Source organism: Bos mutus, chromosome 5 (genome assembly GCF_027580195.1).
Source record: "Bos mutus isolate GX-2022 chromosome 5, NWIPB_WYAK_1.1, whole genome shotgun sequence".
In the NCBI taxonomy this organism is placed as follows: domain Eukaryota; kingdom Metazoa; phylum Chordata; class Mammalia; order Artiodactyla; family Bovidae; genus Bos; species Bos mutus.
The window spans coordinates 111,755,655-112,026,721 of NC_091621.1; the positions used below are offsets into that span (position 1 = coordinate 111,755,655).

At 50.5% G+C, this 271,067-nt stretch overlaps 6 protein-coding genes, 2 long non-coding RNA genes and 1 pseudogene across 21 annotated transcripts in view; 5 read left to right on the top strand and 4 right to left on the bottom strand.

Annotated features, from left to right (window-relative positions):
• CACNA1C (calcium voltage-gated channel subunit alpha1 C) overlaps nucleotides 1–13,616 on the bottom strand; it is a 391,750-nt gene extending 378,134 nt beyond the window's left edge. For 7 of the 13 annotated variants that reach the window (XM_070371674.1, XM_070371676.1, XM_070371672.1 and 4 more), the window contains exon 1: nucleotides 12,729–13,615. In XM_070371674.1, the coding sequence (XP_070227775.1) occupies nucleotides 12,729–12,777 (49 nt within the window). In that variant the 5' untranslated portion in view covers nucleotides 12,778–13,615. Of the gene's footprint in view, nucleotides 1–12,728 lie in introns of all 13 variants that reach the window. The other 6 variants (XM_070371678.1, XM_070371673.1, XM_070371675.1 and 3 more) reach the window with 2 other exon arrangements.
• On the top strand, nucleotides 11,086–30,006 carry LOC138987991 (uncharacterized). 2 transcript variants are annotated; one of them, XR_011464342.1, is made up of 9 exons: nucleotides 11,086–11,707; nucleotides 19,821–20,010; nucleotides 21,435–21,520; nucleotides 21,819–21,901; nucleotides 22,798–22,902; nucleotides 23,182–23,317; nucleotides 24,118–24,190; nucleotides 29,413–29,569; nucleotides 29,828–30,006. It is a non-coding gene; the product is annotated as an uncharacterized lncRNA (long non-coding RNA). The 2 variants fall into 2 exon arrangements; XR_011464341.1 differs by having other exon boundaries at nucleotides 29,413–30,006.
• A 27,782-nt stretch (nucleotides 30,007–57,788) lies between these two features.
• Nucleotides 57,789–100,228, top strand: DCP1B (decapping mRNA 1B). The gene is made up of 9 exons (XM_070371679.1): nucleotides 57,789–57,969; nucleotides 61,918–61,958; nucleotides 63,920–64,047; nucleotides 84,361–84,427; nucleotides 86,616–86,751; nucleotides 93,177–93,305; nucleotides 94,841–95,611; nucleotides 97,417–97,665; nucleotides 100,016–100,228. The coding sequence occupies exons 1-9, from the start codon at nucleotides 57,826–57,828 to the stop codon at nucleotides 100,094–100,096; spliced, it is 1,746 nt and encodes a 581-aa protein (XP_070227780.1). The 5' UTR covers nucleotides 57,789–57,825; the 3' UTR covers nucleotides 100,097–100,228.
• A 17,255-nt stretch (nucleotides 100,229–117,483) lies between these two features.
• On the top strand, nucleotides 117,484–183,916 carry CACNA2D4 (calcium voltage-gated channel auxiliary subunit alpha2delta 4). Its single transcript, XM_005895198.2, has 39 exons — nucleotides 117,484–117,533; nucleotides 117,884–117,994; nucleotides 119,713–119,794; nucleotides 121,072–121,188; nucleotides 122,794–122,853; nucleotides 123,572–123,734; nucleotides 123,921–124,052; nucleotides 127,628–127,688; nucleotides 128,298–128,448; nucleotides 129,227–129,301; nucleotides 129,565–129,654; nucleotides 129,731–129,844; nucleotides 130,194–130,272; nucleotides 131,820–131,968; nucleotides 132,980–133,042; nucleotides 133,799–133,879; nucleotides 134,332–134,406; nucleotides 135,030–135,116; nucleotides 135,637–135,708; nucleotides 140,933–140,994; nucleotides 142,071–142,138; nucleotides 142,573–142,618; nucleotides 142,703–142,800; nucleotides 144,150–144,243; nucleotides 149,439–149,534; nucleotides 150,493–150,620; nucleotides 153,745–153,825; nucleotides 175,699–175,760; nucleotides 177,367–177,411; nucleotides 177,598–177,660; nucleotides 178,528–178,598; nucleotides 178,938–179,013; nucleotides 179,400–179,452; nucleotides 179,725–179,780; nucleotides 180,176–180,196; nucleotides 180,988–181,105; nucleotides 182,430–182,542; nucleotides 183,128–183,210; nucleotides 183,812–183,916. Exons 1-39 carry the CDS (start codon nucleotides 117,484–117,486, stop codon nucleotides 183,914–183,916), a joined length of 3,351 nt encoding a protein of 1,116 aa, XP_005895260.2.
• Nucleotides 157,126–175,082, bottom strand: LRTM2 (leucine rich repeats and transmembrane domains 2). The gene is made up of 10 exons (XM_070371851.1): nucleotides 174,931–175,082; nucleotides 173,061–173,181; nucleotides 170,286–170,471; nucleotides 168,314–168,478; nucleotides 166,525–166,616; nucleotides 165,164–165,246; nucleotides 164,671–164,726; nucleotides 162,289–162,376; nucleotides 161,291–161,881; nucleotides 157,126–158,791 (listed from the first exon to the last, which is right to left on the bottom strand). Exons 1-10 carry the CDS (start codon nucleotides 175,080–175,082, stop codon nucleotides 158,337–158,339), a joined length of 1,989 nt encoding a protein of 662 aa, XP_070227952.1. The 3' UTR covers nucleotides 157,126–158,336.
• Nucleotides 183,917–188,316: 4,400 nt separating the features above from the next.
• On the bottom strand, nucleotides 188,317–231,950 carry ADIPOR2 (adiponectin receptor 2). Its single transcript, XM_070371680.1, has 8 exons — nucleotides 231,792–231,950; nucleotides 209,590–209,846; nucleotides 203,164–203,283; nucleotides 195,786–195,957; nucleotides 193,838–194,024; nucleotides 193,476–193,663; nucleotides 191,862–192,055; nucleotides 188,317–190,845 (listed from the first exon to the last, which is right to left on the bottom strand). The coding sequence occupies exons 2-8, from the start codon at nucleotides 209,758–209,760 to the stop codon at nucleotides 190,717–190,719; spliced, it is 1,161 nt and encodes a 386-aa protein (XP_070227781.1). The 5' UTR covers nucleotides 209,761–209,846; nucleotides 231,792–231,950; the 3' UTR covers nucleotides 188,317–190,716.
• LOC138987992 (uncharacterized) lies at nucleotides 212,169–217,517 on the top strand. The gene is made up of 3 exons (XR_011464343.1): nucleotides 212,169–212,991; nucleotides 213,515–213,654; nucleotides 217,382–217,517. It is a non-coding gene; the product is annotated as an uncharacterized lncRNA (long non-coding RNA).
• On the top strand, nucleotides 226,860–231,968 carry LOC102276744 (protein SDA1 homolog; annotated as a pseudogene).
• Nucleotides 231,969–262,608: 30,640 nt separating this feature from the next.
• The window catches only part of WNT5B (Wnt family member 5B), a 15,148-nt gene continuing 6,689 nt past the window's right edge, over nucleotides 262,609–271,067 (bottom strand). The window contains exons 3-4 of the mRNA XM_070371681.1: nucleotides 270,278–270,570; nucleotides 262,609–265,849 (exon numbers count right to left, since the gene is read on the bottom strand). Coding sequence (XP_070227782.1) covers nucleotides 265,391–265,849; nucleotides 270,278–270,570 — 752 coding nt within the window. The 3' untranslated portion in view covers nucleotides 262,609–265,390. The remainder of the gene's footprint in view (nucleotides 265,850–270,277; nucleotides 270,571–271,067) is intronic.

The following is a 271,067-nucleotide window of genomic DNA, read 5'->3' on the forward strand; positions in this document are numbered from 1 at the left end:
AAAAGACGCTTGCTCCTTGGAAAAAAACTTATGACCAACCTAGACAGCATATTAAAAAGTAGAGACATTACCTTGCCAACAAAGGTCCATCTAGTCAAAGCTATGATTTTTCCAGTAGTCGTGTATGGATGTGAGAGTTGGACTATAAAGAAAGCTGAGCGCCAACGAATTGATGCTTTTGAACTATGGTGTTGGAGAAGACTCTTGAGAGTCCCTTGGACTGCAAGGAGATCCAACCAGTCCATCCTAAAGGAAATCAGTAATGATGTTCATTGGAAGGACTGATGCTGAAGCTGAAACTCCAATACTTTGGCCACCTGATGTGAAGAACTGACTTATTTGAAAAGACCTGATGCTGGGAAGATTGAGGGCAGGAGGAGAAGGGGACGACAGAGGATGAGATGGTTGGATGGCATCATCAACTCAATGGACATTAGTTTGAGTAAACTCCGGGAGTTTGTGATGGACAGGAAGGCCTGGCGTGCTGCGGTTCATGGGGTTGCAAAGAGTCAGACACGACTGAGCAACTGAACAACCACCTAGATAGCTATTCCCAGGTAGACAGCCCCACCCACCCATATAGCCCCACCCAACTAGATAGCCCCGCCCACTGGATAAAGGACTTCCTTGCCCTCCAACCTTTGCTGAGAAAACCCCTTCTTCCCTCTCCCACCTGGACTTGGCAGCAGCCTCAGAACTGTCCCTCCACCTGTGCTCTTAGGCCCCACTTCACGCTCTACCATGCTGCCTAACTAGGCTCCTGGAAGAGCAGCTCTGGTCACCCCTCGCCCTCGCTCACACTCCAGAGTGTCTTGGGCAGCCTCAGGAATGGGAGGCAGACTCCAGCCCAAGGCGACGGCTCTCCACGTGTGCCAGCCTTCCCTCCACTTCTTCCCGGACATGGCTGTGCTCTAAGCAAACTCAGCTCCCACTCCTCTATAAAATCCAGTGCCTGAGCCTGTCAATACTGCTCTTCCTGCTGGGACCCACCCCACGTCTGTCCGCCCTTCAAGGTCCAGCCCCGTCATCTATGCTTTCCCTATTTACTCCATTTGACCGTACATCTCCTTCTTTAAGCCTCTGAGCCCTTCATCTTCATCTCCTTGGAGCACCAGGCACACACTGCCCATCGTGGGTGTCTGCATCTTCCCTCCCACTGGACTACACCCCGACCCCCCCCCAGAGGAAGGGACAACTGAGGGGCCATAACCAGACGTCACAGGAGCAGACCGCCTTACAGACAGCAGGTGCCCAACAACACGGTGAGAATGACCGACCACCCCAATTCCGGGAGAGGAAAAGCAACTTTTAGGATTGTTTTCACCAAAACTGGCATGAGATTCTCCATTTTCAGGGCATTTCACAGTCAATTTATCCTGAGAAAAGGCTCCTCATCGCCTGGTCTTTCAGACAGCCAGGCACAGGTCAAAATTTTTGCCTTTTAAATAATTGAAACACAGAGCCACAGGATCTTATCCGCTGCAGACCAAATATGACATCTGAGTCACTATAATCCCCTCGGATGTGCAGCTCAGATCCCCAGGAGGTCTTTGGAAGCCAGACACAGTGACAGAGGCTCTGACCTTGGAGAAACGCTGTGCAACCTTTCAGCTCTGGATAGCGGCCGAGACATACCTGTGCACAGGACCAGAAGGGGATGCTAAGGCAGAGCCCACAAGACGGGGATTTACTAAGAGTCGGATTAAAGTAAGTGTATCAGTCTGCCAAAGGTCTGACCTGCATTCTGACTTAGCATGCTCAACTCTGCTAATCTGAGAAAGAGCGCACACACTTAATGCCCCACCTGAACCTGCCAATCGGAGAGCTGGGCGTGCGGCTGGGTGGGTGTGGGGCTGGAGGTCAGCCTGCGTCAGGACAAGGAGCCCTGATGGGTGGTCAATATGGTCAAGCTACAGGAGGAGCTGAGACCAAGAGTCGGCAAGCTGCTGTAGCACAGAAAGCTGTCTGACTCTAACATATGAGCCCACAAAGGTGAAGATAAGATAAAGTCTACCATCTGATTTTCTCTCTCTCTCAAAAAAACAAAACAAAACAAAACTGATTCTTTTTTTCCTTCCTTAATAAGTCAAGTTGTTCAGATTTTCTAAGCCCAGGTTTCCTTATCTGAAAAAATAGAAATCATAAAACTTGTCCCATTACTTCAAAAAAAATTTTTGAAGGATAGTTGACAGTAGACATGAGCAAGATTGAAAAGGTATTCTAGAGCAATCAAAAAGCAAAGTGATGTTATTACTTTTAGGCAAAACAATTATGGGAAAAAATAGCCATCCCAAGAATGAAAGGGCTTCCTGAGTCAGTAACTGGCCGCTGGTCTCCACACGGGGCCACCATGTCTCACTGTCTCCTCCCCTCCTCCCTCTGTTCCTGGCTCTTTCCCCTGAGTGCTCCTTTTTCCGAGTGTCTTTCCCTCCCTCGCCTTGACTGCAGTTGTGCGAGGTGCAGGCAAGAGCCCCAGGCACAGCAGCACCCCCAGGCTGGAGACAGAGGCCCCTCACCAGGCAGCACCTAGCCATACAGCCCCTCCACTGGCGCAAACGTGGGGCCACAGAGCAGGACTCAGCCTAGCCACACAAGACCCATCCTCTCCCAGGATCCTCACGGTTCCCAGAGTGGATGCTCCTGGACTATAGACAGGTAGACGGGGACATACAAACTAAAGAGCTGTGTCTTGCCCAACACCCGCTTCCTGCCATTCCAAAGCCCTGCTGGCAGGAAGGGGAGGGCTGAGCTGAGTCTGGAGACCTTCTTTGTTTTTTGGAAGGGAAACAGCATCAGTCACTTCTCATTGCTGGATTGTTAAACACCTAGTTAAAGTAAAATTTCTGATACAGGCCCAGGGAGCCTCAGGAACACACTAACCCTCATGACTGCCACAGTGGAATTCCCTGATACAATATCCTTGTCTACATAGGATTCTGATGTGGTGGAGCCACATGAGGAAACGGGCTCTTCTAACAAAAAAGCCATAATTCAGACCCAGAAATTCCATCCCAACGTCTGTACCCTAAAGAACTGAAAGCAAGAACTCAGATACTTGTACACTGATATTCACGGCAGCATTATTCACTGTAGCCTAAAGGCAGAAACAGCTCACATGTCCATCAGTTGACAGATGGATAAGCAGAATGTGGCTGGTTCATACAGTGGAATATTATTCAGCCACAAAAAGGAATGAAGTTCTGACACCCGTCATACAACATGGATGAGCCTTGGAAACGTCACATAAAATAAGCCAGACACAAACAGAAAAATATAGTGGGATTCTACATAAATGAAATACCTAGAATAGAAAAATTCACAGACAAACAGACTAGATGCTACCAGAGGCTGGGAGAGGGAGGAATCGGGAGTTGTTACTTAGAGCGTGTAGAGTTTCTGTTCGGAGTGAGGAAAGAGTTTTGGCAATAGTCTGGTGATGGCTGTGCAACGCTGTGAATAAAATTCACGCCACTGAACTGTATACTAAGATTGGTTAAAATGAAAAACTTTGTTATATAAATTTTATAATAAAACATTTTTAAAGGTCATAATTCACATCTTCAGCTATCAGTGGATGTGCCTTACAGACTTAGCTTTTCTGAGTTAAAAGAAATAAATCTTAAAATCACTTTTTGTGTAACTGAAAGAAAGTGCTCAATCTCACCTCCAAGTGACACCCAAGTCCCCAACTGACCTCCTGTGCTTCCTTTTAACAGCATCATTTATCAGATGGGTCATTTATCAGGTGGGTCGTCACAACCGACCTAGATCTGAATTCAGGGGATGTGCCACCGGCAGTGAGATGGCACAGGTGAGCCCCAGTGACTGGATTAACATCACAGTCAATGATGCTTGAGAATCCACAGTCACACGGAGATGCATGGGACAGAAGCAGGGATGGGGAGTGACTATCAGTGGGTGCAGGGTCTGTCTCTGGGCTGATGAAAATGTGCAGCCTTTGGTAATGATGATTGCACAACCCTGTAAAAATACTATAAATCACCAAACTGTACATTTTAAATGTATATGAAATGTATCTTTTATGGTAAGTGACATATCTCCACCAAGATGTTCTTTAAAAATAAAGATAACACATGCAGTCTGGGAGCTCAGCCTGCAAGGATGGGCCCCAAACTCATCAGACCCGGGTTGGAGAACAGAGGGCCTGTTTCCAGGGGAGGATTACTGGGGAGACGTTCCAAGAAGGCGGGGAAGCAAGGCCCTGCCACGAAGCGGTCATCTCAAAGCCAAAGCTGGACAGATGGAGTCCCCACTGGGATCTGAGGACCAAGCAGGGTCCAGGCAGGAAGCTCGGGAACAAATGCACAGCTCAGAGAGGGGACGGTGATCGGAGGCGTGTGGAGTGACCACAGGGCAGCACAAGCACTCAGATGTCTGTCCACCGCCATGACCGGCAGAAGACGCAGCTTCCACAGTGCACATCCAAGCCATGTGACACGAGGCTGGTCAAGGTCGTCTCTCCTCGGCCCCAGGTGGAGAGAGGAGAGAGACAGCACGTGCTTGGGAAGTCCAAGAGACCTGAACTTAATTCCTGGCTCCCACAGCATCAGGATGACCTTGACCCCGTTATCAAGACCACTGGTTCTGAGTTCCCTCATGCGAGAAATGTCATTAACGCCCTCCCATGGATGCACGGGGCTTCCCAGGTGGCGCTAGTGGTAAAGAACCCACCTGCCAATGCAGGAGATGCAGGAGACTCAGGTTTGTTCCCTGAGTCAGGAAGATCCCCTGAAGGAGGGCATGGCAACCCACTCCACACCTAGGATGGACATAGGACATAACGGTAGGAAGAGAGTACAAAGCGCACTGCTCCTGCCCCGTCTACAAACACAGAACAATGGATGCCACAACATATTATTTTAAAAATAAAAATGTAGACATTGATGCCCCAGAGATCACAGGCCCAGAGGCTGGGAGGCAGGTGGCGAGAGGTGCAAGGCGCAAAGTTACATGCACGTTTCCCAGCACACATTTTGACGATGAGATTATTTTTGCTTTGGGAAACTAAAGGCTAGTCTGTCACTTCCCATGTAAAATTAAAGCCCTTTCCTATTTGATGAGTGTCTTAAGATGCCGCATGGAATTGCTCCCTCCCCTTACCTACAAACCGCCAGCACATTTGCTATATGTTTTTTTAAAATCAGCTTATTTTCCAAAGCCAAGGTTGACATTTGAAGCAAAGTTTATTTGCCAGGCAGCCTGTCCTCTGGGGCTAAGGAGTGGTTGTTTAGTTTTGGGGAGTTCACGTGGACAGCGAGGACAGGTTGATCGCCCAACCTCCTGCTCTCAAGGTCTGGACCAGCAGAGGACTTCTGCTGGTTCAGGAGGCAGAACTTCGGCCTCAGGCCACACATGGGGACCATGTGCCATGGACGTGAGGAAGCCCGGCCTCCCTGGGTCCTGACCCTCCAGCTGGTCCCACGGTCCTGAGAGCCCACAGGCTCAGGGTGGTTGCCAAGAAAACCAGAAGACCAAGCCTCCCGTGATGATCTTCCCCTTCTCCTTTGATATTCAGTGTCAGCCAGGCCACCTCAGATTCTATTTCTCTTTGTTTCACGCTTCCATCCTTGAAGTTTTGAATAATGTCAGCCACCCAACACCACCTCCAACGCTGCTTGAATGCTACGAAAGTTTCATGGCCCTGCTTCCTCACATGCCAGTGTCCTGTGATTTGCTAAAGCCAGCTGCCACCGCACAGCGATGTACACCCAGCCTCCCATTTGGAGCCTCACGGCTGCCCTGCAAAGCCGACTGGCTAAGGATTACTGTCTCCATCCCACAGATGAAAAATGGGGACCTGATTCTTTCAAACGTCTCAGAGAAAGACATCAAGTCAAAAAAATGTGACCCAAGTCATTCTTCTAGGTGTAGGGTTATTTATTTTTCTTTCTTTCTTTCTCTTCTTTACTTTTGCTAACTAACATCTTTGAAAGGTTTTAGCCCAACATGGATTATTTTGGAAGGAGAAAAGTATATAAATGACTGAACATGACACAATGGCTACAAAGTAAATAGAGCTTAATTGAGTAATCAAATCAACATTTCTCAACATTTCTGCCCACAGGCAATACGGAGAAGAACATTCATTTACTGTCTGAGTTTTGGCTTGCTTCTCTAAAGGACAGGAGACAAGATTATTTTATTTTCTTTTCAGCTAGGTTCCAGCAGGCAGCACCATGAGTAGATGAGTGTATTAAAAGAAAGCCCTGTTGGCAAATGGGCAGCTTGAATATTTCATGAAATGATGGCAACACGGTGTTCTGAAATGGTGGCTTCCTCCCGGGACCTCAGAGGCCACACCTCTGAGGGTGAGCAGGGCTCAGGCCTGGTCCTAAAAGCTGAAGACCAGCTCAGCGTCCATGGCCTTCCAGTCTCTGGGTGCATCAGGTCAGACACCAAAGGCTCAGAGATTCTGGGGATCGTGGAGGCAGGCCCCAGTGACCCCCTCCCCATAGACCTCTCCTTCTTTAAATGTCTCCTGGGAAGAGGAGGGGTCCTGGGGGTCTAGCCCTGACAAGGGAGCAGGGGGGCCTTTGTTCCCCCAGCTCAGTAGACTCGAGGGCATCCTGGCCTCTGACAGCTGCAGCCTGACCGCCCGTGCTTTCTACCTGTTCTACCTGTGGCTCACCTGCATGGCCACCCTGCCCTTGGTTTCTACACACAGCAAAGCTGGCCGGTCCATGAACAACTGCCAACCCCTTGCCAAGGGAGCCTGGCAACGCAGGCTTGTCGCTCCCTCAGGAGAGCCCTGACTGGGGCAGAAAGGCAGGGAGCAAACAAAAAGGCTTGGACATGTCTCCGAGATTCACAAAACAGTGATCTGAGTTTTGTAGGAGTTTCTTGTGGACACGCACAAACTTTTACTCTGTCGTCTAAGAAATGTTTAAACCTTTCCAATGAAAGATAACCCTGAGTCTGTTTCTAAATCTACTATCTCAGAAAAGACTTTAGCCAGAACAAAAGCAGGGTCAGGAGAGGGATGCAGCAGGGCAAGAAGTTTATTAGGCAAAGTCTAACCAGAAACCCTGGCGATGCTCTTAGAGCATCAGTGTGCACCGAGTAGGTCCAGAGACAGCAGAAGGATGGAGAATGGAGGTGGGTTCCAGGCCCGACTCTCCTGAGTGACCCTGCAGGGGCCTGTTTGCTCATCTGGGAACGGCGTTGGTTCCTACAGTTTCTCTTGCCCGTAAAATCTTCTGATCCTGGAAAGTAAATTCCCGAAGAGACATGCATTTATTCTAGGTCTGCTTGACAACCCTTCAGAGAACACGAGTGTGGAACGGCCCCCTCCCTCTCCCTACACACTCACACACGCAACCGGAGGACAACCGGGAAGCAGCCCTGTAATGAAGAGCTGTCTGGGGTCTGGGGACGGGACTGTGGGGTTTCGGTTCCGACTAGTTAGGCCTCCTCTCCCTCACCTCCATTCAGAGCCAGGTCCCCGGGGGCTCTGGGGAGGTGAGGGCCTGTTTTCAACCTCTGTCTCCTGAGCTGCAGGCCCAAACCGCCCCACTCTGTCCTGTAAATCCCCACCTAGGTGAATTCAGTCCCACATGTAGCAGCTGTGCGCCCCACATGCTCCCAGACACCCCTGCGAGCTGGGCCTCCTCCTGCAGCCCCTGAGGCCCAAGTCCCCTCCCAGCTCTGCTCTCCAGGGCTCCCACCCCTTCTCACCCGGCAAAGAGGTGGCAAGGCCCCAGGGGCCCCAAGTCAAGGCCTGGCCTCAAGCAAGGGGTACCCATCTGGGACCTGGGCCCCACAACACAGGAGTCCTGCCAGCCCCAGCCCTGCTCCTCCCCCTGTGAATTCCAGGGAGTCCCTGCACCCGACTTGGAAACAGCGCTGAAGGCCCTCCATTTCCCCAGAGGGATCCTGTCACATCTACTTGTTTCGTACAGTATATAACCTTGAGGTTCATCGAAACAGGTGTTTACTAAATTATTTTAATAATGACAGTCGTGGCTGGGAGTGTTGCTTCATTATCAGAACGCTTAGCACTTATGTCACTAAATATTTAGCACCTGATATTTTGCAAAACAATTCCCCATGCCATTTAAAACATTTTTTTCCAATCAGTCTTCTGCTCTCATCCTCAGAGCCCACGATAGACTTAGGCAACCGTGAGGACAGAACCTAGAAACAGACTCAATCAGGGCGATTATCTTGCTAATTAGTCTTGTTGTTAGGTCTCCAGGTGTTTCCCAAACAATCCATCTGATTCCTTATTTTTTTTAAGATTTTTTTTAAGTTTATTTTTTGGGGGGATGTGCACCATTCTTAAAGTCTCTAGAGAATCTGTTACAATATTGCTTCTGTTTTTTGTTTTGGATTTTTGGCCCCCAGGCATGTAGGTCCTCAGCTTCCTGACCAGGGATTGAACCCGCACCCCCCCCTGCACTGGAAGGCCACGTCTTAACCACAGGACTGCCCGGAAAGTCCCCTAACCAGCAGCCTTCAGTCCACACTGGAAAATAAAATTGTCTCCCGATTTCGAACGCAGAGCACAGACTCCAGAGTCCCCGTGAGGAGCTGTCAGCTGACAGGTCACCACCGAGTGACCTCCGACGCCAGCCGAAGGGTCTTGGGCCAGGAGGGGCGGGTGCTCCAGCCCCTCACTCTCACTGTCAGGTTGGCGCCCGGGGCTCTTGGACCCTGGGAACTTGCCTATTCATCCTCCCAGGGTCAAGGCTATGCTAGGAGGTGGAGCAAAGAAAGGGATGGGAATGAGAACACGGTGAGGGGGAGGGGAGGGGGCAGGGACCCAGTGCTGAGAAGCAGAACAGACCTCAGCCACTTCCTACCCGAGGTCTCAGGAGCTCTGCTGCCATTCCCAGCAGGACACCAGCCAGACTCTGTGGAGTGTATACCCACTTGTTTCTGTGTTTTTCCCCTAATAAATCTAGGGGAATGTCTTCTTGCCTTTGAGCAACCCCATAGGCCAGCCCCTCCCAACCCCACACTCCAGCAGGGCCTCAGGCCGGCCTGGGACCCACCAGCCCCTCGGGTCACCAAGGCCTGGTGAGATTAATCTGGGGAGGAAACATGTACAGGGAGGATGTTAATACAGGGCCATGACAGGTTCAGCCTAGCGGATGCTGCCTGTGCTAGAGGTCATTGCAGGGCTGGGGCAGGAGGGACGATGGGGTGGGAGAAATCCAAAGTGGGTTCAGTACCGGAGAGGGAAGGGGGTTGGTGAGGGCGCATCACGTGTACAGCGTGGCACCCCAGTCTTCCGGGCCTCTGCCCTGGGGCAGGTACGCCTACGAGGCACAGCAGCCAGGTTGCCCTCACCTGTGCCCCCCACCACAGGTGCCCCTCCTGACGCCCAGACCCTGGAGCGCCACCTCCTGGAAGAGGCAGGAAGCACAGCCCCTCTGGTCTGGGGGCTGCTTTCATCCCCCCAGGGTCAAGGCTGTACTAGGAGGTGGGGGACACAAAGATCAGCACGCCCTCAGACCCTGACCCGGGATGCTCCTGGGTCTCCTTCTGCATCCGGCTTACACCCAGAAGAACCCACCTCAGGCAGTTCTAAGTCACAGAGAAAACTGAAGAAAGAGTCCCAAGTCATCTCCAAGACTCATGGGCCAATGGCTCACCATCTCCTGTACCTGTAGCATCAACCTGTAGAGGACCGTTCGCCCAACGTGAGGCACAGGTGTGCAACGGTACGGGGACTACATCACCAGTCTTCCTGTCTGCCATGTACCAGGTCCCCAGAGGGCATTAGGCTCTTGTGTAATCTATTTAAAATAGCTCTTCTTTATTCAGTGTGTGTGTGTGTGTGTGTGTGTGCATGCGCGCACATTTAAATACTGTTAGCATGTGCTCCGTGGAAATAATGAATAATTGATTCTTGTAACAGATTCGATTGTCTAGTATTCTGATACACTGGAAAGTGTCTGAGTGGTACTAGGGACAGTATTTGGAAATTTAAAAGCCCTTTTCTCCGGGTTCCTCCACACAGAACCTGAGAAAGAGAAGCTAATGTCACCCCTTCTTCAACCTGCACAAGCTGGGGTGCAGGTAACAATGCCCTCCAACCCCTGACCGTGATTACTATCACTTTATTACGATGAGGACTGTCCTGCCGCATCGGTAAGTCCCACTTTGAAAAGAAAAGCACGGTGTGTCTTCCACTCCCAGAACACGCCTCCCCCTCTGCCTCGTCTCCAGCAGATAAGGGACATTCTGATGTTTTATTTGTTAAATGGTTGACTATTAAGAAACTCATTTGCTAGCTGGAGCCTGCAATGGAAAATCAGCCTAGAAAAGTGGGAGGCTGGCGAGCGACCAGAGCAGATGGGAGATGGAGGTGAGGGGAGGCCCACGAGCCCCTTCCAGTCTGGACGTGGAGTCGGGGGCCAGCCCTCGGGGTACCTGCGGGCTGTTCGAACGTGCTGACCCCCTTCTCCACACCCTGACCGCCCCCCCACCACATACACAGCACTGCAAACCAGGGCGAAAGGGCCCATGCACTAAACGATGGGAAGAGGAGGGTGTAACCCCCAGCCCTGGCAACTTCTCCGGCCCTCCACTCTGGCTGTCACCACCCACCCGACGTCATCATCTGCTCCTCCGGCCTCTCAGGTCCTGAAACCCTGACCCCGGGCATGTTCCATTGCTCCGTTATTTCTGAAGCCACAGCCAGTCCCTCCTGGCAGACGCTCCTGCTCCTCCAGGTCTGCCCCTCCTCCTCACCTCCTGCCCCAGGAAGACCCCGGCAATGCCAAGGATGGGGTGGGTGGGAGGGAGAAGACAGCAGGAAGACGGGGGTCCTGGTGCTCTCACACCTGAGAACCACGTCCAGGAAAGGAGGCAAAACTGCTCCGAGAATTATATAATCACTGCGGCTTCAAGGGAGAGGACTGGGATCCAGGTTGCCATAGCGTTTGTGGCGTGTGGCTGGGAAGGCAGCGCGCCCGGCCACGCGCCCTGCTGCCCGCCCCTCCATCTTCCTCGCAGACCTCACAGGGCCTCGGCTCCTACTTTGAATGTCTGCTCCCCGCAGACGGGAGGGGAGGAGGCGCTGGGGGATGGGGGGGGGGAGCAAAAGGAAGAAGAAAAAGGGCCAAAAAGGATTTGTCCTGCACAGAAAGGGGGCCCTAGGAACTGCTGAGGATTATCGCCACGTGAATAACAATCATGACTACAGGTCACTGCCATTGTGGGTGACAGCCAGGACGTGGCCACTGGGCGCTCCGCTTCAAGGCTGCCTGGACTGAGCCGGGAGCCCCGAGGGCAGAAACCTACCCACCTCCGCTCTTCACAGACATCATCCTTTCTTTTGTGTCGCTCCCGCCTCCCTCTGAATCCGTCCAGGACTCCATCAGGAGGGGCACAGCGGAACAGGTGAGGGGTGGGACAGGGGACAGGGCTGCCCTCCTGACCGGAAAGCCATGGCTCACCCTAGAACCCATGGCCCTTGACACAATCGTTTCCACCAAAAGAGGCCACAGTCTCCCCACGGCCACCCAAGCTGGAGATCAGTTTCAGGTTGGACTGAGCCCAGGGAAGCTGCCCGGCAGCCTCTGGCTCCAAAAGGGTAGGGACTCTGCCAGCTAAGAGTGAGGCTGGGGGCCAAAGGAGGGAGGAGGCTGGAAAGGAGAGACACGGAGACAAAAACCACCAGGCTGTCCTCACAGGAGCACCTGATGTGCCCAGGAAGTAGCAGGACCAACAGCGACAGGTACTGAGAAGGAAGAGGTTGGAAGGAAGCATGTAAATAGGGAGGCTTGGGAAACTGGGAGAGGCGAGGCAGAGCCTGCACCCAGAGGCAGAGGAAGCCACAGGGGAGGCCCAGCCGAAGCTGGAGGCGGCCACACTCCAGCAAGACCGGCCCTCTCCGCTCCATCTTGACCTTAATTGCTGAGCAGTGCCAAAAAATAATAACTTGTTAATATGGGCGGGGGGGGGGGTGAGGGAGAAAGTTTCCAGGAAGCGGGGAGTTGCCTGAAAGCCTTCCCCCCTTCGCAGGGGGAGCGGCTGACACTTGATGCCAAGGATGGAGACGCTGGAAAACACTGGGCGACAGTGTACAGCCGCGTGAGCTCGGCACACCCTTTATTATTGCCTTAAAACATGAGAAAGCAGGGCCCACACACCGCCCGATTTCTAACCCCCGCTGACATCCTCAGGTGCTAGCCCGCATGTGGGTGCGAGTAAGAACACACGGGGCGTGGGCGCGCGGGGTCAGTGGCTGCAGAGAGGTGGGAGGGTGTAGGTGAGCCGAGAAGAGGGATACAGGGAGAGGGAAAGAGGGGGAGAAGGAAAGGGAGAGGCGCCGAGACTCACAGCCGTCTCTCGGCCCCCACCCGCCCCCTGGAGCGCGCTGCCCTGGCCGGGGCGCGGGGCCCGGGCGCCGGGCAGCGGGCGGGGGCGCCGGCCGGCCTGGTGCGGGGCGCGCGCGCGCGCTCCCAGCCGCGCCCGGGCGAGGCGAGGACCCCGGCCCGCTGGGCTGGGGCGTCGCCGGCCGGGCAGTCGGGCTCCCTGGGCGAGCGCGAGACAGCGAGGCCGGAGCAGACACTTGGGAACTTTTCCCCTCGCCCGGAATTTCTCCGGACGCGCGGCTCGGGGGGCCCGCGGGCGCCGGCGGGGGAGGGGCAGGGATTTTCCGCTTGGTTCGGCCCGGGTCCCGCGGGCCCCCGGCCGCTCCGGGAGAAGGACGCGCGGGCGAGGCCGGCGGGCGCGGCGGCGGGGTCCAGCCTTACCTTGGTGGTTCTCCTCCGGAATGTACATCCTCGTGTTTTCATTGACCATGGACCAAGAATCGTGTGAGCAGGAGAAGAAGCCACGAAGAGGAGGAAATGTCAAACACCCCCGAGCGGGTCTACCCTGATCCCTGCTCCCGGCCGGCGGTTCTCGTGCAGAATCGAGGAAGCCGTGGGTCTGCAGCAGCTCTTCTTTACCTCTGACGATTACCTGATCCCCATCATTGCATCAAACACCAGAAACCGTTCCTTTCCACTCCTGCCTCCTTCAGCGGGGCTGTAACGCATCCTCAGCACATCCGGGCCCCTTTCAAGAATTCAGCGCCGCACCTCTGGCGGCCACAGCATTTGAGAAAATAAATCGGGAGGCAGAGCGAGAGGAGGCGGAAGGGGAGAGGGGTGCGCGGACCCCAGAGCAGGGGGAGGGCCCGCCGGCCGCCGGCCCGAACCGTCTCCGCCCGCTCTCGGCGCGTCTTCCCCGGCCCGGCTCAGCTTTCTCTGCCCGAAGGTCCGGCGAGTCCCGAGGGCGAGGAGGCAGGAAGGCGCCGCCGCTCCGGGCCGCGCCGCGCGCCGCTCTGGCAGGAGCTGTTTCTGCAGAGGCGGCGAGAGGGAGCCGCGGGCAGGAGCGCGGAGCGCGGCGCTCACCCCGCGGCCCGCCGCCCCGCCCGCCCGCCCGGCGCGCCCCAGGCGGACGCGCTGAACGCTTCCAGATGTGGCGGCGGCGCGCGGGGCCGGGCGCACGGCGCGGGGCGCACGGCGCGGGGCGCGCGGAGCCGACTCGAGCCCGGCTAGAGCCCCAGCTCGCCCGATCGCCCGCGCCTCGGCCCACATGCCGTCCAGACACACCCCTCGCGCCCCGCCCCAGCCCCCACGTCCTGCGCGGGCGCCAAGGCGGCGAGGCCTCGGGCGCGCAATTCTAGGAGGGGCTGCCATCAGCCCACCTAGAGTCTCGGCGGGTCAGGCCACTGAGCAAGAGGAGCCGCGATGCCAAGGCTCTGTTTGATCGATTAGGACCAGGGTGGTTGCACGAGTGGCGTGGAGAGGCGAGGATGGGGAGAGACAGGGCAGGGAGAGAGGGCCCGAGGGGCGGAGCCTCCTGGCCAGGCAGCGGTGCCCAGATGTCTGAGCAGATTAATAGGCCGGGGTTTCTTAATTCCTCCGAGGCACCGGAGCACGTGTGCTACTCGAGATCCTTACCTTCTTCTCTTAATTATTTCTGCCACTCCGGCGGGAATCCACGGAGCGCTTTCCTTCCGGAGCGGCGGACCTTTCTCCCCGTCCTCAGGCAGCCACGGAAGGTCCATGGCACCCCCTGCAGGCCCGGGCTCCTGACAGTGGGCTGCCTGGGCCCTGGCAGGGGCGCCTACAGCTCCCACTTGGGAAAACGCCCAGCTTCCTACTCTCAGACCCTCACTCCCCAGCCGCCCTTCTCCCCGCGGGGGGAGCCCATACATCTCCCGTGTCCGTGGTCTGACAAGATTTGTGTGTCCAGCCCAGACCCGTCTTACTGAATACAAGGCTACACGGCCAACTCAGTCTCCGCTCGGGCATCTCAAAACCCAACAGATCCAATGTGGAATTCCTTGTTTTTTCTGTGCAAAACCTGCTCCTCAACAGGCTCCCCGTCTCTCAGTTGATGGGCCCAAAGATCTGGAGTGGTTCTTGATTGCTTTCTCTCATCCGGCCCTTCGGGAAATCCCAAAGACTCTTGAATGTGACCACTTCTCAGTGTCCCCGCAGCAACCCCAGCCTGAGCTCCTGCAGAGGGTCTGTCCCCCTTCGAAGCCCTCCTCTCCTTGGGTATCTTCTCAAAACAGCACCTAAAGGGTCCCGTGTCAGCACCTCTCTGTGCAACCACACCTACCTCTACCCCCGCCCCTGCCCCCGAGCAGGGGCTCCCTGTTCACTTAGTAAAAGCCAGGCCCTCAGGGCAGCCTCTAGGGACCCGCGGCCGGTGAGTCCAGGCGCCCTCACTGCCTCTTTGGCGTCCCTGTTCCAGCCTCACCCCCTCCGCTCTGCGCCCCCAGGCTCTGCAGGACACCCCTCCTTCTCCTTCTCACTCACACACCCCCGGAGCCCTTTGCTCTAGCTGCCTGCCCTGCTTGCAACCCCCGCGTCAGCTATCTACCTGATGAACCCCCTCATCTTCTTCAAGACTTTGCTCAAATCGCACTTTCTCAGTGAGGTTCATCCTGACCACCCCACTTAGTAGAGCGGATCCGCGGATGGATCTATATGGTTCATCGAGTCCGCGCCTGTGGAGCTGCGAATACGGAACGCCAAAATGCAATCGCAGATACCTGGAACAGCCAAACACCTTTTTGTAAAAGGAGCTTGAGAACCCACGTATTTCAGCATACACAGAGGTCCTGGAGTCAATCTCCCACTGCACCTAGCAGCCCCTCCAGAGCCCTCAATCTCCCCTTCCTCCACTTTTAATTTTTTTCTTTAAACCATGTGTAACATACCATATAGTCTACTTATTCATTTATTGCATGGTTTATTGACTGTTTCCCCCACTAAAATTAAATCCCGTGAGGGCAGGCAACTCTGTGCTCTTTGCATGTCAGTTTATCTCAAGTGTACAGAACGATGTCTGGCAGAGGGTAGTTAACTTAATAAAAGTGTGGAAAGAGTCCCTAAGAGGCCACCACAGTATTCATCCAAATGCCTTTGCAGGCACCCGGATTCGTGTCTGAATCCTCACCAGTTCAGCCCCATTCCTTGGGCCACGGGTCTGGGCCCCAGCTTACAATGCCAAGGCCCCTGTGAGAGGTATTAAGCTCTATCCATCTTCTTCATTCTACTGTGAACAGTGGTCTAGATTTGGTTGGTTAGGAGAGAAATCTGGCAACTTTACCATTCTGGCGTGTTCACACTCAGTTTTTAAGCTAAGAGAGAAAAATCAGAAACGACACAAATCTGAAGATCCCTTCCATTTAGCTTTAGAGTGCACCACCAGAGGCTGTGCTTCAGAAGCCCATGCACCTGTTTATTTGTTTGAACTAATACTAAAATTGTTTTGCACCCCTCTACACATTGCAGTACAGACATAATGACAACATCGGACAGTGCTTAGTGGGCTGGGCTGTGACAAGTGTTCCATCACGTTATTTCCTTTCATCCTCAGTGCAAGGATAACGCTGATGCTACTGTTGTGAGTGCCATCCCCATTTTACAGATATGGAAACTGAGGCTTAGCAACTGTGTGTCCAGAGTCATCCAGTTGGTAAACTGTGGAGCCTGGACTTAGCCCAGGAGGATCTGACTCCAAACACATGGTGATACCGTGATTCTACGCTCAAAAGGGATGCCCAAGGGTGACCTTGGGCGGGACAGGGCTCGGGGCAGTCTAAAGTGACAGTAAAATGATTGCTTAAAATGATTAAAAGACACTTGCTTCTTGGGAGAAAAGCTATGACAAACCTAGACAGCTTATTAAAAAGCAGAGACATTACTTTGCCTACAAAGGTCCATATAGTCAAAGGTATGGTTTTTCCAGTAGTCATGTATGGATATGAGAGTTGGACCATAAGAAAGGCTGAGCACAAAGAAGAATTGATGCTTTCAAACTGTGGCACTGGAGAAGACTCTTGAGCATCTCTTGAACAGCAAGGAGATCAAACCAGTCAATCCTAAAGGAAATCAACCCTGATATTCATTGGAAGGACTGATTCTGAAGCTGAAGCTCCAATACTTTGGCCACCTGATGCGAAGAGCTGACTCATTAGAAAAGGCCCTGATGCTGGGAAAAATAGAAGGCAAGAGGAGAAGCAGGTGACAGAGGATGAGATGGTTGGATGGCATCATCAACACAGTGGGCATGAGTTTGAGCAAACTTGGGGAGATAGTGAAGGACTGGGAAGCCTGGCATGCTGCAGTTCATGGGGTGGCAAAGAGTCAGATACTACTGAGTGACTAAACAACAACACAGTAGCTAGAAGATGAGAATTAAAGATGAAAACCTATCTTTGGGTTTCAGAATAAATGATAACCCACTCACTCTGTGAACTCTTTTTTTTAATTTGTTTATTATTTATTTTTATTTATCTTCATTGTTGCCTGTGGGGTCACAAAGAATCAGACATGACGTAGCGACTGAGCAACCACAACAAAATGATTGCAAAAATGCCTTAGGGGGTTCACAGGGAGCTGGGTAACTGAGAGCTGGTGCCCCGTGTCAGGGGCACTGGCAGGATTTACAGCCAGGCTTTTCTCCAGGTAGGCGCCATGTAAATCTAGCAAGTAAATATTACCTTCATGCCTCTCCAGTTTCGTTTTTCACTTCTCTTTTCAGCTGTGAAACATGTTCTTTGCCTTCCAGAAAAAGGTACTTTCTAAATATTTGGTCTTGCAACGAGCACCCATATCTCAGCTTCTCACTTTGGAACACAGCCCTGGGTGCTCCCTTTCCAGGGAACAGATTCTCAATGTGACAAACAGAAGCCATCCTGAATTCCTACTGGGGTTTGGGAGGTGGTGGGAGCCGAGGAGGGATCTTTCTGTCTTTCGTGACCTGACTGTACTCTCTGGTGAGGCTCTTGCCTCTGCTCTCCTGGGTGGGTGCTACAGACAAGCACTCTTCTGGTGTGGTGTATGGTGTAGCATCTGGATGCGAAGGTGCCTTTTCTCCAGCCCTCTTCCCACTACATCTTAAATGTCTTCAGAAAGAGAACTGTGTTCATTTTTCTTTGTGTGAGTCTAATGCTTGGTGTACAGGGACACTCACTGTATGTTGAGTGCATGATTCATTCTGGAAAAGATTCCTTAAAGTGATCACAAAATTTTTTTTGGAAGCAATTAAGAGTGCACTGAATTTGTTAATTACAATACATTTGTAAGAGTGAAAAACTTGAAAACAATCTAAATACCCAGCGTAAAAGGTTGGTTAGATGAAAATAGTAAGAGATTATTGTAGCAGCCACTATTGAAAACAGTACACTGTGCGCTCAGTCACGTCCAACTCTTTGTGATCCTGTGGACTGTAGCCCACCAGGCTCCTCTGTCCATGGGATTTTCCAGGCAAGAATACTGGAGTGGGTTGCCATTTCCTACTCCAGGGGATCTTCCCAACCTAGGGATCAAACCTGCATCTCTTGCATCTCCTGCATTGGCAGGCAGATTCTTTACCACTGTGCCACCTGGGAAGCCTGGAAAACAGTATGGAGGTTCCCAAAACACTAAAAATAGAGTTACCATATGATCCAGCAGTCCAACTCCTGGGCATGTATCCAGAAAGGATGAAAACCCTAATTCAAATGGTACATGCACCCCAGTGTTCAAAGCAGCACTGTTTGTAATAGCCAAGACATGGAAGAAAACTAAACGTCCACCAACAGCATGGATAAGGAAGATGTGGTGTATTTATGTACTTTACACAATGGAATATTACTTGCCCGTAAAAAAGAATGAGATAAAGGCATTTGCAGTGATGTGGATGGACCTAGAAACTGTCCTACTTAGTGAAGTAAGTCAGACAGAGAAGGAGAAATACCATATAATAGCACTTACATGTGGAAGCTTAAAAAGGGTACAAATGAACTTATTTACAAAACAGAAATAGAGTCACAGCCTGAGAGAACAAACTTATGGTTACCAGGGGCAAGGAGGGAAGAGAGAAATTGGGAGGTTGAGACAGACACATATACACTATCATATACAAAACAGGTAACTAATAAGGACCTACTGCATAGCACAGGTAGCTATAGGCAATATCCTGTCATAAACCATAAATGGAAAAGAATAGGAAAAAGAATAGATACATACATATATATGTATATAATGAAATCACTTTCTGTACCCCTGAAACTAACACAGTATTGTGAATTAACTATAGTTCAAGTTTTTTAAACAAGATTTTTAGTCATTTGCTCCTCAGAACAATCCTATGAGGGGAGCACCATTACTCCTGTTTTACAGACTACTGTGGAGAAGGAAACGGCAACCCACTCCAGTGTTCTTGCCTGGAGAATCCCAGGGATGGCAGAGCCTGGTGGGCTGCCGTCTATGGGGTCGCGCAGAGTCGGACATGCCTGACGCGACTTAGCAGCGGCGGCAGCAGTGGATATGGAGAGCTGGCTGTGCTGTGTTATATGAGGGTCACTTCACAACTGATGAATGCTGGAAAACCTGTGATTTGAACCCAGCCGTCTGTCCTCAGAGTCTCTGCTGTCACCTGCCTCGTGGATAAACCAGGGAGCACCCATACAGAGATGTGAACCACAACAAGGAATTATACTAGCGACATGGACAAAGACTATTTACACTATAAGAAAACAGCCTATGAAATTTTATGTGTGTTATGATTCCAGTTTTCTTGTAAAGGCAAGTATGCATTTGAACTAGGAAAAAGGCTGAAAAGTGTTCATCCTGAAATGTTGACAGTAACTTTCTTTGGGAGGTGGGATGACTGGTATGTTTCTCTTCTCTTTTCTTCCTGTCTGGCCCACAGCTTCGGAAGCCAGACCACTGGGCAGAACCACAGCCCCACTAGCCCCCTGCAGCCAGGAACACCTCTGAGGAGTCAGCCTGGACTAACCCTCCCCTCAAAGCCCCATGGGTCCCTTCCCGTCATCTCCCTCTGTCCACCCTGACCACCTCTCAGCACTAAATGCTGCCGCCACCTCCTGCAAAAATAACCTGTCCAGCATCTTTGCCCAAACGCTCACCCTCCAAGGCGATGACTTACAGTGTCAGGCATTCTGTGCAGAGAGAGGCCAGGAGCTCCAGGTAACAGTTACCTTCTGGGAATATGTTTCAGTCTTTAATTTCCAACCCACAGCATTGTCTGTGTGTAAGTATTTAGAGGGGTGGGCATTTCAGACCAGGCAAAGGTGATAGGCAAATAATATGGTCCTCCTTCCTTGTGCCCTCTAAACCTCTTCACCTCCATGAAGGACTACATAGGACCATGTAGGGCCATTCTTCCTCAGAGGCTAGACTGGAACCTGATTTTATAGCCATGTTGTCTGTACACATTGCATTGAATGAAAATGCTCCTGGCAACTCAGCCCCATCTCAGCCCTAAGGGGAGGCCAGAGTGTTTGGAGGTCAAGGGACTCAGCCCTCATTCACAGCATCCTCACATCACAGGGAGAACAACAGGGAGGACAGGCCTACCCTTGTGATCTCCAGCGACTCAACCCCAAGACAGAAAGCGGCAGGTTGGTGGCCGGCCTGCCCCTGGGACTGACCCTCCACATCTGGGTCTCATTCTGCATCAGCAGGACACCAGTCCAGGCCAAGGCACACAGCCAGCTGGGACTCTGCCTTGAAAAACCAGGTAATGGGGCCCCATGGCCTACAGCTTTTTGCAAAGAGAAGCTAATGCAAGAAAGCAGATTAAGGTTTGAAATTATTTTCTTAGCTTCTCATCAAGGCCCCCAGGGAAGTCAGTTTCCTGTCGGTGACCTGCTGACTCCAGAAGAAACCCCACAGACCCCTTCACCCCCAGCTGCCCACTTCTGAGGGGCTTAAAGGCCACCATGGACACAGGTTCCCACACGTGTTAGTGTCTCGTGTCGCACTAAGTCACTTCAGTCGTGTCTGACTCTTTTCAACCCCATGGACTGTAGCCCACCAGGCTCCTCTGTCCATGGGATTCTCCAGGCAATAATACTGGAGAGGGTTGCCATTTCCTTCTCCAGGGAATCTTCCAGACCAGAGATTGAACCTGCATTTCTAAAGTCTCCTGTGTTGGCAGCCGGGTACTTTACCACTAGTACCACCTGGGAAGTTAGTGTCTTAAGGCTGCCAAAAACTGACAGCTTGCTGGGTGGTTTAAGATGACAGACATGTTTCTGTCTTTCAGTTTTGGAGGCTAAAAGTCTCAAATCCGGCAGGGTCACGAATATGAAAACAGGCCACACAGATAGGAATCTCTCCAAATATTTACATCCTCAGGAAGGAAACCCAAATGCCCTCAGACTGATCCCACTAGATACTAGATCTGGCTTAGTCACTGTCTCTGGGAAGCTGTGGGAAGGTGATTCTCCAAGCCGAGGGGGCGGAGGCGTTATAACTGATCCCCACCACTCTCACAGAAGTTCAGTGCCCCATCACACACCTGAGGCAGGCAGAGCTGAGTCCGGGGCACAGAAGGGATGCCTCCTGGGAGGCAAGCATCATTAACTTACCAAATCACTTCCATTCAACAGCCGGGTGGAGCTGGTGCAACCAAGAACCCGGCGGCTTTCACTCACGGCAGGGCACTCCCAACCATCTCCTCACATGACCCTGTAGAATCAGCGCTACCCTAGGGAGGTCTTGGGTCACCATCATCCTTGACGACCAAAGGCATTCCTTCACAGTTTACCAGTTTTGCCATATTGCCATATTTCATACCAGATTAACATTTTCTGCCCCTCTCATGTTCAGTCCTGTTTCTATAGTCATTGTTTGCATTGAATAGAACTTCATTATTTCATTATTAATCACCAAACCTTGGTGATCAATTTTTTCCCAAATTGACTAATGCTGCTTATCAAGTGACACCTATATAAACTTTTACTGCAGTTTAGTCCCAAAGATACTCTGTTTTCCTCCACTCTGACCACATGGAAACATTCATTTCTCTCCTGTATCTGGACACACTATTCAGCTGGTTCTGACCAAAAGTACCTGAGTAGAGGGATGTGTCCCTTGCAGGCTGAGATCATGAGAAGCCTGTGGTAATGCCCCTTTGTTCTCTTCTGCCCTGAAATCCAGATGGACTTGCTGCGAGATAAAGAAGAAAGCACTGGCTGTGAAGGAGAGCCTTGGCACTGACCCCATCTGGACATGTAGCACGAGAGGCAAGTAAGCTTTTATTATATGAATCCCCCCAAATCTGGAAGTCTCTGCTGATGCGTACCATTGCCTGTCCTGACTAGCAGACTGACAGAAGTCAACAACTCTGTGTGTGACCTACGGGTGATCAGAAATGTGCCAAGTTCCAATCAGTTGAATCGGTTTCCATTCCAATCATCATAAAAATTAGTCAATGGTTCTAATTCATAAGAGGGAAGGTTGTAACCATAATGACTTTGTGATGGGGGAATATTGAGAGCATCTATAATTTATGTAGCATATCACTGTTTTTATTTGTTTCAGATATATCAATGACAGTATCCATTTTGACTGATTTTACAGACAAAACACCTCCAAACGCATTTTCTTCTTTAAGCCTGCTGAAGGTACAGGTGTATTTATGCCTATATTTATATTGACAAACTGATGAAAACTATTCTTATGTGGGTGAATCAGTACACACTGACACTTCCCCAAGTGGGCTCCAAGTGTTTGCAGTGGTTTATGGCATCTTCAAATGTGTTTGAGGAACCCACATGGTATCTGGATGGGTCTTAATGGAATCAGTTTCCAGACCCTCAGATTTCCTATGTGCTCAACCTTAACACTGGACAAAGGACAACCTGGGGCAGAGGTTGTCCTTTCTTTTCTGACCCTTCTCAGCCATCCCTTCCCCCACTACAGAGGAGAGACACACTTGTCACCCCGCTGACCCCCTCCATCCTTCCAGGTCCATCTGCCTGTGATGTGACTCCCTCCAGGCACCAAAGACAGAGACATTTGAAACACTCATGTCTATCTAGAAAGGCTCCTTTAATCAGGCCCCACACCCCACTAGTCACCCAACTCTTTAAGAGATACATTTCTGATACTATTTAAATTGTATGTTGATAGCTACTTTTAAAGCTCATCATATAATTATGTTGTTTTACTCAATTTTTGTTGTTGTTTAGTCACTAAGTCACATCCGACTCTGTGACCCCATGGACTATATAGCCTACCAGGCTCCTCTGTCCACGGGGATTCTCCAGGCAAGAATACTGGAGTGAGTTGCCGTTTCCTCCTGCAGAGGATCTTCCCAACTCAGAGACTGAACCTGTGTTTCCTGCATTGGCAGGCAGATTCTTACCACTTGAGCCACTAGGGAAGCCCTTGCTCAATTGTACACTAATAATATTTGCAGTGAGAGTTCAACCTGGAAGAAATCTGTGGCACTGAGCCTTATAGTCACAGGAATGTTATTTTAATTTAAATATAATTTATATATCTCTTTTTCTGGCAGGGTAGTATGATCAATGAAAGACTTTCAAGCACAAAATTATCTTGCATCAGGGTGAAGCTTTACGGAAGAAGTGGAATGGAACTATGTTTCCAAGGAGAAAAAGAAGTGATGTGAAATCTTTGTTTTCTTTCTTTTTTTAAAAAAAAAAAAGAGCTTTTATATATTTCTGAATGGATAATAGAAGGTTTCAAATAGCTCGGTGTTTATATTCCGCTGGAAACTTTTTAAAGAATGATGCAACAATTTTATTTTACTTTTAACTGTCAAGAGTTACAAAGCACTAGAAATTGCATCATTTACAACCATTTAAACTTATCATGAAAATATGGGGATGTCAACTTGAAATGTATGATGAGACACATAATTTTTCAAAACTCTTTTCAGAGGCTATGCGAGCAAAATGGTGTGGAGACTCTGGAATTGGCACAGTTCGAGGTCCAGGGAGGCCCGAGCTGGCCTGGCCTCTGAGGCTGTATTTATACGGAATGACAGTGGGCTTCTGGCAGCAAGCATGTGCCAGGTAAGTATACGTGTGGGCAACATGTAAAAAGCCCTGGTTCCCCTTCTCATTCTACCTTCCACTCCCAACATGATCTTGAAGGACCTACTTCTCTTCCTGAAGTTTTTATGCTGAGCTTCTTGGAGAAAAGAAAGCAGTGTCACGTGGTCACAATATCCCAGAAACTATAGTGGCTCTAGTGGTAGAGAGCCCGCCTGCCAGTATAGGAGACATAACAGATTCAGATTCGATCCCTGGGTGGGGAAGATCCCCTGGAGGAGGTCATGGCAACCCACTCCAGTATTCTTGCCTGGAGAATCCCATGGACAGAGGAGCCCAGCAGGTTAACATAGACAAGGTTGCAAAGGGTTAGACATGACGGAAGTGACTTAGCACACATTCATGTGGCCCTGGGGGCTTCCCACGTGGCTCAGTGGTAAAGAACCTGCCTGCCAATGCTGGAGACGCCAGTTTGATCCCTGGGTTGGGAAGATCCCCTGGAGAAGGAAATGGAAACCCACTCCAGTATTCTTGCCTGGGAAATCCTATGGACAGAGGAGCCTGGAGGGCTACAGTCCATAGGGTGGCAAAGAGTCAGACACAACTTAGCGACTGAACAACAATTACCTGGCCCTGAAAATACTCCTGAGGGATCTTTCTGACCTCTGATTATTTGTACTTCACTCCAAGACAGAATCGTCCCATTTGTCAGTGTGGTTTCCATTGGGAAAGTTAAACAGAACAGACTCTGGGACTTCACTGCCTGTATTTGCTCTTTCAATGATTGGAGATTAAATTTTCTCCTTCTCTCCATTCTGCAGTCCAGCTGGGCCTCATGGGGGGAACCTGAACCTGTCACGTTCTCGGTCACCGTCTTGGAGCCATGATGGTCAGGTATGGGAATGAACTCTGGGTTCAAAGCCTGCATCTGCTCATGCCCAGCTGTGCGACTTTGGCCAGGTCTGTCCTGGCCTTTGACTATCAGCCATGGTGTCAGTCTCAGACACCAACTGACGAACTCCCCAGGAGAGGGGTCTGAGCATAAGGGAAGCATCGTTAGTATGGAAATGTGACATGAGGGACTTCCCTGCGGGGTCCAGTGGCTGAGACTCTGTGCTCCCAATGCAGGGGGCCCAGGTTCAATCCCTGTTTGGGGAACTGGATCCCACCGGCCACAACTACCACCCAGGACAGCCAAATAAATAAATATTTTTTAAAAAGAAAAGAAAATGTGCAGAGAATAGACATATAGACACAGCAGGGTATCTACTACTGGGAAGGTGGGATTTTACATCATCTGTGACCCTCTGTAGCAGCAGTACCCATGCTTGGCCCAACCTAAACATCATCAACCACAATTCCAGCCCTCTTCTTTTTGTCTTATTTCCCACTTCGGAAAAACAGAATGGTTGGCCTCCATCTTCTGCATAAGAGCCTATTATCTGTTTGAAGCAATTCTTCAGAAAGTCGAGAGCACTCAGAGTCTCCACATCACCCAGCCCACACCAGACCTTGAGAACCATCCCTGCAATAAAATTTCAGTAATTTTATCTAAGTAACCATTTTCTGCTGGAAAATTTCCCATGAAACCCTGAAAGCAAATCCCAGAGGGGTAGGAGTTGGATTAGCTAAATTGTTTGCTGTCAAGTCTATGCATTTAGCGAAGGTCTTGGTGAGATGGATTGTTCGGCAAACTCCCTTTCCAGGGATTCATCACCGTCACTCCCATTTGGTGAGTGCGAGGCTAAAGCATTCCCATCGTACGTTGTCAATAAATGCCCACATTATGAATGATTTAAAAAAAAAAAACAGTTTTATGGTCCAGCCTTCTCACGGCTAAGGTCCTGGGTGAGCCTCCACTAGGCTGGGCAGCTGCTTTGGGGGAGCAAAATGTTGAATGAAGAGGGGACGACTTGAAAGAAAAATCTAGTGCTGTTGTACTTTCAACAAAGTGGCCAAGCAGACAGATGGGTCTCTGCCTTCCTCTAGCTCTTTGCATAAACCCTATCCCGCAAGACGCATCTCTCAATACACACCGGAATTCATGGCCCACAAGATGTCTCGTGGGATGCAAGGCCAGTAATCCCCTGGCCCAGCACAGGAATGCTCCCTGCTACCCATGGGGCCCTGTGGTCCAAAATGACCCCTCATCTCTCCTTCCTCCTGGTTTCCAACCTCCACGTGTGGCCCCTCTCTGGTATCCTTGGGCTCCTGTTAGTCTCAAAGCCACCTGCTCAGCTGGGTGAGGCCCCCACTCTGTCCCCCATAGAGCTTTATGGTCCTCTGTCTTGAAGCACCAGTTATACTACTTATTTTAAAAATATTTTTATTTGTTTATTTATTTGTGCCACGTCTTAGCTGTGGCATGTGGATCTAGTTCCCTGACCAGGAATCGAACCTGGTTCCCCTGATTGGAAACATAGCCACTGGACCACCAGGGAAGTCCTTATACCGCTTAGTACTGTTTGTTTATTGGTCATTTCTTTACCTCCCATCTCTTCGAGTGGACTTTGAGCATCTCAGGGGTGAGAACCATATTCTACTTGCCTTGAAATTTCCTGTTCCTAGAATAGTGTGTGTGTGAGTGTGTTAGTCACTCAGTTGTGTCTAACTCTTTGCCACCCCCTGGACTGTAGCCCACCAGACGCTTCTGTCCACAGAATTCTCTAGGCAAGAACACTGGAGTGGGTTGCCATGCCCTCCTCCAGGAAATCTTCCCAACACAGGGATCAAACTAGTGTCTCTTATGTCTCCTGCATTGGCAGGGGCATCTTTACCACTGGTGCCACCTGGGAAGCCCTATTTAGGGGCTACTTAACTTAAAAGACCCTCTTTGGGGGCTGCGTCTCTTTGTGAAAGGTTTGCCTCTTATTTTTCTAGTAAGAGGCCCACGTTATGTGTGAGGGACTAATTCTGGCCCACAGACCATCCCGCACAGTGTCTGCCTTTTGCAATTTCCTATCTACACACACTGTGTTTCTTTACATAAGATGTGTAATCCTTGCCTTTGCCCATGTCCCGTCTGTAATACCTGGATTTATCTGTTTGCCCTCCCTAGCATCTGTCTCTTACAAGCTCTAGTTGACAAAATTCACATTTAGGGATTTTGTCTCCGAAAACACCTGGGCCTGGGACAGTCAGGAACTGGACCTCTGGGAAGTGACTTGAATAGCAAGAAAAAGGAGACACTCCACGCAGGCCAGATCTGACCCTATGATGAGGGGAAGGAAAAGGATGGTTGAAGACCTATGAGTATTCCTTACAAGTCAAACACTAGCCCCCCACCCAAACACAGGTCCAGCTATCTCCTACAATAGTTCTGGTATCACATCTCAACAATTCTCCTTTTTTATGTGCTTGGCTTATCACAAACCCTCCAAAATCCACGGCTTATTTTTAAATCTGAACTCTGTGTCTTAAGTGGCTGAGAATTCCAAAATAACACAGATAAGAAAAAAGTGTCTGTGATGCAGAGCTGAGAACCGGGTGTCTGCGAGCAATGTTGAAGACTTCGGGGTCTGAGGAGTGTCAGGGGTCACCCTTCCGGGAGGGGCCAGCCTGCCATGGTGTAAGATTAAAAGTCTGCCCACAGAGTGTGCGATGAGTATATAAGGAAGCCAGCCTGTCCCCCAGACACCCAGGGCCCCACCTGTTGACCCAGGGACTCAGTCTCTAGGAGCAGAGACATAATCCTTAGGTAAGGCCGTGATTCAAGCGTCCTGTTTCTCAGCAGCGTATCCTTGCAAGAAAGAACTCTTCCAGCTTCGAGGTCACTAATACATTAAAGGGGATGCTCTGCTCAGGTCTCTCTTCTCCTGCAAGGAAGTGGGACCCCATCAGGGAGGAGTGCTCTGCCCTTTCTCTCCCCTCTGGGGGGTCCTGAAGCCATTTCTGGTGCACCAACAACTATTTTGTTGTTTTCCTTTGTTTTGTTTTGCTTTTTAGGGCAATTTTAGTTCAGTCACTCAGTCATGTCTGACTCTTTGTGACCCCATGGACTGCAGCACGCCAGGCTTCCTTGTCTATCACCAACTCCCGGAGCTTGCTCAAACCATCTCCATCGAGTCAGTGATGCCATCTAACCATCTCATCCTCTGTTGTCCCCTTTTCCTCCTGCCTACAATCTTTCCCAGCATCAGGGTCTTTTCCAGTGAGTCGGCTCTTCGAATCAGGTGACCAAAGTATTGGAGCTTCAGCATCAGTTCTTCCAATGAATATTCAGGACTGATTTCCTTTAGGATTGACTGGTTGGATCTCCTTGCAGTCCAAGGGACTCTCAAGAGTCTTCTTCAACACCACATTTCAAAAGCATCAATTCTTTGGTGCTCAGATTTCTTTATAGTTCAACTCTCACATCCTACGTGACTACTGGAAAAATCACAGCTTTGACTAGATGGAATTTTGTTGGCAAAGTAATGTCTCTGCTTTTTAATATGCTGTCTAGGTTGGTCATAACTTTTCTTCCAAGGAGCAAGAATCTTTTAATTTCATGGCTGCAGTCACCTCTGCAGTGATTTTGGAACCCCCAAAAATAAAGTCTGTCACTGTTTCCATTGTTTCCCCATCTATTTGCCATGAAGTGATGGGACCAGATGCCATGATCTTCGTTTTCTGAATGTTGAGCTTTAAGCCAACTTTTTCACTCTCCTCTTTCACTTTCTTCAAGAGGCTCTTTAGTTCCTCTTCACTTTCTGCCATAAGGGTGGTGTCATCTGCATATCTGAGGTTATTGATATTTCTCCCAGCAATCTTGATTCCAGCTTGTGCTTCTTTCAGCCCAGCGTTTCTCATGATGGACTCTGCATATAAGTTAAATAAGCAGGGTGACAATATACAGCCTTGACGTACTCCTTTCCTGATTTGGAACCAGTCTGTTGTTCCATGTCCAGTTCTAACTGTTGCTTCTTGACCTACATACAGATTTCTCAGGAGGCAGGTCAGGTGGTCTGGTATTCCCATCTCTTTAAGAATTTTCCACAGTTTGTTGTGATCCATACAGATAAAGGCTTTGGCATAGTCAATAAAGCCGAAGTAGATGCTTTTCTGAAACTCTCTCACTTTTTCAATGCTCCAACTGATGTTGGCAATTTGATCTCTGTTTCCTCTGCCTTTTCTAAAACCAGCTTGAACATCTGGAAGTTCATAGTTTACGTACTGTTGAAGCCTGGCTCGGAGAATTTTGAGCATTACTTTACTAGTGAGTGAGATGAGTGCAATTGTGTGGTAGTTTGACTGTTCTTCGGCATTCCCTTTCTTTGGGATTGGAATGAAAAGTGACCTTTTCCAGTCCTGTGGCCACTGATGAGTTTTCCAAATTTGCTGGCATACTGAGTGCAGCACTTTCACAGCATCATCTTTTAGGATTTGAAATAGCTCAACTGAAATTCCATTATCTCCACTAGCTTTGTTCATAGTGATGCCTCCTAAGGCCCACTCGACTTTGCATTCCAGGATGTCTGGCTCTAAGTGAGTGATCACGCCATCATGATTATCTGGGTCATGAAGATCTTTTTTGTACAGTTCTTCTGTGTATTCTTGCCACCTCTTCTTAATATCTTCTGCTTCTGTTAGGTCCCTACCATTTCTGTCCTTTATCGAGCCCATCTTTGCATGAAATGTTTCCTTGGTACCTCTAATTTTTCTTGAAGAGATCTCTGGTCTTTCCCATTCTATGGTTTTCCTCTATTTCTTTGCATTGATCACTGAGGAAGCCTTTCTTATCTCTCCTTGCTATGCTTTGGAACTCTGCATTCAAATGGGTATATCTTTCCTTTTCTTCTTTCCCTTTAGCATCTCTTTTTTTTTCTCAGCTGTTTGTAAGACCTCCTCAGACAGCCATTTTGCCCTTTTGCATTTTTTTTCTTGCATTTCATTTCTTGATCACCGCCCCCTGTGCAATGTCATGAACCTCCATCCATAGTTCTTCAGGCACTCTGTCTATCAGATCTAATCCCTTCAATCTATTTGTCACTTCCACTGTATAATCCTAAGGGATTTGATTTAGGTCATACCTGAATGGTCTAGTGGTTTTCTCTACTTTCTTCAATGTAAGTCTGAATCTGGCAATGAGGAATATTACCCAGCCATTAAAAAGAATGAACTAATGTCATTTGCAGCAACACGGACGGACCTAGAGAGTGGTATACCGAGAGAAGCAATATCACGTGACATCCTTTACGTGTGGAATCTAAGAAGAAATGATACAAATGAACTTACAAAACAGAAACAGATTCACAGACTTCAAGAATGAGCTTATGGTTGCCAGCGGGAAGGGTAAGGGGAAGGGATAGTAGGGAGTGTGGGATGGACATGTACGCACTGCTATATTTAAGATGGATCACCAACAAGGACCTACTGTACCACACAGGGGACTTCACTTAGTGCCCTTTGGTAGCCCACATGGGCGCGGAGTTTGGGGGGGAATCAGTCCATGTATATGATGCCTGAGTTCCTTTGCTGTTCACCTGAAACTATCACAGTATATTAATCAGCTATTGTTATTTATTCATTAAATCATGTCTGACTCTTTAGACATCCCAGGGACCGTAGCCCACCAGGCTCCTCTGTCCAAGGGATTTTCCAGGCAAAATACTAGAATGGATTGCCAATTCCTTCTCCAGGGAATGGTCTCAACCCAGGGATCGAACTCACATCTCCTGCGTTACTGGCATTACATCCTGCATTACAGAATTTTTAACATTGAGCCACCAGGGAAGCCCTAATCAGCTATACAAAATAATACAAAATAAAATCACAATACAAAATAAAAAGGTTTAAAAAAAAAAAAGAATAAGCTGGGTCTGAAGTGACTTAGCAGCAGCAGCAGCATACACTCTAACTCCCAGCTAACTAGGGCGTCATCATTCAAGAATGGCTGTGGGCAGACGGGAAGTCCAGGGTCATGTTGGATGATCCAAGTACCACACTCACATGTGCAGAAGATTAACATTCCTTGCATGCCTGCCCAACAAGGAATTCTTTATTTCCATCTCCTTTAGGGGCTTGCGGAGGTAGAGCATCCCAGTGAAGGGCAGGTTAATCTGTCCCAGGACGCGATCCAGGTGAGGCGGATGCTGGCGAGCGTGGCTGGGGAAACCCCGCCTGGCCTCCGGGGAGCCACGCTGCCAACTGCCTCCACAGTGAGGTGCCAAAGGCCGGCCTGGAGCTGGCTCCTGGGGACACACATACCAAAGGCAGCAGACGAGGATGAGTTTTAAAAACTGGGGAATAAGTGCACTTTGTCTTCAGTATCATCTTGCTTCTTCTGTGGAGACTTTGTCTCTGGTCCTGGAAAATGTCCCTCAGCAGGTCCCCAAGTCTTCACCCCACCCTGCTGTCTGCAGAGCGAGGGACCACTGTGGCCCTTCTCGGGTCACTACTGACTTCTGTGAAAACGCCTCCCTGGGGCACTGGCCGTAAAGGTATCGAAGGGTGGGGAGCCCCCCACAAGGACCCTCCTCCGGGGGTCACCTTCTCAGCTGTCAGGAGCTGGAGGCTGAGGCAGCACCCACAGAATGGACCGTCCCTTCTCTGTGTGACTCTGAAAGGTCCAGCTCTGAGGGATTGAGGCTGCCTGGCCCTTCCTCCTCCCCAGGGTCCCACTCGTTATCACAAGGAAAGATACTGTTATCATGTTATCCCTCGTTATCATGAGAGAAAGATGGCTTTCCAGACTGGGTCTCTGCGGCATCACTTCAAATTCCAGCTCCAAGCTCACCATGAGACAAAGCATGATTATTTCCATGGGATACTGAATGGCCGGGACTCCTAGGCAGCACTTTTAATGTGAGTAGTCACAGCTCTTAGAGGTGGAGGAGTCCTTGGGAATCACCCCCAGTCAACCCCCACATTTACTAATAAAGGAAATAAACCTCAGAGAAGAAGAGTGTTCAGATAGAGCAGGTGATTCCCAAGGCAGCAAGATTAAGAATAGAACTTCCCTTCCCCAGAAGCAGGGGACCGACAGCATCTGCCCTCAGGAACAAGACAAGTCACCACAAAAGGGTTTTAGATGTGGTGTCAAGGAGACCTCGATGGTAATAAAGATTATTAAATACTAGAACAGACAGCCACGGGGATTGTGAAATCATCCTCCCTGGAAATCTTTTAAAATAGGACAGTTAACCATCTGTCTGAGATGGTTTAAGTACAGCCCTGCCTTGGAGGTAAGAACATGGTGGATGACCCCCCCCATCACATTTGGGGTTCTGTGATCACACCTGGATGTAGGTGCACCCTGTGGACCCAGGGGGGTCTGGGCTGCCCCCCAGGATTTGGATGCTGGAGCTGCCCAGAAGGTGGGAGGGGCAGTGCACTCTGTGGATGAGCAGGGATGGGGGCTGCTCGGAGGAGGCTTTGTGGGGGCTTCTGGGGAAGAAGCGGCTGCAAGAACCAGAGACATCTATATCCCAGGACTCCTCCCCAGCCTCCAGCCCCTTCTAATGCCCACCCCCCAGCCACTCCCTGCCATGCAAGTCCAGTGGTCTGCAGCCCAAGCCAGTGGAGCCAAGGGACCCCAAGAAGCACACAAGGAATGCAGCAGCCCTGCTTTGTTCCCAAGAGACAAAGCATAAAACGCCAGGGATGAAAGAACAGTCTCCCTATTTCTTTTTAAATATCCAGTATGGTTCTGGACTTGTGAGAATTCTGGGGGGAATGGCTCCTGTTCAGGACTCCAGTGGGGAATTCTGGAGCAGCAGGAGCCTCCTGGCCAAAGTGAGACCAGCCCTGCTGGGCACTCAGTCCTTCTGTGCCACTGGGGGGGCTGGCACCTGAGCTGCACAATGGGGCTATGGAGCCTTGGGTCCAAGCACCCAGGGCTCCCCCATGGGCTGTCTCTTTTACCCTTTCTCCTCACCAGTTCCTGAGTATCCCCTTTTCTGAGAAGCTAGGCTGGGCATCTCCTAGCACCCTGTACCTCCCTAATTACTCCTACAAGTGGAATTAAAACTACAGGTTCCCACATCTCTGGCCCTGCTGGTCTACAGACTCCTTGAGAACAGGAGCTGTGTCCCCCAGCACTGCCTCTCCAGGGCCTGGCACATAGCAGGCACTCAGAAAAATCCTCGTTTAATAAGTGAATGGATGGAAGGATGAAGGGATGGATAGATGAATGAAGGGATGGTGAAGGGGTGGATGGATAGATGGAGGGAGGGATGGATAGATGGATGGATGGATGAAGGGATGGATGGATGAGTGGGTAGATGAAGGGAAGGATGGATGGGTGGGTGGATGGATGAAGGGATGGATGGATGGGTGGATGGATGAAGGGATGGATGGATGGAGGGATGGCTAGAGAGATGGATAAAGGATTGAAGGGGTGGATGGATGAAGGGATGGGTGGATGGATGGAAAACCATGAGGTCTAACACACTGGAGGACACCATTTACCCTTGAATGTTTCTAAAGTGACCAGATACTAGCCCCATGAGTTCTTTGACTTTCTTCCTGAACTCATGTGCCAAAGTTACTTTGGGAAGAGCAATAAAACAGGAAGCTTCATTAGGGTCATCTGGTGGCTCCTTCCTATGACAGTAAACAGCCCCACCCACCACACCCTCACCCTTAGCCCACAGCCTCTGCCAGAGACCTCAGATTGTAGGACATTCAGGTCCTGCTGGGTCATTCCTTCCATCTCTGGACAGCTCTGGCCAGGAGCAAGTTCCCCATTAGGCTGAATTCAGTCTCTCCCTGTACTGTCTTCCCTGTGGTTCTAACTCAGCTCCCAGCTTCACATGGACACCATGCACCCACTTCCACACTCCAGGGAGACCCAGGAGATGGCACGTGGCCTTTGGACAAGAAGAACTTGGAGATGAGGCTCCCTTTGCCGCTTGCCAAGTGAAATCTTGGGTGAGTCCAGGCCTCTCCAGGCCTTGGGCTTGTTGTCCTGTATAACGGGAGTTATGACACCCATGCCCCATAGGGCTGTTGTGAGGGCTACAACGAATCCAATGAACGAGTAAAGTTGCTCAGTCGTATCCAACTCTTTGTGAGTCCATGGACTGTAGCCTACCAGGGTCTTCCATCCATGGAATTGTCCAGGCAAAAGCACTGGAGTGGGTTTCCATTTCCTTCTCCAGGGGATCTTTCTGACCCAGGGATCAAACCCAGGTCTCCCGCATTGCAGGCAGACGCTTTACCGTCTGAGCCACCAGGGAAGCCCAATTATTACAATGAATCAGTACATTCCAAATGTCAAAGACATTTAGATGCTAGTACTACTATTAAATAAATGTTCTAATGGAGATACTAAAGATATATTACATAACATATTGAAATTCGTCCTCTCTCTCCATGAATCTTCTCTTCTCCAGGCCAAAACATGAGTGACTGTCGCCTCCTCCGGCACACTGGTCTGTTTCTCTATCAGTGGTCCTCGTTAAAGGACTGCGCTGTCCGCCGAGCCGGTGGGACTAGCTCAGAGCAGCCGTTCCCACTCCGTTTTGGATGCTGCTTCTGTTAATGGAGCCTACGGTACCCTTAGCCTCGTTGGCAGGTTCATCTGTTGTGGTTTCTGTCCCTCTCGTCTCCATAATGAGACGGTTGCTCGAGATTTGACCCTGGGGGTGATTCGGTGAGAGGAGCTGGGATCTTGTTTTTTTTTCATGCATTTTAGTGTGAGATTGCTGGGGAATCTTTGCCCTTGGGATTACAGTAGGAGTCATGTTCAAGGCCCTGAAGATCAGGTCCCCAACCCCACAAGGGCAGTGTCAGGCCCCAGGGGACTTTTGGCCTGGAAGAATGGGGGCGATGCCGATTTTCCGGGAAAGAAGGTCGAGTTAAACTCTTGTGTTTCAACAGTGTGAAAGCAGCCTGGGGCAGGGATAAAAGGGAGTTCGGGATGGATATACACACTGCTATATGTATAACGGATAAACGAGGACCCGCTGTACAACACAGGGACCTCTACTCAATACTCTGTAATGACCTCATGGGAACAGAATCTAATAAAGAGTGGATATAAGCGTATCTGTAACTGATTCACTTTGCTGTATAGCAGAAACTAACACAACATTGTAAACCGACCATACTCCAATGAGAAAATTAATCTAAAAATATAACTAAATAAAAGCACCTGGGTGTGGAGGGGAAAGGGGACCTGTGTTCTGGGTTCTTGAGCCCCGTGCACCACCCAGGGTAGGTCTGCAGCGGGGCCACTGGGAGTGGGCATCACACAGCAGGTGCTGAGGTGCCAGGAGGAGGGGCAGCTGGACATAGCGATGGGCCCACATGTGGGGAGCGTCTGCCCACACCTTCCCCAGACTCCCTGTGCTCTCAGGAGCCAGGAGCCCACACACACATACCCCTCCAGGACAGCAGGACCCCAGGGATGCTTCAGCTGTGTCTATGAGAGCATTTCCCTACAGCCCACCCAACCTCAGTTTAAAAACCTTCAGATCAGACTGGCCAACCCTCAGTTTTTCACAAAGCAGGCTGCCCAGGAGCCAGCACCGTGGGGGCGTTTCTGGAGGGGGAAGATTCTCTCTCTCTCTCCTGATTTGTGTTATTATTTCCAGCACCAGGGCTTCAGCAATCGTGAAGTCAGAACCTAGTTCTATAAATACTTCTGACTTGAAAAGCCACGTTCCCTTTCTCTACTTCAGAATCTGAGCCTGAGATGGCAGCACCTCCCTCACGTCCCACCCGCCGTCCAGAGGACGAGCAAGGTCGCTAATAAACACCACCGAACCGCATCTCCTTTCACGCGTCGTGCATGAAAACATCACAGCCCCTTGAACAGCAGACAAGTGTAAGGGCTGGCCTGATGAGCAACTGAACGCCCGCAAACCCCGCAGCCCTGAAACGTGGCGTCTCCAGCAGCTTTCCTCTGAAACATCGACTGTCCTGACTTTACTCCAGCTGAAGTGAAGGCGCACTTGGAAGGTCTAGTTAGTAAAGGAAGGGAAACCCAGAGGCTAACTCCATCCTTTAAAAAAAATCCTTTCAAGAGCAACAGAGCCTCGGGGACTCCCCTGGTGGTCCAGTAGTGAAGATTTCGCCTTCCAATGCAGGGGGCGTGAGTTTGATTCCTGGTTGGAGAGCTAAGATCTCACACATCTTGCAGCCAGAAAGCAAAACTTAAAACAGAAGCAATGTTATAACAAATTCAATAAAGACTTTAAAAAAATCCATATTTAAAAAAAAATCTTAAAAAACAACAACAAAAAGAGCAACAGAACCTCTTCTCAGCATGTGCACTGGCCTTCCAGGTGGAGGAGGAGAGGTATTGGCAGGCGTTAGCAGGTACACCCAGAGAAGGCAAAGGCACCCCACTCCAGTACTCTTGTCTGGAAAATCCCATGGATGGAGGAGCCTGGTAGGCTGCAGTCCATGGGGTTGCTAACAGTCAGACACAACTGAGCTACTTCACATTCACTTTTCACTTTCGTGCATTGGAGAAGGAAATGGCAACCCACTCCAGTGTTCTTGCCTGGAGAATCCCAGGGACGGGGGAGCCTGGTGGGCTGCTGTCTATGGGGTCGCACAGAGTCGGACACGACTGAAGTGACTTAGCAGCAGCAGGTATACCAGAATGAAGCAGTATTCTTGCTAGGAACTGTCGGTGACTCTGAGGCCAACAGAAGTCACAATGATACAACCACTCAGACAAAACCTAACCCTGGGAAAGACTTCCAGCAGAAATGGGCAGGGGGTGGGACCACAGGAAGGTCCATGCTGTGCCCAGGCACGCTCTCCATCTCTGGGGCCCAGTCTCCAGTGGGGAGTGCCCCCCCGACTCACATTCACGTCAGCCTGCACACTCTTTGTCACATGGAAGGGTTCAGGTAGCAGCGTAGGGCCACCCTCTTCCTACCCTCAACAAACACACACACACAAGCGCACACACACAGAAGGAGCAATGGCTGTCTCAGGATGGAGAAAGAACAGACAAACTTAAGGGTGACAGGCTCATAGTCAGACTGATGGCAGGCCGTTGCCCTTGACCCCACCTCTGTCGTTCTGAGGCGATGCTCTCAGAGCATCTGGGGAAGGGCCGACCGGGACCAGAAAGCTCTTCATGGAAACAGAAATAAAGGCCTCACGGAAACCCCTTTGCTCTTCTTGGGCTCTGAAGACATTCCCCGCAACATGAGAGCTGGTGCCCCGCACAGATGGAATCAGCCTCCACCTCTCCCGAAGCCTGTGTGACCGGGAAAGGTGAGAGGTCAGCGGGCACTTTGATGGAGAAACAGATGCTAAGACAGAAGAGAAACCAGTTAAATTTATTCCAGCAAAAAGGTTGCATGAGAACAAATCACTGTATTATAGGTAACAAGCCTCAGCCAACCCTTTGTGGGCAGTGCCTAACTTTACATCTTTCCCAAAGTAACTCAAGGATGAAGAAATGGGCGCTGGGAGGGGAAGCATCCTTTGGCCAGTCGGGGTCTCTCCACCCCTGTGCTGACTCACGTACAGAGATGGATCTGCACCTGTGACCCCAGCCAGGAAAGGGAGGCAGGCCCAGGTCTGCCCAGGCTGGTCCATTGCAGGTAAGTTTCAGCAGGGTGATCCCTACCGGGGCTGTCACTGGGGGAGCTTGAACACACACCTAGGTCCCAACCCAGAGGTGCTGACCCAGTCAACCAGGAACACAGCCTGGCTTTGGGATTTTGAGTCATACCTTCTTGGGCTTCCCTGGTGGCTCAGATGGTAAAAAATCCGCCTGCAACACAGGAGACCCAGGTTTGATCCCTGGGTCAGGAAGATCCCCTGAAGAAGGGAATGGCAACCCACTCCAGTATTCTTGCTTGGAGAATTCCATGATAGAGGAGGCTGGCGGGCTACAGTCCATAGAGTTGCAAAGAGTCAGACACAACTGAGCAACTAACACGTTCGCCTTTCACTTTGCTGCAGAGCAAGGGGAAATGGGAGAGAAGAGAACCAAGCATTCTGACTTTTAAACTTCATTTCCAGAGAAAATAAGCATGGAAATGAAAGTGGAACTTTCTTTAGGCCCTGGCACAGGGCCAGAAAGGGGGGATGAGACAGGTGGAAAACTCACACCTGGTCCGCAGGTAGCAGCCCAAACCCACCTGGATGGCAGGGGAGCAGGATAGGCCTTTGAGTTCCCTGTGCTAAGACCACAGTGATGAGAAAGGAGACAGGCTGGACCCCTAGGAGAGTGAGGGTGTCTGACCCTTTGGATCGTCCAGTTTTCAGGATGAGGAGAGGGTCTGCCTGGTAAGGAGGGCCAAGGTCACCACAGGCAGGTGAGCAGCAGACTCCATATGCCTGTGTGACCACAGAACGACATTAGGTGATCTCTGAAGGTTCTCTGCAGATGGTGACTACAGCCATGAAATTAAAAGACGCTTGCTCCTTGGAAGAAAAGCTATGACCAACCTGCTGCTGCTAAGTTGCTTTAGTCATGTCCAACTCTGTGTGACCCCATAGACCGCAGCCCACCAGGCTCCCCCGTCCCTGGGATTCTCCAGGCAAGAACACTGGAGTGGGTTGCCATTTCCTTCTCCAATGCATGAAAGTGAAAAGTGAAAGTGAAGTCACTCAGTTGTGTCCGATTCTTAGCGACCCCATGGACTGCAGCCCACCAGGCTCCTCCATCCATGGGATTTTCCAGGCAAGAGTACTGGAGTGGGTTGCCGTTGCCTTCTCCGATGACCAACCTAGACAGCATATTAAAAAGCAGAGACATTACTTTGCCAACAAAGGTCTGTCTAGTCAAGGCTATGGTTTTTCCAGTAGTCACGTATGGATGTGAGAGTTGGACTATAAAGAAAGCTGAGCACAGAAGAATTGATGCTTTTGAACTGTGGTGTTGGAGGAGACTCTTGAGTCCCTTGGACTGCAAGGAGATCCAACCAGTCCATCCTAAAGGAAATTAGTCCCGAATATTCATTGAAAGGACTGATGCTGAAGCTGAAACTCCAACACTTTAGCCACCTGATGTGAAGAACTGACTCACTTGAAAAGACCCTGATGCTGGGAAAGATTGAAGGCAGGAGGAGAAGGGGACAACAGAGGATGAGATGGTTGGAGGGTATCACCAACTCAATGGACACGAGTTTGAATAAACTCCAGGAGTTGCCAATGGACAGGGAGGCCTGGTGTGCTGCAGTCCATGGGGTCGCAAAGTGTCAGACACGACTGAGCAACTGAACTGAACTGAACTGAAGGTTCTCCATCCTCCATCAGGGCTGAGATGCAGCTGTGGGGACCTGGCTGGCCTTCCAGCCTCTGACACCCACCTGCAGGGCCTTGCCTGACACAGGCAAGGAGAGGCAGAAGAGCTGAGCCTGGAGCTTGCCTCTGCCCTGGGACCTAGCATCACCGGCAGGGTCCCCAGCATGCCATCCTCCCACTGACCATCCACCTGCTACCAACCTCCTGTCTGGTACAAAAGTCCATGTCGGGTCCTTTCTGTCTTGGCTACTCTCATTCAAGCTCATGCTACCTGGATACCCAGCCCTGCCTATCCACAGGGTCAGCCCTGTGGACTGTGGCCTCCTGCTCACTGGAGCCCTGCTCCTGTCAGATCCCTGGCTGCCTTCCCTGAACTCACTGAGCCCGTGTGGGCAACTCTGCCTTGCTGTGGCCCGTGCCTGGGCCCTGAGATCAGCACCGATAATCCCACCAACAAGGCAGACTCGGCTTCACCAGCACCCCATGGACCAGGGTGCAGGCCCCAGCATGCAGACGAAATGCAGCTGCCGGGGCCGCCTGACAACCACGGGGGACAGCCGCCCAGCCTGGGGTCACAGCCCAAATGAAAACCTAACCTACGAAACCTGGATCGAAAAGTACATTTTTGTAAAAAAAAAAAAAAAAAAGAAATCTATGAAATTCTTGGTTTGCTAGAGTCAGGAAATTAAAACCAAAAAAAAAAAAAAAAACTATATTGGGCAAGATTTTATCTTGACAATGTTCCTTTAACTGATGTAAAATGTGAAGAAATGGACCATAATTGACTCCAAGGGAGAGTGCAGAGATTCCTCAGTACTGGATCCAAGCTTAAAATAGGGATTAGTGGGCCTGATGAGAATGCCCATATGATTTTTTTTAATCTCTCCTCTGCAGTTCAGATATTCATCCTTACAGACCAGGAACTCACCCATTAACAAACGGATCACCCCCCCCATCAGGCCATGATGACAACTCAGTGCCATGTAACCTGCTTTGCGATGTAATGGCCAAGACCCAGTGAGCCTGTGTGCCAGCGAGGGCTCCCCTTTCCTGGCCGGGGATGTGACAACCAGCCGGCAGAGGTGGCTGATACAGCGAGATGCTCCACTTCCAGGTGAAAGTGAAAGTCGCTCAATCGTGTCTGACTCTTTGCAACCCCATGGACTATACAGTCCATGGAATTCTCCAAGCCAGAATACTGGAGTGGGTAGCCTTTCCCTTCTCCAGGGGATCTTCCCAACCCAGGGATCGAACCCAGGTCTCCCACACTGCAGACGGATTCTTTACCAGCTGAGTCACCGGGGAAGCCCAAGAATACTGGAGTGGGTAGCCTATCCCTTCTCCAGCAGATCTTCCCGACCCAGGAATTAAACCGGGATCTTCTACATTGCAGGCAAATTCTTTACTAGCTGAGCTACCAGGGAAGTCACTTCCAGGTGGGTCTATGCAAACCCAGGGAATCCCCAGGGACCGAACTGTCCCCTCCCTTCTTCCCTTCTTCCTGCCCCAGAGGTCAGCCCACAAATACCTGGGCACCTGCACAGGCCTGAGCGGCAGGAAGGGACTCCCTCTGTCCTGGGTCTACTGCCCCGAGAGACTGGGAGTAGGTTTGTAGAAAGGAATGGAGCCACAGCAGGGCCCCTCAGCAAAGACCAGAGTGGATAGAGGGAGAAAGCGTGAACAGAAAACCAAACGACAGCCAGCTTGCCCCACTTCATGGAGTACATGGGGATGGGGGGTGGGGGGTATAGAACCAAGAGGCCACATAAAGAGTGTGAAAAGGAATGAGGTGCTGGCCCGAGCTGCAGTGGACAAACTGCAAACACCGTGCTTAGTGGACAAGCCGGCAACAGAAGTCCACAGACTGTGTGACTCCACAATACGAAAAATCCAGAACAGGCAGAGACAGTGCATCCAGTACAGAGACAGAGGGAGATCAGAGGTGGACAGGGGTTGGGCATCGGGGGACGGAGACTGTGGCCGCCAAAGGCCCAGGGGTCCCTCCAGAAAGGACAAGAGCACCTTGGGTCTGGAGAGAAGGATGGTCCCACACGGCAAATGTCCTTAATGCCACTGAATTGGACACCGTAAGCTCTCTCATTTTGTGTTAAGTGGATTTTGCCACAATAAAGTAATAAAATGTTTTAAGTGCAACACAAATACGTCAGTCCCAACAACAAGCAGTGGTTTCTGGGTAGACTGGGCCCCCAGGGCTGTGACTCCTTCCTGCCCTGTGTTTGGAAAACCCCCGGAGACACAGCAAGTCATTTCCAATCTTGTGGCCTCAGCCTGTGTTCCTGTCCCTCCCGCCACATGATGATCGTGCTAAAGACACGTGGGAAATCTGTACAAACATGCTCATCCACAGCCCCAGACGTCAGAGGATCAACAGGCAGCAGCACGTCTAAGGGTAAGTTACAGGAAGCCAGGCTTCAAAAAGCCTGATGGTACCAAGTTGTAAATAAGCAAACGCTTGTCGGGTATTTACCTCTGGCCACACCATTGGCATGCAGATTGCCTTGGTATATTTCACTGTCATAGGTGCTGACATGTGGTCAGAAGCTGAAGAGGTGGATAACGGGCTGGAGCCCAGAGTGGCCGTGTCCAGAGCCAGCTTTCCCACCTCTTCGTGAACGGGACCCACTTTCTCTTAGGTTCTGTTTTAATTCTCAGATTGTGCTGATATGTCTGTGCTGGTCCTGGCCACATGGAGGGATCTAATGGTCACTGGGGAAATTTAAGAGCATTGGACTGATGGACAGGAGGTCAGTGTCCTAGACCCATCTTGATCATCGATGTGTGACTTCAGGCAGATTATAAACCTCTCTGGGCAGCAAAACCCTCGTCTGTAATAAAGGGAAGTTGAACAAGAGAAATGGTTTTCCAACTATTTAAGGCGGCTCAGATGATAAAGAATCTGCGTGCAATGCGGGTTCAGTCCCTGGGTCAGGAAGATCTACCAGAGAAGGGAACGGCTACCCACTCTGGGATTCTTGCCTGGAGAATCCCCTGGACAGAGAAGCCCATGGGGTCACAAAGAGTCGGACATGACTGAGCGACTAACACTGACTTTTCAAGTAGCAGAATTCATTCTTTTAAAAACAAATTTATTTTATTATATATTATTAGTATAGTTGTGCTATACGATTTACTATGTTGTACCAATTTCTGCTATATAGCAAAAGTGACTCAGTTATATACATATAGATATTCTTTTTTATATATTCTTTTCACAGTGGTTTATCATGGGATATTGAATATAGTTCCCTATGCTTTACAGTAGGACCTTGTTGCTTTCCCATCCTGTATATAATACTTTGCATCAGCTAATCCCAAACTCCCAGTCCATCCGTCATCCACTCCCCCTCCCCACTGGCGATCATAAATCTGTTTTCTATGTCTGTGAGTCTATTTCTATATCATAGCTCTATTCATTTGTATCATTTTTTTAGACTCCACATATAAGTGATATCATATGGCATTTTTCTTTCTCTGACTTACTTCACTTGGTATGATCACCTCTAGGTCCATCCATGTTGTTGCAAATTGCGTAATTTCACCCTTTTTTATGACTTAGTAATCCATTGTGCATGTGTACCACATCTTCTTTATCCAGTCATCTGTCCATGGACATTTAGGTTGCTTCCATGTCTTGGCTTTTGTACCATTCTTAAAATGAAGCTTGACTCAGAAGCCCAATCTATAAAGCATATGAAAGCGAGGAGCAGTTCCGGCTTCAGGTGGAGGAGGGAGGGTACAGACCCCCTCCCCAAGGCCTGAGCAGTTCCTGGAACACTTCCCTGGAACCCCGGGACTCTGTGGAACACAGTTTGAAAACCACTTGAACAGATATTCACAAAGTTCTTTTGCAACTGAAACCTGAAAGCCTGCATTCCAAGCACCACCCCTGAGACATCCTTTAACACTGAGGGGTGACTTAGAATCCTCTGTCCCTTTGCTCAGAGCTGCTCCTCTGTGTCGGTGGCCTTGTGCTGAGTTAGTAAAGGTTTCAGGGAAGAATCCCTCTAAACCAACTTCTGAGTGCCACCAGCCCAGCAGAGCCCTCTTGGGGGACAAGCTGTCCAATTCTGAACATGCATGTTTTCTCTAAAGAGCCCTGAAATGATGAGGCTGGATGATCTATAAGGATTTTCTATCAACCATGGAAGCACCACATCATTCTTCATAAATTTGATACTGTTTTCTTACTGGGTCCCTATAATTAAACTTGGTCAATAAATAACTGGGCAAGAAATGTCAGGGAGAATATGAGTCTCTCATCCTCGTTCTGGAAAGATCAACCAAAAGAGACCTCCCCCAGGGAAGGAAACCTGTGTTTAGAACATCCAGGCTCAGGTCAACACCATTCTCCCCGCTCACTCTCCAGGCATTTAGAAATTCAAGTTTGCTGCAGTGCTGGGAAGAGATTATACAACTGCTATGATGCAACGTTCAAGGCTGCCGACAACCCGAAACTCAGAGGCCCAGACAAACAGGAATATATAAATAGCGGCCACAGCATAATTTATTTTCAGTATCTGGGAGTCGAGGGGATCCGCAGATTGGCTGTGAAGCATTTAGGCATTAAAGCCGAGGTGCTTAACAAACAGGAAAGACTCAGGAGAGAGATGGAGGGGAGACAGATTGGTCTCCTTCAGAGAAGATGGAGCATCTGAACCAATTAACTTACAATTATGTGGTATGGGCAAATGCCATACAATAGGGAAGGAATATTCTCCCCAGCCCCTTGCTGTGCTATTTGGATGGCGTGTACCAGCCGGGGGGCGAGGCACTCCTCTGGGACTGGTCTCGAGCTGGAAGAGAGATTATACGGGAGACACTATCCCGAACTTCACCCCCAACCCCTGTCGTCATTTTGCAGATTGCTGGCCTGACATCAGTAAACAAACAGAAAAACTCAGTTGAATTTAGTCAAGCATCACAGTACCTTTCTTTGGGGAACAGCAAGAACACATTAGAAAGCTCTTTCTCCACTTTTTTTAAACCCATAAAACCTGAAGGAAAAGAATCACTTTGCAGTTTCAGTTTTTCTTTTAAAATGTAGCAGCACACACATTTTGATGGTGTTCTCCCAGAATGTATATTATATTGTACACGCCCCCCCAGATGTCACAAATACTCCTTTTTTTCACTTTTGATTGATTTATTATTCCAATTAGAAAAGTTAAAAACAGGAGCCAAAAAAAAAAAAATTACAGAAGAACCTCAGTTTGTAAGTAACAAAAAATAAAATATACTGATGTGTGTAGGTGCTAAGTCTCTTCAGTCGTGTCAGACTCTTTGCAACCCCATGGACCAGGATCTTCTGTCCATGGTATTCTCCAGGCAAGAATACTGAAGTGGGCTGCCATTTCCTACTCTTGGGGATCTTCCCAACTCAGGGATCGAATCCACGTTTCCTGCACTGGCAGGCGGGTTTTTTACCACTGAGCCATCAGGGAAGCCCCAGTTCCTCTCTACAGAAAATTTAAAAACATGAGAAATAAGCAGACTTCAGAGATACAGTAGGTTCTGTTTTAGACCACTGCAATAAATTGAATGTCACAATAAAGCAAGTCACAAGAACATTTTGGTTTCTCAGCACATATAAATTATATCTACACTTTCGTCTGTTGAGTGTGCAATAGCACTGTATCTATAAGAACATGTTCATACGTTAATTAAAAATACTTTATTGCTGAAGCATGTTCACCATCTTCTGAGCCTTCAGCAAGTCATAATTTTTTGGCAGTAGTAACAGCAAAGATCACTGATCACGGGTCACCATAATAAATAGAATAGTGATGAGAAAGTATGAAATGTTGCAGGAATTACTAAAGTGACATGAAACACAAAGTGAGCAAATGCAGTTGGAAAAAACTCTTCTCGACACAGGGATGCTACAAACCTTCATTTCTAACGTCTGTGAAGCGTAGTAAAGCAAGGTCTACACGTAAGAACGGGCTTCCCAGATGGCTCGGTGGGTAAAGACTCCGTCTGCAATGCAGGAGACTCAGGAGATATGAGTTTGATCCCTGGGTCAGGAAGGTCCCCTGGAGGAGGAAATGGCAACCCACTCCAGTATTATCAACTGAAAAACCTCATGGATAGAGGAGCTTTTCGGGCTACAGTCCATGAAGTCACAAAGAGTCGGAAGTGAGTGAGCGACTAAGCACGCCTGTAGGAACGGAAAACCATCTACCATTGAAATCTTACAGACATCATTAAGTGCGAACTATTAAAGACGTGTAGGTACATATTTCATTTTAAATATTATTTAACACATTAAGAGCACAATCAAACCAAAAAAACCTGTGAGCAGATCAATCATGCTCTGGCTAGCGGGTCCCCTTGCACAGAGAACATGCCCATCAGAGGCCATCCCACTCCAGCCCCCTCCTCAAGCACGTCCACCTCAGGTCTCTCCCCTCCCTTCTTTCCCACAAGCCCTCCAGCTGCCCCATCCAGCCTCACACTGTTAGCAGCCAGAGTCACAGCTCTAGGGAGTCACTGTCTGGCCTCTGCTTCTGTGCCTTTGCGCTTAGTCCTGTCTGTCTTGAGACCCCATGGACTGTAGCCCGCCAGGCTCCTCTGTTCCTGGGCTTCTCCAGGCAAGAATACTGAGGTGGGTAGCCATTCACTTCTCCAGGGGATCTTCCTAACCTAGGGATCAAACCCTCGTCTCCTGAGTCTCCTGCATTGCAGGCAGATTCTTCACCCACTGCGCCACCTGGGAAGGCATGCCTTCAGTAGCATCCACAGATTCATACCTCTCAGTGGAGGAGATGGCTCTCACTCCCTCCTTATGCAAAGTTCAAGGGAAGGTTAAAAAATTTTTTTCTTTTTAATGGGCTTGGGACTGCAGCTCGCAGGTTGGTAAGAAAGCAGATTAGGACAGAAACCCCAGCCTGATGGTTAGGGGAAGGCTCTACTTTTGTTTCACCTGATGGTTCTGCTCACGTGGACATTCCAGCACTGTGTTTAGAATCAGATTTGCTACATCTTAAGCCAAGTTTTCTGTTTCTGCCAGGTAAGGGTCAAGCTGAACTGAGTTTTTTATTCGTTTTTCAAATAATTTTATTCTATTTATTTTTTACTTTTGGCTATGCTGAGTCTTCATCGCTGCACAGTCTTCGTTTTCTCTTGTTGCAGAGAGTGGGGCTACTCTCTCGTTGCAGCAAATGGGCTTCTCATTGCAGTAGCTTCTCTTGTTGCAGAGCATGGGCTCTAGGGCACAGGCTCCATAAATTGTGGTGCACAGGCCTAGTTGCTTCGAGGCACGTGGGATCTTCCTGGATCCGAAACTGAATCTGTGTCTTCTGTGTTGGCAAGATTCTTCACCACTGAGCCCCCAGGGAAGCCCCTCAACTGAGTTTCCCCCACCCCCCGCCAAGTTGGTTGAATCACACTGGTTTAGACGGGGGCCCAATTCACCCTGCAACAGCACTTCTGTCCATGCAACGCCAGGCCTGGCTCATCCCAGCTGACGGTGAGGCTGTTTGTCCACAGCCCTGAACTTCATGGTTGGGGGCCCCTTCATTTTAACCCCCAACACCTCTTGACACCCTGACTCCCCTTTTCCTAGAAGAGGCGTGTGGAGCTGGCTTGAACCACCTCGGAGAGGAGAGTGCTGCATTTCCAGAAAGTGTGTGAACCAATTGTCAGATAGAGCCAGCATTAAAACTGAGTTATGTCCTCCTACAACTAAACAGATGATGACATTCAAAACAAAGGGAAGAAATACTCAGAAGCTCATCACTTCCCAACCGTCTTACTGCATTTAGTGTCGTGTCTGTTCTTGGAGTTCACTCCATCACGTCTGTGTGGCGGAAACACCTCCCGCCGTGGACCTCCATGTCTTCCCCAGGCCTACATCCGGCCAGGATCATGCTGTTATTCCAAATCGAGTCACGGCGAGGGTATTTACAGCAGGAAAACCAGAAAATGCCACCTGTCTGCCGTTGATGTGTTGTTTTGGGGTCTGCAGACTGGCCAGTGGCTTGGTTTTTCAGTCCCTTGAGCTCAGAATGCTCTTTATATGTTAAGAGCTGTGAAAAGTGCTCAGGACCTCACTCTGAGGGGACATGAGTCTTGTGTCCATTTGAAAAGTAGCTGACGCTTTGTCTAAGTCGGGTGAGCCTTCCAGCCAAGAGGGGCTCTCCTGCCAGGCTTGTCCTATGAGGCTTCTTATCCTCCCACTGAGTCAGCGTCAGGACTCAACTGACAACTGACTGAACGTGATGGAGCTCGAGGGGAATGAATCCCGGCGTCACCAGCAGAGACGTGTGAGCAGATCCAACAACAGTAAAATTGTGTTTTGATGACTGGAAGCAGTAGATAAAGGAGAAAACACAGAACAACAGCCATCTCCGAATCACAATGTTAAGTGGGTGCTTGGCCATCATCCAGGTAATTGAATCAGCGTCAGCAGCCGCCCCACCCCTTCTCTGCCCTCCCTCTGAAAGGTCTGTTTGGGAGCGTAATGATTGCCAAGACTACCCAAGTAATTACAAAATCTATCTGTGCCCTTTTATTTTTATACGAGTAGTAATTCATCTCCATGTCATTCTGAAACCCATACATGGCTGAGGGCTCTTGAAGGAGCCACCCTCATTTAAAAACCAACCTTCTAAGTATCAGCAGAATTCCCTAGACATTTAGCGAGAAGGCAGTGATTAAATCTCAAAGCTGAAAAACAACAGAAGCAAACATCTCAGTCACCCTGACTCCCTGTACTCTGTTTCCGGCCCTGTCCCTCCCCACATTACAGCCAGAATCATCTTTCTGAGACGTAGGTGTCACTTCTCCTTTAAAAATCTTCAAGTGCAACCCGCTGTCAAGTCCCAAAGGCCCAGTCAGATGCTGTCTCTGGTCTGTTGTACCTAAGTTCTATCCTTAACGAGCAGGAAGCTTCTAAATCAGAGGTTCCCATACTCTGATGCACATTTAAATCACCCTGGAGCTTGAAAAATTCCCCACGCTCAGGTCACATCCTGTATCAATTAAATCAGACTCTGCTCACCTTTGTTGATGTTCAGTCGTTCAGTTGTGTCCGACTCTCTGTGAACCCATGGACTGCAGCTCGCCAGGCTTCCCTATCCTCCACCACCTCCCAGAGTTTGCTCAGCCTTGTGTCCACTGGGTTGATCTGTCACTTTAGTTAACAGCAAAACTGGAATAATTTTTTGTTTTCCCAGATTGCCTGGAGAACTGGAAACTGTTCTTAGAACTTTTTTTTTTTTTTTTTACAAATCTGTCATAATGAACACACGGTACAATCATTTGTTTTACTGGTTTTCCTCCATTAAACTTTAAACTCCTGGAAAGCAGGATCTATATTTAATTTATTTGTTATATTGATGATATTTAAACAGCACTTGGCACCTAAGAGACACCCAACAGATGTTTGTCAAATCAGAGAACAACTGAATGAACAGATAAACAAATGAATTATATTAAGTGGGAGACACCGAAATACACTGAAGCTTAAGAGGCCTTAAAAATAAGGGATAAGAAACAAGGCCATCGGCGTCACTGTAAAGGACAAAGCGCCCCATTTTGCACTAAATTGATCACCATGGGCCTTGATAAATGACCGCATTGGAAAGAGCATTACCTGGAAATCAGGAGGCCCGAAGCCTCACCATGTTCTGCTATTAACAAATAACATCTCAGTCATTTATTTTTATTAAGTACTTGATATGTTTCGGCTCTTGCATTTTTTTTGCTTGATTCTCAACAAAAATCCTACAAAGTCAGGACCATTAAAAACCTCATTCCATAGGGAAGGAAGCCTACGTCTACACAGGATAGTAAACTGTCCCCATCCCCCCCCCCACCCGAGCTGAGCCAGATTTGAACCCAAGGGGCTCGTCTTTTGATACAGGGACTGCAGTGAGGACCACTCTGAGGACACTCCCAGTTTACGCTGCTGCTGCTGCTAAGTCCCTTCAGTCGTGTCCAACTGTGTGACCCCATAGATGGCAGCCCACCGGGCTCCCCTGTCCCTGGGATTCTCCAGGCAAGAACACTGGAGTGGGTTGCCATTTCCTTCTCCAATGCATGAAAGTGAAAAGTGAAAGTGAAGTCACTCAGTCGTGCCCAACTCTTAGCGACCCCATGGACTGCAGCCTACCAGGCTCCTCCGCCCATGGGATTTTCCAGGCAAGAGTACTGGAGTGGGTCGTCGTTGCCTTCTCTGCCAGTTTACGCTAAATATGGCTAATTCAAGCTAATTAAAGGTGTTTGCTTTTTCTGACGGTTTCTTACTTTCTTACCAAGCCCATGTCATCCTTCATAAAAGCAAACAAAATCAAACAGTGACTTCAGTGTTTGAGGTTCTTAAAAAATTTACTTTAGGGACTTCCCAGGTGGGCCAATGGTTAGGATTCCATGCTCCCAACGCTGGGGGCACTGGTTCCATTCCTGGTCAGGGAACTAGGATCCTGCTTGCTGCACAGCGTGGCAAAAAAAGAAAAAGGAAAAAGAAATGTATTTTAAGATAGATAAACAATAAGGACCTACTGTATAGCACAAGAAACTATACTCAATATCTTGTAATAACTACAATGGAAAGAATCTGAAAAAGAGTATATGTGAGTGTATAACTGAATCACTTTGCTGTACTTGTGAAACTGACATGACATTGTAAACCAACTATCGTGCTAAGCTGCTTCAGTCCCATCCGACTCTTTGTGACCCCACAGACTGTAGCCCGCCAGGCTCCTCTGTCCATGGGATTCTCCAGGCAAGAATACTGGAATGGGTTGCCATTTCCTTCTCCAAAATCAACCATATTTCAATTAAAAAAAAATTAGTGTATTAGTTCGAAAGGCCTCAGAGGCAGCCCCCACTGCCTCATCCCACCTTAAGCAGGCTCCCCGAGTGTCCACAATCAGCAGTGAAGGTCGAGCATGGCAGAGGCCGTTTGTCACCAACAGGAAACGCAGTGATCACTCTGTCTTTCATCTTCGAGTAACCTCCAGGGAGACAGGCAAGGCTGCTGTCAGGCTTTGTCCACAGAGGAAGCAGAGCCGGCCCTGGACACTCAGACCCTGGTTTAAAGCCTCGTGTTCTGTGATGACAGCAAACAGAGTGTCTCAGAGGGCTCATTCAGCAAGGCTCACAACAGTCACAAAAGTAAGTGCTAGCATCTCCTTATCACACATCAGGAGAACCCGTCTGCTTTCAACGTAATTCCGTCCACAACGGAAGACATGGGTGAAAATGCAGGAAAGCGCCCACCACCGTCCACGAGACCATCACACTGCCAATCCGCCTGGCTTCTGGAGGGAGCGGGCACCCCGAGAACACCAGCCATGATTCCTGCAGGTGTAGACCCAAGTCCTGTCCCAGGATCTCCAGGACACCACAGAAGTGAGTTGGGGGCCTGGCAATGGCCATCATGTGGAAAATTAAGACTCACGCCCATCAGTAACCTAAACAGTGAGGAGAGGTTATTTGCACTTTGCAGTAATGTGCTTTGTTCTCTGCTCAAAGTGCCTTAATAAACAGTGCAGCAGCCGTTTTTGTTCTGGAAGCGAGGACGGCTCTCTTGTGCAGGACAGACATAAACCCTGCTGTCACCCAGAGCAGGGGCCAGTGGCGGACCATCCACGGAGCCATGCCTCATATAGTCTGAACTTCACATCCCTTTGCTGTCTCACGACCACGTGAAGAGGCAGACATTACCATTGTCCCTACTCTGCAGATGCAGAAGCTGAGGTCCAGAATGCTCGAGAGTCTTCAAGGCTCCACAGCATAGAGGGGACCAGACCCCAGCCTCTGATCCCAAGCTCACAGCAGTGTATTGTCTCCAAAAAAGAACGACATCATGCCACTGTAATGAGATTAAATCCTCTGAAGTTTAGGGAGTCTGTGTGCCTGCTCAGTCGTGTCTGACTCTTTGTGACCCCATGGACTGTAGCCCGCCAGGCTCCTCTGTCCATGAGATTCTCCAGGCAAGAATACTGGAGTCGGTTGCCATGCCCTTCTCCAGGGCATCTTCCTGACCCCAGGATAGAACCTGACTCTCCTGAATTAGCAGGCGGATTCTTTACCACTGAGCCACCTAGGAAGCCATGAGGGAGATTGAAGGAATCCCAAATCCTAGAAAAATCAGTCAGCTCAAGGGGCTCAGATATATTTCTGGTCATTAAAGCATCCCGTAAACACGAGGCCAAAAGTCTCAGTGACTTAGATGACAAGAGTGGGAATAGAGTCCAATCCCGGAGGATCCCAAGGGGCGTCCACCTTGCGTTTGTCCTAGAACTTCATTCCATTAGTATCACCTTCTCCAGCCACTGGGGCTCTTGCCAACCCTCCCTTCTTTTCTGCAAACCCTAGTGCTTACCTATGTGTCACAACTTAACCCTTGATTATATATTGTCTTTTACTGCCCCGGTCTTTCCACATATGTTAATCGTTGTCCACTTGACCAGATTATCATTCCTTGAACTGAGTAACAAGGCTTCATCCTGTCCCCCTTCCAGTCCATCGTGTGTTTACAACAGACACCAAGGGTGCCTACTGACATGTAGAGGGTCCTTGATGCAAGCTGCTCACTGATTTGTTAAATAACATAGACCAGGGGGTCAGCAGACTTTGCCAAAGACCGGAGAGCCACCATTTCAGGCACCGAAGTTTGTCTGATTTCATCACATCCACCGTTGCGGGCTGAAAGCGCCCCAGACAATGCAGTTGGGCGTGGCCATGTCCCAGTGAAACAGGGACCAGACTCAGCCTGTGGGCCCGGACTGCGGACACAGCCCCACAGCGGCAGGTTCTGTCCCCACCTTGGGCCTCCAGTCCCTTCCAGGGTCCCTGCTCCCCACCAAGCCATGTGTCTTTCTAAAGCCTCTCACCTTGAATTTTGGTGTAGTTCAGCCCAACATTGCACAGTTCATTTTCCTCTGGGGATTCATACGTTAGTTCAGAAAGAGAAAAATCAACCACAAAGTGATAAGCTGCTGTGGTCAGTTGTAACAATAACAAGTAATTAGAAAGTTCTTTAAATGCATTCCACCCATCCCTGACACTTCTTCTTGACCACTTCCTACACACCTCTGTGGAAGGCATCTCAGAGAGTTAGAAACCTGCCTTTCACCTGAACTAAAAGTCCACAGCGAGCACTGATCACCCTGGCAGGAGACCATTGGAAAGATGGTGAGGATAAGCGTTCCTTCCTCCCAACGCCCGCCCAACACCTCTGAGAACAAGAAACACAGCCAAGGAAAGAAGAAAAAACCTTCCTTTTTTTTTTGGCTAAAGTATTCCACCCTCACCCTTAATAGGACATAACATTTCAGAGTCCATAATGGGCTGCTCCCTTGAATTAATTGCAATACATATTAAATAGATTGTTTATTATTGCTTCTGGGTTACTCTTCATGTTGGCAAAGATTGCTGTACCTGACCTGGACGGTTCAACCACACAGAGTCTGTAAGCACCGCCCAGACCCTTTCCTCCACAAGAGTGAGGAGACTCGCCCAGAACTGTGGACTCCGCTCAAACCAGAAGGCCATCATGCCATCCCTAGATGACTCAGTGCCACTGCGATGAACCGGCCAGGACCACACATGCCCACTTCATGTGACAGGCAGCTCAGAGTCCAGTGGACAGTCCACTAACAGCCCACACAAGCCGCTCTGCCCTGGGAGAAACTCCTTCACGTGAAGTCAGCCCCACTGAACAGCGGCTTCCTCACTTACAGGACAGAGAGCTGCCTGTGTTTCCACAGACCCAGCAGCTGGTCTCTGCATGGCTTCCGCCATCCCCTCCTTGGGGCAGTCATGAAGCAGGGAGAGGGTCCACTGCCTCAGTCTGTCCCTTCCACATCCCACTGCCCTGAGTAACCAGGGACTGGGCCCATGCATGTCAGTCACCAGTCAGGTCTTAGGGTGTTAAGCCTGTTATCTCTTCATGAAGACTCAAGGCCCTTCCCTTTCGCAGCCTGCTCTGGGCTCTGGACAGCAACTGAAAAGATGCTATCATAGATGCCCCCCAGGCCCATGAAGCCATCACCTGACCCCTGACGATAAGTGTGGAAGGACTAGATTTTTTGAGAGTGGCAAAGAGAGGCAAAAAGGGACCAGAAGAGAACACGCAAGAATGGTCCTCACTCCAAAGAACCCCGGTTGCCCCAGGCCCTCTCTGAGTCGGTCAGGCAAGCAGAGCCTCAGTCCAAGCAGCCTCTGGGGCCCAGACTGGAAACGTTCTGACTCATTCTCCAGGTCACTCTCTCCTCCCCATCAGGCCTCTTCCCTCCTCACTTCTGCCCCTTCTCACTCTGTTTCAAGACCCTCTGAAAACTGTTTTCAGCCTTAACCCCTGGGACTTCCCTGGTGGTCCAGTGTTTAAGAATCTGCCTGCCAATGCAGGAGACGTGGGTTCAATCCCTGGTTCATGAAGATCCCGCGTGCTGCCGAGCAACTAAGTCCGTGCGCCACAACAACTGAGCCTGCCTGCCACAATTCCTGAAGCTTGCATGTCCTAGGGCTTATGTTCTGCAACAAGAGAAGCCTGTGCACCTCAGCTGTAGTAGCCCTTGTTGGCCACAACTAGAGAAAACCCACATGCAGCTACAAAGACCCAGCGCATCCAAAAAAAAACCTTAACCCCTTTGCAATCTTGTGGGATACCGAGATATATCTCCTACATCATTTCTTCCTCTAATTGTAAACTTCCTAATAAATATGTCTCAGTTCACATCCTCTATCACATAAAAATATTGGGATGAACTGCTTTGGGATTTAATGTATCCCTTGTCACTTATGCTGAACTTTGTTGAGATGATCTGAGCCCTGGCTGGGTAATTAGACAAGAAGAATCCGCCACACACCACCCCCCCACCAGGCTTCTACTAGAAATAATGGGTGAGGATAATTATAACAGTAATAGCGTTTTCATTTGCAGAACATTTTACACATTGCAAATCTTTTCCGGGGACAGTTTCTTCTCATCTACCCTGTGAAGTTGTGATATGATGATCCCCAAGTTCCAGTACCCCAAGTACATGAACTGTGAACTTCCAGATGTTCAAGCTGGATTTAGAAAAGGCAGAGAAACTAGAGATTAAATTGCCAACATCTGTTGCGTCATCAAAAAAGCAAAAGAGTTCCAGAAAAACATCTACTTCTGCTTTACTGACTATGCCAAAGCCTTTATCTGTGTGGATCACAACAAACTGTGGAAAACTCTTAAAGAGATGGGAATACCAGACCACCTGACCTGTCTCCTGAGAAATCTGTATAGGTCAAGAAGCAACAGTTAGAACTGGACATGGAACAACAGACTGGTTCCAAATTGGGAAAGGAGTACATCAAGGCTGTATGTTGTCACCCTGCTTATTTAACTTACATGCAGAGTACATCATGAAAAATGCTGGGCTGGAGGAAGCACAAGCTGGAATCAAAATTGCCGGGAGAAATATCAATAACCTCAGATATGCAGATGACACCACCCCTATGGCAGAAAGCGAAGAAGAACTTAAAGAGCCTCTTGATGAAAGTGAAAGAGGAGAGTGAAAAAGTTGGCTTAAAACTCAACATTCAGAAAACGAAGATCATGGCATCTGGTCCCATCACTTCATGGCAAATAGATGGGGAGACAGTGGAAACAGTGACAGACTTTATTTTTTTGGGCTCCAAAATCACTGCAGATGGTGACTGCAGCCATGAAATTAAAAGATTCTTGCTCCTTGGAAGAAAAGCTATGACCAACCTAGATAGCATATTCAAAAGCAGAGACATTACTTTGCCAACAAAGGTCCATCTAGTCAAAGCTATGGTTTTTCCAGTAGTCATCTATGGATGTGAGATTTGGACTATAAAGAACATTGAGCACCGAAGAACTGATGCTTTTGAAATGTGTTGAAGAAGATTCTTGAGAGTCCCTTGGACTGCAAGGAGATCCAACCAGTCCCTCCTAAAGGAAATCAGTCCTGAATATTCATTGGAAGGACTGATGTTGAAGCTGAAACTCCAATACTTTGGCCACCTGATGCAGAGAACTGACTCATTGGAAAAGTCCCCAATGCTGGGAAAGATTGAAGGTGGGAGGAGAAGGGGACGACAGAGGATGAAATGGTTGGATGGCATCACAGACTGAATGGACATGAGTTTGAGTAAACTCTGGGAGTTGGTGATGGACAGGGAGGCCTGGCGTGCTGCAGTCAACGGGGTTGCAAAGAGTCAGACACGACTAAACTGAAGTACCAGGTGAGGTTAAAAATAAGTAAAACTAGTTTCTGTTTCCAAGGGGGTGCCTTTCCTGCTGTGGTCTGCCACTTCAAAAAGAAACGAACCATGAAACTGAGAACAACTGATAACACTCACAGCTTCAGACCGTCTCCTTCCACTGGCAGAAAGAGGGCATTCACTGCTGACTCGTGTCACCCTTTGGTATAAAATTTCCAGCATGAAGAGCTGGGAATCCATACGAGCAGTACCAGGGTATTTAAGTCATTTTAGGGTCACAAACTCTTAGGGAAGCTCCTCTTTCCCCTCCAATACATTCTGCTGCTGCTTCTAAGTCGCTTCAGTCGTGTCCAACTCTGTGCAACCCCATAGACAGCAGCCCACCAGGCTCCCCTGTCCCTGGGATTCTCCAGGCAAGAACACTGGAGTGGGTTGCCATTTCCTTCTCCAATGCTCTCAGTCATGTCCGACTCTTCGCGACCCCATGCATTGCAGCCTACCAGGCTCCTCCGCCCATGGGATTTTCCAGGCAAGAGCACTGGAGTGGGGTGCCATCGCCTTCTCCACCAATACATTCTACAACCTGACAAAGGCAAAACGTAGAGGTTCTTTATACACTTAGGGCTTCCCAGGTGGAGCAGTGGTAAAGAATCTGCCTGTCAATGCAGGAGACATAGGAGACACAGGTTTGATCCCTGGGTGGGGAGGATCCCATGGGGTCGCAGAGGTCAGACATGACTGATCACGAATACACACAAATGCAAACAAAACACAGTAAGGAGCACTGATGGAGCAGACTGTGTGTTTATGTTTCTAGACTAGCAAGCTGTAAAACATCAGTTTACATTTGTATACAAACATCCATACGTGGCTACAAAACCAAACATTTTCCAGTTTCATATCTATTTCTAAATAATTTAAGCATACTGTGTTCTTACAATTACCTTAAGTGGTGAATTTTATCTTAGTCACTGCAACGGTATAAACAACCTAAACCCAGACATTATTTTTTAAAAATACTGTAACTTGTTTTAAGTTATGGTTTACAACTTTGTAACACCAAATGTTAACACAGATCTTATCTCATAACAATTATAAAATAATCAAAGACTCAAATATTTGTCCAAGGTGCCATGATGAGGGGCTTCCCCGGTGGCTCAGCAGTAAAGACCGCCTGCCAATGTAGGAGCTGCAGAAGACATGGGTTCCATCCCTGGTTCGGGAAGATCCTCTGGAGGAGGGCATGGCAACCCATTCCAGTATTCTTGCCTGTAGAATCCCATGGACAGAGGAGCCTGGCAGGCTACAATCCACGGGGTCACAAAGAGTCAGACACGACTGAAACAACTTAGCGCACACAGACGCACCATGATGAGGTTTCTGAAAACACAGGGTAAGTATGACCACGCTATGGAAGGCAGTGAGAGTTGAAGTTACATGAATTTTAAAAGAATTTGCCCATTTTAAATGGCCTTTTACTAACCTGGAGCCTCTAACTTAGTATACTTGGATAACTGATGGTGACCCAAATTTACAAACACGGATTATTCAAGTCGAAATTAGACAAAAGTCTGTGTTCTTCCTAGAAGCTTAGATATTTAAGCTTTGGTGGGCGGGAGGGGGGTGGTGCGGATAGAGAACAAAGCTCTCAGACTAGGAGATAAACAACACAGCAATGCTGAAGTCACTGCAGCATGATATATCTCCTTTCTCTGAGTGTGATCTCTAATCTTCAAGGTCTTTCACTTTTTCTTTATTGTTTTCTTTAGATATGGAAAATTAAATGAACCTTTCAAGTTTTTAATCTTCCTTAGGATGTAAACTCTGGAAGTTCAGGACTTGCGTATTCTCTTTCATGCCAACTTAGATCTCAGTGTTCTGTAAATCATGGGCTCTTATAGAAAGCTGATACTTAATGAGTACATTCTACCAACTTATGGCTGAGTAACACAGAATCAGCATTTAGAAATCTGTATTCAGCACAAAGCACTGGACCAAGAACTAGAGAGACGACTATATACCTGAAATTATCAGAAGGTAGACCTTGCCTAAGACCCTCAAGACTCAAAGATAAATTTCTTTATAAAAGAAATGTTAAAGCTTTATTGAAACATTTTAACAAAAATGTACATCCAGTTATACATGTACCACAGTGATTAACAGTTCACCTTTCTCTCAAGTTTTTAAAAGCAAATCCCTCATCACAGGCTTTCCAAGCACTCAGACATCTTATCAGAAAAGACTTAGTGTATTGAGAAGCTGTCAGGCTCATGGCAGTGGGTACACATTTTGTAAACTTCTCAATCTTGCTTGAAAGCTCAAAAATTATCACTGGCGACAATAATTACCCCCTTGTTTTCCTGGAAGTGACAGGTGCACGTTATTTATTTTCTAAAAGTGTCTGTCAAATGCCTTCCTGAATAACCATACTTTGTCCATCTTCCTTTCAAGTAAAAATAGTGCTTGGTGAAAATAAAAATTAAAAAACTAGCTCAGCTTGCAACTCAAGCATTCAAGTGTTTTCCTGGAAGTAAATATGGCAGCTTGGCGCACGTGCTTTACGCATTCTTCCTATTTTTTTCCACACAGAATTTTAAAAATGTACCAAAGAGTTGAAATGCAATAAAAGTAATAATTTTTCTGCCTTACTGCGTATACTGTCTAGCGATACTGGCCTGTAAAGCGCGGTGCCTGCCAGGATTCCTGCTAAGACACCTGCACTTTCTCCCACCACTTTCTCCCACCATTGTCTTTGCAGCATTCGTGCAAAGCGAGCACTGGGCACGAGTCACGTGAGTCTTAGGATTGTCGTGAAAATGGTTCTGGTCCGCAGACCCCCTGAAAGGGTCTCAGAGCACCCCCTACTCCCCCACCCACGGCGTCGAGGACCACACTTTGCGAACTACCCGGCGTCCGTACACGAGAAATCGCAGTATTCCCTCCCTGTTCAGTTACGCACGCTCGAGGCGTGTATATCACTACAGGTCTGACCGCGGAGCGCCAGGAGCAGAAGTGCTAGGCGTTCAGCTACGCTCGGGTACCCGGGATGCGCACAGCATCGCGCGGGGCAGCCTGGCGGTTGCCGTGGCAACGATCGCGGGCCCGCGCGGGGTGGCCATCGACCAGTGACGCCTGAGAGCTCCGCGCTCCGCCGACAGGGCTGCGGCGCCCCGCGGGCGGACGGGAAGATGGCGGTGGCGGGTGGCCCGGCGGGGAAGGGCCGCGACATTAGCCTGGCGGCCCTGCGGCGCCACGACCCCTACATCAGCCGCATCGTGGACGTGGCCAGCCAGGTCGCCCTGTACACCTTCGGTCACCGGGCCAACGAGTGGGTACGTGCGGGCGGACGGGGTCGGGGAGAGGGTGGGGGCGGGGCGAGCGGGGACGACCCTCCCGCGGTCCCTCGGTCCGGGGATCCCGACCTCCCGTCCCCGGGCCCCTCCCGTGGCGTGGACCAGACTCACGGAGCGCGGACCGGACTGAGTTCGGCCGAGCGGGTCGGACATCTCCCCCGGCACGTCCCAGCCGGCCGCGAGGAGAGCCTGGACGGGACACAGCCCCGCGCGTTCCCGTCGCCTCGCCACCTCTCTCCAGCCGGTCATTACAGTCCCCCCGAAAGCCACTCACAAAAGCGAAAACACTAAGAAGTGGGTCCTGACATGAGAGAGAAGAGAACAGCTTTGCTCTAAGTTCGTAACCGAGGAAACTCACCGAAAGGGGCAGGGATGGAGAGACGCGGGGACACCTGTCCCGCGTGGTCCCGGGGGAGGAAGCGGGCTGTGTGTCCCCTGTTTTCGGGGGAGTGTGTCGCCTGTGTTTGTGTAAAGGACTTTGACCGACGTAATGGACAGTTTCAACGCCATCTTTTCAAATGTGGATATTCTACATTTTGCTGTTTGGTGCAGTGTAGAAAAGTGCCAGAAGCATAGTGTCTTAATGCTGAGGAAATACCAAAGTAGAGATGAGGGTCGGAAGTGTGGTTCCCTGGAATGACTTGACACCAGGGCTAGAGTCTGGGGATTCAGAGAAGTTAACGTGTACAGAAGGGGGTCCCCCTTGAGTAAAGGTGGTTTCCTACAGGCTCTGAACAGGGTCAGTGAGTCAGGCACGTGTTACCATAGTTACCGAGTGAGTAACTGTAGTGGGTACCTGGGGAGGCCTTTCTACAGCCTCATCGGAAAGCCCAGGTGTCACAATGCATTATTTACAGGAGTTATGTTTTCCTGCTTCCTGGACTTGTTGCCTTCAGACAGTGCATAATTCATCCCACAAAAGGTCATTCTTTCAGAGTACTCATTTTCAAGGTTGTGGTAGCAGGAAAAAAAGACAGAGACCTGGTTTAGCTGCAGGGCAGTTGCTGGGGGCAAAAGAACTGTCACCGTGTCTCCACAGTGGGAGCTTTTGGACAGAAACCTGATGGAAGTGTGTGGGACATTCTTAAGATAGAGGAGACAGTACTTGGAGGTGGACATAAAGGAGGAGGGTTCTTATGACACTAAATATGGATGAAGGATGACTTCAGGCATTCAGCAGGAGGAATATGGAAGGAAGAAGGGACAGAAAATGAGCTGCTGTAAGGAAAGTTAGGGCTTCCCTGGTGGCATGGTGGTAGAGAACCCGTCTGCCAATGAGGAGACCCGGGTTTGATCTCTGGGTCAGGAAGATCCCCTGGAGAAAGAAATGGCAACCTACTCCAGTGTTCTTGTCCAGAGAATCCCATGGACAGAAGAGCCTGGCACTAGAGAGGGGGCAACTAGAGAGCCCTTGCATCACAGCTGCTGAGCCCGCCCCCCCTCAAGCCCCCTCACCCTTAAGCCTGTGCTCCACAACTAAAGAAGTGCCCAAGAGCCACAGCGAAGACCCAGTGCTGCCCAAAAGGAAGTACAGCCCGCCAAATCAGAGTCTCTGGGTGTGAGGCCCAGGCATTTGTTATTTGTTGAAGGCGTCTTAGGTGACTCAGATGCTGCGTATGTGATTGAGAAAAGCAGGTTTAGAGGGTAAATGGAGATTGACTTTTCATTATTTTAACAGAATAATCAGATGTAGATCATGTTGTTTGGAAAGTGTCCACTAGTCTGCCAAACCCCAGTAGTTTGCGGACTAGCATTGTTTTACATTCTACTTTATTGTTTTAAATTTTGAACGGCTGAATTTTTTTAGCACTTCTTAGATTTTATAATATAGTATCAAATCATTAGATTGTACTTTTAAAATTTAAGCTAAAATCCCTCAGAACTGTAAACTTTTAATACTTTAACATAAAAGTCTTTTTTACTTGCAGGACGTAAGGAGAATCTAATAAAATTTTGCTTTTACTGTCTCTCAAACCCCCAAACCTGGCTTTGCATAGAAAGAAAAAAAAATCTGGTTACCCTGGATAACTGTGGAGGGAACAAGAAAATGCATGAATATAAGCTGTTTCAGCCATAATAAACCAGAAATTGACACCCAAAGGCCTTTTCATCTAAGTGTCCTAGAGCCTTTGATAAAAAATATGTTTTTAATGAAAAAGTCTAGGTGGTGTAAGCTGGTCATCCCTTTTCAGTGGAGAAACTGAGACAAAGAACATAAATCAATTCAGAATTGCATGTTTTGAGTCAGAGAATAATTTCAGGAGAAGCATGCCTTGAATTTCCAAAACTAAAATTGGACATTAAAGCCCTTTTTTTTCCCTTAAGGAAAAGGTAATTTCTTTTACTGCTTCGTTAAGGAAAAAACAAATAAGTCAAAGGCTATTAGCTTTCTCTACACTGATCTGTTCTCAAGGCAAGAATATTGAAGTGGTTTGCCATTCCCTTCTCCAGTGGACCACATTCTGTCAGACCTCTCCAATCCAACCAGTCCATCCTAAAGCAGATCAGTCCTGGGTGTTCATTGGAAGGACTGATGCTAAAGCTGAAACTCCAAGTACTTTGGCCACCTCATGCGAAGAGTTGACTCGTTGGAAAAGACCCTGATGCTGGGAGGGATTGGGGGCAGGAGAAGGGGACGACAGAGGATGAGATGGCTGGGTGGCATCACTGACTCGATGGACATGAGTTTGGGTGAACTCCGGGAGTTGGTGATGGACAGGGAGGCCTGGCGTGCTGCAATTCATGGGGTCGCAAAGAGTCGGACACGACTGAGCAACTGAACTGAACTGAACTGAGTACTGATCTGTATGAACATCTTGCCTAGGATATGGGATGAAATAGTCCAGAGTCAAATACTGAAAGACAGAAAAGTGTTCTGTCTTCATAGCAAGTAGTCACTTTACTTAATCCATTTAAGGATGATGAAATTACTTGAGCATGGAGAAGCTCGTGCTTCCAATTTCTTGTGTGCCTCTTGAGAATTATCATTTTAATATTATAGTTTTGTTTCCTAAAGAAAGTATTTTTCACCAAAAAGACAAGAGTACTTAAATTTTGAATGGCACTGCTAATGGACATTAAAAAATAACAAAATATTGAGAGGTTTAATAGAATGCTGGGATTAAGCCATGTAAATAGCAGAAGTATATTTAAAATTCTGAGTTACATAGTCTAATTACTAGTTAATCAGACAAATGCATACCTAAGTTTTTTTTTTTTAGTAAGCAGAGCATTTTCATCAGGGCCTGGAGAGATGGAAAAGAGCCCTTCCCAGGGAACTGAAATGATCACTTCTCATTTTCACTTTACAAGTTTCCCACTTCCTTTGAGGCAGATTTCTCGCGTCCTAGCTGGGTGATGTTTCCGTCTTACTTTATTTCAGTTTTCTGCACCAAATAGGTGATTAATTTGTCTAAGAACCACGGCTGCATCGCTGTCTTCTATGTAGTAGATGAAGTAGAGTTACAGGCAGGTCCTCTATTCTCCTGGGTGACAGAACATGACAAGAGAAAAGGAAACCAGAAAGCGGAGGCAGAGAGGGTCGTGTGACACCAGTGGTGTCTGCGGCTGGCCGTGCCCCCAGCCCAGGGACAGAGGGCTGGCGGCGCGTGTACTACCACCCTTCTTTCTTAGGAGGCTGCGGCATGTTTGTTTCCTTTGTCCCACCAGAGGTGTTGTGGCCCCTGTGCTTGGTAAAGAGAGGCGGCAATGGTTTGTTTGTAAATGGCAATAGGAGGGCACTTCCTGCTGCTTAAGCAACAAAGTCACTGCTGACAAAGTCTGCTTTTCGCCTTTCCCTAAGAATTACCCCCCACTTGAAACAGGATCGAATCCCTGTTCTCTAAGATACTGTGTTCTCTGACCTCTGTGACTATTTCCCATTAGTGAGGAGAATATGCTTATGTTGCTGTTTGTTTTATTTCTTAGGAAAAGACTGATGTGGAGGGAACCTTATTTGTTTACACAAGGTAAGAGTCCTTCACTTTTATAAAGAAGCTGACAGCCTTTGAGTCCTGTCTTTAGCTCTGTGTGTCCCCCTTCCTCAGGTGGAGTTTTATTACAGTTCAGAGACGTGCAGGCACTGAGTCTGAGTTTGAAGTAACTAGTTGACATACGGAAGGGAATACTGAATAATGTCATCTGTCTAGTGTGGTGAATACTAATTACAGAATATAATGTGAACTCCAGTATAGCTGAACTTAAATCTTTGTGTTCTTTTTAAAACAGAATTAAATATTTATTCTTCAGCTCAAGTGAGTGGTACAAAGTGCTTGAATATAGTGAACTGATGAGGAGCTAGGAGTGCACTGTTGAGAATGTTAGATCATTTAAGCAGTGTCTGGAAGAGAGTGTTATTGGCCACCCCCACCTCTGACTCTTCAAAGAAGCATGATCCAAGATTAAAGATGTCTCTGAGTCCTCCATTGTATAGCTAACAAAATAAGTATTAGGAAAGATTTAATAAATTCATGTTTTAGGCTAATTTTTATCACATATTGTTAATATCTGTATAGTTAACACATACACACAGAGATATGTAGTGTGAGTACTGTCTTGACAGCTAAACTTCTTGTTCACATAAACATTCACATAAAATGCCATAGCTGAGTCCTGTCACCATCAGCTGGTTTCAGAGATAGGACAGAGGCCTGGTGCAGACTCTTCTCATACACACACACACACTCTCTCTCTCTCTCTCTCTCTCTCTCTCATCTGTGTTTATATGCCCATTCATCTTTGAAGATAAACCACGGTGTGGCTAGACCATCCCCGGGATCAGGTGACAGGCAGTGCCTGGACAGCCGCAGAGGCTTTGCAGAACTGCCGAAATACCGGAAGGATCAAATTCTGATTCTGTAAAAACACCTAATCCCATTTTAAAAATGATGTCTTTGCTTCCCCCCATGTCTGTCTGTCTGTAATAGAGTTACGCCCAGTGGTGGTTTTCAGAGCACCCTCTGTTGAGAGCTTTGGGAGTCACTCTTCACACTGCCCCAGAATTTAACTTGAAATGATGGTCGTGATTACATCTGGTATTGCTCATATGCCCAGCACCGCTCTACCACTCAGTAAAATAAATTAGGCAAGGATGGCCTTCCATCAGTTTTAAAATAAATCTCAAAAGAAAACTGTGGTTAGTAAATCAGGTGGTTGGAGGTGAAATAAAACTTGAGATGCAGACCCCGTTTCTCCGGGTTGCGCACAGCATCCCTGTGGGCGTGTCCCCCGGCCCCGAGTGAATCTGCAGGCCTGCACGTGTGCCTTGTTTTGTTACGGAAGTTGCACAGTTGGGTTGGTGTCTGGCTATCCTCCAAGGGTAGACAGATGCACTTGTGGTTGTTAGCTTCGGTGTGATCAGGGTTCTCCCTGCCTGACAGACAGTAGGCACTACAGGTTTATTGAACAAAATTAAAAATAAAAAGTCACTAAATGTACAGTTTTATGGACAAAAAATGTTATAGTAGCTTATCTGTGAGACTGTTGGCTTTATCTTGAAGAAAAGTAGATATCTGCTCTTTGCTTTAAATTGTATAAACTTTTAATTGTACTGTTTATCCTCACTAGTTCATTGACCAGAGTTACATTGTTTCTGTAAGAAATGATGCAACTTTCAATTTCAGACCAACACCAACATTTCCTGTAACTGTGATACAGTCAAGCTTCTTGAAAAGTATGTGTCAGTAATTTTTTTTAAAGTGGTTACCATGTCTGCCTTAAAGGAGCTTGCAGCCTAGGTGGGGAAACGAGCTGTGTGTCTGTGCACCCCCACCCCCCAGACATAGGGCTGGACTTCACTGTACTCATGCGCACGTTGGTGCGGCTCATGGTGAAGGGGCAGGAAGGCTGAAGGTGCGACGGCCGCCCCTGTCCTGGAAACGCTTTGCTCTGAACGCCCCCTCTCCGTGTCCCCTGCCCCGGCGACCTCTAGGTCCGCATCTCCGAAGCACGGCTTCACCATCATGAACAGGCTGAGCATGGAGAACAGGACGGAGCCCATCACCAAAGACCTGGACTTCCTGCTACAGGACCCCTTCCTTCTCTACAGAAACGCCAGATGTGAGTCTGCACGTGTGAGGGACCGTGGTGATGGTCGTGGTGTTTGGTGTCCGTGACTGGGGTCAGCACGGGTGGCCTGGGAGGTGCAAGGCTCGGCAGGGGATGGTGTCTTCCTCGGGAGAGTTAGATGGAGACAGTGTGACTGAAGGTGTGAGTGTTTAAAGCTCGTCCTCCGCAGCTGGGCCGCTTTGTGTGTGAGCCCGAGCGGGGCCGGGGAGGTGAGTCCTGGGCCGAGAGACCACAGAGGACCTCGACTAGCGATTGAGCTTGTGGATCCCTGTGGCTGAGCATCCAATGGGATGCTCGAGGGAGGGGGCCTGTCTTCCAGAAGCACTGTCTTTTGAGTGCATAGTAAATGGACATTAAAGTCCAATGAGGTTTTATTGTTAAGAACTTCCTAACACTTGGTAAAGCTGCAGTCCTGTTAACTAAGCAGTCCCTGTCAGGCTTGAAATGAGGTAGCAGCCGCCCACCCACCATCTATGTCCATTTCACTCTTGCATCTCATCTGACTGCTTGTGCTGCACTGTGGGGCGGCCCACAACAGTGGGTGAGAGTGACACGATTCAGGAGCTTCTCCACACAGGAAATGGGAGCAGACTAGGAGCTGCAGGATCACGGGTGCCTGTGCTTGCTCCGTGATGACTTTGCAGTTCAGAAATGGTTTCTGTTCATCTTCCACCCTATTCTTTGAGCTCAGGGTACAAGAATTTGCCTACTGTGTACTACTCAGTGTTACCTTAGTAACAAATGTAACACGAGTCATATTTTGTGCTTTATCCCCATTGACTTGTTCTGAAGTAAATATAGCATCACTTTAATACTATATTTACTTAAAATTATATTCACTTGTAACTGAGTTGTCCTAATAGGTGGTCATCCTATTTAGAGCATGCAGTTAACCTTTTATAAGAAAAAAATTACAGGAACGCTATTAAACATGACTTTCTAATGGCAGGTTCTGTGAAGTGAGAAGTTTAGTAAAATAGAGGAATATTTTGTTTTCTATTCCTGTTTCTTTGCCCAAAGGTGTAGTTTAATCAATTGTAACTTGTAGTTCAAATTTTTTGTGTACTTACTGTTATGTCAGGTTATATTTTCTTTTTTTGAGATTATTAGACTCTATGTGAGATTGATTTGTAATTCAAATCCTAATAAAATTAACCACAAAAATAAATATAAAATGAATGACTGTTAGTGGCTTATAATAATTTTTGGTTGCTCTTATTTTGGATAAATACTGAGTCTAGTTGATATGGATGATACTGACCAATTCTTGCTGCAGTATTACCTATTAGGTAGTATATACTATACCAAAGATAGGAAAATACAAGCTCTGTTTGACATGGTTGATCTCCTTAGCCCCACAGGGTTTGTCTGCTAGGGTCTGGTAAACATGCTCAGCCCCTCCTGGGCTCCACGTTACGCTGTCCCATGCTGTCCTGCGGGCGGCTGGTCTGAATCGAGCTGATGTGTGTGTGTCAGAAACACGCTGATTTTCACAGACTTTAGTACAAAAAAAAAAATGTAAAAAAAAAATCTCAGTAGTCTTATATCAGTTTACCTGTTGAAATGGTAATATATTTTTTAGTATATTGAGTTAAATAAAAAGTCTTATTAAACTTAATTTCACCTGCTGCTTTTTATTTTATTTAAAATTCCATTTGTGGCTCTCCTTTGTGGTTCACCCATGTTTCTATTGGATGCACCGTTCCAGGTGTTTTCCTTCATTTTCCCATGTTTCCTCGTCCCAGCTCTGAGGGGCAGACTGCTCCCTGCTGCTTTGCAGCTGAGAGAACCCAGCGTCTGGGGGCCACAGCCCTGCCAGACCCGCACGTTCTGACGTCAGGCCCGCTGCTTTCCCTGCACCTGCTGGGCTGCCCTCGCCCCTGTCCCGCATGAGCGCAAATCGAAGGCAGCCTTCTCGGTGCATGTTCAAGTGTCTCTAATGAGCTTCCATAGGAAAAAAGTGAAATCAGTTGAACAGCGGGGAGTGAAAAGGAGTGAATCTGTTTACCTTCCTGAGTTTATTTTGCTTTTTGTCTTTATTATCTGGTGCATCTTGACTGTGCAGCCAGTCATTCGGTTTTAGTTTACTTACAAAAGCCTCTTCAGCCTCTGACATCCGAGTTTCCCAGAAGGCTTTGCTCCAGGTGCTCTCAGAGGGTCAGTACCTTGCAGATGTTTTTAAATAACTCTGATACTCCGTGTGATAACTGCCCCGGGTTTGTATATTCTCTGGTGGTGTAAAGATTCATTCATCAGCCTTTGGAAGATGAACCCAGCTTCCCTCAGGACTGTTTTTTCGACTGTACCTCTTGAGTTATGTTGAGTCAGGGATCTCTGTTTAGTCCTAACGTTTTACTTGTGCCAGCGTGTGTCACAGGCCAGGTTGGGACACGTCAAGAGGCAGCACTGAGAAAGGGTTCTGGTGAGTTTTTCAGACTCTAGGTTTTTAAACACTAAGTTTAAAAAAATTAGTACCTGAAGAGGTAACTGTCCCTTTCTAGAATTGTATGGATTTAGAAGAGCAAAATAAAGAGGTAGATATCTCAAACTTTAATTTAATTAAAAACAAATGTTAATGAATAAGTAACTTTGGATTTGGGCCGAACACAACCTATATGGTTTTATTACAGTAAAACATTCATGATGTTTAAGCCTGGCTGTCATGAAGTTTGACCTCTGTAAGCATTCAAGGTACATAGGGTAGTTGCTGTATTAGGACAGAAATTTTATTTTCTCAACAAACTTACACTGAGCATTACTGCCTCCCAAGCATGACGTCATCGCTTTCTATGGGTTATTTAATTCTCATCACTTTTCCTTAGAAATCCTCCTATTTCTGTTTTGTAAATGAGGAAACTGAGATTAGAGGGATTACATAATTTACGGAGTCTGTAACTTTTTTGAGATGGAAAGAGCATCTGAACTGAGTAAGCCCAGCCTCAGACGTGCAGGCCCACGCAGCAGAAGTGCCAGCAGAGGAGCAAGGGGTCTGAGCCAGGTTTCCTTTTAGTTTTGCAGTGTACGCTCCAGAGGTGAAAAAGTGAGTTTCTTTTTTTTTAGGTTGAGGATCTACTATATCTCAGTTATTAGAAAAGAGAATATCAAATAAAAATAATGTAACATAAAGCTGAATTTGGCCATTTCTTGTATATCATTACCCTCTAGTAACTGTTTGCCATTTCAAAACTAAATAAGATTCTGGTATAGGGAGATGTATTTTAGAACCATATTTTCCTGTAAGACTAAGACTGTATCATCTTATTTAAGATAAGTTACAGACAGCAATGGCAGGAAGATTTCAGAGCTTGGCCAGCATGTCGAATACAGTATTGTCTATGGTGACAGAATTAGAATGAAATTCTTTTGAGCTGGTTGATTTTATTGCAGACATAAGCTTGGCGCTTACAGCAGATCAGAAAAGGCAGAAGTCAAGATACTTAGAATCAAAGCTGTTTTAGAAAACCGCTCAGTTTTAAAGTGAATTCACCATATTGGGTAGTTTTGTTCTCATAAAGAAGCACAATTTGAATGCTTCATTGACGTTTTAGGATCTGAGAAAAGCTGCCTCAAGTAGTGGAAAAGGGTGAAAGTGATGGTTACAGACAGTCCTCCTCTTTCGGCTACACTGCGTCCTACAAGTTCCCTTTTAAAGTGATTGGCTGGTAGACTTCTGGCTCAACGTGGTAGATTGAACACATTCCTGAAGCAACTGAAATGACAATGAAGGAGTAAAAAGAAGATACAAACCCACGAAGATGGAGGGTGGATTTTATGAACAAGACAGAGGAGGACCTGCTGTGACTGCTTCACTCTTCACGACCACTAGCTGTTGCCCTGCAGGAGGCGGCACCTCTGGTCTGTTAACATCAGACCCGACAGTGTGATCTGATTCCTCCCGACTCACCCCTCCAGGAGGCTTTTGTATAATCCTCTCCCCACCCCAGGCCTCAAGTACGGTTGTGTGAGTCACTTTGGCCAGAGAGATGTGGGTAGAAGTGAGCAGATATGTACAAACCAGCTCCTGACTGACCACATCTCTTCCTTCTGCTGTGAGGACTCAGGTTGTTTAGGCAGAAACTGCTCTGTCAGCCTGGGTCCTGGAATGATGGTGACATGATACAGAGGTGGCCCATGACAGACATGTACTGCGTAAGCCATTGACATTTGAGTGTTGTTTGTTACTGCAGCGTAACCTGGGCTATTGTGACAGATACACAAGCCACGCAGGAAAGTGGGGGAATCCAAGCATAGGTTGGAGGTAAAAGAATTCTGAGAACAGTGGTAAAAAGTCCATGGTGACCCCCTGTGCAGCTGAACTAAAGAAAAGTCTTTAGAGTAAGAAGATGGAGGGCTTCAGAAGGGTATCCAAGAAAAAGTTTACACCTGAGAGTTTGAATCTCTTGGGGTATTTACAGTTCCTTTTTCAGTGATTTTGCTTAATGATGTAGAAACATTGAAAGCTAAGGGCATGGAAAACAACAAGGGAAGCAATTCTTAATTCCTGGGAAAACAAAATTTTGTACAGAAAAGGAAATTGAGTCATAGTACACCATTTGGCTCCACTGATCATGAAGACAAACACCAAATGTGAGATAGTGTTATACTTTACATTGGAAGTACGAGGTGGGGAAATTGTGTTATGTTTCTAGGTGAGAGTGTGCATGTATTGTCAGGAAACTAAATTCTCTTCAGTGTATTTTTTAAGAATCAAAAAATAGTGTAGGGACCTCTCTGGCGGTCCAGGGGTTAAGATTTCACCTTCCAATGCAGAGGGTACGGGTTCGATCCCTGGCCAGGGAGCTAAGATCACATATGCTCCACAGCCAAAAAACGAAAGCATGAAACAGAAGCACTACTGTAACAAATTCAGTAAAAGACTTTAAAAATGTTCCACATCAAGAAAAAAAATCTTTAAAAACAGAAGGAGTACACATGACATAGGAAAACAGATTGACACAACAGAGAAAACACTGGACGAGAAAGAGATGGAGAGCAGAAGTCACTGTCAGGGAGGAGGCTGCTTAGTCAGGCCCATCATGGCTGGAGAACTCTGCTGTTGGTTGTAAAACCTCACAGCGTCTGATATTTAAAATTATATATATATATGTTTTATTTTTATGAAAATTTAAATTAAAAATACAACTGGAGAGGGCTTCTCTGGTGGCTCAGTGCACCTGCGTAGCAGCCAGCAGGGGACATCTCGTGCCCCTGTCTATAGAGCTCGGTCTCCACGGAAGGGACTTTAGCATGCGGTGATGGCAAAGTGAACTCGAGGCTCCCAGTGGCCGGGTCTCAGCCCTTTCCTCTTTCCAGTCCCACGTCCATCCCAGGCCAGGCTTCCGTTACATTACCTGCGCTGGTTCATAACTCCTTAGAGTGAGAAATAAGCTTCCAACACCAGCCAAAATAGAGCAGGTTCACACTGACACTCCTCTCACTGGCTATAGTGAAAGTTGTGGACAGAAAACCAGAGAGCCTGCGGATTCTAAGAGTAAACAACAGCAGGCGTATCAAAAGGGAAGTGAGAACTTGAAGAACAGCCAGTGTGGTGGCGAGTCTCCTGGTTTATTTGCTCCTGCTTTATCTCCTGAGTGTGACTCAAGAGCGAGCCATGTTCCAGGACTGCGGACAGAAGCAACAGAAACCAGGGGAAACCTCTCTGTGGAGGCCTGGAGAGTGCGCTCCTTTGACTCAGAGTGTGAAGAGTCTCCCCTCCCCTCCCAGCCCGGCCCGAAGCCGGCTGCCCTGCAAACCTAGGCTGCCACCTCAGCAGTGAGGGGTGACAGGCACGTGACATCCCACGGAAAGGCTGCCTGAGAGACTGGAGAAGGGTCCCCTGTGGCCTCAAGCGTGCAGGGAACTCCTAGGAGATGTATATATATAGGCTTCCCAGGTTGCACCAGCAGTAAAGAATCTGCCTGCCAATGCAGGAGACGTTCAATCCCTGGGTTGGGAAGATCTCCTGGAGGAGAGCCTGGCAATGCACTCCAGTGTTTTTGCCTGGAGCCTGGTGGACTATAGACCGTAGAATCACAGAGTCAGACACAAGTGAAGCAACTTAGCATGTGTGTGTATACACACACACACACACACACACACACACACACACGTCTTCCCTGTGGCTCAGACAATGAAGAGTCCACCTGCAATGCAGGAGACGCAGATTCAATCCGTGGGTTGGGAAGATCCCCAGAAGAAATGAACAGCTACCCACGCTAGTATTCTAGCCCGGAGAATCTCATAGACTATATAGACACTGGAGTCTCAGAGTCAGACATGGCTGAGTGACTTCCACTTTTTCATATACATATATATTTATATGGGCTTTTTTATTGATGTTTCTTTGCTTTACCCTGCACGCTGCCCAGCTATGGAGACTACTTGACAGTGTGAGAAGTTAGACCTCTTGAAAGAAACCCTGACTCTGGCCAGAAGACTCGGGAGAAGGGCCCCTGTGAGCTGGAGAGTGCGCTGGACAAAAAGACACCCTGATTCTGTCCCTGAACTGACACAGATCCCGAACTCACCTGTGAGCATCATCTACACACACACACCAGAGCCACAGAACCGCAGCCAAGACCCAGAGAGCTAACCCACCATGTCCGCCACCGCCACGCACCAGGCCAGCCCCTGAGTGGCATCTGCACAGGGCAGACACACCTCTGAAAACAGAGCTGACTTGGGAACCATCGTCCACAGAAGGCGGGACGGGACTTCCAGTCTGTTGTTGTTCAGTCACTCAGATGTGTCCGACTCTGCAATCCCATGGACTGCAGCATGCCAGGCTTCCCTGTCCTTCACCATCTCCCCAAGTTTACTCAGATTCATGTCCATTGAGTCTGTGATGCTATCTAACCATCCTCCTGTCTAAACCTGAACACCGTCTCGACACTCTGAAGAGTTTTCAGAAGACTCAGATTCTCACAATCTCAACAAAATGTCCAAATGCAACGCAGCATTATCCATCACACAGAGAGCCAGGAAAATCTGACAGCTCTCATGGGGAAGGTTGGTCAGCAGATGGCTGCCCCAAGATCACCCACATGCTGGCGTGGTAGGCCAGTGGCTGGCTGTAAGGCAATTACTGTGCCCTGTGAGGTGGCACAGGTCCTCAGAGATGAGTGGAAAGATGGAAATTCTCAGCAGAGAAGCAGTGTAAGAACTCAAAGGGAACATTTGGAACAGAAAAATAAGGTGTCCAGTGAATGGCCTTACTAGCAGTACAGAGATGGCAGAGGAAAGACGAGTCAGTGAACATGAAACACATCAGTAGATACTATCTGACCTGAAGAATATACAGGGAAAAGGTTAAAAAACAAAGAAAAAACAGGGCCTCACAACACCTGATGGCCCGTACCAAAAGGTCTGAATTTGTGTCACTGGAGTCCCACGAAAGGAGAAAGGCTGCTGTAGAAAAAGTATTTGAAGAAAGCATGGCTGAAATTTTTCCAAATTTGGTAAGGCACAAATGTATGGATTCAAGAAACTCAGAAAACCCCAAACAGGGTAAACTCAGAAAAAAATCATGCCCATAACCATCATCAAACTGGTGAAAAACAGACTTTAACAAACAAAAAGCCTTGAACCAGAAATGACCCATTACAAAACAATGTTTTGAACGACAATAAATTTCTCTTAAGAAACCTTGGAGTCTGGAAGACAGTGCTGTCCCCCTAGAATTCTATCTCTAGTGAAAATGTTCCTTGGGAAGGAAAGTAAAGATACTCTCAGATAAAAGAAAATCTTCAATACTTCCCTGTCAGCAGACCTGCTGTGAAATAAAGGCTGAAAGAAGTTCTTCAGACCTAAGGGGAGTGTTGCTGAGGGAAGGTCGGGGCCTCGGGGTAAAGGAGGAGCAACATAAATAGTAAAAAAAAAAACACTCAGATTCTTTAAAAAGCAAATGACACAAAAGCAAAAGTTACAGCAGTATCAGGAGGGGGATTCATTGTGTATAGGTGTAACTCACATGACAGCTGTAAGGTTAAGGGTGGTGGGGGACAGGAGCTGTGTGGTTGTGAAGTCTTTACATTTTGCTTGAAGTGGTGAAATAACTGTGTAAACTGAAGTTAGATATGTATAGTGTGATTCCTAGAGCAGCCACTTAAGAAAGAACTAATAGATAGATGAAAACTGAATACTAAAACATTTTAATAATCCATAAGAAGGGAAGAAAGGAGGTACCAACAGAGCAAAAGACAGGGGAGACAAACCATGGAAACGCTAATTAAAAGAAAACCTCTTGGGAGTAACATATACACACTACTGTGTAGAAGAAAAACAACAGGGACCAGCGGTCTACCACAGGGAGCTCTGCTCAATACTGTGTAACAACCTATACAGGAATTGAATCTGAAAAAAATATATATATACCTGAAATGAGCACAATGTTATGAATCAACTATACTTACATTTTTTAAAATAAATAGATTTTTTTTAAACTTGACGAAAGCCAGAGATGCTATATTAATATCAAAGTAGACATCAGAACAAAGAAAATTACCAGGGGTAAAGAGATACATTGCATAATCTTAAAAGGATCAATTCACCCGAAATACTTAACCATCATTAATACATGCACACTCAAAAGTTAAAACCCGCAGTTGTGCTTGGAGACTTGAGCCCCGTGTTCTGTGACTGGCAGAACAAATGGCAGCAACACATCTGTAGGGGACTTGAATAACACCATCGACTCACTTGAGGCAATTGACGTTTATCGGACGTTCCACCAACCACAGCAGAAGACAGCCTCTTCTGAGGTGCTCATGGGCCAGCGCCCAAGGTCAGCTTTATCATGGGGCATAAAGCAAGCCTGAAGATTTTTAAAGAAATAGGAACCATACAGAATATGCCCTCTGACCACAGCAGAACTGAACTAGAAACCAGTAACAGATAACCTGGAATACCCGCAAAAGTTTTCAAATTAGACAACACACATCTAAATAACTCATGTGTCAGGGAAGAAAATTAGAAAACAAGCTGAATAAATATGAAAAGACATGTCAAATGCGAGTGATATTGGGCTGGTAGGGAAATTTATAGCGTCAGATACTTCTATTAGGAAAGAAGAAAAGTCTCAAATGGGTAATTCAGGTTCCACCTTAAGAAACTAGAAAGAAGAGCAAATTAAGCCCAAAGCAAGCAGAAGGAAGGGAAAATAAGAGCAGCAATCAATAAGACACCGAAAAACAGGAGAGAAAATCAGCAAAACCTAGAACTGGTTCTTTGAAAAAAGTAAAACAGATAAACCTAAACTCCTTGCCAGAATGATCCAGCTTGCCTGTCTGTACAGGTCAACCATGACTGCCATGCACATTACCTCTTTCTGTTCTAACTAAACTTGTACATACCCAAAAGACTTCTCTACAAACCCTCGTAGTAATTTTATTTGTAAGAGGATAATAGCAGTGAGAAGGTCAAATTTGCACAGATAGGTCAGAATTTGGAAGCACCCTCTTGTGAGACACTGGTTCTCGGTGCCAGGTCACCATGAATGAACTAGTCGTGGACCACCCGTGCTATGCTGAAAGCATCGGCATGAGTCGTAAATTACAGGCCCCTTGTGCACAGACCTCATCTTATATTTTATTTGTATTCTGTGTTACCAAATGAACACGGCAAATGACCAGATCTGGATAAGTAGGTAGGTATAATGTACTTAAAGTAACTCCCAGATACTTGTATCTTAATCCGAGTCATTACACACCTACATATGTCTGATGTTTCTGTCCAGTCTAATGATGTTCTGCTCAGGGTGATCGAGAAGGAGCCACAGAGTGGCCCCGCTTTCCCAAAATCCCTCCCTCTTTATGACTTCGTGATGGAGATTGACACAAAGATCCTGCCTTGAGCTCAGGTCACAGTGCTTGAACCTGGGCAGGTGGCGGAAGATGCAGGGGGTTTTGGTGCCATCAGCCTCTCCTTGGCCTCAGACCGCTGGGAGGAGCGAAACCTCTCCCAATCCAGCAGATTCTAAGTCCTTGAGGCTTTATCATCTGTTGTCTTAACCTTGGAATCAGTTCAGGCAGTTACTACAAAAGCAATTTGAAAGGTTAAAAGTGAGCCCTGTGTAAATTTATTACTAGGGAAATGAAAGTCATGTTATCTGCCCACAGATAATGGCGAGTTTATTTTTCCATTCTGAGATCCCTATTGGTATGTCCGTAGCCTCGGTTAGTACTTCCTAACCTTTTGGGGGTCACAGAGCCCTTTGAGAATCTGATGGGCTTCCTGCCTGCCTTCTTCCCCCACGCCTTCAAATATCAGCTTTTTTCCTGCTACGGGCCAGGCCTTGTTCTGGGGGACTGTGCTTCATGCTGACCCACCTCCAAAAGTACCTGTCTGCACGTGCACACACCATCTCCCATACAAACTTCAGGGATTGAGTATTGAACCACTGAAGTTGTCTAGAGTCCAGAAATCCCTTCAAAGTAATTGTACGAGACCTCCCCGGTGGCACGGTGGACAAGAATCCACCCGCCAATGCAGGGGACACAAGTTCGATCCCTGGTCCAGGGAGATCCCACAGGCCACAGAGCAGCTAAGCCCACACAGCACCACCACTACTGAGCCTGTGCTGTAGAGCCCGCAAGCCGCAACCCCTGAGCCTGAGGGCTGCAAGCACTGAAGCCCGTGCACCCTGGAGCCACCGCAGTGAGAAGCCCACACTCCTCAACTAGAGAGTAGTGTCTGCTTACTGCAACTAGGGAACAGCCCACCCAGCAACGAAGACTCCAATACTTGACGCTCTTGCTGACAGAACCTTAGTGTTTGCAGGAATGACAACAGAATGTTGTCTGTTCAGGACCTGGGCAGGGAGAGGAAGATCCTCGTTCAGACCACGTTGGCGGGGAGGGGTGGGTACAGGGAGTTGACCTTTCATGGCGGTCAGAAGAGGTGCTCTGTGCTGTCAGTGGGCTCATTGCTATGCATGAGTGCAGTGGCCGGGACAGCCTTCAAGGACACTGTACCCGCCCCCCGCCCCCCACCCCCAGCCTGTGCTTCTTAAGAAGAAGCAATTTTAAATTTACACTGTGGGCAACAAATCTTACTCATTGTAGCCTCCTCTGCCATTCTAACTGAAAAACTGACCTCTTCCCTACAAACCATGGCTCAGGAGCTAATGTGTTTTCATACGTGATTAAGGGGCGCACGTCTACAGGGAACTGAGTGATGACGCTTGTCACTCCATCCTTAAACCCAAGAGTTGCTTTTTTGTTCTCTTGACGGGGTTCAGCACGTGAACGGGTCTGAGCTCTGAAGGAGACTGTTTATCTCAAGAACTGGCCCACTCTGAAAAGCCACAGCAGAGCCTCACTGTGGGTTTTTGTGTTTCTGCTGTTGCCTTGGGATACTCAACAGCTCCCTGGGTTACACACTCTGTGTGGGTCCTCAGCGCTCCTCTCGCCTGGCCAGCCAGTCCACACGGCCTTCACTCCTCATCCTTTGGGACCAGGGGACTCACTGCAGACAGGACCTCACACGGAGTTCAGGGGAAAACTCTCTCCTTGGAACTTAACAATCTGGCATGCGTAGATGAGGAAGACCATGTGACAGCACCGTGTAAGTGACGCACAGATACGATGTGAGAGGAGAGTCAGAGAGAGGCCACTTTGGGAGATTTCCCTGGTGGCCTAAGACCCCACGCTCCCAATGCAGGGGCCCCTGGTCAGGAAGCTGGATCCCACATGCCGCACCCGCAAAATCCTGCATGCCACAACTAAGAACCCAGCGTGGCCAAAAAAATAAATAAATATTTTTAAAGAGAGGTCACTTTTATTTTATCTGAACCACAGAGACTTAACGTCCTCGACTTTACCAAGAAACATCTGTGTAGCAGTGCTGTTTGGATTTACGCGCTGCTCTTGTGACTCGACAATGACTGTATTTTATCATTTGTTTTTAAAGCCCAGACTAACATGCTAGAAGTCTGAATCTCGGCAGAGAGAAACTGGATTCCAAAACGTTTTCTGAAATGCTTAATGAGTGAAGCGTCTTTTAGTTTCCCTAACACGGTGCTTTGCATGTGGCAGTCGCTCGGGACGGCTGCATCGAGTGTGTCTATTCTTGTCCAAAAATCACTTAGAAAGTAGTCTCAGATAATCAATTTGAAGCTATTGGGATGTTATTTTTAACCCACAGAAGGAAAAAATTACAATTTTTTCATGTTCCTGTGGGTTTTGGAGAAAGGAAGTTTTAGGCAAGAACTGGTATTAGAATTATCCTCTGTGTCAACCATAGGACTCTAATTTAAAAAGGAACCAAACCATAATTTGACTGCTTATAACCGAAAGGGCTCTGGGTTAAGTGGGGTCTGCTATTTCCATAATTATAGATTAAGGTTGAAACGAAAGACGTACAGAAACTCCAGCTTATTTTCCCTCAGTCACAAACTAGCATGAGGCCCCATTACTAAACCACTGCTGTGTGAAATCTTAGAAATTTTTCATTGATTATATATTTCTATGGTTAGTGTATTTCAACAAAGCTATTCCTATCGCTGCTGCTGCTGCTGCTGCTAAGTCACTTCAGTCATGTCCGACTCTGTGTGACCCCATAGACGGCAGCCCACCAGGCTTCCCCGTCCCTGGGATTCTCCAGGCAAGGACACGAGTGGGTTGCCATTTCCTTCTCCAATGCATGAAAGTGAAAGTGAAGTCGCTTAGTCGTATCCGACTCTTCGCGACCCCATAGACGGCAGCCCACCAGGCTCCCCCGTCCCTGGGAGTCTCCAGGCAAGAACACTGGAGTGGGTTGCCATTTCCTTCTCCAATGCATGAAAGTGAAAAGTGAAAGTGAAGTCACTCAGTCGTGCCCAACTCTTAGCGACCCCATGGACTGCAACCCACTAGGCTCCTCCGTCCATGGGAGTTTCCAGGCAAGAATACTGGAGTGGTAGCTTCTCCGATTCCTATCACTAGTAAACACTTAATTCAGTAATCTGATTTCAACATGAGAAAGTCTGTTTTTCATCAAAACAAGTTTCTGACCTGTAAAAAATACTCTGTTTTGTGTTTGCCTTAAACATATATTCCCCACAAACTATAATTCTATGGGACAAGACTTATTTTGCTATATCGAGATTCACTCTGGATAACACAGTTTCAGTGTGTTTTGGGAAGAATTGACAGTTTTAAGATAATGTAGGTGCTTATCTATGTAAGCTTCAGAATACTACTGTCAGATTCGACCGGAATATGCTGTGTTTTCTGCCACACCAAAGCACTAATGCTTGTACACCAAGAGAAACACTTGTAAACCTGCAGATTAATTGCATTATTTGAGCTCTGAGTTGCCGGTGCCTGACAGATAGTCCATCGGGGAACTGGTGTATGGTAGCCTCGTTGTAATAATAAATACACAGGAAATGAGAACATTGGTGCCCACGCAGTGCTAGGCTGTCAGAATTTACAGCCGCAGGGAGCTGATGGCAAAAGCCCATCAGCATAAGTTATGCCAAAGATGATCAGGTGTTTGATGCAAAATAAACTCGGAGTGAGGGCGGGAGCATGAGAGGGTTGGTGGAGGAGAGCCCCATGCTGTGAGTCCCTGGGAAGCTGTGGTCGGCCATGGGGAGGCCTGCCTCGTCCAGACTACAACGTGTAAGCCGGGATGGAGGCACCTGTCGTGAAGATGGTTCAAGATCTAACGTCTTGGATTTCAGTTTAACTCAACAAACATCTGTTGGATACACCACACTGCTTGTGATACAGTGGGGGGAGCAGTAAACACTTATGACATGGGCTTTTTCTTGTTTAGTCCGAGGATCTACAAAAAACTATAGGAGCAAAGAAGCAGGAGTCTAGAGGAGTCTTGAAAGACAAGGTGTCGGGAGGGAAGACACATCAGAGAGCCCACACCTATCTTCTGGGAGATTTGGGGGTTAACCAGTCAGTTTATGGGCAGAATTAAACTATAAATTTAAATGGCCAACAAAACAGAATAAATTGTTCCTATTTATATTTATTATCACCTATGACTATTTCTGCTGCTTATTTTTGTGTTTATTTACTCTGTTAAATCTCCCAGACTAAAGCAACTTTATCCTCAAATAAATAAAATTAGGAAGTTGGTATATAATTGAGAAGATTCCATGTGACCATTGATGAACCTGAGGGCAGAGAGACCTCAGATTGCCTGTTCGGGAGCATAAGGACCTCTGTGGGGATTTGGAAGGTCTAATGACATAACGTGCGTTTGTTAGAAGTGAAACCTTTGGAAGATTAACCCATCTTTTCCTCTGAAGACAGTGAATTCTCATTTACAGTTGGGAGATCCATATAATTTGATCCAAATTAGTGTACCGGTTTAGTCGAGAGGCTGATTCTTTGTCATTGTTTATGGCCTTAACTTTGTAAGGAAGTTATTTAGAAAGAGGAAGGTTGTTTTCACTTCATAGCACTTGTCTAGGCTTTCTCCTGTTTTTCCCCAAATGTGCATGTTTCAGTCACTCACAAAATACAAGCTGCTTCTCATCCACTGGGAACCTCTAGTGTTTGGAGGTCATGGGACCCCTGATTTGTGAGGTGCAGTAAAACCATGTCACATGAGAAGAACCAGACCAGGGGCCAAAGATAACAGTGCTATGTGGACTCTCGGGGCCAGCAAAGGTTCTGTCCGGGTTTGGTCAGTGGAGCTGAGGCAGAATATGAATGAAAGAATGTGACTCTATAGGCCTTAAAGAGCGTGCGGATGGAGTGCGTCTTCAGTGCATAGTCCGATGGGGCGGAATGGCCGGTCAGCACAGAGCAGCCATGCAACCCGTTGCCCAGCCGTGGATACAGAGCCCGCCTCACAACCCCTGCCCTCAGACACCCCGCTTCCTGCACCCCCTTCTCCTCCTTCCCTCCACCCTCCCTTGGGTCCTCGTGAGTTCACACTGAACCTTAGTTTAAACAAGATGACTTCCCATCTCTTACAACCACATCTCCAAGTCATTCAAACATAAACATTGTTTTTATACTTTATGTATTTTGTTTGTAAAGGCCGAAGAGGGGCATATTTTATGCAAACAGATTGAACCGGGAAACGGGACTGTGGCCACAGGAGACCACCCTCCACCTGTGTGTCAGGTGCTTGAACCACCCACCTGTGCCCACCTCCAGCTCTGACGGTTCACGACCCTCACTTTCTGATTGTTAAACTATCCTGTGGTCTTTCGGAAGGACAGTATGTGTATGTCTGCATGCGCAAGCACAGGATGCTTAGGAACAAATGCCAGTAATCAGTCACCATCCTTGAGGTCGAGCTACAAAAACTATCGGGAAAATCAGGACAAGAAATCAAGCAATTCTGTATTCTAGCAAAGCCTCAACAACAAGTGTTTACACCAAGTGTATGATTAGATGTTCTTGGTCCTTCCACTGGGATTATTATTCCACTCATTTGAGAAAGACTTACTGAAGGGAATGGGGTTTGAAGGAATTTTAAGATTTTTGGCTTATCCTTAAGTGCCCAGAAGAGGTTTGTGTAATTTACACTCCCTGGTTTCCATGGCTTTTCCCAGTGCAAAGAGAGGACTTAAATGCCTTCTTTCCTGCCTGCTGTCCTATCCTTTTGAGAGAAATTAGTGAGATCACTTTGAAAGGGAATGACAGTGGGGTGGGAGGGGCGGAAGCAGTACCACATCTGACGTCCTGTCCTGCTTGCACAGACGTCACCGTCGCAGTTCCAGCTGACCTACTCAGTAACCATATGGAAATATGGCTTGTATTTTAAAGTTGCCCACGTTAGCATGAATATCGCTAAAAGATCACAAACCCCCTTCATGATTTGGAGTTGAAAGATTTTTGAGGCCAAATATGGAACAAATGATGAATGTCTTCAAAGAAGAGATTTATAGAAATAGTTTTTAAAACATAAACTAGATGAGGTAACCCCCAGGGAGGTTGGAGAATAACCTCATGCACCATGCTAATGAGGATCGGAGGTCCCCTAATGCAGGTGCACTCAAGGACATCTGCTTTTCCCTCTGTGACCCTTTCAACCAGCCTCTTCAAATATCAATTTTAGACTTTTCTGCTGGAGAAATTTAAAAAGAAGAAAACAACATCAAATACCATCAGCTTGCTCTCTCTCATGTCTACCGTACCCTCAACATTCAGATGTGAGATCTAATACGTAAATTCTGCTTTGCTCATCTTTCTTGCAGAATTAGAAGGAAAGTAGAAGGCGTAAATAGATGGCATTTTAACAGACAGGTCCCAGCGGTGGTACCTTGCCTGCTGCCTCAAACATTGCTCTTTTCAACCAAGAATTCCCAAAGCATGACATAAACCAGGCTAAGGCAGTTTTTAAGCAGAATTTCACGGCTATACTGTTAAAGGCCTGCATTCATCAACATGAAGAAGACTGAACCCAAAATGTGTTCATGGCGTGGGGAGGCCCATCCTGGGCGTCATTAACTGATTTAGAGTGAATATCAACAGTATCTTCCTAGTCCTCCCCCCATCTTTGGGTCTCTTACCTCCAGGAGAGACATAGGAGCAGCTCAGCTGAGCCTCGTGCACCAGCGTACCCCTGGAGCCCGCCTGGGTTTTGGCGGGGCGGCGGGGCAGCGGCTGGTACCCGGGCGTGGAGTGGGGGAAGAAGGCTCGCAGCATGGTGGGTCTGAGGCCCCAGAGTGCTCAGAGCATCTCCCGCTGACCGCTCAGCACCCCGTGTCCCAGGCTCGAGCTAGGCTGCAGCGACCACTCCCAAGTCTGAGAATGCCAGGACCACACCTTCTCCCTCGGTTCTGTTCAGCTTGTCTTCTTTCCTCCCTGCGGCGCCCACTGCCCACCCCAGGCTGGCCTCGCCCTGCAGCCGCCCGGGAAGAAGGGAAGCGAGATGTGATGGATCTATCAGCCCGTCAGCTTGGCACCTCCCGGCCGGTGACAGGCTCTGGTTTGCGTGGGTCACCACCAGCCCCTGGGACACAGGACAGCGATAGGCCTGCCCAGCTGGGAACGCGGGCCCAAGAGGCGGGGGCTCCCGTGGAATGTGGCCCAGGCTGGGAAACTATTTTAAGGAGAAGAAAGTTAGGCCCAGTTCTGTGTGTTATCTCATGCTCTCTCTCGGGAGCGAGGACTTGGTAAATCTGTTTTTCCTCCTCGACTGTTTTAAGTTGTACATTGAAATGGCACATTAACTGGGATGAAAAGAGTCATTTCAATATGACCCCGTTCTAATCTTAAAGCCATGCTGCTTTAGAGATAAGCGGTCAGTCGGGTCCTCAGGAAACCTCCACGGTGCCCCTCCATCCCTTTAGGCCCAGCCCCCCTCCCTTCCCCCCATCGACGTCTGAAAGATGTTCCCACGGATATCTTCCCGACCGTCTGCATTTCGGGTTTCTCGCAGTAATGACATAAGTCAGACTGCTTTCCCATTTATGTCAATAGTTTGCTTGGCGTCCGATCCTTACGAGAACCTGGTTCCTTTTGTCAAATGTCACAAGCGTGTGACATCCCCCCAGACGGCAACAGATACATTTCTACTTTCACGTTCTCCTGACGAGACATTAATGGCTGCTCTTCCCTGGCTACTGGGCTTCCACTTCCTTGGTGACGTGTTTTTCTCCGCTGCCACCACTTTCCTCCTTTGGTAGTTCTGGAAAATTCCATCTCCACCGAGAGGAAGTTTTCACTGTAACCAGAGAACAGAGCAAGATCCTGGGTTTGTAACGAGGACTGAAGCCTCCAAAAACCCACAACGCCTTCAGGTTTCTTAGTTGCTATGATCTTAGTGTCAGTGGTCCAATCCACTCTCGCTCAGGGGAGCACAGGGCTGTGGGTCGGCCTGCAGGAACCTGTGGGGCAGCTAGCACCGGGGATCAGTGTCCATGGGCCGGGAAGAGCCCGAGTCAAGTCCCCAGAGGCTCGCTTAATGGTCTTGGGGTGAAGGACTTTCTTTTGGCTGCTGAGGCTCTCAGCGCATAGCCTTCAAACCCTGACTCTTTTTTTTCCAGTGTCCATGTATCAGAGAGCAGTATGTGCATGTGTTTCAAAGAACGCACAGTGGTCCGACCAAGAGAAAGCTGGGGGTTTTTTTCCCACTTGCCCCGCCCCTGCACTCACAGATAAGATAGATTCCTGGTGCACTGACCACAAAAATTACCCCCATTTATAGGGGTCAGACTTATAGAGTCCTTTTAAGGATTCTGCTTAACAGCACTAAAACAACACTTCCTGTACCTTTTGATATCTGAATCTTTACTGACAAGAAACAGAAAGACCCACAGGGCCGCTGGTAGGTGAGTCGGGCTGGGACGGGGGCAGTGATTAAAATATCACAAATGTTTTAATGACCGAATAATACCCATATAATTAAATATTTTGGAAGTTTAAATCAAAAAAATTATTTTCTTTTAAAAGTATATTTTGTTGGGTCTCATTGCCCTGTCATAACTTAGCAGCTGTTTTTGGTGAAGATTTTTTAAATGTGTGTGTAGTTAATTTGTTGTTGATGTGATTAACATTACCAGATCCTCAACTAGATCTTTATAAACTTATTTTTGACCTGTTTGTGTCATTGTTTAGTCGCTAACTAGTGTCCAACTCTTTTGAGACTCCATGGACTGTAGCCTGCAGGCTCCTCTGTCCATGGGATTCTCCAGGCAAGAATACTGGAGTGGGTCGCCATTTCCTCCTCCAGGAGATCTTCCCCACCCAGGGACTGAATCCAAGTCTCCCACGTCTCTTGCACTGGCAAGTGGATTTTTTACTGCTGAGCCACCTGGGGGGCCTTTAGACCTGTTTAGCCTTTGCTATAAAAATGACGTAGATCGTACATACTAATATATATGACTTACTTGAAAATTAACTGAATCGATAGCAACTGTATTATGCCACATTGTTCATCACTAAATCACTAAGTCGTGGTTATATCTAGTCTTTGAACAGTTGTAAATATTCTGTGCGGACACTTTGGAGTTGCAGATTCATTACTGAATTTTATTTTCCCAGCACTGTATCCTCACTTAAGGCCTCCAAAACTGATCTTTCACTTAATAACACCTTCCCGGGAAAAAGGAGAAGGGAGAGAAGCTTCCAGGCCTAATATGTGTGTCAGGCGTGCAACAGTTACAGAAGATGGAGCATGTGTGTGTGAGTGAGAGCTCTGTGTGAGCGTGTGTATATGAGACTGTGTGTGTGTGTGTGGTGAGTGTGTGTGTGTAAAACTTTGTGTGAGTGAGAGCTCTGTGTGAGTGTGTGTATATGAGACTGTATGTGTGGTGAGTGTGTGTGTGTGTGTAAACGTGTTTGTATGTGTGAGAGCTCTGTGTGAGCGTGTGTATATGAGACTGTGTGTGTGTGTGTGTGGTGAGTGTGTGTGTATGTGAACGTGTTTGTGTGAGTGAGAGCTCTGTGTGAGTGTGTATATGAGACTGTATGTGTGGTGAGTGTGTGTGTGTGTGTAAACGTGTTTGTATGTGTGAGAGCTCTGTGTGAGCGTGTGTATATGAGACTTTGTGTGTGTGTGGTGAGTGTGTGTGTATGTGAATGTGTTTGTGTGCGTGAGAGTTCTCTGAGCGTGTGTATATGAGACTGTGTGGTGAGTGTGTGTGTGTGTGTAAACGTGTTTGTATGTGTGAGAGCTCTGTGTGAGCATGTGTATATGAGACTGTGTGTGTGTGTGTGGTGAGTGTGTGTGTGTAAACCTGTTTGTGTGAGTGAGAGCTCTGTGTGAGTGTGTATATATGAGACTGTATGTGTGGTGAGTGTGTGTGTGTGTGTAAACGTATTTGTATGTGTGAGAGCTCTGTGTGAGCGTGTGTATATGAGACTGTGTGGTGAGTGTGTGTGTGTGTAAACGTGTTTGTATGTGTGAGAGCTCTGTGTGAGTGTGTGTATATGAGACTGTGTGGTGAGTGTGTGTGTGTAAACGTGTTTGTATGTGTGAGAGCTCTGCGAGCGTGTGTATATGAGACTGTGTGTGTGTGTGGTGAATGTGTGTGTATGTGAACGTGTTTGTGTGCGTGAGTGAGAGTTCTGTGTGAGCATGTGTATGTGAGAATGTGTGAATGTGTGTGAGTGTGTGAAGACACGTGAGGCAGCGACGCTGCAGAGCTGGAGGTTGGAGAGTTGGGGCTCGTCTTCCGTCTGCTCATCCGGCTAAGCGTTCGGCCCGTGCCTGCTGTGTCCAGGTCCAGGTTGTGTCTGCATACCCTCTCCTTGGGCTTACAAAGCCCCAGCTCGAGGTTTTCAAGCTTCGACTCCAGCGACTAGTTCACTTATTCTACGAGCATGTACTTCCCTCACGGTGGAAAGGGGATCTGTTTCCCCTTCTTGAGGATGCTCATGCACTGGTCCTCTGTGTTTCTTGCAGTGTCCATCTATGGAATTTGGTTTTATGACAAGGAAGAATGCCAAAGAATCGCAGAGCTAATGAAGAAGTAAGTGCTGCGGGATGTGTTCTGCGTTTCTGAGTGTGTGGGACTGCACCGCGGGGTAAACAGAGCCCGTCTCTGACAGCAGCTCCTTCACCATGCTTAGCAACACCTTCACCATTACTCACCAGATGAAAAATAAGCGTAAATGACAATGTCTCACACTTCCACTCGGTAGGATTTATTATGTGGAATAGTCCCCCTCCCTTTTTTTCTGTGCATGTGATCTGTAATATCAGTTTTTCTGGGTGGCAGTTTTCCTTAATACCATCCTCATTTGTAAATTAGCAGTTTTTTCCTCTGAAAAGCTATTGGTATATCTCTGAGGAGAATGTTCAGAGTCTTTCTGAAAGGCTGCCCCATCTCCTCTTGGGTCCCCATGCCCTCCTGCCCCAAGGACTCCCCTCCATCTGCCTGTGGATCTTGAACCTCCTTCCCGTGTGAGTGAGGGCTTTGCTCAGTCTTTGTTTTCAATATCTTTGGAAATATCTGAGCTAACACTAGTTTAGTGATCAGCAGATGGACTCTCTCTCTTTCGTGTTCCTAGTCTCTTTTCTATTAATCTTTCGAGTCCTTGTTGACTGGTGCCAGTAGGCATGAGACTGGGGGGTACTTACATGACTGTCTCCTGGTCCCACTCTTGCTCCCCTGATGACCTGAAAGGAAGCCCAGGTCAGCACACTGTCCCCCTGGGGATCTGTCAACCCTCTGAGGTTCTTGAGCCCCAGGGCCGCTCATGGGAAGGGAGTTGTTTCCCTGCATTCCTGTGGCTGGTTCAGAGCTTGGAAGCGAGTGAGCTTCCTGCATGCCATGACCCTGGGCCGGGACTGGGCTCAGCCATACATGGAATCCAGCTGCCTCCCACACAGGCTCAAACGAGCAGCTCCATCTGCTAGAGAACCAACCATTTGTCAGTTTTAAATCCTGGGTCAATGAAATGGCCACAGTAGCAGGGAAACATATACATTACCATCTGTGAAATAGATAGCCAGTGGGAATTTGCTCTCTGGCTCAGGGAGCTCAACCCAGTGCTCTGTGACAACCTAGGGGTGGAAGATGGGAGGGAGGCTCAAGAGGGAGGGGCCATATGCAAACCTGTGGCTGATTCTTGTTGATGTATGGCTAAAAAGTGGCCCTAAAATATGGGCTGTGGGGAGCACTTTTTTATAGATAAGACTGATTTCTGAAAAGCTGAGCTGGTGAGAGCTAATTTTAGGTAAGCAGCTCAGGCTGCAGATGGTGATTAAGTGTGTTCAAACTGGTATTTACCACCGTAACAGCTAGTTCCTAGAACATTCCTGTGATTGTAAACTGCGGCAGATAATAATAGCAGGGCTTCATATAGATTAAAAGGCGCCGTGTCCCCCAGCCAGGAGGCGATGTGAAGACACTCAGGTTCTGTGGTGATTCTTCAGCAGCTGGGGCAGGACCTGCTTGGTGTCGAGCAATTAGCCAAGCACAATGCATGTGGACTCTCCACCCATCCTCAGAGCTGAGCCTCAGCGAACCCGCAGCTTTCTTTCCCCGCAAACTTCATGGCAGCAATGGGGAAGCATGAGCCACGGTCAGAGCCCTCCCACGGGAGGGAGACGCGCCCCACTACCAGCAGGGAAGTGGCCTGGCCTCCCCTCTGCAAGGTGTTCAGGAGGACAGAGGCGCTTCCCAGTGCTGTGTTTTCACACCCCTCTTCTGCGGTGGGACCTTCGCTGTGCTTCTAAACCATCCGGGACACAGGGGCTGGGCTCAGCTGCGCTTCGACTCCCAGGCACTTTGGAAGAAGGGGGAGACTGGATCTGCCGTGTTGGGAACCTAGTCTCCAGGTTGAGAACCCTGAATTGGGTTCTTCAGCAGTTCAGGGGTCCCTCCTAATGCTCACAATGAGGAGTCACAGATTTTTTCTGAGAAGGACCCAATAGTGAATACTTTCGGGGCCACCTGGCCTCCGTCCCAGCCCCTCAACCCTGCCCTGGCTGGGTGACAGCTGCCATGGGACACCAGGCAGGGTGGAAGCCATGCCCCTCCAGATGCAGTCCTGTGGTCAGTGAACTTGGGACCTTGACTCCCATGTTTCTCCCATCACTTCCAGTGATCTTTTTTCTAACACGATCGTAACAAGATAAAAACAACTGGGTGAGGACTTGCTGGCTGTGTTGAGCTGTCTTTTCTGGTATGGATCTCGTCTTTGTTTTTCTAGCCTCACTCAGTACGAACAGCTGAAAGCCCACCACGGAACGGGAGCCGGGGCCTCGCCCGTGAGCCTCGGCTCAGGAGAGGGCAAGGAGGCCGACATCTTGCGGATGCTGACCAAGGCCAAAGACGAGTACACGAAGGTGAGTCCCGTCCCCACCGTGACGCACTCAGATTCCAGGTGGGGACCTGCCCGTTAAGGCAGACTTGGTCCCCTTCCTTCCGCCAAACAGAAGCCTATGAGTAATACCATCTTTGTTGACTTTTAGTAGACTGAAGACTGTTTGCTTTTAAGTGGATTAAAACGCAGCCCCAGGGGCTTCCCTGGTGGCTCCATGTTAAAGAATCCACCTGCCAATGCAAGAGATGCAGGTTCGATCCCTGGGTCGAGAAGATCCCCTGGAAGAGGAAATGGAGCCCTCTCTAGTGTTCTTGTTTGGAGAATCCCATAGTGGGCTATGGTCTGTAGGATCACAAAGAGTTGAACATGACTTAGCAACTGAGAAACAACAATAAAACACATCATGTGCGTAGTGTCCATCGCCCAGCTGAGAGATCAGTAACAGAAGATGCTCGTCCTCCTGCCATCACCAGCCAGGTAGTGTCCAGAAGCACCTGCACAGCCATACTGGCCTTGCTCCATACCCTTCTCGCCTCTCACTGCCCAGCGTGTGACACCTGGGCCCCTCCAGGGCACCCACCATGTGACCAGGGTGACCCAGCCTCGCCGCCCCTGGGGGAGCCCCCTCCTCCTCTACTCATCCATCAGCAGGGGACATCTTTGAAGGCTCAGTTCATGTGTTCTCGGTCCCTCATATGGCTTCTGACCCACCCACCAGGGGTACCTGCCCCAAGAGCCCCCAGGTTGGGCAAGTCTGCTCACGTCTGTGTCACGCACTCTTCCAATACACAGAGCGTGGGCCTCAGAAGCGGCCCGGGCCTGGGTATGGGAAGGTGGGCATGGAAACACTGCCCTTCCTCGGGAGTCTTGCTATGAGAGCATGTGACCACAAGTCTTCAGGAGGACAGAGTGCTGGATGTCGGGCACATACCAGGAGAACAGCAGGGCTCTGACTGAGTCGTACACCAACTGACCGCTGAGGCCTCTGCAACTCCAAACCTCTTAAATGTGTGATAACCCCAGAAAGTGAGAGAGGAAATACTTGGAGCTGGAGGAAGATGATATTGATAAAGCGAAACCTGGCAACACTACAAATGCCTTTTTACATGAAGTTAATAGAGTAATTTGAAAAACTTGTTTTGGACAATATTTTATGTTTTCTCCCTGAAGAAGCAAATGCCTATCAATCTGCTGTGAAGTAGCAGCACCGTGACCTTGAGCTTCTTCCTCCATTAGACTTAGTTGGAGGGCAGGTGAGCTTGGGGCAGTGGCCGGGCCAGGGGGGGTCAAGGGCTGTGGGGCTTCATGCCGAGTCTTTAGAAGTGGCCTATTTTGAAGAACATGTGTGCACACGTATAACTGAACCACTTTTATGAACACCTAAAGCTAATATGATTTTGCAGGTCAACTATACTGCAATAAGAAAAATAAAATAATCAGTGGGCTATTCTGTATTTAAGACTGTTTTGTGGTTTAAGGCAAGAAGGAAGATTTGTCCTCTGGATATACCTCTGACTTAGCTATGAAATTAAAGAAGTATTGTCTTTTGATGTTCAATGAGAAGATTTAGTGGGGAAAGGGAGATCAGTGGAGAAGTAACTCCAGAAAGAATGAAGAGAGCCAAAGCAAAAACAGCATCCAGTTGTGGATGTGACTGGTGATGGAACCAAGGTCCGATGCTGTAAAGAGCAATACTGCACAGGAACCTGGAATGTTAGGTCCATAAATCAAGGCAAATTGGAAGTGGTCAAACAGGAGATGGCAAGAGTGAACATCGACATTCTAGGAATCAGCAAACTAAAATGGACCAGAATGGGTGAATTTAACTCAGATGACCATTATATCTACTAGTGTGGGCAAGAATCCCTTAGAAGAAATGGAGTGGCCATCATGGTCAACAGAAGAGTCCGAAATGCAGTACTTGGATGCAATCTCAAAAACGATAGAATGATTTCTGTTCGTTTCCAAGGCAAGCCATTCAAGGTCATAGCAACCCAAGTCTATGCCCTGACCAGTAATACTGAAGAAGCTGAAGTTGAACAATTCTATGAAGACCTACAAGACCTTCTAGAACTAACACCCCAAAAAGATGTCCTTTTCATTATAGGGGACTGGAATGCAAAAGCAGAAAGTCAAGAGATACCTGGAGTAACAGGCAAATCTGGCCTTGGAGCACAAAACGAAGCAGATCAAAGGCTAACAGAGTTTTGCCAAGAGAACGCATTAGTCATAGCAAACACCATCTTTCAACAACACAAAAGACTCTACACATGGACATCACTAGATGGTCAATACTGAAATCAAATTGATTATATTCTTTGCAGCCAAAGATGGAGAAGCTCTATACAGTCAGCAAAAACAAGACCGGGAGCTGAATGTGGCTCAGATCATGAACTCCTTATTGCCAAATTCAGATATAAATTGAAGAAAGTAGGGAAGTCCACTAGACCATTCAGGTATGACCTAAATCAAATCTCTTACAATTACACAGTGGAAGAATTACACAGTGGAATCAATTACAAATAGATTCAAGAGATTAGATCTGATAGACAGTGTGCCTAAAGAACTATGGACGGAGGTTCGTGACATTGTACAAGAGGCAGTGATCAAGACCCAAGAAAAAGAAATGCAAAAAGGCAAAATGGTTGTCTGAGGAGGTCTTACAAATAGCTGGGAAAAGAAGAGAAGCTAAAGGCAAAGGAGAAAAGGAAAGATGTACCCATTTGAATGCAGAGTTCCAAAGAATAGCAAGGAGAGATAAGAAAGCCTTCCTCAGTGATCAATGCAAAGAAATAGAAGAAAATAGTAGAATGGGAAAGACTACAGATGTCTTCAATAAAATTAGAGATGCCAAGGGAACATTTCATGCAAAGATAGGCACAATAAAGGACAGAAATGGTATAGACCTAAGAGAAGCAAAAGATATTAAGAAGAGGTGGCAAAAATATACAGAAGAACTATACAAAAAAGATCTTCATGACCCAGATAATCACAATGGTGTGATCACTCACCTAGAGGCAGACATCCTGGAGTGCAAAGTGAAGTGGGCCTTAGGAAGCATCACTATGAACCAAGCTAGTGGAGGTGATGGAATTCTAGTTGAGCTATTTCAAATCCTAAAAGATGATACTGTGAAAGTGCTACATTCAATATGCCAGCAAATTTGGAAAACTCAGCAGTGGTCACAGGACTGGGAAAGGTCAGTTTTCATTCCAATCCCAAAGAAATGGAATGCCAAAAAATGTTCAAACCACCGCACAACTGCACTCATCTCACACGCTAGCAAAGTAATGCTCAAAATTCTTCAAGCCAGGCTTCAGAATACGTGAACCGTGAATGTCCAGATGTTCAAGCTGGATTTAGAAAAGACAGAGGAACCAGAAATCAAGTTGCCAGCATCTGCTGGATCATCAAAAAAGCAAGAAAGTTCCAGGAAAACATCTGCTTTATTGACTATGCCAAAGCCTTTGACTGCGGGGATCACAGCAAACTGTGGAAAATTCTTAAAGGGATGGGAACACCAGACCACCTGACCTGCCTCCTGAGAAATCTATATGCAGGTCAAGAAGCAACAGTTAGAACTGGACATAGAATAACAGACTGGTTCAAAATCGGGAAAGGAGTACATCAAGGCTGTATATTGTCACCCTGCTTATTTAACTTATATGCAGAGTACATCATGTGAAATGCTGGGCTGGATGAAGCACAAGCTGGAATCAAAGATTGCTGGGAGAAATATCAATAACCTCAGATATGTAGATGACACAACCCTTACGGCAGAAAGTGAAGAACTAAAGAGCCTGTTGATGAAAGTGAAAGAGGAGAGTGAAAAAGTTGGCTTAAAACTCAACATTCAGAAAACTAAGATCACGGCATCCAGTCCCATCACTTCATGGCAAATAGATGGGGAAACAATGCAAATAGTGAGAGACTTTATTTTTCTGGGCTCCAAAATCACTGCAGATAGTGGCTGCAGCCATGAAATTAAAAGACACTTGCTCCTTGGAAGAAAAGCTATGACCAACCTAGACAGCATATTAAAAAGCAGAGATATTACTTTGCCAACAAAGGTCCGTCTAGTCAAAGCTATGGTTTTTCCAGTAGTCATGTATGGATATGAGAGTTGTACTGTAAAGAAAGCTGAGTGCCAAAGAATGGATGCTTTTGAACTGTGATGTTGGAGAAGACTCTTGAGAGTCTCTTGGACTGCAAGGAGATCCAACCAGTCCATCCTAAAGGAAATCAGTCCTGAATATTCATTGGAAGGACTGATGCTGAAGCTGAAACTCCAGTACTCTGGCCACCTGATGCGAAGAACTGACTCATTGGAAAAGACCCTGATGCTTGGAAAGATGAAAGTCTGGAGGAGAAGGGCACGACAGAGGATGAAATGGTTGGATGGCATCACCAACTCTATGGACATGAATTTGAGTAAGCTCCAGGAGTTGGTGATGGACAGGGAAGCCTGGCATGCTACAGACCGTGGGGTTGGAAAGAGTCAGATACTACTGAGCAACTGAACTGAACTGAGAAAATTTAAAAGTAGAAGAAAGAAAATGAAATTACCCATAACCCTACCACCCAACAATGTCTGCCTTTAGCACTTCAAGTATATTTTCCCCCAGGCTTCCCTGCCTCGTGGATACTTGTGTCTGTGTGATAAACAGGCTCATGTGATGTAGCTGTTAAAGCCTCGGTTTCTCTGCAAAGAATCCGTTATACACTTTTGCCGATTCTGTGTGTTTTTCCAAGTAGGGAAGGGCATAGAAGCTTTGGGTAGGGAGAGTTGTAGAAGCTTCAACCTCTGGATAATGAGCTGCAAGCTGTGGAAGTCAGTCTTGTTCTGAGCACTTTTTACATGAAAGTGAAGCATCATTGGTAGATGGCCTGTGGTGGTGACTCAGGAAGCAGCTGCTGGCCGCTTCCCCTGGGGGGTGCTGTCCACAGCCCACCTCAGCATGTGCAGAGTAAAGCAGTTGGCAACCCAGGGACCCTGAGTGCAGACGGGAGCACTCGCAGAAGTGAGCCGAGCTCCACTGTCTTCGGCACAGCCAGCAGGCTGTCAAGCCTTTTCACGCCAGCATTCTATCAGTGACTCTATCGGGACCACACTCTGGTCTCATGTTGCTGATCCACATCTCGGAAGCCAGGCCAGTGGTCCTGTGGCCATGACTCACCTGAGAATTGGAAATAACTTTTTATGACTCAGAAAGTGTGCCATTTAATAATACTGGTGCCAAATATGCAAATGGCGGACGGAATTCTTGGCTGAAAAAAGTCCTTTGCACAGTGAACTTTCCAAACCGAAGCAAGCACAGTGGTGATCAGCCCCAGCCCCGACATCCTCGGATAGAAAGTGCAGCCAACAGCCGTGAAGCTCATGGAAATGCTCAGGGTCCGGGGTGGGGGGCTGTTGGGGGTGGGGGGGAAGGTTGTATTCATGGCCACTCCACACTGGGGACAGAGAAGTGTGTCCTGGCCCAAGGGCACAAGTGTGCCATTGAAACGAATGACGCCACAAAGCCCACCTTGCAGAAGACCGCGCTTTACAGTTTTATTTGCTATTTCAGCAAGGGAGACGCGGACAACGCTGCCGTACCCTCCCGGCTAGAATCCCAGCGTGTGAGCAATTGCACGGTTGATTAGATTAATGGGCGGTGATGACTCGGGATCTGAAATGACGAGGCTTGTCTCTCATCTCTTTCTCTGTGAAATTCTAATTTGTAGTGAGCGGTTCAGAACACTCGGATTTGAATTATTCTGTTTATGCAAAAATCACTCATTAAATAAGGATGATGTTAGTAATTTTTAAAATCAGTGGTTTGAGTCAGCTTTACCCGTTGGTTTATAGACCAAAGAGGGTCAGTCGCTCTGAGGATGCAGCTCTCCAGTCTTAAGTCAGCTGCCAACTGGGCTCGGAGCCCTCCCCTGACCCAGACGAGGCACCCGGGGAGCCTTTGTACTGCTGATTACCGTGGGAGAGCCGGAGACTTTGTTAAAGCTGCTGCTTCTCAGGCAGACCCGCAGACTGTCACACCTCCGGGCGTCTCGGGGCCTCTGGATCCTGCAGGCCGATGGAGCACTGCTGAATTGTGCCGCTGAGACACACTCAATGAATTTGGTTTAGACTCAAACACAGCTTGGGCTTCCCAGGCAGCACTAGTGGTAGAGGACCCACCTACCAGTGCAGGAGATGTGAGAGACCTCGGCTTCGATCCCTGGGTCAGGAAGATCCCCTGGAATAGTAAATGGCTACCCACTCCAGTATTCTTGCCTGGAAAATTCCATGAACAGAGGAGCCTGGCAGGCTACCATCCGTGGTGTCGCCAAGAGCCAGATACAGCTTAGCAACTGAGCACACAGATACGATAAAGAGCATGAAGGTGCGTTCTTCTTAAGAGATTAAGTTTCTTTTACACCAAAAATAAGGTTCTTTTTCTATTTCAGTGTAAAACCTGCTCCGAGCCCAAACAGATCAGCAGCTCGTCCGCTATCCACGACAACCCCAACCTCATCAAGCCGATTCCAGTGAAACCCAGTGGGAGCCGGCAGCAGCGGGGCCCTCGGCCCGGCCAGGTGCACGGTCCTTGCTCTCCACCTGGTCCCGGTGATTCCTGAGGGACTTTGGCCCTGAGGCTGGTCAGGAGCGAGGGGGTGGAGGGCTGTGCTGTGGAGGTGCCCTAGAGTTGATCCAGGAAAGAGAGATTTCAAAGTGGAGGTTTTGTCATTATGTATAATTTGCTCTTCCTACAAAGGATTACTGTTTTGATATTTGGCATTTCCCTTACTCTGTGAACTTGACTCCTTAGAGGTTAATGTGTTCCAAAAAGACAGCAGCCTAATACCACGTTGGAGCCGACGAGACTATTACCCGTTGGGCCATATCCTTCTGAGGTCGGCCACTGACAAGAGATGCAGCCCTTCCCTTGGTGCCCAGTCCGGGGCCATGTGCCCTATGTGGGTGGGACTCCTGGTCTAAGGACTGGTGTCAAGTCCCCCTTTAGAGCCCATGACCCGTCACTGTATTTGCCTCTAAGATACAAACATGAAACATGACATCAGTTTTTGTATGAGTATATATATTTTTCAGAATACCCCAGCATCAGCAAAAGGGCTAATCTGTAAGTTCCATCACTGAGTGTGGGTATAACCAGTACCTATGGTTATTCCTTATCAAAAAAAATTTTTTAAAGGGAATTGTTGGTTTAAATCAACTTTAAAGATGAACATGGAGCCAAAAGACATAAAGACTGGCTCATGCAAGTCTTGCATTGAATTTTTTTTTAAGTCTTTTCTAATTATCTTTTAGTTTTTATTATAAGTTTGCTTTTCGTGGAAATTGTTTACGAGAGAAACTGGAATATGTGTCTTCAGGCTACACGCGTGTTCTCCTAGCCCAACCGCAGGGAGCAGCAGCCAGCAAGAGGCACCAGGGCACAGGCAGGAAGGAAGAAGGCCTGTCGCCAGCCATGGTTGGCATTTACGCCTCTGACAGGCTGTTAGAGCTACTGCTGTGTATTCGGATCAAGTTAGAGAGAGTGATGACTTACAACTCTCCAGCCCTTAATTTCTATCATTCTGTGGAAAACTATCAGGAATTCTGAAACCCTTGTGTTTCTGTGTTTGCTCGGTGTCTCCAGGTACTTTGCAGGGGGAGGTGTGCTTCCTGTTGAGGCGACGGTCCTCCATCTGCCAGTGTCTGTGATTTTGCACACGGTCGTCCCCAGGCCCAGCAAGCGTCTCCTGACTGCTCATCAGTCAGCGGATAGTGAGGGACTTCCACGGTGGTCCAACCTTTAGGGCTCCAGGCTTCCGATTGCAAGGGGCCTGAGTTCCATCCCTGGTTAGGGAACTGGATCCACATGTGGCTCGGCCCCCCCCAAAAAATTCAACAAATACTGAAATATGACAGCTGTCTTGGGATGGGAGGGAGAAGCCTGTGACAAAATTTGATGTTAGAAAGGCAGTCCCAGATGTGTACACTTTATAATCATTAGGCTTTTCTATCCTCTAATCGACCCCTTGTAAATAAAAACCATTGGGTGGGTAAGTTAGGTTTCATTCCCCCCATCACACATGGACATGCTCTCAGACGTGTGTGTTTGTTCCAGACCTCAGACCCGGAACCCCAGCACCTGTCCTTGACGGCACTCTTCGGGAAGCAGGACAAAGCCCCGTGTCAGGAGGCCACAGGGCCTCCCCAGACCCTCCCCCTGCAGCAGCAGCAGCCAGAGAAGTTCCCAGTGCGGCAGGGGGTCGTCCGATCCCTATCCTATGAGGAGCCCCGGAGACCCTCGCCCCCTGTCGACAAGCAGCTCTGCCCTGCCATTCAAAAGCTCATGGTCAGGAGCATGGACCTACAGCCACTGGCAGAGCTGCCTGAGAGCCGGCCCTGCACAGACGCCCTCAGGGCGGCCTGCGCTGGGCCCGCCCAGACAGGGTCTCCCCGCAGCCGCGCACTCGCAGCCCCTGGGACTCAGAAACTCCTCCAGGTACAGAGCATACCCGGGGCTGAGAACAGGTGTGAGCCCGGGGCGCCAGCACCTGCCAGCTCGGCCACCACCCCCGTGTCCCTGGCCCAGCCCACCCGTCTCAGCAGTGCCCTCCCGCCCCAGACTCCAGGGCCCCGGGCCCTCCCCAGACCAGCACCCCCCGGCCCCGGCCCCGGCCATCAGCCGGTGACTGGGCCGGGCGAGGTCTCCCCACGGGAGCTGCTGCGGAGGCTCCAGGCGGTACAGCAGGAACAGCAGCTGCCAGCGCCCGGCCGCCCAGCCCTGGCAGCCAAGTTCCCCACAGCCACCCCGAGCACCCGAGCGCGGAACCCCCTGGAGCCCTGGAGGGACCCGCCCCCCAGCACTGAGCAACCAGCTCCCCTCCTTCAGGTAAGTGTCCTCCTGCCGGGGAGCACTGGACGGGGTCCATGCAGAACACCGCGTCCACCTCCACCTCCTGCCAGGAAGGGGTCTGCTCTCTGTGCAGCGTCTGGGAGCCCTCCTTTCAAACATGCTTCATTCCTAGAGAGAAGACTTCTTGTTTCCACATGTGACATGGATACGAGAAAACCCCAGGTTGTTGTGGTTGGAAACTTAGGGTCTGAAATTGTTCCAGGGTGTCAGACCTCTGGTCCCCGCTGGATATGTCGCCCACAGTAAACTGCTGTGTATTCACGGTGCAGTGCGCGCCTTCAGGCACTAGCTGCGGGCCAGGCCCCTCTGCACACGCTGCATGGAGGTGAGCTGGGCGCCTGTCCCTGTGGGTGCCGCAGCCTGTGGGCTCTTGAGGTCAGCAGAAAAGCGGGTCACTGACCCTGGAAGGCACAGCCTCCTGCCCATCTCTGCAGGGATAGCTTACTGAGGGTCAGGAGAAGGCAGAAGCTGCCCCTGCCCCAACGACATGCACACTGACTGCCAGAAAGGAAACGTCATTCTTAGAAGTGCTCTGTCCTCCGGGGACGCTGGTTCTCTGTGGTCACTAATAACTCGGGACGGTGACAAAACTGAAAGCTTGTCCGTTTCTTCACTGCCCATGTGCAGGCAGCATCTGGAGATCTGAGGGACTTTTTTCCGTTTGGGTTGGTACAGATCATTGACAGTGCCTCAGGGTTCAAGTTGGGGAGGTTCTTCCTATGTATTATGTGTCCTCGTTGGTCCTTCTGTCCTGTTTGGGCAAGCGGCTTCCAGCGGGGCCCCAGAGTCGTTCACTTTTAGGAACCAAGGCCGCAGGCGTGGAGCACAGTCTTCGTGTTTGTCAAACTGGGTCAAAGTGCTCATGCGGGCCGTTGATGGAAATCTTACCTCTGAGCACCTGTCGTCCTGAGACAGTGGCTGCTCCCCACCTGCATCCTCGCCCCAGCGCGACCTGCCCCCCTTCTCTGCTTGTCCCTGAGGATTCAGACCAGGCACTAGGAAGCTGGAGTTAATGGTTGGCGGTCACCCGCACGGGCACGTCCCCCTTCCCTGCTCACAGGCCACAGAGCCGGTGCTCTACGAGCTGCCCATGGAGGCACCTCTGCTTCAAACGACGACTGGGGACAGTTACACAAACCACCCGCCCCCTCTGCCTGCTTTCTGCCCAGGACGGTGCCTAGAGGGTGACTGAGGTCACAGCAGCTCCCGAGGGGCCAAGAGACTCTATTGAAAACTTGGTTTTAGATCTGGTAGGCAAGAAAGGCAGACTGACCCGCCCAGACAGACAGGTCACTTGCAGGGCCTGCAGGAATAGTCCCCAGGGCGCTGTCCCCCCAGGCCCGAATGCAGAGAATCAGGAGGTGGGGGGGTGAGGATGTGACTCTGTGACCCTGCCCGTCCTGCCCACGCCAGGCGAGGAACGGGGCGGCTCCCTCACAGCGGGAAGATGGGCCCCAGCAGGCAGGGGCATGGATGGCGAGCCCCAAGGGAAAGGCCAGGTCCTAGATGCGGTCAAGTGGTACCGGAAGCGGGGAAGTGAGGTGCTACTCAGAGGACGAGCCTTCATGCTGAGGGGCCAGTGGGTATGACAGCAGACGCCAGGCCCATGGCACCGGGGTGGGGTGGGGGCAGTGCAGGCGCAGCTGGCCTCCTGTGGGCGGCCCTGACGCTGGAGCTGTGGGCGGTTAGCCTTGGAGCCTGCCGTGTCCCCCTCACTGTCCTCGCCCTCCACATGCGCCAGCCGCCCGCACCTGCCCACCTGCCTCCGTCTCCCTGGCCAGGTCCTCTCGCCCCAGCGCATCCCGGCCGCCGCGACCCCACCTCCACTCATGTCGCCCCTGGTGTTCGCGCAGCCCAGCTGGGCCCCGCCGCAAGAGAGGAGCCGTGCACCCTTGCCCCCAGGAAACCAGGACCCCGCTGCCACTCCCACCGGCCTCCTCCTGCCCCTGCGGACGCCTGAGCCCCCGGGGACCCCTGGCAGCGCCCTGAGCAAGCTGCAGCTCCAGGAGGCCCTGCTGCACCTCATCCAGGTAGGCGGGCACCGCCTCCTCGGCCTCACCAGAGACCCTTAGGGCACCCTGCCCACTTCCTGCCCCTTAGACCCTTGGGGTGCCCTGCCCACTTCCTGCTCCCCAAGAACCAGAGGGTGATGCAGCAGCTCAGCGCTTCTGGGTGGATGAGTCCGCTCCTCAGGGTGCTGTCCTTGGAGAAGGGACTCAGTCCTCCAGGGCAGGAAAGGAAGAGGCAGGCACCAATCCCGCAGCCACTGGGAGAGTCCTTGGCCTGGGGGCTTTGGGAACCAGCAGGAGTTGGAGAGAGGCTGCCCTGAGCCCCGGGGAGGGGGCAGCGGGGACGGAGGAGCGGCTGTGGCAGCCCAGGCGTGTTTTACAGAGATCTTAAAGCCTGCGGTGAGGATGGGGTGGGATGACCTCCTGTGCTCGCTCGTCCCTGTGAAATAACGAGAACAAGGACATTAGCACAGAGCTGTGCCGGGCTGGGTTTCCAAGACCAGGAGACCGAGGCCAAGGGACAGGCCTGAGGGCACCCTCCAGCGAAGAGCAGAGCGGGGGCCGCAGCCTCACTGTCCAGCGCCTCTGCCCACCCGACGGGCCCGCCATGAGGCGGCTGGGCGGCCCAGACAGAGCACAACCCAGGACTCGGGGCAGGCCCTGAAAAGAGCAGACGTTTGCCAGTAGACCCAGACAGCTCAGCTCTCGTGCCCAGGGGTCTTTTGGGTAAATAGTCTCTTTGGGTAAAAGGATTTTCGTGTTATTTTGCTTGAGTGTCAGGTGACCTTGAGAGAGTGGCCAGCACTTCTGTGCTGTGTGCTGCTGCTGCTGCTGCTAAGTCGCTTCAGTCGTGTCCCACTCTGTGCGACCCCATAGACGGCAGCCCACCAGGCTTCCCCGTCCCTGGGATTCTCCAGGCAAGAACACTGGAGTGGGTTGCCATTTCCTTCTCCAATGCATGAAAGTGAAAAGTGAAAGTGAAGTTTCTCAGTCATGTCCAACTGTAGCGACCCCATGGACTGCAGCCTACCAGGCTCCTCCGTCCATGGGATTCTCCAGGCAAAAGTACTGGAGTGGGGTGCCATGGCCTTCTCTGTCTGTGCTCTGTAGTCCGGCTCAAAAGTTTGAAGGTAACACATTTTAGAGAGGAGGGGAAGGGGTCAGGAAGCAAGTGTGCATGAAGGCGGAGCAGACAGGAGTTGCCCACACCTCCCTGATTCCCAGGAAGGGGAGCCCCCTCCTTTTCCAGAGGCTGGTCGTTGTAAGTTCATGAAGACTTGGGGACGACATCTGTACACTTCTGTGAGCAATAGACAAAAACCCCTTAAATGTGAATTGACAGGCACTTGTTCCATCTAATAACCCTGTCCACAGTTCTCTGTGCAGGGGCTGAGACACTGCGGGGCTGCAGCGGCCCCTCCCCCGGGCCTCACTAGTTAGATTTCACACGTCTGTCACCTGCACTGGCCGCTCCCCCGTGAGCGCCTGGGAGTGAGCAGGCGTGTGAGCCATGGGTGGATCACCAGAGCGCCACGGAGCTGGGCAGGAGGGAGTCTCCAGCTTCAGAAACAGAAAACCTCCATGGGTCCCTCGGCCCCTGGAGCAGCAGCAGAGCCCCCGGTCTCATCGCTGCCCACCAGCCAGGGCCAGAGCCCTCCTCAGCTAACGGGGCCAGGGCAGGGCTCTGGCTCTGGCTTCACCAAGCACGTTGCCATGAAGTCTTAACTTTGGCCCACAGCAAAGGCTGGCCTCCGCGGTGGCTCAGTAGTAAAGAACCCGCCTGCCAATGCAGGAGACCCAGGTTTGATCCCAGGGTCAGGAAGGTCCCAAGGAGAAGTAAGTGGCAACCCACTGCAGGATTCTTGCCTGGGAAATCCCATGGACAGAGGAGCCTGGTGGGCTACAGCCCATGAGGTCGTAAAGCATCTAAACAGCAACAACCACCGCTTGTGGGTGACTTGGGGGACCTTTCAGAGCCACCAGTGATCTCGCAGCCAGGCGGGCAGGATCGAGTGGGTTCTGTCCTCCCCGAGCAGCCTCCAGAGGCCCGGTGTCTCTGCAGGCAGCAGACTGACCAGGCCTCTCTCGAGCCGGCCTCACTCCATGCATCCCCAAGGCTGGTGCCCCAAGCTGCAGGCCACGAGCACCTGCTGCTTCCCCAGCTGACTGCTGAGGACCGATACCTGACTCATACCCCCACCTCCACGGCCTGGCCTGCAGCCCCCCTGTTCACACAGACCAGACACTGTGAGCACACAGGTGGGAAGGAACAGCTTAGGATCCGGGTGCCGGCCCAGCCCCAAGACAGACTAAGCCTCTGCTTCCTGCAGCCGAGTCTCACCCCCTCAGGGCTTCTGATTCTGTTTTCCAGAACGACGACAACTTCTTAAATATCATCTACGAGGCTTATCTCTTCAGCTTGACACAAGCAGCCGTGAAGAAGACTCTGTGAAAGCAAGACATTTCAAAACCCATGTCCGAAGCCCTCCAGTCCAAGGCTCTTTCTTGTCAAATGTTTCCCTAAATGTTTCTGCCTTTTTAAAAAGAAAAAGGATGTATAATATGAAATAAAATGTTTCAGACTTTTTCAGTCACGCGTCTTTTTTCACTCCACCCTTCAGGGTACCGGGTGCCAAGGATTGCGCGCGTGGGAAAAGCCCTTTGCTCACATCACATCACAGCAAATGCCGTGCTTCAGCGGTGTTTGCTTCTTACCCATCCTCAACCATTTCTGAAGAGTATTCTCCCCGTGGAAAGGGCCCTTCCCTTCCGGGAACGTGGTTGCTTTTTCATCAGCTGCTGCAGTTATTTCGGGACCTCAGAGAACATGCCAACCGCCAGGTGGCAGTGTAGGCCCACAACCACCGACGTGCCCCACCGGCCTCACCAGTGACAAGGGGAGCGATTTTCCAGACAAAGTCAACCTGTTTGTCAACATCCACGGGCACCGATCGCTGAGCCCTTGATGGGAAATGCTTGCTGAAAGTATTCACCGCTGGTTTCTATGGGGCTTGTCCCAGGACTCCACACACGTCCCAGGCTTCCAGCAACACAGTATCTTTCCAGCCCCTTCACCAGAAGCCGGCCTCTGCTCCCAGGGCAACATTTTGTAATCTTCAGCAAATAGAGCTGAGAAGAAGGTCACAGATCTTGAAGCCAGTTCTCAGCCTCTGCAGGGAAGCCATGGCTCAGACGGGCTTGTGTTCACAGAGCCAAGGGGCTCGCCCTCGGAAGGAGGCAGGAGGGCTCTCTCCAGCCCTCCAGGTTGACCTAGTCCCTGCCGAGCATCGGAGATGAAGTGAGCTTTGCATTTCTACAGCCCTGTTCTTGGACCATAAAAAGATCTCCAGATGCCCACACGGGAGCCAGGCCTCACTCTCCTTTTAGGGTCAGAAAAGAGGCGGGGGAAGTAGGTTTCCTCACAGCTTCTGCCGCCTGGACGTGGACCGGAAGCTCAGACCTGGGGCAGGCGCGTGGCCACGCTGGGTCTGAGGGCGCCTCCTCACCCTCCACCCAGGGAGGGAGCTAAAGTTGCCGGGCCCCTCAAGTACAGCGAGTCCAGGGACCTGCTGTCACCCCCGAGTCAGGGAGGGACAGGTCCTTCTGCGTCTCCAACACTCACAATATCTGACACGACGACAGACCCTCGGCACTTGAAGCTCATCGCTGCCTGTGCAGGATCTCTGTGTTCTTACGGGGCAGGAGGGCAGGGGGAGACACGCGGACCTGCTGCCCCCACACCAGGAACTACTCCCCTCAGCCCCACACCCCCCATACTCAACCTGCAGCAAAATCAACCTTCTCCCCAACTGCAGTCCGACCTCTAAAACAGGCCTGCATATCCTTGATCAGTGTTCAGGGTCGCTTCTCCAGCTGGGGGAAATGAAAGCCACCGAAAAAATTTCCCAATATACTTGTGGCAGCAAATGGCTGATTTCTGAAATAAGCATTTTTTTTACTTGATTTGGATAAATAAAATAGCCCAGTCAGAGCACCGACAGTGCAAAGATAGCTGAGAGGACGCTCCCCCCCACCCCCTCGCAGTGTGATTGGAAGGACGCCCCCTCCCGGCATGGTCCGACCGTCACCACAGGCTTCACTGGGCCTTTCTAGGTCAGCACTGTGGTGATCGGGTTTGAAAATGAATTCTCCATTCTTTCCTGGAATGAATAGCTTTGGAAGTGACAGGCCCAGTTTGTTCAGAACAAACACGGAGCCCCCTTCAAAGGGCTCTCGGAGGCGGGGGAGCTGAGTCCCTCTGTGTCTGGGGGGCAGGGGCTGCTTTGTCCAAAGGCCTTTCCCTGGAGGGTTCAGGAGGTGGACTTCAGGGCCACCTACACACAACCCCACTTTGCTTTTTCCCACCTCACCCCAATTCCGAGACCATTGCAGACAGCCCGCCTCCACGTCATCGGCTCCCGACAGCCCCTTGAGGCTGACAGAATCCCACAGGAGGAAGGTGAGATGGGTCCCCGGGCTCTGGACTTTAACCCTGGAGACCGGACCCACGTCAGTTCTGCCTGGTGTGGGGACAGAACACAGGGCCTTGGTCAGACGGCCTTGCCCCCAAGTCCTGGAAGAGGGGCCCCATCTCAGACACTGCTTTTTCATTTATAAAGCGAAAGCTGTTCACACCTCTCAGGTCCTCACAGGGATTAAATAGGAGTGACTCAGGGAACTCCACCTCAGGCCATGAAGGCTGGAAGCACGGGCTCCATCCCGTCAGATGGAGGGCCCAGCTGGGACTCCCATGACCTCGCTTACCACCCCGAGGGGCACCCCTGTGCCCTCTTCTCCCCTACTCCTCTATGGATGGTGGGAGATAGCTCCCCTCACCCCTTCTCTTCAGAGGAGAAGCCCTGACCTTCAAGGCACAGCAACCCCATCCCCATGACCCAGCTTCTGCCGCCGCCACCCTACCCTCATTGCGAGGCCGGAAGAAAAAGAACGAGGCTGGAAGAAAAAGAAAGTGTCACTCAGTCATATCCGGCTCTTTGTGACCCCACGAACTGTAGCCCTCCAGGCTCCTCTGTCCATGGGATTCTCCATTCAAGATTACTGGAGTGGGTTGCCATTCCTTTCTCCAGGGGATCTTCCCGGCCAGGGATTGAACCTGGGTCTCCTGCATTGCAGGCAGATTCTTTACCGTCCGAGCCACCAGTGAAGCCCTCATTGTGAGGCTGGAGGAGGAGATGCTGAAGGGATATTCTGTCCTGGACGGTCTTTGCAGGTCTGCGCTCTGCTCTTCCCCGCTCATCAGCATCCTCAGGAACATCCCGAGCCTGGCCCTGTGACGCCCACCCACTGGGCCGCCTCTGCACGACCCCCCAGCGCCGGCATGGACTCCAGGCCAGGGGCCACATCCCTGGTAGCGGGTGACCGCCTCTCCCTCAGACACTGGTCACAGCCCGCGGGTCCTGTCCCAGGACAGGCAGGAGGACATGCGTCCTGCACAGGAAGATCAGCCGCAGGCCAGCCCAGCCAGAGGACACGTCGGCCCGCACCATGAAGGCCGGTGGCCCTGGTGCACAGCTCCCAGGGCAGGTGCTGTCACGTCAGGTTCGGGCCTCTGAATACCAGTGTGCAGGTGGTCCGGCCGGGTGTCACCCAGATGCAGGCGGGAGGGGGAGCCCAGAACTGACCCGTGGAGCCCCCGGGGTGGGGTGGGGGCACAGCGTCACCTCTACAACCCAGCTGCTCACTCACCAGCAGAGCAGCCGCCTGCCTTTCCACCTGCCTGCTCTGTTCAGAGGGCTTCCCAAGTGTCTCAGTGGTTAAAAGATCTGATGCCTGCCAATGCAGGAGACCTGAGTTCAATCCCTGGTCTAGGAAGAGCCCCCGGAAAAGGAAATGGCAACCCACTCCAGTATTCTTGCCTGGAAAATCCCATGGACAGAGGAGCCTGGCGGGCTACAGCTCATGGGGTCACAAAGAGTTGGACACGACTGAGCGACTGAGCATGCACACGCACACACTCCATGCAGACCTGTGCCACCCCCTCCTTTTCAGAGAAGCTGGGTGCGTCTCCGGCCTTGGTGCACAGAGCCGTCTCTGAGGTCTCGTGTTGTCGGCAGCCAGCAGGCTCAGCAGCTCTGCGTCATGGAGTCGCCTGGCTACACTGGGGGGTGGGTCCCCAGCATTTGCTGAGTGCCTGGTTTTCTGGTTTCAGATGCTCAGCACCCTCTCTTACAATTGTAGGCGGGGTGGGGTGAGAGAGGTGGTTACAAACACTTGGTATATTTACCTCAAGCGTGAGTATCCAGATAGATTTTCACCAAACTGAGTTATGAGTAATGCCTCCCAACAAAGCCTTGCGGAAAGCACACAAATAAAAACTGTGCAGACTGTGGTCCTAAAACTCCGGGTGCGGCGGGGTGGGGAGGAGGCTGAAAGCCACGCACGGCTGACCGGCCCCCTGGTGGCAGCTCGAGCGCCACGCAACCAGCCCCCTGTGGGAGTTAACTGGGGCACTGTGGGAGGGAGGAGAGAATGTTCTGGATGGTGAGAGGGGTGGGAGCCAGCAGTTGTGAGCCAGAAGCTGCAGCAGCCACGTGGGGCAAGTCAAGGTGGGCTTCCCCGAGGTTGGCAGGTGCTGGATGGACATGTGAGGGGGCGGCGGGACCTCTCAGATCTGAAAGATGAGGTCCCAGCTAGCTGAGCCCGCACGCAACCCTGGAAGACATAGCCCGACGCCTGGGTGGGGGTGACGTTCTGAGGACCGGGGCGCCGCCCAGCAGCCAGGGGACCAGGCTCCACGTGTCCTGTGATGATGAGCCCGGGAGTTCCAGGAGATCTCTCCCAGCCCCTGTATCCTCCCTTAACCGGTAGCCCCGGAAATGCCGTCCCTGTGTCTCTGCCGCAGGGACAGTGAAGTCATCACTGGAGCAGAGCAGTGTTTCCTGAGCGGGCCCCCACCTCCTTGGGCAGAGGGGCTATATCTCCGTGTGTTTCCTGGACAGGCCCCTGACAAGCATGGCCCCTGCCCACCCGGGGTCCCCAGGGTCCTCCTGAGGGAGGAGCAACCACTTTGAAGTGGCCCCGCCAGTAGGCACCAGGTTTAATCAGTAGAAATGGGGCAGCAAAGGGCCTTGGACCACCCCCCACCTCTCCCCACTGCCCAGGCCCGGATGCCATCGGGGCCCTGCCCGACGTGAGTGCCCAGAGCTGGGCGGCAGAGGACAGAGCAGGGCCTGGGAGACCCACTTCTCGGGGGCACTGGGCTGTCAACCATCTACAGACCTCACCCTGCTCTGGACATCCGCGTCCCCAGTGAGAAACTGCAGGGGTGGGCTTGGTAACAGAAGGTAAGCAACGCCCAGGGGCGCTCTCTGCTGTTCCTGGCCCAGCGATCCAAAGTCTAGGTGCCGCTGTGGCCACTTGGTGCTCGAGTTTGGGTTCAGAACTCACAGGTCCTAGGGGACTACCCTCCCCCCTCCCCCCAGGAGCAGAGTGATCATGTCCACAGCACAACGACAGGTTTAGCCCCCAGACTTTGGGGAGCGGGAGTGTGCAGCAGACAGAGGTCCTTTCCAAGCTGAGGCCAAGGGTCCCAGACCTCAGTCCTCTCTGTTGTCCACCTGTGTCCATCAGCAGGGGGACCGCGTGAACCAGGCTGCTCTGAGCCCAAGCAGTCTGGTCACCGTCCAGACAGAGGCCAGACGTGGGCATCCTAGGCTCACTGGATGGGTGGTCTCTGCCCACATCGCCGTGTACACACGCCGGTCACCCAGGAGGCTCGGGGCTGTGAGTGAGCAGCTCCTCAGGTCAGGAGGCTGAGTCCAGGCCTGACTCTGTGGTTCGTTTGCTCATTTCTGGGTGGAACTGACCCAGGCCCCCAGCCACAGCATCCCCGTCAGTGAGGGTTTGAACCAAACGTGACCTCGTCTAGCCCCGCCTGCCTGCCCCCCGTGTCCTCCAAGGGCCTTCCTTTCTGGTTAAGATGTAAGTTCAGGAAAGGTCAGCCCCAAGCTGACCAGGGTGCCGGTTGTGACACGGCCCCCACCGCCTCTGCCTCTGCCCCTGGACAGGGGTCTTTGAAGGACACTCGAAGACCAGTGGCTTTGCTGCTGGTGTTACCTCTGAAGGGTCACTGGGCAGGTCATGGGCCTTTCCCGGCCGCCCTCAAGAAGTGGCCAGGTCATGTGTGGACCAGGCCAGCCATGCGGCCCTGCCTGCTTCTCCCAAAGGCCCTGAAGCTTTGCTGGAGGCCACTTTGCAACCCTGGCCAGAGGCCGGATGGGAAAGAAGAGAGAGGACCTTGTGAAGATAAAGATACAGTCTTGATTTTGCTGCTAGGGACACAGCCCCAGGAGGAGTCCCGACCTTGTCTGGGACACCACCTCGTGCTCTGGGGACTTCCTCTGCCACCCCTCCCCCAGCCCCACGCTCTCCCCACACCCAAGGGCATGGGCATTAGTCAACCTTCAGAAGTCAGTGTTTATTTATAAAGCTGCTACTGCTGCTTCCAGCATCTGAGAGCATTTTGCAGGCATTAATTAAGGAAGGTTCCCGAAAGCCCAAGAGGGAAGGGAAGAGGGGCCTGGGGTCGACAGGGACCGGTTCCCCAGCTGGGGGCCCTCCCTGTGTTTCCCTGTAGCTTCTCAGTCTCCTCAGGACATGCATGTGTGTACACACATGCACACATGTGCGCGCACATGTACACGCATGCAAGTGCACACACATGCACACACATGCCACAAAGATGCCCATCGTGTTTGCGTGCACACCCATCAGCCCACTGGCACCCTTCCTAACTGCCCATCCTACCCCTGGCGGAATCTCCTGAGCCTCCCTGAGCAGTGACCCCTGTAGTCTGACCCCACTGCCCAGGGGGGCGCCCCACAGTCACCCCACACCCCTTCCAAAACCCACTCTGGAAGCCCCTTTCAGCTCCAGTCCCCTCCCTCGTGGTGGGGAAGTTTTCCTTGAGGCCAGAGGGTTGGGAGTGGAACCCCAGGACTAGAAGGGGGTTCAGAACCCAGCAGCCGCTGGAGTGGCCCCTGGGGTGCACGGCAGAGCGCCCCAGGATTAACAGCAGGGATGTATTGTCTGGGATCTGGAGGCCGGAAGTCAGGCGGAGAAGCCAGCAGCTCTGGCTCCTTCTGAGGGACAACTGGTCCACACATCTGCTCACCTCTGGTGGCTTTCGGCCATCTAAGGGTGTTGGGGGCAGATGGGAGGGGGCTTCTCAGGGCTCAGAGCCACCACCTGGGCTCTGCTTCCCCCTCACGCAGTGTTACCCCTCCCCATGCCTCTGCCCCAGAGTCCCCTCCAGAAGGACATCCGTCGTGGAGGATGAGGGCCCATGCTGCTCCACGAACTCCGAGTGAGGTCACATCCGCAGGTCCCAGGGGTTAGGACCTCGGCTTACAAATCTGGGTGGGGGGCACCATTCAACCCTCACCGCTGTGTTTCTCTCCTGAATTTCACACAAATGGGTCACGTAGCCATGGTCCTGGTGGCCTTCTCCAGCTCCCGTGCTCCACTCCACACCGGCTTCTTGTCTGAGAGGTTGGTTTCGAGGACCTCTGAACTGCTAGACCCGGGGCGGACCTTCGAGGGCGTCCAGGCAGCACTGCTGTGAGCACTTCTGTGCACGGCTCCCGGTGCAGGTCCGAGCTTGTTCCTGAGAGCGGAGGGGTCGCCGGGAAGCAGCCCCCGCCCAGATAGGCTGCAGATGGTGTCCCGTGACTCCCCACCCCAACAGCAGCCCCTCCAGTTCTAACCCATCCCCTCTGATGTGGCGCGTGGTGTCCGGTGGTCTAGCTTGTGTTTCCCAGGTAACTCCAGATGTGGAGCACGGGTTCTGCACGTGTGGTCCTGGCCGCACACACGTGGTCTTGGGGCCACGCTCCAGCACTTTCTTGCCCTCTTTTCAGTGTGGGTTTGTCCCCATCCTATTCGCGTCCCCGTGGAGTCTTTTGCTGGAGAGAGAGACGCCTTCTCAGTCTATTGTCTTTCGATCTTCTATTGGTTCATTTTGACACAATTATAAATGCTCTTAATCTTAAAGAAGCCCAAGTCATTAAATTTTCTCTTACAATTTAGTGCTTTTTGTGTTTTAAGAAATCCTTGCCAAGCCCAGGGTGTGTATTTTTAATTTACGTCATTACGATCATGTTACAAATCCTTCTTCCCACGAGAACTGTTTACACTTTTCATCCTTCGCCGTCTGCACATGGAATCTGCCGTTTCCAGTCAGCTGTTTGTCCCCACAGCCCCTCACCCTGCGCGCTCCCTGCGGTCACTCCTGTGTCGCACTGGACGGTGCTGCTGGGGGTGGGAGCGCCCGGTCCAGGGAACCTCTGTCCTCACTCTGGGCGGCTGTTCAGAACTTGGTCCCCAAGCTGACCCATCCTTCCCTCTGCGGAGGGCAGCACAGCTAAGGGGGTGCTCCAGGTGCCGGGACCGCCAGGCAGAGACCTGGACCCGCAGGCCTGGGACGCAGCCTAGGGACCTGCATTTCCGGCAGGCTCCCTGCAGGGCTCTGATCCGCAACCAGATTTCTTCTACTCCAGGAGCATTGATTGGACACTTGCTGTATATATCTGTACTGATTCAGTGCTGGGAATAGTGAACAAAGCAAACAGGCTTCCTCTGAGAGGAGAAGATGAATAACTGATGGAAGAGATGAGAGTGATGTTCAGATGGCCACACTCACCTCGGGTTAGAAGTTTCTCGTGTGTCCGCCTCCTTGGCAGCCTGTGGGCTTCCCCCTCCCGGAGAGAGCCCTGCTATCCTCGTGGCTCCAAGCTCTCAGCCCCGACAGAGCCAATGTATGGCAGGAGGGTTTGCTGGGTCCTGACAAGAAGAGAAAATGAGAAATGGACGGGGATGGGGGGAGCAGGGGTAACAGATGGGAAAAGTGAAGAGGGTCCCAGATGGCTCACAAAGTTGCATGGTATGTGGCTTCTCCAGGGGACCAGGCATGCATGCGCGGTAAGTTGCTTATCCGTGTCTGACTCTGCAACCCCATGGACTGCAGCCCACCAGGTCCAAGGGATTCTCCAGGCAAGAATACTGGAGTGGGTTGCCATGCCCTCCTCCAGGGGATCTTCCAGACCCAGGGATCAACCCTGTGTCTCTTATGTCTCCTGCATTGGCAGGCAGGTTCTTTACCACTGTGCCACCTGGGAAGCCCCCAGGGAACCAGGAGGCCCCACGAAAGGAGAGATCAAGGCAGTGAGCCGGAAGAACAGAGAGCACGGGACCCAGAGGCCGGTGGTCACGGTCGAGTGAGCCTGCAAACACCTGGCTGCAGAGGCCCTGGGTGCCCCCCTCTCGCTGCCCTCTGCCTCCCGCCCCCACACTCTCCCCCTCCCGCTCAGAGGAAATGAGGACACGGCTTAGGCTAAGAGGGATGAGCCTCTAGCTGCACTTCCCAAAATTGCTGAGAGGCTCCCCCGGCACCAATAGCTGCCTGTGCTCGCTCACGTGTGGCTCCCACACAGCTGCTGACGCTTGGGGTGGGCAGAAGAGCTGCACGGCTGCCCCCCGCCAGGCCTCCCCCCTACCCACCCGGGATGTGTCACAGCACCCTCCCCATCGAGGGCGACTGGCCTGCTGATCGGCCGCGGTGTGAGGACAGTGACAAGACGGGAAGGGCCAGGGTGGCTGCAGGACCCCGTGATGAGGGGGTTCTGCAGAGCTCGGGCAGGGAGCGGGGATGAACCATACACAGTCCTCCAGGCCCGGGCCTCATCCTCTGGGGGGGTGGAACTGAGAGCCCTAGAAACGAGGGGTGTTACTCTCCCTTTCCACTAGCACCTCTGCCACTCTTTCTCCAGGTAGAATCAGGAATCCCTTCCTTGGAAGCACCCAAGGGCAATGTGGACTGAAACTCCAGTCCCCTGTACCCTAGGGAAGACCTGGGACACCCCCCGGAGGACACTGGCCAGTGAAGTCGCCTCCTCCTTTCTTCCTGGAGCACAGGGTCTCTTCTTCAAGGAGCAGGCACGCTAGCTCCCCTGAAGGCATCCTGGGCTGGAGGGTTGCCCATCAGTCAATGCACAGGAAGAGAACTTATGTGTGAACAGTAATGGAGGCCGTTTCTCAGCACCATCTCCCGCACTAAGAACTTGGTCAGAACCTCATCCGTGCTCAGGCGTGCGGCAGGCACGCTGTCCGAGCAACACCTGGCCTCTTGGTCTTCCTTGGTACCAACGCCAACCCCAGGTGAGACCCTGGGACTCGTTAGACCCGGGGATGGGGACCGTCCCCCTCCCATCTCTCCAGCCCACCTTATACCTCCGGGTGACAGTGTTGCTCACTTCTGGCCGGTATGTCAGAGCTAAAGTCTGCCAGCAGAGGGGGCCAGTGAGACTCTAGGGAGAATGTGTGCCTTCCTGCTAAAAAGAATAGAAGCATGTGGCAAGGCCCTTCTTTCTCCTGCCTTGAACTCATATGCGATGTCTGGAAGGGCAGCAGCCATCTTGTGACAATGAGGTAACAAGTGTCACAAGAGGATGAACACAGAATACAAAGGAGGGGAGAGTGGAGAGATGAAGCACCCAGACCTTGGCTCTGTGCTGACAGTCCTCCTTTGTTAGCTGGGCTTCCTGTTACCTGCACTGAATACATACTTGCCCTACACAGATAGGGAATGTCATCTCTGTTCCACAGACAAGGATAATGGGGTGCCCTGCATGACAATGCTGAAGAAATGAGCTAGAATTCAGACCCAGAACCCAGACACCAGAGCCTGAGCTCTTATTGCCTATGAGTCTGTTAAACAAATGAGTCGTTTAAGTAAGATTGCAAGGAAAATGTTTGTTCTATTTAAAAGGATAATTACAGGCTAATTACCAATGAGTCCTGCCTTCCTATTAAATTCAGTGCAGTGGCCCCAGCTCTAAGGACAGATGCATCCTTCCCTGGTGGTGGTCACTTGGATCACTCCTCCCCAGAGGATCTGGGACTTACCAGGCTGAGCAAATGCAAACCCTGTTGTGGGGCCGGAGCTCAGGGCAGTCTGGGCGGACACCATACCCCAGCCCAGTCCAAGCCACCCAGTCCAAGAAGGAGCCGAGGCCACCAGGGGAGCCTCTGCCCTGAGTCCCACCTGCAATTACAGGCAAAGACCAGGCACCAGGCCTCCAGCACTTTCTGGAGCCCTCTCTTCTAGCTGCCACTCGAGCCCACTTGGTCAAGGTTGGCAGTGGCTGGGAAGACAGAAGCTGTGGGTTCCCTCTGTGTCCCCTCAGTGAAGCACGGTCCTGTCCTGCCCCCGTGGTGCTGCTCAGCCTCTGCCCTGGACCGTGTCACATTCCCACGTGTCACCCCCAGCCCAACTCTGAGCCAGCCCTCACTTGTGGGTGCGGGAGGGACTCAGTGGCTGGCAGCTGGTCTCGTTTCCCCTTGTGACCTCTCTGTGCTGCTCCTGGGTCTGAGAGAGCATGGAAATTCACCAAGTTCTTTTCCAGCAAGTCCCCCTAGCTTCCCAGGCCCCTCGGGGCCTCCCTTCTCCTTTCCCTCCCCCTAAACACACTCACTTCCTCTAACAGGTATTTATAGACCCAGCAGGTCCCCAAGGGGCCTCTCTGGGCAACCGGCGGCCTGCCTGGCCAGGCCAGACTCTAATGAGCACACACCTGCTGCCCCGGGCTTTGAAGGGTCCGAGACTCTATAGGCAGAAGGCGGGGGTCTGGTGTCCCACAGCGCCAGCAAATCCAGCTTGACACCAGGGTGATGCTGGGCCTGTGACCTGCATCCAAGGCATGGTTCCTGTAACCGCAGGGTGGTATGGGGCTGGAGGAGGTGCATGGCAGTTAGACACACAGCACCCTGCTTCCTGGCCTTATTTCTCTGTCCCTCCTCCTGGGTTAAGAGTAGGATTGGCCATGTGTGATTAAAGGCACTGGGAATCTGAGCCCAAACTCTCCTGGGCCAGAGTCTCCAAATCTCCAGGAGCCGGAACCAGTGCCTTGTAGCAGTGAATGTTTTAACTGAGAAGCGGTCTCCGGGGATCTGAGTAGGGGTCCAGACACATGGCCCTGCCCAGGGCAGCTGCAGATGTGCCCTTTTCTCCAGCTTTTAAAAAACCCACTCACCATCTTAATCATTTCTAAGTATACAGTTCAATACCACTAAGTACCCTTCAGTATTCTTGCCTGGAGAATTCCATGGACAGAGGATCCTAGCGGGCTACAATCTGTGGAGTTGCAAGAGTCAGACATGACTGAGCGACTATCTCACACACACACACACACATTCATACCACCATGCGAGCATCTCCAGAACTCTGCATCTTGCAAAACTGAAACGCCACCCTCACCAACACTAACCCCCAGCCCCTGGTATCACCCTTCTACTACTGTCTCTATGACTCTGACTCCTCCAGGGACCTCTTACAAGCGGAATCACACAATACACGTCCCTCTTTGTCTGGCTTATTTTACTGAGTACAATGTCCACAAGTCCCCTCCATGGTGCGGCAGGTGTCAGAGCTTCCTTCCTTAAGGCTGAACCACATCCCCCTGTGTGCACAGACTGCTCTGTTTACCCACCATCTGTTGATGGGCACCTGGGCCCCCCAGCTCGTGGTGATTGTGACTGAAGCTGCTCTGAGTGACAGCTCTTCCTGTAGGACAGCTCAGCCCATCCAGGTTTGCAGGCCCGGGGATCAGTATCTGCTGTGTCCTGCTGGTGCGACTGCAGTGCCTGAGGTTTCCCCAGTACCCTATTCACCTCTTTGTAAATGTTCTTGTTGTTGTTCAGTTGCTTAGTCGTGTCCGACTCTGTGACCCCATGGACTGCAGCACACCAGGCTTCCCTGTTCTTCACCATCTCCTAGAGCTTGCTCAAACTCATGTCCATCGAGTCAATGATACCATCCAACCATCTCATCCTCTTTCACCCCCTTCCCCTCCTGCCTTCAATCTTTCCCAGCATCAGGGGCTTTTCCAATGAGTCGGCTCTTCACATCAAGTGGCCAAAGTATTGGAGCTTCTGCTTTAGGACCAGTCCTTCCAATGAATATTCAGAGTTGATTTTCTTTAGGATGGACTGATCTGATCTCCTTGCTGTCCAAGGGACTCTCAAGAGTCCTCCCCAGAATCACAATTCGAAAGCATCAATTCTTCGGTGCTCAGCCTTCTTTATGGTCCAGCTCTCACATCCATACATGACTACTGGAAAAACCATAGCTTTGACTATTCGGACTTTATTGCCAAAGTGACATCTCTGCTTTTTAATATGCTCTCTAGGTTTGTCATAGCTTTTCTTCCAAGGAGCAATCATCTTTTAATTGTAAATAGTCCCTTTAATAAACTCTTTCCAAGTCAATTGAATTGTCATCCCCCCCTTCCAGGACTTGTCCAATAGAAATAGGGGCAGAGGGCAAGCAGGGCCACGGAGGGGGCTCAGGCCCCTTGTGGAGCCGCTGTGGTGCAGCAGCTGGCAAGACACGGGCCTGGGAGGAAGCTGGGTCAGCTCGTGATGGCCCTGGGACTGTGGAACAAGCGTTGGCTTTTACTCTCATTGATGTGGGCAGCTGCTGGGTCCTCTGAGCAGAGTGACATGATCTGACTTACGTTTTCAGATGGCTTCCATGGACCTCCCTGGCAGTCCAGTGGTTAAGAGTCTGCATTTCCACTTCAGGGGACACAGGTTCAATCCCTGGTTGGGGAACTAAGATCCCGCATGCCGGAAGATGTGGCCAATAAATAAATAAATATTTAAAAACAAAAATAGTAAAAGGACTCAGTGGGGTGATTGGAGGAAAGTTTCTTTTCCAAAGAAACCCAGAGTCCAGCCCCTGTGCTGCAGGTAAATCAAGCAGCCCATGAGGAGGGGAAGCAGGTCTCCCAGCCTCAGCCCCTGCTGAGGTCCCAGCCAACAGCCAGCACAGACCTGCAGGACATATGAGCAAACCCTCCTGTAGATGGACCCTCCAGCCCCCACTGAGCTGCCCCAGCTGACACCACGTGGGATACCAATGAGCCTTTTCTGTGCAGCCTTGCTCAAAACACACACTCAGGAGCTAAAGAGATAATTGCTTTTATTTTTAAGCCACTAAGTATAACTTTGCAATAATAAACAATGAGAGTCTCACTACTTACCAAAAAAGTGTTTACAGCATTATATACCCATGGTTCTCTGCTTTTGCTCCTTCTGTTTCTCCTATCCTATCCGTTCTGTATAACAGTCCCTTCAAGAGTCTCCAACTGGTGAACTCCTGTTCATCCTTTAAAGCCCAATTCAGATGTCCCTTTCACTATGGAGGCCTTCCCTAAAATTGCTCCTTGCCTTCTTCCCACCACAAGGAAAGAATAAATGTCTCTTGTATCCGTACTATGCTGCTAAGTACTTCACTTAGGCATGACGGCACTCAGCCGAGTGGTGGCTTTGAGACCAGGGTCCCTGGATAGACTCTAAGTATTTATCTCAAGCATCACGTCCACCCTTCCTTCCAGTCTGTGCCTCACATCTCCAGGGCATGGTGGGGGGCTGACACCAGGAAGATTCCCTAGAAAAGAGGGTTAAATTTAGGGAAGTTGAGATGAAAGCCTGAAATACTCTTCCCCTTGTGGGAATAAACGCTGGATGTAAGAATAAAGCCAGATGTAAGTTCTCTCCTTCCTGGCCGACAGCTGAGGGCTGAGCCCTGAGGTCTGAAGGTCAGAGGCCTCTCTGAGTTTGGTAATGCCCTTAGCTATTGCTCTGGTCATTTTATTCCTGCTAAGAAATGCCCCCTCTGAAGGACTCAACTCTGAAGCCCTCTGCCCTCCCCACCAAGCCCCTGCAGCCCTGGGGAGCCATAAGTGGTGCAGTAAGGGGACCCATAGCTGGAGCGGGCCAGAGTGGACAATGTGTGCACAGCGAGTTGTGTCTTAGAGATGCTGGAAAGGCGTGTTTCTTTACACAGCCTGTGAGGGCAGCACCCAGTGCTTTACCCACCACCCTAACATCACATCAGCCTGTTTCTTTGCAAGAAGTCTGCGGGCTTCCCAGCAGATCTGAGGGGCTGGGGAACCAATCACCCCCGTGTCTGTGATGTGGACAGATCTTCCTAGCAGCTCCAGGGCCTAGAGCGTCAGAGTCAGGCAGCGGCCGCAGTGAGCAGGTGCTAGAATGGGGCGGGGCGGGCCAGGGGATCATGGCTCACGTCACGTGGGGGGTCACCCACAGCAGACACAGAACACGGGTGCAGAGGGAGGCATAAAAGGGAGCATTTATTTAAAATAACAGAGTCTGGGGGAGGGAGTAATTAGGAGCTTGGGATTAACAGACAAACACTACTATATATAAAATAGATAAACCAGGCCCTACTGTGTAGCACAGGGAAATATATTCAATATCTTGTAATAACCTATAATGGAAAAGAATCCAAAAGAAGTGGTCTGTGTGTATGCATAACTGAATCACTTTGCTATACACCTGAGACATTATAAATCAACTATATTTTTTTTAATTGAAAAAACAAAAAATTAAATTAAAAAATAAAATGAAAGAGTCACTCCAAATGACAAACTTTAAGAAGTGGATGAATACCACAAAAATCACGAAACCTAGAAAAGTCACAGATTCTTTTTATTTGCTAATTGACCAATACCCCTCTGTGGCACTTTTTCTAAATTTGTTATGATTCATAATGAAGCGTATGCAGAATTCCCCTGAAACCCAGCATTCCTAGGAGCTAAATTCCAGCATCTATAGCGATCACTGCCCCTCCAGACACGCAGCACTGACTCCCCACCAGGGATGCACAGGAGTTTGTCTTGGGAACCCTTGCTTCTCCGGGCATTTCTCTGCTTTTGTGGCAGCCCCACGCCCCACTTTGCAGGAAGCAGCGAGTTTGATCAGGACAAGATGCACCAACCAAGAAGCACTCTGACCAGTGGCAGGGGTGGATGTGGCCTCATAAGGCACCATTGCCAGTTTGGGCCCCCAGAGACAAGAATTTTCATCAAATCCTGTTATGTGTAATTCCTGTCGGAAGAGAAGACAGCATATGTCATGTTTATAATTATGGGCAATCAGTGTCGACTGCTTCCTAACAGGAGCACCAGGCCTGGAGAGAACCAGGCCCTCACCGACCGCTTTATCCCATCGTGGGTAGAATCTTCTGCAGACAAGCTTGTGGTCTTGCTTCCCTCCCCTCCTGCACACTGCCAGTGCGGGACGCTGTGAGGTGGTCACGCTCCTGCTGGGGCGTGGTCCAGTTGTGGGGCAGCAGCCCTGAGGGCAGGCGGTGAGTGTCCCTGGAGCCACCCTGCCAGGATGGCTGGAGACAACAGTCTAGGTGGCTACACAAGCCAGACTCATTGTATCCTTCGGGGAGCAAGCTCCACCCCTGGCAAAGGTCATGAGGAAGGAGGCTTGGCATACGCAAAGGTGGGATCGAGCCTCAGGAGTCTCCCTGGAAATTCTCGAGCAATCTACCCCCAAAACCAGAGTCTGCCTACTTTCTGCTTTGTGCTTTCACTTACACCTCTGACTTTACGGGGGGCTGTCCCCCACTATCTCTCTGAAAAAAGAGTTAGCTTACAGCTCCAGTTAATAATTCCTGGGTGTGACAGTGTTTCAACCTACAAACTCCCTTGGAAGTCCTCTAGCCTGCCTGAATAGGTTTTTCTGGCCACATGTGATTGCTCAGAGCCTCCAAACTGTGAGAGGCATGAGATGTTCTAAACTGTCTAAATACAGATTCCTTTGAGCAGTTAAAAGATTGATTAGAAATTGTATTGGTGAAGGGAGTTTCACTTGTTGGGCCAATGTTTGCTGCTAAGTCTCCATATCCCTTACCTGCTGTGTCCCTGGCAGTGTATTGATTAATAGAATTGGTGTAAGTAGTAGCTTTAATGTTTGTAACCTAGGACCCTTGAGTTAATTCTTTTTCTTGTTATAGCCCACCACACCTTTGCTCTGTAGGAATGCAACTTTATCTAATGCTTTTTGGAGGCTGGCGCCTGACTTTAGAATAATCACCTTTAGAGAAAAAGGCCTCCGGGCCAGAAGATGATGCAAATCACCTAAACTTTTGCATATGATAAGTTTGCAGGAAGAAAGCCTGGCTTACTGCATGACTCTACCCCTTCCCCCATTATCCTCTATGCATAACTTAAGGTATAAAAACAACTTTGGAAAAAAGTGCGGGCCTTGTTCACCGAAACTTGGTCTCAACATGTCGTTCTTTCTCTTACCTTCTGGCTGAATTATTCAGCCTCTTTTCTCCACTGAATTTCCTCACTGAGTTATCCTTATTTCAGCCTCTTTTCTCCACTGAATTTCCTCACTGAGCTATCCTCATTCTATTACTCTTTATATCCTTAATTAACGTTTAATTAAGCAATTGTTTCCTGATCCTCGCCAACGCCGTCCCCGCTTCGAATTCCCTGGATCCACCGGGGCTGGACCCAGGCAGTATCCCTGCTTGGCTTCCTCTCGGCTGAACCCCTGTGGCCCACAGTCCCCCCAGCTCCACCTAGGATGGGGGAAGTCAGACAGAGGACCTGAGATGCAGATGGACATAGGCCTTGACCAGCAGTGGCTGGACGTGCATTAGGGGCTGGATCTGTGCAAGGGGTGGGGAGGGCGGGGGCGGGGGGCTGGAGCGTCCCAGAAAATGGGTCCCCGACCTAGAACCAGGTGAGACGTGGAGGACTTGGGGCCATTGGCTGTGGACATTACCTGTGACCTGGCCAAAGGCAGCAGGCTGGACGTGGGAGCCCACGTAGAGACACCCTGTCCCCTCGCCTCCCTGAGCAAACGGGGATGCTCACATGGGTCCCAGGATGGCTCTGAGCTTTCAGGAGCAGATTCATCACAGGGTCAGGGTCGCTCTGTCGTCTCCTGGGTCCAGAGACTGGTCTGCCTCTGTGACGCGGGAGACTGAGGCTCATGCGTGGTGAGCTGGCCCCCACTTCTGAAACCAGGATAATCCCACTGAGGTCCCTGACTCCACCCTCCTGCTGCCGGGCGGGGATTAGAGAAGAGGCCGGCGGATTAACTGGCTCATTCTGTTCCAGCCTCTCCAGTCAGCCCCTCTCCTGGGAGCCTGCTGCTCAGGTGGGGCCACCCCTCTGCGAGACAGACAGGAGAGCCCCCTCCTTACGCACAGACACTGCAGCCAGGACCCTACTGGAAGCTGGGGAACCACAGGCTTGTCCAGACCCAGAAGCAGAAGGTGTGGGCCGTGCGAGGGGTCTGGGCAGACAAAGCTCAGGGTCTGAGGCTGCTCCCCAGCCTCATCCCACATGGGCACCATGCCTGGGCCCCCCAGCAACCACACAGACCCCAGCCCCATCCCTGTGACCTGGGCCTCCCTGCGGAAGATGGCGATCCTCCTGTGTCTGCTGTCCAGCACGTCCCTGTCCCCCACACGGGGGCAGGTCAGGATCCCTGTGGAAACGTAAGCCTCGAGGCCAGCTCCCCGCCCCAGATACCCTTTCCCCCCTCTCCTCCCCAGCCCATCTCAGTCCTCGCCCCCCTCCAGATCCCCTGGGGCTCGGCCACCCAGTCCCCCTGTCCATTTCCCCTGTGAACTTCTCTTCCCCAAATCTCTGCCATTTGGGGCCCCACCCCTACCCCTCCCCAGACCTGATCATGGAAGCCCCCACGACTCCTGGCACCCCCAGCACCTGCGGGGTGATCGCAGGATGAGAGGTTGGAGTGGGAGCTGAGTTGCTGGAAGTGACCATCAGGGTCCCCCAAGGATTTGCCAGGAAACCCACATCTCGACATTATGAGGGTAAACAGGCCTAAACTGACCACCACCTGTGCAGCCAGGAGTCAGGGGGAGTGAAGGGGGGTTCCCCATTCCCTTTTTACACCTGTCTGCCTCCCTCTTGGCCCCAGTCCTACATTCTGTCACTAAGAGCAGCTCCAGGGAAGTTTCCAGTCATTCACAACTGTGTATAAAGTACTGTGTGGCTCCCTGGGGGTGTCTGGTCTTTAGTGCTCAGTTCTGGTGGCTCCGTTAAATACAGTTCCAGTTGGGATGGGTGCAGAGCATCCTGGACTAAAGGGGCTACCTGTTCATCACACCTGAGCCCAGCATGAGTCAGATTGCTGTCAGCCTTGGCCTTACAGAAGGGGGCCCTGCAGCCCATGGATGCCCAGGGTTTGTGTGGGGCTGAGCTGAGCATGAGGTTTGCAGTTCACTGTCCCCACGGAGAGGGTCCCACCTCTACTTTGTCACCTGCCTGTGGCCCCAACCTCCCAGACACAGCTCAGAGGCTTGGCCTCTCTGCCTCACACCCCGCCACCGAGCCTTTAGAAGAGGAGTCGTGGCCCCAGGGTGACCCTGCAAGGGGCAGCTGGAGGACAGCTGGCCGAGAAGCTGCATCTGTGCACGTCCTCAGGGTTTCCCGCCCAGCCTGCCCACCCCCAGCCTCGTTCCTTTCTCTCTAGTCCTCGGGGTGTGGGGTTAAGGCTTGGCTCCGGGTGGTCAGCTCTGCCCCTCAGCGGGGTCCTAGCCAAGGTGCTCTGATCATAGTGTAACTGTTGAGTCCTGACGGGCCCTCTGGGTCCCTGCCCTACAGAGGGTGGACTGTGTTGGTGTGTTCTCCTGGGTGTACGGCACTGTGTAATTTGTGTGTGCCTGTGTGTGTCCATGTCTACGTGTATGTCTATGTTATTTGTGTCCCTGCATGATTGTGCAGGTTTGTGTATGTGCAACAGTGGGTGTCTCTGCGTGTAGACACAGGCTTCCTATGTGCATGCGTCTGTGTGCATCTATCTGGGTGTGTGTGCATGCATGTGTACGTGTGTGTGTGTGTGCATGTGTGCATCTTTGTGTCTATGTGTGTGTGCATGTGTGTATGTGCTTGTGTGTATACATGAGTGAATCTTTGTTTCTCCCTGTGTGTATATGTATGTGCATGTATGCATGCATGTGTGTGCAAGGGTCTGTGGATGGGTTGTATATGTGTGTGCATGTGTACATGCATGTGTGTCTGCACACGCATGTGTGCATCTGTGTGTGTGCGTGTATACATGCACATGTGCATCTGCACATGCGTGTGTACATCTGTCTCCGTGTGTGTACGTGCACGTGTGTGCATTCATGTGTGTGTGCATGTGCGTGTGAGTGCATGCATGCACACTTGTACTCCTTCTGTCTGGCAGAGTGAAGCTGTGGGCAGACACCTTTGGCCGGGACCTGTATGACACTGTCACCAAGTACTCGGGCTCCCTCCTGCTGCAGAAGGTCAGTGCCACCCAGGGCAGCTGGGCAGTCAGCCAGGTGGTCAGAGCCAGGGACTCCGTCCAGGTGGGGAAGCAGGATGTCTGTGCTTATGAAGGGCCCTGGGGGCCATCTAATCCAATCCCCATTTCAGATGGTGAAACTGAGGCCCAGGGAGAGGAACGATTTGCCCGAGACACAGAGCAAGCTGGTGGGATGTCAGCTCAGGGGCCAGGAAGCCAACACTGAGATGGGATCAGGGAACAAGAGATTGTGGGGGTGAGGGACTGACCGGAGAGGGAGTGAGTGGGCCAGATGCAGGCCCCACACTGGGGAGCAGGAAGGGGCCAGCAGAGAGCCGCCCACTCAGTGCTCCACCCTGCCTGCCACGGTGTCCTGGCTGCAGGGCCCCTGGGCAGGAGCTGGCCACCACCCCCCATGAGTAGTTCACTGCTCTGTCGATTAAAGATGACCCACCAGCTTCTCACTAGACCCCTCAAGCTCCAGTCCCCCTAGCATCGCGACTTCCAGACCATCACAAAGGAGGGTACTGCTGTCCTACTGCCCATGGCCGAGTGTCCATGTTCCCCATCTTATCCCCTCTGCAGCTTCAGATTGTTTCTTAAGCACTGCTGAAAGGAGCCTCTGGCTTTTAAGGTCATGCCTGTCCCCTCCGGCTGTCCTAGTCCTGGGCAGGTAGCAATGCCAGCTCCCCCCAACTCCCCTCACTCTCCCCACCGCCACACCAGCCCCTCAGCCAAGCAAGTTTCTTCCGATTTTCTCCTTCCTCTGACTCATGAGGGAGCTGGAGCCATGACTGTTTGGGGTAAAAGCCATGGACTTGCAGTTTGGGGAACTAAGCAACTTGTGCCCAGGTGGCTTCCCAGGGCCCAGACAGTGACTCAGTGGCCCTCTTAGTGCCCAGGCTCACTGGCCGAGGGTCAGGCAGTGCCCAGCCCTGCGGCTCATAGGCTGTGGGGGGCACACCAAGATCTTGGACCTCGCAGCCCCTGAGAGCCATCCCTGGAGGCAGCATGTGGAGGCCCAGCCCCTGAGCAGCTGTGTGACCTCAGTTGAGTTTCACGACCTGTCTGAGCCTCAACCTCTCCCTCTGACGGATGTGAATCAGAGGACGTCTGATAAGAGAAGTCACTTGTCATCTGCAGGAGAGGTTTTGGAGGAGACAGGGCCATCCTGGCCCCGGTGTGGACATCCAGTGGGAGGGCGGAGACTGCTAGCCATCCGGGTGGACTTCTGGGTCCCAGAAAACAGGTGTGTGTCTCCATGTGTCTCCTGAACAGAAATACAAGGACGTGGAGTCCAGTCTGAAGATCAAGGAGGTGGACGGCTTGGAGCTGGTGAGGAAGTTCTCAGAGGACATGGAGACCATGCTCCGCAGGAAAGTGGAGGCTGTCCAGGTGCTCAGCCTGGGGTCTGGGGGTCTGCCCACCCCAGACACCAAACACCCGCCCTGGGCCCTCCCACTCACATCACCTTCCACCCCATAGCTCTGTGAGCCACCAGACCCTTGTAAAGGAGGTGGGGTGGGGGCAAGGGGAGAGAGAGGAGGGCTGGGGTGGGTGCCCTGCCTTAGGGAACAGCGTCCAGGGCTGGAGGGTCAGCCCATGGTGTCAAGAAAGACCTGCATCATGATTTCAGGTTCAGTGGTGGGACGGGGTGCAGAGTGAGGGCCCAGGAGTCACCGCTGAGTGAATGGTGGGTGGGGGCAGAGGGTGGGAGGGCCATGGGGTGACTGACTGCCTGTGAAGTGAACCCCCTCCCCGCCCTTCCCTGCCCTCCTCCCCTCTTCCTCTCCACCATCCCCCTTCTCCCCTCCTCCCTTTTTCCCCTCCTCCCCCTTCCCTCCAGGGTCACAGCCACAGACCCTCCATGAGGGTGCCATGGGGAATCTCCTGCAGAGCAGCACTAAATAACCTTTGCCCCGTGGAACTTCTTCATCTTGCCCTCAGCCACGAGGGTTGGGTGCAGGGCAGCAAGGATTGCTCTGCCCAGTTCACAGGAGGATAAACAGAGACCCAGAGGGTGGCAAATGATGTAAAATCCCATCTTCCTGGTAATAAATGCCCTGCTGTGTCTCTACTTCTATTTACTGCACCTTTTCTTTCCTTTATCTTTTTTCTTTTAAGCTATTTGTTTATTTATTTGGCTGCACTGGGTCTTAGTTGCAGCATGTGAGATCAAGTTCCCTGACCAGAGATCAAACCTGCAGCCCCTCCACCGGAAGCTTGGAGTCTTTACCACTGGATGACCAGGGAACTCCTCTTTGTATTTTTTAATATATTTTATTTATTTATTTATTTTTGGCTGCTCCATGAAGCATTTGGGATCTTAGTTCCCCAACTGGAGATCAGCCCCAAACCCCTTGCAGTGGAAGCGCAGTCTTAACGACTAAACCCTCAGGGAAGTCCCAATGACTTTAATTTTTAAAGCAGTGTTAGGTTGACAGCAAAATTGTGAAGAAAGCACAGAGTTCCCATTTACTCCCCTGCCCTCACAAACACAGCCTTCCCAGCTGCCAACACCCCCACCAGGTGGTACACTTGTACAATCAACGAATGGACACCGATGCGTCATTGTCACCTGAAGTCCGTAGTCTGCTTGAGGGTTCACTCTTGGGGGTGTGCATCCCAAGGGTTTGGACGAACATGTAATGACATGTACCCACTGCCATAGATCACAGAGTAGTTTCACTGCCTTGCAAAGTCCTGCTCGCCCCTGGCCACGGCTGACCTCTGGGCTGTGTCCCCAGGCTTCTGTGTCTGACCTTCCCTGGAACACTGTGTAGCTTAAAGGACCCTGGGTGTCGCCTTGCAGACTGGTCTCCTGTCCTGTGACCTGCGTCTGCCTTTTGGCCACTGAGACTAACGCTGCTGTGCACGTTCGGTGCAGGCGCTGGTCTGAGTGTCTGTCCCTGGTTCTCGTGGGTGGATCCCTGGGAGTGGACCTTACGGGGCCCCTGGCCTCCTTTCCCCACTCACTCTCCCCTCGTGTCCCCACCGCAGAATCTGGTGGAGGCTGCCGAGGAGGCCGACCTGAACCACGAATTCAACGAGTCCCTGGTGGTGAGTCCTCCTGCCCCACAGCCCTGGGAGTTACGACAACTAAAGTCCCAAAGCCCTTCAGGCGGGGTCCCCTGAGGATGGCACATGGGGCGAGGGTCGGGGGGAAGACGCCCGGCATCATCTTTCAATGCATGCAGGTATGTGTGGACCTGAGGGCTGGTTCTGAACCGCACAGGTGTGTGTCAACCTGAGGGTTGGTTCTGAACCACACAGGTATGAATGAACCTGCAGGGTTGGTTCTGAACCACACAGGTGTGTATAAATGTGAGGGTTGGTTCTGGACCACACAGGTATATATGAACCAGAGGGTTGATTCTGAACCATTCTGAGTCCTTGAGGAGCCATTTGCGGTCCAGTGCAGGGCCAGACTGCAGGCTGTCTCTTCAGAGGGAAACCCCCTGCAGGGACCCTGTTCTGGGTCCCAGGAGCCCTCCCACTCCCATTAGAGCTCAGGGTGCTGGGGGGGGCACCTCCATCTGTCCACCTCCCCTGAATCTGTGTCTGCCTGTCTGTCCCAATCCTGGCTATGTCCACACACCAAACAAAGTGGGGACTGAAGACATAATCCAGACAGTTTACTTCAAAACCCGAAGAATCAACCATCGGGTCCAACTGTTTGGAACTTGCCCCAAATCAGTGGTGGCTGGACTCCTCAGCCCATGTGGATGCCACTCCCGTCTGACCCTCTCTCACCCCCTGTCCCTCTTGGTCACCCTAGTTCGACTATTACAACTCCGTCCTCCTCAACGAGAAGGACTCGAGCGGGGCATATGTGGAGCTGGGGGCCGAGTTCCTCCTAGAGGCCAACGCGCACTTCAGTGACCTGCTGGTGAACACGACCCTGAGCAGCGTGCAGCTGCCCACCAACGTCTACAACAAAGGTGCCCACCGGACCCCCCACTCCGGGAGCAAACAGGGCCCCCGGGTCAGGGGAGAGTGAGCGCGGGTGTGGATGGCATCGCTGCAGGCAGCGTGCTTTCAAGTGTGTGCTTGTGTGTGCGTGTATATTCAGCAGGTGAAGACTGATTTCATCTCCTCTGCATTCCCCCAACAATCTCACCCTTCAGACCCAGATATCTTGAATGGAATCTACATGTCCGAAGCTCTGAACGCTGTCTTCGTGGAGAACTTCCAGAGAGACCCAACGCTGACCTGGCAGTACTTCGGCAGTTCCACGGGGTTCTTCCGCATCTACCCAGGTGAGGACCCGGGGAGGCGTCTCCACAGTCCTCTAGGCTCTGTCTCTGGGAGCAAGGTGACGCTGCAATCCAAGAAGCACACTTTCAAGTGATAACTGATGAAGGGATGAACCAACGACGCCGTTGGACCCCTCGGTAAATAGCCAGTCAATGCCCACCTGGACTCTGGTCCTGCAAGAAGCATGTGGGAGGTGGAGAGGAGGGCCAAACAGTTCTGACCTTCAGAAGGCTGCAACCTCGCTGGAGAAATGGGACAAAGTCCATGTTCAACAGAGGGAACGAGGTTAAACTGGCTAGCGGCCAGCCCAGCAGACAGCCGGGGAATCTCCCTGGTCTACTGACCAAACAGAAAACAGAAGCCCCTCTACAAGGTCTCCAAGAGCTCTGCCTCCTGTTACTTCTCATTTAAAAGGATTCACCTCCATAGCTCTCACCCAGTCTTATTTTAGCCCCCTCTCCAGAAAACCTTGATATGGCCCTGTTTGGTGAGACAAGTGTTACTCCCCTAATCAATAGAAATTGTCTAGAAGACAGACAAGAAATTCAGGCAAGGCTTTAAATTTGGGGCCCTGGCTGCAGCAGTGGGGAGCAAGAACAAAACCCAGGTTCCCTTGCTGGCTCCCGCGGGCGATGAGCTGGTTCCTTTTATCAGGGTGAGGGTAGGGGTGCGTCCCAGGGTTGGGCTGGAGGGGTGCCTGTGTGGTCTGCCCACCCCTTGGTGGTGTTGAGTGCAGGGGACGTGCGCAGTGCCCAGGTTTTGTTCCCAGTTCTTCAGAAGTGGCAGTTGTGTTTTTGGTGTTTTTATATCTTGTTGTCCATAATCTGCCTCAACTGCACACGTGTGCAGTTATTTTTAGTCTATAGTTGCTTTGTATTTTGTTGCTCAAGGAGACGTTTGTCCAGGTATAAGCACTTCAGCCAAGGGTCCCAGGTCCGCAGCCCCAGCCTGTCCTGAGGGTCCTGAGGATGGTTCCATGTCCCCCAGGGTTTCTCTTAGGAGGAGTACAAAACAACCTCAGAGCTCACGGCTTCCCCAGGGTGGACCCTCCCATGAAAAAATCGTGTGAAAATGTTAGTTGCTCAGTTATGTTCAATTCTTTGCAACCCCTGGACTGTAGCCGCCAGGCTCCTCTGTCCATGGGATTCTCCAGGCAAGAATACTGGAGTGGGTTGCCATTCCCTTCTCCAGGGGATCTTCCCAACTCAGGGATCAAATCCGCCTGCATTGCAGGCAAATTTCATCCAAGCCACCAGGGACACTGCTGTCTCACTACCCAAATCCACAACAAGTCATTGGTTCTTTTCTGTTCTCTGGCGCCTCAATGGGCAAGTTCATCCCTCTTCCGTGGAACAGCCCTTCAAATGCTTGGAGACTCCTCCCATGTCCCTCATGCCTTCCCCAGGGTGGAATTCCTGCTGCATCAGGGCTCCCAGAGCTGTCAACTTGTCTGCAGACACAAAGCTTGCCCATTTTTGTCCTGGGTTGTTTGCTGCTCTGTCACTGGGTTCTCTTTACAGTCTGGCTTTTTCCTTGCATTCTGTGGATTCCCTTTGCATTCTATTCACTGTGACTTTTGACCCGCAGAAGTCTTTGTGCTTCTTGGTGTCAGGGGAGTGTTTTAATGTTGTTTGCTTCTCAATATTTTTGAATTCCCCTGTGAATTCTTCTTTGAACTTTTAGTAATCTAACAGTGTGTTTTGTAATTTCCAAATATATGGGGATTGTAGCTTTATCTTTTTATTATAAATTTCTGATTCAGTTGTTTGCAGCCAGAGAACATGGTGTATATGGTGCTGATTGTATGAAATTAGTTGGGAGCTAGTTTAATAGCTTGTCATCAACTGTTGTAAATATTCTACATGTGCTTGAGCAGAATATGGGTGTTTTAATGGTTGGATAGAAATTCTGCTCACATCATTAGATGAAGCTTGTTAATCGTATTATTTAAATTTTCCATGCCTTTACTGATTTTATGTCTGCTTGCTCCTCATTAACCTTTATAACATGCTTTTAAAGTCTATTTCATCAGATATTCATAGAGATATTAGTGTGCTCTTGGTTGGTATATGCCTGATATCTATATATTTTCCATCCTTTTACTTCCAATCTTCTAGGTCACTTTGTTTTAGCCATATCTGTTGAAAATAGCATATAGCTTTTTAATTTTTATTCAAACTGACAATCTCTTTTACTATTTGGCAAGTTAAGCACATTTTCATGTATTATATTGATATATTTGGACATGCTATAATCTTATTTTTTAGATTTCTCCCCCTTCTGTTTTTATGTTTCCTTTTTGCTTCTTCCTTTCTTTTTTAATGATTTACCTTTTTTTCATAAATTCTCCCCCTCCAATTCTTTTTTTTTTCCTATCACTTCTGAACTTATTCCTGTTTCCATTTAGTCATTAGTCCTGAATGTGTAACAGGGATTTAGCAGGCACGTGTAACACAAGGTTTTACAATTAAATCATATTTTACCCTCTTCTCAGTCAAAAAAGCACCTGAGAACTCTCCTGCTTACATCTCTGCCCCCACTCTGACTTCTTAATCTCCCCAAATTAGATGCCTTTACTGTTACCTGATACAAATATCTCGTGTGTGTTCCCGGGCCTTTCCAGATTCTAAGAAAGCAAGGCCATAGCAATGAACATCTCTCCCTCAAGACGTGTAGGCAAGCAGAGCTCTTTATTGAAGAGGGACTGTGTGCAGCAGGGTGAAGGCAGGAAAGGATTCCAGCTCCACGAGGACCTTCAGGGAAGGGGGTTAAAGGCCATGTTGGGGAGGGGCCTTGGGAGCCCACTCATCTCCTGCTCAGGTCTCAGATTGGTTGGCATCCAAGTGAGGTTTTGAACATCACCAGTCTAGTTTCCTCCTGGTATGCTCATGCCAGAGTCAACTTCAGCCTGCAACCACGGCCTGGCCTCTATACCTGTGGGCTGTGAGCCCTGAAGGGGGTTGTACATTGTGGAAAAAAAAAAAATATATATATATATATATATATATATAAGAAAGGAAAAGGGGGAAAGGAAAAGGAAAAAAAGGGAGGGAAACAAAAACGAAAATCTCGTTTCACGTAGTCCGAGGTCCACGTGCTTGCAGTCAGAGGTTTTCATCTGTGGGGCAACCACCTAGGAACATCTGTCGGGCCTCGCCCGTGTCTCTCGGGGCGCTGGGAGTTCAGGAGTTTGGGGTTCCTACCTGTGAAGTGAACCCAGCTCTGGGTCTGGGCAGTTGAGGGTGAGTGTCCGTCCATCAGCTGCCTCCTGCCTTGCTGCCCCCTCAGTTTATAGGGTGTGATGACTGGTCCCACACACACTGCCCACATCCCCATCCGGCCCTGCCCCAGGGGCCATCCACACACATGGAGACACAAAGATGTACACACATGTGCACACAGACACACACATGCACACAGACACACACGCGCACACAGACGGACACACACGCACACACATGTATACATGCACACATATGTACACACACACCCATTCACACATCCTGGCCATCCTGGGGTCAGCACCCAGCCCGGGGCTCTGGGGCAGCCTCTCTGAGTGAAGCCTTCTTTTCCCCAGGCATCAAGTGGACGCCGGATGAGAACGGAGTCATCACCTTCGACTGCAGGAACCGCGGCTGGTAAGCGACCCCAGGGGCCCGGCCTCTGGGGCTGGTGTCTCTTTGCAGCCTCCGGGTTTTGCCTAGCTCTCGCCAAGGGCCTGTTCTGCACCCGCCCCTGGGCCTCAGGTGTGCAGAACTAACCCAGCACAAGAGAAGAAGAGTGTTTGCATCACCCCACAGCTGCTCTGCTCCAGGACTGACCACACCTGTCCTGATGCCCGACACCTCCTTCCAGGGCCCTGAGCTGACTGCACACCCACCCTCTGCCAGATCCCCTCTCCCCCCGCACCCCTCCTCTGGCAGATCTATAACCAGGTCTGTGGGGTCCGGCTCCCTCCCTTCCCACTGTCAGATCCCCCTGGAACTCAGGCTGGCCTGAACCAAAGAGGACAAGGGTCACTACCGAGACCCGACCATCCCCACCTGACATGCTCGCTCAGTGGGCACGGTCCCAACCGTTGCCCCCGCAATGGCTGCCAAACAGCTGGGTGGTTTCGGACACAAGCAAGCCTGGGCGTTGACTTGCACTTTGAGCCAGAGTCTGAACAGAAACAAGAGAGACCCAGCCAACAGTGGTTCTGACTCCGGCTATCCCACCGCAGACCTGTCCCTCCCCCTCTGCTACAGGTACATACAAGCCGCCACCTCCCCGAAGGACATCGTGATCGTGGTGGACACAAGCGGCAGCATGAAGGGGCTGCGGATGACCATCGCCAAGCACACGGTCTCCACCATCCTGGACACGCTGGGGGAGAACGACTTCGTGAACATCATCGCGGTAAACACGCCTCCCGTTTGAGAAAAACCGTCCTCCACCTGTACCAGAGTGACCTGTACTTATGGGCTTTGTCCCCTGGAGCTAGGGCCTCCCACCCAGGACGGGCTTCCAGGGGTCCACAGTTTCTGAGATCGCGTGGGAAGTGCATATGTCCATTTCTCTGAGGCAGCAGCTCTCCTTGGGCTCTCAGACTAGTCTGGGGTCTGATCAAGATGAAGGAGATTCTAAGTAGACCTCTAACTCGGCCCCACCCCTGTGCCCTTGGTGGCGTCATCCTGGAAAGACCCTCCTTTCTGCAGGATGGGAGACCCCCAGCTCCCACTTCCTTCATCCCTGAATCCAGACACGTCGGGAGGGAGGGGCCCACAGTCCCCGGTCCTGATTCTCCTGAGGACCACTCCACCTGCCCCCAGAAAGGGATGAAGTGAAGGGACAGACAGACAGAAACGGAGAGAAGAGTTGGGCGACTCCTGGACTCTGTGAGCTCCAGGGGTGGACAGCACCCGGCTAGCCTCCCCAGAAGATGCCCAGGCCAGGACTTGGGAGAGAATGTTCAGAGTCAAGGCCCTGCTGTTCCCTGTACTCCCTTCCCTCTACTCAGAGAAACTGCCCAAAGCGTAAGGTCCCCAAGATCATATTACACAGGGGCCTGGGTAAGCCCACCCCTGACCCTCCGTGAGTCGTGAGTCGTGAGCTTCGTGACTGGGCCCTGACTTGCCAAACTGACCCTGTGTGTTCTGCCCTCTGCCCTTTGGCCTCTGCCCTCTGCCCTCTGCAGTATAATGACTACATCCACTACATCGAACCTTGTTTTAAGGGGATCTTGGTCCAGGCAGATCGGGACAACCGAGAGGTGGGTGTACCCAGAGCCCGTCTGGCTTCTCCTTCCAGGGGTGGGGGTGGCCTTGCCCCCGGCCACTCACGGCCTCTCAGCTTCTCCTGGAGGCTTCTGAGAAACCTCTGCTGCAGACATCCAGCTGTGAAATTAGGGGATGGGTCCTGCAGTCATGCTCTTCTGGGCAAGTAGCTCTGCACAGCCTCTGAAAGTACCACCAATGGTGAAAGTTCCCAGGCCCAGCGACCGCTGACCCTCCTCTAACTTCTTGTCTCCAACAGCACTTCAAACAGCTGGTGGACGAGTTGATGGTCAAAGGTGTGGGGGTCGTGGACCGAGCCCTCCGTGAAGCCTTCCAGATCCTGCAGCAGGTCTGATGTGTCTTGGGGAGCACGGGGCAGGGATGGGGCAGAGGAGGCAGGGAGTCACAACCACATCTCCCCACAGTTCCAAGAGGCCGGGCAAGGAAGCCTGTGCAACCAGGCCATCATGCTGATCACCGATGGTGCTGTGGAAGACTATGAGCCGGTGCTGGAGAAGTACAACTGGCCAGACCGCAAGGTTCCTCTCGGGGAGGGGTGTCGGGGAAGGGGGTGCCGGGGGAGTGCCTCCTCCTGCCGTGTCTGCATGCTTGGCCCATGAGACCCAGGGTGACGTTCAAACATTAGGGTGACCGCAGAGCCCCACTCGAGGGCACAGAATATGGTGGGGGTGGAATACTGCGGGCTGTGAGCCTCACCAGGCAGACCTCCACACCAGGCAGGCATCCCCCGTACCATGAGCCCAGGCCCTGGGCCCTTCCTAATTAGAAGGGCTGAAAGCGCACAGTCCAAAGCCCAGACCTAGACCCAGATGCGGCCAGGTCCCTAATGGCTGGGATTTGATGAGCCTACCGGGTTTCATCCACCAGGTCCGGGTCTTCACCTACCTGATTGGGAGGGAAGTGAGTTTTGCTGACCGCTTGAAGTGGATCGCCTGCAACAACAAAGGTGGGTGATGCCATGTGAGCCAGAGTGTCTGGGGCCTCTCCTGAGCACAGGTGCTGAGCCAGGGCTCTGGTGCAGAACCCAAAGCGGAGGTGACTGCATCCACCCGCTTCCGCCTCAGACAATCAAGATGGGTGCCGATTGCTCCTTGCAGGGCTCTCACCCCACGACACACCCCCTAAGACGCACCCAGAAGTCAGGACTTCGGGTCTGCAGAAGCGGGGGCCGTGTCTTCAAATGAGGTTTTACCCAAACTGCCACACAGAAAACCAGGCAGATGGGGGACCGACACTTCAATGTCGGTGCTCTCTGGTGTCCGGCCTCCATTCCAGCTGCTGCAGATGAAGCCCATGGGCTCGGTTCTGCTCCAGACTCAGGGCACAGGCCATCGCTTTCTGTAGAACAAGGCTCTGTGTATAGCAGCCCTCATCTCTTTCTGGCAAGAACCCGATACTCAGGCTTCATGGTGTTGACTCAGGCCCCTCGACCCCAGCAGGATGTCCGAGCACCTGCTCTGGACGGTCCCAGCCCTGGGAAATGGACGTGGTCAGGACGGCAGGGATGGCCCTGACTCTGTCCGGAAGACAGGGAGGTGGGGCGGGGAGACACACACGTGAGCCGTCAGTGAGGGGACGATCTGAACTGAGCTGTGGGCAGAGGGGCACAGGCTGCCCAAAGTGTGGGTGAGGGGCAGCCCTCCTGCATCTGGGGGGTCAGGGCAGGCCTCCTGAAGGATGTGTGTCTGAGGTGAGACGTAAAGAAGTGGTAGGCGTGAGTCAGATGCACAGAGCGAGGAAGGGCATCAGAGTGTCTGAGACAAGAGGCGTCCTGGAAGTAAAAGCGGCCCAGCTCCCCAGAGCTGGGGAGAGCGTCCTGTGGGTGATGGTGAGCAGACACGTGCTAGACCAGTCACAGCCTGTACGGCATTTGCCTCAGCTGTAGCCCCTTCCCCATGACTGACGGGGACTGTGGTTAAAGAAAGGCGGAGGGAGGCTCTCTGCAAATAGACTTGAGGGGTGGGATGGGGGGCAGGCGGTGAGGAGTTCCAATACAAAATCAAAAATTAAATTTTGAAAAATGCTATATACTTGAAACTAACACAGCCTATCCCTTTTCCAGTGGATCTTCCCGACCCAGGAATCAAACCGGGGTCTCCCACATTGCAGGCAGATTCTTTACCAACTGAGCTATCAGGGAAGACATAAATCAACTAGACTCCAATATAAAATAAAAAATTAAAAGACGCGGGACAGAGCTGTCTGCCATGGGGTACACCCCTGCAGGACAGCCCTTCAGGGGGTGAGGGGCAGGCTTGTGCCCTGAGTTGAGGCCCTGCTGCTCCCAGGGCAACTCTAGATCTTGAGGGGGTGGGGGTTCTCCCAAGTCCAGGCAGGGCCAGGCCTTCATGTCCTGGCAGCACCACTGCCCCAGGAGATGGCAGCCTCGGGAGAAGCAGCGCCGAGTGCCTGACCCAGGGCAGCTCCCAGCCAAGAGCTGTCAGCAGCTGGGGGCGTGCTCCTCGCGTCCACGGCCACCCTCTCCCCCACCAGGCTACTACACGCAGATCTCCACACTGGCGGATGCCCAGGAGAACGTGATGGAATACCTGCATGTGCTCAGCCGGCCCATGGTCATCAACCACGACCATGACATCACCTGGACCGAAGCCTACATAGATAGCAAGGTGGGGCCCCAGGGAGCAAGCGGGGGCTCCTGGGTTGGGGAGGGGTGGGCAGAGCACCTCCTGGGGAGGCATTGTGGAGTGACCTCCCCACCAGGGGCCGTCCCCCATTGGACAGAGACTTTGGCCCCAGACTGTCCCTCCTCCATGGTCCTTGCCTGCCTCCCTGTCCTCTCCCACCCACTCCAGGAAGAAAGGGGACTGACCAGTGGTTCAGACACTGCAGCTTAACCCAGCATCATACCCAATGAGACTCTTGTAGAACCCTCCCATGTAGGGCCAGACTTGTCAGGTAGACGGTCAGATGAAGTGTCTAGGAAAGGGACAGTCCTGTTGCTCCTCAAATCCCGTCACAAACACAGACCGCCATGTCAGGTTGGGATTAAGAGAGACCTGGGAACGGTGGCTTCCATAGGAGGGACATGTGTTTCCCTCTCCCGTACAAGAAGCCTGGAGGCGGACGACGAGCTCCTGGGCTCCTCCCGCTGCCCCCTCCCCTGCCATCCTGGGGTCCACCTTGTGTAAGCGGCTACTGGGGCTCAGAATGGTGGCAGCCACATTCAAGGCTTCCGGTGGAGGAGGGAAGGGGCGCACACCCCACCTCTAAGGGAAATGTCCACAGAGTCTTACCGGACACTTAACCTGGCATCTCAGTGGCCAGAACTTGTGCCCCGGTGGCTCCTCGGCGTGGCTTCTTGCTGTCTGAGCCTTTGTTCCTGGGCTCGTGCACGGATGGACCTGTCCTGTGGGTGTGCCTGCCTCCTTGGCGTGGCCGAGACAAGAGGCCTGGGTGAACGGGTTCAGGGCAGGACCATGGGCTCAGGGCTCTGAGACCCACCCTGACTCAGGGCTTTGCTTGCTGTGGTGTCTGCCCCAGCTCCCCTCCAGCCCCTTCCCCTCCGGCCTTTCTGCCAACTCTCCTCCTCATTCAGAGAAGGAAAGCCTCTTTGCGGGCAGTCATGGTGACTTGGGTCCCCATCTGCAGACTCTGTCCTATCGCCCGCCCCCCTGACAGTTCTCCACCCGCAGGCACAGAGCCTGGCGCTGCTGACCACCGTGGCCATGCCTGTCTTCAGCAAGAAGAATGAGACGGTGAGTGGCTGCTCATGAGCAGCTGCCCAGGTTAGAGCTGGGGCTGCCGGCCGGCTTCTTTAGACCCGGGGTTCTTGACACGGGCTCAGGGTCACCATGGTCGGGTGTAAACACAGGTTCCAGGCCCTGTGCCCCAGGAACCCACGTCTCTGGGTTGGGAGGGGCCGGCGGGATCCTCACTTCTGGAAGCTGCCCTGTGATTCTGCTCACCCAGCAGGTGCTGGCCAGCTGCTCTGGGCATGGGACCCTGCCTGAGGATCCTAGGCCAGAGGGGTCACCTGCCCAGCATCCAGCAAAGCCACACTGACCCTGCAGGTGTGGGCAGGCTTTGACTTATCTGTGAAGGCTCTGGTGGGGGAGTCTGAGAGCCTCCCCTCCTCCGTCTGGCCGGAAAAACTTTCCTTACAGGCCCTGTGTGCTTCACAGCCCCCCAGCCCTCAGATTAGGGTCCCCCCGGATCCCAGTACTTCAGCCTCTGCTGTGAAGGCTGATTATTCATTCAACTCTGTATTTCATTTAAATATTACAACTTCAGTGTTAATACAGGACAGTAATCTTCCCAGCATGACGTTACTCCTGGGGGTCTCTTCTGCTAGGTTCTAGGTTTTTATTCCAGGATCTCAGCCTAAACTCTAACTGCAGAGCAAGGACCGCCTCAGGTGCAAGTGGCTTCCTCTTGTGGGTCTGGGAGGGCTGGGGTCCAGCCTGGCCTCACGCATGGGAACCGGGTCCCCTGACACCGGCGTTTCCTTCCAGCGGTCCCACGGCATTCTCCTGGGCGTAGTGGGCTCTGACGTAGCCCTGAGGGAGCTGATGAAGCTGGCGCCCCGGTACAAGGTGAGCCTGGATCAGCCCCCGAGTGGGGCCATAGGCCCCCCCAGGAGCCACTTCAGCAGGCTCAGGAGCCTCCCTGCAGACAGCGTGGCTGAGACCAGAGCTGGGACGGAGTCTGCATTTCTCCTCCTAATGCCCCCTCCCCAGACACTCCACCCCTGACATGCCACCCCCATCCCCCACCCAGACACGCCCCCAGACACCGCCCCCCACATCCTGCCTTCCTGCCCCACACCCACACATGCCCCCCAGACATCCACACACACACACACCCTCGATGTGCAGGCACAGAGCAGAGGGGACGGAGGCTGGGGCCCCTGGGATCCTTGGCCACATCAGCTGCATCCTGCTCTGTGGTCTCTGGCACTTCTCCCCATCCTGGTCCTCCTCCCTGCCCAGTCCCAGTCTTCCTGCACAAAGACCCCCTGATACCCCCTCGATCTCTGTCTCCCCAGCTCGGGGTGCATGGCTATGCCTTTCTGAACACCAACAACGGCTACATCCTCTCACATCCTGACCTCCGACCCCTGGTAGGTGCCAACCCTATTTGCTTTGACGTCTTAACCGTATGGGATTTGGGGGTAGTTCATGTGTGTGTGTTCAGTCATGTCTGACTCTCTGCGACCACATGGACTGTAGCCCGACAGGCTCCTCTGTCCATGGGATTCTCCAGGCATGAATACTGGAGTGGGTAGTCATGCCCTCTTCCAGGGGATCTTCCTGACTCAGGGTTCGAACTTGGGTCTTCCTAATTCTGGGCAGCTCCTTTACCATCTGAGCCGCCACACCCAGATTTGGGGGTAGTTTATAGAAACGGTTGAAACAGTGAATGGGTTCCATTTAAGAACCCAATATAGGGGCATCCCTGGTGGTCCTGTAGTAAAAGTCACAGGGAGACAGATTTCTGCTCTGGATGAGGGAGAACTTTCTAACAATTAGAGTCCCAAACCAGGACAAGCTCCTGGTCAAAGGAGATCTCCCTCCGAGGCCTGGAGCATCCATCGCGAATACTAGCCAGGGCCCCTCTGCCTTGGGTGAAGGAATGGCCGAGATGCTCTGGTTTATGGCTCTGCCCCACAGGCCTTCTGGAAGGGCTGGGCTTGAGCAGGGCCTTGTGTTAACCTCGTGTCTCTCCCCTGCCCGGCCCACTCAGTACCGAGAGGGGAAGAAACTGAAGCCCAAGCCCAACTACAACAGCGTGGACCTCTCGGAAGTGGAGTGGGAGGACCAGGCCGGAATGGTGAGTGGCGCAGGGAGAGAGGGTGGGTGGCTGGACGGCGGGGCCCGGGGGTGAGGAGTGCGTAGGTGCTGAGCTCACCCCGCTCCCTCGGTGGAGACTTTCCGGGCCCAAAGCAGAAGTGGTGCTGCTAACAGATGGTTCTCCCTATGGCCCCAGAGAGATAACAGCTGCTCCCTCCGAGGTTGAAGGAGCTTGTGTCTGTAGCCGCAGAGGTTGGGTTCAGGCGCCTGTAGGCCAGCCTTGTTGTCAGGAGCTCCTCCTGGAGGAACTTGTGTCTGGAGGGTCGGCCACAGTGTCCCTCGCTCATCAGCCCACTGGGAGCCTTATCTTGGTGAATTCTAGAATTCCAGCTAAGGGGAATAGAGCCCTGGAAGCAGATCTCTTTTCCCACCCTGGCTCTGCTCACAGGGGAAAGGGGAAAACCAAGCGTGTTCCCAGGGTTGACCTCTAAGCTAAGGCTCAGAGCCTCCACACTCTAGTGTGTGCCAAGCAACTGATTTTGTTTTCTTTCTCCTCGAAGCTGAGAACAGCCATGATCAACGGGGAGACCGGGTCTCTCTCCATGGACGTGAAAGTCCCGCTGGACAGAGGGGTAAGCGCTCCAGGAAAAGGCTGAGGTCTGGTCCCAGGATGTGGCATCCTGGTTAATTAAGGTTGGCGGTGTTGACAAGGGACCTGGCTGAATCAGAGTGTAAATCTTGAGAACTTGCTGGAGCCTGGAGGGCCCGAGTGAGGGACCCAGCCCAGCCAGCATCAGCCCCACGGAGCTTTGGCCAGAGAGTGACCCCTTTCCAGGGCTTGCCTCTCAGGGGCCTAGGGTGAAGCAGCAGCAAGCCCAGCCCTTCACGGGTCTTCTTTCTGCCTTGCGTGGATGCTAAGTTGCTCAGTTGTATCCAACTCTTTGCGACGTTCCCAGACAAGAATACTGGGAGTGGGTTGCCACGCCTTCCTCCAGGGAATCTTCCCAACCTGGGAGTCAAACCTGCGTCTCTTATGTCTCCTACATTGGCAGGTGTGTTCTTTACCACCAGTGTCACCTGGGAAGCCCTCTTTCTGCCTTACCTGCCTGCTATGTGGCCCTTTTCTCGTTTATGGTGGAAAGGGGGAAGGTGTTAGTCGCTCAGTCGTGTTCAACTCTTTGCAATCCTATGGACTGTAGCCTTCCAGGCTCCGCTGTCCATGGAATTCTCCAGGCAAGAATACTGGAGTGGGTTGTCGTCCCCTTCTCCAGGGGATCTTCCCAATCCAGGGATCAAACCCAGGTCTCCTGCTTTGCAGGCAGATTCTTTACTGTCTGAGACACCAGGGAAGCCCCTGGAAACAGGGAAAGTGACAGTTAATTTTGCAAACTGTTAGCAGCTCTTGTAAAGCATGTCATCTGGGAAGAAGTTGAAAATTACTGCTGTTCCTCAGAGCTGATTTTCAGGACTGGGTCTACCCAGCGATGCCTTCCTGTCCCCACAGACTCGCTTGTCACTTACAAGGGATGGCTTCCTCTTTCAGTGTAAAAGGCCCCACTGGCTTGCACTGACTCTGCATTGTCCCTTGACATATTTACAAATGTCACCCCTTCCCTCCCACTACTGCTGCCCTTTCGCCTCCGAGGGAAGAACATGGGCATCCGTCGGCAACAATTAGACCCAGGTTCTTTCACAGACACGGACTTTCCTGGAAGCCAAACACGGAAGCCCTGGGAAGGAAAGTAACTCTCTGCATTCCTTTTAGATGTGCAGGCTGGTTCTCACTGGGACCTGCGTCAGTTCTTTGGCCTCTGCCTGTTGTTTTCAAGCTCTGGACTGAGAGGGCCTCCCTCGGGCAGGCCGGTCAGCATCTCTGATGACCCATCAGGCCCAGCAGGTCCTTCTCGTGAGCCAGAAGAGGCAGGGGTGGCTTCCAGGCACCTCCACCCTTATCTCAACCAGACCTCCACTCACAGGCGTTGGGGTGCTCCCACCTCAAAAAGAGGAGAAATAAAGACAGTTTCAAATAAAGGAGATCAAAGTTCATCCCTAAGAGAAATACTTAAGGAAATTCCTCAGGCAGAAGAAAAATGACACAGATGGAAACTTAGATCAACACAAAGAGAAATGAGCAGCATTGGAAACGATGATTGCGTGGGTTAGGATAAAATTTCATTCGTTCTTTTAACTTCTCAAAAAGACAACAGTTTAAAGGGAAAATGTTGACATTGTGTTGTGGGGTTTGTAATGTGAGCAAATGTAAGATAACAGCCGCACGGAGGGAAGTTACCCCATCGCATTAACACACGGAAGAAACCAGCACGTGGCTACCCCAAAGCATGCTGAACACACTTGACAAATCTTCATTGGAAGCAGAAGGAAACATCTGCAGTCTGATTAAGAAAAAACCGTGTGTGGAAAAGTTCACTTCCAGTGGTGAATGACTGAACACTTTCTGAGACTGTGAACTTGGTAAGGTGTCTGGTTTCACCACTTGCGTTCAACATTGCTGGGGGCCTGGCAAGAACCTGTCTTTGTAATAAGGCCGGGAAACAAAACAAAAGCCATGAACAGTAGAGAGGAGAGAGTAAAGCTATCTTCATTCACAGCAAGATAATTGTTCACATAGAAAATCCCCCGAATTTGCAAAACAGCTGCTGGAACTAATAGATAAATTTAGCCAGTTCACAGAACACAGAGTCACTGTTATAAAAATCAATTATACTTTTATATATAGCCAGAAACATTTGCAAAATGAAAATACTTTTGAGTTCCAATTTCCACAGCACAAATAGGAATAAATCTTACATATATGACCTCTACACTGAAAGCTACGTAACACTGCAGAAAGCATGTCAAATAAAAAATTAAATAAATAGGAACGATAACCATGTTTATGGATTGTAAGATCAATACTCCTAAGATGTCTATTCTCCCAAAATTAACCTATAGATTCACTATAATCCCAATAAAAAAATCTAACAGACTTCTAGACATAGAAGAAGGTGATTTTAAAATTTATATGAATATGCAATATCTCCTTCAGTCCATTCTGAAGGAGATCAGCCCTGGGATTTCTTTGGAAGGAATGATGCTAAAGCTGAAACTCCAGTACTTTGGCCATCTCATGCGAAGAGTTGACTCATTGGAAAAGACTGATGCTGGGAGGGATTGGGGGCAGGAGGAGAAGGGGACGACAGAGGATGAGATGGCTGGATGGCATCACTGACTCGATGGACGTGAGTGTGAGTGAACTCCGGGAGTTGGTGATAGACAGGGAGGCCTGGTGTGCTGCGATTCATGGGGTTGCAAAGAGTCGGACACGACTGAGCGACTGATCTGATGAATATGCAAAAGACCTAACATGGCCAAAACTATGTTGAAAAAGAAGGACAAATTCTTTTTGTTGAATGAGATGGATGATTCACAGTATCTGATTTCAAAGCTTACTTCAAAGCTGCAGTAACCAAGCAGAGTGGTATTGACATGTGAATAGACAAATGGATCCATGGAACAGAGACTACAAAAATAAAGCACACAGAAAAACACTCAAGTCGCCAGCATATTTTCGATAAAGACACCTTGGCAAATCAATGGAGAAAGGAAAGACTTTTCAACAAATGGTGCCGGAACAATTGAATAAATGTATCAAAAGTCACTGAGATATACTCATACCATACACAAAAATTAATTTGAATGCCGCTCAATTACAAAGCTCTCAACGTACAAGCTAAAACTATAAGGCTTCTAGAAGAAAATGCAGATGAAAACTCTTTACAACCTGAGGTTATGTAGTTTTCTTTGACAAAATACCAAAGGCATTAAACATAAAATAACATTTGAAAAATTGAATTTCATCAAAAAACAGTTCTGTTCATCCGGAGACACAATTAAGAAAATGAAAATCCAGACACAGACTGTGTCCAGACCATAAAGAACTTCTCCAGATTACTAACAAAAAGTCTAACAATGTAATTTTTAAAATGTGGGCAAGACACTTTAGCAGACCTTTTAGAAATGAAGAGACATGACCAACAAGCCCATGAAAAGCCCAACCAGCAACTTTAGTTGTCAGGGAAATGCAAATTAAAACTACTTCCATACCCTCTAACATAACTACAATTTGAAAGACCGATAATTCTGGCAAAGATGTGGAGACATTGGAGTTCATACATTGCTAGTGGAAGTATAACAAAATAACTTGGGGAAGTTGGCAGTGTTTTATAAAGGCAAACATAATTTGCATATTTTGCAAAGGAATTCCTTCCCTGGTACTTACCAAGAGAAATGAAGACACACGTCCACAAGAAGAACGCTCACAGCAGCTTTATTCAAAACAGCCCTAAACTGGAAACACCCCAGATGGCCACTCACGGAGGGCAACCCTAGCAGTACACCATGGTTTGCCCTCCTTGAAGTACTTACTCCTCGGAGGGAAAGGAACAGAGCGCTGACGCCTCGACAACACGGGTGGGTCTCAAGGACACTCCGTGGAGCAGAAGTGGCCGCGAAAGGGCTCGTGCTGTGAGAACAGCAAACCGAAGCTGTGGGGATGGAGGTCAGGGCAGAGCTCGCCCCAGGAAGGCGGGGGCTGACTGGAAGAAGGCAGAGCGATTTCGGGGGCTGCACACAATCCCTATCTCAACCCAGGAGGTAATCCCACAACAGCATGCATTTATCAAAACTGCTGAAATGATACATCTAGATGTGCGCATTTCAACTTTTTATTCAATTAAAAAAAAGAGAAAGGAAAAAAAATGTTAATGCTCCCCAGTTTCAGACTCAAACCAGCCCCACTTGGAGCCCATCAGTGCCCTGGCTGGCCCCCAGCTGCCCCCATGGCTCCCAGACCCCCCACCCAACTGGGAGAGGATCTGCCTGAAGCAGACGGGGCCAGAGGGCATCAGGCAGGATGAGGCCCGAGCTGGGAACTGTCCTTTCTCGTTTGGTCCACTGCTGGTTTCCTATTGAAACAAACCTTTTTTGCTACCTTCTCGCTCTGCGTCCCATCCAACATCTTACTCCAGTTTCCAACCCAGAAGAAAAGCCTGAAAAAAAGGCAAAGGGGATAAGAACAGCCCCATGGCCAAGTGCAGTGTGCGGCTTTCCCAGAGGCATCCAAGTGTGTGCAGATGGTACAGCCTATGGGGCACCAGAGCCCAAGTCAACCTTGCCCTTCTCACCCACTATAAACACCCTCACCATCTCCCAGCAGCCCACTGGGGATGGTCTGATTTACAAACGGAATGCGATGCCCAAGAATGTGAGGTCACTCACCCAAGCTCACCAGCCCACAAGTGACCAGCGGGGCTTAGACCAGGGCTGTATGATGCCTGTGCCTGCCTTAGCCACAGCGCATGCCCCCTGATGCCCTGACTCGTGCAAATTCAACTCAACTTCAACATGGCAGCTTTGAAAGGAAAGAGAAGCTGTGAAAGGCAGCAAGGCCTGGAGGGGTCTGGACTCCAGAGGCGAGCGGTTCCTGGTGGGAAGTACAAGTGTGAGCTCAGCCAGCAGCCTGCGCTGGTCCCTCCTGAAGCACGGCCACCGGCCAGCACAGGGGCCACCAGCCAGCCAGGCTTTCTAGGTTTCCATTTCTGTTAATTGACAGTAACTGAGATTTCAAATTTCCATTCCTGAGTGGTACACATGGTAACTCATGGCCCCATAGGGACAGTGCAGTCTGGACTATGGCCCTCAGTCAGGCACACCTTCCCCAGGGCTGCAGTGTCCCAATGGGAAAAGGCCTTGGTGGGGGGGCGGGCAGGGCGGGGCACCAGGCGGCACATGGGGAGGGAGGGAGGGGTGGTTGGCACTCCCTCCCCAGCCGGCACACTTCCCTGGTGCCTCTTTCAGAAGCGAGTTCTTTTCTTGACCAACGACTACTTCTTCACGGACATCAGTGACACACCTTTCAGGTGAGGGGCCTGGATCTTATTTGCGGGGGCTGGGGGCGGGGTACAATGTCAGGGCCAACCGCTCAGGTGGGACTTTCAGGTCTGGGACTGGATTCACTCATAAGTAGTTGGCAATTTTGTGATAACAGAAAAAGACCCAGGTCTGCACTCGGGAAAACTGAGGTCTACACCTGCTTTGCTGTGTGACTCGGTGTTGCAGTATGGCCCAGTGTTCAGGGCCAGGAGCTAAACTAAGCTGGAATCCCAGCTCCGCCACTCATAGGCTGTGTGATCTTAGGCAAGTTACTTAACTGCTCTATGCCTCAGATGTCTCATCTATAAAATGGGGGGTGATAATAATAGCTGCTTCTCTTCAGTATTGAGAGAATTATTAATAAATGTCATGCTCTACCCGGAGGTCTTAAAGCCATGCAATTGTAAGTAGTTGTAAGATGAAAGGTAAGCCTTGAAGGTCTCTCAGTTTCCCTCCCATTATATAAGTGTTCAGCTTAGCATCACACGTGCACAGAGCAAATGCCCCTATTCCTGAATTCCCCATCGCTCGATGAAGGGTGGTCCCGACTGGTCCCTGGGATGCCTACAGGAACTTGTGACATTGTGTCCAGATCCTTCCTTCCTTACTTGGGATTCCTGAGGTGGGGCCCAGGCGCTAAGACCCTATAAACCCCCTAGGTGGTTCAGGTATCAGCCAAGCCTCAAAAGATGATCTTCCAGGAGGAGAGGAAGGCGAGGTGGGATTCTCCAGGCAGGAGGGGCCTCCCTGACCACGGGACATGTGGGACCCTGAGACCCTTCTCCATCCTCGGAGCCCACCTCGGAGGTCCAGGGTGAATCCAACAGAACGGGAGTGGAGGGGGCCTTGCTCTCTCTTGTCCAGGTCCTTCTCAGAAAGACGCTGATGACAGAGCAGAAGTCTTTGCCAGGGTTCGGGGAGGGAGGCACTCAGAGCCAGGGCGGGGTGGGGGCGGCAGGTTGTACTCACTGTCATGGGCTGTGCGCTCGGAGGGTCCGAGGTTGGGGGGCAGCAGGCCGGGCCCCAGCTGACCTCTAGCCTGTGTCCTCTGCTCTGCCTGCAGCTTGGGGGTGGTGCTGTCCCGAGGTCACGGAGAATACATCCTCCTGGGGAACACGTCGGTGGAAGAAGGTGGGTCGGCCAGTGCCCAGGACCTCTGCACAGTTCTGAGGAAAACTAGGTTCTCCAGGGACACAGGGCAAGGCCAACCCAGCCGGGGCTCTGTGGGCCAGGCTGTGCAGCCAGAGGGGCCTGTGTGTCCCAGTGCGGGCCTCTGTGCTAAGGGTGTGGCCCCGGACATACACAGCCCTGGGTTCAGCTGGGCACGATGAAGCCAGGCGAGCCAAGGCTTCCTCAAGGGCGATCCCAGGGGGCAGGGTGCGGACAGGAGGTGTTGGGATGGAAGGCATTTAGAGAGCAACATGACCACGACCCCATCAGGCTCCATGCTGAGCCTATCTCTGCCTGAGAACCCGCCAGGATGCGGCTGGCCCTCCCTGCCCCTGAAGCTGCTTTTAAAGCACTGGGTCTGTGAGCCCCGGACCGAGCACAGATTCTGCTTTCAGGCCTGCATGACCTGCTTCACCCAGACCTGAGCCTGGCCGGCGACTGGTGAGGACCCGGGGGCTGGCGCAGTGCAGAGTGGGGATGGGAGGCAGAGGGGACTCGGGGTAATGGGCTCTGCCGGGTTTCCAGGATCTACTGCATCACGGACATCGACCCAGAGCACCGCAAGCTGAGCCAGCTGGAGGCTGTGGTACGCTTCCTGACCCAGGAGGACCCCGCCCTGGAGTGTGAGTGTCCCTTGGCCTGAGCTCAAGACTCCGCGGGGATGGAGGGCTGGGTGGAGGCTGGAGTGCTGTGCTTGCAGAGCTCACAAATGGCTCAGGGAGACCAGAGAGACCCCCTGGAACTAGAGGACACAGCCAGCCCCCCGGGCCACACCAGTGACGAGGGCTCTGAGACCTGTAAGGGCACGGGTGTGTCCCCGTGGCAGGGACTAGGGTCCCGTTAAGCCTCTGTCCCCTGGGCACTGTTAAGGGCCCACAGTGATGGGCACTGGCCTGCCCATCATGTTTGTCCCCGTCACCCAGTAGGGCCCCCCAACCCCGCTCCCCAGCCAGCAGGCAAGGTAAGGCTCCCTCAAGGCATCATCTCCTGCAGCCTGTGATCTGTGAGTGTTCCCTTAGCCGGGTCCAGGTAACCCCAAGTCCCTGCACGAATGCAGGACCACCCTCCACTGGGTCCCACTTCTTCCTCTTCAGAAGGAGGTGTGGATCATCCTGTCACATCAGTGTCCCCCCGAGAGAAGTCCCCACCTCCCATGCCATTCTGACAAGGCCTCATTCATTCATTCACTCGTTCATTCCACTCTCAAGTCTGTGCCAGACATGTTCTCCAGCCAGCCGGGCGGGGTGAGGGTGGTGGTGTTCATCAGTGAAGCTTCTGATGACTGCAGACCAGGCCGAGCGATCACAGAGTCCGCGGGTCGGGGGAGAAGCCAGGTGATGGGACCAGCACTTGAGTGGATGTAGGCTAGTCCTTGCAGGCGTGATGAGGCCATGAGTAGGTATTGTGTGGGGAAGGCGGGCCCTCATCAGGGGCGTCACTCAAGCTGCGGGTAAAAGGACCCGCCTCATGGCAGTCCTCTGGGGCCATGAGAACTCGGGGTCGTAAAGGGAGCTGCCGGTCTCTGTGCAAGTGTAAGCGCCAGATTGCATGCCATCCACAGGGTGTCCGTTGTGTGGATTTCACCGCAATAAACATCAATAAACGTTTTAGAGAAAGGAAGGGAGAGAAAGGGCCACCCAGGCAGACAGGGCGGAAGCATCAGACCAGGTATGCAGAGGCCCCAAGGCCAGTTTTTGGGGAGGGGAGGCAGGGGCAGCTGGCAGGCAAGCCTCCTGAGGAGCCTGAGAGCTGGAGAGGCCTGGGAATCGCTGAGTTCTGCCCACACACTGGGGCCGAGGACATGACCTCCCAGCCTCCGGAGACGACCTCCTCCGGCAGAGAGCAGGGGCTCTGAGTGTTCCAGACCTTCTGTGAGGCACCTCTAGACCCTGAGGGTCAGGGCTCCTGGGCAGGGGTGGGCGCCCACATCATCGCGGGGGAGTAAGCGGATGGTGTCCGGACTTTGCCCCAGGTGACGAGGAGCTGCTGCAGGAGGCGCTGTTTGACGCGGTGGTCACGGCCCCCATGGAGGCATACTGGACGGCACTGGCCCTCAACAGCTCCGAGTAAGTCCTGGTGCGGCTGGGTCCTGCCCCTGGAGTCCCTGGGTCAAGGCAGGGCCTCCCATGACCTGGTGGGTGGCTCAGGAGACCACCCAGGCCCTTTGGCCTAAGAAGAGGGGAGGGTGGGAAGACGTGGGGGGGTCACACTCATAGATGTGGGAGGACGGCGACCCTCACAGCCCCCCGGGACAGCAGGGACTTGGCAAAGCTTCCACTGAGGAAACATCCATACCACACCCTGTAGCCCAGTTCCCAGAACCCTTCCCTTGGTGCCAGGCTCCAACTGGCAGGGGCAGGGGGGACAAGCATCAGCCCAACTGCCCCCGAACAGCACAGCTCAAGCCTTTGAAGGGGCCTGTTTCCAGCTGGTGAGATTGAGGCTGCATGTGGTACAAACGTGACCTTGGTGAGTCCTCTCTCCCTCTGCTCCTCTTCACCTGGGGCTCTGGTGTCTCACGGGAAGGTGGAAAGAAGAGACAGATGTGAGTGTGTGAGTGCACACATGAGTACCAGGAGGGGGTTAGGCACTGCTGAGCTGAAGGACGCAGGGGCCACACCTGTTCTTGAACAATAAGAGTCAACATTCACATCCCAGCGATGTCAGATCTCTCCTAGACGTTTAATAATCAGTGCTTCCTCTTGAAAACACCAACAGAATCTTACAGGAACAAGCACTTAATTAAAAAAGCAAGACGTGGAACAGTGCATGGTGATATGCTCCCGTTTCTGTTAAAGGGGCAGAAACATAATAGGTAGGGGGAATGTGTACATATATAAATCTATGGAAGACTGTGTAGGAAACAGTCCTCACTGGCTGCTCTGGGTAAAAGCACAGACAACTGACCCCAGGACAGAGAGATTTTCTCTATATAATTTTTGGTACCATGTTGAGTCCATGTGAATATGTGTGCATGCTCAGTCCCTCCATTGTGTCCTACTCTGCAACCCCATGGACTATAGCCCACCAGGCTCCTTTGTCCTTGGGATTCTTTAGACAGGAATAACTGGAGTGAGTTGCCACGCCCTCCTCCAGGAGATCTTCCTGACCCGGGGATCAAGCCCCCATCTCCTGCATTGGTAGGCAGATTCTTTACCATCTGAGCCACCTGGGAAGCCCTGTGTTATCTATTCGAAATTAAATGAAACTAAAGAATGAAGGATATGGTGGGCCAGCACTGCTCCAAGTACTTAGTGTACATGAAGCCCTTTGATCCTCACAACAACCTGACAAATAGATCCTATCATTATCCCCATTTTACAGATGAGGAAACCAAGGCCGAGTGAGATAAGCAACTTGCCCAAGGTCCTCTGCCTCATTAGTGGCAGAGCCAGAGGCAAAACTAGGCAGCGTGTTTTCAGAGTCTGGACTCTTGGCCCCCTGTACTGTCCTGCCTTCGACCATGGGGGGTGGGTCATTGGGTTTGGTGAGAAGAGTCACAGTCTTTATGTTTCCAAGTTCAGAAATTAGCTGATGTTTTTAATGTCAGGGGGACATTGAGGAGCAAATATTCTTGACCAGGGAGTACGTCAGGAAAGATGACCTGGGGTAATCAAAAGAACACGGTATTGGCAGAAAAACAGAGACATGGATCAATGGAACGGAACTGAGAGCCCAGAAATACGTGGATAACTCCTACTTGACAAAGGAACAAATAATATACACTGGAGAAAGGATAGTCTCTTTAACAAATGTTGTCGGGAAAACCGGACTGCCACACACAAAAAGAGAAAGAAAGAAAAGAAAAGAAATTATAGACCACTGTCTCACACCATAAACAAAAATCAACTTAGAAGCATTAAAGACTTAAATATAAGACCTGGAACCATAAAACTCCTAGAAGAAAACATAGGCAGTGTGCTTCTTAACATCAGTCTTTAAAAAAAAGTAATAATGGTATTTATTTATTTATTTTTGGATAAACTGAGTCTTCGCTGCTGTGCAGGCTTTTCTCTGGCTGCGGAGAGCGGGGGCTGCTCTCTATTTATGGTACTCAGGGCTTCTCACTGTGGTGACTTCTCTTTTGTAGTGCTCTAGGGTGCTCGGGCTTCGGTAGTTGTGGCTCCCAGGCTCTAGAGCACAGGCTCAACAGCTGTGGAACCCAGGCTTAGTTGCCTCACAGATGGTGGAAACTTCCTGGATCGGGGATCGAACCCATATCTCCTGAACTGGCAGGCGGATTCTTTACCACTGAGTCACCAGGGAAGCCCAGACATGAGTCTTGACAAGATCTTCCTAGATCTGTCTCTGCAGGCAAGTACAACGAAAGCAAAAGCCGACAAGTGGGATTACATCAAACTCCATAGAGAAACATGTGCATGCACGTGCCTACATATCTATGCTTACATTTTTTTAATGGAAGAATAAACGAGCGAGCAAAAAGCTTACTAATAAGAAGAAGGAAGGAGCAGAGGGGTGGAGACAGAAACAGATTCTTCTGAACATGGTTTACTTTGCATATTTGACTCTGGGACTGTGTAAATCATGTCATTATAAAATGAAATTAAATTTAAAAAATAAACTCTGAAAATTTGAAAGCAAGTGAAACAAACCTGGCTGTGAATCAATAACCACACAGCAGGGACTTCTGTCGAGAGACTTGAAAGCACAGAACTGTAAACTCTAAACAAATGAAAATCTTAAAAACTGTGTTCCATAAGCACATTTCTAGACACTATATTTATTGGCACTGTTATTCCAAACTACATGGATAAGCAGAGCAAATAGTGTCATTAATGTTGTTAGGAACAAGATTTTCAGCCAATGAGAAAAGAGGCACAAATATTTTTAAGCTGTTTTTTTTATGTGAACCATTTTTAAAGTCTTTATTGAATTTGTTACAATATCGCTTCTGGTTTTTGTGTTTTGGTTTTTTGGCCCCGGGGCATGCAGGATCTTAGCTCTCTGACTAGAGCTCAAACCAGCAGCCCTTGCACTGGAAGATGAATTTAAACCACTGGACCATCAGGGAAGCCCCACGGTGCAGATTTTTTAAATCAAAGAAGTTTAGATGGAACATTAAATATGGACTGGAAATATCAATGAACTCACGATGTATTTTCCCTGAAAGAAACAAAGAGGAGATCCTTGTCCACTGAAAGGGCCGACCTCAATGAGCACCCCAGACCCAACCACGTGGAGTTTCAGTGTCCACTCTAAGAAGCCCTCGCTGAAATGAGCCAGTGACCCTTGGAGAAGTGTCTGCTTCCAGGACCGGGGCAGGAGGTGGACAGAATGAGCCGGGGGCATCTCATCATCCCAAGTGCAAGTCAGTAAAGACTAAGGAGGTTGTGCTCACAGGACATTGGAGACAAACTGAAGAGGCTCTCACCGGCCAGACGAGGGGCAGGCAGACAGCACGAGTGGACCCACCAGGCGAGAGGCAGCAGATGTGGTAACAGCAGCTGTGGATCAGAGCACAATGAACACGTTAAAATCCTGGGTTCACTGTAATACTGAAAAAAAAGATCTCGGTCATCTTTGGAAGATGGCTATTATCAGAGAGACAAGTGATAACAAGTGTTTGTGAGGATGTGGAGAAAAGGAAACCGTTGTGCACAGTGAGTGGGAATGTAAACTGATTTTGCCGCTATGGAAAACAATGCGGAGGCTCCTCCAGAAATTTAAACAGCACTATCACACGATCCAGCAACCCCACTGCTGGGCGTTTATCCAAAGGAAGCAAAGACAGGCCATTGGGGAGATGTCCACACGCGCCTGTCCGCTGCTGTGCTGTTCACAGCAGCCAAGACATGGAAACAGCCTCAGCGTCCACTGGTGGATGAACGGACAAAGAGGAGATGTGGCGTATGTACTCAACAGACTATCACTCGGCCTGGAAAAAGAAGGGAATCTTGCCATTTGCAATGACATGTCTGAACCCAGAGGGCGGTATGTTAAATGAAATAAGCCAGACAGAGGCACGTGAATACTGTGTAGTATCACTTACATGTGGAATCTTTTTTAAAAAGGTAACTAACTCAGAAACAGTGAAAAAGTGATTGCTGGGGGCTGGAGGGGCGGTGGGGGAGGAGACAGGAGAAGGGGACAGACCTCATAAGATGAGTAGGGGCTGAGGGTGGTGATTCTACTCAGAACCCTGGGTTTTGTGACTGAGATGAGCAAAGAAAGTGGAACGTAAATGTTCACACACGCACACACATACATACACACATGCACACACACACACACACACACACACAACACATACACACACATAAAAACACATGCACATACACACATGCACACACATACGCACGCACACACATAAACACACACACATAAACGTACACAAACATACACACATGCATGCATACACATGCACACACGCACATGCACACACACACATGCACAAACACGCGTGCACGTACACACACGTGCACACACGCACACACGTGCACACATACATGCGCACACACATGCACACACGTGCACACACACATACACACATGCACACACAATGGAGGGAATCCTTTCACAATATATAAATGTATCAAATCATCATGACACATGTTTAAACTACCTTACAATTTTATGTTAGTTATACGTTAGTAAAGCTGAAATCTGGGACTTCCCTGGTGATCCAGTTATTAAGACTCCACACTTCCAATGTAGGGGACGTGGGTTCGAACCCTTGTTGATCTAGGATCCCATGTGCTGCACAGTGTGGCCAAAAAATAAAAGGTAAATTTTTAAAAAACAGCTGAAATTTTTAAAAAAGTGATGACTTCCCATGTGGCGTGATCCCCATAGGGCCACTCTGGGCCTGTGAGAAGGCTCAGAGCCCTCCAGCCCACGGGCCCTCCCCAGATCTTGGTTTGCCCGGACTTCTCTGGATAGATGTGGAAGTCTGCTCCTCCCCAATCTCAGGAATAAGGCAAATATGTGAAACCGGCTTCATGGGACATGGTGCTGAGTGTGCGCTGGGAACAAGGAGTTACTTTCCTTAAGTCCTGGGGCTAAAACCTCTCTTCCTGAGTTCCTTCTGTCTGCCAGAGTCAGCCGCTGCCCCAAAGCTGAGTGCACGCAGCGGGCAGAGGCCCAGGGGGCCCCGAGCAAGGGGGGTCTCGCAACAGCAAAAGCCAGTGCCCGGCAGCCCCCGAGAGATCGACCGCAGGACCTGGCTCTGGGAGGGGCCTGTGGATCCTCCCCAGCGCCTGCCCTGGCCCAGTGTGATGCCACCTGCTTTGTCTGCCCACAGCGAGTCCGAGCAAGTGGTGGACATGGCCTTCCTGGGCACCCGGGCTGGCCTCCTCAGAAGCAGCTTGTTCGTGGGCTCCGAGAAGGTCTCTGACAAGTGAGTCCCGCCAGGCACCGGGAGCAGAGTCTCTGGGGTGTCACTGTGGTTAGTGAGCAGCCTAATGCTGGACTCCAGGAGTGGGGGGGACGAAGAGTTGGGGCTGACATACTGGGGAGCCAGAGAAACCTGCCTCCTACCCAAGCTCAAACCACCCTGGACAGGTCCCCAGCAGAGGAGGGAGACGTCACCCCAAGAGGGGAGCAGATGTGGGCCCCCACAGGGATGCGTCTCTGAGTGACCGGCTGGATCTGGTCGTGCCATCCTTGTTGACCACGTACCCCCTGCCCTGAGCCCACAATTCTGCCTCCCACTCCCACCCCAGGTTGACCAGGCAATGTCCAGAGACACTTCTGTTGTCACAGCTTGGGGAGAGGGGCTTGCTACCAGCAGCCAGTGGGTAGAGACCAGGGGCGCAGCCATGCACCCCTCAGTGCAGGGGGCGGCCCATGATGGTGTCTGCCCCAAATGTCTACAGTGCTGAGTCTGAGAAGCCCACTGCTGGTAAAGCCTGAATTCCAGGAGAATCCCACCCAATCTGGGACCACCCCACCAGCATGTCGTAAAGAGCAGAGACGGACACGAATGAGCCCCCCTGCGACTGTATGGTTTCCTCCCGCAGACATGCTAATTACCCAACAGAGGAATCAAGGTGTTTATCCAGAAGAAACACGAGCAGTTTACAGGGCGATGAAGGCCTTTCATTAGGCAGAACCCCTGCTCTTCCCGCGCTGTGCCTGCTGATGCACCAGCATCTGATTCTGGAAAAGGCTGGAAGTGCCAGGGAGCATCGTCTGGGACAATGCCCGCTCAGGGGCTAATCTGTCCTGCCTATACCTCCACCAAGGCAGAGGGGAGTCGCTCCCCTGGCCTGGCCACGGTGACCTTGTAAGAACAAGAAGACAGGGAAGACCGTGCTCCCGGATCTAGGGGACGTGCCAGGTCTTTTTCCTTGCAGGAGGTTCCTGACTCCGGCGGACGAGGACAGCATGTTCACCCTGGACCACTTCCCTCTTTGGTACCGCCAGGCCGCAGAGCATCCTCCCGGCAGCATGGTCTTCAACCTCCGCTCGGCAGAAGGACCAGGTAAGCCATGTCCAGAGCTCCACGGCCAGGGCATCCCCCCTCCCCCCAGGGATACAAGACAACCATCCAGATCTCGGGGTCCCCTCCCCACTGGCCTCCACCCACACCCAGGGTGGGTCCTTTCATTCCCTGGTCAGCAGTCAACAATGCCATTTAAAAGCTAGAACAAAGGAGAGAGGTTTGACCCAAAAGTCAGAAAGGGCTGGATTCCAGCCCAGATTCTGCATAGGAGGCTATTGGGACAGTTGGCCTCTAAGAATTTTCTATTTCTAAACTTCTGAGTGTCTCTAACAGACGCTCATACCATGAAAGAAACAGACTTTATTCCACAGAGGGGACGAGAGGGCTGGGCTGTTGACGTCTCCCAGGAGGGCAACCCTGAGCCCCAGCCAGCCCCTCAGCCACTCCTGGTAATAACAGGGTGCCTCCCGGCTGCCAGGTCACTGAGGGCTGAAGGGCCTGAGGAGGGTGGTGAATGGGCCTCAGGCCCCAGCCAGCACAGGCCTGCTCGTCCAAGGGCTGCAGGGGTGGGTTCAGAGCTGCAGCCTCCAACCCCTAATCCAGCCCCCACTGCAAGAGATGGCCCAGAAAAGAAGCCAAGCAGCTTCAACAGAGCCCCAAGCAAGCCGCACAATGTTCAGGACAGACTGGACCCCGGAAGCGCAAAATCTCACTCTCTTGATTCCCACTTGAAGAGCCTATGGTCCAGAGAGGGTCCACGAGTCCCCTCTGGGGCTCTGACCCTGCACAGTGAGCAAGAGGGCCTGGGAGTATCCACGTCCACCAGGCCGAGTGAGCCGAAGGGGCAGGAGTGGAGAAAAGGGGAGGAGGGCGGCTGGGAGTCAACTTGGAGTGGAGGCTTGTCCTCCCTCCAAGGTGCGTGTCCACCAGCACCACCACCACCACCCTCAGGCAGCCCAGCGAGAGCTGGCCCACTGAGCTGGGGCAGGGGAGGCCCAGGCCCCTCCTACGGCCGCCCTCCAGATGCCTTCCCGTCCATCTTCCCGTCGCGTTACTGTATGCTTATCCACATGTAGCTCATCTGGCGTGCACGGCCTCTTCTTACACAGGGAGAGTCTGAGGCTCACCAGGACCACACAGTTGGGGGGAGAGGGGCACAGGGCCAGGGTCTCACTGCACTTCACCGTGCATAAGGCGGTGGTGGGGCAGGAGGCAGGCTGTGACCCCAGCGAGCACCCATGAGAGGCCCCTTCCCTCGTGGAGCCGAAGCCTCAGGAGCACCTCCTCCTTCCCATGGGTCTAGAGCGGGAGGTCCGTGAGGTCCTCAGAGGTTCTGGGGTGGCACCCTGTCCAACCCCCAAGGATGACAGGCTCCCTCCTGTCCATACTGTCACCAGAACGGGCCTCCTAGTAGCTTTGGGGGGCAGGGGACAGGAGGGTGGTGGGCAGAGCTGAGTGCACGGCGAGGAGGGAGAGTTGGGGACCAGCAAGGGGACCCTCATACATTCCCCACCCACTGCAGAGAGAGAAAACAACCTGTATAATGGGTGACCCCAAGAAGGCGAGCGGGGTTCAGCTGCAGGGTGAGGGGAGGCCCGCCTCCCCAGGCTGACTCTCAACCCTCTGCCTGACCCCAGGGTTAGCCCTGCCTGAGCTGAGCTATCTCTTGCAGTTGGTGCTAAGACTGCCAGCACGGAACAGGGTCTCACCAGAGCCCTGGCGGCTCAGGCCTGTGGCCTCCGTACCCACAGCCCCCTTTCTGGGGTCAGCCCCAGGCCCTGCCTCCACCCCCTGATAGCTGGCTCATGCAGCCAGGTGTCGGGCCGGGTAGCTGCCCAATGACACAGATGCTAAGATCCCCAACACCCCCAGAGACCGTGTCATCAGGGCCCCACCCATACGCGGGTGTCCCTTCCAAGCCCTTGGAACACACACAGGGAGTCTGTCCTGGAAGCAGCCTGCAGCCGGTGGAGCCTGCGGGGGTCATCCCATCAGTATCCTCCAGACATTTCTAGAAGGAAGTGGGGGAAGCCGGCTTTCGTTTTAGAGAAAAGGAGGGAGAGAAACGGCCACCCATGCAGAGACATGTGTTCCCGTGGGTCTTCATCATAGCGAATTCCTAGATCCCAGGACCACCTTCCGTAGAGTCAGTTCCTAGAATCAGAGTTACTTTCCGTTTCTGTGAGATACTTGGTCCCAGCAAGGTGTGACGGGTGGTGCTGGCCTGGAAACAGCAAATAGGAGAAACCAGTGGTTGATTTAAGTTTCCTCACGGCTGACACTGGGAGTCTCAGGATCTATTTGTTTCAAGCAGCGTCTGATGAAAGACATTGTAACAGGAGAGCACGTGAGAAAACTGTACCTCTTTCTCGGGAATCTTAGTGAGGAACTTGACCCCGTGGACAAGAGCTCCCTGAAGAGCAGGTCCAGGGACGTGAAGTCCAGGAGCCACGGGTGCACTCGTCCACAGCCCTCAGCGTGGAAGCTCTGTGCGGATGCAGAGCTCGAGCTGGTGCTGCACCTGGCAGCCTGGCTCTCCTCGGAGCCGGGGAGCCACCTCCAGGCGGGCCCCGGAGCCTGGCCGAGTCCCCAGAGCACAGCTGCCAAGCGGGCGGTGACGTGGAGGCCCTCAGGGTTTATGGGGGCTCTGTGGATGTGTCAGACACCAGCCGGCCTTCTGGGCCCCATGCAGCCCTGGCATCTTGCTTCCCGAAGGGGCTGTCATTGTCACCTTGACTCACGTGACTGATGAAGGACAACCCAGGGTCAGCCAGCACCTTGTCCGAGAACACACCCCGTCTCCCACTCAATAGGGTGCTGAGATGCCACACAAGTCCCTGGGTGGGCTCCAGCAGGGTCCCTGGGCTCCAGCGGGCAGCTGCAGGCAGGCCAGTCCGCAGTCGGGGACCTGGCGATGCTACACCATCCAGAGGGGCAGGGACCACCTGGCAGCTTCAGAGCTGCACGGAGAGGTGGGCGGCACCCCGCCTTTAGGGCACATGTAGGAGACACTCGACAAAGACCAGAGGTGGGTGGTACCAGGCAGCCCTCTGGAAGCCCCCCACTCGCTCGGGGAACATGGTGTTTACTGTTGTCCCCAGCCCGCCCCACCTTCGGCTCCCCCTCAGGTGCTAAAAATGTGACTTGGCAATTTTTCCCCCAGAAAGTCCCAGCAAGCCTGCGGTGGTGACAGTGAGCACAGCCGTAGCCGTGAGCGTGGACAACAGAACGGCCATCGCTGCAGGTAGGGGCTGCCCCGGGGCTGCAAGGCCGGGCGGCGGGGAAACAGAGTCGAGAGCAAGGCTCAGATGTTGCAGGAGGCCCTGCGTGTGGTCTGCAAGGCCCCAGTCTGTACAGATGAAATGTGGGGCCGGGGAGTGAGGGGAGTCTTCCTGAGTCACTCTGTTTATAAAACCGTGACGCCTCAGATCTAACAGTATTCATGCATAAAGTAAAGCCCAGACAGGTGAAGAGATCTGCTCGAGGTCACCCAGGACAGAGACCACCCAGAACTCCTTCCCACCCTCTGCGTGCTGCTCCCGCCTCCACTGTCCACCAAAGGGAAGAGGGGGCTTACAACTCGGACCCTGAAGTCTGAGCCCCTACGCAAGCCCAGTGTTTCCGTGACAGTTCTCATCCAGCCCTGGGGTGATCAGGTTTGGTTCCATTTTACAGATGAGGAAACTGAGACCCAGAAACATTGTTTGCCCAAAGCCTCACGGCTAATAGTTAATGAACTAGAATTTAAGCTCAGATCACCTCTTGAAGGCGTGGGATCACAACCCTGTGTTGCCATTGGAGACAAAATCTGCGAGAGCGCCCAGGGAGACTCGCAGGCTGCCCCAACTTCTTGGAGCCTAGGAAGGTCCTTGCCTCCTTGATAGTTGTCTGAGAGCCATGAGGCCTGCGTGATGAGGGTCCTGCATCCAACCTCCATGGCTCGGACCTGCCAGGTCCTTGGGGTCTCACCACTGTGTGTGCTGGGGTTGGGCACCTGCCTTATGGGGGACTCAGCTGCTGGGGGCCAGCACTGGGGGTCGGGACCCTCACGTCTTCTCCCCCAGGCTGGGTGCAGGGTGCAGCACAGGCAGGAGCCACCAGGCAGGCAGGCTGCCCGCCCCAGCAAGGGGTGTACGGTGCCGCCCACATCTGGATGAAGCGGGAGCAAGTGGCTGGGTCTGGTTGCTCAGCACCCTCGTTCACAAATATGTGTGTCACAGGTGTCCTGAGGCTGTGCAGCAGGGCATGCGGGAAGGACTCGCTCTGTCCCTTTCTGTCCTTCACCTGGGCTGCTGATCCCAGGGCCCTGGCTGAGTCTGTGGCCCACCTGCCCCCCTCTATGACGTGGTCATCTCAGCTCCCGCACACCTGAACGCCCGGTGAAGGGAAGGCACGGGGGGTCAGGCTGCTGGCTGTGCTCTCCTGCTCTCTCCAATTATTTGATATCATTTTTAACTCAGTGCTGAATTAGAGCCGGGAGGGGTTGCCATGGAAACCGTGTCCGGGTGCCTGTGGTTTAACTCGCTGCAGACAATCGCTCTGACGCTCCAGAGGAGGGAGGGCACGGATGCGATCGGACGGGGCTGGGGCACTGGAGACCTTTCTCCCTCGATTATATTTCTTTCAGTCTCCTTTTGTAATTTCCTCTTCCTGGCCTATGGCTCAGCCTCCCTGAGCCCTTGAATGCTGTCCTGGCGGCTCCTTCCCTTGTGTACACACGAGCGTGTGTTGACAGGCGGCCACACGCCCCCTGTCTGTGCAGGGGAGGAGGAAGGACAGCCTCAAGGCCCAGCCGAGGGCCAGGCAGGTGGACGAGGAGGGATCCTTTGACCGCTAAGTAGCTGCTTCGCAAGAGTTTATGCAAAATTTCTAGGAATGTACCGTTCTGATCAGGACCCACTATCAAGTCTCTGTGAGTGCCAGGCCTGCTTGGGGAATATCTAGAGCATCATGTGCGGCTGCCATCAGCTGCAGCTGTGTCCCCAGCACAGCGGCTGTGGTCGGAGGATCTCTGTCTAGAGCTGCGCCTGTGTGAGCCCAGCAGGCCTTCAGACCTCATGTGCCCAGAACAGCGCACCTGTGTGTTACCCACACTTGTGCAGGCTGCGGGGGCCTGTCCTCTGCCCCCACAAGCACCAGTCTCCCAGTTCTGCTGTACCCATCAGGGTTACAGGGGGACACCTCCCCCTGGTTACCCCAACCCAGGCAGAGGCCCAGCTGGGACCTCCCCCAGTTACCCCCCCTACCCAGGAAGGGCTCCAGCTGGGACCTCCCCCAAGTTACCCCCCACCCAGGAAGGGGTCCAGCTAGGACTTCCCCCCAGTTACTCCCTCCCCAGAGAGGGTCCAGCTAAATTCCTGGAACAGGGGCCTACTAGCTCTCTTCTCCCTAGGGTTTGCTCCTGTCTCACTGGGCTGGGGGTGGGGGCGGCGGTGGTCACCCAGTGGAGGGCTCCCAGTTAGGAGAGAATTCCATCTTGGTCTGAAGAGTGTAACCTGTGTAGCCTAGGCCCAGTCAGCCAGAGGCCAGTCAGGCAAGGTGGGTCACTCGGGCATCAGGTGGATGACCCACCCGGAGGCCTTCTTGTCCTCCCGGCCACTTCCTCTCCTGGCCGCCGTCCCCAGGCCTCCGGTCCATGATTTTAATCCTGTCTGCTGAACCCTTAGGAGAGGTCATCTGTGTGAGCCCCAAGTCCTGTCGGCCTGTCCCTGGAGTCAGTCTTAAAAGCACAGGATGTTAAACGGGGTACCTCCTGCAAACCCAGAGACCTCCCCGAGACTGGTGAAACCTGCTCCCCTAAAGTGCCCTTGGGGAACCCCTCTTCCATCACGCAGCAGGGTCCCTGGGTCAGAGGTGCACCTCCTACCCCACGGTGTCAGCCCTCAGCTTCAAGGTGGCCAGGCTCATGGCAGGGCTGATGCAGACCCGGGTCTCTGTGCTCCCCCACTGCCCTTCCAGGGGTGCCCCAAAGCCAGGCCTCAGCTGGGAGTTTCCATTCACCTTAGGGGACTGGAGACACCCCATGACCCTGCCTAGGGACCCTGTCCCAGCTCCCAGTTCCAGGCTCGCCTCCCGCCCAAGGAAACCAGGAGGCACGTAGGAAAATACAGTCTTTATTGGTCATCTGAAACAACAAACCAGAAATATAATTTTGCCTTTAAAAATCTTCTGTCTCAGGCTAAGACTCCACCATTGACAACACCCAGCCTTCCCCCACTCCCCGAATCCCCAGATCCGGTGTCAGCCAGCACCTCAAAAGAAGGAAGACTGTGGCCAGCTGGGTGGGCAGCCTGCACTAGGCAGCCCCGTCCTTGTCCTGCCTCAGACCCGTGTTCTGGGCACCCACCCCCCCGAGACCTCCCGTCTCAGAGCCAGAAACCGGCCTGATGGCTCCCAACCCTCCATAAGCTGGGGAAGGCTGGTCCTGCAGAGAGAGCCCCAGACTCACCTCAGATCACACTGACCAAGGAGGCAGACCTGGGCAAGGAGAGCCTGCACTGCCCCCTCCCACCCCCGCCCCCAGCCTCGGTCCCTTTGGGGGTTTAGGGGCTACGGGTAGAGATAGACAGGCTCCCAGGGCTGTGCTCTGGTTTGGGCCCCAGTCTAGGGGCCGCGAGGATTGTGGGAAGCCAGGTGGAGCAGACAGAACGCTGGGAAAGGGACCCCGCCCCCCCACTGATGCCTCTGAGCAGAATGCAGGCGGCCTTTTGCTGCTCCCAGCGTCTGCTTGGGATGTGCTGGCAGGGCAGTCACAGAGTATGAGCCAGTCCCCCACCCCGAGGTCACAGGCCCAGGGATGCTGAAGGTAGGGGCGGGGGGATGAAGGTGCAGAGCAACAGTTCTGGGGCTGCAGGCTGCGGGAGTGGGGGTGGGGGACCCCATAGGGCCTGGCAGGGATGTACTTCGGCAGCGCTGAGGACAAGCCCGGTCGGTGGTCTTTACCTGGACACCCGGGGGGCCCGCCGTCCACACACGCTGCAGCCTCAAGGCTTCTGGGCCAGCAGCGTCCCCCAGAAAGCCCAGCAGGAGAGGTGTGAGCAGGTTACCATGGCAACGAGCAGCCTCATCCAGCACCTCCACCTTGGCCCCTGGAGAGGATCTGAAAGGAATCCTCGTGGCCATGGGTTTGGGCTTCTCCCTGTCAGCTGTGGGAGGTTGTGTCAGCAAGCAGGAGATTGTGTGGTCTGGGTGCCGAGACCATGTGGGAGGCCTGGCTCTGCTCCCCGAGGTTCTACGACCTCTGTCCCCATGCGACTGTGAGTGCAATGCCGAGCGACTGGGAGAGTGACCAGTGAGCGGGGAAGGGAGGTCAGTAACTCAGGGCCTGGTGGTGTCAGCCAGGGCATGGTGCTGGGTTTCCAAGCGCCGGTCTCAATGGCAGGGCTGGTCTGACTGCACGTTGGTACCAGCCACTGGAAGCTGGGCCCAACATCGACCAGCTCAGAAGAGAGTTCCAGAAACTGGCCCCGCACCCCAGATGCAGGCTAAATGAGTCAAGCCAGAGGTGGGGAGCATCACAGGCTGTGAGCTCTGACTGCAGGAGAGGCTGAAGGGGCATGGGGGCGCCGGGCCCAGGAGCCTCTGTGGCACACCTGTCCTTTCTGCCCACAGTCCAGAGCTCTGGGGGCCCCAGGAGGAGCGTCAGCACATGCTGGTGGCTTCCGGAGGCTCAGAGTCCATGGAGGCTGGGAGGAAGGTGGAAAGGGGATGGCAGAGAGAGAGCCAGCGCACTCCCCCACCCTCTTTGCCGGGCTCTCAGGCCACGGAGGAGATCTGCTTCTGGTCCTCCTGCTCGCCCTCCGGGTCGCCCATGAGGGGCTGGCGCTTCTTGAGCTCGCGGTGGTACTTGGCCATGAGGGAGGCGTAGATGCAGCCGTAGGCGGCGGCCACCACCATCATGATGCAGACCACACCGCAGACCACGCCTGCGATGATCACCGTGCCGATGGCCCGCCGCACGCTCACGGGCCGTGGCCTCTGCTTCTGAGGGCAAGCGGTGCTGGGCTCGGGCTCGGGCTCAGGGCCCGGCTTGGGCTTGGCAGGCTCCGGGCTGGCCTTGGTGCAGGGCGGCCCAGAGACCTCCTGCCCGGCTGAGCTATTCTGATCCTCCAGCTGGGAACAGTAGTTGAACATCTCCATGGGGACCATGCGCATGTCCTTCCCTCTCAGCTCCTTGGGCAGGGTGCAGGCCAGCTGGTCCAGGCGCCCCCCTGCATCGGGAGCGAGAAAAGGTGGGATGAGAACCAGCAGTCCCTGTCCCAGCCCCAGGTCCCACGTGGAGGGCCCAGGAGGACCATTTTCCACCAGCAAGGCAGTGAGTCCTGCAGCCACAGTGATAGGAGAGGAAAGTGGGGGACTAGCGTGTATGAAGCCTAGAGCCGGGGAGGTGGGTACACATGATGGCATTTAATCCATGCAGAAGCCTTGTGACGTGGACAGTGTCCCTGTTCCTATTTGATAGAGAAGCACCAGACATCCCCACCTTGCCTGCTCCCTGGAGTCAAACCAGCCACCCCCTGCCCGGTGCTCAGGAAGGAGGGGCCACGACCCAGATGCAGTCCATACCCCTCCTTGCCTGATCCCCGCTGGCCCACCCAGGCACTGTCCTGATCCCTGCTGACCTGTCTGTAATCCCCGGCACCGTTCTCCCCAGAGTCTCATGCCCCCAGGCTCCTCAAGCTAACACCAAGGGCAGAAGTCAGAGCCACACTCCTCCAAGAGGGACCTTGGTCCCTAAGGTACCTCCTTGGAGAAGGGAGAGGAGAAACCACAAGAGTGGTGTCCTTCTTAGAGCAACAGTGGCCCCGTCAGTGCCCTGGCCGTAGCACCTTGAGCCCAGAGGCATCTTGTTAGGGCACTCCGAAGACCCCTGAAGGCAGAGGAGGGGCCATAGCCAACGAGGGCATGCAGGCCACAAGGCTGCCCAGGCTCGCCCAAATGACGGCAGAGCCAGACTTGACCTGGGGGAGGCGGGTGCAGATCGCAGGTGGGACGAGAGGAGAGGAGCTGCCCAGACACCCCCTTTTGGCCTCTTTCAGTGTCCGGAGACCAGGATGCAGGCACTGCCTGCCCCAGTGGAAGGGCCTGGGCTTCTACCCCCTGTCCCTGCCGGCGCCCAGCCCAGCCCAGCCCAGCTGCTGCAGACTCCCCACACAGTAGACATCAGTCTTTCCCGGGTGCAGGAAAAGCCTAGGTTCTTTGTTTTGGTTCGGTTGGTGTCTTTTGGAGGCATGCAGGGTGGAAAATAGCTCCAAGAGTGACAAGGTCCTACAATGTACATTCCCCTCCGTGCTCTTTTCTTCCTGGTGACCGATGACCGTTTGGAGGGGCAAGGATGTCCCCTGCAGGTCACACATCGTTCTGGTTGTCCAATTCCCCCGTGCCGCCAACCGCCTATGCAAGGCTTGCACCCTGTGAACTGTGTCCAGGGCCTTTGTACCAGCGGGAACTGGCCATGGAGATGGGGCGACCTCACCTTCCTGCTCCAAAAACCTGAGGCCGACTCCCTCCCGGCCACGTCATCTTGTGCAAAGTACCTAAGTCGCGTAATCGCTCACGAGGCTCGATTTTCATGGCTGTCATAAGAATGACCATCTCAGCTGCTCTAAGGGGTCAAGCAGGTCATGGGTCAAGCAGTAAAGATACTTGGAAACTGGAAACTATACAAGTGTTCATTATTATTTCTCCTCTCACAAAAAATGGGAGCAATTACCACAGTGACTAATATTTTATGGCACTTCATCATTTGTAAAATGTTTTTAATTAACTAACATATGAGAATATTAGGCAAATAATGAGATTGTGGAAACACTCTGAAACAAAAGGAGTCAGCCTGATGAAAGCGTTAGAGTCCTTTTCACATCAATTCATTCATTCAGCAAATATTCTTGGAGCCCTACTTTGTGCTGGGCACCAAATTGGGTCTAGTTAAGCCTGGTTAAATATTACGACTTCTACCAGCAAGCAAGTGGACATATAAATGAGTAAGCTTTACTGCAGACCCACTTTACACTGAGTACTTTTCCAGTTACTTTCCATGTGTTTCCAATTTAATCTGCACAGGGATTCTCTGAGGCAGATATTGTTATTTGCCCCGTTTCACTGATGGGGGCACAGCCACAGAGGCTAGCCTACTTTCTCAAGATCACACAGCTAGTAAGTGGCAGATCCACGAAGCCAACCCAGATCTGGCGCTTTTAACCAGGAGGCTTATATCTTTGCCCTCCTGTCCATTTCATTTAATCATTTTGAAGCTTTTTCTAGGACTTGCCCGGGGTTAACAAAAGGAGTAAGGGAAGGAACTGGAAACCAGAGGCTTTGGGCTTCTTAGCTAAAGCTTTGATAACAGAACTTCTTGGGAGGAGGAGTTGAGATCAGCGTCAATATGAAAATGGGATTGCATCTGCGGATCTGAATTCCGCTCTACCTCCTGAAACTGTGGGTGTGTAAGAGGTGGCTGCATTATTCAGAGAAGCGAGGGTGGTTTTAATCCATCCCCTCTTCCCTGGGCCCAGGGATGCCCAGGGGACAGTTACACGGTGTGTTCAAGCCTGTCCTGAAAACCTACAGAAGGGAGAGCACGTGGCAGGGAGTCAGTCTGGAGAGAGAGAGGGTAGAGAAGGACGGCTGGAGCGGAGGAGACACAGGAGGAAGGGGCGGCACCAGGCCCTCTGCCTGCTGCTGGCCCGTCCAGTCTCCCCTGCACTCACCTCGGTAGGAGAACCACTCGAGCCAGCGCTTGAAGTCCCGCAGGTGGCAGTCACACTCCCAGGGATTGTCTGCCACCTGCAGCAGCTGCAGGCCGGCCAGGGGCTCAAAGGTCCGGCGGTCCAGGCTCTGCAGGCGGTTGGCACGCAGTGACAGGGAGCGCAGGGCAGGCAACCCGTCGAAGAGGCCGGGCGGCAGCCGGGACAGCCCGTTGAGGGACAGGTCCAGGTGGCGCAGGCGCGGCAGGGGCCGCAGCAGCGCGGCGTCCAGGGCCCGGAGGCTGTTGTTTCGGAGCTGCAGCTCCGTCAGGTTGGCCAGGTCCCCGAAGGCCATGCGTGGCAGCCGGTCCAGGAAGTTGTTGGAGAGGTCCAGCCGCTGCAGGCCCGACAGGTTGGCGAAGGCCCCGCCGGGCAGGGAGCTCAGCCTGTTGTTGAGGAGCAGGAGGCTGCGGGTGGCGGCCGGCAGGTCCGGGGGCGGCGCAGTCAGGCCCAGGCCGCTGCAGTCCACCTGCAGGCCGCGGCCGTCACACGTGCAGGGGAAGGGGCAGGCAGGGACAGCCTCCGCCGTGCACAGGGCGATCCAGCAGGCGAGCCCTGGGGGACAGACGGGGGACAGAGGGACAGACGGTCACCGCCTCCTCCTGTTGTCCTCTTCATGCAGATCCCACAGCAGGGCCTTGCCAGGATCCCCATGGCCACCCACAAGTGTGCACTAGCATGTCCTAACCACGTGAGACAGAACTCAGTACCGCAGCACCCTCACGTGAACAGATCCCGGGTGGTGGGTCACCTCGGGCACCTGGGCCCCCGACACGATAGACGGACACGACAGAGGACGTGGGGCTGTGAGGGGACCTTCCACGTCCCTCTCCAGGGGCGCTGCAGTGGGAAAGATTCTCTTCCCTTCTCTCGATGCCCACCCCCCACACGCACCTAGAGCCGCATGGAGAGTGGGTGGGGGCCGTGCTGTAAGCACCAAGGGGCACACCAAGCCCCCCTACCCCGGCCTGCAGGAATCCCACAGCCAAGACGGTCCAGCACCTCAGGGTGAGGAGGGAGCCCCGGCACCCAGTTCCCATCCCGAGACTGCTGTGGAAACGACAGGGTGAGACGCCAGTTCCCCCTCCACGCAGAGGACACTGGGGTGCAAGCCACACAAATCTTGGGCCTGGACACGCCCCACATCTGTTCTCGCTCCACGACCAGCCTTGCCCTTAGCTGGGGGCTCCGTCCCCAATTTCTGCAGGAGGAATCCGATGGCAGCGTTCCTTTCGTGGTCTCACAGTTTGCCCAGAGCCCTTGTGGCGGGGCTGCAGGGGAAGGGGCCCTCAGAAAACAATGCCTCGCTCCGGGGTCTACCCTTCTAAGAGTGAACTCAAAGCCCCCTTCGCTGTCCTGGGTGTCCCCGTGGAGGGGGAGGGAGGCTGTCCAAGCTCAGAGGAAGGCCCCAACCAAGGAGCGATGGACAAGTTCAGACCCACTCTAGCCACTTGGCTCCACTGGGAGGGGCAGCACCTCCCTGACCAGGTCCAGGAGGGGGTGGCTCTGAATCTATGTCCAGCAGGGGTCTGGGGTCTGGTGTCCCGAAGGGCAGGGCCTGAGGGAGCCGGACAGGACTGCACCCCCTTTCCTGGAGGGTCAGTGACACCTGAGAGGCCTGACCAGGCTGACACCTGAGCCTCTCTGTTCTCAGGGGCGAAATGAGCACAGGTAGGGCCGTGGATGCCAGCTGGAGGCCCTTCCGGCCACCCGAGGTCACCTGCTGGACCGCTGACCTGTCGCCCTCTGAGCCGACTGCGGTCCAGGCAGCCTGCCCAACTCCCCCCGCCCTGCCACTCGGAAGTCAGCCTCCCTTCCTTCGGGCCCCACTTTCCCCAGAGAAACACTCAGCCCATCCGGCCTCCCCACTCAGAAGGACCGACAGGACTAGAGATCACCGTCCCCCCGCCCCGAGAAATTCGGGCCAGCGTGAAAGCTCCGGTGACGAGAAAACAGAGCCGTGTGTTGCGAGGTGTTGAGTGATTCTAGAAGGAGGCTGAAAGGGGAGCTGGGCGTCTCGGGGCTCAGCCGCTCTGCATGGTGAATAATTCAGCTCGTCTATGTCGTGGGGCGGTGGCATCTCAGGGCTGACCGGGTGCCGGCAGGTCAGGTGGACGGACGTCCCCCTGGGATGATTCTTATCTCTTACCCCATAGCCTTGACCCTTCAGCTGTGCGAGAATTCCCAGGGCTTCCTTCACCCGACAGCTCACTAGTCTCCCTTGTGGGAAGTGGGCAGCCTTTGTGTGCCCATATACAGGGGAGGCCCTGGACCACACCCCTAGAGCCCTTCCAGCGCCATGTCCCCAGAGCCCACTGGTTCCCTCCATCGTGGGGCCCTAAGAGCGGGCTCCAGGCCCACTCAGCCTCCAGCCAAGCACAACAAGAGGTTTGCCATTAGAAGAGGGAGATGGGGCCCCTGGGCTCAGGAGCAGACCCGTCTAAGGGGACAGACCTGCATGTGGGACCCCGCTCCCAATCCGCCCATCACGGAGCTCAGAGGTGGCTCTTCCCCTGGAACCACGGGCAGGGCTGGTGACAGACACCCGGGCAGATGGTCCCTGCAGCCCCGCTAGCCCGACCTCCCCCCACCACCCACTCACAAGAGATCCGCCTCCACAGAGCGAGCCAGGTGTGCCCCTTGGTGCCCCTCGGCTCAGGGCTGCCGCCCGGGGCCAGCATGATGGCTGCACTGCGGCCAGGCCCTGCACCTCCGGGGAGAGGAGCCCCCGTCCGGCCGTTCAGTCACTCCTGAGAGAGAGGGAGAGAGAGAGGAGCAAAGCGGGCATCAGGTGTTCCAGCCCAGGGGTTGTGGAGGGGGCTGGTGTCTCTTTACACTCCTCTCCTGTTCTCAGCTCTGATTCCCTGGCTGGGGGAGAAGGGGAGGGAGAGGGCTGAGAAGCCAGGAACCTCAGCCTCCCTGGATGAGTCAGGGAGCGTGCAGGGGCAGGCGGGCATCCCGGGAGCCCTCAGATGGAGCCCAGATGGCACTGAGCTCCAGGCTAAGAGGTTCAGGAGCTGTCCATCCCCCTCAACCCCAGCCCCCATCCTCTGCCTGCCCCTTCTCCTTATCTCCCTGGATGATCTCCTGAACGTGTTTGGAGTCATGTGACCTCTGTGTACAAGCCTCCCCCACATCCCAGGTGCCTAAAGCCAGGGCTACCTGGCTCCCCACCCCACTGCACTCTTACCATGGCCCCCAGGGAGGCAGAGACCAGGCCCAGCACAGGGGCAGTCGGTAGGTCAGTCAGTGGGTGGGTCACGGGAGAGCCCCAGGCCCCGCTTTCGCCGCGGGGCAGCCCCCTGCTTTCCCTTCACGGTCTCCTAGTGGGGGAGCAGCCGTACTCTGTCCTCCGCCTCCGGCAGGTCTGGGGAAAAACTCATCAGCTCAGGGGCTCGTGCTGCAGTGGGGAGACAGGTCCAGCAGAGGGTGAGCTTGCAGGGCCAGGGACAAGGAGAGGGGGTTCCACCTCCCAGGGGACCTGCTCCCACCCCAACCCAATGGCACAGGCCCTCCCTGCTTCCCTCCCAATGTGGCCAGGGGCCCCATCACAGCTGGGCCTGGCGCCAGGTGGGGAAGGCCAGTTGGGAGGGGGACCGCGATGCTGCTCGCAGAGGGCGGCCACATGGGTCCCCCCGGTGGCTCCAGGTTGCAGCCTCCCGCTCCCCCTCCCACAGCCAGTTTAATTCTGGGAGCCCGGGAGCCAATGGCAGAGCCGAGCAGATGCTGAGGAGGTGGGAGGAGCTGCTGGGGGCCTGCTGAGCCCTGGAATCTCATCACCATCAGGGTTTCCCTCGGGCACCAGGGGCCTCTCCCGCCTCCTCCCCCCTTCCATACAGCTGCCAAGCTGCCTCCTGGCCTCTCGAGCCCAGTCGGAGAGCAGCGCCCGCGGGTCCTCAGCAGCGGCCAGGCAGGGGCACCTGCTTAGCGTGGGGGCCACTCGGGATGGGGGGGTAGGGAGGGAGGGGACCGCTGTGGTGGGGTGGGGCGGACCTGGCTCTGGCTCTGGACTTCAGCCCCCATCCCCTGCTCTGGAGGGCTCACAGCATCGCAGGGGCTGCAGAGGAGGCACGCTGGGCAGGTGTGGAGTGAGGGAGCAACCTTGAGGATGGACCAGGGTCCTGGGCTTGGCGATGGAGGAGCAGCTCAGGGGTCATCTCCGGATGCGCCCCACCTCCCAGCACCAGACCCCATGGGCTCCTGGCTGAAACGCCCAGGTCAGGGTGGGCTCTGGGTTCCAGTCTGTGTCAGCCGCTCTGTAAGTTAAACCCCATCGGCTCCCTGGGTCTCAGTCTCCTTATCTCGAAGGCAATAAGCAAAACATACTGTCCCCCATGAGACCAGTCTAATCGTGGGAGGCGAGTTCATGTCTGCTGAACTCAGGACACACTGTCTTGGAAGACAGTCTAGGTGACCCCAGGTAGACACAAGGAGAAGCCAGGGCCCCTATCCTCCCCAGGGAGGGGTCAGCAGCTTACAAGCCTGGCCGCTGACCACTCTTTCCTGCCCCCAACCTCACACCCCTGTTCCTGAGCCCATGCCAGGCAAGCAGCTGTCACATGGCAGTCACCGTGGGCCAGGCTCACACACAGCCTCCAGACCTCCATCACCGAGGTCACTGTCCACCCTCTCGGCCCCGACCCTCGGAATAGCCCCTCAATGCTCCCACCAGCAAGGACCTTCATGTCAGCCGCTCAAAGCATCCACCCGGTACCGGGCGGGTCAGCAGCCACCCAGGCTCAGAGATGAAGACCAGCTAGCCTGGTCACACGGCCGGCCAGGGACAGAGGCCCGCTCCCTGGTGATGGTTCCCTGCAGTGGCCCCAGCAGGTGTGGGCTGAGCAGGGTGCACACACGCTCCCAACATGGCATGTAGGGAGACAACCCCAGAGAGCGTGCAGCCCGGGCACGTGCTGACACACGCATACGCGTGCACTCACGCACCCTCAGATGCTGCCCCTCCGGCAGTTCTCAGGTGCCCCCAGCAGACAGGTGCATGGGGTGGCGGGGGAGGGACCGCTGGCCTAGAAGCAAGGTCGAGAGAGGCCCCTAGGGGGCGCTTCCACACTCAGACCCACCCACGGGTCTTTCCGGCTGCCATGGGGAGACAGGTGGCGGAGAGCCCTCTCCCCCAAGCCCAGGCCCCATGCCCACCTGGGCTCATCCCCACCTCCCCACCCAATCCCCAGAGTGAGCACCTGTCCGTGAAGGTGACTTGAGTGCAGGTCTTGGCACCCCACCCCCCAGCTTGAGGTGCATTAAAGCCAGCCAGGTCCATTAAAGCCACTGTCTGGGGGGAGGGGACACTGGTGGCCCTGAGATCTCCAGAGAAGCCTGACAAGAACAAGCCCCTCCCCAGGTCCATGGGGTGCAGACTGCTCCTTGGGGAGTGGTCCTGCCTGCCTGGGGACCCCAGAAGCACACCTCAGGGACCCCTGGGCCCAGAACTCTGCCCTCCGGCCCACCTTCAACTTGAGGACCCCCTTCCCCCAACAAAACCCGGAAGCTTTCAGCCTCGTTAGGAAAGTGTGACCTACATCAGGAAGCTGGGGGCACAGCTGCTAAGGCAGGCGCTGGCCGCTGAGGAATAAATTCACACTGTCTGGGTGGGGAGACCCCACACACCGTCTGGGAGGGGAGACCCCACCCAGGTGGAGAACGGAAACAAGTGAGGGTGGGGGTCTCCAGGCTCCGAGCCCCTCAGCCCTGTGGGCATTTTTGTCCAGTCCAGGGACAGGGGCACAGAGCGGAGGGCAGCCGTGCTGAGAGAATCGGGGCTGAGATTGGTCAAGAGCTGAGAGTCGAGCACCCCGAGTACCCCCTCAGAGCAGAAACTGGGGCTTTATGCCCCACCCAGCCCCTGCTACTCAAGGGCAGTCCAGGGATCAACAGCACCAGCCTCCCCAGGGGCTTTCTAGACCCAGGCCAGGCCGATGGGGTTGGAACCTGCCTCTTAGAAGATCTCAGGCAATTCATGTATCTGGTCAAGTTTGAAAGGCCCTGGGCTTGGTCACTCCTCTCCTGGGGGGCTATGTCAGGGGCCCGAGCAGCAGGGGGCAGTGCTGGAGTGGTACGGGTACTGGAAGCATCACCTCCTGCAGGAAGGCTCTGGACCGGGGAGACATGTTACCATAGCCACAAGCAGCTGTGCGTGGTCCCTGGTCCCCCAGCTATTCCCCGGGCTGAGACGCGCTGTCAGCCCCACTTGCAAATGGGAAAACAGAGGCCCTGGAGACTCAGTATCTTGTCTCAGGTCAGGCAGTAGAAGGTGGCAGGCTTGTGTCCAAGCAGTCCAGCGACAAGTCTGCTAACCCGGCTGTCTTTGCAGGCCTTTAGGCCGGTCCTGCTTTGCCCTGCCTGCACATGGAGGCTGCCGGAGCAGGAGGCAGGGGGCAGGGACGGGCTGCACCCTCTCAGCTGCCCAGCTTCACAGCTGACCCCATGTCTCCTTGTCCGCTGGCTCAGTGTACCTGACGCAGTTGTTCTTATCAAACTGGTCGCCCCCTCCCCGACACCCTTCTTCCCAGGGACGCTCACAGATGCCATGGGGAGAGTCCTGGGGGACAGGGGTCTTCCTGGAGGGGTGGGGAGGATGCTTTCTAGAACCCCTGCAGCAGGGGCTGTGCACTGAGGTGAGCATGTGGGCTGGGAGCTCCAGGGAAGCCGGGGCGGGAGGTGCTGACGGGCAGGAGGCGGCAGCTGGAGCAGAAGGGCCCACGTGCTCCCTCCCAGCCGCGTGGGGGGCCGTGTCCCCTGGAGACTTGGGGGCCAGAGTACCCTGGAGACTCGGAGGCGGGCGCCTCGCCTGGCCCCGTGAAGGAGAGGCCTGCCGTGTTCCTGCCTCCTGCAGACACCCAGCTTGGGGGGCCTCTGATCTCTCTGTGTTTCTGCACCCACCCTCTCTCCCCCTCCAGGCAGGGCTGGCTCAGTCTCCGGTTAGAAACCTCCAGGAAACCCCACAGGCCTGGTGTCCACGCCCCTCCTCACTGCTGCCAGGTCACGTCCATCCCCCTTAGCCCGGTCCACACCCCACAGCCGGCAGCGTCCACTGTGCCTTGACTGGCGCGCCTGCCCCTGGGACATCATGCCGACCGGCCGCACACCCTCCCCACTGGACCTCCACCCCAGAGCAAGACTTCTGCAGTCTGCGCTCTGCAGAGAGGTGAAGGTCACAGAGGCGAGAGGCCAGGCTGAGGCCACTGCCCAGGGCCCCGAGGGCAGCGCCCTCCTTCCCGCCTACCCAAGCCCAAAGACCCCCCATAGGCAGGACTGGGGCACCCACACTGAGCCCTGGGGGGTGGCACCAGGGCTGTGCCCTCCACCCGCAGCCGCCGGTCTGGCCTTCCGGGCCCTTCCCACCTCTTCCCTGCCCGGCACCCGGAACACGCGGCTCAAGCAGTGCGGAAGCAGGTTTTTTTAAATCTCTAAATTTGTTCTTGGAGGAGACAGCCTCCTGGTTCATTTTTAAATGCGAGTCCCGTTTTCATCCCCAACTTCCTACAGCCTGGCTTCCTTGTCAGACACTCCCGATCTCAAGCAGACCCTCTGGGAAGACGGACATAAAGTACCCCCACCCCCGTCACTTCTCATAGGAGTTGCTCTTGGGCAGGCTCTGGACTAGGCTCAATGGTGGCCTCAGGCAGGCAGGAGATGAGGAGGTCTGATCTGTGTAGTGGTGGGGAGAGACCTCCCCTGGCACCCCAACCTTTACAGACCCCTTCCCAGCCCCTCAGCTTGGGGACTGAAATGCGGGCAGGGTTTGCTCGCTTGGCCCCAGACACAGCTTCCAGGCAAACGCAAAGGAGCCAGATCGGATCTTAAGAAGCCTCCCCCTCCTCCTTCCGCCACCCCCGGCTGGCTTCCCTGGTCTCCCTCTCTTGGCAGAGCCGAGCCTGTGCAGTGGGGAGGGGGAATCGCTGTGGGTTTCCCTCCCAGCTGGACTCCTCCACCCGTCTCCACGTGCTCAGCCTGCCCCCCAGCACCCCACCCCATGTAGTTATCTAAGCTGCCGGGCGTCAATCTGAGTCAGACCAGGTGATACCCAGCCATGGCCTGATAGCCAGGTGCCAGCCTACCCCCGCCCACCCCAGGCAGAAGACAGCAGCTCAGGGAGAGGACAAGGAGGCCCGGACGCCTGGTCAGGGGGCCTCTGTCCTGCACTGTCTTGTCCTGGCCACCCCAAGCTGAGTCCACCACCCCCTCTAAGGCTTTCTGACCCCTTTGTAGGTAGAGGGGGTGTACATCTGGGGGACTCCAGCCTCAGCTTGGTTCCTGGGGCCCCCACCAGGCCTGGGTGGGCTGAGAGCTGATCCAGAGCCTTGAGGAAGGGCAGGAGGAAGGGCTTGGAGGCTCCCCTCCCTCGTCCACTCCCAGCCACGCCCCCCAGGGAGGCTCCGCTGGAACCTAGGGACTAAGGTCCAGCTGGGGCGGGCTCCCCTGCACCCCCGAATAAGGGCAGCCTCCTGGAGGCCAGCGCCCCACACTGAGGGCATCCTGTAGAGAGGTCAGTCAGCCCCCTGAGGTCCAGTGCCCCAGGCTGCCCCCTACCCCACAGACGTCCGCTGTGTCCCCTTCACATGGCACCCAGATCCCAGGGCTGTCTGTGCCGAGCTGGGCATGCAGGTGGCCCAGGGCCCCCGGCTGGCGCCCCACATGCTGCAGGGATGGTTTCTATGCCACCGGGCCTGTCGTCTGGCCCTGTGGCTGCCTTCTCCCTCCTCCTCCGGCAGAATGCTGGCTCCTGTCCCCAACACTGGGAGGTCAGAGTTCCCTGTGCCCTTCAGCTGCCCAGATGTCCGGTCCTGAGTCCCGCCCCAGCCCCAGCCATTGCCCCCAGGTAGGAGGCATAGCAGCTGTCCCTGCAGGCACAGAACCCAGCAAGGATGGGCTCGGGCCCCAAGCCCAGCTCCCGCAACGCCCCCCCCCAACCCTGCACCCCCGCCGAGCACTCAGCACTCACCTTTGGCAGGAACAAGCCCCTTGAATCAGTGGTCTGAGCCGTCCAGCCAGCCCCTCCTGGAATTCCTGGAGGAATCAGACAGCGGCACAGCCCGATCCCCAGCAGGACCTGGGTCCCCAGCAGGACCCGGCAGCAGTGCACCGGCGGGAGCAGCCTGCGGCCGGCTGCCTCCTCCTGGGGCCAGGGCTGCCGGGTCAATGGCACACGGAGGAGGAGAGGGAGGGACAGAGGGAGCCGCGGAGAGGGGCAGGCGGGGAGGGGCGCGTGTGTGCAAGCAGAGAGCAGCGGAGTGACAGCGGGGGAACATCCGCGATGACAGCGACAGGCGCGCACACGGGAGGCGGGCGCTCGGGCGGGCGGGCGCACACACACGGAGGCGCTCACCCTTGAAACCTCCCATTTCAGAGGGAGCCGCGGCCGGCCGTGAACTCCAGGGGCAGAAGCGCTGTGCACCAGCGCCCCCCACCACCACCTTCCCTCCCCGCCTCCGCAGGCTTTCCCGCCCTGGCTGCCCCCCACACAGCATCCTCTAGCTCTGTCCCCTCTCCCCTTTCCTTTGGGGACCAAGCGGCAGGACCCAGAGCACAGAGGTCCCCGGGAAGCAGTGGGAAGCCGCTCTGAATCTGTTCAGAGGTGGGGGCCGTATCTCCCACCACGCCTGCAGGAAGGGAAAGCTGAACGACAGTCTTGGTCAAAGGGACACCTTCTGGAGGGAGGGGTACATGAGCGCCCATCTGTCTGAGGTCCTCCAGGGAGGGGCCCCAGGCCACGCAGAGCCAGTGGCATGCAGACACACAGAGGTCACTGAGCCTCGTGACCCGAGACCAGGGCTATCTGGGGAGGGAGATGCAGGCAGGCTGGGCCGGGGCCTGGGGCAAGTTTTCTGGAGAGCCCTGGGGTGAGCCTGGAGGAGCACGGGGGTGGGGAAGGGGGGCAAACCAGCCCCTTCCCCAGCCTGGACCTCTGGCTGGATGGGGAGAGATTGACATCAAGAGCTCAGAGGTCTCTCTACCAGCCAGTCAGGACGGAGGCGTTGGAGAAATTGATATTCCAAGGGAAGGCAGGGGTTGACCCGAAGGAAACGAAGTCAGGGACCAGTCGGGGAGGAGCTGCCGGCCAGAGCTGGACCCTGGTGACCTTCCTGGCATCTTTCAAAGCCTGCCTGATGGCTGGACGCGTGGCGTGTTTGTCAGGGGTATCCAGAGTCCCTCTTCCTTTACGCCCGCTTTTGGGGGTCCGTGGTCAGCACTGGGTGCAGGCTGAGAGACCCCTCGACACTCCTGCACCTTCTTTCTCTGTCTGCTCTGCTGGGCAACAGCAGGAGTGCCCAGAGGAAAAGCAGCCTTCCCTCCCAGGATCCCAGCCTCCCGCCCTGCATCATGAGACTGGCCCCCACCTGCCCCACACACCCCCTTGTCCCCCGGCTGCTCCCAGGACAGCATGTCCTTCCCAGCATCTGGAACCCTCTCCTCACCCATGGGGCACCTTCCCCTCCTTGAAAACTCAACCAGAACTCCCGTCCTGGTGCGCATGTCCGGCTGGACCTTCTTCTCTGACCCATATCACAGAGGACAGCTGTCTGTGGGTGGGCGGGTCATCCCAGGTCTACAGTGGAAGGCCCTTCCAGAAGAGGGGTCTGCCTCCCCTGGCTGAGTGAGGAATGGGCAGGGATGGAAGAGCTCAGCCAGGTGTCAGGGTCCAGAGGCTCTGACAACCAGCCATTAGCTGTTTGTGAACCGGATGCGGGGTTACTCACTGCCCCAGAGTGGACAGGTGGATGACGAAGTCTCTGGGGTCCCTGAGCACCAGCTCCCCAGCTGCTACATAAAGGATGGGCCCCGTTGACCCACAGCCGCCCGACCCCCCAGGTCAGCACAGCCTGCCGCTGGGTTTCAAGGGCACGGTCGACAGGAGAGCGAGGGGGGTGATGGAGTTTCCGACTCCCAGGGCACGGCGGCTCTGGCGGGGCGGGGTTGTGCGTGTGCCGCACGGCTGTTTTGTTTTGCCGTCTGTGATGACAAAGCAACGCGGAGGTGACAGCCAGGACACAGAGCAAGGAGGAGCGTCTTGATAAGCTGTCTGCCGCCCGTGGCCTTATTGAGGCTCTTTGTCTGCCAGCCGTGTGAGCGAGCGGGTCTTAAAGAAAAACTGCTTTGCAGGAAGCAGGCAGAGGAGGGCATGAGGCGGCGTGGATCAGGGGGACAGGCAGGGCGGGGGCAGGAGGAAGGGGTCTGCTCGCCCCCCCTCCAACAGGTTGTGGCAGGTCCCCCTAGGGACCAAGGTCAGGCTCTGATGTAAGGACCTGCCAAGCACAGGCCTGGGATGTGGGGACAGCAGCCTGGGAGGATGGAGGCCTCACCTGCCTTCGGCCTCTCCATCTGCAAACCCAGGACCAAGGGGTGGTCTCACCTGCACAGAGCAGTCTTCCGGGGGGTTGCCAGGCAGGGGTGGCCAGCCTGGGGCCCACTGGAGCAAGGGATGAGGTGTGAGAGCTGCCCTGGAGTCTCCCTGGAGGAGGCTGGGCTCTTTGATGGGGTGGAAAAGCATGATTCAGTTTGTGAAGCAGGCATTGAACAAAAGGGTTTGAAATGATTCGAGCCCCAGGTAACGTGTGGTGGAGCACAGCGAGCAAGTTGTCCTTAAATCCTTGAAGATGCCCCCTTCCTGCCCACTTGTCTCCCCCCAGGCCCTGCACCCTGCCTGCCTCACTCCAAACCAACCCCTGCTCTCAGCATCTAACAGTTCTTCCCTAGGAAATTATTCTTCATGTCTCACCTGAATTCCCCGTCTCTTAGTGGATTTCCCTGGGTCCTCTAGGGCACCAGGCACAGCTAGATCTCCAGCATTCAGCACCTCCATCTCTAGGAAGGAGGGGTTCCGAGTGGAGGGAGGAGTTCTGCAAGGCCCCCACCCCAAGGTAAGGGGAGTCCTTGCAGAACTGGCTCACCAGTCAGGGGGCGGACTCTGCAGAATTCACAAGCATTTATTTTATTTAGCTCGAAAAGTATTTATTGAGAGCCTTGCTATGTGCTAAGTGTTATTCTCGGGGCTAGGGAATTCCAGCCCCCTGCTCACTGCTAGCCCCCATTCTAGGTGGGGCAAGACAGACTATGGACGAGGAAAGTAAATGTCATGCTTCCTAGAAAATAAAGAGTGATGAGATAGAGGGTGAACGGCCAGTCGAGGGGAGGACCTCATTATCCGGGAGGTCAGGACACTGCATCAGGAGATGCTGTTTGCGCTGAGATCCAGTTGTAAGACGGAGCACTTCATTAATTCTAGGGAAGTGCATTCCGAGGGTGGGGGTGCTGGTGGAGGGGAGCGGGTGGCTGGTGCAAAGGCCCTGGGTTGGGAACAGGCTTGTTCAAGGGAGTTAGGGATTCGGGCTGAAATCAGAGAGATCGGCAGGGCCTTGGATGCCAAACCACAGAGAAGTTTCTATTTTGTTCTGAGGGCAGCGGGAAGGCCTTGGAAGGTTCTGAGCAAGGGAGAGACACAACTTAACGTTCAGGAAGGTCACTCTCTAGGCTCCGTGGGGAAGGATCCGCTGGGGGGTCCGGGGCGTTAATCCAGGTGGGATGGGGGTAGTGGTGGGGTTGGAGAGAGTGGGGAGATTCATGAAGTTTGGGAACAAGGGGAGCAGCACTCTGGCGGGATGTGGGAAGATAGTGACCATTAGGTGGGCGATGTGGCCTCATGTGGGGAGGGTTCTCAAGGAGGCTCTGGTTTGGGGAGAAAGCCACAGTCGGGTTTTGACCATGTGAAGTCTGAAATGCCTACTGGTGACCGGGGTGGACCGACAGCAAACAGTGAGGTGTCCCAAGTCCTAGGACCAGGGCCTAGGGCCTGGAGGGGCTCGTGAACCCACTGTGAGATGGACCCTGGTTCCGGAGCACAGGCTTGGGGGCTTGCTCCTCTGTCTCCACCCGTGAGCCTCAAAGCCCTGTCTCCTTAGGGAAACCTTAGCCCCGCCCTCTCGAGATGCCCTGGGTTAGAATCCCAGAATTTCTTCCAGTTTGGAAATGCCACAGCTCCAGGAGACCCGGCCCTGAGCCATGGAGTGGTAAGGCTGAGTCTGGCTCCAGAAAGGGTCTGAGCGCTTGGACCCAGAGGCCAAGGTCAGGGTTTCTTAAATCCCGAACCATTCACACTGCTCCCCTCTGGCCATTGTTAGAAGATGCCTCCTCTTTTGCTCAGCTTCTTCCTACACGTGAGAGAAGTCTGTCTAAAATGAAGAGCAGGGCGACTTCCCCAGTGGCCCAGTGGTTCAGACCACGCTGCCAGTAGAGGGGGTGTAGGCTCGCTCCTCAGTCAGGGAACTGAGATCCTGCATGCCCTGGGGCACAGCCAAAAGACTAAAAATGAATAAATAAAATGAGCATCAGGGGAGGTTGTAACAGGAAAAACGAGGGATATGGCTGAGGGGCCTCCTGCAGCCGTAGGGAGAAATGGGGGAGGGGAGCGTCCTATCTCCTTCCCACCCACTCCTTTCATACACACACACCCCCAGACCCGGCAGGAGCAAAGAAGCCCCCGATTGTGGTGGGAAATCTCCCTGTTGGGGTGACGTGGTCTCGTGAACATGGCAGAATGCTGGGGACCCCGTTTCACAGAGGAAGGAGCCGCAGACCTCGAGGGGGCTTACCCAGGTCCATCAGCGCCCTCCCGACAGGGGCTCACATCAGGCCCAGAGGAGAGAGTGGCCAGGGGCCTTAGAGACCCCGGCAGTAGGTCTTCGTGTTTAGGGGCCGGTGACTTGGGCGTGGATCCCCCCTTCCCCCCCGAGCTGTCTACCATGTGGACTCAAGCTCGGGACTTTAGCTGTCTGACACCCAGGACATTGTCTCTTATCTTCATCCCTGATGGTAGGAAGCAGCCTCGTTTCTTTATGCTTTCTCTTTCTCTACAACTTGCCTGTCTTCCTATTCTCTGGGCCCAGATTTCTCCTAGCCTCTGGGCACCACCTCGCATTCTCCCAGCCTGTCTGGGGACCAGAGAGGCATGGTGGCTCTTGTGAGCAGCAGCATCAAGCCGGGTTTTCCGGGGCTGGGAGCCTCCTGCAGGCCTGCTCACTGGGTCCTGCTTTGTAAGGAGGAGCCTCTTACACGGGGGCCTGAGCGGGCCGGTGGAGGGGTGTCGCTCCCACAGGGCCCTGGACTCCAACCTGGGTCTCAGCGGGAAAGTGGGACCACCTCCCTGGGCACCCACCTTGAGCTCCCAGCTCCTTGACCTCATCATCACATCTTGGGGTGTTTTCTGGTGTTGTCGGCTCTGGAGAGACCGAGCCACACGCGCCCCCGGCCCAGGCTGCCAGGTGCCCCCAGCCCTCTGCGGATGCACCTCCTCCCTTGGACTGGGATCCAACACCTCTCTCACCATCTCTTCGCTGCACCCCCGCCCCGCTCCCCGGCAGCCGTGGGCGTCCAGATGAGAATGGAATTCCTGCAGCGCAGCTTCTGGGCTGCCACCCGGCAGGTGGGTGTAGGGGTGTGGGCGGGCCACTCAGGGTGAGGACCCCAACCTGTGCACCTGAAGTGCTGCCACCGAGGTCCTGCCCGCATCTCAGCCCCGGACCCCCCGTGCACATACACAGGGCACACACGACAGGAACACACCATACACATGTCACACCACACAAGTCCCCCGTGTGCACACACCACACTCACCACATAGGCATGTGACCCCTGCATGCACACCACAGGTGTCCTTTGGGCTCCATTCCCCACAGACACCACACACATACATGCCATGCACAAACACATCACACACATCACACACACACCACACACATCACATCACACACACATCACACATCACATCACACACACGTCACACATCACATCACACACACGTCACACATCACACACCACACACACATCACACCACACATACCATGCACAAACACATCACACACATCACACACACACCACACACATCACACACACATCACACACACATCACACATATACATACCATGCACACACATCACACACATCACATCACACACACAACATACATCACATCACACACACGTCACATATCACACACCACACACACTACACACACATCACACACACACATACCATGCACAAACACATCACACACATCACACACACCACACACATCACACACACATCACACACATACATACCATGCACAAACATCACACACATCACACACACCACACACATCACACACACATCACACACATACATACCATGCACAAACATCACACACACACCACACACATCACATCACACACACGTCACACATCACACACCACACACATCACACACACATCACACACACATACCATGCACAAACACATTACACAGATATCACACACATCACAAACCACACACACACACACCACACATACCACATGCCTCACACACACATCACACACACACCACACACATACGTACCATGCACAAACACATCACACACATGACACACCACACACATCACATCACACACACATCACACAATCACACATACACATCACACACACACATCACACACACCACACACACACATACCATGCACAAACACATCACACAGACATCACACACATCACACACCACACACATCACACACACATCACACACCACACACATCACATCACACATCACACACACCACACACGTCACACCACACACACCACACACATCACACATACACCACACACATACATACCATGCACAAATACATCACACACATCACACACCACACACATCACACACCATACACATCACACACATCACACACACACATACATACCATGCACAAACACATCACACACATCACACACCACACATCACATCACACACGTCACACACACATAACACACACGTCACACATCACACACATCACGCATCACACACATAACACACATCACACATCACATCATACACATGTCACACATCACACATCACACACACATCACACACATAACACACACACATCACACATCACATCACACACACATCACACATCACATCACATACACTGCACCACACACATCACACACTCACACGCACAGACATGGATACACAACTCAAAGCTCTGCCCTTCCCTCCAGTGTGGTGCCGCGGAGGGGCCGTGCCCAGAGAGCTGCCAGGACAGTGTGAGTGCCTCCCCAGTGGGAAGAGGGGAGGGACAGCCTCCACCCGTGTCCCCCTGATGGGCCAGTCCCTCCTTCCCCAGCCTGGGCTCCATGCGGAGGCCTCCCCACATGGTCCAGCGGGCAGGCAGCAAGACCAGGGGTCAGTGTTAGGGCCTGGCCTTGACCTCCTTCTGGGCTTCTCCCCAGGACCTGGACTGCTTTGTCGTCGACAACAATGGGTTCATCCTGATCTCTGAGAGGCCCCAGGAGGTAAGGCGCTCGGAAGCAGAACTGGAGGGGTGGGGGCGCTCACATCGCCCAGTGACCTCTACTGTCAAAAAGGCTGGAAGCAATAATCCTTGCCCAGAGACAATCAGTAGACAGTCTGAAACCACAGCTGGCACTGAGAGACCCCAGGATCCAGCCTTTTCACCTCAGATGTCCTCTGTTTTGTCTCCCCTGCTCTATTGGTGGGGGGTTCCCCGAGGCCCCCAGGTTTTGTCTGCAGCCTTGCCCTGGGGGCCCACCCCAGTGTCCTGAGCCCCTTCCTGCCCCCCACCACCTACTCCTGTCTGCCTCCCCCTCCACCCACCTTAGTTCATTCAGACATCCGGAGCAGAGCCCACAGATGGGGCAGCTCACGAACCACAAAGATGCTCTTCTCACAGTTGTAGGAGCTAGAGCCTGAGGGGGCCCCCCTGGGTAGCAGGGTTCTCAGTGTGTCCCAGCGGCAAGGGGCAGGGAGCCCCCTGGGGTCTCTTCTGAGAACATCAACCCCATCATGTGGGCCTGTTGCCCTGGAGGCACCTTTTTGCATGTGAGTTCGAGGCACACGCTCAGACCTCAGCGCCCACCCTCCCAGCCTCCGTGGGGCCAGGATCTGGATGCTCTCTCCCCTCCTCTGGACCTCCCGGGTGGGAAAGTCCATCCTCACCGGCCAGCCTGGCCTGGAGGTGCCCCATCACACCAGCTGGCCACACACCCAGGACCCCCTTAGACCCAGAAGGGCCGAGGAGAAAGTATAACCTCCCCACACATACTTACTAAGCCCCAGGAGGGGAAGCCCAGATGCAGGTGAAATCAGGAGCTCGGAGCGACCCCCTGTCCCTCCCTCTCCCCCTCTTCTTGCCCTCTCAGGTGGGCCGATTCCTGGGGGAGGTAGACGGTGCGCTCGTGACCCAGCTGCTCAGCATGGGGGTGTTCAGCCAGTAAGTGGGGCAGGCACCCCCCTCCCCGAACACATAGAGAGGAGGCGGGGTCAGATGCTAAACAGATCAGATGCATCTTGGATCCCAACCTCAGAACAGCACAGGGACCCCAGGGCTGCAGAGCAACCTCCTTAGGCCCGAGGCCTGCAGGGTGGGAAGGGCTGGGGTCCGCCTGAGAGGGAGAGCTAGGTCTGCTGTCCCTTGTCTTTGAGCAGCCCGAGCCCAGAAATGTCATTTTCTGACCTGCGGACAAAAACCCTGCTGCAAAGTCTCCTGGGGCAGGGTGGGGGTGGAATACGGGTGGGGTCTGGACTCACCCTGTCCCATTTCTGGCTTCAGAGTGACCATGTACGACTACCAGGCCATGTGCAGACCCCCGACCCACCACCACAGCGCCTCCCAGCCCCTGGTCAGCGTGAGTGTCCCCCCGGGGCTTCCCTCCACCAGATGGTGGCCTGTCCCTTTCTCTCCAGGAACCAGGGCCCACCTTGGCCCTCTCCCACTGCCCCCGCCACCCACAGTCTGCTCCCTCCCAGATCTTATCTGACGGGGCAGGAGGGGTCAGGGCAACTGCTCCAGCAGAGGGACAGCTGCAGCGGCCTTCTTGCCTGGTTCCCACCCTCACCCCGAAACGGTCCACAACCCATCAGGGATCCCATAGACGCCACCCAGGGTGATGACTGGCGTTATCCCATCATCCGCTCTACAGCAGGAATTTCCCAGAACAGCTTTCTGTTGATCCCATTGCTGGGATGGGGTCGGGGGAGCCCGGGGCTCACGGTGTGTCCCCTCTCCCCCCAGCCCATCTCTGCCATCCTGTCGGCTACCAGGTGGCTGATGAACGAGCTCCTGCTGTGAGTGAGGGGCTGGGGACTTCACGCAGGGGTGGGCTATGAGGGGGCCCCTTGAAGGGAGCTGCTTGAGGTCCCCACAACCCCAGAGGAGGAGGCTGAGGTCCGGGGTGGAACCAGCCAGGCACATACAATGCCCCCTCCTACATGCAGCTGCCAGGGGAGGGCCTCTGCACCCCAGGAGCCTCCAGACAAGGGTTCCCTGCAGGGAGGGGCAAACAGCCCAGGGACCAGTGAGGAGGGCAATCAGGTCTCTGACCGCTTCTATCCAACAGGCTCCTGCTGGAGTGGAGGGCCTGGGGCTCCTGGCGTGGGGACCACAGGGCTGAGGGTGAGTGCTCGGTTGCGGGAGCCCAGAGCCCAGAGCCCAGCATCATTCCAGCCGCCACTTGTGGGGAGGGGACTGCAGAGGGCCCACCACTCAGGTCCATCCTGTCGGCCTCTCAATCACCTTCCCTCACCTCTGTGTGACGTCATACCATCTCGGGACACCACGGACCTGTGTGACATCATCCGTGTTCCATCATCTATCCCATGTGACATCATCCATCCCGTGTGACGTCATCCATCATATATGACATCATCCATGTGACATCATCCATCCCATGTGATGTTGACCATTCCCATGTGACATCATCCTTTCCATGTGACATCATGCCCACACCATGTGACACCACCATCATCACCATCATCACCACCCCGTGCTGGGCCACACGTCCTGGACAGCCAAGACCGTCTTCCATCATTGTAAGTAGAGCGGCCGAGGAGCCCCAGTGCTGGGCTCGGAGGGTCCCAGGAACCTCTCTCCTTCCAGGACTCCTCAAAAATGAAGGCCCCTCCCAACTTAGAGCCTTGCTCCTTAGGGAAGGGTGCGTAGCCCAGACCCCATCCCACATGATCACAGCCCTGCCCCAGGGAAAACGGAACCCTCCAGCCCTCTCCTGGGCAATAGCTCTGATGACGCCAGAAGGCAGTGTCCTGTGGTCCAGAGGCCAAGGCCCCACACAGGGAACAGCTATCTGCTCACCCAGGAGTGGACATGGGTCCTCCAGGGCAACTGCCAGGCCTCTGAGTTTGCCAAGTCCTTTCTGAGCCCGCTTGAGTGACCACACAGGCCCCACTGAGGAGTCCAGGAAGTCTGGGCACTGGGCCCCCCGCCCACTTCTAAGTGACCATGGGGTCAGTTGCGGGGGGAGGCCCACTGCTTGTCCGGGAGCTGTGTCTGCAGAGCACCCACTGGACCGTCCACAGGAAGCAGGGCTGTTGTCTCCCAGGCCCCCCCACACCCTGACCTCCTCCAAGGCCCTGGACATCACCGCTGATGGTGAGCAGAGAGCCAGGCGTACCCAGGGTCACCCAGGGCGTCACTCACACTCAGCTGCTCCCTCTCCCCCGCCCCCCAAGTCCTGATGGCTTGCCATCTGCCAGTGGACGGAGCGTCTTCCTCCCAGAGCAGTGACCACACTGCCCAGGCTGTCGAGGCCCACCCCACGGGGGTGACCGAGGCCCCGCGTCCACACCTTTCTGTGTCCCCGCAGCCCACAAGCACAAGAAGCAGGACCTGCTGCAGCCCTGTGACACTGCCTACCCCGTGTTCGTCCACCAGACGGCCGTGCGGGAGGCCAACGGCACTGTGGAGTGCCGCGCCTGCCAGAAGTGAGCGGGGAGGGGAGGGAACCAGGTGGGGTCCCCGCGGCAAGGCCTCTGTGCCTCGGTGGAGGGACACAGGCCTCGGCCCAGAGCATGGCAGCCAGGTGGGGACAGGGCTAGCATAGTGTCCATGTTGGCAGACAGGAGAGATGGTCCTGAGGCCAGGCAGACTTGGGGAAGGAGGGCCAGCTCTTGCTTAGATGTCTGTCCACGCAGAGAACCAGGAGGCTGGAGGACGTTTCAGGAGTGGCTGGGGCACCTGATACCTCTGCCTGAGCTCCCACAGGGAGGCCAGGCTCTGGCCCAGGGAGGCCGGGAGGCCTGACTCAAAGTTCCGTGCTGCTCACTCCCACCCCGACCTTGGGCCACCGCCCACCCCCGGGATGTTCCATCCTGACCCGGAGGAGATGGCCTCCCCTAGGCTGTCCACTTGCCAGCATGCCACTCCCCAGGGGCTTCCGGGATGTCCCTGAGATTCAGGGCACGAGCAAACTGCCTTCTCGTGGGACGCCTGGGACCCTGGCCTCAGACACAGGCAGCCCGTCGTGTGCAGGCAGGCAGTCATTGTAGGACTCACACATCCGGTTTCACGGGAATGTAGTTATTTGTACACTTATCTCGGAGGCTGGCAGGGTGGACACAGCGAACAGTGTGGGTAAAGCCAAGGCCTCAGAGTAAACAGACTTGCCTGAAGAGGAACTGGTGACCTTGGGTGCAACACTTTACCCAGAGGAGTCAGCTTTCCCATCTGCAAAACAGGGATAATACCAACTTCGTATGGTATGAAGAAGGTTGAATATGTACATGTGAGTCTGTTGTGCACGTGTGTATGGGCACGTGGATGTGCTGTGTGTGTGTGCATGTGCACATATGAAGTCCTCTACCCCGTAGGAAATGCCTACGGGCAGTGTCTGTGGCCAAAGCACTGGCTGAGCCAGTGACCGCAACTGGCTTGCACCCACCCGGCTCCCAATCAGGCAGCATGCGGGTCTGGGGCGCCACCTTGTGGCCAAGCCTGAGCACTGTAACCTCGCTGGGGGCCGGCCTCTCCACACCGGCCTTTACTTGATAGTCTTGACTTAGGCCTGTGTTCCCCGCGGACGTCAATAACGACTCCCATCCCCTAGATGTCTGGGCTTCCTTCCCTCCAATCCGCTAGGAAAGGAGCAGGGCAGCTGTAAAGGCTTGTGGGAGATGCAAACCAGGTTGCCTCCCACCAGGGGGCTAACCTGGGCCCCCAAGCCCTCACGCCATCTCCAGAAGAGCCTCCCTGAAGCCCAGCATCCGGCTGCTCGGAGCCTCCACGGGCCAACCTCTCTCGTGTCCTCAGGGCATTTGTGATGCAGCAGGTCCCCAGCAGCAACCTCCTGCTCCTGGTGACGGACCGCACCTGTGACTGCAGCATCTTCCCGCCAGTGCTGCGGGAGGCGGAGGAGGTCAAATATATCCTCTGGGGCTCCAGCCTGTGTGGGGCAGGGGAGGGTGGAGGGCGGGTCATAACCGAGGGGCTCAGATCTAGAGAGGTGGGGCCAGCCACCCTCACCACCAACACCCTGCCCTTCCCATGGCTCCGAGGGCTGACCTCTGACCCCAGAAGGCCGTGAGGCATCCAGTCCCACCAGAGGTTCCAGAACTGAGTCCCCAGAGGCTCCCGGGTGGCTCAGACAGTAAAGAACCCACCTGCAATGCGGGAGACCTGAGTTCGATCCCTGGGTCAGGAAGATCCCCTGGAGAAGGGAATGGCTACCCACTCCAGTATTCTTGGGCTTCCCTGGTGGCTCAGACAGTAAAGAATCTGCCTGCAGTGCAGAAGACCTAAGTTCGATCCCTGGGTTGAGAAGATCCCCTGGAGAAGGGAAAGGCAACCCACTCCAGTACTCTTGACTGGAGAATCCCATGGACAGAGGAGCCTGGCGGGCTACAGTCCTTGGGGTCACAGAGTCGAACACGACTGAACGACTGTCACACACACAGGCTCCAGTGTCATCTCTGCCTCAGCTGTGTTCACCTTAACAGTGACCTCTGCACATAATGCCTCTGTCAAGTGCGACAGGATGCGTTCCCAGAGGCTCCGCCGGCGCCCGGACGCCTGCCATGCCTTCCATCCAGAGGTGGGGGATGGGGGGGTCTTCATCCCCAAACCTCAGTCCAAGCCTGTACCGTTCAGACATGAGAGCACTCGACACCCAGTGTGCAGCTGTGAGGGCACTTCTGGAACCCCCATCCATGTCCATTCATGCAGGGAGGGACCCAGCAGTGTTTTTATGATGAGACCTGGTCTCCCAGGGGCCAGGCCCTTGGCAAACTTAAACACAGCTTCTCCACATCGCCCCCATCGCACTTGGATCCACAGGGTCCGGGCAGGTAGGAGGAAACCGTTAGGCACATAATACTGTGGTGACCAGCCCTGAACACCGTAGTTGGGCTTCTTGTATTAGAGTCGTCCTTGCTAGACACGCTGAATCCACAGCCAGGATGCTCCCAGAGTGCCGGGCTTCTCTGCAGTCACTCTAAGAGGATAACTCCACAGCCCTTCCATCTTCCTTCTCCTAGAAGCAGGAGGTGGGGGGCCAGGGCTCCCTCCACTTGCTGGAACTCCCCTCTCCCCCAGCCCTCAGTCCCTCTTAGTCCCAGAACCTCCCTCCTGACTCCCAGTCTCCTGGTCGCCTCTGCCTGGACTGGTACCTCACCGGGAGTGCTCTGGGTCCGCAGGAGAATGCCCAGGACTGCGGAGGCGCCTCAGACACCTCGGCCTCACTCGCCCTGCTCCTGCTGCCTCTGTGGGCCTGGGTGCTGCCACCCCAGCTGCTGCGGTGACCTCGCCCCATCAGGCCTGCTTTGACACTGGGAAGTCAGCAGTCCACCGTGCTGTCTGGCACTCTACAGCTGGGTTCTTGCCCAGGGCCGTGCTCGTCCATCGTGGACCTCCTGAGATTGCTGGTGGAGTCAGAAACCCGTCCTGAAGACCTTCTGGGGTGCCGGGTACCCTCTACCCCACGTCTCAGTGGGCAGTCTTCCCCACCTCCTCTTGGGGAGTCCAGCATGAGCTCAACCTGGACCAAGACCAGAGAGCTTTAGTTCCATCTATTCCCCCAGATATCCAGACCCAGCTAGAGACAGGGCAGCTCTTTCTAATGAGCCTGGTTGGTCTTCAGTAGAATCCAAGGACTTAAATGTCCTGAGAAGGAGGAGAGCAATGAGGCTGAGGGCAGAGAGGGGAGGAGGGCAGGAACGCTTCCCACTAGAGATGTAGCTGCCCCAGGGTGAGGTATACAGCAGGGCAGCTCAGTCTCACAGTTGAAGCTCAAAAAAGGTGTGTGTGTATGTGTTCGTGTGTGTGCGTGTGCGCGTGCATGAGAGAGAGAAGGCAGGTCCTTTACATGAACATGGCTGCGTGTGATGCCCACAAACTATTGCTATTAAAAAAGTTTATAAATGTCTTTGCAAAGCCCTGACTTACCATTTGCCTCTTTCTAAGAAGAACCTAGTAGGTTAGCGATACAGCTGCTCCACTGGAGAAGGATGTGAGTCCAGGGCAGGGGGCAGGACCAGTTGCAGCCAGAGGGGTCCTAGCAAAAGACTGGTCTTCAGGGAGGCGTAGTCAGGGGGGTCCTGAAGGCTCCAGACCCCCCGGAGGCCCAAGGACCCATGGTGGTCTTTTTCTGGCTGATGATCTACAAGAGAGACCACCTGACTCTGGCCTTGGAGCTGGAGCTTTGGGGAGCATTCCCATTTGCAAATTGGAGTCCAGTGGGGGAGACGGATGCATCTGGGCACGCCCCCCACCCAAGGGGTCTCGGGGCCGCGGCTTCCTCCCACGCAGACCTGGCTCCCCAGGGACTGCTGTCCCTATGGTGGGAGTGACACTGAAGGCAGAACCACGCAGAAACCCTGGGGTGGCCTCCACTCTCTACGTTCAGCCGGCCTCCCCGGAAGAGGTGACCGCGATGTGCAAGGCGTGCACGTGGTGTCCGTGTCCTGAACCTGAAACCTCGTGGCCTGCGGTCGGCACCCACAGCGTGTCACCGGCTCTCCTCTGAAGCACCTGCTTTCCTGGTGGAGGGGAGGGAGAAAGGACGTTGGAACAACAGACAAGGTCACAGGTGCCCGCCGGGTGCAGGTGGGCGAGGAGGCAGCAGGGGGCCCACCTCCCACCCCCTCAGCTCAACTCCCCACCTTCACGTCACAGAGCCCTCCAGGAGACAGCCCCTCCCTCGCTGTGCCCTTCTGGGGCATCGGAGCATGTCCAGACCTTGACCTCTAACCTCTCTCCAGGACAGTATCCTGTTCCCCCTCCCCACAACCAGGAAGAGTCTTTTCAGGCAATTTATTGACGCTCTTGGCCACACAATTTAAAAACCACGCTTAGGAAGTACTGGGGCCGCTCCCAGCCTCAGCCCTGTCTCTGTGTGATCAGGAGGGGGCTGTGGGGCCAGGACTCCCTGTCAGAACCAATGGAAGCAAAAACCGTTGATACGATAAAACTGCTCTTCACCTGGGAGAAGAGAACATAAGCCCTGCCTTTGGAGGTCAGGGCTGTTCTTGCCCTTTTCTATTTTGGTGGTTCTAACCCTCTGCCACCCACCACCGCCACCACCACAGCCCAGAGGGCAGCAGGTGGCAGCCTAGCTCGCGCTGAAGAGCCGTCACCTTGGTTTCAGACCAAGTGAAGTCTCTCAGTCGTGTCCGACTCGTTGCGACCCCATGGACTGTAGCCCGCCGGCTCCTCAGTCCATGGAATTTGCCAGGCAAGAACACTGGAGTGGGTTGCCATTTCCTTCTCCGGGGGATCTGCCCGACCCCAGGATTGAACGCAGGTCTCCCTCATTGCAGGCAGACGCTTTACCATCTGAGCCACCAGGGAAGCTCAGACCAACAAAGTTAAAACCAAAGTCACTGAATAGATGACAAGATTCTGGGGAGAGAGTCCTGAAGTCCCTTTTCCTAGAAAAAAACCTGTGGATGCCCGAGGGTGCCAGGGCTGCCAGCTCTGTCCTCGGGGCAGGGGTGTGCCAGCTCCTAAGTCACCTCTGAGCACGTTCTAGTGCAAGTGCTGCTGAAACAAAAGGCCTGAGCACCGCTCCATGATGTCAAGCGGGAATTCATTCTGGAGGGCGAGGGAGTGGATGTCTCCAAGTCAAAGATGCAGACTCGGGGAAGAATGAGGGCAAGAGCTTGGCGCAGACGCCAGCCCATCCCTGCAGCTCAAGTGAGGGATGCTGACTTGGGGTGGGGCAGGGACGAGCTCACAGCTGAGAAAGCAGCTGTCTCGGCAGCCCCGGTGCTGTCCCCAGAGCACGGTCCCCAGGCCAGGGTGGCAGTGACAGGCCATCCTTCCTGCCCGGCTAGACTCCCGCCATCACCACCGAAGGCAGAGTCACACTAGACCAGATTGCCACAGGTCATGGGGCTGGGGGCGGGAAAACCTGCCCAGGAGGACACAGGGGACACAGGCGTGGGGTCAGCGCTTGAGCCCTGACCGAGTAGGACACTCGGAGGCCAGGAGTTACTCACAGGCGCAACGGCGCCCACAGCCACCTCCAGGCCAGGGAGCCCGAGCAACTATCAGGCCAGGATTCAAAGACGCCCTCATCCACTTCCTTTCCAGCACCACGGGTATCACCGTGAAAAGGGCGCCTACAGACAGCTCAGGAAAGGACTCAGGAAAGCCAGGGGGTGTCTGTAGGCCTCGAGCAGGACGGGAGGGGCTTCCTTGGCAGGTAAGACCTGGCCTTCCGATGCAGATTCAATCCCTGGCTGGGGACTAAGGTCCCACATGCCTCGCATCCACAAAAATCAAAACATAAAGGAGAAGCAACGCCGTAACAAACTCAATAATGAAGACTTTTAAATGGCCCACATAAAAAATAAAGCAGGACACGACCCAGTGTCCCACCCTCCAGGTTCCCTATGCAAAAAACCTATTCCTACACTTAAAATCAGAATGCATCCAAATGCTGGAAATTCCCCTGAAAAAAACTAAATAAACCCAAGGCAAAAAGGGCTGGGACCTCCTCTCTTCTCTTAAATTACATAGGAGGTTAACAAACCCCCAAAACTTTCAGTCAAAACACACGAGGCTTTTATTTTTGGCCGTGCCGTGCAGCAAGGGGATCTCAGTTCCCCGACCAGGGATCAAACCTGCAACCCCTGCAGTGGAAGCCCAGAGTCCTAACCACTGGGCAGCCAGGGAAGTCCCTACATGAGACCTGAATTTCCCTCTTAGTGTAGACTATGTCGCAAGAGTCAGACTCACCTCTCCTAATCTCACCTACAAAACACAAGTGAAACAACACATCTGCTCACTGGGGGCTGGTTACAATCGCGTGAAGTGCTGAGTGCTCTAACACACCCCCTTGTAGGATGCGTTCTTTACGTGTTATTTTTGTACCTCTAACGATAAACTAGTAACTGTCCCTTGGAGCTGGCTCTCCCCTCCACTCTTGTGCCTGGGACCCCAGTTATGATCAAAGTGTAAGGAGGGCCGGGAAGGCTTGAGCTGGGCATGAGCACTGGTTTTTATACTGAAAGTGAAAGTGAAGTCGCTCAGTCGTGTCCGACTCGTTGTGACCCCATGGACTGCAGCCCACCAGGCTCCTCTGTCCATGTGATCCTCCAGGCAAGAATACTAGAGTGGGTTGCCATTTCCTTCTCCAGGGGATCTTCCCGACCCAGGGATCGAACCCAGGTCTCCCACATTGCAGGCAGATGCTTTAACCTCTGAGCCACCAGGGACCCTCTTTATTAACTCATCATCATCCTGCCTGCCATCATTAACACGTTAGGAAAATTAAATGGAAATGTGAAATATACAAATTACAAGATTTATCTAATTAAAACTGCCAGAGAACACCTTCAACTTTCGCACTCTCAACACTACACTGGGGAAACCACAGTATACAATATGACCTTCAAAAAACTGGTAGCCCAGTGAGTGACAAACCCCAAAGCATCCTGAGATGTTGTACTCGGTATAGAAAATACCTTTGTGGCCAAAGAATCCTGACTATTAATAATTTCACAAGAGCTTAATCTGTTGGTCAGTCCACAGACAGCCTTTTCAGAATGGTCTCCAGCACTCAGAGTGGGATGTTTCCAGAAATTTAAGCTTCAGTATCTAAATGAAGGCTTCAAGTTAAGAAGTACCAAAAGCTATGAAGAGGGAAGCTGAGGCAGTTTTTTCTTTAAAAAAAAAAAAAAAGGCACAACAAAAAACATTCATATTCCACTTGGTTTTTTTATTAGAAGTTTGAGAATACAGCGAGGAGGGACATCCCATGGTGAATGGGGCCATCGCACAAATGCCCTTCTGAAATCCCAGCCGTCTATGATCCCCCAAAATGTGCTTTGTGGCTTTGACAATTTATAAACGGGAAGGGGGAAATACTGAGAAGGCCACTCTTCAATGGGTGAGAGGATGAAGCTGCAGAGGTCCGAAACGGCCAAGGGCCTGAAGAGAAAACGAACATCTGCACAGAGCAAGCGAGCCTCTGACTGCTGAGAGTAAGGCATCCAGGCACCGACCTGTGGGGTTCCCAGCAGGCGGAGGCGTGTGTGAGGCAGGCCGGGGCTTCGAGGACACACGGAGGTGGGTGCACACCCGCTTCCCAGGGAGGGGCTGGGGTGGGGGCTGTCACGGGGTCGGGGTGGGGGGACGTCTGGTTGGTGATCACGTCACTTTCTAAGTGCTTGTGCTGTGTTGAGCCAGGTGCAGCTCCTCTTTGGGGGGGTGTGTGTGGGGGGCGGCTGGGCCCCGGACTGCTGGAGGTGTCCCGGGGGCCGCATGTAACACACCGCTTCCCCGGGCAGGTGACCGGACGCAAGGCTGGCTTCTGGGGGACATCCTGAAGCCCAGGGAGCCTCCTCCCAGGGGTGCAGTGGGGAACTGTCTCGTGGGCCGTGCTCCTTGGAGGGGTAATACTGCTCTCCCACCTGTCCACATGGCACCAGCACGCCCAGCACCGGGGGCAGTGCCCTCACTCAGGACCAAAATACTCCCAAGTTCTACAAAAGATTCTTGCTTCCTGGTTCCCAGGTTTTGCTGGAGACACAGGGGAAAGGAGACACCTAACCAAGAAAAAAACCCACACTGAGTAAACAGGAGACCTTCCCACGCTCACAAACACTGGTGGAGGCGGCCAGCCCAGCTCAGGACCTGTTCACGTGTGACGGCTGCCGCCCCAGGTGCGATTCAACCATCACAAGTTTTTGCTGAGAGTAAAAAATGGACTCGGGGATATGTGGGCACGTGCAGGCCTCCCAGGAGCCAGACCCTCCACACCAGACTCTGACACCCCCGCAGGACACCTTTGGGGCTCAAGCAGCCTTATTTGAGCAGCTCCTCAAAGACACAGCTTCAAGGAGCCAACCAGACTCCCTGGCAGTAATGTATCACTTCCTTCTAAACCTTCCTACCACACCACCCCTAGAAAACTGGGCTCTTGGGTGCTGGTCACCCCAGCACTGGTGGGTAAAGGGCTCTCGCCTGAGGTGTGCTGCTGGCTTCCCTGTTCCTGGAGACCTGATTGGGGAGGTGGGGGTGAAGGGGGGTGAGGTTGTGTTCACGTGCCCAGCCCCCAGGCACCAGGACAGCACCACAGGGAGACTCTCCCCCACCACAGTTGGCAGGCCCTGGGCCCCTGTGCGGCTAGCCTCAGGCCAGGAGCCATGGTGCCAGGGAAGGTGGTCTCTCTCCTGGCAGGGGGCAGGGGCTGAGAGGGGAGGTAAGGCAGTGATTCTCCTGGAGGGACTCATACAGAGTGGTCCAGAGCTCCACTGCAGACACCCCATCCCCACCCCTGCAACCACAAAGGATGCAGGAAGCCCTGCGGGCACTCCCCCAATCCCCACCAGCCTCAGTGACGTTCCTGGGTAGGTGGCACAAACAAGTCGCTCAAACTCTGACACGTCACTACTGCCTCGATCTCACACACCCCGCTTCCCCCAGCAAACACGCCGCCCCCGCCTCACGCTCTCCAGAGTCGCCAGGCGGGGCGGGACAATGCTGCCCCGGAGCCCGAGGTGTCCCCGTCGGCAGAAGGCACCCGGGGTGCCGGGCGTCATACATTCTGGGGCTGTCGCCTGATCCTTCGGCGGTCACGTGTGCAAAACTGGAACAGCGTGTGGCTCTCGCGTGTTTCGTTCTATACAAAAGCCTCCCTCCCTCCCCTAGCCCTGTGGTTTAAACATTTATATAAATTTTTATTTAAACAGTAAGTTAGAAATCTTATTTACATTAATTTCTTTGTTCTCCCAAAAGGGCATCTAAAATCACACTGCCACCCCTCAGAGGACATAATAAATGTTCGCCAACACTGGTCGGTGTCACCGTTTCTAAGGAGAGAGGAGGGAGGAGAAGGCGCCTCCAGCTGATGGCTACAAGCGCAGAGGCCAGCGTGCCCGCGGCGCAAGCGCCCTCCGTCGGCCAGACCCAAGAACAAGGCAGGGCTGGGCCATCTCGCGTCTTCTCCACCTGTGAGGTGTGATTTATTTTTGTTTTCTCTTCCCAGTTGCGGACCACGTGGAGCCCTGGGGCGTCATGAAGCCCCGCACTGTGGGGCTCCTCTGGCACTGGCGTCACGGCCAATGGGGGTCACGTCCCCGGCCTCTGGCCGCTGTCACAGTGCGTCCTCTTCGCTGCAGCCTCCGCCGACCATGAAACGGAACTCCTGGAGGTTCGAGACCCCGTGGAAGTGGACGAACGCGCCAGCCACCACAAAGATGTGGAAGAGCTGATGAGAGTGAAACTGGGGATAGAAGCAGGGAGGGCGAGACGTCACTAAATGTCGGCAGAAGATCCCGAAGACCACGCGGAGCCGGGGCAGGGGCGGGGCGGCGGCTCAAATTCAGGCGTCCCTGGTCTCAGAGCACCCAGCAGGCACAGCACATTCTGCTGAGGGGAAGGCCCGCTCCGCTGTCCCCACAGAGACGGAGCTGCGGGCCCAAGCTCGGGACGCAGCGCACACTGGCGCCGGGGCCCAGCAACGCGCTGTGTTTCCTGTGCACTCTACTCCTACTCTGGCCATCTCAGGATACCCCACCTTCCCTTCAGGGCCAGGGCTCTCGCTGCTGTGAGGATCTAAAGGGGCCGCTGACCCGACAGAAGGCAGGCCTCAGGCAGTCATGAGGGCGATGGGGAGCAGCCGTGCACACAGGGAAGCTTCGCTCCCTCCCTGACCGCTCAGCTCCGGAAGTGCAGTCTTGGTTCCTAACAGGCCACGGACCGGGACTCATGAGTGGACCGGTACCAGGCTGCCCATTGGTCCCCTGCATTTTCTCCCCTGACCTTTTCCTCCTCTCAGTTTACCTTTAACAACCGTCTGGTTATCCCACCTCCCTTCCAACCACACACAGAATTCTAGTGCTGAAAAGGACCTGGGTAAAAACCCAGTGTGTCCCCCTCCTCCCACACACGAGACCAAACGGAGGAGGCCTGAAAACCTGCCGCCCGGCACGGGGACAGGGGGACGACGACTCCACACCTGCCCTGAAGGGCAGCACGCTGAGTAAGGAGCACCCGAGCTCCCGGACCGGTCCCGAGAAGGCACTGGCGGCCCATCACGGGGCGACGGGCCTCACAGAGGGGCTGCCCCTGCAGGGCTCGCCCTCAGCCCCGCACTCACCACGCTGACGCAGCTCAGAGGGAAACTGGGGCGAGGGTACTTCCTCAATCATGTCACTTCCCTGGGTGCCAGTAACTAACTCACAGATGGACAGATAAGACAGTGAACCCTGCCCGCCCCCAGTTGCTGACCACACTTACCCAGATGTCACACTTGCCGGGGAAGAAGCGCTCGGGGATGCGGGCAGCGTACAGGGCCGCCCCCGTGATGTATAGGCCGGCCATGAGCAACAGCCAGCCGATCTGCCCGATGGTGGCGGCCTTCAGGAAACCCTCCGAGATGACGTAGTGCAAGGTGGGGATGATCCCACTCAGGCCGAGGCCCAGAAACACTCCTGGGAATCACAAGGACACAATAGAGACAAGGAGAAAGAAAGGAGGAACAACTTGGCACGATGCCAGTGACTCTGTAAACTGAGCATCTCAAAAGCAGGATATAACATTAGCTTCTAGTTTGAAAGGAAAAAGAAGGTTCTTCAAACTCTGGGATTCTGCCATGCAATTCAGCATGGCTACGTTCTAAAAAGAGAACTATTTACAAAGGCAAAGAGAGAGCCTCCTGCTGAAAAAGCCTCGGCTCCACAAACCAGCAGTCCTCAAGGAGCTTGGAGTGATGTGTTGCTGAATGCCTCAGGAACCAACAACTCAAGTAGTTGGCTTACAACACCCTATATGTGCTTCTTTATAAGACGCAGGTTACAGTACAGAGCAGTTCTGTAGCTTTATCCTCCCTTGAGACAACGGACACCCCGGGGTGAGAGTGAGGTGGGGCGGGCGATGAGAGAGAGAGGGGCCCCAAGTCCACCAGCATGGCCCCCCGACAGTCGGACTGCCTTCGAACCCTCTACAGCAAGTGATCTGCAAACTTCTGGACATGCCCTAGGTTATAAGACTGAACTGAGTCTGGATCACCAATTTTTTTTTTTAATGAACTGAAATAAAACATATCAGACTGTGTCAAGTTGAAGGTTAAGTACCATTTTGTCCAAGTTGTATAATTTATGTTACTTATGTATTATAAAGACATGTCTAGGACTGAAAAAGAAAACGTCACGATCAGAAACAGCCTAAAGGTAACCGGGGCCTAAAGCCACCGTGAAGTATGTGCCTCAACCAAGCACCCCATGGACAGGAACTGCAGGTAAACTGTGGCTTGGGCTTTAATACAAGATGATTTAAAGCAAAAAGACTGAAAGGACGAGCACCCCTTTTAGGACTTCCTGTTCATTCTTGCCAGGCACTGGGTGTGGTACTAGAGGCAAAAACACTGAGGGCACAGCCCTGGCTCCAGCGGGGCCAGCCAGGCCCTCCCACCGGAAGGAAGGGGCTTTTGGCTGGTTTCCAACCAAACAGGCATGATCCTGAACATAAAACCCTCTTCATCCTGTACCAGAGAAGGTGTGTGCTATCTCTATAACACCATCAGTTTGGGAGTAAAGACTCTTTTTTTTTTACACATTTTAAAATGAAAATACATAGAAAGGAACCATTATTTCACAAAAGTTATGGAGCCACAGCTGTAAGGACCATGTACAGCCCTAGACTCATGTACACGGTACTACCAGATGCATCAGCTCAGCACCCACCCCCACTGATGCTGTGAGACGAGCAGGGACACCCCAAGATTACAAGCCCCTCAAGAACAGGAACTGTGACTTCTCCACCTCTGCATCACAAGCGCATAGCCTGACGCTTGGCCAACGGTGGCCCTCTTGTGCAGACTGGCAGCACGGAACCCCAGCCTGGGCTTCTTACCTGCTCTCACGCCCCGGTACTGGGGGGTGGCGAACATGTCCCACTGGGAAACGATGATGGCTGCGATGCCCAGAACACAGATAACAATCAAGTAGATGAAGCAAGGTTGCGGGTTACAGTAGAAGGAGTAATAAAGCCAAGGAACAAAACTTCCCATAATCAGAAGAGCAATACCAGAGTAATCCAGTCTAGGATAGGGAAAAAAAAAATCCATTTACTGTTGAACATCGCTGCCCACTACAGGCTCCAGGCAAGAGTGCCCGGCAGGCGGCATTGAGGGCCCTGCCAGCGCTGCTGGACGCGCTCCCTGAGCCCACGGGCTTTGGGCCACGGATCCAAACAGGGACTCTGCAGATACTTACTTGGAGAAGATCCTGGAGACCCCTTCTGAGTGGCAGTAGACTGTGTGGAACAGCCATGAGAAAGAAAGGCAGAGAATGGCCCCCAGGAAGAATAATCCGAAGACCACCTTTTCCTGCAGGGGGGCCACAAAGGAGATGTTGGGGCGAAACATATAAAAGATCCCCAGGCACAGGAAGAACACACAACCTAGAGAAGAGGACGGAAGAAAGCCAGGATTACTACTTTCTGAAGAGAGTGTTATGTATCAATTACATTTTCAGTCCTGACATCTGAATCAAAATTCTTCTGAACAACTAAATCTTATCCAAAACATTGGTCTGCTCCAGACACTGTTGGTATCACATGCCCCTCAGCTTCACAAGCTCAGTATAACAGGGTAACTTGTGATTAATCCAAAAAGAAAACAGACAAGGCCTGCTAACTAAGCCCACCTCTACCTCTAGATCCATAAGAAATTCCATTTATAATGTTTTTGGCACATGTGCTGAAGCCAGGTTTCAAAGGCCCACTCGGCAGTTTCTTTTGCAATGAACGCTGACCCCTCTAAACTCTGCTAGGAAATACAGCTTGTCTCCCTCAACCGCTCTAAGGAACCACCTGCAGCTCTGATCCTCACCAGCTGGCCCACAGAGTCAGGAGTTAGGGACAGTGAAATGCTATTTGGGCAATTTCAAACCATTTTTAAACTGTTCTTCATAGTAAGATACTACATTCTTATTGCTTAGGGAAAGGCTACTTAACACAAGACAAACACAGAAATTAAGAAGTTAAAACATTTGCTAAGTGATTCTGTGTGATCATTTAGTAAAGTTAGAAGTCAGCAACAAACTCGATCTGATTCTCTACTCTGATCTACTCTCTGATTCTGGAGAACTTGGAGGAACAGAGGAAATCAAACATGTGGTAAGATACGTACATTAAACGGGGAAAAGCCAGACTACTCAATACATTCACCAGGTTGTGCGATCGTCACTATTTCATTTCAGAACATTTTCACTGGCCCAAAAAGAAGCCCCGAACCTGCTCAGCCATCGCCCATCACCCCGCCCCCGCCCCCCAACAACCCTAACAAGCACTGATCTACTGGACTTTGCAGCTCGTGGACTTCCCTGCCTGGGGTACTTCGTGTGTATGGATCGTACAGTGCCCGGCCTTTGTGTCCGGCTGCTTTCACGTCACACAAGGTTTTCATGGCTAGCCCGTGCTGTCGCCCATTCTCAGCAGGGCTGTATAATACTCCACTGTATCCAAATACAGTATCCATATACTGCACTTTATTTATAGGTCAGGTGATAGATACTTGGTTGTTCCCACTTTCCCCTTACGATGAATAAAGGTGCTAAAAACATTCATGTACACACCTTTGTGGAAATATGTCTTCAATACTCTTGGGTATATACCTAGAATTGCTGGTAACTCCGTTTAATTTTCTGAGGAACTGTCAAGCTGTTTTCCATACAGATTGCGCCATTTTCCAAGCCACCAGCGATGCGTGAGAGTTCTAATCTTTCCATATCCGGGCAAAGACCCGTCACTTTCCATTTTCTTGATAACAGCCCTTCTTGTCAGTGTGAAGTGGTATCTCACTGCACTTCCTCAAATGACTCACGATGTCATTGAGCACCTTTCTCATATGTTCACTGGCCATGAGGAATGACTTTTAAAAGTCAACTTACTTCTGTGAAATAACTACTTTCCTCTTCATGCTCATTAAAATATTACAGCCAATTCTGCAGTGCCTTTTCCTTGGCCTGGTTTAAGGACATGTCTGAAAACCTAGTGTAAACTGAGACAACCAGAGACAACCACGGAGGAACTGCATTACTAGCAATCCAGTAAACAGCCAACTGCAAATTCAAAACACACTTTTTAAGTCCTGTCCTTACCCTTAAACACAGCGGTGGGGAGGACCAGAATGGTCACAGTCATCATTACTACTCAACATACCCAAGAGATGTGTCCAGATGTTGCCTGTCTCGGTGTGTATTCTGAAAATGCTCTTAAAACAGGCCCGGAAAGAAGGCATGGGGGGCCGGTGTCCATGCAGGAGGAAGTCGTTATCCTTGAGCCACTCAGGTAGCACGTCGTGAGGGATCACTCGCCATCGACCTTCCCAGACCTGGAAGAGGATCAGCAAATACTTCTGTGGGTTTAACTGTCGATTTAGCAACATTGACGGCTATCTCTTACCACATTGCCTTACAATGAGATAAAGTAAACTATCTTTAGAAAGACAAATGCATTCAAAGGCATATGGCCTATATTCTGAAAAAAAAAAACTGACTGAGGAAAAAATACATTCTTTTTATTGGGGTAGGGGAGCTTTTCTAAGGAAAAGGAAAGAGCAAATGAAGTTACAGAAAATACCCAGGCGACTTCCCTGGTGGCCTAATGGTTAGGATTCTGTGCTTTCACTGGGGAAGGCCTGGATTCAGTCCTGAGTCGGGAAACTGACATGGGCAAGCCACGAGACATGGCCAAGAAGGAAAAGAAAGTGCTTTCCAGCTCTGTTTCGGTCTGGCCAAGGCAAGATGAGCGACTGAAGTTCCGCCCATACAGAAGCTCCTCCTTCATCCTTCACTACAGACTTTGTGTTAATCGTTCAGTAGTGTCCGACTCTCTGTGACCCAATGGACGGTACCCCACCAGGCTGCTCTGTCCATGGAATTCTCCAGGCACGAAAACTGGAGTGGGTTGCCATTCCCTTCTCCATGAAGTCGCTCAGTCATGTCCAATTCTTTGTGACTCCGTGGACTATACAGTCCATGGAATTCTCCAGGCTAGAATACTGTAGTGGGTAGCCTTTCTCCTCTCCAGGGAATCTTCCCGACCCAGGGATCAAACCCGCATTTCAGGCAGACTCTTTACCAGATGAGCCACCAGGGAAGCCCAAGAATACTGGAGTGAGTAGCCTATCCCTTTTTCAGCAGATCTTCGCAACCCAGGAATCAAACTGGGGTCTCATGCATTGCAGGTGGATTCTTTATCAACTCAACTACCATATATACCAGGAAAAATCCCTGTTGTATTAATAAGTAAGACCATTTTTATACTTAATATTCCTGTTGGTAGGGGAAAAACGAAGAATCACACTTAGGTACCTCTTGCTAAAATTACCTCCCTCTCCTTTGGTTTCTCTTCCAATCCCAGCAAATATAATCAAATACAAAGAGCAAAGGGGTAGGAAAACCTTGGATCTCTGTCATTACCCAGTTGAAGGAGCCTTCATTAACTACAAAAATCCTCAAGCCTCAGTGTCCTCGTTTATAAAGCGAGGACCAGAGTATGGGAACTTACGAGGATCCACAGAAATGACCCCCAGCATCCCCACCCCAAAGGCGGCGTGCAATCCCCACAAGCAGCCACCCGAGAGCTCAGGCCTGGGGAACCGCCAAGGAGCGCAGCCTCCCGCCCTTTAGGCCCCTCTTCCTCGCTGCCATTCCCCTCAGGCTCTAAAGGAAAGGGATGGGGGTGGGGGAGCCCCTCTTAAAAGACACGCCAGCCTCATTACCCTGCTCCTTTCACGTCTCAGCCCAGCGATCTCACACCGTAAGATCACTTCCGCCTACACTAACCTGCCTTTGCTGAGCCAAACAGACGCCAAGGAGGAGGCAGAAGCACGTCCACCTAGGGCTTCCCCTGGCACCCACCTGCCGGCCACCATGCCCGCCACACCCTCCCCTCCCTGCACTCCACCGGGGTGGGACGATAAACCGAGAACAGCAGTGACCCCTCACAATGGCGCTCATGCTCCTCCCGACCCCGGGCCTGTGCTCACCCGCCCTCCCCCTGCTGGTTCCTAATGTGCAGCAAAATAAACTCATCGGTCACCAGATGCTGTACTCGGCTTTACTTGGGGAGAACTTTATTTTCTAAGATGGAAACCAATCCTCGCCTCCCTCCAGGCAGTTCACAGCCTGCAAACGGCTCTGCTGTGATCGTATGAGGAGAGCTACTGTGTTATCACACGAGCAGTTACTAGCTCTTACCAGTGACACCGGTACACAGTGTCAGAGCGACTTTCCCCGATGTTTCTAAACACACACTCTGGCCTCTGAAGACTGGGCCCAGGCGCTGTGCCTCCATTACACTGCACCTGCGGCTCAACTTGCAGGGCAGCCAAATGCCGACCAAACAGGTATCCTCCCCGCTCAACTCCAGGCAGGAAGAACAAGGTCAAAGCTTAGTCAAAGACACCTTTGTTTATAAGCTTGACAAGGGCAATGCCTAAATCAAACATCTTAGCAATGGCTCACTAGGTTGGTGTTAGATCATATGATAAACAAAACATAACAAACAAAAAAAAATGACCCACAAAAGACCTCTATGTCCACATGCGCCAGACTATGCTGGTAGACTAGCAACGACTGAAGGCTGGAATAAAAGAGACGCCAAACACAAACACTCTCTGAAGCCTAAATGATTTTATTTATTCCCCCTATTCCTGTAGAAAAGCCTTCTCCACAAGGGAAAGCACACAAGCAAGGTGGCAGGACACCGCATTCTCAACTGTCTGCTTACTTGCTTCCAAGAAATAGAATCCAGTGTCACCAAATACAGGCAGGCGGGTTTATCAAGGACAGTCAGAAGCTTGGCCGTGGTGGGTGGGGTGACTCAGGGAGCCTGCCCCTTTCGCTCAGACACACTTCTAGGGGATAATACGGGTTCATAATAATTTTATGACCCACTCCTTTTCCTTCAGTAAATCCTAGTCTATAGCAAACAAGTGTCCTATTTATTCACCACCTGTTAGCTCTTAAACTGGAAAGTTTTATTTGCCTTACTCTCTACTCTTGGTTCAGAAGGGAGAACAAAAACTCAAGTTACCTACAGCACCCCACTGATCCATAAATATAAAAATCCCTAGTGGCTGACACTGAATACTCAACTCTGAGATTTAAGGGAAAAACTTGCTTTTGGAAACCAAAATGTATCATTTGTATTCCTTTGCTCTAACTCTACTGAGACAGTGATTACTAGAATGGGTTTAATGTTTCAATTGGCTTTTTCTTCACCAGTTTTCAAACACTGATTAAAATTTTCTGGGCTCTAAAAGTAGATCCATAAATGTTTAGACTCTGCCACCCTCTCCCCGAAATTCCTCTGGTCTTGAAAGACATGTCTATATTCAGATTATAATGTTTTCCTCTCAGCTCTGGTCCAAACTTCAGGACTCTAAGTCAACTGGCCCCAATTATTTCTAGCATCATTGTAAATGTAGAAAAACCTAAATTTAGTTTTTAGGATCTAAGACTATATACATAAAAAGTCTTGGTTTCACAAAACTCATGAAAAAGCAAAGTGTCAGAAAATTTTTTCTCTAAATGATCAAGAGTTCTTCAAAAACGTTTAATAATAAATTTACACACACAGGTTGAACTGTGTTGACCTGAGGTCACACCTGCCAGGATCGGATGGATCAAGTGGCTAAACCCATACATACGTATCAGGGTCCCTGATCATGTTTTCGAAACAAGCAACCCCAATTCCAGATGCCATTTTAGGGGAACAGAGCCCCACGGGGATCCTAATGACTCAGAAAACATACCAGCCACACTGACAACACTGGATGTGTGTGAAGACGACGCAAGTCCTCCCTGAGGAGGAGTCTATCACCCACTGGACCCTGAGAGGAGCAGCACGCTGCAGAGCAGACTCAGGGGCCTAGCGACACCATTTCAGGGTCTGCAGGCATCAGGCACCCCCAACTCTGCTTCCTTCTGTCTTATCTAACTGGTCAATACGACATCTACTCTGTGAGCCGGTTTCCCAGCTAGATGATCTAGTTTTCTCAAACCTTTATCAGGGCTGCTGTAGACACACGAGGACTAGTGCACTGAACAGGGCTAATGTCCTGACGCTGCTCCCACTCACGGGAACACACACTCTCCCCAAAGGGACGGTACTCCCGCTCTCCTAACTCGCAGACTTCTGTTTGGGAAGGACTAAACATACAGCTGCACTTTGCTGGAGCAGCCGTGAAGAGATACCCCACGCCCAAGGTAAGACAAACCCAAGTAAGACGGTAGGTGTTGCAAGATGGCATCAGAGGGCAAACACACTGAAACCATACTCACAGAAAACTAGTCAATCTAATCACACTAGGACCACAGCCTTGTCTAACTCAATGAAACTAAGCCATGCCCGTGGGGCAACCCAAGACGGGCGGGTCATGGTGGAGAGATTTGACAGAATGTGGTCCACTGGAGAAGGGAATGGCAAACCACTTCAGTATTCTTGCCTTGAGAACCCCATGAACAGTATGAAAAGGCAAAATGATAGGATACTGAAAGAGAAACTCCCCAGGTCAGTAGGTGCCCAATATGCTACTGGAGATCAGTGGAGAAATAACTCCAGAAAGAATGAAGGGATGGAGCCAAAGCAAAAACAATACCCAGCTGTGGATGTGACTGGTGATAGAAGCAAGGTCTGATGCTGTAAAGAGCAATATTACATAGGAACCTGGAATGTCAGGTTCATGAATCAAGGCAAATTGGAAGTGGTCAAACAAGAGATGGCAAGAGTGAATGTCGACATTCTAGGAATCAGCCAACTGAAATGGACTGGAATGGGTGAATTTAACTCAGATGACCATTATATCTACTACTGTGGGCAGGAATCCCTCAGAAGAAATGGAGTGGCCATCATGGTCAACAAAAGAGTCCGAAATGCAGTACTTGGATGCAATCTCAAAAACGACAGAATGATCTCTGTTCGTTTCCAAGGCAAACCATTCAATATCACAGTAATCCAAGTCTATGCCCCAACCAGTAACGCTGAAGAAGCTGAAGCTGAACGGTTCTATGAAGCCCTACAAGACCTTTTAGAACTAACACCCAAAAAAGATGTCGTTTTCATTATAGGGGACTGGAATGCAAAAGTAGGAAGTCAAGAAACACCTGGAGTAACAGGCAAATTTGGCCTTGGAATACGGAATGAAGCAGGGCAAAGACTAATAGAGTTTTGCCAAGAAAATGCACTGGTCATAGCAAACACCCTCTTCCAACAACACAAGAGAACGCTCTATACATGGACATCACCAGATGGTCAATACCGAAATCAGATTGATTATATTCTTTGCAGCCAAAGATGGAGAAGCTCTACACAGTCAGCAAAAACAAGACCAGGAGCTGACTGTGGCTCAGACCATGAACTCCTTATTGCCACATTTAGACTTAAATTGAAGAAAGTAGGGAAAACCACTAGACCATTCAGGTATGACCTAAATCAAATCTCTTATGATTATACAGTGGAAGTGAGAAATAGATTTAAGGGCCTAGATCTGATAGATAGAGTGCCTGATGGACTGAGGTTCGTGACATTGTACAGGAGACAGGGAACAAGACCATTCCCATAGAAAAGAAATGCAAAAAAGCAAAATGGCTGTCTGGGGAGGCCTTACAAATAGCTGTGAGAAGAAGGGAAGCGAAAAGCAAAGTAGAAAAGGAAAGATATAAACATCTGAATGCAGAGTTCCAAAGAATAGCAAGAAGAGATAAGAAAGCCTTCTTCAGCGATCAATGCAAAGAAATAGAGGAAAACAACAGAATGGGAAAGACTAGGGGATCTCTTCAAAAAAATCAGAGATACCAAAGAACATTTCATGCAAAGATGGGCTCGATAAAGGACAGAAATGGTATGGACCTAACAGAAGCAGAAGATATTAAGAAGAGATGGCAAGAATACACAGAAGAACTGTACAAAAAAAGATCTTCATGACCAAGATAATCATGATGGTGTGATCACTGACCTAGAGCCAGACATCCTGGAATGTGAAGTCAAGTGGGCCTTAGAAAGCATCACTATGAACAAAGCTAGTGGAGGTGATGGAATTCCAGTTGAGCTATTCCAAATCCTGAAAGATGATGCTGTGAAAGTGCTGCACTCAATATGCCAGCAAATTTGGAAAACTCAGCAGTGGCCACAGGATTGGAAAAGGTCAGTTTTCATTCAATCCCAAAGAAAGGCAATGCCAAAGAATGCTCAAACTACCGCACAATTGTACTCATCTCACACGCTAGTAAAGTAATGCCCCAAATTCTCCAAGCCAGGCTTCAGCAATATGTGAACCGTGAACTTCCTGATGTTCAAGCTAGTTTTAGAAAAGGCAGAGGAACCAGAGATTAAATTGCCAACATATGCTGGATCATGGAAAAAGCAAGAGAGTTCCAGAAAAACATCTATTTCTGCTTTATTGACTATGCCATAGACTTTGACTGTGTGGATCACAATAAACTGTGGAAAATTCTGAAAGAGATGGGAATACCAGACCACCTGATCTGCCTCTTGAGAAATTTGTATGCAGGTCAGGAAGCAACAGTTAGAACTGGACATGGAACAACAGATTGGTTCCAAATAGGAAAAGGAGTTCGTCAAGGCTGTATATTGTCATCCTGCTTATTTAACTTCTATGCAGAGTACATCATGAGAAACGCTGGACTGGAAGAAACACAAGCTGGAATCAAGATTGCTGGGAGAAATATCAATGACCTCAGGCATGCAGATGACACCACCCTTACGGCAGAAAGTGAAGAGGAACTCAAAAGCCTCTTGATGAAAGTGAAAGTGGAGAGTGAAAAAGTTGGCTTAAAGCTCAACATTCAGAAAACGAAGATCATGGCATCTGGTCCCACCACTTCATGGGAAATAGATGGGAAAACAGTGGAAACAGTGTCAGACTTTATTTTTCTGGGCTCCAAAATCACTGCAGATGGTGACTGCAGCCATGAAATTAAAAGACGCTTGCTTACTCCTTGGAAGGAAAGTTATGACCAACCTCGATAGCATATTCAAAAGCAGAGACATTACTTTGCCAACAAAGGTTCGTCTAGTCAAGGCTATGGTTTTTCCTGTGGTCATGTATGGATGTGAGAGTTGGACTGTGAAGAAGGCCGAGCGCAGAAGAATTGATGCTTTTGAACTGTGGTGTTGGAGAAGACTCTTGAGAGTCCCTTGGACTGCAAGGAGATCCAACCAGTCCATTCTGAAGGACATCAGCCCTGGGATTTCTCTGGAAGGAATCATGCTAAAGCTGAAACTCCAGTACTTTGGCCATCTCATGCGAAGAGTTGACTCATTGGAAAAGACTCTGATGCTGGGAGGGATTGGGGGCAGGAGGAGAAGGGGACGACAGAGGATGAGATGGCTGGATGGCATCATTGACTCGATGGACGTGAGTTCTGAGTGAACTCCGGGAGTTTGTGATGGACAGGGAGGCCTGGCGTGCTGTGATTCATGGGGTCGCAAAGAGTCGGACACGACTGAGCGACTGAACTGAACAGAACTGAAACATACAGCATGGAATGACCAGGAACAGCCATCTTACCTTACAAACAAACTCTTCCATCCTCTCCATGGCATGGTGGGCTTGCAGGAGGGGGGACATGCCCATGAACCCCTCATCTTCCTGAGATGCTCCATCATCGCACTCACGCTCCTCCACGCTCTGCAAGGCAATCACAGAGACAGTCAGGGACAGAGGTCAGGAGCCAGAGGAAATGAACAATACCTTTTCCTTGAAAAGATTACACTGAAAATCTCTTAAGGTTAAAACAAGGCCTCAGACAAGTTAACAGTATAGGAAGTAAGGTCTGTCTATTATAGAATTACTACAAGTACTAAAAATAAGAGGTGCCTGATTCTTCTCTGCAGACAACTGAACTATGACAGCAGCATTCCTGCTTGTTTCAGTAGCAAGGTTCAGGAGTGGCCTTGGATGCTTTGTTTTTTGCTGTAAGAATTATACTCATAAACCACAAAATACTATTACATATACAAAGCTGAGACATTACTGAGGGGACAATCTCCAGTAATCCCTCCTGGAACGTGTAAAATAAATCTAATGCAGTAAGTGCTCTAGGGGAAAGGAGGAAAAACAGTGTAAAACTATTTACTAAATCCTTAAAACACACCAAGCCCAAAAGAAAGGCCATTAATTTAATCCTGACAACTCTTACTGTATCAGTATTCTTATCTAAACTTATCTATAGCACATCAGGCAGGGACTTCCCTGGTGGTACAGTGGATAGAATCCGTCTGCCAGTGCAGGGGACGTGGGTTCGACCCTGGTCTGAGAGGGAGTGCCACCGCACGCTCTGGGGCAGCTAAGCCCACGTGCCACAACTACAGCCTGCGCGCGAGAGCCCAGACCTGCAGCGACGGAGCCCACAGGCCACAGCCACTGAGCCCGTGCGCCTGAAGCCAGCAAGGCTCAACTGCTGAGCTTCAGTAGTGGAAGCCCATGAGCCTAGCGCCTGTGCTCCACGGCAGGAAAAGCCACCACAGTGAGAAGCCTGAACACCACAACTAGAGAAAGCTCACACACAGCCACAAAGACCCGGCACAACCAAAAATATTAACAAAATAATCCCGTGCACCACAACTGCTGAGCCCTCTTATAACAGAATACTCACAAACGTGTCCCCAAAAAACAAATGTCTAAGACACAGGACTATAAATAGCTATTTATTGTGGTCAAGCATTGCAGAGTTGCTAATTAGCGATCTTCACAGAGTGGGTGGTAGTAAATTAAGTTTCCTTGGTTAAACAGAGGATAACACAGGAGGAATTAAGTGGCCAGAACAAGGACAAAAATGTTTTCTCCACGACACATGGGCAAATTTACAGCTCTGCCACATGATGAAGGTCTGGAAAAGTCTGCGCTGGGCACGATATACATTATATAAAAGCCTCTGGCTTCCAATATGGACTCTAAAGAATGACCCTGTCAGGATTGGAAATTACTTTCAATTCCCCTTCCAGTGGCCACTAAACCACAGACCCAAAGATCTGTTTCAACAATGAACTGCATCTAAGGCGATCACACATGAGGGCTAAATGCACACTATGTTCTGCTGCTCTCGTCACACCTCTAACTGCCATCAACACGAATTATGAGGAGAAACAGGGCAGTATGAATGGTGAACAACGAAAACCCAAGCTGCCTAAAGTAAAGGCAGAAACCGTAATGCTCCAAGGCTTCCTATGAATAAATCACTATATCTACACTTAAAGAGACGTCAGTGCTCTGAAGTGAGTACAAAGACGCTTTCAAATCATTTTTTCCTGCCTCCGTCAGTGAAGTCCATCTGTGAGAAGAGTTAAAGTGGGTTATATCTCAAAATACAACAATATCCAACTGATGATCCATATAAAGTACAAGCTAAAATGTTAATTCTCCAAGGTGTACTTTACCTTTGGAAAGAGAACCAGAGTGATAAAGACCAAAGTCCTTAAAGATCAGTCTAACACAAAATGACAATAACCCATCAGTCTACTGGGTGTTTGTCTGCTTCCGCCCAGCTCAGCTCAATTCAGTTTAATAAATACTTATTAAAAGGATGTTTTCTATAAAGGTGAGTAAAATACAGTCTCTGCCTTCCATGCGTGTACAATCTAATAAGGGACCAAATTAGCCACAAAGATAAGTGTAACAAAAATAAGGTACAGTCAGTTTAGAAACAGAATGTGGAGCTCAAGAAAGGCTGCATGAGCAATTAGAATTTTGGAAAGATACAAGAACTGTCGAGAGGGAAAAGCAAAAGCACTATTTTGAAGAAAAGAGACTAGTTCAGTTCAGCTGAAACTTAGGGGAATAGCTGGACATAAATTACATATTTACATACTAAAAGTCAGCAGACAAGTGCCACAGGCTACAATCGTTGTTGTTCAGTTGCTCAGTCGTGTCCAACTCTTTGTAACCTCATGGACTGCAGCACGCCAGGCTTCCCTGTCCTTCATCTCCTGGAGTTTGCTCAAACTCATGTCCATTGAATGCCATCCAACCATCTCATCCTCTATCGCCCCCTTCTCCTCCTGCCCTCAATCTTTCCCAGCATCAGCGTCTTTTTCAATGAATCGGCTCTTGGAATTAGGTAGCCAAAGTATTGAGCTTCAGCTTCAGCATCAGTCCTTGCAATGAATATTCAGGGTTGATTTCCTTTAGGACTGACTGGTTTGATCTCCATGCTGTCCAAGGGACTCTTCTCCAGCACTACAGTTCAAAAGCATCAATTCTGTGGTGCTCAGCCTTCTTTATGGTCCAGCTCTCACATCCGTACCTGACTACTGGAAAAACCACAGCTTTGACTATATATACCTTTGTCCACAGAGTGATGTCTCTGCTTTTTAATACACTGCCTAGGTTTATCACAGCTTTCCTTCCAAGAAGCAAGCATCTTTTAATTTCATGGTTGCAGTCACCATCAGCAGTGACTTTGGAGCCCAAGAAAATAAAATTTGTCACTGTTTCCACTTTTTCCTCTTCTATTTGCCATGAACCAATGCGACTAGATGCCAGAATCTCAGTTTTTTGAATGTTGAATTTTTCACTCTCCTCTTTCACCCTCATCAAGAGTCTCTTTAGTTTCTCTTTACTTTCTGCCATTAGAGTGGTATCATCTACATATCTGAGGTTGTTGATATTTCTCCCAGCAATCTTGATCCAGCTTGTGATTCATCTAGCCCGGCATTTCACATTGATGTCACTCTGCTTATATGTTAAATAAGCAGGATGACAATATATATACAGCCTTGACATACTCCTTTCCCAATTTTGAATCATTCCATTATTCCATGTCCAGTTCTAACTGCTGCTTCTTGGACCTGCATACAGGTTTCTCAAGAGACAGGTAAAGTGGTCTGGTATTACCATCTCTTTAAGAATTTTTCACAGTGTGTTGTGATTCACACAGTCAAAAGCTTTCATATAGCCAATGAAGCAGATGTTTTTCTGGAATTCCTTTGCTTTCTCTATGATCCAACGGATGTTGACAATTTGATTTCTGGTTCCTCAACCTTTTCTAAAGCCAGCTTGTACATCTGGAAGCTCTTGGTTCATGTACGGCTGAAGTTGGCTTGAAGGAATTTGAGCATAACCTTGCTAGCATGTGAAATGAGTGCAACTGTACAGTACTTTGAACATTCTTTGGCATTACTGTTCTTTGGGAGTGGAATAAAAACTGGCCTTTTTTGGTCCTTTGGCCACTGCTAAGTTTTTCAAATTTGCTGACATTTAAGTGCAGCACTTTAAAAGCACCGTCTTTTAGGATTTTGAATAGCTCAGCTAGAATTCTATCACCTCCACTAGCTTTGCTTGTAGTAATGCTTCCTAAGGCCCACTGGACTCCACACTCCAGTATGTCTGGCCCTAGGTGAGTGACCGCACCATCATGGTTATCCAAATCATTAGGACTTTTTTGCACAGTATTCTTGCCATCTGTTCTTAATCATAATCATAATGCTGTCCACGATGAGAAGATAAAGGTTGAGGAAATGGAAAGGTATCCGGGGCCAGGACACCAAATCTGGGTCAAAGTGTGTGTGCCCCTCCAGAGGTCTGAGAACGGAGGCCTGCTGTATCCACATAATTACAAGGACTACAAGCTAAGGCCCCCATACAATATGACTTCGTGTGTTCATAAAATACCTGCCCAGGAAGATTAAGGACACAAACCACTAGGTGACTTTATAAGCTTCAGAACTTCTCAAAAATTCACTTACATTAGACTGCTCAACCAGCTCCTTAGTACAGTTGCTGAACTGGGCAAATCTGCTCCCTTCCAAGTATCCGCTCACTAGACTTGCTCCAACTATCAAAACTATCATAAACTCTGTGCAATGTCAGTATGATCTCGGTACTGAAAGAGCTGCCATAAACCACAACAGTCAGGCCCCAAACCACACACATGCTGTCCGCGACCTCCCCTTTCTGAACAAGACCCTTAGGGTGCTGCTCACTTTTCTGCAGTAAGGAACTTCGCTTCATCTCATCAACAAGTTATTGTTTGCTTGCTTGCCTTTTTTAATTAACCATTTTTTAAATTGAAGTACAGTGACCTTACAGTGAATGCTGTGTTAGTTTCATGTGTGCTGCAAAGTGCAATTATACAATTATACATCAACGGGCTATATCTTGATAGTCTTTTTGGAAAGTTGACAGGTTGAATCCAGCCTTAAATTTAGAAATCTGCAATGTGTAGTAAGGGCACTAGCAAGCTGATATATCTAAGCCCGTACACACACAGGGGTCAGTGGAAACTAAGGTGTCCACAAAAACAAGAGCTGAAAGAGTAAGCGCTGATGACTGCGTTTCTGGTATCATCCGACACAGCAAGTGCAACAGCTAGTCTCCGTGAACGTTCCTCTTGGTCTGCCGAGAAATATACATACTCTCAACCTTAAAGACTAGTTCTCTCTATCAAAGTTTGATGGAAAAGATCTTTAAAATCATCCGATTTTTTTTTTAAATTCTCACAAAGCAACTGTTTTTTAATCTTTATTGAAGTTCCTAAGTAGACCTCAAGAAAAGAAAACAAAGTGGTTGGCAGACAGGAATCTAAGTACAAATCAGCTTTCTTATGATAAACTAACAAACTGTGGCATTCTTATGAGTTTGGTTAAAGCAAATCAGTCCAAGAGAATAAATCCTAGGTTAAATGAATGAAGAGTTGGTTCTAGCCCCCATTTATGAGGAAGAATCTGGAGCAGAGGAAAAGTAGGACAACCACAAAGGCTGTTCTCTTTATTTAACTTTATACCTTAAAAACTCAGAGATATGAAATAAAGCCATAAAACTAAAGATCAGGGTAACCTGGTTTGAAATGTCTCTTTTGTGTTATCTATAGGTGCTTATGAAACACAAACTATAAACTTCAGCAAATACAGTTAAAAGAGCCAAGGCTTTAGAGTCAGAGACCTAGAAGTAATAGTCTATGCCCTTCAACCACTGCATAACACTACGTATTTCAGAAAGAATTTTGGCTGATAGGATATTGGGACAAGGGTTAAAGATCTGGAATTTAGACTCCACTGTCTAGGATTACTTGTTAACAAACTGACTCCCTGTACCCTCTGTCCTTCATTCCAGCCATACCGAACATTCTGCAGGTTCACACGGCAGCATACACCAGTGTGCATGGACACACTTCGCTACTATCGTTACTGCTATTCCCTAAAAGCACTGTGCCCTTTCTGAGTCTGCACATCTGCTACTCCCTTTGCCTGGAATGCTTTCCAGACCTTCAGGAACCAAGTCAAGACTCATCTAGCTTCGCTTAATACATTTCCACTTCCTTTTAGATAACCCCAGTCATAGAAAAAGCAATCCTAAAATTCATATGGAATGACAAAGGACTCTGAAGAGTCAAAGCAGTCTTGAGAAAGAACAACAAAGCTAGAGGCATCACACGTTCAGACACATTACAAAGCTACAGTCATGGACACGGTATGGTACTGGCGTAAAGATAGCCACACTGGTCAGTGGCCCTGCTCAGACATCTACACCTTTGCTCTCCAGGAAGAGTTACTTGAGTCACTTAAAAGGTGGTCTTTCCTCTGGAAGGTAAAACAAAAGACTAGGTTCTTTTCCCAGAAGCCTACTAACTCCCAAGATATGCACTGGAGACAAAGCATCTGGAGAAGCAGTTTCAGCATACACTCAGGATTTCTCCAAAAACAGAAACGATAATGCCCTCACTAAAGCATGGTCAAACTATAAGGGATATATGGTAACTACAAAATCCATATCATTCAACAAGATAGGGCAGCTTAAGTGTGGTCTTATGTGTCAACAGAAAAGGTGTGACTAACTCCTAGATAACTTAAGAGACTTCAGAACCTCACAAACGTCCTCGAGGTTCCTTTTCAAAACACCATCCTCTCTCCAGCACAGTCCCCATAATTTTTAACATTCTTCCTCCAGCCACATTCTCATAAATCTGTTTTTACTCACCGTTCTTTCACTTTAACTTACTTTTTTATGATAGGAAGAAAGGACAGACGCCTCTACAAGAGGCTCCCGACCTCCGTGGTGGACGCCACTGTCACCGTTCCTCGCGCCATCGAGCTGGTGCCCTTTCCTGAGCCTGAGAGCTGGCTCTGGAGTCTTGCTGTGCTCCAGCCGGTTTTCCTCTGTCTCGTTCATGGGACACCCAAGGCTTTCTGACAAAGAGTTCTTTCTTTCTGTCCCTTCTTCTTGGGAGGGTGGATGTTTAGGATACTGAGTTGACTCTACAGGAGAGAAAGCTCTGCATTAACATATTTGCATGAGTGACGGGAGAAGACATAAGTTGTATTTTATACACTAAAACTAAAATTTTCTGTACTCATTCAGAACAATAAATAATGTATTAAAAAAACCTACTTTGTTGAAAAAAGGACTGCCAAAATCTACTTTCAAATGAAAAAAGCAGAATACAAAAGATACATGCATAATATTCCCACTTACGTATTATAATAAAAGTATATAATCATAAACAAGTATACTTGTGTACACAGGATCGCTATTTAAATATTCAAAACTGTGTTTTCGGTGCACAAGTATATACACAAGGAAGAACCTAGAGTCAGGAGGGAGGCGGCTTGCTTTTCATCTTATTCTGCCTGCATTTTTTCCCCCATATGCCATATACTACTCTTTCAGTTAAAAACATACCTAATATAGAAAGAATATAAGTGGATTTTATGTACTACAACTAGGTTTTACATATTCAATTTCATTTACATCATCACAACGATTCTTCAGGGTATTCTAATTTCTACCTCACAAGTAAAGAAATCAAAATTCACCACACTTTTATGAAATAAAACAATGCCTCTGACTGACAGGGCATATATATTACTGGTAATGTTTTGCATTTAAATTGCTTAAATGTCTGAAATTTCAGTATTTTTGAGCTGTTTTGAACTCTAACTGGACTACCCTGGAAGGTAAAACCTCAGGGCCAGAGCACACTTTCATACCCCTCTGAGCTCCCAGAAAGTGCTGTGCACATAAATGTTTAACGAATAGGATGACATTTAAATGTTCTTAAGTGGTAAAAACACTTTCAGAAGTCATCGATATGTCTCTAAACTGGATCACATAAGTTTCCTAGGAGTTCAATAATTCCAAGTCCTTGGCCCTCTAATTCATAAACTCGTAGGACACAAGCTTATTTTAGAGATTTAAGTTACATATCCAAATAAGGAGATGATCACAGCCAATCCAACTAAAAAGATGAAAACAGGAAGAAGCCAAGGTACATGTTATACTCATAAATCCCAGGAGACGCAAAATTCTTACTGAGGGAAAGGAGGAGTGCGGCGAAGTGGGAGGGCCTAGCCAGCATGCAGAGAAGGTGAAAGGAACACTTAGTGTTTATGTGGACACACAAGACTAAGCATTAGCTCAAGAGTTCAAATTAGACTAAGAATTAGCCAGCTGTTAGTTTCATGAACCATCTGAGTTTGTTGCAAGAGTTCTCTCAAGTTTTTAGAACAAGAACAAACACAATCTTTAAAGATCACCAAAGCTGGGCCTGTGCCCATCACATACGGGCCTGAGCAAGCTCATTCTGATAGTGAGATTATCAACTGTGCTACAAATGCCCACTTCTGAAAGAGCAAATGTGAGTGACTTACACACACACACTTACAAAGCTGTTTCACACCCATCACTTCACTCTGTTTTAGGGAAGAGGGATCTAACATCTACTGTGGATCGGCAAAGTTAAATTCTGTATCACAGGATCTCACATAATTCTTACGTATGGCCCTCTAGGGTATTTTACCCCCCATTATACAGATGTGGAAACTGAGGCTCAGAGATTAGGTTACTTATCCAAGGCTGTTAGTCTCTAAGAGCAGCTGGAACTATGGTCCAACAGTACTTGCATAAACGATTTTCTTGCTAAGAAGAATAAAAAACAGGGGAAGTATCTGGAATTAGGCTTTAATTTGCTCTAAGATTCTTAACAGGAAAAGGGAGTGAGATGGAAATGGAAAGTAAGACTTCAGAGTACCATTATCTGTTAACCCAAAGAGTTATTCTAAGGGAATAGTTAGCACATTCTAAGTTATTCAAAGAGAAATTTTTCATTCATCAAGATTCTATGAATGTTATGCTTGCTGTATTACACAGAAGTTGACAGAGAGAAAGAGAGGGAAAAGAAAGAAAGGAACCCAATACACAACAGCTGGCAGGAAAAAACAAGTTAACTGAGAGGTGTTCTGAGTCTATGAACAGACGTAGAAATCCTACACAAGTCAAACTGGGTAACTTCCAGCAAGCAAAGCAGATCTAAGGTCTTTGAAAAGTGGCCTCCTGTGTTCTAGGAGCAGACTCAAGCGTCACTTACTCTGCCCAAAAGCAATGGGGGTTTGCCAAGCAGAGTAGAGGAAAGGTACTCTGTGAGGAGAAAACAGCAATATGCAAGGCAAGGAGTCCAGGGTCTGCTCACAAATGAGAGAACAGGGACAAATTCAAGATATGCTCAGTAGAGAAAAATCAACATTTGGATAACTGAATGAGGGTCCATGAAGACTAGACAGAAAGAACTCAGATGACTCATGCTTCTCGCTCGGGCAGTCGACTGCACAGAGGACGCCACTCACGCAAATGGAGAGATGATTTGGGAGAAGTGAATTCATGGGAGAAGAATGAATTCGTTTTCAGAAATGGGGTCTGAAGTACAAGAAACGTTCAGCTGGCACGAGGAAACACAAGTCTGGAATTCAGAGGAGAGAATGAGCTTGAAAACAGAACTAGGTGTTACTAGAAGTGATACTAGCATATTAGTTAATACTGGACAAAATCCTTTTTTAAAAAAGTTATGAACTGTAGCTCTAGAGAAGATTCTTGAGAGTTCCCTGAACTGCAAGGAGATCAAACCAGTCAACCCTAAAGGAAATCAACCCCGAATATTCATTGGAAGGACTGATGCTGAAGCTCCAATACTTTGGCCACTTGATGCAAAGAGCTGATTCACTGGAAAAGACCCTGATGCTGGGAAAGATTGAGGGCAGAAGGAGAAGGGGATGACAGAGGATAAGATGGTTGGCTGGCATCACCAACTCAATGGACATGGGTTTGAGCAAACTCTGGGAGATGGTAAAGGACAGGGAAGTGTGCTACAGTCCACAGCGTCACAAAGAATCAGCCAGGACTCAGTGACTGAACAACAACAACAGGAGTTTGATGGGGTAAAAATCAAAGTAAAAAATCAAGGAGAATGATTACCAAATAGTAGACTGTAAAGTCAGGACTGGAACCTACTAATCTCTCGACTCAGTCAACTGTACTCACACCAGGGTTTCCTTCCCAATGGGAAAACCATGAAAAATTTAAAACTCTACTTCTTAGACTTCATTTTCCCTTCAAATAATACTGTATAAGGTAAACTTATTATGTTGCTTAAAAGCAACAAGGTTGCTTAAATGGTTACCTTAAAGCAATTTTTTTCTACCTGAAGAAACTGCTAACTTAATGGTTTGATACTTGTGGTGTAAAAATCTAACTCTATTCCAGAAAAGGTATTTTCTAAAAACCAATACTTGTCTGCAGGTTGGTCTCAGGATGTGCTCACTGCTGAGAGCAACAGATACATAGGTTTCGTGAATGAATGTTTCATTCTCCAGGGGAAACAGAGAAGTACTTAATCACAGTTACACTGGGTTCCTGCCAAGGTAGACTATAGTGCAATGTATTACTTCACCTACTTCATATTGTTCATTTTTATGTTGCCCCCAATTTTAAAAGAGCAAGCAAGCTGTGGAAAGCAGTATGGCAGTTCCTCAAATAAATTAAAAATCGATTTACTATATGATCCCAGCAACTCCACTTCTGGGTATATATGTACTCGAACTGAAAGCAGGGTCTTGAAGAGACATTTACACACTCATGTCCATATTCACAACAGGTGAACAAAGAGCAGCCCGAGTGTCAATGGATAAACAAGCACAACGTAGTGATACACACAAGAAAACATCAGCCTCCAAGAAAGAGAATTCTGACTCAAGTCACAACCTGGATGAACCCGAGGACCACATGGTAAGTGAGGTAGGTCAAGTACAAAACCCAAATCTGTACGATTCCACTTGCCATAGGTGCTTAGGGAAGTCACACTCATAGAAAGAATGGTGGCTGCCAGGGGCTGGGGGAAGAGGGAATGGGAGTTACTCTCTAACGGGGATAGTTTCCGTTTTGCAAGAGGAAAAAAAGCTTTGTGGATGAATGGTGGTGATGCTTGCACAACAACATGGATGTACAACAAGGTGACTACACACTTAAAAAGTTACAGTAACTTTTATGTGTATCTTACACGTTTTTTTGATTGGGGGGTAGAAATACACTGTAGCACTATATTATATTGCCTCTTTGTCTAGCAAATTTTTTATTGATGTAAAAAATATATTCAGAAAAGCACACTGAGGACACAAAGCTGACAAAGCGTAAGTGCAGTGTACCCACGAACACTAGCGTCCAGAGGACCTCACTCCCTGACCACTGCAAAGCTTTGTAAAGTGAGAACTTTGAGAGGTCCAACCCCTTTCATGGCCAGTTAATGGCAAGAGAAATCTTCCAGCAAGGTTCTCTGAAGACTGGCCAACTGCCATGGACCTAAGTCTTCCAATTCTGAGGACCAGCAGTGTAATGGCCCACTGTATAAGCTGGGGCACAGAGAGTGGTGAGCAGTCTAAGGCTGGTGGCATATCTTCCCAGTTCTATAATTAGACTCTTCAGTAGTGGAAGACAAGCTGTAAAATGTGTCCCATGATTGTGCTGGCTTCCCCTGAGGTGAAAGTAGCCAATTTCAAAGTGACTTGAAAGTTGTACACTGAAATCACTCCAGCGTGCCCTGTCACTCCACACTAGGGTATGCGTGTGAAGTCAGTACCTGGGTAAAAGGAGACTTCTGGTATCAAGTTCAGGCTTTTCGCGTTGGGAAACCTGAGTGGTACAGAATGTCCTACATGAAAGTACCAGCAGGTTACGCCCCTCCTGATCTCTTTACGATGCAAATCTAAACTTCTAATAATGAAACGAGATTATTTTTTAGGATGGAATGATTTATTTCAACAATGGAACCAGCAGGGATATTAAAGGCACAAGATTTTCTTTTGAATACTAGCTATTATTTCTCTTTTTAAATCATTATTAAAAGTAAATACTAGATGTGTTCCCTTGGCTGGTTTCAAGTCTTCAGAGAACTTTGCTGGAAGATTTCTATCACGTTAACTGGCAAGGAAAAGGGCTAGACCTCTTACAATTTACCCTTTTAAAAGCTTTACAGTGGGAATTCCCTGGCAGCCCAGGGATTAGGACCCAGGTTCAATCCCTGGTTGGGGAACTAAGATCCCACAAGCTGCGAGGTACAGCCAAAAAAAATAAAAACATAAAAATAGTTACAGTGATGGGGCAGAGGGGTCTTCAAACACCCCAATCTACTATTTCCCTTCACTAACTTTCTGATTCAAGCCACCACCACGTCGTACCTGTCCTAATACAAGAGCCAGTTACCCACCCCCCCAGGCCACTCCTGATCCTCAGGACCCAGCTCCCACAAGGCAGTCACAGGGTAACTTTATCAAAAGGCACTCCCTTGCTTTCTGAGCCCTCCAGTGGCTTCTCTTCACACCTAGGGAAGCTCTCACCTGGGCTTACAAAATCTTAAATGACTTAGCCCCGAACTCTGGCCTCACCCTGTACCCCTTTCCCCCTTGCCCACTACGTTCCAGCCTCAATGACCTCCCATCTACTCCCCAAATACTCCAAATGCTCAAAGGGCTCCTCGATGTCACTGGTTCCCACGGCCTGGAATGTTCAATGCCCAGATCTTCCCAGGGCTGGGCTCCTTCTTCACATGCGAATCTCTATTTAAAGGTCATCTATTCAAAGAATCCTTCTCTGACCACATCATCTCAGTCTTTCCTTATCACATCACCTTTTAATCTCACAGCACTTGTCTCCGTTATTTTTTCTTTGTTTACTACTAGTCTTCTCTCACTAGACTGAAAATTCCTCAAAGAAGAGACATTATGTATCTTCTTTACTCTTATATTCCAAGTATCTAAAATTGCTTCTGGCACACAGCACGTGTATTCACTAAACATATGCTGAATAAATAAGCGGGGAATCACGACCCACACTTCAAGGATAAGTTAGGCAGAAACTAACTTCCCTGACTTCCCCAGGTTCCGGACATTGACTCCTTCAACTCTTCTTATTTACTAATGTTTCTATTATAGTAGCTGTCAAAATTGACTACATTTCTCTGTTCACTGGTCTGTCTGCCCCTTCTCAACTGCAAACTTCTCAGGGTCAGGGAGCCTTTTGTGGAATCCACTTTTGTATCCACAACCCCAAGCTTGGTCTGGGATGCAAAGAAGGACCTCACAATCCTTCCCTGTATGATGTGGAGGAAGGAGAAGACAGGGACAGCTAACATGCAATCAGCACCAAGCGCAAAGAACCCTGGATTCTCTCTTGAAATCCTTACAACAGTTTTGGGAGACTGGCACAACTGTTTCCTCCATTCTGGAGATCACAAACACCCAGAGAGGATATAAATAACGTGTCTTAAATGACAATAATAAGGGGCAACCTAATCTACCCAATCAATCTAGTCCGCCTAATACCCCAGTTAATGCTCTTATCCACAACCCTCTATGTTAGCATGAACCATAAGCTGTTCTCAAATAAACGCACAGTAGCACTTAAATGACAAAACCAGGAGGTAACGCTGACAGACTGCTGTACTTTACAGCAATGTTGAAAATATTAAGAAACAGGGAAGAAAATGGGGAGGAGCACAGAGCCTTGCCACATACCACAAACAATAAAATGACTGGTTAAAATTGGAATTCTTTCCAAACACTCAGAACATTTCTGAGTAGAAAAAAAATGTTAATTAAAAAAAACAAAAAACAAAAACGGTAACTTGGAAAAGAATAACTGATAAAACGGGAAAAGTTCCCAACATATGCTACTGACACAGCCCTTAACAAATGGCACAGCTGATAACTGAGACGGAGCAACAGTTAGATTGTTAAGACAGGCACTATTATGCATTCATGTTCATAAAATCTCAACTGTTGGAAGCACAAAGAAACATTTCAAATCAAATGCAGCTATTTCTTAAAGATGATCTTGAAGCTATAAAGACAGGCAACACTCATCATTTATGCTACTTTCCTTCTTAGCATGAAGTAGGGTAACTTTTAAGTAATATCACCAGGAACCTCACTCTTCTAACTTACTGCCCCACCCACTGACCAACTTTGCTGAGAAGAAACCAGGCAAAATTGATCCTGTGCAGCAGAGCTGGGGCAAAGCCAGTGAGAGCCGGCCTCTCAGGCTTGAGACCTACTTCCCAAGTACAGTGTTACTGTCCATCTCTACCCAAGTTCAGAGGCTAATTCAGAGAGCCACCAAGTGCCAGAGAAGGTGAGCCTTTACACATTCTCTCATTTTAACTTTAAAACCTGCCTGCTGCAGACAGTACGAGCTCTATTTACAAACAAGAGGACTGGGGGTAAGACCAGTCTAGGTTACACAAGTCACAAAACAAAGAAGCGAGAACTGCCCAGTTAGGCCCCCTCCACGATACAACACTGCCTCCCACAAAGAGAAGTGGTTCTAGTCTTCCTAGTCATGATGTTATCTCTTTGAAGGGAGGTGAACCGTTGCTCAACACTTAACGGAGCCAACTCTAATAGCTGACCTTTCACCCATCATCTCATTTAACCCTCCAGCAATCCTTATAAAATGGGGTCCTATCTTACAGATGAAGAAATTGACACTAAAGGAGATCAAGTAATTCAATGACACAAACTGAAATGGAAGACTACAAATTCAAATCTGTATCTGACTCCAAAGACCAGATCTTAGCTCCACCTTGCTATTGCTGTTCAGTCATTCAGTCGTGTCCGACTCTTTGTGACCCCATGGACTGTAGCCCGCCAGGCTCCTGAGTCCATGGAATTCTCCAGGTAAGAATACTGGAGTGGGTAGCCATTCCCTTCTCTAGGGGATCTTTCCAACCCAGGGATCGAACCCAGGTCTGCCACACTGCAGGCAGATTCTTTACCATCTGAGCCACCAGGGAAGCCCATTACTCCACATTACAGGGCTTCATTTAAGGTACAAATAGTGCATTATAGTGACTGGTCATGGTCATGAATAAAAAAATATTTTATAAAAAGGACTTCCTACAACTCTTATAGTCATGTTATGATGTCGTTTCCCTTTCCCAAGACCTATAAGCAACTCTGAGTTTCTAAAACAAAGAACAGTGCACAAAAATCCAAGTATAGATGAGAAGAACAACAGTCCTAAATGTAGTCAGTCAGGGAAATCCTGAGAAGTCCAGGGTATATAAACTGTCATACCTACAATGAACCAAAATATGTAAATTATGCAAAGACTTCCTTCCAGAAATCATCTGCCCTACAATACCACATGTGCTTAGTCGCTCAGTCATGTCCAACTCTTTGCGACCCCATGGAATGTAGCCGGCCAGGCTCCTCTGTCCATGGGGATTCTCCAGACCAGAATACTGCAGTGGGTTGCTACGCCCTCCTCCAGGGGATCTTCCCAACCCAGGGATCAAACCCAGGTCTCCCGCATTGCAGGCAGATTATTTTACCACATAACCATACTCGTGTTCCAACTACATCAGAAATAAAATCTTTCCAGGTATATCTGGATATCTGGCCTGTAGAGTCAGTGTTTCAGGCAAAATCAAAACCCCTACACTTCAGTAAAGAGCTGTCTAAGCAACCATTACTCAGGGCCCCATCTCATCCTGCATAACACCCTCTACAATACAAGTTTGTTGGGGAGACGGGGGATGGGGGAGGGTTACAATGCTGCAGATGGAGAAACCAAGAAGTGGTTAATTATCTTTTTCAGTATCACAACCAGAAATTTAGGAATAAAACTTGTATTTGTAACTTTTCCCAGGATCACTGAATTCCATTAAACCACAAGGTCTTCTTTCGATCACCAATTAAAAAAAAAAAAAAAAAAAATGGGGAAAAAGAAAAAAGAAAGATAGAATATATAACTATCTGCAGACCTCACAGCAACTAAACACTCATTTCAAGTGGAAACAAAAATAGTTTTCATTCTTAAATTGATTTGTAGAAGTTTCTATTAGACATTTCAGAAAGACTCAGATTTATATGTATTAATACTATGCCAAAGCCTTTGAATGTGTGGATCATAATCAACTGTGGAAAATTCTGAAAGAGATGGGAATACCAGACCACCTGACCTGCCTCTTGAGAAATCTGTATGCAGGTCAGGAAGCAACAGTTAGAACTGGATATGGAACAACAGACTGGTTCCAAATAGGAAAAGGAGTACGTCAAGGCTGTATATTGTCACCCTGCTTATTTAACTTCTATGCAGAGTACATCATGAGAAACGCTGGACTGGAAGAAACACAAGCTGGAATCAAGATTGCCGGGAGAAATATCAATAACCTCAGATATGCAGATGACACCACCCTTATGGCAGAAAGTGAAGAGGAACTCAAAAGCCTCTTGATGAAAGTGAAAAGTGGAGAGTGAAAAAGTTGGCTTAAAGCTCAACATTCAGAAAACGAAGATCATGGCATCCGGTCCCATCACTTCATGGGAAATAGATGGGGAAACAGTGGAAACAGTGTCAGACTTTATTTTTTGGGGCTCCAAAATCACTACAGATGGTGACTGCAGCCATGAAATTAAAAGATGCTTACTCCTTGGAAGGAAAGTTATGACCAACCTAGATAGCATATTGAGAAGCAGAGACATTACTTTGCCAACAAAGGTCCGTCTAGTCAAGGCTATGGTTTTTCCAGTGGTCATGTATGGATGTGAGAGTTGGACTGTGAAGAAGGCTGAGCGCGGAAGAATTGATGCTTTTGAACTGTGGTGTTAGAGAAGACTCTTGAGAGTCCCTTGGACTGCAAGGAGATCCAACCAGTCCATTCTGAAGGACATCAGCCCTGGGATTTCTTTGGAAGGAATGATGCTAAAGCTGAAACTCCAGTACTTTGGCCACCTCATGCGAAGAGCTGACTCATTGGAAAAGACTCTGATGCTGGGAGGGATTGGGGGCAGGAGGAGAAAGGGACGACAGAGGATGAGATGGCTGGATGGCATCACTGACTCGATGGATGTGAGTCTGAGTGAACTCCGGGAGTTTGTGATGGACAGGGAGGCCTGGCGTGCTGCGATTCATGGGGTCACAAAGAGTCGGACACGACTGAGCGAATGAACTGAACTGAACTGAACTGAATTCTCCTAAAACCAAAACTGAAGGTCTCAAACTTCAGAACATATCCATAACAGCAACTGGATGACTAAATACATGTAAGGATTTTGAAGTTTCCAGTATCAAGGAGTCAATCAATCTAACACCTGCTTATCAAGTTTCCAAAGTCTGTGAGTATTAACCAACAAAGCAAGACACCAGCAACCTGTTCCCTCCATCAAAGTTTATCATCAAACCATCTGCACCCTTGGTGCTGTTGTTCATTCACCAAGCGTGTCTGCCTCTGCCACCCCATAGACTGCAGCATGCTAGGCTACTCTCTCCTCCATTATCTCCCAGAGTTTGCTCACATTCATGTCCAACTAAGTCAGTGATGCAACCGAGCCTCTATTTAAAAACTGGCTGAGAGAAATGACATCTGCATGAGACCTACAAAATGTGCTATATCTATCTACTCCTCCAGGTTCTGTTTCTGGGTCAAGCAACCCACTAATGGATGAAACCTGAACATGTAAAGCAGCCTGATAAAAGACAAAGAGGCTGTCATTGCACTGAGCCAGAGAATGCTTAAAAGATTTACAATTCAAATTTAAAAACACACTGTATTTTAAACAGGCAAACAGTGCTGTGATGATTGGCTGTGCATATATAAAAAAAAAAAAAAAATTAGATTCCTGACTTATACACACAAAAAAATTCTTTTTAGGCAATATCAAGACCTAAATATAAAAAACCAAACTTCTAAAGCTTTTAGAAAGAAATGCAGAGACCTTAATGCCCTTGGAGTACAGAACAGATTTCTTAGATAAAGCACAAAGAATACAAATCAACAAGGAAAATGATAGATCTGATAATCATTTCCATTCACCAAAACAAACCACATAAAAAGGTGACAGATAAGCCGCACAAACTAGATGATCTGCAGGTCACTTCACAGATACAAACAGGATATACAATAAACTACTAAAAGCAATTTTGGAAGTCAACGCAATTAGGGGTAGGGGAGATGGACAGGGACAGACTCAGCCAAGAAATGGAAATCTGAATGGTCACTCAACATTTCAACATGCTCAATCTCACAAACAATCAAGAAAAAATTTAAGGTAATATCATTTCACACTCATCTGACTTGTAAACATGTAAAAAATCTGACAATGCCATGATCTATAAGGATTTAGTTAGATACAGCAAATTCTCTTTCTCATGCTAAAAAACACCAAGGGACACAATTCTGGAGAACAATTTGGCAATGTCTGATAGAATTTTAAATTCTCATAATCTCCAAAATCTCAAACCAGGTAAATACCACTTCTGAGTAATTTACACCAGAGAACTTCATTTCAAAGTCAGTAACCATACACCACACACACACATACACGATCACAGAACATTGTATCTGCCTGCAAAACAACCTGATACTTCTCTAACCTATTTTGATTCCTAAAGTGATTTCATAACCAATTTATGGCTCCCAACCTGTAGCTTGAAAAACCTGCCAATGATTTTACATATGTGCACAAAGATTTCTAACCAGCAGTGTTCACTATAGCACTGTTTTTAAAACAGGAAAAGTGGAAACAACCTAAATACCTTACCAACATGAAAAGTAAATTTAAACTGGTTGCATTTGTATAATACAATAATACAGCTATAGAAGATAAAAGTGATGACTAATTAGGATGAACCGTATGAAAGTGCCATTTTTGTAGGTCAAAATGGGTTTAAAAAAATCAGCATTTTCAAGAATCTAAAAAACATGTTTCATGAAAAACAAGTTACAGAATATGTAGAATATTGTTTTATATAAAGTTTGAAAATGCCCAAGACATAATATTGATTTGTTTATGAATATACTCCAATGTAGTAATTACATAAAAACAGGCATTAGAAATGATCAACACTAAATTCAAGATAGCAATACTTCTGCAAAGTGAAATGTAACCTAAGAAGGCGCTTCACCTGTATGTGGGAAAATGTTAAGATTTTGAGAGAAATGACATGTATGGTGGGTATGTGAGTGTTAATTATATTGGTCTCTGTATTTTCCATTTTAAATATGTTAATGAAAAAAATTTTTATTAGCCAAATAAAATACACACGTGCAACCTAAATTCAAACCAACTGCCCTTTACAAAACTTCTTTCATTGGTTTGAAATGTTAATACATCATCCTTCCCCTTTTCTAAACTCAGGCTTCTAGCCAAAAAAAAAGGCTTTATGTAATGCCCAATTTCCTTAAAATCTGTCAAGGGAAGATTTATCCCTAGAAAACTGGTCTAGTTCCTTCTTCCAGTTCAGTGCTACGTATTTTACCATATTTTCATTTTTATCTCGGCTGCCAAGAAAATTCAAATCCAAATTTTATTCTTAGTCATTGAATTAAGCTGCCACTTGGAAAAAGAATATATGCTTCCTCCTTTTCCTTATTTATATATATATATATATATATAATACATGTATTTTTCATTATAGGAGACTAGAATGCAAAAGTAGGAAGTCAAGAAACACCTGGGGTAACAGGCAAATTTGGCCTTGGAACACGGAATGAAGCAGGGCAAAGGCTAATAGAGTTTTGCCAAGAGAACGCACTGGTCATATCAAACACTCTTTTCCAACAACACAAGAGAAGACTCTACACATGGACATCACCAGATGGTCAACACCAAAATCAGACTGATTATATTCTTGCAGCCAAAGATGGAGAAGCTCTATACAGTCAGCAAAAACAAGACCAGGAGCTGACTGTGGCTCAGACCATGAACTCCTTATTGCCAAATTCAGACTTACATCGAAGAAAGTAGGGAAAACCACTAGACCATTCAGGTATGACCTAAATCAAATCTCTTATGATTATACAGTGGAAGTGAGAAATAGATTTAAGGGACTAGATCTGATAGAGTCCCTGATGAACTGTGGACGGAGGTTCGTGACATTGTACAGGAGACAGGGATCAAGATCATCCCCATGGAAAAGAAATGCAAAAAAGCAAAATGGCTGTCTGGGGACGCCTTACAAATAGCTGTGAAAAGAAGAGAAGCGAAAAGCAAAGGAGAAAAGGAAAGATATAAACATCTGAATGCAGAGTTCCAGAGAATGGCAAGGAGAGATAAGAAAGCCTTCCTCAGGGATCAGTGCAGAGAAATAGAGGAAAACAACAGAATGGGAAAGACTAAAGATCTCTTCAAGAAAATTAAGAGATACCAAGCGAACATTTCATGCAAAGATGGGCTCGATAAAGGACAGAAATGGTATGGACCTAACAGAAGCAGAAGATATTAAGAAGAGGTGGCAAGAATACACAGAAGAACTGTATAAAAAAGATCTTCATGACCAAGATAATCCCAATGGTGTGATCATTCACCTAGAGCCAGACATCCTGGAATGTGAAGTCAAGTGGGCCTTAGAAAGCATCATCACTACGAACAAAGCTAGTGGAGGTGATGGAATTCCAGTTGAGCTATTCCAAATCCTGAAAGATGATGCTGTGAAAGTGCTGCACTCAATATGCCAGCACATTTGGAAAACTCAGCAGTGGCCACAGGACTGGAAAAGGTCAGTTTTCATTCCCATCCCAAAGAAAGGCAATGCCAAAGAATGCTCATACTACCACACAATTGCACTCATCTCACACGCTAGTAAAGTAATGCTCAAAATTCTCCAAGCCAGGCTTCAGCAATACGTGAACCGTGAACTTCCAGATGTTCAAGCTGGTTTTAGAAAAGGCAGAGGAACCAGAGATCAGATTGCCAACATCCGCTGGATCATGGAAAAAGCAAGAGAGTTCCAGAAAAACATCTATTTCTGCTTTATTGACTATGCCATAGACTTTGACTGTGTGGATCACAACAAACTGTGGAAAATTCTGAAAGAGATGGGAATACCAGACCACCTGACCTGCCTCTTGAGAAACCTGTATGCAGGTCAGGAAGCAACAGTTAGAACTGGACATGGAACAACAGATTGGTTCCAAATAGGAAAAGGAGTACGTCAAGGCTGTATATTGTCACCCTGCTTATTTAACTTCTATGCAGAGTACATCATGAGAAACACTGGGCTGGAAGAAGCACAAGCTGGAATCAAGATTGCCGGGAGAAATATCAATAACCTCAGGCATGCAGATGACACCACTCTTATGGCAGAAAGTGAAGAGGAACTCAAAAGCCTCTTGATGAAAGTGAAAGAGGAGAGTAAAAAAGTTGGCTTAAAGCTCAACATTCAGAAAACTTAAGATCATAGCATCTGGTCCCATCACTTCATGGGAAATAGATGGGGAAACAGTGGAAACAGGGTCAGACTTTATTTTTGGGGGCTCCAAAATCACTGCAGATGGTGACTGCAGCCATGAAATTAAAAGATGCTTACTCCTTGGAAGGAAAGTTATGACCAACCTCGATAGCATATTCAAAAGCAGAGACATTACTTTGCCAACAAAGGTCCGTCTAGTCAAGGCTATGGTTTTTCCAGTGGTCATGTATGGATGTGAGAGTTGGACTGTGAAGAAAGCTGAGCGCCAAAGAATGGATGCTTTTGAACTGTGGTGTTGGAGAAGACTCTTGAGAGTCCCTTGGACTGCAAGGAGATCCAACCAGTCCATTCTAAAGGAAATCAGTCCTGGGTGTTCATTGGAAAGACTGATGCTAAAGTTGAAACTCCAGTACTTTGGCCACCTCATGCGAAGAGTTGACTCTTTGGAAAAGACTGGTGCTGGGAGGGATTGGGGGCAGGAGGAGAAGGGGAGACAGAGGATGAGATGGTTGGATGGCATCACCGACTCGATGGACATGAGTTTGAGTGAACTCCGGGAGTTGGTGATGGACAGGGAGGCCTGGAGTGCTGCAATTCGTGGGGTCGCCAAGAGGCGGACACAATTGAGTGACTGAACTGAACTAATACGTATAATTATACTTCCAGATCTTTTAAGTTACAGAAATTCTGGAATGAAACAAAATGAAAATAAATTTGAAGAAAATAAAAATAACCCTTCTGCTCCACAAGGCTACGGAGTTTTCACCATCATTGCTTATTTCCTGACCAAAGGAATGGGTATGTGGATAGAATTATGCATACATATTCATGAAACTAAAATTTCAGGACATACAGGATTAAACTCAACATGCTACCAATGAAAAATAATTAGGTAATATACTAACAACAAAATGTATGCTAAAGAAAGTGAAGTTGGTCAAAATTTAATAGGGTAATTATTTCTTTCTCTTCAAGACCGTTATGCTTTGTATGCTTTGTTTTCCTGTGCATGGACATTGTAGAAAACTCATAAGTGCAGTAAGAATATGTAACTTAGAAGCCACATACAAAGTAAGTTCTGTATTTTTTTTGTGTGTGTGTGGTGTTCAACTGAAAAACTTGAAATGTCCTTTTGCACAGGTATTTTCCCCATGCCTAAAGATATTCTGGCAGCTTCCCGACTTCAGCTAGCCTTTCTCTTCTGTCTGGACACTTACAAGGTCTACCGAAGCCAAGATACCATTTATGCGGTACACATGCCCTCTACCACACGGCAAACTCCAAACCAGGGGTTACATGAAACAAACCCCCTAATTAACCCAGTCCTTTAACTTCCAAAACTGAATGTGTATGTACTTACTAAATAGGTTTGGTTAATTATTTCCTTACAAACAGGTCCTAGGATATTAACCAGTCTTATTTACCTCATTTTAGAAATAAAGGATGATATAGATAATATACCCAAGATGACCAATTTATGCTGTAATTTTTCAAGTTTACATTACACAAAGACTTTGAAAAGGTTATTTTTTAACAAAATTAAAGCACTTCACTTTATTTTAAAGCACTTCACTTTAAAGAACTTCACAGTAGCCCAAAAGAACACAATCTAATTTAGGTTTTAAAAAGAACATAACATTTACTCACCACCAGGACTGCAACAGACATGAAGAAGTTATATACACCTATCCTCAACAAGTATATTGTCTACTGAGCAGTCACCCAGATTCTTTTAGCAGGGTTGGCAAAACTACACTGCCTTTCAGGGCTAGACAGGGAATCTAAACAGGTGAGCAGCTCTATCTAAGGGAGAACATACTAGATAGAACTACTACAGAAAGCTTGGTCTTGCCTAAAGTAACTCTAAACCAACTTCAAACAAAATATATCTCCCAGTGAGAGAGACAGACTACACTGCAAGATATGTTCAACTGCCAATCAGATAAAGATTGAAAAAAAGTTCAAAATGGTATAAAGAATCTAGACCTCAGCCACAGTTCTGACAAGAGTTTACACTGCTGTGACCTTTCTGGGTAGCCGTCTAGTAATATACATCAAAACGAAAAATATGCATTTCCTTCAACCCAGTAACTAGACTCAGAAAGTCACCCTAGGGACTTCCCTAGCGGCCCAGTGGCTAAGACTCCGTGCTCCCAGTGCAGGGGGCCCGGGTTTGATCCCCAGTCAGGGAACTAGATCCCACATGCTACAACTAAGGTTCACATGCTGCAACTAAGACACGGCAGAGTCAAATCAATAAATATTGAAGAAAAAAAAGAAGAAAGCTACAGAAAGTTGCCCTAAAGGCCACCAGCACACGACATTGTACATACAATGCATACATATTAAATTTAAACACTAGGCAATCTATTTAAACAATCTAAACACCCAGCAATAGGAAAAACTATTAAATTATGGTGCACACATTCAATAAAATACCAGGAAACTAAAGGATGGAGTAAATGCAAACATACTGACCTGGAAAGCCATCATGGACCTTGGTTTTTAAGCACACTGCATGTGTTCAGTCGCTAAGTCGTGTCCAACTCTTGCGACCCCATGGACTGCAGCCCCCCAAGCTCCTCTGTCCATGGGATTTCCCAGACAAGAAAATTGGAGTGGGTTGTCATTTCCTCTTCTGGGGGATCTTCCTGACTCAGGGATTGAACCCATGTCTCCCGCATTAGCAGGCAGATTTTTTTTTTTTTTTAACCACTGAGCCACCTGGGAAGCCCCTTAAACATACTATGACCAAGATGCCGCCATCAGCCAAGCTCCCAGTGCTACTTCTGGTCACACCTGGAAGAAGGACTCCAAGACCCAGCCTGAGAAGGGCTGGCTACTATCAGTGGTGTGGGTCTTCTGAGAAACGCTCAAAGAAAGTCAGTCTACAGTCAACTTGTCAAGCAGAAATAAACACAAGCTGCCCAGCAACCTATGGCAGTTACAGGATTAATAAAGTAGACCCTCTGGTCTACACTGAGAAGCTTACACAGCTGAATATTCACTGCACATCCAATATGGGAGAGTTTCAAATTGCAACCAAATAAATCTGGAGAAAGGAATGGCAACCCACTCCAGCATTCTTGCCTGGAGAATTCCATGGACAAAGGAGCCTGGTCAGCTACAGTCCATGGGGTCACAGTCGGACATGACTCACAACTGAGTGACTAACAGACAAACCCAGCAAAGAACTGGCAATGCTGGTGATGTTTATGGCACAGACTGGTCACTGCCACCCAGAACATCTAGACAACTTTCCTCAAGAACCAAAAGACCTTCTCTCCTACGCTGTCCTGAATGTAGACCTCCCAATAACACCTTGCAAAGCTCTGACCTCACCAAGAACCTCATCAATCCATCAAGGCTGCCAGAGCTCTTTTTTGAACCTCTATGATGCCATGTAAGCTTCTAAGACTTTGTACACTCATTTTGTGACTGATGAGAATAAAGGTGCAAAAAACAAGAATACAGTGAATGTGTATTGCAGAATTGCACACACACATGTTAAGGGGCAGCAGTGCAACTGCAGCCAAGATATCTCTGGAAGTGGTGACTAAACTACAGAAGAAACAAGTGAAATGCTGCCAAGACCATCAGTCAGTGTTATCACAACTGTATGCTTCTCTAAGGTCACCGAAGTATGAATAGCTGCCTTGACATTCCTCCAAGGGCAAGATGAACAAGAAGAACAGGGCAAGGACTTAGAGTGCTAATGCTGCATGCCTCGGGGAGAGGCTCCGAACACAGGACAAGAATGTTACCAAAGTACTTCAAAAACAAGACAAAAGTTACAAGTGTTAACTTCTCAATGATCCATTCAATTCAGGAGCTCCAAAGATTTGCAGAAAAACCACTAAAGCAGCTGAAGAGTTATAAGCAAACTTCTGAAGTGAAGATACTGCTCATGAACTTCATCTCCAGACTGGCAAGAATTCACAAGCTCTTTCTGTCCCATTGTGCACAGGTTTCTGCAGCAGCACCAAGAGGAGGAACAAGACCCTTCTGTTTGCATTACCGACTTCTCTGCACCTGGTAGTCCCAGAGACACCTGAGGTGCTGCTCAGGACCACGCCACCCATTCTGTCATGACAAGAACTCTGGGGAAGTCATGACAGGAGGAAGCAATGCCCTGAGAGAGACAATAGCTCAATGACTGAAAAACTTCCTGAAGACTTGGCCCAGTATAAAATACACTCTTGACCTCTCCTAGAACTCTGATTCAGTTCTTCTGAAAACTGAATCCTCAGGTATCACAGAAGGAACTCCAGGGTAAGCCTACAGAGGCCTCAATAAAATCAAGGGTGCAAGAATATGGAGACTTAGATGCTAAAGATTACATTCCAGGAACTGAACTTCAGAAAGCTGAGGAAGAGAACGCTGAGAACCATCTGGATAGGTGGGGAAATACCAGGCTCAGTGAAGAGGAAGCTGATGTAAATGGGGGGTGTGCACCACTCCTTTGATGAAGAACAGCTAGAAATCTCCAAGAAACTGAACAAGCTTCATGGAGGAGCCAGAATGTCCAGTCCAAAAGTAATTGCTTCTTCAGTGAAGAGCAGCTGGTGCTACAGGATAAACTTCTGAAAAACGAAAAAAGCAGTAACTTCCAAGCAAATTTTCCATTCCAGGGAAAATGCTAAACTTGTGTTATTAATCTGAATATTAGTGAATTAAGATTGTTCATTTGCATTTAAAAGTCCAGAAGCACTATTTTTTGAAAATCACCCCAAAAAAAGTACACTTGCTGAACAATGACTGGTTTGATCCCACTTTAAAAACTCTGTAATACAAAACTGAATCCTAATATGCAGATTTTAATTAACAATGAAGCAACATTGGTTTATCAATTGTAACAAACAGAGTATGTTAATGAAAGATGTTATTAATAAGGGAAAATGGAGTGTGGGTGATATGAGAACTTTCTCTACTAGCCACACAATTTCTGTAACTCTAAAACTGCTCTAACGAAGCCTTAATTTTTGTAAAACCTGCATGTGTTAGATGGATTTGCAAATAAACATTTGCATATGCAAAGAGAGAGGGAAAGCTCTATATCAAATTTGTTAGCAGTGGTTTCCTACAGAGAGTAAGGAGCATAAGGAAGAATTTTTACATTATGTATCTCTCAACTGTCTATTGAGGGCCTGTTATTGAGGGCCTGGGTGCTGAAACCAGACTGTGTGTGCTCAGCCGCTCAGTCGTGTCCGATTCTATGTGACCCCATGGACTGCAGCCTGCCAGGCTCCTCTGTCCATGGGGATTTTCCAGGGAATTCTACTGGAGTGGGTTGCCAGGCCCTCCTCCAGGGGATATTCCCAGCCCAGGGATCGAACTCAGGTCTCCAGTATTGCAGGCAGATTTTTTTTTGACTGAGCCACCAGGAAACCAGACTGCATGGACTCAAACCCCAGCTCCATCATTAACTATCTGACCAACTCAGGCAGCTAATCTCTCATTGCCTCCAGTTCCCTCATGTGCAAGTAGGGACAACAGTTTGTGTACCTGTACTGAGCTGCTGCAGACATTAAATGACTCACTGCCTGTAACATGTAGACTGGAAAACTATCTGGTCCGTAATAAGTGCTCAATAAATAGTGTCTACCACCAATAAGCATCTATTATGCCTCATTAAAAAAAAAAAAAAACCTTGACTGGTAAAACAAACAAGGAAAACTTGGTTCATCAAGCCCCTTTTGGTGAAATCTTCAATACAGAAAATACAATGTATTCAACTGCCAAATAAAAATGAGTATTTAACAGACTGCAAACCAATATTTGGCAATATAAGCCCATTTACATAGAAATAATCACCAATAGATTCTACAAAGATAATCATAAAAACAAACCCTTGATTTGTGTTGTGATTTTTGCTGTGATTCTATTTACTTTTTCCTTTACATTTTTCTGACTCATTTTAACTTTCTACATTGAATATGTGTTGTTTTTAATAAAGTAAAGGAGTTGGCAAACATTTTCTTTTGAAGGCCAGATAGTAAATATGTTTACCGTTTACAGGCCACTCAACTCGCACCACAAAAGCAACCAGACAAGACCTAAATGAGAGCATATGGCTATGTCCCATTGAGTATTTAATTTACAAAAACAGGCAGCGGGTAGGACATTGCCCACAAGCTGTCACGTTTGCCCACCCCTGAAATAAAGAGGGAAACAAAACTGTGTTCATTTTGGAAAACAAAAAGAAAGTGCATCTGCTAAACTGACACTGTTGACTGGGGGGAAGGGACTTGTTCATTCATTAATATATACAAGAGTAGGGACAAAAAAAATCAACTTTTTTATTTAGGCTCTGGAAATTCTCCTTCTCATCCTTAGTGCCCCAGTAAGAGAAAGCTTGCTAAGGAGCCTAAAGTCTGAATGGGTACACATGCTAGTAGCTAGGCAATTACAAATACAGGCAAAAAGAAATACCTTTCGTATTTATATAGATTTGAAATTTCTTCAAATGTCATAATAATTCACCACCAGTGGCTGCCACCACAGGACCTGAAGTCCCAACTAACTGATGAAAAGGATTTTGGTTTTGGATCAGGACTGTCAGCACGGAAAAATTTATGAGAAGAGATGAAAACATCTATGGACAACTACCAGCACTAGAAGTGAAATTTCTATGAGATAAACATGCGGAGTGAAAAGAATCAGGAATGAACCATCTATGAAAGTCTAACAGAATTACAGTCAGAGGGTGGCAAGACGAGACACGCAAGTGGCCTTTGGGAGGACACTTCAAACTTCAAAAAGTTTCTGATCTTCGCCCCAAAAATAAAGCTTTGGATTGGAAGAAACTATTCTCAACATTTCACTTGGGAAGCAATTTGAAATGTTATGACAGATTTCTCAGAGTTTTAAAAGGTTTCTTTGGAGGATGGACGAAGGGCTGCTTTGGGAGGAGATGCGATGGGAACAACCTAGGGCTGAGGAGTCCAGAGTCTAAACATAAAGACGTTAGCAGACCCCTCTGCTTAAAAAACACGCCGACCCTGCACCACAGTCCGCGTGCCGGGTACGAACGCGGCGGGACCCGTGCACCTTTCTACCCGCGACCGCGCCAAATTGTTAAGCCCCAGCGGCGAACGAAAACAAGGTCCAGAGCCAGGGGCGCCCGCAACGAGCTCCGGCACAGACGCCCAGACCCGCCGGACCGGTGAGCAGCCGCCTCGAGGGGCAACAACGACACACCGGGCCCAGGACCCGGTCCGGCCAAGCCGCCTGCGCGCGGGCAAACGCCGGTGAGGGGTCTTCCCGCCGCAAAAGCCGGATCGGGGCCCGAGCGGAGCCCACCTCGGAGTGCGACCGGCGGAAACCCGGAAGGGTGACCCGGGGCCGAGCGGACCCGGGGCTGGGAGGGGAACGGGACCGAAGGAAGCCGGGGACCCTGGGCCGGGGGAGCCGTGGCTGAAGGGGACCCGGGGCGGCGGGACTCGGGACTGAGGAGATCCGAGGCTGGGGGAACCAGACTGCAGGGAGCGGAGGCTGAGAAGATCCCGGGGCTGAGAGGATCCCGGCGGAGGGGGCCGGGGACTGAGGGACGCCGGCCCGGGGGTAGGAGAAGGGGACCGACTAGCGCGCTTCTCGCTCGCCCCGCTGCCGGGACACCTGCCCTCAGCCCTCGCCCCCGCCAGCCCAGCCTCCCTCCCTAGTACCGCGCTCCCACTCCAGAACCTCACCAGAGCTCGCCGCCGCCTCGCCGCACGTCTCGAGCTCCTCGGAACCGCGGCCGCTGGGAGTCCAGAGGAGCGGAGGTGGCGCCCGCTGTCGCCGCCGCCGCCGCCGCCGCGACCCAGCGTCCGGGAGGCTCCTACAGCTGCCGCCGCCGTGACGCTAATCACACGAGGCTGCCCTAGCCAATGAGAAGGCGCCTCGTGCGCAGCCGCGCTGGTCGAAGCCGGAAGCGTCCCCTGGCCGCTCCCGGACCTGGAGCAGCTTGGGTGGGTCGGGAATCTAGCGGGAGGCGCCGAGCACCCGGGGACACGGAAGTCCCTTAGCTGCCCTCCCACCGGAAACGGGAGCGTGTGCAGCGGAAGAGGCGTGGCCGCCCGGCTCAGGACGCTTCCCGGTTTCTATGGATACGGCCCGCAAGCTGCGGTCGGAACCGAAACGAGGGATTGCTAGACACAGTCGGAGGCGGCTTCAGACCTAAACGCGAAGCGTCTTGCGACAACAGCGATTGCTTTTTATTACCTCACGGAGACACTACCATTTGTGCCTCATGACTTCCAGAAAACGAATGTGAGCCCGCTCCTCTTAAAAGTATAAAATTCAGAGCGATTCTAAAAATGTTTCAGTGTAATAGCAGGTCAGAAACTAATTCAGCAATACTGTGTCCATTTGCCCAAAACGATTAATTTCTACTTGTTTCAACCGAGCTTTAACTTCTTTAAACCCAAAATCTGCCTACATACTTATTCTATAACAAAACAAAGTGTAGAAGTTGGCCGGTGTAGAAAATGTTTTCTTCACATTCAGTGCTCTGAAGAGGTTATATTGCCTTAACTGTCAAAAATCTTGTTATACTAATTAAAGGAAAGCCATAAGCTTTCAAGGACGCCCATGCCCCAGGCTTGTCCATCCTGAAATTGAGTGGCACCTTGTGAGGCTCCCAGGCATGGAGGCCTCGTTTTTATATCCCCCATTCCTTGTAAGCAAGACTCTACCCTCCACGTCCTTCCGGAGTTCCAAAGGGCAGATTTGAACTGTTGCTAATCAAGGGAGGAGACGCCAAGAAACCACCTGAGGCAAGATTAAAGGGACCAGAGGAGTTTAGCTAGATTAGGAGACCACATGAGACCCTGCAGGGCTTCCCTCCTAGCTCAATCGGCAAAGAATCTGCCTGCAATGCAAGAGACCCAGGTTCGATTCCTGCGTCAGGAAGATCCCCTGGCGAAGGAAAGGGCAACCCACTCCAGTATTCTTGCCCGGAGAATCCCATGGACAGAGGAGCCTGGCAGGCTACAGTCCATGGGGTTGCAAGAGTCGGACACACTTAACAACTAAACCACCACCAGTATGAGATCCTGTACACACCCTAATCTTGTCAACAACCCCCACCCTTGGGAAATATTGCTGTATAAATGCATGCATGCTCAGTCATATCTGACTCTTTGTGGCCCTGTTGACTGTACCCTCCCAGGCTCTTCTAAGACTCCTTATCAAATCCTCCTGGATAAGAGGGCTCTCACCCAACTATGCTGGCACCCTGATCTTGAACTTCTAGCCTTCAGAACTATGAGAAATAAACTTACGTTGTTTATAAGCTTTAAAAAAAAAATCTTCCTGGGTGGGGACACATTTTCTCAAGGCCTGCTATATCTGCCTTTGCCTGGCAAAATAATAAAGCTATCCTTTTCTACTTCACCCAAAACTCTACCTCTGAGATTCAATTCCCCACTGGGGTATAGAGAAGCTGAGCTTTCAGCATCACTCCCTGGGACCATACCAAGAGAAAAAACAAAGGAAACTGGAAAAGCATCACAGATCTCATATCAAAAGACCTAAGGTCTGATACATAAGGGAAAATGTTTATAATAGAGAACTCTTCAGCCTGGAAATGTAAAATCTTAAAAGTGATTAAAGTTACTAAAATCAGAAAAAGCATGAATAAGATGGTCTTAATACCAGTATTTTAGAATACTGGTATTAAGTCTGCCCAGGTAAGCTTGAAAAAAGCCAACAAGGACTTCCCTGGTGGCTCAGTGGTAAAGAATCTGCCTGCCAATGCAGGAGATACAGATTCGATCCCTGGTCTGGAAAGACCCCCACACACCAAGGAACAACTAAGCCCATGTTCCACAACTACTGAGACTGTGCTCTGGAGCCCAGGAGCTGCAACTCCCGAGCCCTAGAGCCCATCAGATCAGATCAGTCGTGTCCGACTCTTCAAGCCCCCATGAATCGCAGCATGCCAGGCCTCCCTGTCCATCACCAACTCCCGGAGTTCACTCAGACTCACGTCCATTGAGTCAGTGATGCCATCCAGCCATCTCATCCTCTGTCGTCCCCTTCTCCTCCTGCCCCCAATCCCTCCCAGCATCAGTCTTTTCCAATGAGTCAACTCTTCTCATGAGGTAGCCAAAGTACTGGAGTTTCAGCTTCAGCATCATTCCTTCCAAAGAAATCCCAGGGCTGATGTCCTTCAGAATGGACTGGTTGGATCTCCTTGCAGTCCAAGGGACTCTCAAGAGTCTTCTCCAACACCACAGTTCAAAAGCATCAATTCTTCCACAATGAGAAGCGTGTGCACCACAGCTAAAGAGTAGCCCCTGCTTTCCACAACTAGAGAAAGAGCTCCCGAGGCCAGGAAGATCCAGCACAGCCAATAATAAAATACATAAATAAATTAAAAAAAAAATTTTTTTTAAAGCAGACAACCTTATACTTATACAGCACCTCAGAAACAACGCCAGTGTGTCTGCACAGCAAATTTGACTCACAGAAGGCAAAGAGAACTGGGGCCTCAGGCTTAATGAGAGGTCTACTGAGGACAACAGAGCTACATAAAGATGAGATTGTTCAAAGACTTCAAACTTTGTCTGCATTCTTCTCTAGGTGATTTTGTTTTGACAAACCAAAGCACTTTACTCTGGAGCAGTCCTTGCCCTGCTGAAACATATGAAAAAGAGCCTTATCATTTTCCCCCCAAGATATACCTCCCATTCTATCATTATGGTCCCGCCCCCAGATCACTGCTGCCAGTTCCTGATGCCCCCCAAAGATGAAACAAACCCCACCATTTCTTCAGAATGCTCACACCTTCTCAGTCAATGAAGACATTGTCACCATCCCCAACCTGAAGGACTGTCCGTGAATGGGTTCACCCATATCTCTTACCTAAAGGTCACCATTAAATGTCCCAAAGCAGATTTTTCACGTCTCTCTTGCCAAATGCTCTTCAGTTCCTAACCTTTGTATATTGTCTTCTAAGTAGTCATGCAAAAACCAAGGGGAATTCAGTCAAACTCTGCATCCTCCAGCGTCAGCTGCATCTTTAGAATGTGGGTTCCCTCCATCCTGAAGGTGTCCCACTTCTCCTCAGGAGGGTGGAGTACCTCCTCTCAGCAGCACCCACAAAAGAGTCCCTTCCCCACCCACTCCCCATCTTAGTCACCGGTGACCCAACACTGCCCAGCAGCACAGCTAGTCGGATGTGGTCATCTGTACAATGACCAGATGCTGCTGACAGAGAGGCGCATCACTGGGTAACATTCACAATCCAGGTGCGGTCACTCCGTGACGAGGTATCAGGGGTGCCACGGGGTGCAGCTGAAATGGTGACAATGGACTTGCTCTGAGGACAGCCTCAGCCTGCATTGTGATCTGCAGGTCAACAGCCAATGAGAACTGAGAGGTCCCCAAAGTGAGCAGCAAGTGAAGGTGCAGCTTTCAAATTCTGAAGCATAAAGAAAATACTCTAGACCGCATAGTGAATTTAACTTTGCGATCCCAGTTGGTTTTATTTTTTTGGGGGGGAGAGGGGGAGCAAAGTTTGTTTCCTTCTCCAATAAAGAAAAGAGGAATTATTTCATTTATTATTTTTTAATCAAGGCAATTGCTATTTTTAAGAGAAAAAGACAAATTGTTTTACTAGTGACAATCAAAATTAGCAGTGTTCTTCGAAAGAACTTTTCAAAGTCTACAGCTTTTCCAAAAAGAAAAATTACAAAAGGACATTTACAGCTTCATTATTACAAAATACCTAAAACCAACCTAAACTTTTCTTTTCTCTTCCAATATCTCTAAGCTTTTGAAAGATAAACATCAGAACTAAGGGGAAAAAAATCTGGACAAAGTGGGAACTGGACCATGAAAAAGAGAAACCAGGAAAAAAAGAGCAAGAAATGTCAAACCATCCCTGGTGTTTGTCCCATATATATGTTGTAGAAAAGAGAAAATGTATTTATACCCTTTTAAGTACTATGGTGGGCCTAAGGAGTAAACAGAGATAAGACATTCACAAGAGAAAAACTTACAAATTTAATATTTTTACATGTACACAGGAGTCTTCAGAAAGAAAATGAAGACGTGAGAAAGTCATTAGAGTCAAAAGCTTGTATTCCTTTTTACACAACAAAGAATTGCGGTGATGCCACAAGGCAAAGGGGCTTTGGTGAGGGGCAGCAAATTGGGGTGACCCAACAGTGCCCTGCAGCACAGCTCGCTGGATGTGGTCATCTGTACAAACTGGGGGACAATACCTAGGAGATATGCTGCAGGAACTCGTGAGAGATCAGGCTCACTCTAGTGGGGTTCTCACTACAGGTCCATTTTGGTTTAAGTCAGCTCCCAGTCGAAGGAGATTCTTCAGAGTCATCACATTGTACACAGTAAACTTATACAAAGTTTAATGTCAATATCTCTCAAGAAAACTGGGAGACAGAAAAATAAAAGAATGTTCTCTTCTGTTATAAGGAGATATCTTTTTCATGGGAACTGTTAGGAGACCTGCTTTTAGGTAGAAAGGGGGAGGATTGGGACTTCCCTGGCTGTCCAGCAGTTAAGTTAATGCAGGAGGCATGAGTTTGATCCCTGGTCAGGGAACTAAGATCCTGCATGCCAAGCAGTATAGCCAAACAAATTTTAAAAATAAATTTTTTTAAGAAGAAGAAGAAAGGGGGAGGGAGCATAAAGAGCCCTTCCTGTATCCCAATTGTCTTCAGCTCACAATAATAAATACACCAAAGAGGCATACTTTGGGGTTATGTATTCAGGGCCTCTTAAGTGTAGGACCAACGGTCAAAAGCAGGCAGCTAATCAGACTTTGAAGCATTGGGATTCAATGCTGTTAACTGCTTTGAAACTAATTTACAGCAGAATTAGAGAGAAATACATCAATATCCATATTCTGGCTTGTTGTTCAGTGGCTGAGTCATGTCCAACTCTTTGTGACCCCATGGACTGAAGCGTACCAGGCTTCTGAGTTCTTCACTGTCTCCCAGAGTTTGCTCAACAAACTCATGTCCATTGAGTTGGTGATGCTGTCCAACCATCTCATCCTCCGTCGTCCCCTTCTCCTTTTGCCTTCTTCTCCTTTTCTAGAATCAGGGTCTTTTCCAATGAGTCAGCATCAGGTGGCCAAAGTATTGGAGCTTCAGCTTCAGCATCAGTTGTTATTCTGGCTTAATTGTTATTAAACTGATCTCAGATACCTATACTGATAAAAAATAAGAAATCACATTCATCTTAGATTTGCAAGTTTCCAAGGAGTCCATTTCAAATGCTCGGAAAAACATCACAACACCCTAAACTCTCATTTGTGCCACATGGTGGTCATGTTTAAAACTGAGGATAGACAGCAGTATAAACATTCTGGTAATCGTGTAAATTACATTAACGACTTCTCAAGCACAGGTTAGGTAACATGGCTCTGGGGAAGCAGCATCGTTACCAGTGAGCTGCTGACTCACCGCTCAGCTATGGCCCATGTGTTAGCTCTTGCTCAGCTTTGTATCATCACCAATGAAAAGAAGATGCTTGCTACTACATTTTTTTTTAATGGACAGAAAGAAAACACACAGCTTTGTGGAAGTGCTTGACACTGGGGAGAGGTAGAAGATAGGTCTGAGAACTAAGAAGGCTTCACCTTTATCAGTAATATTTCATTTCTTCTATGTGAAAAAAGCGAAAGCAAAAGACAAAAGTGTTTAACATTTATTAATCCTGGGTGCTGTGGCTGTCTATTAGCATCTTTTCAGAATATCTTTTGGAGTTTGTTAAAATAGGCTTTTAAAATAAAATGTGAAGATAGGGAAAGATTAAAGGCAAGAGGAGAAGAGGGCGGCAGAGGATGAGATGGTTAGATAGCATCACCGACTCAATGTGTCTGAACTCGAGCAAACTGGGGGCGATAGTGGGGGTGGGGGAGCCTGGATGCTGCAGTCCATGGGGTCCCAAAGAGTTGGACATGACTTAGCAACTGAACAAAAACAAAATAGACTTTATTGAAATATATTTTACATACAATAAGATGCACCAATTTTTTGTGTACAAAAGGATTCCCCCGTCATGTTAATGAACATACCAAAACCTCATTTATTTACTTTTTTTTTTTTTGGTGAGAACCTTTAAGCTCTACTCTCTGATTTAATTTTGATTATACAATTCAGGGACTTTGCTGGTTGATCCAGTGGTTAAGATTCTGCCCTTCCAACGCAGGGGATATTGGAAGGGGAACTGAGATCCCACATGCCACAGAGTGCGACCAAAATAAAATAAAATAGTGTCCTCAGATTTTGGTAATGTCAATGAAAACATAATCAGTCGATCTAAGAAAAAAATTGGAAAATTTATTCCAGACAAATTTGAGGACTATAACCTGGGAAGAGCATCTCAGGAAGCTCTGAGAACTGTCCCTCCCACTAGGAGTCAAGACATAGCTTATTTAAGACATTTTTGAGACAGAGGGCTGTACATTAAATGACATACTATTGATAGTTTGCCAATTCCAGACTGAAGTGCCATCGTAGTGGCTCATGTGACCCTTTACAAGATCAAGAAGGAATGTTATCTCTTGAGGAGTTATCTATTGGTACATGGAGAATGTTGCTGTTTATGGCTGAGCAGGTATTTCTGCTTATAGGGGAGCTTCAGTTGATGCCTAAGGCAGACACATAATGCGCAGTGCAGAGAGGTGAGGTCAAGGGGCAGATCATTTTATGTTTAACTTTTTTCTTATCTTGTTATAAATATGATTTTTGTTTTTACTGCAACTTGAAACTTCAGTCTTGCAAAAGTAAATCATGGGAATTCATCGAGAAGCCGTCTCCCAGGCTGTCATTCTCACTGGAACACTGAATAAATGCTACTGTGCTCACAGCTCACATTTTTGCACTTGTTTCCAGTCCACAGTTAGAACCATCTCATTATAGTTTTAATTTGCCTTTTCCCGATGACAAATGACATTGAAACTTTATCGCATACTTATTGGCCATTCTTTTCTTTCACAAGGTATCCGTTCAAATTCAAATCTTTTGCCTGTTTAAAAAAAAATAGATTGCCTTCCTCCTTATTATTGAATTGTAACAGTTCTTTGCTTACAAGTCCTTTGCTAAAATAAAAAGCAAGCAGAAAAAAATTTTTTTTAAAACTCTAGGGTTACATAATATTTCAGTTACAAAAGGCTGTTTACATGTAGTCTCTCATTTGCTGTGAGAATGCAAATAGATACATAAAAGTTTTAATAACCATAAACACATGGTAACAATGTTGTGTTAGAAGGTACAGAAACTGAAAAAAAAAAACAAAACAGGAAATGGAGGTGAAAATCAATAAAGAAAAAATTAGTTTCATAAGTAATTTAGAAGCAGCCGTTGGTTTAAAGTCTGTTTTTTCTGAAGGAAAAATTCAAGACAGCATCTGTTCTGCTTAGCAGCTCCTTAAGCAATCATCCCCCACGCAGAAAGCTGTGAACCAAAAAAAAAAAAAAAAAAAGAGCATTTGTTGCACTAAACTTTAAAATCTGTAATACAAAGTAGTTCATGTGCTAAATGCGTACTATGTGCTAAGTCACTTCAGTTATGTCCAACTCTTTTGACTCCATAGATTGTAGCCTGCCAGGCTTCTCTGTCCATTTGATTTCCTTAGGCAAGAATGGAGTGGGTTGCCATGCCTTCCTACAGGGGATCTTCCCTACCCACGCCTCTTACCTCTCCTGCATTGGCAGGCAGGTTCTTTACCACTAGAGCCACAAAGAACTTTACTAACCTTTAAATGTCTTGACTTAAAATGTTTGACTGTGTAGATCACAACAAACTGTGGAAAATTCTTCAAGAGATGGGAATACCAGACCACCTGACCTGCCTCCTGAGAAATCTGTATGCAGGTCAAGAAGCAACAGTTAGAACCAGACATGGAACAACAGACTGGCTCCAAATTGGGAAAGGAGTACATCAAGGCTATATATTGTCACCCTGCTTATTTAACTTATATGCAGAGTACATCATGCTAAATGCTGGGCTGGAATCAAGATTACCAAGAGAAATATCAGGTATGCAGATGACACCACCCTTATGGCAGTAAGGGAAGAGGAATTAAAGAGCCTCTTGATGAAAGTGAAAGAGAAAAGTGAAAAAGCTGGCTTAAAACTCAACATTCAAAAAACTAAGATCATGGCATCTGGCCCCATCACTTCATGGGAAATAGATGGAGAAACAGTGGCAACAGTGAAAGACTTTGTTTTCTTGGACTCCAAAGTCATTGAAGATGGTGACTGCAGCCATGAAATTACGAGATGCTTACTCCTTAGAAGAAAAGCTATGACCAACCTAGACAGCATACTAAAAAGTAGAGACATTACTTTGCTGTCAAAGGTCCTTCTAGTCAAATTTATGGTTTTTCCAGTAGTCACATATGGATATGAGAGCTAGACTATAAAGAAAGCTGAGTGCTGAAGAACTGATGCTTTTGAACTGTGGTGTTGGAGAAGAGTCTTGAGAGTTCCTTGGACTGCAAGGAGATCCAACCAGTCAATCCTAAAGGAAATCAGTCCTGAATATTCATTGGAAGAACTGATGCTCAAGCTGATGCTCCAATACTTTGGCACTTGATGCGAAGAACTGACTCACTTGAAAAGACTCTGAGGCTGGGAAAGGTTGAAGGCGGGAGGAGAAGGGGATGACAGAGGATGAGATGTTTGGATGGCATCACCGATTCGATGGACATGAGTTTGAGCAAGCTCCAGGCGTTGGTGATGGACAGGGAGGCCTGTCGTGCTGCAGTCCGTGGGGTTACAAAGAGTCAGACACAACCGAGCAGCTGAACTGAACAGAAATGTCTTGATGTACAGCTAAAATCAGAACTTATACCCAGCAGCTTATCAGGGTCATTTGATAAGAATTCTCTCATCAGCTTACAAGGATGAACCCTGGGACCTGGGGCTTACACTTTGGTAAAGTGACGACTTGCAGAAATAAGTTCCAAGAACTGGCATTTACTGAGGAGGGGACAGGACTGACCTGGAATTGAATTCCAATGCATGTGACCTGAGAGTCACTGAGGATTGAACTGTGTGGTTGGGGCTGTTCTCAGAGCTTGTTTCGCGGGCTCTTGTCCCTTTTCTGTTGCTTTAGGTTAGAAGTTAAAGCAAACTGGGGGGAGTAGGGGGATGTGGCAGAAAGACAAGATTCCTGCAGGATAAGTCCCCAGGCCCTACAACGTGTCAGCCTCTCCCTTCCAACTTTCTCTGTTGAGCGATTTTATCAGCCCTGCCTGTGGGGCCTCTGACAGGCCGAAACCAGAAGGGAACAAAAGAGGAAAGGGTGAAAGAAGAGGGTGTGAGCACCAGGGAGGCTGGAGGTGGCACAAGGTGACCAGTTCAGCTCCGTCCTCACAGATAAAGAATCACTGCTTCTTCTTCCCAAGCAAATGGAGGAAAGAGTCAGAGGTTTTCAATCCTTTGTGCACAAAATCAACACCTGGAGGGCGTGTTAAGAATGTGGGATAAATTAGGTGTTTGGGATTAACATATACACACTACTGTATACAAAGCAGATAACCAACAAAGACCTGCTGTACAGGACAGGGAGCTCTAGTCAATGTGCTGTAATAATCTAAATGGGAAAAGAATTTGAAAAGAAATGAATATATATATATACACACATACACAAAATTGAATCACTTTATTGTACACCTAAAACTAACATTGCAAATCAGCTATACTCCAATATAAAACAAAAACTTAATTTAACCATATGTAAAATAGATAGCCTGCAGGAATTTGAGGTATGACTCAGGGAACTCAAATAGGGGCTCTATATCAACCTAGCGGGGTGGGATACGGAGGGAAATGGGAGGGGGCTCAAGAGGAGGGGACATACATATACCTATAGTGGATTCATGTTGGTGTTTGACAGAAAACAACAAAATTCTGTAAAGAAATTATCCTTCAAAAATAAAAATAAATTTAAAATTTTTAAATTTATTTTAAATAAAAACCTTTGCCTATACAAGATCTTAAATGAATTTTTAATTAAAAAAAAATCAAAGACTCTCAGGTGAAAACTGGCTTACATACCTCTAGAAACTACGCTGCTGCTGCTGCTAAGTCACTTCAGTCGTGTCCGACTCTGTGCGACCCCATAGACAGCAGCCCACCAGGCTCCCCCTTCCCTGGGATTCTCCAGGCAAGAACACTGGAGTGGGTTGCCATTTCCTTTTCCAATGTATGAAAGTGAAAAGTGAAAGTGAAGTCGCTCAGTCGTGTCCGACTCCTAGCGACCCCATGGACTGCAGCCTACCAGGCTCCTCTGCCCATGGGATTTTCCAGGCAAGAGTACTGGAGTGGGTTGCCATTGCTAGAAACTATAAAAACAAAAATATTAGCTATATAGAAAATATCTGCAATATGACCATTGCTGATTTCTGTAAATGTACTTAGTCTTAATAAGAAAACTAGAAAACAGAAAGTGAAATAAAAAATCAAAGTTTTGGGGGCTTTTTGTTCCAGGCATACGTTTATTTTATTAAATCAGGTGTCAACCAACTTTCTCTAAAGGGCCATAGAATAAATACTTTAGGTCTTGTTGACTATAGAGTTTCAGTTCCAACGATTTGACTACTATTGTGGTACAAAAGTGCCCATAAACAACATGAAAACAAAAGAGCATGTTTATGTTCAATATAGTTCTTTTTTTCTTTCTTTATAGAAAGACTTTTTTTTCAATATAGTTCTTTTCTTTTCTTTTTTTTTTTATAGTTCTACTTATAAATATTGGGTGGGTAGGGAGGACGAATCACTGTTCCCAGAGATTCTGATGCATTAACACAGTAGGCTTCAGAAATCAAGATTTTTCTTTTTTTTGGCTGTACAATGTGGCATGTAAAATCTTAGTTCCCCGACTATGGATGGAACGAGAGCCCCTGCAGAGGAAGCATGGAGCACTAACCACTGGACCACCAGGGAACTCCCAGAAATCAGATTTCTGCCTGTCGGAATCTGGCAATTCTGATACCCTGGTCTCCTGCAGGCTCAGTTTCCCTGCATCCCTCTCTGTACTCAAAAGGACCGATAGGTACTTTCACGTTCTCTTGTCCCTGTCCTGAAATTCTGAACAGGAGGCCCACACTTCCATTCGACGCTGGGTCTTACAGGTTACATAGCTGGTGCCATCTGCACCCATGGACCGCGTTTTGATAAACATAGCAAGGGAGGTTAGCTCTTAGCTTTGAATCTCCCACTCCTGAACATATTCAGGCAATTATGTATAGACCTATCGGATTTTAAGTCTCATGGACAACCAGCATTCGAATAAAATCCCTTTGCACAATTTCTTACTTGGCAGTCTTGGGTCAGGGTTTCCAGGAATGTTTGTTTCCAAAGGGAGAGCCCAGGGAGAGAGGCGGCCATTACTGCAGGAAGCGAACTCCTGGGGTTGGTTGTGGCAGAGGTCTGTAATTACTTGTGCAAGGAAGGAATAAAGAAAAAAAAAGAGCGAAAGAGACACTTCCCTCCTAGTGGTCCAGTGGTTAAGACTCCTAGCTTCCACTGCAAGGGGCTTGGGTTCAATCCCTGGCTGGGGAACTAAGATCCCACATGCTGTGGGTGGCACAGCCAAAAATAAAAAAAAGGAGAGACCTCAAAAATAGTACATGGGAAAAATATCACTGTCAGGCATTTGAGAAGGTCAAATTGGCCCAACAGAGGAAATAGATAAGCCTGAAATTCAACACTCTGGAGAAAACTTTGGTCATTGAAAGCTGGACAAAGTTGACGTTTGGAACAAATTCTAATCTGATCTAATTTGATGAACCCGTTCAGCAGTGGATGTCAAAGGGTAGAGATGTGGACTCAGGCTGCCATAGTATTCTGTGGGAGAACCAGGAGAGAGGAGCTTTAGGACAGCTCATCCAAAGTTCACATTTCCCAGGGACTTCCCTGGTGGTCCGATGGTTAAGAGTCTGCCTTCCGATGCAGGGGACACAGGTTCGCTCCCTGGTGGGGAACTGATGCCTCGGGGCAACAGGCCTCGAGAGTCCATATGCCACAAATGGGGAAAAGCTGCAAGGAAGACCCAGAGTAGCCAAAAACACAAAGTTTACATTTCCCAGTCCATCGTTCACTCCTGGTGCAGCGTCAAGGATGCTCACTCCACAGGTTGGGAAACCAGAACCATGGCCATGAGTCAGTTCCACCCCAGACTGGAAAATAAAATCAGTACACATTTTAGTTATATCTAAAAACCAAACTGCTTTTTCCACTATAATTGCCATTATAATTGAATAGACTCATCTCCACAGTCAAGTCCGGTTACCCAGGCTTAAGAGACTGGCTGGCCTTAAAGGAAAAGACTGTGTTAGTTTTATCCAGAAGAGTCAGCTGATTATTCAACAGTGCTTGTTGGTTTCCTTCTCATTCACTCATAAGTGGCTTCAGGAAGGTATCAGTCATCAGGATTTTCAGCATCATTGTCATCAGTGCCACATCTATGCAATAATTATAGTAATAATAGCTAATACATTTATGGAATATTTACTATGTGCTGAGCATTTTCTAAGCCATATATACACTCATGTAATCCTTAGCACAAGTCCTAACGTATGACTTAGCACCATTGCTCCAGTTTACAGATGAGGAAACTGAGGCCCAGAGAGCCTCCTTATTGTTTAAGGTCACACAGCGATGAAATAGCAGAGCCAGGATTCAACACAGGGGCTATGACTATGTAACCCAAGCACTTAACCTCCAGATTATGTAACAAAGGGCACCAAGCAGGGAACTTAGTGAAGCGAGGCAAACAGAGTTGTTCTCAAGGTTTGGGGAGTTACAGAGTCTTTGGAGAAGCTATAACCTTCAGAAAAATATATAAACACATATTTACAAATTTCCAGAGGACATCCCCTACTCCTGCAGGACCACATGTTGAGCTTTAGGACTCAATCCCAGGTTAAGAAAGCCTGCTCCAGACACTAGTTGCTTCAAAGTATACAGTGGTTATTGCTACCAAAAGACAAAAGGATTATTTAAAAGCTAATGGCTCCAGGGACTTCCCCGGTGGTCCAGTAGTTAAGACTCTGACCTTCTATTGCTAGGGGTTTGATCCCTTGTCAGGGAGCAAAGATCTCACATGCCACGTGGCAAAAATAAGCTAATGGCTCTGTGAATTGTAAACTCAGCAATAGTCAGACAATAAGCCTGACACTCCCACCACGTCACCAAGTCCAAGAACTGGCTATTTTTAAATAACAAAGTTCAAGGCTTTTCATCAGCTGCCAAATAATTTCGAAATGGAAGAGCAGATCACTGCAATTTTTAGCATAGAACGTGATGCCTGGCCTGCATTGAGTCCTCAACAGGTGTAGACAGAGAGAAGAAAAGCAGACAAGGAAGACACAGCGAACTTGACGCTTCTTAGTGCTGAACCCAATGTGATTTCAAAAATATCATTCAACTTTTCTTTCTTTGTATCTTTTTTTTCATTCCACTTCTTTTTAATGGCATTCACTTGTTTGTTCACTTATATTCTAGACTCATTGAGTATTTCCTTTGAAACAACGATGCTAGGGCCTCAAGGCTGCAAATTTAAAAGTTACTGTGGGGGCTGCCCTGGTGGTCCAGTGGTTAGGACTTGGTGTTTTCACTGCCAAGGGCCTGGTTCAATTCCTGGTCAGGAAAATAAGGTCCCACAAGCCTTTGAGCCAAAAAAAATTTTTTCAAGAAAAAAATAAAGAAAAGTTACAGTGGAGCAAACACAGCACAAATGTGAAATAGGAGGAATGCCAGTTGTCATGTGACAAACAAAACCAGCTATTAAAGAAGCATATCAAGGAACTGTTTTTGTTGTTGTTTAGTCACTAAGCTGCGTCCAAGTCTTTGGGACTCCATGGACTACAGCCTGCAAGGCTCCTCTGTCCACGGGATTTCCCAGGAAAGAATACTGCAGTGGATTGCCATTTCCTTCTTCAGGGAATCTTTCCGACCCAGGGACCGAACTGGCGTCTCCTGCATTGGTAGGTGGGTTCCTTACCACTGAGCCACCTGAGATTTGAGTGACATAATGATCTCATGTACAGCAATGCTCATGGGCCAGCCTCTAAATGGCAAGAGGACTGGAGACCACAGAACTATGAGTCAGAGGAGAATGGATATATACGGTATGGTATGTACGTACGTTGTAATACTATGCGTCACTAAAAGGAATAAACTCCATCCACACAGATCTCAAAAACACATGGGCTAACACCAAGTTGCGGAAGAACATGAAAGGTAAAATCACACTGATCTGAATTAAAGAGAAAAACGTGTAGGATGGAGAGACAGAGGGAATAGGACTGAGAGCACCGGGTAAAGGGATTTTTAGACATTAGACATTTGTAATGTTTTATTTCTTTGCAGGAAAAAAAGACAACCCACATAGGACAAAGGTATAACGGTTATAAATCTTGGGCTGTGAGAACAATGGTGTTGGTTATATTGTTCATGTTTTATATACTATTATCTGTGCTTAAATTTTTAAAACACCTTCTAAATTTCTGAAGATTTTACACATATATTTTATAAGAATTACAGAATCTGAAGAACAATGTACAATTTTGGCTAATATCATCTGAGTTGTGTAAATAATCCTGCTAAGACATGAGGTTTACTGGGGCTGTGCCCCAGCTCCATGGAGTTGGCCCCACCAAGTCTGCTCTGCATTCTATCCTTCCTAGATTCTGACGAAGTGGTCACACGAGTTCAGATCTTCTGTCCTCACAAATTTAACTCCACCGTGAAATTCAGGGTAAGTTATAAGGAGCATTCTGTTTGAAGTAATAATGTCATGAATTAAGGAGAAATGTTTCTCTTGCATTTATCTTTGCTGTTTACCATGTCACCAGCGTCTGGTAGGAGTGGCTTCTGTTTGAGAGATACAGCTTTGTGGGCAAGGCTGCAGCCAGATAAGAAGCGGACCTTTCTCCGGGCGCCGGGTGTCGTGGCTGACCTGGACTCCTGACGCAGAATGCTCTTCCCCAGGGAGTACATCTGATAACCCACCAGCCTCACATGGTGAGAAAAGAGTGTATGTAGCTGAAGTGAGGACACTAAATGAGTAAACTCTTTTGGAAAAGACCCTGATGCTGGGAAAGATTGAGGCCAAGAGGCGAAGGGGGCGACAGAGGATGAGATGATTCGATGACATCACTGACTCAATGGACATGAGTTTGAAGCTCCAGGAGATAATGGAGGACAGGGAAGCCTGGCGTGCTGCAGTCCGTGGGGTTGCTCAAAGAGTCAGACAGCGACTGAACAACAACAAAAGTCTTTTCAAGTGAGATGTAAATTATGTCATCTCTTTAGGGAAATGTGTAGTGAGAGGGATACATTAGGAGTTTGAGATTAACATATACACACTCATATATAAAATAGATAACCAGCAAGGACCTACTATATAGCACGGGGAACTCTACTCAATATTCAGTAATAACCTATACAGAAAAAAACCTATTCTTTTCCCATACACACACACACACACACACACACACACAGACATATAACTGAATCACTTTGCTGTACACCTGAAAACAACACAACGTTGTACATCACCTATACTCCAATATTAAAGAAAAAATTAAATTAAAAAATAAATTATGTTATCTCTTCAATTAATGGAAGGAAGTCTAAACTTCTAGTGATTTTAGATTTTATGGTCAGAATATACATGGTGGGACTTCTTTGGGGGTCCAGAGCCTAAGACTCTGCATTCACTGCAAGGGACACAGGTTTGATCTGGGGTCCAGAAACTAAGATCCCACCTGCCATAGGGCATCAGTTCAGTTCAGTTCAGACACTCAGTCGTGTCCAACTCTTTGTGACCCCATGAATCACAGCACGCCAGGCCTCCCTGTCCATCACCAACTCCCGGAGTTCACCCAAACTCATGTCCATTGACTCAGTGATGCCATCCAGCCATCTCATCCTCTGTCGTCCCCTTCTCCTCCTGCCCCCAATCCCTCCCAGCATCAGAGTCTTTTCCAATGAGTCAACTCTTCGCATGAGGTGGCCAAACTATTGGAGTTTCATCTTTAGCATCAGTCCTTCCAATGAACACCCAGGACTGATCTCCTTTAGGATGGACTGGTTGGATCTCCTTGCAGCCCAAGGGACTCTCAAGAGTCTTCTCCAACACCACAGTTCAAAAGCATCAATTCTTCAGTGCTCAGCCTTCTTCACAGTCCAACTTTCACATCTATACATGACTATTGGAAAAACCATAGCCTTGACTAGACGGACCTTTGTTGGCAAAGTAATGTCTCTGCTTTTCAATATGCTATCTAGGTTGGTCATAACTTTCCTTCCAAGGAGTAAGTGTCTTTTAATTTCATGGCTGCAGTCACCATCTGCAGTGATTTTGGAGCCCAGAAAAATAAAGTCTGACACTGTTTCCCCATCTATTTCCCATGAAGTGATGGGACCGGATGCCATGATCTTAGTTTTCTGAATGTTGAGCTCTTTAAGCCAACTTTTTCACTCTCCTCTTTCACTTTCATCAAGAGGCTTTTGAGTTCCTCTTCACTTTCTGCCATGAGGGTGGTGTTATCTGCATATCTGAGGTCATTGACATTTCTCCCAACAATCTTGATTCCAGCTTGTGCTTCTTCCAGCCCAGCGTTTCTCATGATGTACTCTGCATATAAGTTAAATAAGCAGGGTGACAATATACAGCCTTGACGTACTCCTTTTCCTATTTGGAACCATGGGGCATAGCCCCCCAGTAAAGAGTATACGTGGTGAATCAATGACTAAATCATTGGGATTTCCTCCATTGACTAGCTTTGTAAGACGTGTCCTGTTGATGTGAGGATGGGAGGGTGAGAACAGAGGAGACTGGAGGAGGGAAGGGTGCAGCCCGTGGGGCCGTGCAGATGGCTGCCTACAGTGACACAGGGTTCAACACTCAGAGCCAAAAGCCAAGGAAGAGAAGTTGATGACTTCTGGTTCCCCCAGGTGAAGACGCCTCTGCCCCGCAACAGGCTCTCCAGGGAAAACAGTGGAGGGGCCTGCACCCCTTCTTCCTCGTTTCACTCTCACCCCTCCAGGAGCTGGTCCTCTTCCAACCTCAGAGTCTCAGCCCTCAGAAAGGTGTGTGACTTTAGCACCTGCCTTTCTGCGTTTTTCCAGAAAGAGAGTCAGACTGGAGTGCGGGAGATGTGAAAGAGGCCAAGTGTCCCCTTCCAGCCTGAGTCCCGGAGCTAATGCAAGGCTGCAGTGAGCCCTGCGTTCTCCTTTCCTTTTTCTTTAAAAAAAAAAAAAAATGTATTTACTTATTTATTTGGCTGCACTGGGCCCTAGCTCCAGCACTCAGTCACGGCCTGTGGGATCTAGTTCTCTGACCAGGGATAGAACCCAGGCCCCCTGCATTGGGAGCTCGAAGTCTTAACTGCTGGACCAGCAAGGAAGTGCTGAGTCCTTCTTCTAACAGCAGGAGAAACAAACTGTGTTGATGGGTTCTTTGGTCTGGGAAAGGGTAGTATCCCAACAGAAGCTTAGGATGTTTCTGACAAATTATTAGAGATCATTTGATACAGAAAAACCCCAAAACAAAAACGTGTCAAGAATTTCAGTTGAACCCACTTATTATTATAGTCCATTTTCCCTAGCTCCTCTTTGGCAGCCAAATAAACTGTAGTTGAAGTGAAAGGTCTTTGAGGACGAAGATCAGATTAGGGTTATTTCAGCTATTTCCCAACTGTCTGGAGGTGTTTCCGTTTCTCCCTGGTCTGAGTCTGATGGCAATGTTCCCGGCCATCACAGACCCCATAGCGCTGAGTGAGAGGCTTAGGGACCAGAACACAGGCCTCAACAGGCACCCCGAGGGGCCCTCTCATTGGTGGAGGCCATGTGGGGTGACAGGCCACTGCCACTCAGACGGTTATTTCAAAATCAAGAACAGGGAGAAGTAGGACCAGCCGGGTTGGGCCATCCCCACATAAAGTTACAAAACCAACATTGGGCTGGCGTCAGGCATCCGAGGTATGTCTTCCAGATCCCCGATTCCCTCTGCCCTAGACTCCCTCTACCCTACTTCTGCTCCCCGTCCAAAGGTCGGGGCTCGCCCTAATGCCTGAAGTTGCAGATAGACTCGCTCACGTGGATTGTGACGCTGTCTTTGGACACAAAGCCAACTGGGCACTGGCGGAAAGGTCAGATAGCAGTGAGATGCTGTTCTCGGAGGGAGAGTAGTCTTTTCTTTCCTGTTGTTAACATTTGGTTGTTTCTTTGGCCACACAGGAGTCTTCGTCATAGCATAAGGGGTCTTTAGTTGAGGCCTGTGAGGATCTGGTTCCCTGACCAGGGACTGAACCCAGGCCCCCTGAATTGGGAGTGCAGTGTCTTGGCCACAGGACCACCAGGGAAGTCCCGGGACAGTAGTCTTGAATCAAGATCTTATTTTCCCTGTCCAGGGTTTGAACCTAGCCACCAGCCCACCAGGAGCTAGAGGCTAGAAGCAAAGTTCCTTGATTCTTACCCCTTCTGAAACTAAGAATGTTTCAAGGAGGCAAAGCTGTAAAACAAATACAAAGTTTATTATTAGGGACACAGCATATACATGGGAGAGCGCACAGTGGAACAGTTTATTCTTTTCTGTCAGAGGCAAGGCAGAGACACACACCCAGGCAGGAGTGTGGGCATCCTGAATAAGGAGCGCAGTAGAGAGGTGACACAACAGTTTGTATCGGTCAGTCCTTGCAGGTTTTTGCCAACATGTGGCCAATTAACTTGTTTCTTTCTCCATACCTGACTGGTCCTAGGACCCTCGTCAAGATGCATGCGCAACCGTTTTCTAAGATGGATCCCGCCACAGAGGCCTATGGGTGCATGTCCAGACTTATTATGGGATGGGAGCCCCTCCCTTTCCCACCCCCAAGAAGCCTTCCTGTACATGTGCAGACAGGGAAGTCTTCCTTGACCTCAGCCATGGGCACTTCTTCTCTGTGCTTTAGCAGAGCTCAGTTTCTGCCACTAGCTTTGTCCTTGGAGTGTCTAGGTGAGAACAAAGCTACGACTTTATTCCACTTGATGAACGCCAGGTGTCCAGCCCAGGGGTCCATCTACCTCCTACCTTGATGCCAGCCTGGGAGGAAGGGCAGCTGTGGGGGGGACTTGTGGGGGAGGGGCTCTCCGCTGCAGCTCTGATCTCTAGGCCAGAAAACAGTGGGTTGTTCCCGCTCTGTGGGGAGGAGCCTGAAGAAGACTCACTGGACCTTTCTTTGTTGCTTTTAGTTTGGTTTTGTTGTTTTATTAGTTTTACATCTACATGTTGTTATGCTGTTGTTCAGTCACACAGTTGTATCCGACTCTGCAACCCCATGGACTGCAGCATGCCAGGCTTCCCTGTCCTTCACTTCACAGAGCTCTAACTCGTGTCCATTGAGTCGATGATGCCATCCAACCATCTCATCCTCTGTCATCCCCTTCTCCTCCTGACTTCAATCTTTCCCAGCATCAGGGGCTTTTCCAGTGAGTCAGCTCTTCACATCAGGTGGTCAAAGGATTGGAGCTTCAGTTTCAGGGTCAGTCCTTCCAATGAATATTCAGGGTTGATTTCCTTTAGGATTGACTGGTTCGATCTTCTTGCAGTCCAAGGGACTCTCAAGAGTCTTCTCCAACAACTTAGTTTGAAAGCGTCAATTCTTGGGCACTCAGCCTTCTTTCTGGCCCAACTCTCACATCCATACATGACTACTGGAAAAACCATAGCTTTGACTGTATAGACTTTTGTCGGCAATGATATCTCTGCTTTTTAATATGCTATCTAGGTTTGTCATGTTGGATATGTGTTATAGTAACATATATTTGTGTGTGTATATCTATATATTTATATATGAATGTCAAAGTTGCATTTCACACTCTTGTCAGAAAATTTATAGGAAAAAAAAATATGAACTTGTTTGGTTAAAGATCATGAGGCAACACACTGGTTACATCCTGCACCTTTGAAAGTCAGTTAAGCCAGATAGGCTTCCCTTGGTGGCTCAATAGTAAGGAATCCGCCTGCAATGCAGGAGGTGCAGTTTTGAGCCCTGGGTTCAGAAGATCCCCTGGAGAAGGAAATGGCAACCCACTCCAGTATTCTTGCCTGGAAGATCCCCTGGACAGAGGTGTCAGGCAGGCTACAGTCCATGGGGTCGCACAGAGTTGAGCACGACTGAGGGATGAGCATGCAGGCTCACGAGATAACATTTACCATTTTAACCGTCTATACGTGCATAGCTTGGCTACACCAGGGACACTCACAGGCTTTTACAGCCGTCACCACCGTCTGCCCCCAGGGCCTTTTCATCGTCTCGAAACTGAAACTGTGTCCACATGAAGCACCAGCTTCCCCGACCTCAGCGCCGGGACCTCCATCCACTTTCTGCCTTTGTGAAGGTGACTCCTCTGGGGACCCGGGAGAGGCGGACTCCCTCAGACCTGTCCTGCTGGGACTGCCTTCTCAGCACAGTCGCTGCAGGGATCCTCTGTGTTGTGAGTTCACAGCTCGTCTTCCATCAGCTCGACTCTTTTGTTTTCCTGCTGGGGACTCTGACACTGAAAACAGACAACCAACTAAGTGTGCTTGGCCCAGGGGCTTCCCTCTCACCACCCTAAGGTATACTTAAATACCTTTGCCAGGGTGGACATTTTCCAGTGTTTTTTCCTGCCTGTCCACCTCATGATTGGAGTGTTAACAGCTACTCCTGAGAATTTCCTGGTGGTCTAGTGGTTAGGACTCTGTGCTTCCACTTCAGGGGGCACGGGTTCCATCCCTGGCTGGGGAACTGAGACCCCATCTGCCGTACAGTGCGGCCAAAAAATAAAAGAAAACAAAAAATCAGCTGCTCGATGCTCTCACTGCTAAGGGCTTCCCAGGTGGCGCTAGTGGTGAAGAACGCACCTGCTAATGCGAGAGGCATAAGAGATGCGGGTTCCATGCCCGGGTTGGGAGGATCCCCTGGAGGAGGGCAAGGCAACCCACTCCAGTATTCTTGCCTGGAAAGTCCCAAGGACAAAGGAGACTTGCAGGTTACAGTCCATAGGGTCGAAAAGAGCTGGACGCAACTGAAGTGACTTAGCACACATGGCTCTCAGTAGGACCCGAGCTGTGACTATGAGGATGGAGGGCCGGAACTGTCTTCCCCCATCAGGAACCCGAGGAGGGCAGGCCTCTGCTCACCTTCCTCTCCAAGTACAACAGGCTCTTAAAACGTGCTGTTTGTTTGCTTGCTCTTTGTAATTATTCTTTGTAAGTAGTATGCTCAAATGGTTAAATACACACACAGGAGCAGCGTGTGGTGAAAATAAGCCCCTCCCCACCCCGAGCTCACATCCTGGTCCCCTCCCAGCCGTCGTCTGTCCAGAGACGTTCACAGGTAACAAGCACGTGGGTGTCTTTTTACACGAAAGATTTCACCTCATGCCCAATGCTCTGAATTGTGCTCTTTGAAAAAGTACATAAAAGTCAGCGTGTATTATGAAAAGCTCCCACCACCCAGCGCTGATAAAAACTCATCTTTGCTGTTTCCTTTTTTCCCTTATATAAAAGAAGTAAAATGTTACAGATAAAGTTGAAATATGCTGTAACCTTCACAGACAATCCTCTTCTCAGCTCCTTACCCCAGAGCTGAACACTGTCACTTATTTCTTTCAGTAATTTTGTATGTTTCACATGCAAATTTATATATGGCTGTGAACAACAGGTAGTATCACTTTGTGTGATTTTCCAGTTCACATAATAACCATGTTTAATACCCATTCCCACTGACAGGCACTTAGGTTCTTTCAGACTTTTACTCCCCAGATAATGCCACAGGAAACTTCTTGCACATACATTTTTGTACACACATGTGAACATATGAATAGGATAAACTTGTAGAAGTGCCGTCACTGGATCAAAGCATACGAGCATTTTATTTTTAGTTTACTTTTCAAATTTTAATTTATATTAATTTGTTTATTTTTGGCAACCCCAGCACATGTAGGATCTTAGTTTCCCATCCAGGAACTGAACCTATTGCCCTCTTCACTGGAAGCATAGAGTCTTAACAACTGTGCCACCATGGAAATCCCAGGATATGTGCCTTTTACATTTTGATAGATTGTTCTGAGGAAGTGGTGCTACTTTTTGCTCCCAGTAGCAATGCATGGAGGACCTGTTCCTTCCCTTCATCTCCCACACAGCAGCACATCAAATTTGCTCATCTTTACTCATCAAAAGGATGAGGAACCAGAGATCGAATTGCCAACATCTGCTGGATCATGGGAAAAACAAGAGAGTTCCAGAAAAACATCTATTTCTGCTTTACTGACTATGCCAAAGCCTTTGACTGTGTGGATCACAATAAATTGTGGAAAATTCTGAAAGAGATGGGAATACCAGACCACCTGACTTGCCTCTTGAGAAATCTGTACACAGGTCAGGAAGCAACGGTTAGAACTGGACATGGAACAACAGACTGGTTCCAAATAGGAAAAGGAGTACGTCAAGGCTGTATATTGTCACCCTGCTTATTTAACTTCTATGCAGAGTACATCATGAGAAATGCTGGACTGGAAGAAACACAAGCTGGAATCAAGATTGCTGGGAGAAATACCAATGACCTCAGATATGCAGATGAAACCACCTTTATGGCAGAAAGTGAAGAGGAACTCAAAAGCCTCTTGATGAAAGTGAAAGTGGAGAGTGAAAAAGTTGGCTTAAAGCTCAACACTCAGAAAACGAAGATCATGGCATCCGGTCCCATCACTTCATGGGAAATAGATGGGGAAACAGTGGAAACAGTGTCAGACTTTATTTTTGGGGGGCTCCAAAATCACTGCAGATGGTGACTGCAGCCATGAAATTAAAAGACGCTTACTCCTTGGAAGGAAAGTTATGACCAAACTAGATAGCATATTCAAAAGTAGAGATATTACTTTGCCAACAAAGGTCCGTCTAGTCAAGGCTACGGTTTTTCCAGTGGTCATGTATGGATGTGAGAGTTGGACTGTGAAGAAGGCTGAGCGCCGAAGAATTGATGCTTTTGAACTGTGGTGTTGGAGAAGACCCTTGAGAGTCCCTTGGACTGCAAGGAGATCCAACCAGTCCATTCTGAAGGAGATCAACCCTGGGTGTTCTTTGGAAGGAATGATGCTAAAGCTGAAACTGCAATACTTTGGCCACCTCATACGAAGAGTTGACTCATTGGAAAAGACTCTGATGCTGGGAGGGATTGGGGGCAGGAGGAGAAGGGGACGACAGAGGATGAGATGGCTGGATGGCATCACTGACTCAATGGATGTGAGTCTGAGTGAATTCCAGGAGTTGGTGATGGACAGGGAGGCCTGGCATGCTGCAATTCATGGGGTCACAAAGAGTCGGACACAACTGAGTGACTGAACTGAACTGAACTGACTCATCTATTAAGGATTTCCCAGGGAGTTCAGTGGTAAAGAATCTACCTGCCAATACCAGAGACATGAATTCTATCCCTGGGTTGGGAAGATCCCCTGGAGAGGGCAACCCACCCCAGTATTCTTGCCCGGAGAATCTGATGGATAGAGAAGCCTGGCGGGCTACAGTCCATGGGGTCACAAAAGAGTTGGACACAACTAAACAACAACAGCAAACTCATCTATTAGGTGGAAAAATTATATCTCCTATGTTGCTGCTGCTGCTGCTGCTAAGTCGCTTCAGCCGTGTCCGACTCTGTGCGACCCCATAGCCGCCAGCCCACCAGGCTCCCCGCCCCTGGGATTCTCCAGGCAAGAATACTGGAGTGGGTTGCCATTTCCTTCTCCAATGCGTGAAAGTGAAAAGTGAAAGGGAAGTCGCTCAGTCGTGTCCGACGCTCAGCGACCCCATGGACTGCAGCCTTCCAGGCTCCTCCATCCATGGGATTTTCCAGGCAAGAGTACTGGAGTGGGGTGCCATTGCCTTCTCCATATCTCCTATAGTTTGAACTAATATTTCATTTGCTATAAATGACGTTAATCACCTCTTCATGAGTTTGGCCGTCACTCCTCTGAGGTGGCTGGAGGACAGCAACCAAAATGGGGGAGGCGGTCTGGCTGGAGCCCCTATGGAGCCAGGTCTTTAACCGTTGGGTGTGGCAACTCCCCCCAGCAGACCAGATGGCCACACCTGGGGGCTGGGAGAAAAGAGGGCCTTTACCCCAGAGGGCTCTAACCTAAATGGCTTTGTCAGGAAAAATGCAGATTTCCGTCAAGGCAAGAAGGAGTGAGAATGTTTTCTGTCCATGGAATTCTCCAGGCAAGAATACTGGAGTGGGTAGCCTTTCCCTTCTCCAGGGGATCTTCCAGACCCAGGGATTGAACCTGTGTCTCCTGTATTGCAGGTGGATTCTTTACCATGTGAGCCACCTGGGAATCCCAGCTGTGTAAGACTGTGTTTCCATGGAATCTTCTGGGCACTTTCCTTAGTTTTCCAAAGTTGGGTTTTCCGTAAATGAATGAATCTTAGGCTTCATGGTCTCTTTCTTGTATTATAAGGCCTTGTATGTCATTTGTAATTTTAAAAATTGCCGTGCCCCACCCCCCCCCACACACACCCCCCACCGCTCTGACTGCGTAAGCTTTCAGCCTCATGAAACTCTTTCCACCTCTGCTTAGAATTCTACTAGTCCCAAGATGGCATGTTCAGCCTTCGGACTGTGGTTAACACTGTTGTATGGAATGTCTAGAGACTGTTAAGAAGGTATGGCCTAAATGTCCTCTTCACAAGGAGAAAATGTTTTCTTTTTAAAGTCTCTAGGAGGTTATGGATTTTTTTTTTTTTCCTGCACTGCTCAGCTTGTGGGATCTTTGTTCCCCGACCAGGGATCAAACCTGAGCACCAGCAATGGGAGTGCGACATTCTAACCACTGGACCCCCAGGGAATCTTGAGGTAACGGATTTACACTAAACTCATCGTGGTCATCATCTCAGAATATGTGTAAGTCAGGTGCTGTTCCCCTAAAACTTAGTGTGTCAATTACATTTCAAAAATATAAAACTGAAAGAAAAAATAAATAAAGCACTTCTCTACATGCAATGCAAACAAACAAGCAACACCAAGACAAAACAAAACAAAAACCCCAAACGAAAACCTCCATGTTCTGATTTCTTAACAATTTTGCTTCCCCTGTTGTGTTAAGAGATGAGCAGACACAGCAAGAGGTCCCCACCCCGCCCCGGGTGTGAAGTTGGTTCTCAGTGTTTCTGTCCTAGATGGTATCTGGAGGCTTGGATGTGACCTCAGCAGAGGACACAGGCACCCCGTATTCTTCAGCTCTGAAAGAAGAGCAGGTGCATGCGAGCAGGACGTGCCAGGGCCAGAGGCACAGGATGTGTTCCTTCGGACTAGCCTGCCTGCATGCTCATGTTCTGAGTAAGCGCTGGGACACTTGCAGGGTGTCTGCTGGCTTCCAGGGTGACACCCCGCCCACTCCCTCTCCCAGGGAGCAGAGTGTCCCCGTCTGATGAATGGGCATTGTTCTCCGGGAATTGGTAAGTCAATTGTTTAGAGTTAGAAGGCATTTCCCCAGATAAACAAGGGAATGTGTGAGCTTTGCTGTTCAGGGCAGCTCTAGACAACCGCCTGCCTTGCTGAAATCAAGGCCAGGGTTGATGGTAGCAGAACCCCCACCCTGAGTAAAGACCTGCTTCTCAACTTGTATCCTCTGTGACTGCGGAGCAGTCCCAGGTCTGGGCCCTCCAAGTGGCTGCATGGCCTGGGGTGTAGGCAGTGAGGAGACGGGGCTCCGAGTGGGTGGCCAGACCCTGTGGAGGGTGGAGTAAGGGCCTGGTTCCTTGGCCACATCTTCCAGAGGTTCAGGGTCGGGCCCGCTTCCCTACTGCTTCTGTGCAAGGTTTCTTTGCCCTTTTGAAGTTCCCTAAGGTCCAGGAACAGCAGTAAATAGACTTAAAAAGTGGTTTCCAGACTTTCCTGTAGTTAAGATTCCACCTTCCAATGCAGAGGATTCAGGTTTCATCCCTGGAGGAGGAACTAGGGTCCCACTTGCCACACAGTGCAGCCAAAAAAATTTTCTTTAATACATTTTTTTAATGACTTCTTTTGGAGGAGCACAGTGATCCCCTTCTCAAGAAAGACCAAAGTCAACCTAGAGAACGGTGAATTTCTGGGTGTACGAAAGGCCAAACGAATCCAGGTTAGATTTCTTGCATTTGCGATTGGCTCTGATCAAGAGCGTGCATGCAAGCTCAGTCATGTCTGACTCTTTTCAAACCCTGGACTATAGTCCACCAGGCTCCTCTGTCCATGGGATTCTCCAGGCAAGCGTACTGGAGTGGGTTGCCATTTCCTCCTCCTGGGGATCTTCCAGACCCAGGGATCGAATCCTCATCTCCTGTATTGGCAGGCAGGTTCTTTACCACTGAGCCACCTGGGAAGCCGCAACTTTGATTGAGAGATGATTCCAAAGATCTTATGTGTCATAATTGTGTGCTTTTTAAAAACCATGTTACCTTTGATCTTGTGTTGATACAAGTTCAACGTTCCAATATCTCAGTCTTTAAAAAGACCTTATGGGCTTCCCTGGGAGTCCAGTGGTTAAAACTCTGCACTTCAACCACAGCAAGCGTGGCTTTGATCCCTGATCCGGGAATTAAGATCCTACATGCCGCACTGTGAGCCCAAATGTATAAAGAAAAAAATAAACTAGGCCACAGTGAACTTTCTACACATGTATTTTAAAAAAATCATAAAATTTTTAAAAATAAGACTTAATGTTTTACAAAAAGCTTTCACAGCCTTTATCTTATCCGAAGAAAATATATTATGGTGGCTCAGATGGTAAAGAATCTGCCTGCAATGTGGGAAACCCAGGTTCAAACCCTGGGTTGGGAAGATCCCCTGGAGAAGGCAATGGCAACCCACTCCACTATTCTTGCCTGGAGAATCCCATGGACAGAGAAGCCTGAAGGGACACAGTCCATGGGGTCGAAAAGAGTCAGACATGACTGAGAACTAACACATGTTATGATCCTTGTTTTATTGCTAAGGGAACTGCCTGAGATCACTTAGCCCATCCTCTGCACCAAACCTGAGCCCTTCTGTGGTTAGCTCCCCTGAGGGAGGCAGGCCTCACAGTCCTGTAGCTGAAATAAGTCGCCAGGGAGTATCTGGTTTTCAACCTGTCTCCAGACGCTACTAAAGTTCCCCAAACATCTCAATGCCCCTTATTTTCTTAAACTTCTCTGGGGAGTGAAATCTATAACTCTCAGTTACCTACCCTGGTGACAAATAGCCTCTTTCTGCTTAGAAAGATATCCTTTATTTCCACTTTGATTCTTTTTGTTACCAAAAAAAAAAAGTCTATTTGGCCAAGAGAGTGTTTTGGTTTTTTTTCGTTTTTGTTTTTTAACCATTTTATTGGGAATACACAATAAGGGGATCAGAAAACAAGCCAGGGATCACTGGGTCAGTCCACAGCAGACCTAAAATAACAGCTAAGAATGGGAGTGGGCACACTGTTCAAAGTTCTCGCCTGTCTTCTGTGGCAGCCGAGCCTCACAAAGCCCGCCTCGGGGCAGGAAGCACTGGATAACAAACCAAAGCCTGGAATCCTGGTGCTGCATCCAGGGCTCTCGCACAAGCTGTGAGTAGAGCCGGACAGGAATTCTGGTGTCTGACTCTGGGGTTAAGGAGCAAGTCCTTATCTTACAGGGTCACACTGACTTGTAACTTAACAGAATTTTTATCTGGGAGAGCCCTCAATTTGTGGCCAGACTCAGGACTGGTGGAAGCAGAAGCAGAGGTGACCGCAGTTTCTTTAGAGAGAATGTGACGTCCACGTGCTGGCTGGTGGCCTCTGCTGGCTGGTCCCTGGCCAGGATGGGCGGAGGGCATGCAGTGGCCAGCTCTGCCCTTCGCAGACCTGTGTGGGTACTGGCATCAGCAGAGGCTCCTCTCGGGCTGCTGTCCCCTGGACTGGGACCATCTGAGTGCCCCTTCGGTGCACAGTGTCCTCTGCATTTCTCCAAAGCTAGACGGGCCAATGATGAAACCAAGCTCAAGGCTCAGGTCTGCCTCCAAGAAATGCCCTCCTTATCTGGCCATCCAAAGTGGTCTAACTGACCACAGCAGAGATTAGAAACAAGTCTAGGAAGTTATTATCCGTTCACACATCTTACGAAGGAGGAGGCTTTGGGGACAGACTGTACTGAGTTTAGTTTCTTGTGTGTGTGTGTGTGTGTGTGTGTGAGCTCAGTCATGCCTGACTTTTGCAACCCCATGAACTGTAGTCTGCCAGGCTCCTCCGTCCATGGGATTTCCCAGGCAAGAATACTGGAGTGGGTTGCCATTTCCTTCTCAAGGGGATCTTCCTGACCCAGGGATTGAACCTGTGTCTCTTACATCTCCTGCATTGGCAGGTGGGTTCTTTACCACTAGCGCCAGCTGGGGAGATGCTATCAGGAAGGCCCACTGTCCGCTCGTGCAAAGTCAGTTTTGAGCGCCAAGACACTGACTTCTACCAGGTTGATGCCTTTCACACTTTAACCCCAGCTCTTCCGCAAACAGCCATCTCCCTTGTGTACAAAGCAGATTCTCTGAGCCCGCAGCCCTGCACAGCTGGTCCTCTTACCTTAGATTGAGGAAAGCCTTGTGCCTCCATCAGAAGAAACTTCCCTGCTCACCCTCCTCATCCTAAATTCATGGTGGTCTGAGGGACAGATCAGTGTGCACATCTGAGGCTCAGGAGGAAACAGGCCCCTCTTACTTCACATCCTGGGATCACTCAGAAACCCACCAAGGAGACAGAGGGGCCCCTGGAGTCAGTCAGCACCAGCCAGCAGCTGTGTGAGTCAGAGGGTGTTCCTTGACTTCTCTGAGTCTTTCCTCCCATCCGGAACTTGTGGATAATAACACCAACCTTGCGGAGATACCGAGGGAATCATAGATGATGTATGCAAAGCAGCTGGTACAGTCAGTCCTCTGTGGAAACTACAGTGACTCCCCACCTCTGGGATGATGACCATCAAGCAAGAAGAGCATCTGGCTGCCGGCTCAGAGGCTGACTCAAGCCACTTCCGAGCCCGAGCTCCACTGTCATCACCCATGTCTCGGTGGCCCATCCCAGCCGGACCGGGCACTCCCCTTATCTTCCTTCCACACTCAATTTTTAACAAATTAGTAAAATATGGGAGTTCCCTGGCAGTCCAGTGGTTGGGACTCTGAGCTCTCACTGCCGAGGGACAGGGCTCAATCCCTGGTTGGGGAATTGTGTGCTGTGTTCAGTCACCCCTGTGGACTGTACCCCGCCAGGCTGCTCTGTCCATGGGATTCTCCAGGCAAGAATCTGGAGTGGGTTGCCACGTCCTCCTCCAGGGGATCTTCCCCACCCAGGAACAGACGGCTGTTTGCAGAAGAGCTGGGTTTAACGTCTGAAGGGCATCCGCCTACTAGAGGTCTCGCAGTGTGGAAAAGAATTAGTAAAATCACACTGACCTAATTCTTCCCAAATGTGTTCAAATGAAACATTGAAAACTCAGCTGTGCTGCTGCCCGGAGTCTGTTTCTGGCACAAACACCCCATGTCCAGCTTTTGAACTAACGTGTGAGTGGCAGACGCTGGGCTGGAGCTGGTGAAACAGCGCCACCGTGTGGCCAGACAGGAGGGCAGCCAGGCGCAGAGCTGGGGACCTGGCCATGGCTCAGGGAGATGGAGGTCAGGTCCCCTCCGAGGAAGAACACAGCCCCTTACATGTGTGAGTGGACTCACGTCCTCGTCCACAAACGCTCCTCTCGTCCTCAGCCCAAGACGGGAAAGCAGGACCATGAGTGCTCTCCAATCAGAAGGACGCAAGCAGGCGGCCGCAGGGCATTTGAAGGGCAGGGCATTTGAAGCGCAGGGCATTCCACATTTGCCGTCTCTGCTCCCAAGGGCCCTGGGAGATCTACAGGAACATCTGGCCACCCTCATCCCTCCCAGACGTTTCCTCTTGGTAAGGACTCCGGCCCTGCCGGCCAGGGGGTGCAAAGGAAGCAGCTGGCACCGTAGAGTCATTACCCTCAAAGGGGAATATCTTTATTTTGTTGTTGCTTTTCGTTTAATTGTTTAAAAAAATCTTTTTCTTCTTTCTCAAAGGGACATATCTTTACAATTTGGTTTTGGCCATGCAGCATGCAGGACCTGATCCCCAACCAGCGATAGAACCCGAACCCCCTGCAGTCGGAGCGCCCATCGATAATCACTGGACTGTGAAGGACATCCCAAAGGGAAGTATATTTAAATCATTAGCAGGAACTCCTGACCCTTCAAATCGAGCTCAGAGTAAAAGTCTACATTCTGGGATGGAATGGCAGCAGGTTTGCCACCGTGTGGGTATACCCAGACGGTGTCCAGTCTGGGGACACCTCTTAGCAATTTTACCCCCTCAACCCTGCGAGACAGAGAAAGGCTTCACCTCACCCCTGAAGGTTTTGAGGGAGCAGGAGCCCCCCTCACACTCGGCCTGGGCTCAGGTTTTCACCCCTTTGAGGAAAGTCTCAGGACCGGCCCCACAATTACACGATGTCACGGATAAGGGACTTTGCTTGAGCATGTCCAGAGTAAACAGTTAGGGGTCTGCATGGGACAACAAGTGTGTCCTCCCATCCAAATACCAGCAAAGAAGCCCCTCTCGCCTCCATGAACTCTGAACCCCCTGCTGAGGTCCTGGGGAAGTGGGGGGCACCGGCCAGGGGTCCTCCCGGGAACTTGGCTCAAGGACCAGTGAGGGAGTCAGAGTGACTTCCAGTGGCTGTCAGTTCGGACCCTGTGGTTCCCACCCCGAGGGGCCGGGCGGTAGGTCCCGAGGGTCTGGAGCACACAGGATCCCTCTGAACCCCGATGTTAGCTTCCTCCTTTAAGCTGGCTCAGATCAGTCTCTGTCACTTGCAGCTTTGAGAACAAACCACACAATCTGAAGCCAAGGACATGGTTTTAATCTTTTGTAGGCCAGTTGGTTTAAACATCTTCTCTCATGGACCATTCCTCTTAAAAATGTCTACCAAAGGAATCTGAATGACCGTGTGAGGAGCTGTTACGGGCACAGCCGGACGTCCCTTGGTGTCGAGAAAGGAGGTTCTTCTCTAGGTACTGAAGACACAGCAGGAGACGGGACCACAGATGCCCTTAGGTAGAACCTACAGTGTCATTTGCTCTTTATAACCAAGTTAACTCTGCAACCCCATCCCTTCCCTAGAAACAAACTTTTCTAACATGAAACTGGTGTCTTGAGTGGCTACTGGCTCAACATCTCTCCCAGCAACTGCCTCCCTTTCTAGAGTCCCTGAGCTCTGCCTTATTCTCCCTGGCCCCAGATACTTGCTCCTTGGAAGAAAAGCTATGACAAACCTGCTAAGCTGCTAAGTCACTTCAGTCGTGTCTGACTCTGTGCAACCCCTTAGACGGCAGCCCACAAGGCTCCCCTGTCCCTGGGATTCTCCAGGCAAGAACTCTGGAGTGGGTTACCATTTCCTTCTCCAATGCATGAAAGTGAAAAGTGAAAGTGAAGTCGCTCAGTCATATCCGACTCTTACTGACCCCATGGACTGCAGCCTACCAGGCTCCTCTACCCATGGGATATTCCAGGCAAGAGTACTGGAGTGGGGTGCCATTGCCTTCTCCATGACAAACCTAGACAGAGTATTAAAAAACAGAGACATTGCCAAGAAAGATGTGTATAGTCAATGCTATGGTTTTTCCAGTAGTCATGTATAGATGTGAGAGTTGGGCCATAAAGAAGGCTGAGCGCCCAAAAAAATGATGCTTTTGAACTGTTGTGTTGGAGAAGACTCTTGAGAGTCTCTTGGACTGCAAGGAGATCAAACCAATCAATCCTAAAGGAAATCAACCCTGAATATTCACTGGAAGGACTAACATTGAAGCTGAAGCTCCAATACTTTGGCCACCTGAGGCAAAGAGCTGACTCACTAGAAAAGACCCTGATGCTGAGAAAGACTGAAGGCAGGAGAAGGGGGCAACAGAGGATGGCATCACTGACTCAATGGACATGAGTTTGATCAAACTCCTGGAGACAGTGAAGGACAGGGAAGCCTGGCGTGCTGCAGTTCATGTGGGTCGCAGAGAGTCGGACACATCTGAGTGACTGAAAAACAAGCAGATACTCCAAAGCTGGACTGGACATGGTGACACAGAGAAGCCAGCAGAGAGCATCCCCATCACCTGTGCCAATCCAAGAGCCCAGGAGGATGGATGGGAGGTAAAACGGGGAAGAGGGGCCAAATGTGAGGTTTCACCTCCAATCTCTGAGTTCCGTTCAGAACAGCAGAGTTAACAGCCATGGTGGATCCCTGAGTTGCCTTTGTGGGGGGTGGGCATACATGTATCACCTTATTAATTCTCACGACATCCCCTGTCCCTCTCACCCAGACCAGGGCTCTGAATGATCCCCGTCCCCTCACCCTCATGTGTGTGCCCCGTGCAGCAGGTTTTCGAGGAAACGTATCCAAATAAGGAAAGAGACAGAAGCTTCAGTGGAGGGTGTTTAATGTCTGAGGGAACTACATCCGGGGCAGAGCCGAGCCCATGCCAGGAGCTGGCCCCGGCCTGCCCCGGCCTCCCTGGACAAGGAGGGCCAATGGAAGTATCAGAGCGTCTGCTCCCAGTGGTTTGGGAGCCCGGTGCGACCACCTGACTGGGCACCACCTGGCTTTCTGCAGCTCGGGCACAGGTGCTGTGGGAGCCGATGGGGGAGCCCGTGAACCCTGGAGTAAGAAAATCTCTCACTGGAAATATGGGCCCCAGAGTCGGGGGAGGAGCTGGTCCGGCCATCAGAGGTGACAAGGGGCCTGTCCTCTTTCCTGTAACTGTGGATTCTGCAAGCACATACAGACGAGTATGTGAGAAGGCACTGGGCCTCTCATGGAACCGGTCGGTGTTCTGCTGGAGACCCAGAAGGTGCCAGGGGTGAGGCTGAGTTCCTGTCACCATCCAAGGGGCTGCCTGGCTTAGCAGCCAGGGTCGCAGGGCCGTCACCCACCCAACAAGGACTCCAGATGCCATCCACTTCTCCCTCCAAGCACCCTCTCTGTCCTCAAGGCCTCGTTGGGTAGACCATGGACATTCCCAAGCCCCCACCTCTAGAGAGGCCCCGCCAGGGCAGGAGACAAAGCCCGTGTCCCACCCACTGGGAGCAGAGACCCCCAATCCTCAAAGATCTCCAGCATCTCTTAAATAAGTTTCTCCTTTCTGTTGTCTTCTTTTAATTATTTACCATCCAGCCTTTCCTTTATACAAATATAAAATATATTTATATAGATTTATATCCCATAGACTTCTGGGCCCGGCTCGGAGGAGCGGGCGGCGGCCCCGGCTACTTGCAGACGAACTGGTCCACGACCTGCGTGCACTTCTTGCAGCGGACGAAGCAGCACCAGTGGAACTTGCAGTGGCAGCGCTCGGTCCGCACGCTCTTGAACTGGTCGTAGCCGCGGCCGCAGCACATGAGCGCACAGCCGTCCAGGCCCTCGGACGTCTTGTTGCACAGGCGGCCCCGCGTGCCCAGCGAGCCCGTGCTCTCATCGCGCAGGCAGTAGTCCGGGCTGGGGTCCACGTACACCAGGTCCTCAGGGGTGGGCGGCTTGAAGCGGCTGTTGACTAGCTCCAGCTTTCCGCGGCGGGTGATGCGCATGGCGGCCGCGCTGTCGTACTTCTCCTTTAGCTGGTCCCCCACCTTGCGGAACTCGGCCAGCTGCAGCCAGCAGGTCTTGAGACTGCAGGACCCAGAGACGCCATGGCATTTGCAGGCCACGTCTGCCGTCTTGTACACAGCCTGCGGAGGGGAGAGAGAAGAGGATGAGAAGAACATCCCAACAAGAGATGCCCAGAGGCCGGCTGGGGTCGCCACAGGGCGAGTGCAGGCAGGGGCTGGTGGGGTGGGCCTGTGCAGAGGCGCAGGTTCTCCAGCCGCGTCCAAAGGTCTCTCCTTAGCAGTAGCACATAGAAAACTGCGGGGAGGTGATGCCCACGTCTGATCTACTTCCAGAATGGCACTTGCCCTTTTGACTTTGCTGCTGTTTGGTCGCTCAGTCATGTCCAACCCCATAGCCTGCAGCCTGCCAGGCTCCTCTGTCCATGGGGTTTCCCAGGCAAGAATACTGGAGTGGGCAGCCATTTCCTCCTCCAAGGGATCACCCCAACCCAGGGATCGAACTCGCGTCTTCTGCATCTCCTACATTGGCTGGCAGGGCCACCAGGGAAGTTCCTTTCTGTGTTATCCAACTCTTAATACTTAAAATGTGTCATAGTTACCAGCAGGGGAAGAAAAAAAGATATTTCTATCTTGATCAATGTCTCAAACAAATAAAAACCAACAAAATGAATCCAGCTTCTACCTAATACAGAGTCCAAGACAGAAAAAAAAGAATCAGCTGTACCAGGAGCCTACAACAGAGACCCTGTCTGGCTAGCGATCCTGCCAAGTCCCCCAGGAATTAAACGCTCCCCTTTTCTGGGTTAAGTGGGTCATTAGCTCTGCAGAGCCGTCGGGCACCTCCCCATAAACCACAGCACACTTGTGACAAGACACCCCCTGGGAGTGGCTGCGATGGGGAGAAGTGGGGCGGGCCCTCTGCCACGGGACAATGGATCGGGGGAGGGCGATGCTGGGAAAACAAACCCACCCAGAAGTCACTGAACCACAGCAGCGGGAGGAGACTGAACGTGGGCTACCCCAGACCCAAAGGGAAAAGCAGGAGCGGACCAGAAAGCTGCTCACAAAGTGCTTTTCAGCGAAAGCATACGGACGCATTGTGTCCAGCGGCCCTGGCAGCCGTCCCAGAAGTGCAGATGGTGGGATAAAGATGCAGGTCCGCCGCCCAACATTTTCTTCTGCCACAGCTATTGTCACCGATGCAGGCAGGACTCATTTGTCAAGGGCTCCTCTCAGCTTTCTTTTCAAGGGTCCCCAGATTGTGTCTTTATTCGGCAGGAACCACTGCAGGTGCAAGCAAGAGCTTCCGCACCATCAGCTCATATTACGACTGCCTGGACTCCTCCCGATGTTTTTCTGGTGCAGGACTACCCCCACTGTCTTAGGGTGGAGACACTGAGGACCACCCAGGAGGGAGTACACCCCAACCTTGGAGCTTAAAAAGGGTTTAGGATGGAGAAGGCGGGCAGGCCCCTCCCCAAGCACTTGGCTGGTGGCTTGAAGGCAGAAGTGACCCCCCATTCCTACAGACACTTCAAAGACAGCGCCTGCAGTCACCCTCTGGCTCCAATCATTCCCTGGAAATGGTCCTCGGTTTGGAGAGGGACTTCCAGCACCCGGCGCTGTTAGGACTAGGAGGAAACATTAAGGGCCTAAAGCTGTGTACCTGCCCTAAGTGAGTGGGGGAGAAGGCAGGATAGCATCTATCTCCGCGGGGAGCAAACACTCAGGGGGATTTGGGGAAAGAGAGTCAGGAAGGCTCCAGGGGAGGGACAGGAATTTCAGTAAAACAAATCTAGAAGGGAGGGCGCCACTGAGCCCCGCTATTAACACGTTCATTCTCCTTCCTCTAGGAAGAAAGACATCACAGAGACAGTAATGCCTGTATTTTACATATTTCACTGTTGCTCATATATAGACACGCCTCTTGCAAGAGAAGGGGGAGGGGATTTTGGCCTTCCTGGTAACTGAAAAAGCAATAGCATGTTTTTAAGTTTTTCTTAGTGCTCTATCTTGCCCCCAGCACAGCCCCCCTCTTCCACATGTAACAGTGTGGCTGAGCTCAGTTACTGGCAGGATGTCACAGGATGGGGCAGTTTTCATCTAGAAAATGCTCAGAGGCCCTGCAGGGACAAGGCGGTATCAACCCACTGCTCTGGCCTTCAGTATGTAAAATGGGGTTTGGAGGTTCTCAAAGGCAAGAGAAATTTCTCACAGTGTCCCTGAGGTTTACATTGCACCAAGATCTCAGATCCTAGATAGCCTACTTTAAAAAAAAAAAAAAATCCAGTTGTAGAATAGCAGTCCAGGGACTTCCCCATCCCTGCCAGTACTCAGTCCTTCCTGAGGAAGGTTCTGTGTAGGTGTGAGGACGTGGGAGGTGATGGATGGAGGAGGCCTGCTCCTTGGAGGTGGGATGAGAACTCGAGAGAGACAGAAGTTCCCCACCTGGAGCAGATGGAGGCCAGTGAGAGATAAAGTGTTGTGAAAAGGTATGGAGCCTACAGGATGGGGGCCCAAAGACGGAGAGCAGACAGAGGAAGCCGGGGAGGGTGTGGGAAGGGCAGATGGAAGGCGCAGCAGAGATAAGTGCTGGAAAAAGCAAACAAACAATTAAGGGTGATGAAATGAGCAGCCAGCAGAAGTGGGGTCAAGATTCGACAGACAAGACCGGATGAGGGTAGATGCCTGGTCCCCTCTGCCTCTGCAACAGAGTCAGAGAAGGAAAACCTTCCTCCCTGTGACCTTTTGCTAGGAGGCCCAGGGGAGTTTCCTCTGTCACGTGCGCCCACTCGCTAAAGAGAAGAGCAGAGGGCCCAGGGCCCCCTGGTCCTTGGGAGCTGCAGCTGAGATGGCGAGGAACGGGAAGCACGTCTGAAAGGCTCCACTGCCTTCCAGACACAGATACCACGGAGCACAGGGGATGCGAAGACAGTGGAAGGCAACTGGGCTTCTTTGGTGTCTCAGACAGAAAAGAATCTATTTGCAATGCAGGAGACCAGGGTTCGATCCCTGGGTTGGGCAGATCCCCTAGAGAAGGGATTAGCAACCCACTCCAGTGTTCTTGCCTGGAGAATCCCATGGACAGAGGAGCCTGGTGGGCCCACGGGGTCGCAAAGTCAGACACAACTGAGCAACTAGCACAACACCTGCAGGTGGTATTTACTGGGATCCTGAAAAATGGGTAGAATTTGGGCATTTAGGAGACAAGGTGAAACCTTAACCTTTTTTTTTGTTTGTTTCTTTTTATCAACCAGGTTAGATGCCCAAAGACTGGCAAACAGAGAGGAGGTGGAGCAGATGGAAGAAGCTTCACAAACGGCTGGCGGAGCCGAACAGCACTGGTCTCTGAGCCCAGGTTCACAGGCCAGAGCTGCGGCCTGGACTCCTGACTCACCACAGATGGGCACCCACGCCTGGCTAGACAGCACTCTGAACACGGACTCTGCAGAGATGATGCTGGGCAATGACCAAGTCTAATCCCAATGTCAGATAGTGATGGTGCTAAGTGTACACGCGGGTCCTGCATCCTACCAAGACCAGGGACCCCAAGTCACATGAGAGGTGGTTCCAGTCCCTCTGTTTGACATGTGCTCCTATGAAACATGAGTTAATTTTTTTTTAATTTAACATAGAAACACTTTTTAAGAAGTATATCCATATCCTATTATTGAATCACCAATGAACCAACATTAAATTTCTGAATTTATTTCTCCTCCAGAAACTGCTGTTTCTGTTTTTTTTTCCACTGGCTCATCTTTGGTCTCGTGAAGAACCTTGCCAGGCCCCGAACCTGGGTTTGACATGGACCTGGGTGTGGACAGCTCTCCTGGAGCAAGGTCTGTGTGCTTTCCTGAGAGGTCAGGGAGCAGAAGGGTCTCCTGCCACCCAGCACTCGGGCCTCACACCTCTCTCCAGGGGGACCTGGATGCACAGTGGACACCTGACCAGCAAAAGACAGAGCTTCCAGCTGAGCAAGCCCTCTAGCCCCGACAGAGCAGACCCTGCCCGGGAAAGAGGAGCAAGCCGTGTGCCCGGAGGCTGGGGGCTCCCTGAGCAGGTACAGCGGATGGGCACAGAGCTCTCCAGCAGCCGTTCAGGAAGCCTAGCGACCTGGGGCGCTCTGCACATACGATAAAGCCAGCTTCCCGAAACCTACGTGTTACTTGCCACTGAAATTGAGGCTCAGAAGCCCTTGAGTCTTATATGAGATTGATGAGCCTGGGCCTTCAAAGGGTGGCCACCTTCTGCACTTCCACTCAGGTTAAAGCACACGCACAGGCAAGAATCTCAGTGGTCAGACTCATCTCTTCCTGGACCAGCCGGCAGTGGGCAGCACAGCCCAGGTACAGCCGATGGTGTAGGTGTGTGTGGGGTGGGTAGGGTCCTCCGTCTGGGTGTGTATGGGCTTGGGGGGTCTACAGTTTGGGTGCTTGTGGGGAGGGGGATTACATGGTCACTGCATATGTCCCGGTGGCCAGCAAGCCGCCCAGGTGCACAGGGGGCAGAGCCCACCCTCCAGGTACGCGTGCGGCGGGGATCGCTTACCCTCCGGCCTGCCTCATTGTTCTGCAGGTTCATGAGCACGCGGCCCTGTTCCTCTGAGCCCTTGGCGAAGTTCTTCTCCCTTTCGCGGGCGTCCACGAACTCCTTGGCGAAGCGGTAGCCGTAGTCCACGTTGTCGCCGCAGCCGCCCCACAGCCAGTCCCGGGGCAGGTCCTTGGGCCGTGCGGCCCGGCTGCAGCCGCAGGTGGACAGCTCGCCCTCACGGCAGGCACGGCTGATGGCATTCACCACCCCAGCCGCGCTCACGGCGTAGGTGAAGGCTGTCTCCCGGCTCCCTGCGGACAGAGGGGCAGACAGACAAGGGGAGAGGTGAGGCCCTCCCCCACACACACACACCCCCACCGCCCTGGCCCACACCGGGAACAGGGCATCTCCCACTGCCGAGGCTCCAGGGTTAGAAAGAACCTGGACCAAGAACCCAAGTTTCCCTTCAGCCCTAGCCAGCACCTCATCCCATCTGGATAACTTTACGCACTGGCACCTTCCTATCAGGCGGGCCTGAATGGACCAGACAGTGGAATTAACATGTTTGTGGACCAGCTGGAAGGAGACTGAGTAGGGATCATGGGACCTGGAGCGCGACTCCAACCTGGCATTCATCTCTCCCTCACAGACCTGCTTCTCACCCTCCACGAGTCACACATCTGTCTGTCTGTGGTTGCATCACCTAGGTAAACTCACACATCTGTCTACAGCTGCATCCCCTAGCTAAACAGCAGCCAAGACCAGGAGTAGAAGTGAGCCAGGATCACAACGACCAGAATCATCCCAG

What these genes read in the sequence shown, in the direction of transcription:
- ADIPOR2 (XM_070371680.1), bottom strand. Translation starts at nt 209,760, where the DNA reads ATGAACGAGACAGAGGAAAACCGGCTGGAGCACAGCAAGACTCCAGAG. An exon ending in TGGAAGAGTTTGTTTGTAAG is followed by an intron (nt 195,958 to 203,163) that starts GTAAGATGGCTG and finishes ATCCTCTTCCAG; the next exon opens with GTCTGGGAAGGTCGATGGCG. An exon ending in GTCTCCAGGATCTTCTCCAA is followed by an intron (nt 193,664 to 193,837) that starts GTAAGTATCTGC and finishes TCCCTATCCTAG; the next exon opens with ACTGGATTACTCTGGTATTG.
- CACNA2D4 (XM_005895198.2), top strand. Translation starts at nt 117,484, where the DNA reads ATGCGTGGTGAGCTGGCCCCCACTTCTGAAACCAGGATAATCCCACTG. An exon ending in GAGTGCCGCGCCTGCCAGAA is followed by an intron (nt 181,106 to 182,429) that starts GTGAGCGGGGAG and finishes TCGTGTCCTCAG; the next exon opens with GGCATTTGTGATGCAGCAGG. An exon ending in GGAGGCGGAGGAGGTCAAAT is followed by an intron (nt 182,543 to 183,127) that starts ATATCCTCTGGG and finishes TGACCTCTGCAC; the next exon opens with ATAATGCCTCTGTCAAGTGC.
- DCP1B (XM_070371679.1), top strand. Translation starts at nt 57,826, where the DNA reads ATGGCGGTGGCGGGTGGCCCGGCGGGGAAGGGCCGCGACATTAGCCTG. An exon ending in TCTCTACAGAAACGCCAGAT is followed by an intron (nt 64,048 to 84,360) that starts GTGAGTCTGCAC and finishes TGTTTCTTGCAG; the next exon opens with TGTCCATCTATGGAATTTGG. An exon ending in CCAAAGACGAGTACACGAAG is followed by an intron (nt 86,752 to 93,176) that starts GTGAGTCCCGTC and finishes TTTCTATTTCAG; the next exon opens with TGTAAAACCTGCTCCGAGCC.
- LRTM2 (XM_070371851.1), bottom strand. Translation starts at nt 175,082, where the DNA reads ATGGTAGACAGCTCGGGGGGGAAGGGGGGATCCACGCCCAAGTCACCG. An exon ending in ATGGACGTGACCTGGCAGCA is followed by an intron (nt 166,617 to 168,313) that starts GTGAGGAGGGGC and finishes CCCTCCCCCCAG; the next exon opens with ACAGTGGCTTTAATGGACCT. An exon ending in TGGGATTCCTGCAGGCCGGG is followed by an intron (nt 161,882 to 162,288) that starts GTAGGGGGGCTT and finishes TCTGTCCCCCAG; the next exon opens with GGCTCGCCTGCTGGATCGCC.